Source organism: Plectropomus leopardus, chromosome 2, assembly GCF_026936395.1.
Source record: "Plectropomus leopardus strain MGB_pleo_1.0 chromosome 2, ASM2693639v1, whole genome shotgun sequence".
Classification (NCBI taxonomy): Eukaryota; Metazoa; Chordata; class Actinopteri; order Perciformes; family Serranidae; genus Plectropomus; species Plectropomus leopardus.
Genome location: NC_142177.1, coordinates 20,655,807 through 20,929,572, shown reverse-complemented (window position 1 = coordinate 20,929,572; position 273,766 = coordinate 20,655,807). Strand labels below are relative to the sequence as shown.

The 273,766-nt window shown below is 38.8% G+C and overlaps 14 protein-coding genes, 3 long non-coding RNA genes and 1 pseudogene across 30 annotated transcripts; 8 read left to right on the top strand and 10 right to left on the bottom strand.

Annotated features, from left to right (window-relative positions):
• Positions 1–10,128: 10,128 nt before the first annotated feature.
• Positions 10,129–18,323, top strand: LOC121956338 (RNA-binding protein 15 pseudogene; annotated as a pseudogene).
• A 1,905-nt stretch (positions 18,324–20,228) lies between these two features.
• LOC121955886 (pepsin A-like) lies at positions 20,229–25,151 on the top strand. Its single transcript, XM_042503973.2, has 9 exons — positions 20,229–20,299; positions 21,273–21,423; positions 21,510–21,627; positions 22,056–22,174; positions 22,898–23,094; positions 23,218–23,334; positions 23,415–23,559; positions 23,868–23,966; positions 24,879–25,151. Exons 1-9 carry the CDS (start codon positions 20,244–20,246, stop codon positions 25,002–25,004), a joined length of 1,128 nt encoding a protein of 375 aa, XP_042359907.2. The 5' UTR covers positions 20,229–20,243; the 3' UTR covers positions 25,005–25,151.
• A 1,875-nt stretch (positions 25,152–27,026) lies between these two features.
• On the bottom strand, positions 27,027–32,069 carry LOC121951991 (amphoterin-induced protein 1-like). The gene is made up of 2 exons (XM_088087874.1): positions 31,928–32,069; positions 27,027–31,591 (listed from the first exon to the last, which is right to left on the bottom strand). The coding sequence occupies exon 2, from the start codon at positions 31,529–31,531 to the stop codon at positions 29,996–29,998; it is 1,536 nt and encodes a 511-aa protein (XP_087944000.1). The 5' UTR covers positions 31,532–31,591; positions 31,928–32,069; the 3' UTR covers positions 27,027–29,995.
• A 4,906-nt stretch (positions 32,070–36,975) lies between these two features.
• Positions 36,976–44,398, top strand: LOC121949033 (uncharacterized). Of its 2 annotated transcripts, none has more exons than XR_015778784.1 (4): positions 36,976–37,158; positions 37,324–37,451; positions 37,730–37,830; positions 42,646–44,398. It is a non-coding gene; the product is annotated as an uncharacterized LOC121949033 (long non-coding RNA). The 2 variants fall into 2 exon arrangements; XR_006106210.2 differs by lacking the exon at positions 42,646–44,398 and adding an exon at positions 39,623–39,987 and having other exon boundaries at positions 36,977–37,158.
• Positions 44,399–44,401: 3 nt separating this feature from the next.
• On the top strand, positions 44,402–51,170 carry LOC121955909 (G protein-coupled receptor 61-like). Its single transcript, XM_042503995.2, has 2 exons — positions 44,402–44,813; positions 46,273–51,170. Exon 2 carries the CDS (start codon positions 46,478–46,480, stop codon positions 47,876–47,878), a length of 1,401 nt encoding a protein of 466 aa, XP_042359929.1. The 5' UTR covers positions 44,402–44,813; positions 46,273–46,477; the 3' UTR covers positions 47,879–51,170.
• Positions 51,171–51,934: 764 nt separating this feature from the next.
• On the bottom strand, positions 51,935–58,988 carry LOC148190199 (uncharacterized). The gene is made up of 2 exons (XR_015778786.1): positions 58,851–58,988; positions 51,935–52,441 (listed from the first exon to the last, which is right to left on the bottom strand). It is a non-coding gene; the product is annotated as an uncharacterized LOC148190199 (long non-coding RNA).
• On the top strand, positions 54,292–93,195 carry LOC121956315 (AMP deaminase 2). 7 transcript variants are annotated; one of them, XM_042504476.2, is made up of 19 exons: positions 54,292–54,379; positions 54,761–54,828; positions 79,265–79,395; positions 79,753–79,883; positions 80,574–80,642; positions 82,084–82,195; positions 82,291–82,477; positions 83,553–83,691; positions 83,773–83,862; positions 83,945–84,074; positions 84,225–84,419; positions 84,992–85,123; positions 85,225–85,388; positions 86,083–86,209; positions 86,298–86,461; positions 86,578–86,698; positions 87,013–87,186; positions 87,289–87,399; positions 89,353–93,195. In XM_042504476.2, exons 2-19 carry the CDS (start codon positions 54,819–54,821, stop codon positions 89,566–89,568), a joined length of 2,403 nt encoding a protein of 800 aa, XP_042360410.1. In that variant the 5' UTR covers positions 54,292–54,379; positions 54,761–54,818; the 3' UTR covers positions 89,569–93,195. The 7 variants fall into 7 exon arrangements, with proteins under 7 accessions (XP_042360410.1, XP_087943980.1, XP_042360395.2 ...); XM_088087854.1 differs by lacking the exons at positions 54,292–54,379; positions 54,761–54,828 and adding an exon at positions 56,782–56,898; XM_042504461.2 differs by lacking the exons at positions 54,292–54,379; positions 54,761–54,828 and adding an exon at positions 58,928–59,393.
• A 24,892-nt stretch (positions 93,196–118,087) lies between these two features.
• eps8l3a (EPS8 signaling adaptor L3a) lies at positions 118,088–127,873 on the bottom strand. 2 transcript variants are annotated; one of them, XM_088087815.1, is made up of 20 exons: positions 127,705–127,873; positions 126,924–127,010; positions 126,750–126,823; positions 126,591–126,655; positions 126,346–126,504; positions 124,853–125,002; positions 124,274–124,338; positions 124,061–124,188; positions 123,807–123,964; positions 123,574–123,679; positions 123,357–123,430; positions 123,180–123,254; positions 122,558–122,703; positions 121,620–121,749; positions 121,459–121,505; positions 121,282–121,378; positions 121,066–121,170; positions 120,448–120,533; positions 118,591–118,723; positions 118,088–118,494 (listed from the first exon to the last, which is right to left on the bottom strand). In XM_088087815.1, the coding sequence occupies exons 2-20, from the start codon at positions 126,986–126,988 to the stop codon at positions 118,483–118,485; spliced, it is 1,875 nt and encodes a 624-aa protein (XP_087943941.1). In that variant the 5' UTR covers positions 126,989–127,010; positions 127,705–127,873; the 3' UTR covers positions 118,088–118,482. The 2 variants fall into 2 exon arrangements, with proteins under 2 accessions (XP_087943941.1, XP_087943946.1); XM_088087820.1 differs by having other exon boundaries at positions 124,061–124,185.
• A 1,807-nt stretch (positions 127,874–129,680) lies between these two features.
• irf6 (interferon regulatory factor 6) lies at positions 129,681–136,003 on the bottom strand. 2 transcript variants are annotated; one of them, XM_042504443.2, is made up of 8 exons: positions 135,744–136,003; positions 135,224–135,402; positions 133,879–134,074; positions 133,665–133,754; positions 133,272–133,538; positions 132,102–132,494; positions 131,842–131,960; positions 129,681–130,778 (listed from the first exon to the last, which is right to left on the bottom strand). In XM_042504443.2, exons 2-8 carry the CDS (start codon positions 135,395–135,397, stop codon positions 130,548–130,550), a joined length of 1,470 nt encoding a protein of 489 aa, XP_042360377.2. In that variant the 5' UTR covers positions 135,398–135,402; positions 135,744–136,003; the 3' UTR covers positions 129,681–130,547. The 2 variants fall into 2 exon arrangements, with proteins under 2 accessions (XP_042360377.2, XP_042360383.2); XM_042504449.2 differs by having other exon boundaries at positions 135,224–135,398.
• Positions 136,004–137,805: 1,802 nt separating this feature from the next.
• guca1ab.2 (guanylate cyclase activator 1Ab.2) lies at positions 137,806–141,842 on the bottom strand. The gene is made up of 4 exons (XM_042503889.2): positions 141,630–141,842; positions 139,719–139,868; positions 139,051–139,141; positions 137,806–138,915 (listed from the first exon to the last, which is right to left on the bottom strand). The coding sequence occupies exons 1-4, from the start codon at positions 141,825–141,827 to the stop codon at positions 138,785–138,787; spliced, it is 570 nt and encodes a 189-aa protein (XP_042359823.1). The 5' UTR covers positions 141,828–141,842; the 3' UTR covers positions 137,806–138,784.
• A 5,988-nt stretch (positions 141,843–147,830) lies between these two features.
• Positions 147,831–159,853, top strand: LOC121956282 (uncharacterized). 2 transcript variants are annotated; one of them, XM_088087801.1, is made up of 6 exons: positions 148,071–148,094; positions 151,335–151,423; positions 152,883–153,316; positions 154,426–154,516; positions 155,855–157,916; positions 158,015–159,853. In XM_088087801.1, exons 3-6 carry the CDS (start codon positions 153,245–153,247, stop codon positions 158,109–158,111), a joined length of 2,322 nt encoding a protein of 773 aa, XP_087943927.1. In that variant the 5' UTR covers positions 148,071–148,094; positions 151,335–151,423; positions 152,883–153,244; the 3' UTR covers positions 158,112–159,853. The 2 variants fall into 2 exon arrangements, with proteins under 2 accessions (XP_042360358.2, XP_087943927.1); XM_042504424.2 differs by lacking the exon at positions 152,883–153,316 and having other exon boundaries at positions 147,831–148,094.
• A 2,266-nt stretch (positions 159,854–162,119) lies between these two features.
• On the bottom strand, positions 162,120–167,777 carry wdr77 (WD repeat domain 77). The gene is made up of 10 exons (XM_042504414.2): positions 167,345–167,777; positions 165,148–165,333; positions 164,920–165,061; positions 164,729–164,778; positions 164,023–164,093; positions 163,725–163,782; positions 163,432–163,503; positions 163,238–163,346; positions 163,089–163,157; positions 162,120–163,004 (listed from the first exon to the last, which is right to left on the bottom strand). The coding sequence occupies exons 1-10, from the start codon at positions 167,451–167,453 to the stop codon at positions 162,857–162,859; spliced, it is 1,014 nt and encodes a 337-aa protein (XP_042360348.1). The 5' UTR covers positions 167,454–167,777; the 3' UTR covers positions 162,120–162,856.
• A 439-nt stretch (positions 167,778–168,216) lies between these two features.
• On the bottom strand, positions 168,217–183,559 carry LOC121956253 (protein polybromo-1). 4 transcript variants are annotated; one of them, XM_042504404.2, is made up of 30 exons: positions 183,446–183,559; positions 180,848–180,997; positions 180,623–180,720; positions 180,361–180,508; positions 180,123–180,272; positions 179,345–179,461; positions 179,194–179,262; positions 179,017–179,115; positions 178,843–178,928; positions 178,685–178,770; positions 178,354–178,570; positions 176,979–177,120; positions 176,789–176,883; positions 176,414–176,693; positions 176,195–176,300; positions 174,756–175,395; positions 174,410–174,621; positions 174,125–174,310; positions 173,852–174,009; positions 173,501–173,752; positions 173,265–173,410; positions 172,902–173,059; positions 172,573–172,756; positions 172,105–172,306; positions 171,789–171,990; positions 171,539–171,691; positions 170,869–171,030; positions 170,425–170,477; positions 168,895–169,105; positions 168,217–168,611 (listed from the first exon to the last, which is right to left on the bottom strand). In XM_042504404.2, exons 2-30 carry the CDS (start codon positions 180,986–180,988, stop codon positions 168,448–168,450), a joined length of 4,917 nt encoding a protein of 1,638 aa, XP_042360338.1. In that variant the 5' UTR covers positions 180,989–180,997; positions 183,446–183,559; the 3' UTR covers positions 168,217–168,447. The 4 variants fall into 4 exon arrangements, with proteins under 4 accessions (XP_042360338.1, XP_087943911.1, XP_042360321.2 ...); XM_088087785.1 differs by having other exon boundaries at positions 170,869–171,027; XM_042504387.2 differs by lacking the exons at positions 178,843–178,928; positions 179,017–179,115; positions 179,194–179,262; ... (4 more) ...; positions 180,848–180,997; positions 183,446–183,559 and having other exon boundaries at positions 173,265–173,425; positions 178,685–178,789.
• A 3,555-nt stretch (positions 183,560–187,114) lies between these two features.
• cse1l (CSE1 chromosome segregation 1-like (yeast)) lies at positions 187,115–196,705 on the top strand. Its single transcript, XM_042504378.2, has 25 exons — positions 187,115–187,273; positions 188,134–188,232; positions 188,379–188,521; positions 188,733–188,834; positions 188,923–189,068; positions 189,162–189,252; positions 189,395–189,502; positions 190,441–190,533; positions 190,640–190,807; positions 190,895–191,024; positions 191,171–191,236; positions 191,447–191,649; positions 191,743–191,827; positions 191,986–192,047; positions 192,141–192,277; positions 192,881–192,984; positions 193,119–193,216; positions 193,326–193,476; positions 193,589–193,797; positions 193,993–194,090; positions 194,211–194,296; positions 194,469–194,550; positions 195,282–195,428; positions 195,627–195,858; positions 196,037–196,705. Exons 2-25 carry the CDS (start codon positions 188,148–188,150, stop codon positions 196,124–196,126), a joined length of 2,916 nt encoding a protein of 971 aa, XP_042360312.1. The 5' UTR covers positions 187,115–187,273; positions 188,134–188,147; the 3' UTR covers positions 196,127–196,705.
• Positions 196,431–199,367, bottom strand: LOC121952306 (retinol dehydrogenase 10-B-like). Its single transcript, XM_042498892.2, has 5 exons — positions 198,780–199,367; positions 197,769–197,867; positions 197,523–197,668; positions 197,301–197,432; positions 196,431–197,191 (listed from the first exon to the last, which is right to left on the bottom strand). Exons 1-5 carry the CDS (start codon positions 199,227–199,229, stop codon positions 197,074–197,076), a joined length of 945 nt encoding a protein of 314 aa, XP_042354826.1. The 5' UTR covers positions 199,230–199,367; the 3' UTR covers positions 196,431–197,073.
• Positions 199,368–199,475: 108 nt separating this feature from the next.
• LOC148190198 (uncharacterized) lies at positions 199,476–214,296 on the top strand. The gene is made up of 3 exons (XR_015778759.1): positions 199,476–202,850; positions 204,138–204,220; positions 214,108–214,296. It is a non-coding gene; the product is annotated as an uncharacterized LOC148190198 (long non-coding RNA).
• LOC121950904 (potassium voltage-gated channel subfamily B member 1-like) lies at positions 207,190–260,668 on the bottom strand. Its single transcript, XM_042496999.2, has 3 exons — positions 260,031–260,668; positions 258,574–259,243; positions 207,190–214,594 (listed from the first exon to the last, which is right to left on the bottom strand). The coding sequence occupies exons 2-3, from the start codon at positions 259,126–259,128 to the stop codon at positions 212,738–212,740; spliced, it is 2,412 nt and encodes an 803-aa protein (XP_042352933.2). The 5' UTR covers positions 259,129–259,243; positions 260,031–260,668; the 3' UTR covers positions 207,190–212,737.
• Positions 260,669–262,816: 2,148 nt separating this feature from the next.
• LOC121956234 (prostacyclin synthase-like) lies at positions 262,817–271,672 on the bottom strand. The gene is made up of 10 exons (XM_042504368.2): positions 271,515–271,672; positions 270,695–270,818; positions 269,867–270,042; positions 269,118–269,261; positions 268,485–268,612; positions 267,389–267,570; positions 264,807–264,960; positions 263,805–263,986; positions 263,276–263,427; positions 262,817–263,115 (listed from the first exon to the last, which is right to left on the bottom strand). Exons 1-10 carry the CDS (start codon positions 271,580–271,582, stop codon positions 262,965–262,967), a joined length of 1,461 nt encoding a protein of 486 aa, XP_042360302.1. The 5' UTR covers positions 271,583–271,672; the 3' UTR covers positions 262,817–262,964.
• Positions 271,673–273,766: the final 2,094 nt, after the last annotated feature.

The window sequence follows — 273,766 nt, the reverse complement described above, 5'->3', positions numbered from 1 at the left end:
ATTAGTATACACAGATTATGAGTTAATGGCTGTTAATTCACAGTTACTTCATGCATTAATTGATAGTTAAAGGTCAGTTAAAAGTTGATTTCAGTTGTATTTGCCAAGCCTCTCTGAAAGCAGAACAACTTATTCACATCGAAATTTTAAGCATGAGTTGAGCATTACTTCAGTAATGCTTTGTATCCTTACAAAATAACAATAATTATTACAGTAGAAGTGACAATAGTGTAAAAAAAACCCTCAAGGACAAGGAAAATATATGTTGTTAAAGTGCAGGGGGTGCCTAGTGTCTCACCTGGTGAAGTGGGCGCCCCATGTGCAGAGGCTATGTTCTGTACAGTGACAGCTTGACTCCAACCTGCAACACTTTGCTGCATGTCATTCCCTCTCTCTTCCTCTGGCATGCTTACTAACCTGTCCTATCTAATAAAGGCAAAGAAAGCCAAAAAAAGGTGAAAATGCAGGAGTGTTGATAGCAAAATTAGCCTACTTAAAGGGACAGTTCACCTTAAAATGAAAATACATATTTTTCTTCTTACCTGTAGTGCTATTTATCAGTCTAGATTGTTTTGATGTGAGTTGTCGAGTGTTGGAGATATCAGCCATAGACATGTCGGCTCTCTCTTCAATATAATGGAGCTAGTCAGCTTGTGGTGCTCAAAGTGCCAAAAAAGTTCATTTGGAAAACTCAACCGTAATGTCTCTTTACAGAAATCATGACCTGGGTTACTCAGGATAATCTTCAGACCTTGTTGAGAGCAGTTTTATGTAGGACCTCTTTTCTCTCTACTAAACTACATCCAGTAACGGCATTCATCCGCTCATGGATGAGAGGCTTGTGCTCCTGACAGTGCAAGATGTAAACATCAGTGGTGTCCTCTACTGAGCTGTAATGTGAACTAGCTCAGTGTTGCTAGATGAGTTAGGTGTACGCTTCCCTCTGTGCGGTTATATGGCTGGGGAGTGTAGTTCAGTGGAAACAAAAATAGTTTTTACATCTAATTGCTCACAAGAAGGTCTGTGGATTATCTTGAGTAACTGAGTCATGAATTTTGGAAAGAGACATTGCTGTTGAGTTTTTCAAATGTACGTCTTTGGTTCTTTGAGTGATGGAGATATCAGCGTCTCTACGGCCGATTTCTCCAACACTCTGGACTCATACCAAAACAATCTATATTAATAGCACTACAGATAAGAGGAAAGATATGTGGTTTTGATTTTGGGGTGAACTGTCCCTCTAGTGTCAAAATGATGCTTCCTGTTAGTTTAGTTATTATGTTATTGGATTGTTAGAACTGAAGCATTAACATGTATGCAGGACTTTAATGTTCTACATGTAATGTGCCAAAATGGGGCTCATTTAAGCAGCTTTATTTCCATAATTCAATATATATGATTGCACCATGTTCCATAAATTGATCATGCAGTATGTGTTGCTTGTAGTCTTATCTTAAAAGTAGCAGGACATGCCAAATAAATGTAGCAGAGAAAATGCAAAGTAAAGTACAAGTACTTCAAACTTGGGCTGAGGTGCAGGACTTGCAAACAAATGCATAGTTAGCCTTCTTTTTTCTCATCACTGTCTATTAGGACAAGAATTACATTAATATCAGTATTTACTTTTACTGAAATCCTGATAGACATGCAATTCTCTTCACCACACTCTAATAATCTCTGACAAACAGCTTTATCTCCTTGTTCCACCTCTGGACTTACACTGGGTGGTCATCTATCTATTAAACATTGACCGTGCGACACGACTGCAGCAGACACAGTCGCCCAGGGGACCATAAATCATGCACCATCCGCCAGAATTTTCTCTAATACCAACGAGACTGGGCAGGAAGATGTTATCAGGGACCGTTTTTCATCCCAACCCCTATGGATTTATTTTGTCCTCCGTTCCCACATGTCAGCCTCCTTGGTCGTCTTAATCAGATGTGTTTTTCTTCACTTTCTTCTTGATGTTTCTCTTTATCTGCATTACTATCAAAAACATGTATCATAATGGAGTTTGGTCTTGATGATGATAGAGAAGATAAGGCAGTAAACATGTGGCTTTAAACTTCTTAAATCCTTAAAATCCTGTTTTAAAAGCATGAGTACAGTTTGACCTGACTCTAAATAAGACATGACCTCTACAGTTCATTTGAATCCCATCTCTCTACTGCCAAAACCAGAGTGGAGCATCTAAGATGAGCTCAGGTTCTGATCTGTTTTCTGTATTTCTACGGCTGGACCTCGCTTGGTGACAATTTTGACGCACCTTCTTTGAGCTGGCTGCTGGGAGCAGTTGCCACAGCAACCTCAGGATCATATGACAGACTTTGCCTCATCTCTGCACTCCCCTTTCTGCAATCCTCCTCCCAGTAATTGATTTAGTTGGAGAACAACAAAATGCATTTCACACAAGTGACCCAAACTTAACCCTTTAAAACCTGAGCAAATTGACTTGACAGCTTTAGAATTACGGGGATAAGGCAATGACAGGAGAAATGACCCCCAAAATTGCAAGAAATTAGTGATAAGAACAAAAAAAAAATATTAAAAAAAAGAACAAAAAGAAAAGGAAAGTTTAAAAAATGTTAATAAAATGTCTAAAAATTCTGTAACCTAATTTCAAAATATAAATATGATCATTATAAATATTATTTTTCCCTAGCATTTTAAAAATAATTTTCTAAATCTACTAATTTATTGCAATTCCTTGAACATTTCTTATCAAGTTGCTCATTGCCTTTTCTCCCATGTTTTTGGAAGACGTTGCAACAATTTTCTCAGGATTCAAAGGTTTAAATACTTGTAAAAGGCATCTGAAAGCAGCACAAGAAAAATGATATTGCTCCAGGTTTTAAAAGGTTAAACTATGGAGACCAAAGTTTCTGTGGGGTTCTGTAGATGACAGATGGAGATGAATATATATTATATACAATCCAAATATTTGTAGTTTTAACAGTATGATATGACACCCTCCCACTGCGTTTCCGGTCTTTCCTCAGCTCTACTTTCTTCTTGTTTTAGAAAGTTTTAGAGGTGTACATCGGATTAAAGATGATCATCTGCAATGTTTTCTCACCCCACTTTTTCTTCTACACATTTTTGGCACCTGCTCTCATTGGATAATAGTTTGATAAATCAGATAAGTGCATAATTCACGCTCTCTTCCACAAGCACACATGCTGAGTTGCTTCTGATCAGGGCGGTGCAGCCTCAACTGCTGCAGGGCATCTGCTAAGTGGACAGCATTGTGTCACTCAGTGATACTCACATGATTTTTCAGGGTGTTTATTAAGTCCGCATCAGCAGCCTTGCAGGCCTGTGGGACTTTCAGCACAGCAGCACTGCTGCCCTCTCTGGTTAGCAAATGACCGAACAGTCCCATCTGGGTTTGAGGAGCTGCAGCTTTGTTCTGCCTTCACTTACCCCGTGTCCTCTTATTCATACCTGCATTTCCTGTGCATACGTATGAAAGCTTTTTTTCAACTTTACTCCCACAGTAAAGTGTGTGTGTAGTTTGTGAGGGACTGTATCTATATTCCAGGGTCCTATGTTGCTGCATGTCCTCTTAATGTTAATGTGAGTGGATAATGAGACAAAGGGTCCCTGGGCACTGACATGCAAAACCACAGTCTTACACAGGAGCAAGGCACACAAACTTTGTGTTGGTTTTGCCTCCTTTTTTTCATTGTTTTGCATATTTTTGTGTCTTCTATGGTGGATTTGCCCATTTTTGCTGTTATTTAGTTTCTCTTTGCAGTTCATTTGCAACTCTCTATGGTCTTTTTGTATTTCTTTGTGGTCATTTTAAGTCTCTTCCTGGTCAGAGCATGGCGTTAGCTGAAATGTAAGAGAATCACCAAAGATTTTATAGTTTGGGGGGGTATGATAAAAATATAGCTATCCAACAGTTGTTGAGATATTTGACTCAAAACAAGCCAGGGGATCATCAGAGTCAGAGGGCCAGGTCTACCTTGAAAAATAGATTCTTAATCTCAATAGGACCATCCTGGTTAAATAAAGGTTAAATAAAAAAAAAAAAAGAAAAAGAAAAAAAGAGCAGTTTATCTTCTGGGAATCATGAATGTCTGTGCAAAATTTAATGGCAATCCATCCAGTACTTATTGAGATATTTAAGCCGGGATCAAAGTGGTGGCACAGACTGACATTTAATGAACACTGCATCTAAATCAAAACTAAACACCAGAAAAAGCTTTATTGACAGTATTTCCTGTCAGAATTGAATCTACAGTCTTTAACATTCATTTTTTGGCAAGATTTCCAGGCTGGAAGTTACTGAAGTCATCTGTTTCTCTTAGATTTTATTCTAATAATTTTATAGAGATCAGCTCACATTTTTATCATCAGCATCCTTTTCTCTGCTTCCTGTCACAGTCCCTCTGCACACTGTCCTTCCTCCTCTTACAAAGCAGGATGTCTTTACTTCAAACATCCTCTATGATTTTTGTTGTATCTCATGGTCCTTAGTTTCTGACGTCAGCACCCTGTCACGGCACATTTTCACTCCTCTCTGCTGTTCACCTTCAGCCGCCTCCAACTTCACATTGTCTCCCCACCGCTTTGCAGCACCCGCCTTCTTTTGTGCTCCCCCACGCCCAGTTTCACTCACGTGCGCTCATGCATTCTGCATCTGCACCACCACATCCGCCCAGTACTTTTCCTTCACTCCAGTCTCATTTATATTCCTCCCTCCCCATCTCTCTCCTCAGCTCCCCTCCCTCCTGTTTCTTCTCTTGTGTTTTGTGCTGTCTGGGTCACGCTCAGCTCCTAAAAAAAGATTCATGCTGCACTGGGCTCTGTGGTGTCGCTTATCTAGTCCATTATTCTCAGATGAAGCACTTTAACAAACATAATTACATCTGCACTGTAATCACTGCAGAAAGTGAGTGAATGTGAACATTTTTGATGGGTGTGAATGGAGGAGTCAAAGCGATTGATGTCCACCTGCATGACATTGCTCTCTGTGATCAATGGATTGATAGTTCACTGAGGCGTTTTCTCTCACAGTATTGCTCCATCGGTATCATGCAAAACCTGAGTGATAATGTGTGAAACAAACACATTATCTTAAGGAAAGCCAAAAAAAGAACTTTTCATATTTTTTTGCTTTCTCTAAGATAAAAAATGAACAAAATGCCCTTTAACCCTTTGAAAACTGAGCAAGAAGTTGGGAAAAGGCAGTGAGCAAACGATATGTGGCCCAAAAAGTAGCAAAAAATTTGAAAAAAGTTTCAAAAAATACTTGAAATAGGAAAAAAAAGAAAAAGTAAAAAAAAAACAAAACACATAACACAAGAAACGCCCCCCCCCCCAATATTTGCAGAAATTTAAAAAAAAAATCCCTTGCAAAATATCTTATAATATATAAATATATACTTATAGTGACTATAACTAAGACTTTTTTCCCAAGTTTTCTACAACTAGTTTAAAGGTATTAACTTATTAATTTCATGCAATTTGTGCACAATTTCTTTCCATTGACTGCATTTTCCCCATCTTTTAAGAGAAATCCAACCAATTTGCTCAGGTTTCAAAGGGTTAAATAGCTTGTGAGAGACGACTAAAATGCAGAAAAAAAAACTGATGTCGATCCAGGTTTTAAAGGGATAATTAATGCATAACTTGGTTTTACACTCAACATGTTTGTTTTTTTGGCTTAATCTGTGGATGCATCCTTGCACAGTTGCAGCATCTCCTGCTTTCCCAGAGTGCATCAGTGCATAGGGACATGCTGGTGTTTTGCAGGTGTTCAGACAGTGGAGAAAGTGGGTCATGCCAGGCTCTGAGAGACACACTGCAGTGCTCCGCCACATGGCAACACTCCAAAATGATGTGTTTATCTACACAGGTCATTCACAGTCTTGTCATTAATTGAAGATACAGTGAGAAACAAACAGATAAATACATTAAAAAACCAGATGAGCGCCGTGATACAGGGCAGTGATTAGACACAGAGGGTGGCTCTTGTGTTTCACACACATGATGGGAAATCCATGAAGGATTGTGTGCTTCAGGGGTTCCCAAACGGTGGGTCTAAAAGTGGGTCAGCATGTCAAACTTTATAGAATAGTACACTCTATTGTGAAATACAGTACATTTCTGACAAAGCTATTACTTTGAAGTGCCATTTGTGTTTATTCTCGCAATGTGCTTAACTTGTTTGTGTCCTAAGCCAATGTGTTGTTTATATTTTCTTAAATGAAATTGAATATGTGGTAATTTATCTTATGTGTGGACCTTGAACTAATGACTAAGGAGAAATCTAGAGCCTGTGGATGAACCAGTTGGGAACCACTGGCGCACCACTTTTTGGTGAGACAGGTAAGGGACTGGTTGTCTTTTGGTTGTCAGAAATGCACACACAGATCTGTTACTAAGCATCTGTCTCGCAGGAAAGCCAGGGGTGCAGTGGGTCAGACCATGCTGTTCACCTTAATGCGACGTGCAAAAATAGAAACTCATTAAAAGCTGTTTTTCCCTCACTAATCCTTTGCAGATTTCCCCTTTGACGGCTCATTAACAAAAACCCTTGCATTCCATTCTGTTTTTGACGGTTATTATCTGATGAAACGACTATCTGTTGCAGAATACTCCAGGTTTCATATTTCAGTGAATTCATAGCAGCAGAGCTGGTGGATTTGAGATTAACCCTTCTTTAAATATGTCACTGTTTCTGTGTGCTTCCTGTCTGGGTGAATAAGCGGAGCCACTATATTAAGTTTGACACTATTTTATATGTAAGCACAATTTTAAAACAGCTGACCTCGATCGTGGGAAGAGATTTAAAGCTGGGACAAATTCCCTCCTCATACTTTATAGACACACTTAAACCCATTTTAATACTGGGTGGCAGATTGCCTTACTGGGCCTGCGCAGGGACATGTGACAGTCCATAGCGGAACTTCACCAGATGGTCTCTCAAAGAGGGGCCAGTCCAGCTCACGGGGTTGAGGGCAAAGCTTCTGTCCCCATTTTTTTGGTCAACATAATCCTTTTAAAACACACGAGCAGCAGAGCACACTGCATTTTTTTTAGGAAGTATTGTTGGTGCAACAACATTGATGCAACAAATAATAGGGTCAGACTCAGTGAGACAAAAGAGGGATTAGATTAAAAGTTACTAAGATTTTAAATAAATATAAGACCAGAAGGGTGATTATGTCCCTTCTGTTGAAAACAATCAAGATGTGATTATATGTTTTGCAGTGTGCCCTTTGTTTGAAATTAAAATATATATACTAATGTGATAGCCTGGGCAGAGAAAATAACATTTTATTGGGAGGAAGTTTTTAGGTTTTAAGGATCTCAGCAAGCCCAGATCAAGCAGTGGTAAGTTTAATACATTTGAATGCACAGCTATGTGTACATTTGCATGTATGTCCCAAAAACTTCTCAATTGTCAGCTTTTCTGTCCATAAAGCAACACAGTCTAATAATTGGTTGACCACCTCTCCCCCTGCTGTCATGCAGGCTGTAATCCTATGCGTGGGAGCGCCCTACATACATGCCTTAGCATTTTATTTCTGTGTATTATCAATAATAATAAAAGTGCCCACACATCCAAAAATACCCCCCTGACTTCACAGATTGGTGCAATGGATGATAGCTCGGGCTGCAACACAATTACGGATGGTGTGGTGTAATTACTGTAAAAAAAAAAGGGCAAAAGGGTTAATGGAAATGGAAGCAAACTCGCTGCGCTCTAAACTAATTTAACTCAAAATGATGTGATGGTCATCATGTGGCCAAATGTGCAGGCTGTAGGAGGTTTAGTATGATGTTGAACCAATGCTGTGAGGTACAGAGATAAGGACTTTGTACTGATATTATTTTTCATATATACAGTATATATATATATATATTTTTATATATATATATATATATATTTTTTTTTTTAAATGATATGGGAGGATAGCTGCTATGGTAAGTAAAGCTTTTAGGATTTTTGTACAGGTACAATATGCTCTGTATGATGAATATATTTGATGTGTGTCTTTTCTTTTGCTCTGTATTTCTTTTTTGATTATAAACAGAATTTCAGTGTTTCTATGTAAAATATGAATTAATTAATGAATATACAGACAATAAAATTTGAAATGTAAAGGTGTAAATGATTCTGTTAAGAGAATGGGTTTAATTTATTATTATTATTAATGTTATTATTATTTACAATTTTCAAACAAATAAGCTTTTTTGAAAAATCAAATAAAAGAAGTTAAATCGTGTTCAAGTCTTTTGTGAACAGCAATTAATCACAAAGGATGTTTTATAAATTCAGTAGTGGTTTATTCAGGTTTTCTTCAGATTAGTGATGCGGCAATACTTAATACAAGTCTTTCCAAGCAGACAGACAGGACATAAAGACACTCTGGCTGAGGTTAGGCAAACAGTTTCACTACACTTGCCAGCCAGTGAGAAGACTTCCAGTCAATAAGAAAGATAAGAAAGTTTCTCTTTATTTGTCGGTCTATACAGTCAGTGCTTTTCCTTCCTGTGTGGTTGTTAGGAGGAGCTTCTCTGCCCCCTACAGGTGGTAAAACATGTTAGTTCAGTATCCAGCAGGATGACAAGAGTGCAGCTCAACACACACATAAATGGAACCTGGAGTTTGAATTTGTTTTGTCATGGTAAATAATTAAGTCAGTGGCGATAATGCAGACAATACATTACCTTGCACCAACTACCCCAGTAATCGATTTCTTTTGCATCATTGCAGTACCTTAACACAGGTATAGAATTATATCACTAACAATTTTAACACCTGAAAAAGTTTTGAAAGAACTGTGAAAGCCTGCAGTACACAGTCTGTTTTATTTGCAGTAGTTATCCACCCTATAGTAGCTTAAACTGTGTCACTGGCATATATGATACAGGGAGGAGAATAAGTACTGCAAATAAAGTACCCATATAGACTGTATACTGAGAAAGAGTACAGGCCCGCTGTTCACTTTATTGCTGTAGATAAAAGATCTAAAGAGTTCTTCAGCCCTTTTGTTTCATGCATCTTATTTTATCTGGTGCAGACACACTATATATAAATTCATCTTACTAATGCACAGCACAGCTGGTCCCTGACAAGGCCCTGGCCTGCTACAGCTCAAACACAAATGCAAACAGCTTGTTACATATTTTGCTCTACATAGTCAAGACATGACTAAAAAAGGTACTGAGTAACTTGGCAAGAGAACCGCTAGAAATTAGGAAAAGGTGACAAGAAATTGAAATGAAAATTAGTACAAATAAATTTATAGATAAAAAATACAATGAGGAGAGACACAAGGAGAAATAAAATATAAAATTATTAGAAACTAATTATTTAATTAGATATTTAAAGTAAATTACATTTTCATTTTTAGAACTTTTTTCTCCAAGCCATTTCCTTTTTTTTGTGTTTTTATTTCTATTTATTTACCATTTTTATTTTCTTTTGTGTGCTAATCTTCAGGTAATCTCTGTGTAACTCTTATCAAGTCCTTGCTAATTTGGGTTAATTTCTTGTGACGTTGTTCATTGCATTATATGTTTTTGAAAGAGATTAAGCCAGTATGGTCAGGTTCTTAAGGGATTAATAGTGTGAGAGCTGTACATATTTATGCAGGATGTGCAAAAATCATGTTTCGGGGATGTGCAAAAGTTCAAGAAAATATGTGCAACGTGCATTGATAGCCTTATAGTCCAAGATGTGCATAAACGTAACCTGAAATGAAGTGTTGTTTTCCTGCTATGTATTACTCAATACACTTTCAGTGTCCTTACTCCAAGGTCACTGTGCAGCCTGTACAAATACTGTACTTGAACTATTTATGCTATTCCCACCCTTTTATGTTGTGCTTTCATGTGAGCAAAATCAACTGCATTTGTATGCATTCATTCAAGACGAAGATTAGACTAATCTCAAACCCAAACTTCCGTTTTTTTCGTCTTCTCCTGTTGCTCTAGTTTGTTACAACCATTATCTTTCTGACATTTTCAAATCAAGTCCTGCCTGCAGGGTTGTACTCTGACCCTCCAGCAGAGCCGCACCCTTGTTTATAATAGGCGAGCAGACTTCCTGCTCACGTGATTGTCAGCCCGCTCAGCCAATCAGCTTCTTCTACTGGCGCGTAGGCGGGATTTCCTGAACAGTTGTGCAAAGTAGTCCAACATGGCGGCAGAATCGCTCGCTCAGGAGTGAAGTGGAAACCGCGGAGAAGTTCAGATAGTTACGGTGCCTTTCAGTGGCAGAGAGTGAATTTAAATCGATTAGTGTTTGTAGACTTCATATCGGTCTTGGGAGATGAAGGGGAAAGAGCGGTCGCCGGTAAAGAAACGCTCCCGGGCGCCGGATGATAGCAGGGACCGAGGAGGAAGCAAGAAGACCGGAGCGCTGTCGGCGGTTGGCAGCAACAACGGCAACGGCTCTGCTCATGGCGGCGCCTCATCTAGGAGAAGTTTAAACAGCGAGAAAAGGGACATGAGGGATTTAGACGGACACAATGCATCCAGTCGGGGTGGTAGCGGTTACGACTACGCAGTGGTTTCAGGGAACAAGCCGTACGGCGGCGCTGACATGGACGCGGAAACATCCAGGTCTGGTTCCCGCAGCGACCCGCGGCCTCCGTCAACCCCCGAAAACGAGTACAAGACTCTCAAAATAAGCGGACTGGGCAACCAGCTGAACGACGGGGAGATCGAGGACGGCCTGTTTCACGAGTTTAAGAGGTTTGGGGACGTGAGTGTGAAAATGAGTCGAGAAAACGACGAAAGGGTGGCGTATGTGAACTTCAGGAGGCCTGATGACGCCCGGTCGGCCAAACACGCCCGCGGCAAGCTAGTGCTGTACGACCGGCCCCTGAAAATAGAGACGGTGTACACGAACAGACTCAGGAGCCGCTCCCCTGTTTCAAAAGACAATTTCTCCCCAGGACACAGGCACCTCCACTCTCAGAGACCTTTATCTCCCACCGGCATGGGGTACAGAGACTACCGGTTACAGCAGCTGGCTCTGGGCCGTCTTCCCGCTCCTCACCCACCACCTCACATAAGAGACCTGGAAAGAGACAGAGATTTTTCAGTGTATGATGCCAGGACTAGACCCCCGTTCATCCCTGAATGTGCTGTTTTCCGTGAGGAGGACACGATGACCCCTGAGGATGACCAGAGGGCAAACAGGACTTTGTTTCTGGGAAATCTGGACGTCAGTGTGACAGAGAGTGACCTGAGGAGGGCGTTTGACAGGTTTGGAGCCATAACAGAGGTGGACATAAAGCGGGCAGTGAGAGGTCAGAGCAACACCTATGGGTTCATCAAGTTTGAGAATCTTGACATGGCTCACCGTGCCAAAGTAGCCATGTCAGGGAAAGTGGTGGGCCATAACCCAATTAAAATTGGCTATGGGAAACCCACACCCACGACCAGGCTGTGGGTGGGGGGCCTTGGACCCTGGGTTCCACTAGCTGCACTGGCTAAGGAGTTTGATCGCTTTGGTACCATCAGGACTATAGACTACAGGAAAGGGGAGGTGTGGGCGTACATCCAGTATGAAAGCTTGGATGCTGCTCAGGCTGCATGCACTCACATGAGAGGCTTCCCTCTCGGCGGCCCTGACAGGAGACTCAGAGTGGACTTTGCAGACACAGAGCACCGCTACCAGCACCAGCAGTATGTGCAGCTCCCCCTCCCGCTGCCACACTACGACTTTGTCCCTGAGCCGTTTGCCCACCGCCTTACAGACTCTGTGAGAGTGAGGGAGAGGTCCCCTCCAGTTCCTGCTCGCTTCAGAGAAAGAGACCTGTACCCCAGTGCTGAATGGTCTGGTGTCCACGACAGGGTGCGAGGAGCAGGCTTTGAGCCCATAGATCGCCTGGAGAGACGTCCCCATGATAGCTGGTCATTAGAGCGTGAGCGTGAGTTACAAGGCCGAGATCTAAGCCGCAAAAGGAGACATTTGGATGATGGCGGCCGGCCGGATCATTCACCTGAAAGCAGTGACTTTGGTCTGCATCGTCATGGCAGCTCATTAGAGCGCAGCCCTGGAGGGAGCAGCCGAGATGGAGGACGCTACAGTGACTCTGAACGCCTGCCTCGCTCTGGCAGAGCCTCCCCTGTCAGAGAGCGCCAGAACACTGGCTTTGGAGACAAGAGAAGAAGAACTCTTAGCCCGGCTGCTCCGGGCTTCAGCTCTGAAAAGGACCGCAAACAGAGAACTAGTGACTCATCGAAGAGCCCAGCTAAGAAGGAGGATCGCTTTGAGCCTCCTTGCTCCTCTTCCTCCAAGTCTGGCCAGCAGTCTAAGCCAGCAGCTGGGGGACAGAAGCTGAGTCAGGTGTGGCAGGGCGTCCTCTTGTTGAAGAACAGCAGCTTTCCCACATCACTGCACATGCTGGAGGGGGACGTGGAGGTGGCTAACAGTCTGCTGCTGCAGGGCGCCGTGGGGAGTCAAGCGTCCCAGCTGAAGATCAGCCAGCGCCTGCGTCTGGACCAGCCCAAGCTGGAGGAAGTCTCTCGTCGCATCAAGGCCGCCGGCTCCAGCGGATACTCCATCCTCCTGGCTGTGCCCGGGAAATCTGAAAACGGAGGGACCCAGGACGCCAGCAGCTCCGCTGAGAGACCACTGAAGAACCTGGTGTCCTACCTGAAGCAGAAGGAGGCAGCCGGCATCATCAGCCTCCCTGTGGGGGGCAGCCGTGACAAGGAGCACGGAGGAGTCCTTCACGCTTTCCCCCCATGTGAGTTTTCACAGCAGTTTGTGGATGCCTCAGCCAAAGCCTTTGCCAAATCAGAGGACGACTACATGGTGATGGTCATTATCAAAGGAGCGTCATGAAAAAAAAAGAAAAATCTAAATGTCTCTTTTTACACTCGTGAATTGTTAAACTGTGAGATGTAAAAACAAGGAGAAGTAAAGATAACAAAAGAGAATATCAGAAACAAGTTGGGGGTCTGATTTTTAAGTTCCCTAACCTGCATGGTAGCTTGTTTCTCCTCCTGTTGAAGGTTTATAGAAATGAAAGTCACAATGAATTGAAAACATTTTGATAAACTGATGCATTTGATGATTAACACAGGTGACACACAGCTTCCTGCTATTTAGTTATCAGATAAATGTGCATTACTTGAAGGGTACTCTGCTTAAAGTAATTCGAAGCAAGCTACAGTTCTGTGAATCGATATGTTGCCTTATCTCATTAAAAAAAAAAAAAATCCTTATATATCATTTCATACAATGCCTGCCTACATCAAAAAAAGAATTTACGAATCCTAAACAGTATTTTGCTTTCATTTTATCTATACTCAGCATAGATTTGACCGGCCAGTGTCTACGTGTTTGTAGTGCTATAATGTTTGTACAGCCAGCCTGTGAAAGAATTAAATCAGTCTCATGTACATATGATTTAGGAAATATATCTATTTGCTCTAAAGCTTTATCCAGTGCTCATTAATAGGCATATTCCAGATGTGCGTCTGTATTAGTTTTTGCTCACCGAGTAAACATTTTGATGCAATGCTTCATTATAACGACTTTTCTATTTTTGTCAGTTTTGGCCAGTCCTAAAGACAGTTGTGTAAAAATACAGAAGGGCATTAAGGGATAAAGTACAAAAGATTATGTTCATTTCAACGCTCTTTTTTGAGCCACATCTGGAGGTGTATGTGACATTACAAGGTTAAATTAATGCAGTTTTTCCTATCTGTCTTGCGATTTTCACTAAGCACTGGTATGTGTTTGTAGGGGTGGTAACAAGCAGCAATCACATGTGCTTCATAATACAGTTCAATACAGTAACTGTGCAAAGAATCCTGCCTTTATAAAGCTTATTATGTTTATTTTTGTTGAAACTATGTGAAAGAGGAGATTTTATGTTCTTTGCTTATTTCTGTATTGAACTGCATTATGCAATAAGGTAATATTTTGGGCTCAAATGTGATTATTTTCATCTTCTGTGAAAAAAAAAACCCAAAAATATTGTAAAACATCCATATCCCTAAGGTGCTGCTTTCATGTATTTGAATACTTTTATGGTCCTACCAACAGTCCACAGCCCAAAGGTACTCAGTTTACTATGATGTGAGATAAGAAAAATCTTCACGTTTGAAAAGCTGGAACCATAGTATGTTTGGCTATTTTGCTTTAAAATTGACATCGGTCGGTCAACAATCATCAAAATTGTTGCAGATCAATTATCTGTTGGTCTGTTGAGTCATAATTTCAGCTCTAAATATTACCATGAAGTGTCTCAACAAAACTGAATGTTACAAGCTGTGCAGAGCCAGTGGATGTCGTAGGTCTGTTGATTTGAGTGTCATTATATTGTACACGGCTGCTTTTGTGTCCACCCCTTTTATATTGTCCTTTTATTGACATTGTATTTAATTTGGCTGAACAATAATTGGTTGATTCAGTTCTTCACTTTTCTTCGTAAACAACTACCCCAGCAAAGCATATACTGTTAAAAGAAAGATGTAACCTATGAATTAAGAGCTCTATGTACACCGTGCACATCCCTAATGACTGATCAGGAGTCTAGAAGTAGAAAATATTGCTTTGAGAGGACTTCTGAATGAAAGAGAGGAGAGAAGGCCCATCTCCAGTGGCCTTACATGCCTTCCTCTGAAAAGACTGTTAATGATTTTCTATGCTTTGATTTGTGTTTCAAATGGAAAAAAAGAAAATGATTTGTGCTGTATACTCAGGATATCTGGAGAGAGAAATGGAGAACGTCAGTGCTCATGGGCCTAAGAAGTATACCTAACTGTCACAGTGCAGACATGCACTTGATAGATTTTGTCTCAATAAATTTACTCTTTCGTGGGAAACACGAGTGCCTCGGAAGACAACTTTTGTGACCTTTTCTGTTCTTGGAGTTGTCTATCAAACTCTAAAGGCTTTATCACTTTGACAGCAGGAGCCTCCGCAGCAGAAAGGAGAGGAAGTGTGAGAATCGATGAGAGGTCAGCCTCTCGGTTCTGTGTTTACATTCTGTTGATCGTCATTTGTGAGTGGCCTCTCTGTGAAGAGCTTCATACAAGTTGAAATTTGGCCATACTAGAATACTTTAGTCACTGTATCTCTTCAGATATGTGGCTTATTCCGCAGTCGCATCAGATGGTCCTCAGACCGTCACCAAGTTTTGCCAAAATCACCGGGGTCTTCTCCACCTCTCAGCGGAAGCACAGCAGCGTTCAAAGGCCCCCGCTCTTCCCTCTCATCCGGCACCAGCAGCAGTATTGTTTCAGCATGTGCAGCAGCTCGAGACGGAGCAGAGTTCATGTGTGTAGTTGCTTATTGTTCTTTCACTGGAGCACTGAAGAAGATCTCTGTGCTGTAGGGCCAGACTTCCAACGTGTCTCATCCATGTCGGAGAGGAGGTTGAGACAGTGACACAGCATCTGCTTTATTTGCCTTAAAATGGAGAGGAAGCACAACAGAGGAGGGAAGATTGACAAAGTCCTGTGCAGGGAATCATAATATTTAGCTGATGTGTTGATCTGATTTACACACTTTTTAAACTGCATATGAAAGTGAAGAGGTCCCTGCGATCAGTGAGTCGGGACGTGAATCATGAAGACGCAGCTGTTCCTGCTCATCGCTGCTTCATCTCCGAACTAAAGGAACCCAGGAAGCTTCGAGTGTCCACATGGTGCCCTGGCTGGATTCAAGGTTTCCTGGAGCCGTGAAAGGTTTGAGTCTCCTCCTGGCTGTTCCTGCTCCTGCTCCACAGGTAAAGTATCAAGATGGCCTCAACTACTGACTGGGGTATGTATTAAAATGTGTTAGACTGTTAAAAACACACAAGGCTCTATTTAAAAGCTGGTTGGAGGGTGAAAGGATAACAAAAAATACTAAAAATGTAATGACTCTGAGGTCAATACCAAATTGATGCCCACAATGCCACGTGAAGCAAATATCCTGTCAGTGTCTTTCAGTCTGTGCTGGTGTCTTTACTTGGACCTTTTTAACTTTTTGCATAAAGGGCTTTCTTTGTTATATTTTGCCAAGGCTTTTGAAACGTATTTTTCTCAAATTACATGTAATTTTGCAGTGTTGGTCACAAATGCACCAACTGCTTCAGCTGCACAAGTGAGTCATAGTGGTGGTAGAAATATTCAGATCCTTCACTTAAGTAATCACAGCAATATGTTTTATTAGTCAGTAGAAGTAATTAGATGTGTAATCTGATAATGCAAGATAATCAACAACTGTAAAATGAGTTAACTTCCACCACTGGTCATACCTGAAATTCACTAAGTTGTAACATTAGGAAACTTACAGACACAAGAAGCCAAAAATTAGTCTTTGCTTGACTTACTGACAATTTAACTTCTACAAAACAATCTAATGTTAAGTATAAACAAAAGACTTTATATGCCAAACAAGCCAAAACTGCATCAGTAAACAAGGAAACTATCATCTATATATTAAAAATATTTAATGATACTATATATATTAAGATGTATGTTAAAATATACATGTTCTTGCCAGTAAACAGGAAGAAAAAGATGTTAAAGGAATATTTATTAAAACATTCTTCAAGTTTTTATTTTATCCAACCTATATAGGTTACTTTAAATAAGCTATATCAACATATGAAAAAGAATGATCAAGAAATACCTCCCATCACTTATCAGTAGGCGCGCACAATGAGAACAAGCTGAGTTATTACTGGTTATGATGGGTGTTCAAACCTTCTCTGGGAAAATGATATTCATCATACAGTGTGCTGATAGCATTGGTATGTCAGATATGTAAACTTACTGCTACAAGTTCAGTTTTTTGTTAATGCAAATAGTGAATGACATAAATAATAAGGGTGAGTTTACTGTACGTAAGGGTTTCACAGTAAATGTGCATTACCTCTGCCTGAAGCAAAAAACTAGAAACTGGAGAACTAATACTTGAGTCAGGGTGAGATAAAAGGCAAATCCGGCAGCTATAGACAACCTGTGCTGTATTTGCTGTGTATTATTAGCATGAGTTGTGTAGTCAAAATTAGTTTTATGGAATTTGAGCACTTTTTAAAAAGATTGTCTTTATCTTGTAAAAACTGTCTTTCATAAAATCCTCTAGAAATATACTGTGTGCAGTGGTGGGATGTAATGTGCACTTACTCAAGTACTCTATTTTAGTGCATATTTATTTATAATTTATGTATTAGTATTTAAAGTAGTGAAAATTAGCCCACTGTTTACCAGCTGCAACATTAGAAAGATGTACAATTCATTCATCAACAATTGTAATCCAATTACTGTTATTACTATCATTCTGAAACAGACAAATCTGCAAAATGGAAAATATTACGCTTATTACTCCACTACATTTATGTAATACATTGGATATCTTCCAAATACAGATTAATAATACAAAAAATATGTCAAAAAAGAAATGATGATATTATTATGTATGAAGAGGCCCTGCGATAGTCAGTCTGGCGACCTGTCCAGGGTGTACCCCGCCTACACCCGCGACCCTTGCGAGGACAAGCGGTTACGGAAAATGAATGAATGAATATGTATAAAAATGAGACTATTGATCGCTCAGTAAAATTAATTTGCTATCCACCAGTGAAAAAAGAATAAAAAACGAGCCCCACCTTTACCAGCTGCAGCATTAGAGTGATGTAAAAGTTCACGCATCAATAATTATGATGCAACAATATTATATAGACTATTCTGAAGTTGGCCTCTCTGCATAATTAGTACTTTTACATTTGGTACTTTGATTACATTTTGATGGTACTACTTTTGTATTATAACTTTTGTAAAAAAAATTAATGCATGAGTTTTGCTTGTGAGTTTTTCTAAGCAGTAGATTACTACTTTTACTGGAGTTTAAGATCTGAAAACTTCTTCCACCAGTGACTGTGTGTCATTGACAGCCGTGCATTTTCCCTAAATGTGACAATGAATACAGTATGCTGTCACTTATTTTCTCCTTCACTGTTTTTGCTCTTTAAGTGTTTTTAATAACTCTTTGGACTAAACAGTGCCTGAACTTTTTTTTGAACCTGAGCTGATAATAATTAAAACGTTAAATGTGAGTGTTTCAGGATCTCACCTCAGAATGGAGGCAAGAAAGGACGAACTCTTCTGTCTGTCCTCTTTGAAAAGACTCATATTAACCTGCACTGTGACTGAATGAGCTTCATAAAGCTTCAGTAAACTGAAAAGTTTGTGCACATTGAAGGAATTCATCAGACAAGAGAAACTTATCGCCTGGTGAGTACAATTTAAATTTGCTTAAAAATTGGCACCTCTTGGTATTTAACACGAATGATGTAAATGGTACTTAATTTGTGCTTAAATAAAAGCTGCTATACCTGATACACATTCTGATGTTACGTTTCTTTTTTTCATGATATCTACCCTGTTCAGTAAAAGTGTGTGTGAGATTATTTAGAGATTTTGAAATGACAGGAAGTATTTCCACTGTCTCCGTCCTCTAGAGGGCAGAGTTGGACGGCCAATATTAATCTATAGAGCACATGAGCAGAAGACGTGCATTGAGAGGGAAATGATACAGTATCAGTGTTTGTTATTTATTTTCTATTTTATTTGTAATGCGATAAGCTTATCTAGATGATTTATGGTTGACAGGTGAGAAATGACTGTGAGATGTTAAACTTCTTTAACACTAATGTCAATAGCATTTGGTCTGCAGGCATTTACTCTTAATCTTTTAAAAGCCATTAAAATAGCAAGATTTATTTTTACAGCTGTGCTTTAAGAATGCATACTAAAAGTGAATTTTTGTTCATGTCAGCAACAGACAGCAGGACCTTCAAAGTCACTGTATTCAATAATACTAAATTTCTTTCTGTAAGTACACGCTGTAGATTAGAAAAGTCAACAGAAATGCTGCCTGGGAAAGGTCAAACCTTACTGTGCCTCCATTTTTCCAAACTCATACTTGTGACTGCGATGGGAGAAGGTGCTGAAGTTTAGGCAGATTTCTTTGAGCTGACCGTATCAAATGAAAGGAACAATTTCGCCCCCTAATTGTCTGTAAATTTAATGTTTTCAATGGCAACTTCAAAGCCTGACACAGTGAGAGCGTATTTTGGTCAATATGATATATCTGTAGAGTATTGGAAAACCGTGCTCACAAGAAATCTTTCTCCCACCACCTAAAACAGAAGTTCCCCCTTTAAAATAATTTCATCTTTCTTAAGTCACAAAAACCAACACAAAGGCGACTAAATCGAACAGTTTAACCTGTAAAAAGTGTAATCAGTGAGTGTAATAAATATTGGTGAAAATCAGGTATATTAATGCACAACAGATATTTTCATGTATAAATCTTTACTGTATGCCAATGCATCTAAACACTGTATAGACAATAATGGCATGTATTCTGAACAAAAACGCAACACACTTACTGCCAAATTAATGGAAACAACATATTACTGCTGTGAAGGCAAAAGTTCTGGTGGACATTTGTGTCGTGTGATCAAACTGCACATTTTACGGTGACTGTTTACTGTGGCCTTCCCAAGGCTCCCCTGTGTAGAAATCATGTTATTAAATGAGCATCTTGATATGTCACACCTGTTGGTGGATGTGTTATCTTGGAAAATGTGCTCACGAACACAGATTTTAACAAATTTGTGTCCAGCATTTCACAGAAATATATCCACTGAGTGCACAAATTGGCTTAAATCTTTAAAAGCTGTGAAAAATGGAAACAAAAACACACAGTGTTGCGTTTAGATGTGCGTTCAGGATATATAGCCTATTTATTGGGATCATTTATCGCCTTATGTTTTGAAATCTTTTTGTGTTTTTTAAAATGTTATTGCAGTTTGTGGTTTAAGAAATTATTTTATATTATTCAGTTCATTTGGATAAACTATTCACAGAAACAGCCAAAAGAAAAGGTGAAACTCATTATTTAGCAATTAATTTTCAGCGCACTGTAAACACATCACAGTTTTATCTCAGCTGGGTGGTGTGTTGACTTTTAATGCTGATTTTTGGTCCAAGTTTACCTTGAATAAAGTGCTGAGTACATTGTGTTGTTGATTGACATTAGATTGAAGGACAACATTGGGAAAAACGTAGTCTGTTCTAATTGTTTTCTTAATCTGAATTCACTTGTATGGCGCTCTGTAAAGTGGTTTCTTATCAGTTAAGCCGTTGTACTGTAAGTGTTGATGTGAAAAGGAGGAGTTGAGATTTGTTTCGACCTCTATATAAAAACACCAGCTGTCCTTATGTGAGATCATTATGAGGTCACTTTAGAAAAAATGAAGTCTGCTTTTGTACTGCTGGCCTTTTTGGCCATCTCACAGGGACTTGTCAGGTAAGATAAACATCAACATTAACTTGTGATAAAATGAAAATATGCTATTTAACATGTTTTTGAGTGTAGTTGCTGAGGGTGTTTTTCCCAGTGTCAACATCTGTAACCTTTCCAAGAGTTAGAGTGAGAATAGAGTCAAGATGCTATTTCAAAAACATATGAAAATGTGTTTAAAATAATAACATCTTGGTAAAATCTTGGTAGAATTGAAGACAACCTGGAAATTATAATAAAATTACACATTGAGCACATTGAGCTTTGTGTGCTATCATCTCGATCAGAAATTTGTCTTCAGTTTAAATCTGATTATGAAAAGACACAAACATTCATAGGATGCATTAAACACATTTCCATAAAACCACAATAAACAAAAATACACAACAGAAGCTATATTAAAAAAGATTACCTGGTACTCGACGATGATGACTGAATCAAGGTTAAAAAACAGATATAAAGTGCAAAGAGAGCAAGCTGTCATCAAAAAGTGGCATTTCTTATGGATTAAGATATTTTATGGCAACAGGGACAAAGGATTTTGGGCCTAAATGAAGGTTTAAGACCTTAAGAGAAAGAGAACATCAGAAAAATTCACCTTTTAGCAGCATTTACATTGTGGTATTTAAATTATTTTGGACACAGAACAAACAGCAGCGTCAAGCGTTTAATCGATTTTTTTTTTTCATCACGTGACGCTGAGTTGATCCATAGATGCTGAATTAGTGACTGAATTAGCAGCTACGTACATGCTGCCCTCAGTATGTGTGAGTTAAATTGTAAAGTGCTTTGGATGAGAGCATCATTTAAATCCAGCCATTCCTGACCTTTTCAAAACACTTCAGCTTATTTTCCTGTTCTGCTTCTCTCAATCACTCCCTGACTGAATGTCCTTTTTAGGTTAAGTTATGAGGTCCGACATATTTTTTAAAAATGTTTGTGAGTCTGTGTGCAGATAATTGTGAAACTGCGTGTTCAGGGTTCCCCTGATGAGAGGGAAGTCAGCCAGGCAGCAGCTGGAGGAGAGTGGCCTGTTTGAGGAGTACAGGAGGAAGTTTCCATACAACCCTGCAGCAAAGTTTCTCCCCAAAAATGAGCAGACTGTGGTGCCCTTGACCTTCGACCCATATGTGAGTAGCATGTAATCACTCTCCACTCTGTTCTGTTCGGTCATGAACTACATTAACTAACTGAATAATTTTTTTTTTGGGCAAAGACGACATACTTTGGATTGATCAGCATCGGGACTCCGCCTCAGGTCTTTAGGGTCCTCTTTGACACCGGCTCCTCAGACCTGTGGGTTCCCTCTGTGAAGTGCACCAGCTCTGCTTGTGGTGAGTGTAGTGATGAAAATTCATGATCAGCATTAACATAATGATGATCCTGTGTTTTGTAACAGGTCACCAATTATGTCTTAGTCATTTTTAAGCCAAAAATGCCAAACATTTGCAGGTTCTCTTCTCTCAGATTTGAGGATTTGGATTTGTCAAATATGACAGTAAGCTGAACATCCTCTGGTTTTGTCTGCTCAGATAAAAGCAATTATGTCACCCTGTGCTCATTTGCATTTTGTCTATTTTTGGGACTATTTTTGGGACCATTTTTTAGACGATTGTCAATGATGAAAACAAATGCTTGTTGCGGCCCTTGTGTAGTGAGAATGTGCATATTCTTAAGTCTATGTAACAGATGTTGACTTTGTGTATGAAAAAAGAAGTAATGTAATGTGCTTTCTGTCACCTGTTTGTCGCTGTGTCACTAGTCAACCACGTGAGGTTCAGAAGTTCACAGTCCTCCACTTTTCAGGCCGGCACAAAGCCTTTCTACATCTCGTACAACAGTGGATATGCAGCAGGGAGTACTGGATATGACATCATCCATGTGAGGAAAACATTCACGTTACATTTATCACCAACTGCTGATCAGAAGTGAAAAGTGAATTTTAGTTACTACTTTACTTACATTTCTAAGAGGAATATTGTACTTTTTACACAACCAAATATCTTTATTTGACTGCTATTTTAAAGATTAAGATTTTAAATGAAAAACTGTATGATCCACCTATATAGTACAGCTTAAGGTTAAGGATTAAATCCTTTTTGGCTTGTTATCCTTCACCAAAAAACAGTGTATACTTTGGGCTCCCTGTTGTGTTTCAGATGTCTGTGAGTTTCTCTGAGTTGCTCTAAAATTCTTGCATGGTTTCATTAAAGGTCTGGTGTAAAGGATTTAGTGACATCTAGCAGTGAGGTTGCAGATTGCTAAGCGAGTAGGACGTTTCCCAAACCTCTCGTTGAGTAGCACTTGTCCTTCATGTTTTAGATCTCTCCCTGCTGCAACACAGCTGAATTTAATGATCAGCTTGCTATTAAGCAGCTTCAGGTGTTCATGACGAGTTGATCATTTGAATCAGCTGGAGCAGGGCGAATACGCAAATACACAAGAATTACAACATAATTGTGAATCTCATGTTCTAGTTCTGCCCATATATCCCCCTAAATCCTACACATTGGCCATCCAATTTATTTTGTTGATAATACTTTGGTACTTTTTAACAATGTGTGCTACCAAAAAGCCATAAAAAATTATGTCAAATTTTCTCAGATAAGCAACCTGTTCGTGGAGCACCAGATCTTTGGCCTCACAGAGAACGAGGCAGATTTCCTGGCCTTTGTGCCCTGGGATGGGATTCTTGGTCTGGCCTTCCCTGGCTTGTCAGTTGAGGGAGGCACAACTATTATTAACAACATGTGGAACCAGGGCAAAATCCCCCAGAACATGTTCTCCATGTACCTGAGCAGGTAAGGTCTTATTTGATTTAAAAACAGAGAAATATGCTGTGAATCTACCAACTTTCTCATGATGAGTGTTTTATGAATCATGCTGTGTTTATTTTATTAAAAAAAACATGTCTGTGCCTCCAGGTCTGGAGAGGGCAGTATGTTAATTCTGGGAGGAACAGATTCGTCATATTACACTGGAAGCATTAAGTGGATCCCTGTGTATAAGGCCACTAACTTTTGGAACATCCAAATACAAAGGTACGGTTTCCTCTTCAATTTGTGTTTTAAGTAATGTAACCACTTCATAACTGACCATTTATTCTTCCTTTATGTTGCAGCATCACTGTGAATGGAAACACTGTTGCGTGCTCTGGCAGTTGTGAAGCAGTAGTGGACTCTGGTACGTCGTACATCATCGGCCCCGGCAAAGATATTAACAACATGAACGGCTGGTTGGGAGCCTTCTCGGATCAGTCCGGTGAGGTGAGTGTTTTGGATGTTTTGTACAATTGTTATATGTTTAGTAAACTGTTTTCGTTGTAACATTTTGTTTATGTACAATTCCTCCATTTGTGCTGTTTCTGTTCTATTTTTTCATTTTCTACTTTTATATTGGTTCTATATATTTTTTTAGCGTATATCTTATTCTATTTAAAGTTACTATTTTTATTCTTCCTCCAGGTTACTTTGCACTAAAACACCAAGCAGAATTTCTTGTATGTGTAAATGCACTTGGTAATAAAACCAGACTCTGATTCTGATTCTGATTCTGATTCTGACGTGTCTCTCAGTTTACTGTGAGCTGCAGTAACACCGATCTCATGCCGGACATTGTGTTCAACATAAACGGCTACAGCTTCGCTCTTCCTCCATCAGCTTACGTCATAAAGGTTTGTGTGCTAAGCACGGAAGAATATATCGTACCACTTTTTAAGGTATAATTAAAGAGATGGTAGTTGTAACGGATGGCTTTGTCAATGCTAATAATTAATTGAATAAGTCATGAATAATTTAGGCCATTGTTAGTCATGATGTTTGCTTTATGGAGTATTGATAATAATTGAATGTGGACAACTTTTGGGTTGCCAGGTTTTAAGAAACTCTTTAAGGAAATGTGTGTTGTGCACCAGTATAGCTTGTCTTTTTAGCTATTTAATTAATCAGGATGACCAGGGCCGGACATTGTACACATTCAACTTTGACTCAAACATAAATTTTTACCCAAGAAGGAAATGATTAGATTTTGGTGGTCGAAGGTCAAAGGTCAAGATCACTGTGACCTCACAAAACATATTTTTGGCCAAATTAGAGAATTCATGAGCTCAAATTTCACACAAATAATGTATCTAACATGATATAATGATGAAGTTCTGATGTTTTATATCCAAGAGGTCAAAGGTCCCATCATCCTCTGCAAAAACACTTTTCCGGCCATTACTCAATGTCATATTTCAGGAACATACGGGGAAACATTTGGTCGGATGCTGAATTGGTGACACTAATTTTGGGTTTTTCACAGACGTGGATGTAAATTGTAACACTGTAACTGTTTTGTCCATTTGCATCAATGAGGGTAGGCTGGAAACAGCTCCGTGTATAATGCAATACAGTTCAAGAGCACCACAAACCACATCCTTCAAAATGCATTAGTTTCATTATATAACTACTTTATGTATGCAATATTAGGAAGTGGCACCAGGTTTCAATAAAGTACAGTTCAAAAGAAGCCTGGGCCTGAGCCTTTTTTCTATGTTTCAGTATTTATATAATCTGAGGTCATGCTCTCTGTCCTCTCTCCTCAGTCAAAGTCTGGGTGCAGAACAGGTTTTTCATCCGGCGCCTGGATCCTGGGTGAAGTCTTCATGCGGCAGTTCTACACCGTCTTCGACATCAGCAACAACAGGGTGGGCTTTGCTCAGGCTGTGTGAATACAGTCAGTTTAAAAATTATTGTGGCCATTTCGTTAGAGGCTCAAAGTCTGAAAGGTGAATGTAACTGACTATGCGTTTATGACCACAGTCTTGTAAAAGCATTCATATTTGTGAATGAAGCTAATAAAATACAATCGATGCAGACCTTAAAGTCAGCATGTGTTTGTTGTAAATGAGGAATTCAAGGATCCAAATGCCTGAAAGTTAATCTAGAATATTCTGCAAAGGGGAACAGTCAGCCTAAATGTTTCACTCTATTATGGATCTGTGTGTTGGTGGCCACAAGATGGCAGAGGACTCAGTGAGCTGCACATTCAGCCACTTCACCATTCATGTGATTCATGTTGTCCTCCTGGGAGGGGCCTGAGGAGAGGATGAGTCATCTTACTTAGAATTCAGTCTCTAAAACACAGAACCGGCCGCCAGTCATTCATTGTCAACAGGCGCCGGCTCACATTCATGCCATCTGTTTCTGTGATGTTCAGTGATCGGAGATTTTCTTTAGGCTGCTGCTTTTGTTCTAATTATAATATGTGATTTAGGGGGGATGCGTCATTCAGTTCTTTTCCATTGCAACACGTGCAGCAACACACTGATCATTAACTCTCTCATGCCTCCTATGAGCAATTTTATTTATGCAGTCATTTCCATTTTTATAATGAAATGCTTGCAGACTGAACTGCATTTTCCTGATGGTTTAATCAACACACACCCTGCTGGTGCTGCATGTGTTGTTTGTGAATGTGGTAATATGAGACAGCAGCTACTGAGACAGTGAGCATGGACATCCCTGCAGACCTTTTCAATCATTTATCCTGCAGAGGGGCTGCACGGCAGCAAGTGAAGTTTCACACTGTAATGGCAGCTGTCAGAAAAATGGACTGTCTTCACTAAAAATTAACCCCGAGTAATAATTCTGCACACATTTTCTGCACTGTCCCATGAAGAGATGTAATGTAGCAGCTCCACATAAAGATTATGCCTCTTACAACACATAAAGACGACATTTTTAAGCTGAAAACTGAGACCTAAATTTGATGTCAAACATCAGGTTGTCTGAGGTCAATATAATACTGATCCAGCTGACTGTTATGTCTTGACAGAGGAGAGTGAATACACACCAGAGTGCTCGCTCTGCTCAGGGAGATCCTGTGGTCAACAATCCAAATAAGGGTGAAAAGCCAGCAACACTGAAGGTTGCCAGAAGAAAGTAAGTCTGAGGGACAGGTGCAATAAAATAAGACTCCTTGGGTGAGCAGTGTCTGCTCCAGCGAGCTGTGCTGTCTCCTGTTTCACCCTCAAGTGAACAAGGCTGTGTCATTAGTGTAACACAGAAACTGAATCCAGCTAACTTGGCCTACTGGAGCCTGATCTTTGAGCCTAAACAGACGTTAGGATCAGGTCATAATCATGCACTATCTTCTGTTACATATGGAGCATTTGTGAGTTTAAGGAATAGTTTGACATTTGGGGAAATATGCTTAGTCACCATCTTACAGACAGTTAAATGAGAAGCTTGAAATCACTAATAATCATAATAGTTGCATCAATCTTCTCATCACCCCAGAAGCTAGAGGTTTGAAAGCTGGAAAGTACTGACTGAATTCCAGTACAAGACGGAAAACCAAGATGTTGTTAGCTGTACCAGTTCTAGACAGGTTATCTATTGTTAGCAACACCAGTTGATAACAACACACTATGCTGTATTTTATTATAAACACTGTAGCAAAATGTCCATAGACAGAAGTTATGCACATACGACTGATTTAGTGAGAGACAAATAAGACAAAAGTGCTAACTAACAGTAATAACTACATCTACATCTTTCACCACTGTTGTTGCAAATTCAGAAATTCTTCCCAGTGCAAATGGAACGCACTATAACTCTAAACAAGAAAGCAAATATTTCCCAATATGTTGAATTATTCCTTTTAATTTGATTTTTTTAAAGTTCTGTGACTGCAGCTCCATTTGGCACCTTACTCAGGGGCGATGCAGTGGGGAGAAAAGTGAGACTGATTACCCAGGACCCCAAAAGGGAGAGGGACCCTCGAAAAGCCTGGAATAAAAAGTTTGTTGTAGTTTGCAATGTTCAAAGAAGTTAGTGTTAGAAACCAATTTAAAATTGAGTGAGAAAAAAATCAGCTACAAGACTGAAGTTTGTATGAAAAAACAGTGGAAGCTTTCTGAGGGCCTTTTCACTCCCAAAAGTTGCAAAATGTCTTAGTCCCACCTGCATCAGGGCCGAGTGATGCCGTACCAACGTACACTGATTGACTATTTCCACAAAAAAGGCAAATTGGGGTTTCAGAAAAAAAAAAGCAGGAAAGAGAAAAAACTCAAACTGACTTTGTCAAAAGGTGCATTAGAGAGACCTTACAGGAATATAACAGACATAATTCACTCTTTGTTGCTATATTTTTGCAGTTTATGAAATACAGGAACAATACAATTGTAGACAAGATATAATACAGCAAATAATAAAATACAATAAGTCCATAAACAGGATTGCATATAATAAGTTTGTGGCTTAACACAGAAATACAGAAGATAACCTTAACAATGACAAAATGACTGTTTTGACTGTAAACATTGAACATGTAGGTTTATAATTATCAGCATTTTGTCTTTGGTTATAATATGTAGTACATACAGTAGATATGTGTCCCCTCTGAGAGAGATAAGTCAGTGAAGTTCCTCATGATACATTCTAACACTATTAGACAATGCTGACAAAAAAATCCAGTGCTGTAATTATCACAGAGACATTCAATGAAAATTTTCTTTAGAAGCACCATGAGAAGTGACAGATTTATAGTTATTACCGTACATTGCTACTTCTATCATCTGGGATTGGTGTGTTTCGGTCTGTTTACTCTAATGTTACTTTTATTAGTATGAATTGCTATGTTTATGTTATTAGTAGCAGTGTAACTTTTAACTGTGTTCTATGACTAATTGGCAACAGAGCCAGAGAGACTCTAAGTCCTTTTGTGCATATACAATGAACAGCAGCATTTGTGAGCCTCTAAAATCAACAATCAGAAGGTATTTCAGCCATGTAACCTAAATTAATTTGTGTTTGAAACCTGCTTCTTCTATATTTACATTTTATCAGCGTCAGGCAGCCTGTGTGCTGGCTGCTCTACTGGCTGCTATTTCTGACTGTGTTTATGAGACTGCTGGCTGGCATTTGCTGAATTGTTGAGGGTTGGGCACTAATGCCCAGAAGCATTCAGTGGATGGTACTCGCTCTCAGTTGTTTCCCTCGTGGCGATGCTTCCTGGCTGCTATTAACTGCCCAGTGTGACAGGATGTACATTTACATTAGTCTGAATCTGACACTGAACACATTGTTTCAGCTGCATAAAGCAGGGTTATTTTTTTGAGTTTAAACGCGTTGTCATGGATGGAGTCTGAACTAGAACGACAGTGTTTTTGAACATGATTACCCCTTTCTACATAGTTCAAACTAGAAAAAATGAGGCTGAAATCTGCAACAGTTACTCTTACAGTAGAGAGTTATCACCTGTGAGATCTCTGCAGACTCCACAGGTAAAGTTTCTTTAACACTTTGAAACCTGAGCCTGGTGCAAAAACATGGTTTAGTCTCTATAGCTAATTTATTTTATTTTATTGGGGTTTTTTTTTTATCCTTTTTTCGTAACATTCATGACAACTGTACTGGGTTGCATTTTTTTATTTTTATTTTTTATAACTAACCTGTTAACATTTTATTAAGGCTTAAAGTTAGTTATTAAGCATAATTAAGGGCAGACTGCTTTGAGTGGCAGGCTGTCTGTGGATTCGCCCTTGTCTTCTCAATCAGATCAACCTCTCACTCCTTAACAGCTCCACCCACACGGGTGGATGACGATATCATGGTATCTACATCCACCCTTGTTGTCTTTCTTTTCTATTTTTTTTTTTTTTTTTAAGTTTCTTAGGAAAATCCTGCATAGTATACCTTCAATAATTGCCACATCACTGGATGGTCTGGTTTATGTGAACACCTTTTGTTATCATATTGTTATGAAAAAAACTATTCAAACTAAATTTAATGGAAATTATAATTTCTGAATAAGGTGATTTACAGTAAAAGTACCAGTATCACAAAAGGCTGCATTAATGATTCTGTAATTATGCTGGAGCAAAAATGACTTAAAACAGACTTGCATACAAAGCAGTATTTTAAAAACACTTCAACAGAAGGTCAGTTACTGCAAACACTCATATAATTAATTGAGCATAAATAGCACTCCAATCTAAAGTAACAAATAGATAAAACTGCATAAGAGGAGTCCTTACAGTACCGTGTCCTGTGAAGGCCAACAAACCAAACAGGAATGTAAAACATGGCATAAATATTAACATCTTGCAGTGGTAATGAGGTGAGCTCTGCAGGCTCTGCATAAACATTAGCTTCCCTTTCAAGCAGCTACTTTTTGTCCAAAATTTTTCAAGCTTAATCTTAGTAGTGTCCTGATGCTGAGTGCATAAAAAGCAGGATAACTTTAATTTAAAGCACAGCCTCAGGATATTCAGAAGCAAGCTGCTTTCATGCTCTTTGTTGTCTCTGAGTAATTAGAGCTAAGAGTTTGTATTTCTTTATGTTTTTCGAGGGACTTTCATCAAAGAAATGCAAAAGAAGTATACGAAACCCTTATGTTCATACTTGCATAGCAATTTCTTGCAGGACTAGCTAATAATGTGCAGTAAAAGTGACACTATTGAGCTAATAGGAGCAATAATTGCATTTTAACCACATTATTCTGTGCCATCAGAATGTTTTGGGGTGTTAAAATTGTTTTTATCAAGACTTTGCTCTCATGTTATATTGTCAGCAGTACATGCTACTGTAACGGTGCCAACAGCTGTGAGAGCAACCTAAAGCTTTGACTTTTGAATCTTGCACCATTCAAAGGATCTAAATCTCTGTGGAGCAGCCACATGAGCCGAGCCGTCGCTGCAGGCTGTGCCTCTGCCTTTTACACCACCATGGGGGTGTCCGAGCACATGGAGCTGACAGACTCTGCGTCAGACCTCCTTCTCTCCTTGTTGTCCCCCTGCCACTCCTCGTCTTCCTCGCCTATAGGGTTCAACCTCCCGTTCTGCTCCAGCTGGTCCTTGGGTTGCAGGAAGGCCACATGTCTGTAGGCGAAGCCTCCCCCTTCCACTTCTTCTTGCCCCGTCTCTTCGTGTGTCTGAGAGATGCTAACAGTTGAAGAGTGGAGGCTGTCCCCGGGGTCGCTTTTCTTCAGGCCCTGACCTGGACAGCAGGCGCAGCGGCAGGGTGTGAGATAGAGGTAGACAAGAATCATAACAACACTGACCAGACATGCTATGAGGGTGGTGTAGGCTGTTTTTAGGTTCTCCAGGCCACCGCTCTTGGTGGTATTAAACACTGTTACAGTTATGTACAGAGTCTCATTGAGGGTGTCACTAGTAGCATAGCAAGTGTAGACCCCCGAGTCCTCTGCCTTCAGGGGCCCAATCTGGAGGCTGTCGCCAGGACGCACCACAGCAGTCCTGTCTGCTTGAGACACTGAGGTGTTTTCAGGCAGCTCCCAACTCCTCGTCATGTCTCTCTCCTTGGTGTCACAGTCCAGGACCAGAAACTGCCCCAGATACGCTTCTTTGTCCACAATTCTGACCTCACTGCAGTTCAAATAGGTCTTGTCCAGATCCAGTATGGCCATCCTCTCTTTCTGCTGGCCTGGTACCACACAAGTGTGGCTGTCCTTGAAATCCATGACAGAGCTGAGCTCCTTGAGGTGCCAGCGTGCCACCAATTCATGCACCTCACAGCTGCAGGGCAGCAAGTTGTTGTGGAAGTACAGGCCATTCTTGATCCAGGCGGGTAGAGCCTGCAGCTCATGGAGGGGCAAGGATTTGATCCGGTTGGAGGACACATCCAGCAGTTTGAGAGTTTCCAGCCGGCTTCGCTCCTTCACCAGCTCCAAGGGGAAGCGTGTGATCATGTTCTGGCTCAGGTAAAGCCGCTGCAGGTGTACGAGGCTAGAGAAGGCAGAGCGGTCTATCTGAGAGATGCGGTTGTTAAAAAGAAGCAGCACCTCCAGGTGCTCCAGTGGCTCAAAAATGAACTCATCCAGCAGTCGGAGACCATTAGAGGAAAGGTCCAGGTAATGCAGCTTTGTCACATACACAAATGCCTCAGAGGAGAGGAAGGTGAGGCCGTTGTTGCTGAGCATCAGACTGTGTAGTCTGCTGAGCGGGACGGGGGTCCATTCAGCACGTAGCCTGGTGATGGTGTTGAAGCTGAGGTCCAGAACAGCTGTATAGTCTGGAAGAGCGATGGGGACGTTGGTTAGATTCATCTTGGAACAGCTCACAATGTTGCTGGCGCATACACAAGTCTTCTGGCAGACCGGGGAGCCTCCTGTTGACTGTGCAGTGACTCTCACTGTCGGCAACAATAAAGCCAGAGGTAGGACTGTGAAGAAGCTCCTTTTTCTGGACACCACTTCAGCGGCACCATAGGAAATCCAGGGTGACCCCCCCATCACATCAAACACTACAGCAGTCTGGATGTCTTCTAGTCTTCTCAATAGAGACTCGTGGAGCTGCATGGACAATGACATCAATAAATCACCACTGTTTTATTAATGAGGATAGATGTTATGTCATTATAGCATCTCATGTATTGCACCCAGAGGTGCACTGCAGCAGCCAGGTCATTACAGAGGGTTGTGAAGTTATGGGTGATGGATGGTCAGCAAAAAATGTCGTCATAATACAATTTAGGAGTTAAAGATTAATTTCGGCATCATATTAAATAAAAACACATTTATACACTAAAGTATTAACGCACAGTTTTTCTTTCTATCATCAGATATCCTCCCTGTGTCACAGATATTTGTCCCAGCAGGCTGAAGTGTCCCGCCCGCCAGTGCTTTTACCTTTTGCCGGTTTCTTAAGATCCGAGGAGAAAAGAGGGGAGTCCTCAGCAGTCCGGTGTGGGAGACGGTGCGCTACAGGACAGTCTCATCCTCTTCATCACAGCTCCGGCGAACACGGAATGACCGGAAAAGCCTGTCTGCGGTCTGCACCGATGAGGAAATGCGACCAGCTGATAGTTGATCTGAGGGGCGCAAACAGCAGAGCAGGGGGTGTGTCACATTTCATCTCTCTCTCTCTCTCTCTCTCTCTCTCTCTCTCTCACACACACACACACACACACACACACACACTTCCTTCTCAGAGGGTAAAGTGCAATACTATTGAGCTGACAGCCATACAGTCTTAATGTTTATATAAACAAGTTGAATGTTAATTTCTATGCAGTTGACATCTGAAGAAATGAACGGTCTTTGTGATGAGCTTCACATTGTCCCGTTAGTCTTTTTTTCCCCCAGAGCTCATTACATCATCATTGTCCATTATCATGATGCATTTTTCCCTTAAACATACGAATATCCTCAGGGAAGGTGTAATTTTTCCTTCCCTTTCAGGACGCATTAGCTGCAGTTCAATAATGAAGTCTTTCCTCTGGTTCATCTTATTACTCTGGTGAAGGACAGGGCAAATGCACTTGTGTGTGTGTGTGTGTGTGTGTGTGTACGTGTGTGTGTGTGTGTGTGTGTGTGTGTGTGTGTGTGTGTATGTGAACTGCAGCAGTCTTTAGTGCAGGACGTGATGTGCATGCAACAGCAGTTTGTGAGGGATCAATACCATCATGCGGTATAAACAGCTTATTAGTCCTGTCCTGTTAGTAGTGTGTACTATTTATTTCAGTGATAGACTCTTTTACACATCCAGCAGTTACGGAGAAAATGTGTTTGTGTCCATTCTGTTTCCCGAAAAGCTCTGGTTTGGTCCTCAACAACTCCTAATGAAATGATATTTTTTGTTGCTAAAAGCTCCACTATGTTCTCTAAATCTATCTATCTGGTGCTGAGCAGATCATGTACTGTGGGTTCCTCCTTGACACAATTGTTCCTGGAAATGAATGAATATACCGTTGGGGGAAATAAGATGTGAAGAAGCAGGTATGATCAGTTCATTAAGATATGGCAACCCTGTGTTAATTATATGGACTCCCTCAGCTGGAAATTTATTAACACACTCTATTGTCATAGTATGCACGATTTAGCTCCTCTGTCTCATTTCAACACCTTTAAATCTACCACAAAGAGCGTTGAAAGAGGTGCAGTTAGGGAGCACTGCACAACCCCAGTGTGGAAAACTGCCTTTAACAAGGCTGTCTTTTTCTTCTCATCAGTGGATCACAGTACCACAATCAATACGGGAGTCCCCATCATTTCATTGATTGAAGTGTAATGTTAAGAAATTATTTATTGAGAATCAACAATGTCAGCACTGATTCTAGGCTAATTTTAACTTATTTTAAATTGACTGTACTCACACTGTACCTGCATCATCTGTTATTTGGATTTTATCTGCTCATATTGTAAAATTGTGTTGTATATTTTTAACTTGTACATGTTTAATTCTATTATGTCTTAACCATTGTGCATACTGCATCTTCATATTGTATTTTTTTTAAATTTCTTTTTAGGATGCCTCCTAACATCAGGTAGTGGACTACTGATGACAATTAGCTCCCCAGCTAACTCAGGTGCGTTTACATTTGTTTAAATGTGGATTAATGTACATTGTCTCTTCTTAATCGAATAAATTACAAAAAAATGATGCTTAACACACATGCACACACGCATACACGCACTAGTGCACGCACACACACACACACACACACACACACACACACACTCACACACTGTGGGGCTATAATTGTGTCAAAAGCTGAAGAAGGTGAACAGAGTGACCATGGCGACATTAATATGACAGATGAGCGTCCAGCTCAAATGCAGCTCTACATTTAATACCTTGTTATCAATCTTCAGAGCACAAGGTCACCTCACAGAGACACCCTCACATAAAAAGTGATGTCAACATGAAATGGTTTAGTTGCTATGGGTGCCGAGGGTAGGAGGTGATGGTGGGGAAAGCAATCACTGTGAGCACTGTGCATTGTAAAATCATTGTCATGTTATCGGTGCACAGAGTGAACACAGGAGAGAAGTCATGATGTCAGCTGGGAGCAGAGGGTTGAGATGCAGCAGTCGACACTGACCTGCAGGTCTTTAATTAAAAGGTTTAAATGGTGACAAGGAATCTGGGCACGATTTCAATGAGGACTGAGTCACGCTGTGAGGTCTCACTTACAGGACAATGTTTCACTGAACAGATAGTTTACACACCGGAGACTTTAAATAAAACTAAATAATGCAGGCTAGTTCAAGTCTGGCAAAAGAAATCCTCAACATTTACATGTTGTATAATAACTGACCCACTTTTTTGATGTACAGTCTACAAAATTGACAGAAATAGTTCAGTTTTGGCTTGATCAATGCATACAGAAATTTTCAAAATAAACTTACAACATAAGTTTTGGCCACAAAAGAATTTGGTTAGGTTAGGATATTGAGAAAAAAATATCATGTTTTGGCTTAAAATAAGTAAGTTTGTTACTAAAGTAATGTAATGTCATGTGAAATACATCTATAGTGGATAATGTGACACATACTAGCGCACTACATTGGTATTAAAATAACTCGCCTGTAGCATCAAATCATGTAGCTGCCCGATGCATCTCACTTTGTCGCTAACAGTGCCTTTGTGCAATAGTGTCTGACACTGAGGGCCACCGACCAAGTGTCAGTATTTGACGAGTTGGGAGTGAGAATGGGTTGTGGTCGTGCATGACAAATTCACATTCAACTGAAAAAAATCTAAGTGGAATCTCTTCATAAGCGCTATATGCTCAGTAAATGTAGCCTGTACTTCCTCCTTCCATCTGACACATCCTTTTTATTCCACAATGGAAAATGACTAAAGCTTTCAGAGATGTGATGGATGTGTCAAAATTTAGATAATGATAAAAGCTCAATCAAATGTTTTCTCAAGCAAACCTCTACAAATGAGAAATCAACTAAAACCTTTTTAATGTCCCTGTGGAGGATGCTGTGTATGGATCAGCTCATACAGAATGCTGTAACGTGAGAAATATTATCTGATGTTATCATCATTGATCTTTTTGTCTGTGGGGATCCATTCTCATACATCAAGTTGGTTTGTATAACATTATGTACTTATGAGTGGGGTTATAGGAGATGCAGAGGACACCTTTTCATTTTGAGCTTTTAATCCTAAATACTGCTGCAGTATGCGCTCCCATTAATGCATGCGTCATCATGTGCCCCACTTTCAGGGTCAGAAACCAGCTATTCTTGTGCTGGAGCTGCTGAGCATTATGGGGAAGTGCTAAGCATGCTGTATTGTGCTGTCTGTTGAAAAGAAAAATGATGATTCATCTAAGATTTATCTTTTGAAGCGTGAAACATCAAACTTTCACTCCACTCTGCAGAACCATGTAACCACTTCACAATGAAAAGCATGGATCTACAAACTTATTCATGAAATAAAAACAGCCTTGTTTTATAAGTAATTAATTTCTAGAGCACACAATAAAAGTACAGTGGCCCTGAGGGTAAAAAACAACAAAATCTCAGAAAACACTAAAACATCTTGCAAAACAAAAAAACATTTCACAAGACAACATTTCACAAAAGTTCACTGGAATACAAAATCATATGTCATTATTACTTAAGCTCCAGTGAGACATGGGGGTGTGTTGATGAGACCAGGCAGCAGGCACAATGCGTCTGCACCCTCCACTACATTATAATGTGACATGGATCTCAGTAGCAGTAATTATCCATCATTACTAGAGGGCTTTTTGTGTTAGGACACACAGATACACATACAAGAAATACACACTGACATGACAACAAGCGCATTATTCTGCCGTACAAATGTACAGAATTGCTGCTATGATGCGCAAAAGGTAGAGCAGTTGTTTACCAATGGCCCCTTGCACCCTACATGTCAAAGCATCCTAAAACCGTACGTTGTGAGAGCATGTAAATGTTTATCTGATGAGCAGGTGGCACCTTGTATGGTAGGCTCAACCACCACTGTGTGAATGGGTGAATGGTGCCTGTAAGTCCTTGGAAAGGTTGCTAAGAACAGAAAAGCACTATTTAAATGCAGCCTGTTCTTTGCTATATTACACTCAGGCTCAAATCCCAACAAATAGTAAACAAATCTCATGAAAAGATCAAAACCAAAAGTAAATTGATCCTGCAAGCATTATTGAATGTGTAGCTACAGCCAGATATATCTTATTCCTCTGAGCCACAGACTTCCATTGTTGTCCAAAATCTTTTAAGCACATGTCAATGACCCACACTGGCTGACATGATCCTTCTTTTATTATACACATGGGCACTGTAGTTTATTTTCAGTCAATTCCACATATAATACATACAATCCTGCCTCTATAAATACACATTAGCTCACCAAATGTGTATGAATCTATAGCTGAATATAGTACCCAACAAATACAGTATTTATCCCAGCTTACGTAATGTTTGCAAAAAGCTCCCCTGCCCCGCTGTTTTAGGCAAAAATTGAGCCATAAAACCAAAATCCAAAAAAGATATACAGCATTTGTGAGCTGTTTTTAATCATTGAAAGCTCTAGTGTGTAGGATTTAGGATGCTGTATTGGCAGAGATATAAATGATATTCATAACTTTGTTAGTTAGTTCAGGAAGCATAGATTCTGCAATGTTCTCAAGTTACATCCGCCAGGACTGAAAAACAAAGCCAAAACCAAAGTGCCAAAAACTGTAGTTCCTCTAATGGCCACTTGAGGGTCGTTCCTGAAGTGAACATATCACGCCTGCTCTTATTGTGTTTTCTGGATTTCTGGTTTTTCCCCTCCTGTGTTACTATGCTGTCTCTACACACCTGTCCTGCATCAGCCGCGTTAGTTCCCTGCTCCTCAGTTTCTCTCAGCCAATCAGCTCGCTGCCTGTTCCTGTGCCTCATCACTTTATTCCCCTCACCTGAGCTTCTCCACTCTTTTTCTCCACCCACTTCATCCCCTCATCAGTCTAGTTTGTATTTAAGTCCTGGTTTTCAGTTCAGTCTCTGTTGGATCCTTGAATTGCTGTTTCCGTGAAATAAGAAGTGATCTTTTGAATTCATGTTAACTGCTGTCTGCTGCATTGGATCCACCTGCTCTGGATTACACGACGTCTATGGTATATTTAAACATTCATAACAACTGTACTGGGGGCACTTTTTATATAACTCAATCATTGGAATTTCATTAAGGTGTAAAGTTATGCATAAGTGATTGACCGACAGACTGTCTGCCAGTAGTGTCCTTGGCCTCTCAATCAGATCCACCCCTCTCTCCTCCACAGATCCAAGGCTGTTCAAAAGAGGCTGAGACACGCTCCTTGACCCCATGGGAGCCTTGGGTATGCCATATACACATTTTACCCCAAGCTGCGACGTTGGAGGGTTACACCAGACTGCGTTGGAAATAAAGGTATGATTTCCACTGGTGCTCTTTTGGTGCATCTTTTTAGCCTCCTTAAGTGTGCTTGTCCTGACCGAACTCTTGAATACACTCACACTGATGGTGCCTGATATACAGTAGAGCATTTGTATATAAAAGTATTTGTTCATGGTCTTATATTACAGACTTTTTGATTCTAAGATAGTGCACCACCTACTGAGCCATTCAGCAACTGCAGACCAAATTTCACTGCGCATGGTTGTGACATAATTTGAAATTGTGACTTCTCTTCTTTTTTGACCGTCCAGCATCTCACTCAAATATGGTCACTTCTGGCTCCAAAAAACAAGATGCCTGAAATGCTAAACTTGAGGCTTCAAGGCCCCACAAACCAATTGGAGGTGTCATGGTAGGTACATCCATTATTTGTACGGTCTATAGTTATTCTACCATACCCCAAAATGGACCAATCGGATGCTGACTCTTTTGTGTTTTTGCATGTTTTTCATTTTTGCATTGGCCATCGTAGTTCATTTGTTTGCAATCTGCAAACCCGCCCTTAGATACCACTAAGTTGGAACCAATAAGCTTGAGTCAAAATCCTAAGAGATGCATTAGTGTGCTGTTGGTTTAAGTTATTTCACAGGATTCGTTGATGACAACAAAAAAATGGTGCATACCACCGTCCTTATCCTTTAAATTCATGAAGACAATCTTTACAAAGGACACAAGTGATGCCACCTTTCCTTTAACAAAATCACCATGACTCATTCTGCAGTTGTAGACTCTCTCTGATGAAAGTAGTATTTTTTCAAAAAAAATGTTTTTGCCTCATAGCAGTTATGTTTTATTTGTCCCAAAGCACATCATGTAAACTCACCTCTCGCTGTCACAACACACTGTTTGCAAAGCTGATTCAAGCTGATGTGCGTTCGCTCGGCCTGTATCAGATGGCAGGATTGATTTCTGCAGCGGCCTGGTGGACGAGCGTGCTGCTCTCAGGAGATTTACAGTTCTCTTGTGAATTATAAATGAAGTACAGCTCTGGGGCAGACACAGCATGTTATGGCAGTATTCATCCCAGCCCATCAGCTAAATGAGATCGGGCTTTTTTCCCAAGAAGAACGGCTTGCTGCTCACAGCTGGAAAAATTATGGATGTCATGGTTTTATGAGAACTGATACTGAGGATGTTACTGTAACTGACATGTCATTGTGATGATCAGAAATAATATATTTTCATCATGATATAAGCTGATGTGTCATGATGCTTTAATATCTATCATATAATACGCATAGGTGGATATACAGTGGCATAAAATAATACAATCTGATGATTGTTTTATGAAGTTGGGTTTTGTCATTCTCCTTTTAATGCAACTCGCAGACTAATACTGCAGAATACAATGACAATATATTGCCATAACATGCCTGAGTGAATGTTATATGAAAATGAAAAAAAAAAGATAATGAAAAACAAAACAAAATAAAATGAAGACTCTTTCTTTTTTTGGACATTATTGAGAGCATTCAGGTAAATTTTTTTTACTTTTACGCTGAGCTGAAATAATTATATTAGAGCTCACAGAGCATGCATCTTTTGTGCTTGTGATAGATAGGGTTTAAGTAGCTTATATTGTCATCAATTATTTTTCTTAACCCTTTGAAACCTAGATTAACATAACTTTCCTTGTACTGCATTTGAACACCTTTTGCAAGTATTTAAACCTTTGAACCCTGAGCACATTGATTTGATTTCTTTGGTAAAAAGGCAATGAGCAACTTGACAAGAAATGTCCCACAAATTGCAAGAAATTAGTAGATAAGCAAAAGTATTATTTAAAAATGATCATATAATCCTAATAATGTATTTAAATGATTAGACATCTCCTTGTTTTTATTTAACCTTTTTTAAAATGCTAATTTCTTTTTACGTTACTCATTGCTTTCTTCTCATGTTTTTGAAATAAATAAATAAATCAAGCCAATTTGCCCAGGTTTCAAAAGGTTAATAATATCTTCTTCATCGCAGATATCCAAAATTCAGGGTCATTTACCTCTATGAAGGATCAACAGTAATTCTATTAATGTTTCAGATGTAATTTATTCAAAGTCACAGAGAGAATCGATAACCAAGTGCATGTGACAAATAATGCAGTACCAAAACAGTTCTGAAAGATATTACTGTACTCTCTGTTGCAGTGGGTGAAACCGGCAGCTACTGTACCTCCTGCACAATATAGTGAACACACTGCCACCATCTGGCACAATCGACATGTTCAAGAGGCAGGTTTGCTAAGTTATCTGGAAAACTTTGCTGAGTAAAACCTCGGAACACTACATTTTAAACATGGACTAAAGTAAAATTATCTGAATAACTCAGTAAACCTGCTTCTTGAAAGATTCTCCATGCCAGCTGTGAATGACAGACTGAGAGAAGAATGTCAAATGAGATTTCTTTATTTTAAAAAAAGACATAATAGTTTTATTTAAGGTTCACCCCAAACATTGCTGCAATTATCTTGCTCTCCAGAAACTTTGTAGTGTATTCAGGTTAATAAACTCTGACTGTCAAAGAACCAAAATGCCCTGCACATCATCAGTCTGTCTCTACTCATGTGAACCACACCTCCACCAACAAGCAAACATCTTAACCTGCCTGCAGCCCCGCAGATTTCAAATGAATCTTCACTGACTATTTTCAATAACTGGATCAGTCCGCAAAGGTCGACAGACCATTTTGTTGCCAATTTTACTAATACATTGTAAGCAGGCTGTGGCTTGATGATTGGACTGCACAGTGAGCGCACATGAAATGTGAGCTCTGTCTTTACATCACAGACAATTGTGGGTGTTGGATTTGAACAACATGTCTAAAATAGGCTCAAATCATACAGTGTATGCTCATCTTACCAGTATCCAACTATTGTATGTTAGGCAAATTAACCAAAAAAAAAAAAAAAACCAAAAACAAAAAACAGGCCTCTTTTTCTGTATATTTTTCGGGAGGGCTCAAACATTTGCCTAGTTGCCTCTCCTGACAGTGCGCCCCTGACAGCAGCACACTAACTCAGAATGACTCACAATGTCTGATATGACCCACTATCATATTATCCAACATGATGTAAAATTACAGATACCAAACAAAATATGAATCTCAGGAACGATAAATAACCAAACTGGTGGATGTTCATAACAAGAATAACCTGAACATGATATTATTCCTCAGATACACGCAGTCCCTTTGTTTCAGTTGTTACTCTGTCTCCTGCTTGACTGTCTGCTGCAATCTAAACCTTCCTCTGATCTGTCTCTAAGGCGCCATTCATCACTTTTTCCCTTTATCTCCTCCAACATCACTCCAACACATTTATACAATATCTGAAAACATGATGTGACAGATGCTTGTTAGTTTGGTATGTTAGACATTTGTAAAGAATCTGTCCTTCAGTCATGTCAGGTGTTGTGGAGCTCCACTGAACAACCTCTTTGTGCTTTTGATGTTATTAAACACAGAGCTGGTTAATGCTCTCCCATGCTTCGGTACACCCGTGCTAGATATGGGTTTGAATTTGAGCTGAATGTTTGTGTAGGTTGTATGTTTTGGTTAATGTAATAGCATGATTTTTATTCCTGAGTGTGGCTGATATTTGCGAGTCTTAATCTATGGGTAGTTATTATTGGCAGTGGGGGCTCTCTGGGGTTAGTGCAGCGTCCTTCGCTATTTCTGAGTGCGAATGTAGAGTCTATTTTCAAGGTTGCCATGGAAACCATTGTATTTGTGGTGGCAGCGATTGGTGCTGCCGCCCGAGCAAGACTCTGCTATTTTTGTCATGAGTCAACACCTGACACAAACACACACACACTCACTCACACACACACACACACACACACACACACACACACACACACACACACACACACACACACACACACACACACACACAGGTGTGCATGCCTGAATACAGATGAAAACAGACAGATACAGACTTACAAAGTACACAAAACCACACCACATACTTGCATGGTTGTTTGAGTCATATATACTGTTGGAGAGGCAGTATGTGTTACACAAACATGTTTCCCATCTCTTCTTAGTGCTGCCAGACATCCTGATACATCCTTGCCATGACAACTGTAGTAATTGCTGTCTATTATATCTCTCCACTCGACTACTGAATTGTGTTTTCTTATGTTCTGCTGTCCAGGCATGTTGAACATTGGAAGTATTGACAGGAAGAGACAGATGACATTAGCTTGTAATCAGTCAGGCAAACATTAGAGATCACAGGTCTCTGTAGGCTTATATACAATTTTAAAAGTGATGATGTTTGTCCTGTACTGTGATGTTTTGTATTTAAGAGTAAAGGGTCTTTTGAATGTGAGCATGTGGACAAAAATGCCATTTTACATTGTCTGATAAAATGGTTTACATTAGTGAAGGGCAACATAGCAATATGCATTGGGGCTGCCACTGACATCATTATGTTATTGTTCATCAAACAAATAAAACACAGACATTTTTTGGCATTGTGGCTTGAAAAATGACGCAACCACTTCATCATATTTTAAAAATAGTTGCAGATTAATTTCTGTTTGATAGATGAATCAATAATCACTGCCGCTCCAGTGTTGTGATATACATAGAGTGGTATTTCATGTCAAATGAAAGCCTAAATAACACATATATGAGAGGTTTTGGGAGTCTTCCACAAGAAAATTCTGAGCATCAGTCACAGTTTGTGCCCTTCATGTGTCAATTTATGGTTTAAATGTATTAAACTGTTTCAAAATAAAAGCCCTCTGCTATTTTCATGTATTTGTGCTTTTTACCTTGCTGTGCAGCACTTGGAAACCTTGTGTTTGTTTTAAATCATGCTAAATAAAGTGGATTGGATTGGATGTATTTATTCATCTGTAACCGCATGTATCTTTCCTGATGCAGCAAGTTCACTGTTTTATGCAATGAAAGCAACAAACTGTGTAATATTTCAACCAGAAGCCCTCAGTTATCACAGTGACTTAACCAGTGCCATTATTATAATGAGGCTGCTAGTGAACTAATCAATCAGTTCATGAGAGGTGCTGCAAATTAAAACATGCTTATTGATGCTGAAAGAGGTGCAAGCTGTGATTTCCATGAAATGCAGATGTTTTATGTGTGTTATCATTAACCTTACAAATGCAAATGAAAAACACTTACAGTTCCATGCTTGCTCTTTCAGAAGAAGAGAAGCCGTACCCATAATGGTCCAGATTTCATTATTCTCCGCTGACAGACCAATGAGATGGACTGTATATGAAAAAGATCACCGTGGCAACAAGGAGCCCCAGTTTGAGAAGCTGGGACGGTGGAGGCTGTGGCCTGGCCTAATCACTGCCTCACTGTGTCAGTAAATCTTCTACTGGAGGGCACCTGAATCCATGAAATTATTACCTGAATCATTACTGAGTAACAAACATAAATAACCCGGGAAAGGAGGAGGAAATGCGGGATTAGATGTAAGAGTGAGGTGTCATGCATTCCTCACATTCCTATTTATGAATAAAGAGGTCGCTTTGAAGTCACCTGTTAAACATTTAATCACTCTCAAGCATGTGTAAAGCAGCCCATTTCAACAGGCTGTAATGCTCATTACACACCAGAAGACAATTTGTTGGATTGATTCAAAATGGAGAGATAACTGCTTTTTTTATTTCAATAACTTTGACACTAGAGGGTAAAAATGTATTATTTGTCCTGCATATTATTACCCCCATCACAAATCCTCTAAGGCTATAAGATCAAAAAAAAATCCTACATGGAGGGAAATTGACTGGAAAATTACAGTTCGGTATTAAAAGAATCCTTAATTGAGATCTGGGTTTGTTGGAGGGTCCTAATCATCATGCTTTAGAGACCGTGGAATAATTGGGGATCACTTATGTTTGGAATTGTCCAAAACTGTCCTCACTATTTAGCAGAGAGATAAAATCTTTCAGGCTCTCATTCACATTTTGCAAAGTCATCCAGGGGGCTGGATTGGACCCTTTGAAGTCATATCTTTGACACCCCTGCTCTATAGGGATCATTTGTACATCTTGAGGGGATTGTTGTAAATTGCAAGGAAAATCATGACGATTTTTTTGCTGTAAAATATACACATTCTAACTTTGACTGGTAATTGAAAATGTTGAATACGCTTTGTTGTCAAGAAACATCCATTACTGTTTGTGAATAATGTATTGTGTTGATACTAAATCAAAAACCTGTCACATACGCATGAAACATGTCAGGATGCCATCAGAGTGAAACACTGCCTGTACAACATAATATAAGGAGTGAAGGTGGGGAGGTGGTTAGATTAAACAAACCCAGACTTTGATGCAGGAGTCCGCTGTTCGCCTCCCGTCTGAATGTGATGTTTTTTTTCTACACCAACCCCTGTATCCCCTTCCCCTAACCCTAATCATACATGACTTTGTCGCCTAAACCTAACAATCCGTGCCAGCATGTGCATTTGTTGACATCTCGGCATCGGCTGTCATGTGTTGTTGTTGCCTAAACAAAACCACATGCAGCGTCATCCTGCCATGTGCTTGTGTTGACATCACGGTAGCAGCATCCCAGAGCGTAAGGAGTAGACACTGAAGGATACCCAAAATGGGATATTTAGATGTGGAAGTCCACTGGCAAAGCTGCAATACATCATGACTTGGGATGATGTGTTGGCATTTGTGTAACAGGCCAGCCTTAAGTTTTTTTTGTGTAATATCATTTTCTAAAAATATTAGCCAAAGCTTTAATTAATTAGCAACATTAAATGCTGTGCAAGTAGAAATTTTGAACTGGTGGTGACTGAAGGAAATAAAAAAATTACATGGCAATCCGATAGCTTTTAAGATATATCATAATATTACAGTAACTTTTGAGAAATCTTTGAAAATAATTTTACAATGCTAATAATTTCAGCAAAAACATAACATTTCTCTACCATCATATTCAGCTCCTAATTTTTGAAGGTAAATTTATCAATGCAGCACTAGGACCCTGTGGAGACGGCAGCTCTAGTCCTGTTTCTCGCTGCCTCCTGCTCTATCTCTGCAGTCACTGTGTGTGAGTGGAGGGGAAAGCAGGGAGTGAGCTGGTGCCTTTGCATGCATTTACATCAGCATCATTTCAGGAAAAAAGCCTCCGCTGCCTCAGCTCAAGTCATCCAGGGAGGAGGATGCACAAGGCAGACTGAGGGATGAGAAGAGAAACGGGCTTGTGTGGTGAGGAGTACCTACACAGCATTCACAAGGTGCAGTGATTGATGTCCACTGTGTACCTCAGCAGTGGGAGCTACACCAGGTTTTCATCCCCCGAGACCAAAAGCAGCAGACAGCTGCATCAGGAAATACTCTGATTCAGGTACATGATGCTCTCTCTCTGCTTCCTCCCCTCACGCTCCCTGATTCTCACCACATTTTCTCGCTTGCTCTTCTTCTAATCTGCTCTTGACATATTGCTCAGTGCAACGATAAATCAAATTGTGATGTGACATATAGAATGTGGGCTTTGCTTTATGCAGTGGGTGTAATGTATTAATGATTAATGTACAAATGAGTAGGCGGTAAGACATGACTAAACCAGGCAGGAGGGTTAACTGAATTGGGAGTACCCCTATGTGTGATTTAGAGACGTTGCTCACTGAGGGCAATCATTCATGGGTGATGAAGGTGGTTAGGGCTCAATTCTTACCCTGATTTGTGGTGTTACCACCGCAGATAGGAAGCAGAACATCCCTGGCTTTTGTTACATCTGTGGCAGAGAGCATTCATGGCAGTGAGCAACTGGATTTCCTTGATCTGACACACACTTATAGCAGCAGCCACACTGTTTATAGGCACAGTTAATATGCAGACAGCCTCTGCAACCCATGAATACCCTCAAGTTTTCTATCTAAAGCATTAAATTCACTAAGTGGGAGACATGCTATGGTAGTACATGTTCACAAACAAAATCATTGCATGTTGGAGCTACATAATGAGGTATGCCCTTCCAGAAAACCACAGGGTTTGTTTTTAGCCATACAAAATCACTTTTGACTCAGGGTGTACATTTTCTACAAGAGTTCACACAGCAGGTACAGATGTGATAAAAAACGGCTGTCACCTATTTGTTGATAGGATTGGTTTGAAGAAATGGGCATGCATTTGTGCACTGGCAGGATGTGTGCTTGAAAAGTATTCATCACCTGCTGCTCTCCAGTACAGGAGCAGACTAAAATAATCTATGGTCCAAAATCCTTTAATTATTTATTCATTTTTGGAGGATCAGCATGATTACACATATGTTTTTTGGCCTCTTGATTTGGTTGTAGATTTATTAATTATAATCAGTGCAAATAACAACAACAGCATCAACAACACTATTATTATTATTATTATTATTATTATTATTATTATTATTATTATTATTATTATTGACAATAATAAACTTTATTTATATTGCACCTTTCACACAAGAAATGCAGCACAAAGTGCTTTACAATAAGGGCATTATAAGTGCAGAGTGCTTCACGACAGCAGACAGAATAAACATAAAACAGGCCAGCAATTCACCATCAAAAGTCATTTAAAAAAGTTTCAAACAAAAATTAAGAGCTTAAAATAATAAAATCCTTACATAAAACCATAAATCATAAAATCAATTAAGATATGACATCTGAAAAGAACTGCAGCTGTGTGTAAAGCTGGAGCAAAAGTGAAACTGAACATGAGAAATGAATTGGAAGGATTAGTTAGTGTAAATAAGGGGCTGGCCATTGTACGATTACAGATGCAGGTGAACAAACACAATTTATTTTCATCTGTCTTTCTGATTTTAGGGTGGGCTGTGACCGATGGCAGACATGAAGACTCTCTAAATGGACAGGAATCATATAATCTAAACCTCCTGACGATGACAGCTTCATCCTCCTGAGCTTCAGACCTCATTTTCAAGCCGCTGTTTTCTGGCCGCACTTCCTGGCTTTGAAGGATGGGTGATGGGCCTGTGACTGCTCCTGCCTGCCTGCCTCATCCCAACCTTCAATGGAGCCGATGTGGAACTCCTCCCACCCACCTCCACAGCTCATATCCAACATGTCTGCCTCCTATCTGCCCGAGGGTTGGGCTCTGTCCCAGTCACTAGCCCTGCTGGCCATGCTGCTCATGGATCTGCTGGCAGTGGTGGGTAACGTGGCTGTCATGGCAGTCATTGCTAAGGCCCCGCAGCTCCACAAGTTTGCTTTTGTCTTCCACCTGTGTGTGGTGGACCTGCTGGCAGCCCTGGTGCTGATGCCCCTTGGCATGCTCTCAAGCCGAGCCTTCTTCGGGGAGGCCCTGTGTCGGAGCTACCTCTTTCTCAGTGTGTGCCTGGTTAGCGCTGCCATCCTCTCTATCTCCGTCATCAACGTGGAGCGGTATTACTACATCATCCACCCAATGCGTTATGAAGTAAAGATGACTGTTGGCTTAGTAACGTCAGTGCTGGTGGGGATATGGGTCAAAGCCTTGGCCATGTCTGCCCTGCCGCTGCTCGCTTGGTTCCTGCAAGGTGGAAGAACTCCTCTTCTGGAAAGCAGTGCTGTTGGGGGAGGAGGTGGGGCTGTCCCATCTCCACCTGCTCAGGGTCACAGGCGCTGCTCACTACATTGGACAGGTGGAGGGTCAAACCGGTTGGCCTTCATGGCCTTGTTTACTCTGGTGTATTTCCTGTGTCCCTTACTGGTTATTCTTGTTGTTTACTGCAATATGTTCAAAGTGGCTCGGGTAGCAGCCATGCACCACGGGCCTCTTCCCACCTGGATGGACACGCCTCGTCGCCAGCGGTCAGAATCACTCAGCAGCCGCTCCACGATGGTTACCAGCTCTGGGACGGGGACCGGGACAGGCAGAGCCACTCCGCAGCGTCCCTTTGGGGGAGGAAAGGCTGCAGCAGTGTTGGCAGCAGTAGGTGGGCAGTTCCTTTGCTGTTGGCTGCCCTACTTTACTTTCCACCTGTATTCAGCACTGGCTGCCAGCCCTCCAGCCACACTTGCCTCTCTGGAGGAGGTGGTCACCTGGATTGGCTACTTCTGTTTCACGTCCAATCCCTTTTTCTATGGCTGTCTCAATAGACAGATCCGGGAGGAGCTAGGCAAGCACCTGCCCTGTCTGTTTCGCCGAGCGGGGGCTGAGTTGGAGGACAGACTGCCCAGCCGTGAAGGATCCATAGAGGAGAATTTCCTTCAGTTTCTTCAGGGCACCGGGTGCAACTTGGATCCTCAAAACTCTCACAGCACCTCCAGCCCTAAAGGGGAGGCCTGCTGTCCCGTGGCTCAATCTCAACCACAAGAGCCAGCACAGTCCATACCGATTGATTTCCGTATCCCTGGACAAATTGCGGAGGAGACTTCAGAGTTTATTGAGACTGAACAGGCAAAAAACAACCACATATATACAGACAATTAAGTTTTTAATGTCATTATTTCCTGAAAATAAGACTTATTTTGATCATTCTGATATGAACTGCTTCAGGAGGTATTTCAGTGAAAACATGTTTCTCTAATTCTACTGAAAGCTGTTCACCAGGTATCTCAGTTAAATGACTTTAAATTATATCTTTGAATCATTGCACTTTGCTTCACCAGATTTCATCCTTAAGGCCCAGACACACCAACCCGACTTCAAAAAACTAGCAGCGACAAAGACTGACTATTGCATTGCCTCAAGTCGCCTGTGTCTCGGCTAAAATGTTCCACATGAACAAATTGCAAAGACTACAACCAACCAAATATTCTGCCGCTGCGGGACAGGAAATAATTATCCATACCAGCAGGCAGCAGTAGTCTGCAATCTTTATTCAAAAACGTGGACGACCGTCATAAAGCTAGTTATCCTGTTAACACATTAACAAACCAATCCAGTGTTGTCAGAGCAAAGAAGAAGTGCCACTGAACAAAACACAAACCATAAGGAAACATTTCTGCTAAACAGCTTAATGGAAACAATTTTACCTGATATAACAAGTTTGTTTTTTATCTCACTCCCTCTTGACTTTAGCCTTTTGTTTACTTTTCTCTCTTTTGTGCACTAAGCTCAAATGCCGTATCATTAACTGACAGACTCTGCTGTCTCCAAAAGAACTGACAAGGGCCGATGAGTGCCAACAGTGTGGGACACACCGCAGCGACAAGGGCGACAGGCGCTCACTGAAGGCTGACTGTCAGCTTGGTGTGTCAGGGCCTTTAAACAGTCACAGTTAAATGCAGTCATTTGAAATGCATTCCTTTTTTTTTGAACAGGGAAATTACAGCTAGATTTTAAAAATGGCCTTCCATGCAAATGCTCAGCTCTGTACCATAAATGACTTTTATGACTACTATTGGTGTAACTTGTTAAGGCCTTTTTAAAGAAAAAATATAATTCTACATATATTTGATTCTGCAAAGCTAAGTGAAAAGTCTTTGGAGCAAATTTTTTTCATAATATTACTTTTGATCTTAAATTAAGAAAAACTTGCTGAAATACACCGGCTCTCTCTCATTTAATGACTTTACTGCTGTGTGGTGAAGTTCTGCTATCAGACAAATCCCTTTTGGGATTCAGAAATGAAAATTAAACAGCTCCACACATAAAAAAAACTGATACTGTATTTGCAACTGCCAAATCAATCATTTTAAGACTCTGGTATGCTATTATTTTTGAGTAAGTAATGTCAAGGAAGACAGCAATAAAATACACAAAATTACGACTGCAATCACTTGTAGTAAGTGACTGTGCTTTCATCGGTGATAACACCACTCTTAACCCTCATGCCAGTCTGATTATAATCGATTAGGAGGCATAGATACATACAGCTGTTTACAGATAACCACCAGAATTTTAATTTCTTTGGTGCTTGTCCAAACATCTTCTTTTTTTTTTTTTTTTTTTTTTAAATTTCCTAAAGATAAGATCTGTCTTGACTCATTTTAGGATGCAGGTTGACTTTCATCTTAAAGGTCACCCAGCTTTCTGCCATGTGATGTATTTATCAGTGGATATAGATCTTAAAAATCAGTATTCTCTTCATGCACTGCACTACATTCAGATAAAATTCTATTTCTTACATTTGTTAAATGTATTAAATTGTATGTTATGTTTAGTAAAACTGCATATAAGTTTGGGTTGTGTGTTTCACCCAGCACACCCATTTTCCTTTCAATTGATGAGTGTAAATTAGTTATGAATTTCAATACAAGAAGGATGATGTATTTTAAAACGTATGCAGTAAATGCCTTCTCTGTTTGTGTTTCGGCTGTGGAGATTTTTTTATCCTGAAAAGAAAATAAATTTAGTTTTAGTTTGACTACCCTGCTCATCAGGGTTTTTACAGTACCTCACATGCAGGAAGAAAACAAAACAAAGCATTATTTTACTTTCCTGCACAGCTCCATGACTCCTGCACATGTTATTCTGATCTTGTAAGGAGACTAAAGCAAGTTTGACTTGCTCATTTATAGGAAATGAGGGTGCAGACTTTGCTAATCTTTTGATGATGAGATGAATAGGTATTTTATAGCAAACTGTTAGGGATAGATATGGTAAATGTGATTAAAATGACTTTTTTATGTAATGTGGATACAGGGTTTTTAAGATATTTTTGAGTGACAATGCCAATCCAAAATCAAAAGCTTATTGAGCTTAATATCCTCTTTTCATTATGTCTAAATGTCCCAAACTGTGAATGATGTTTGTGTTAGGATTTTCCCTTGTTCAGAGGTTGTTTTTTATGCTGTGATTAAAATAAAAGAATGACTTCCACTGTACTGCAATGACATGAAAGTGTTTTAGAAAAATACACAGCCAGAGTGAGAGAAGCTGTTGTAATAAAGAGTTTCTATGTTTGTAAAAGATTTTGGACACATTCTCATAATTTCGCCAACGTTACCAAAATACACGTAGCTTATGTTACTCCACATCTCAGTGTGTGTGGCTTAATCCCTCTGCTTTGCTTTGATATTTCATTGCAAAGAGTGGGTGGGAGGATACAGTTCAAACACTTTGACCTTAAAGTAACATTTAAACTTCAAAAGACCAAAGCCACTGGTGGGACCTTCATCAAAAAGAAAAGATAAAATATCAATAGATGGATAGATAGATAGATAGATAGATGCTGTGTTTTAGTTGGAAGATGCTGGTGTGCGACAGGCCTCACACCTCAACGATGGACCTCAGTCAAAACGCCCCCAGCTTCGCCAGGCTCTGCTATCCCCATGGCAATTATTACCTAGTGACATTTCTCAGTGCTGTAGTGGGCGGGAGGAGGAGCATGCTCTATTGGGAATCCAACAAGACACCCTTATCTGAGACTTCTTAAAATACATTCTCCAGACTAAACCACAGCTGACATTTTTTGTTGGTGTTATTTTTTTTGCCCACAATCTTGGGATTGCTTGTGTGAATATCTCGTACTGTAAACTGAAATAACTCTCTGCTCTCTGTTCTGCTGCTTAGAACGAGATTTGATTATTTCTTTATAAATCTTGGATTGCTTTACCTTAATATCTTCAGTTTTTTAAATGTAAATGTAAGACTTTTGTCCATGCATTAAGATTACATTTTTTGTTGTTGCAAAAGTAGCAGCAAATTGTTTCTTGTGCTTTTTTAAAAAGTAAAATGTATGGGTGTACGGTAGTTACAACAGACCTCCTTACAAGCTATTTGTGTCAAAACTGTGTATCTTAACCTTTTGTCACATGATCAGATAGTTTTGACATTGAATAACATACATACATCTTACCGTTATTCATCATTGCATATCTGTATATGACAAAATACCAAAAGAATATAAGAAAATCTTGAATGAAAAGTTTTTTTTTAAAATGTATTTATATTTTTTTAATGTAAAATAGGCAAATAGTTTGTTCAGCATATTGTTACAGATTGTTACTGACGTCTTTCAAACACATGAGATGAGTTGTTATTTTTTTCAAGGGAAAATGTAGAAAATGACACCATGTCTTAGGTAAATGTAAGAATTTCTTTAAACACAGGTGTATTGCAGGTGATGATCTCAATCACACACAAAGGCCTATTTTCCGGCCAACAAACTGGTGAGGGCCCCAATCCCTCTGCAGGCCCTCTCATCCCATGGGCCCCAGTGCAGTTGCACTGTCTATATTAACACCTCTGGTGCTGTGGCTGACAGTACCAGTTCTTCTCAATAAAATCAACCTAACCTGATTGTTTGAGACCAACAAAATGTAAAACTAAACTATTACTCAAATGCACTTCTCATATGCGTCAAGATTATAGCTATTCACCACAAGTGCAACACAAGTTGCATGATTTCTTTTTTTTTTTTTTTTAATTCAAGGTAGAGAACAGGTATACCTGTATGTGGTGGCTAAATAAGCCAAATAAAACAGTGTCAAGCATTAGGCAGAATGTACTGAGTGCTTGGAAGAGGACAATTAGTTGGGGGCAAAGTAATGATGAAACACGGCCTGGATGCACAAGAGCACTAAGAGAAAGTGAAAGAGGTAGGTGCTGCAAATGCATGTAGACAAGGCATCAATTTATTATGGAACAAAGATCTGCAGCAGTAAAAAGACCTAAATGGATCCTATACAAGCTTAAGGATATACTATGCAGATCCTAAGATCCTTGCAAACAGTTGCCTATTTACGCATCTAGCATACATGGAACAACATAACATAATGTCTTTGGCCACCACAAGGCCCTGTACCACTGTACAGAGCACACTGTTTAATGCTGTTTCTCAAAGCCTATGGTAAACAGTACCCAAATCAAACTTTGGTATCAGAATTTTTTTGAGAGTGATTCTGAACTGCAGTCCTCAATGTATGCTGCTGCCACAAGCTATTCATTTAAAATCTTATTTCCGTTGTAACTTTCTCTGGGAGGGCAAAACGGTCACTGAACAAACCCAAAAATGCTGACTCCAGATGTTTCCTGCCACCAGATATCAAGAAGAAGAGACAGCAGTTGGACAAGATGGGGGCGGCAGATTCTCATGCAGTCTCAAACCTGGGTGAGGATATAAGAAGAAAAAAAAGTCTTTTGTTTTCACCAAGTTTTCAGCTGTATTGTCAGCATTTAACAAAAGAGAAATACTATTTGTAAGAGGGAATATAAAAAGGGATTTGCAGCTATTATGAATAATGTGATTTAGAATTCAGTCATCTTCAAGTAAATTGTAATTATTTTACTGTTTTGTGCATACAGCACATTGGTTTAACATCATCAGTGTTTATATTGGTCTTTTCAACACTATGTTGCTTCATTTTAAAGCCTCTTTTTATATAAAATTAAGAGTGAAAAACCTTGTACAGTACCAGAAAATACATCAACATCATATCATGATCACATTGCAACAGGTTCTACTGAATTATTATACATCTTATCTGTTGGTTTTATGGGTTAATGGTTTTTATTCACGAGTGACACACATGGTTAATGTTGGACTTCAGTCTCTAAAGTCCTGAGTCAGCACTGCATTTGTTCCCATTTTTACTTTACTGGCAGTCTTCCAGTTTGCTTCTGCAAATAGCCTGTCTGGGTGTTACTTAAATATACCAACTTTAAGGCATGTTACAGCTGGTTTATGTCTTAAAACTGTTTTTATTGGGTAAAATTAACAAGTGAAATCAGTGTTATGTGTAAGTAATGTGAGTAATGTGTTTAGGTACAACTTTGAAATACTTTTAGTTTATATTTTTACTTCACCTAAGTAACTCTATTGTCTGATACTTTCTAATCCTATTTTACCACAGTCAGAATTAATGTATTTTTTACACCACCACTATTTGACACTACATATATCCCAGGTCATCATTTTTAAAAACCTTTAAGCAGTAAATGAAATTATCCAAGAAAATAAAACAGCTAAATTTAGCTACATCTTAACCATAGCATTAAAACCATGCTTATATAATATACAAGTAAAGATAATACATTGGTAATATGAACCCAAAATATATGACAATAATCTGTAATACTGACAGATCAGTTCTGCTTGCATTATTAGTACTATCACTTTTGAAAGTAAATGACAAATAATTGTACATGGTTAACAATTCTGAATGGGGAGAAATTTTGAATGGGGTTTTTATTTGCAATTGAGTACTTTTACAATGTGATATTGCTTCTTTTCAAATCGCCTATTTCCTCAACCACTAGGTCTGGTGACCATCAGGGCAACATCATTACAATCAACAAAAACTAAACAAATAACTAAAACTAGGTGTGGAAAAAAACAAAAATCATTTTAGTGAACTGAAATAAAAACTAGAAAAAAAAATAATGATACAGTGCAATCATAAAATAATACAAATAAAAATAGATGGAAAATGTTTTATGATTAAGTCTGTCAATTTGGTAAAATTTGTGAACACACCTACTAGACTATGAGGGAAATTAGTGCAGATGTTTATTGAGACTGGGACGTCTGCATGACTGTGAGTCAACTGCCTGCACAAAGCATTGCATTTGTGTATAGTAACATTTATTCTAAACCTCTTTCATCTTGCCCCTACCACCCTCAATAATATTAATAATAATAATAATAATAATAATAATAATAATAATAATAATAATAATAATAATAATAATAATAATAATTACTGAAATAAGCAAATATATTCTGGAAACAGATTGAAACCAAATTAAAAACTAAGATTTAAACAAGATTAAGTGAGAGATAACTGTATTTATTTGTATCTATTTCCCCCCCTTGTAGGCAGTTTGGGGTGTAAAAATGTTTACTGGCTCTTACATCCCGCAAAATGAATTTAAAATAGAGAGAAAACCTTAGGGAGCTACTGTATAAATTACCTATTGTTTTAAAGGCTACCTTTGACCTCTGGTGACCTTTGAACCACAACACAAAGAGAGCAAGCGGAAGGTACGCATTTAAGTCAAAGACAAGACACCCACCCACTCCACCGAAAGTAAAGACCATCTCTGGTAAATGACAATATTTACTATCCTAAACTGTCATATTGTTATTTCGTCGACTGTGGTGTAACTTAACGTTTACGCTATGACGAGAAGTCACCGACGAAACGTTAAACGCCAACGTTAAAATGAAAGTTGTCGACGCTAAACTAACTTCTGGTCAGTAGAGTCCGTGTTGTGCTGCCAACTAACTTAGTGAGACAGTGAGAGGTAAACTTTAACAGCAGCTATGTCAAGCTATTTGGTAAACCGAACAAGAAAGTTAATCATATCTTACAGATAACGCTGTTGTCTAACTGATAGCTTATCAGCTCGCTTGCTAACTCAGGTTATCTTTTGTCGGTGTAACGTACTGTGTGCTCTGTCTCTGTCTCTGTGTGTTTTCCTCAGGACATTTCCTGTGTTGTGCTAACTGCTGTGAACTTCTGCTCCCAGCTGGATCTCAACAATGTCAGGTGGTAAGTCTGCAAACAGTCACACAGGGCAAACAGCTGCCATTCAGTACTGTAGTAAAAGTCAAAATTACTTAACTCGATGCTTGATAGTTTACCCTTAAAGATCTTAAGGGAACTGCTAACCTCCAACAGCTTAAAACGGTTTGAATGCAGTGGTGTAGTGATGGTCCATGAGGTGGGTGTGTTGTAGATGGTTAGATTATAATATATTGTCAAAAGTTAACTAAATATTCTGCTGAAAAAATAAGCAGAAAAACAGCTGATGCTGGTAGCTGGTTTTAGGTGATTTTGGCTGGTCTTACATGGTGGTGATCCAGTTCTTGCTGGTCTTTGATGGTTTGACATGCTGGTGTGATCCGCCTGTCAAACTGTGCACATTTATCTTTTTGCATAACACATGACAGAAGACTTAACTGATTTATGCTCTTTGCATTTCATACTCATGACACTGTTATTTGCCTGTACTCAAGGAAGTTGATTTGGTTTCAGTTTTACAGGAGCTTAAATTGATAAACCAGCTAGAGTGACCATTACAAGCTGGTATAACCAGCTAAACCATCAAAAAATATGCAAAAACATACCTTAGGTTGGTCCAAACAGCTGGTCAACCAGTTTAAGCTGGTCAAGCTGTTTTTTTCCTAGCAGGGAACAATTATAAGTATTTGCCATTTAGTATACTTTCCATCCACTGAAATACATCTTAAATGAACTCACAATAAATTGCAAAAATACATTTTTGTAATTATACTTAAATATACTTGTAATGAAATAAAATGAAAGTACACTTTGAGAATGCACACTAATAGCATATTACAAATGACTTGAAAACGGGTATACTTTACCTAAGTACACCAATATTACCATTATAACTACTTGCAATGTAGTATACGAATTACAATACATCTTCAATAGAATACATAATTTAATTATAATTGTTAGAACACTGAAAAAACACTTTAAGTTTTGTTTATCCTTAAGAACTTTTTTAAATTTTCCAGAAAAATTATGAATTGTGATGTTAAAAGTATGATTAGTTGCTAGTAATTAGTATTGAATAGGAGCAGAATACTTTACATCTGTTATCATTAAAAATGCACTGACTAGAAATGGGAAAATACTTAAATGTATGTATTCATGTTAACAGTGGTGGAGTGTAAAAAAATATGTTATTGAAGTACATGTATGAATGGAATGAGCTTTTTATTATTACGAGGCCTTTTCTATTTTTTTAAACACATGTAAAGCTTATATATTGAGATCCAGGGCTGCTTTTAAAACATTTGGGGCCAAGGTCTCAGATGTCTAGGCCCAACAGCAATACTCACATGACAGTCTCTATCCTTATTGTCGAGGAGAAACTAGTAATTACTCAGCTTAAATATTACTATGTTTGTAGTAAAAATACTAAGATTAATGCTACAGGTGTTGAAAAGTGCATAAGTAACAAACAAAAGTAACATGATCACCATGTGTCCAAGGTGTCATCTCAATGGTGACATCCCATTACTACACCCTACCAATATCTTCAGCTCAGTGATGCACAAAAAAAGCCAAAAGAAAAAAAAAATACAAAAAGCTTAAAAACATGCAGAACTGCTAGGTTTTAGTTTAGTTTTTGCAAATAGTAACCATCAGTCCTGTTGATTAGCAGAAGCACTGTTATGGTTCTGTTTTTTGAAATGCTAAAACAATCACGGGTTTGCTTTTCTCATGCATAGGTGTGGCAACGTCAGCCTTTGAATGCAAAGTGTACTTAATCTAATTAATGAAAATGATGCTTTGCACAGTAGGGTTTGATGGTGTTTTACGTTTCCTATGAAAGGCTTTGCTTTGAAAGAGAGAACAGTGTTTTTTTGGTGTATGGCCTCTGCAAACAAAATGCTGAATTCCATGAGCTTTGCTCTGAAGGAGTGGGGGGAAAAATCCCAAAGCAGCCGGTGATAGGCACAGTGGTCTCATTTTTAGCAAAAGGGTGTGTAGACAGACAGCTTAAGCAAACAGAGGAGGCAAAGAAAAACCCAAAAAAGGATAACGGCACAATCAAGCACAATCATAATTGACTGCTGCTTCCAGGTAAGGCCTTAAGGAATGTGAGTTGCTTGGTTGTAGCAAAATATTTGACATAGTTTTGGGGGTAGTTAAGATTTAGTTTCAGACAAAAGTAGGCCTCTGTTTTTTACTCTTTGCTGCTGCTGCACCAGATGGTGAGCGTCAGCTCTCCCAAAAACTAGGTCAGATTTCAGAAAATGCTGGAGACACTCAGAAACAAGATTTTTTACTTTAATTCGGGAAAGATAAACCTAGATTTTTTTCTACATTTGTCAGTCACCCCACCAGAATCTGTCTTAAGAAGATGTTGTTGCTAAGCTCATTTGATAGAAATGTTGAACTGTAGTTATTTGATTCATGTACCATAGCTTGGTTTTTAATCTTCAAGGCATAGTTTAAATTGGTTTTTGATTGGTTTGGTCAATGCTTAAAGACTAATTCCACATAAATTCTAGCAGAAAGTAACATAGATCTCACTTTTACAGACTGGGGTGATCAGTTATAGTGTTTTTGGGGTTTGGTCTCAAAAAATAGTTGGTTTTCCAAATATCTGATCCACATTTGATCAGTTTGAATTGATTCTGAATGAATATTGAGCATTTTGTTCAAAACTGATCACACTCTGTATCTACTGTAATACCAGAGGCCAGTTTACTTCTAAAAATTTGAGGCATAATTATGTGCTTGCAACATGAATTGTATTCTGAAGTGTTTAAGTGGTGGTAGAGGAAATGAATGATGAAAGGTTGGATTTTGAGTTAGTCTCCAGTGCTGAAGAGTTAATGAACTGCAGATACAGTGTATTTGAAACTGTCTCTATACTAAGTTGTATCCCCGAAACTGCGCTCAAAACTGTGAATACTGTCACTGCACTGTATGCGGTGAGTAAAAATGTTCACTCTTACCAAATGATCAGTATGCTGCATTTAAATAATAGTGAAGCCCCTTCATGCTGTATTGTTTATGTGGGCAAAATGTTTGTTCTCATGGATTTACAACTTGATAAACTGAATATGCTTTAACAGCAACTGTGTGCACAGGAGTACAGGCTGTGTTTTTGTTGAACTGCATAACATTTTCCCACCACTAGATGGCGAGCTCTACTTTTTTTTGTATCTTTTCCTCTGACTACCTGTCAAGTGACAGGATGCCAAACTTTCAAAATACGGTTTAAGGCCAATGTTACATAGTCACTTGTCAGTGCCCTCCAGCTTTAATAATATAATGAAGATGTGATGCAGTTTTTTAGTATATGTATTTTTTCTGCATGACATGAAAAATCCTTAATATGTATTCAGTGAGGATCCTAGAGAGTCTTAAAGAAGGGTACTATTTTTGAAAAGCCAAATTTGAGCAAACACAGTCACATGCTACAGATACATTTTTTGTGTGTTGAACAACACCTTTCAATTTTGGAGTTAATAAGTACTTTAAAAGAGTCTGAAAGTTTTATCTTACAGTTTAGCTGTTGCATGTGCAGACAACAGTGTCAACAGTCAAAGTTTTGGTAAAAAATAAAACAGCTTTGTTTGTATTTCTTTAGACTGCTGACTTATGGAAGCTTTTGTGGTTACTACACTTTACACAAAGTGTAATAATAAGTATTGCTCCTAAACTAAAGGAACTAGAGCAGATAAAGTTGTGCACATACAGTCACGGGTTGCATTTCCATTCTTGCTGGGCATTGGTTGTCACTATTTATAAAACATCATGTCAGGCGGGCCTTGCTCTGTGTGTTTAGGATGACTCCCCTCAGAATTTTCCAGCTTAGAAGATTGAGAGTTCACCAGTCAGCTTACACACAAAGCTGGTTTCTGCGCTGATCCACTCTGACCAGTCTGTGTTCTTTGACTTTTTTTTGCCAGTTGCCTTTCATCTGGATCCCTTTCTCTCGCTTGAATACACATTCTCATGATATCTAGCATATCTAATTGCTATTTTTAGATGAGTGGAAAAAACTTTTGTCCTTTACTCACCTTGGCGTTCAGCTGGCGGGGTGTTGTCGGTCTCCATGCTTGCTGGCTGTCATGCTAGCTACACACTTTGATCTGCAATGCCCTCCTCTGTGGCTGTTTTTCCCTGCATCGGCTACAGGAAGCTCATTCCCTGGTTGCTAGGGCAACCAAGGAGGATGGCCCCCAGCAGGATCCGGGGAAGCCTTGGGCTGCCTTTCAGCTCGTCGCTGTGCGGCATGCCTGTTGACCTGCCGCTGGCTAGGAGGAGGAGGAGGAGCCAACTCTGCAGAGGAGCTTCTCCTGGCCCACTATGGGTCCTGCCGCCCCGCTGCCCCAACATGAGGCAGAGCTCTAGCGTTAGAGCTACTGCTCCTCTCTCCCTCTTCTGGCCACTGCATAGATCTGACTCGCTCTGCTCCAGTAGTAACAGGAGCACAGGCGGCAAGATGTCATCCTCCTCCTCCTCCTCCTCCTCCTCCTCCTCCAACAACGATGGACAAGGGAAGCCTAAACCTAAATCCCCGTTTCGAAAGAGGGGGAGCCTGCAGAGCACCACCAGCCCTGGTGAGTGAGGGTCCTGTAGAGGGAATGAGTGAACTGTCTTTGGAGTCATGAAATGACACAGATGCTTGTGCAGAGGCTTTGAGAATCCATGCTGCTCACCAGGAGCATTAAGGGAAGAAATTAGTTTCCAGAGGTGGGGACCACTGCAACTCTTGTTAGTTGCCCAGTTTTGTTTTGATTGTGTTTTTAGATATTGGTTTAAGGTTTTTTTTTTTAAGCTTTGACTGATGTTATATACTTAGCATTCAGCCTGCATTCTGCTTTGTTAGAAACTGTAATGCAATTCACTTTCAAGACTGTTTAAAGTAAACTGGGGCTGCAACTGAGTCAAACTACTGATCATTTTTCTCATTAATTAGTTAATTGTTTAGTAGTTTAAAATGTCAAAAATATGGACAAAAGCACATTGCATGTTCTCAGAGCTGCATAACCATGTTATTGGTGCATAAATCAAGAAGTGCTTGGCATTTTGATTTGATAAATTATCTGAAATTATCAACCAGTTACTGAAATGGTTGTTCATTAGTTCTGATAATGGACTCATCAGTTAGTCAGGAAATATTGTCAGCTCTAAACTAAACAGTAATCTTAACTGCTCAGTAACTGACACTGCTGTTAGTAGGCAATAAATACATTGTAACAGCTAATCCTAAACACATTAATGTTTGGATCAGACTCTACATTTAATGATTTAACACACTACTGTATAGGAACTGCCTCTCTGTTTTCCTTAGATAGCGGTTATATGGGTCGCCCGCCCAAAAAGATATGCACCTTTAGGCTAATGATTATTTTACCCCCAGGGTTGACTGACATTTGTGATTATGTATTTAACTTGTTTGTATATTTAATGTAGGCAGTTTATGAAGGGATTTTGTGATGATTGCCACATTGTAAAGGGATACCCAGCCCTTAATTGGCCCCTTTGCCCTCCTCTTACAGCAATAACAGGTTACTATGGGGTCTGCTGGCTTCTGCTTATCTCATCAGTTTGGGTTAAAAAGAGCAGTGGGATCGTTTTATCTCGCAACTGCACCCTCCCCAACTGTCTGACCAAAATCTCATTATTTTTATTCAGGGGAATATGCCGTGACCATGTGGAGAAAAAGAAACCTCATTATATCATAAGTTTTGTTTTTGTTGCTACAGCCATCCTAACCCATGCATTTAAGTTAGCATCCCAGATATGATAACTATGATGAACTTTGACTGAGTGTCATTATTTTAGTTTGCTTTATTGAAAATTACTTTTAGACTTTTTTTTTTTTTTTTTTTTTTAGAATTTAGAACTTTGAATTGAAATGTTCCTGTTACTAAAATATAGAAAATGCAGTTTCCTAATTCCATTTTGATTGTTTGGGCTTTTTTAAAATTTATTTATTTATTTATTTTTACTTTAGTTTCATTTATAACTGTTAAACTGTCGAATCAATTCAGCCTCAGATGTTATTCTATCAATAACATATTAGTTATTGATATTTTAATAGGACTTTTGTCACCACAGACTTGCATCTGACTTGTGCATGGTCCTATATTCATTAACAGTAGTGTGAATTTAGTAGGCATGTGTAGAGGTGTCTAACTTTTTAATGTGATGGGATACAGGCCCAATGATTGTAACCCTGTGATAACCTTTGAAGTCGATGCTAACTGGTCTCTGTTGGGAGAAGCTAGAAAGTTAGTGCAAAAATGTGTCTATGAGGCAATTAAATGTTAATATTGATTTAATTTAAAGCTACTTCCTCAGCATGCCATAGCACAGCAGCAAAAATGTTGAGTGTTTGGAGGGATGCTGCAGCAGATCCCAAGCAGTAACTCACGTTGACACACACTATACTGTATTTGCTGAGGAAGCCTGTCTTTGCTGCAGTAATAAATAACTTAGAGGTTTCTCCATCCATGCAGTCATTTAAGTCCTCTCAATTAGCCGCTTGGCTGAGCCCCCCTGCACTCCCAGTCCGTCATAAGAGCCACATGTAGGCCACCCATTATAGCCCTTCCATCTGACCACACCACTCTGTTGGCATTCTCGATGCCAAATTGCTGCTGCAGAAAAATCTAATGGGGCTGAAGCTTGAGCAATTGGTATTAAATCCATGTCATGAACGGAAGCTCTTGGCATTTCCTGTGTTTCTGCACCATGCATATCTCTGCTCCACAGCATCTTGCCTCTGTGGAATCTTAGTTTTGTTCCCTCCCCAAATAAAAAATCTCCAGCACTCCTGCACATTTGAAACAGTTCTCTTATGTAAGTGATAGTGTTGATTTGCTGGTGGAAACATTGATTACTCTGCAGGAATCTGGCTCTGCCTGCTGACTGCTTTCTCCCACTGGACCGTTGCATCACATGAAGCAGAATATGTAATGTCTTAGCTCTGCAGCCAAAGCTCCAGTATATGGCATGATGTATAGAGGCTATTAAAGTATCTGCCAGAGAGGTGGAGGGAATTCCTCATTCTGGCATGAGTCACTGCTGAGCTTTCTGCTGCGATCTGATCTTAAACAGAGGCTGTTGCCTTGATCTTCACTAACTCACTGGCCACTAACTTGACATCCTCTTTACTTTTTAAATGGAGGCTCCCTGGTATGGTCAGATGATTTTGTTGCAGCAGATTTTCTTTGTTTCTTTCAAGTTGTGTTGTCCACTCAGTCACATTTGCAAATGGGGATGTCCCGATTGGATCGGATGGACTGGTATTGGGCCCGATCAATGCAGTTTTTAATCAATCGGGATTGCTTATTTTGAGCCTGATCCTTGGTTTACGTCCAGCGTCACACAGGTGTTGTAAACGGAAAGAATGATTTGCAGCAGATACTCAGGTTTTATTGTAATGCTGCTACTCCAATAAGTACAAACTGGATTTTTTCATGCTACACCTTAAGCTGCTACAACACCCTAAGTGGAACTGAAGATTTTGTTGAAAATTTTTAGGGAACTAATTTTACATTGATTCTTTAATAAGTGGAATTGTTACTGATCTTTATTTGTTGTGACTGGGAGTGTCAGAGTTAAGCTATAAGACTAATTCGACACATCTTAGTTTGTTTACTTTGCTATTTCGTTGAAAAAACAAATGCTGCACTAAGTGGAATTATAATAAGAGCCATATAAAAATATTTTAAATTTGTTTACTTAATTATTTTTGTAAAAAAACCACAAAACCTTAGGAACTGTTTGAATGCAGATTTTTTTCTTGTATTACACTGCAGAGCAACTAAACTGTCAAGCATATACACTGCATTGATTTGAAGTGCTTAGAGTGTACATTTTGCTCATGTATTATCCAGGTAAATACAAGAATCGGGTCGGGAATTGATACTCGATATCAAATGACCTGGATTGGGATCGGAGACAAAAAGACTCCCTTGGGACATCCCTATTTGCAAAGTAGAACTGAATTGCCCACTGTGGATTTCTGTGCTCTGTATGGTGCTGGGTTATTTACAGGAGAGAAGGTCTCTGGTGTTTGCATTGTGTATACAATTACATGTACGCCTTGAGCATATATGAGACATGATGCTAAAAGCGGCACAGTGTAATACTACATTATTTAATTCTGAATACGTTAATTATGCTAAATGAATGCATAGTCGATTTAATCTGCTCCACATTGATCTGTATGCTTCATACTCATTCTATCAATAACATATTAGTTATTGATATTTTAATAGGACTTTTGTCACCACAGACTTGCATCTGACTGGTGCATGGTGTTATATTCATTAACAGTTGTGTGAATTCATACATACATCCTGCTTCTCGCTGCAGTTGACATACTATGCTCCCTCCAACACTCCAGGCTCCCTTTGTTCTGGTTCACCGTTAATCCTGTATATGTTCCTGCCATGGCATTCTCTCTGTAGGCTCTTGAATACATGTATATTCTGTATGTCATGACTTGCCGAGTCATGTGGGCTCTTATCTGTTACCGCCGGGGGGCTTTGTTGCACTCCTTCCTGAATCATGCGCACATCTGCACATTGTTGCCCTATAGACTTTAACCTGCACAGCCAGCAAACCCTGTGCCTGACAGTTAGATTTTCTTCTTTACTACTGAGAGACAAAGCAGGATCTTAGTGTCACTACACATGTGAGTATGTTATGTGTTATTAAACTGAAATATTTAGAGCATTGAGAAAACCAGTGGTGACAAATTTGGGACTAAGAGCAACAACAGAGTATGACAGTGATGACTTTTATGTTAGAAAACAGTTGATAAATTGTGCTAGAGGAAATATGGAGAAAAAAGGTGAATATTTAGAACACTTGATGTGACCTGCTTTTTCTACAATACATTTATTGGCACGTTTAATAAGTGCACTTTGCCATTTTCTCACTAGAGGGAGTCCCATCCACAAAAGTGCTTTGTAAAGTCAGATCATCAGTTTTAAACAAGTGGGCAGTTGTCAGTGTCTCTGGTCTTTGACTGTCCTGCAGTTAGATGTGAATGAGGACCAGTTTGCTGTGTGTTTGGGTGGAAAATTCCACGGCTTTCTACTGCTATGAATATCTCAGCTGCTTCCCATGTAACAGAGGAAGTGTATCAGTTCTGGAAAAGGGATTTTGGAGGAGCAGGAATCAAGGCCTTGAAAGCTGTGCCACCAACAGGTGGGCCTGTTGTTGCCAAGGGTGTGTAGATAAACCAGCCGAGCCACAATATCTGTCCTTTTAATTGTCACCAAAACATAAACACACACTCACTCTCATGCTCAGAGCAGCCAGGCTCAACATTGTGCCAATCGGACACTCCAAGTCTCACTGGGGTGATTTGCAGGCTGACAGACAGTGCAGATAAACATGGTTATGACAGGTTGTATTTCACTGCTGAGGTACAGTTAAGCATCCTGCTTCGGTCTGTCTGTGCTCTCAGCATGGCCTCTAATGAAGATCTGTTTTCATTTAATCCACCTCATTGATCACAGATGAACCAGCGTCAGCTGATGTTTAGTCCCTGACCAGCTTATTATTGTCCTGTGACCTCAGTGAGTCAGTGAATAACTCAGCGCTCCCCTGGTCACTTAATGATCTCCACTAATGCACTGTGAAAAGATGTAAACACCATTACACTTTCGCAACACACACTCATCAGGGTGAGCTCTAAGAGTAAAACACTCTTGGAGAGTGGGTTTGAGCTTTAAATCAATAGATCATATACATTGTCACTTCTTATGTAGCCATAGGTTAAGTCAAAATGTGTTCTCCTTAGCGAGAAACTTGAGCATTCCTTCAAGAGTTGAAATGATTAGTGGATTAGTCGATCGACTGAAAATAGATTAGCAGCTATTTTGATAATTACGTAATCCTTTAATTAATTTTTCATTCAGCATCTCGCTTTTTAAATTTGAGGCTTTTCTCTGTAGTATATCAGTGTAAATGTAATATATACTGCGGTCTTAAACTGTTGGTCAGAAATAACAAAATGTAACAGATGTCACCTTGGCTTCTGAGAAATTGCAATGGACCATTTTTCACTATTATTTGACTTTGCATTAGGGTTGCAGCACTATGAGATGTTCACTGTGCGATAACTGTCTCAGAAAATATCATGATTTTGCAGTGTCACGTGTTCAGTATTACACTGTATTATCGGTTACAATGACCCTGGCTGAACAAAAACTCTCCTATAATTGAAACATGAAACCATGTGTAAAAGGTCTGACAGGCAGTTTAGGAGAAAATTACATGTGCCGATGATATTCTTTATCTGATTGTATTTTTTTAAACTTTGTATAACATGAAAATGTAAACATTATGATAACCTTTAGCCTTCTTACCACAGTAAGCTTTGTTGTTATTTCACAAAGCAAGAATTAGAGTCTCAACAGAGTATCCCAAAGTAAAGTTAGCAGTGTTGAGGTGTGTGCGTGCACGTGTGAGTCTGTATCGAAGTCCATAGACATGTGTTATCAAAAGCCCCCTCACTTCAACATCTTTGTGAAGCAACACTTTTTTTTTATTACCTTTAGTCCTGATGCCCGATTCACCTTTGGTCTTAGGAATGGGATGTTAACCTTTAAATGTCCGAGCAGTGCTAAGTACAGTGTGCTACGTGTTGACAGTGTCAAGTGACACTGTGCTTTTCTTTGCTATATTCAGATATGGTGAGAGGTGGTAAGAGGTTTGGTGAGCAGACAGGGCTCTAGATATCAGAGAAGATTGGAGGGGGGAGTGTGAATGTGTGTGTGCATATGTATTAGCTTTGTACATGTTTATGTATATGTATGTATGCGTATAGGAGTAAACAGGTTGTGTTTTTGTGTATTTTCCTGTGATGGGCTGCAGGATTCATTGTTTTGAGAACTGTCCTATATGACTCAGGAGGAGATAACCAGCACATTGGTCTGAATGCTGAGAAGCCTGAGTATTTTGTTGAAATGTTTGTCCCTTTTATTCACACGGGAATGGCTGTACAGGGTTAGAGATTAGGTTTGCTTGACGAGGGCCTTAGCAGTAATGTCAGCTCTTGTTTTCCCTTGGGAGAAAGGGAGTCAAAAACGATGCACAGCTACTCCCCTGTGCTCTGTTGATTAGTGTCTTGGGAAAAAGAGACGTTGAAACAACAGAAGTAATAGCAGTGAAGCTCAAGCTTTGGCTGAAAAAGACGCCAAATAGGAAGATGCTTCTGAGAAAAGTGATTTCAAGAAAGAAAGTGGACATGTATTGTCTGGCCTTTGATAACAAACTTCTCAGCTTGCTCTTATTTTATTCTTGTAAGCAAGTAATGTCATCAATAGCAAAAGACATACTCATAATCATCATTTAGTGTCAGGATAACAAAGACTGTTATTTATTCATCTTGTATTATGCCTAACTTTAGGGGATCATAACATGTTGTCTAGGAAATTAAACAGAGTCTCTGGCTCAGAATGAGGCCAAACTTCACTACGGATGTCAGTTTTTGAGCCACAGAAAAGGCTAAAATGTGGCCCACAACAGACTACACAAGGCTCATTTTAGCCAGTATTTGAAAGTGTTGTCTGGTGTGTCATTTTGTTGATCACTTGTGGCCCCTACTTGCTGGTCAAGAGGAGGAAGGAATCATCAGTCTATAACGGTACAGAACAGAGCAGTCAATCAAATAGTATTTCCTTAAAAAAAAATAAAAAAACAAAAAAGTGACTCAGCAATTATGAGAGATCCTTGAGCATACAGTCATAAATGTGCAGACACACACACACACACACACACACACACACACACACACACACACACACAGAGCCAAACGTATGATCCCCTCCAGGCTTATACCTGGCGGAGGTAAAATGCCTCAAGCTCGTACAAGTTCACAGAAATATAATACATAAGAAATTCTCACAAGCTCTATAGGATAGGTTGCAGGTCACATAAATCTTTTATACTTGGCTGTAACTTACCAGGCAGAAGTGACAGTAGCTTTCATCTGAGGAAACCCCCCTTTAAACGCCACTATGTTGGCATAAATGTCTTTATAACTTCCTATATCTGAATGCTCTACTACAGGCTATATATATATGTGTGTGTGTGTGTGTGTCTGTCTGTCTGTCTGTCTAGATTTTTGCTGTGTCATGTTTCAGTGATTATGAAGTTTATGGTTACAGTTGTACAAAGACAAACACAAATCATGATTGTTACGTGTGATCAGAAACTCATGTCAAATGATTGCCTGTTTAGATGCTGGAGCTGGCTTTAGGTTACAGATGGATGACTTGACTGACTTGCTGTCTGAAAAACCGCAAACACTGCTAGAATGTTGGGTGCAAAAAAAGTGGACACATTAATTGTCACTTTTATGTGTACAAAAAAGCTTTGCACTCTGCAAAATGTATACCACCACCACAAGCTGTCATGGAATTAGGACACATTTGTTTCCTTTCTTTATCGAAGTCCTGAGCAACGTACTTCTAGGCTTAAAAATGTATTTAGTAGTATTTTTACTGTCTTGCACGTATTAAGTTGATCGTTTGTCACTTCTGTCTTATTTAAATCATTATATATTGTTATGTTAATCTTGTAAAAAAAAATAGATAAATGCAAAGGTGGCAAATATGCCTCAGAAATCATGTTTAACTTTGTGAAACTTTTTACCATTTTATCTATTTATCTAGTATCATCTGTTTATTCAAAAACCCCTCCATGTGATGATTTTTTAAAAGTATTTTTTAAGCAAAAATCTCTAAATACATTGTTTATTTGTGGTGCGGTTAGACCTCAGCTCAGCTGTGAAATTGCCTACTTAGTCAACAGCAGAAAGGATGTGGAAACATCACTTACCACCACATTTTCGGTCCATCATCTAACAGCTAGAGAAATGAGAGTATTGTAAAACTAGGGCAGTTTTTTTCCTAAAAAAACAAAACAACACAAAACTGTGGGTTACAAAAAGGTGTTGATTGTGGGAAGTATTCTGATATTCTTTAGAATATGGAGGTTAAGTATCTTCTTCTGTTAAACTCATATAAATTGTCAGTCAATTGTGCAGTCATGCAACTTTGTAAAGATGGATTTTGTATTTCTAAGTGTCACTGACAAATATAGAGATAGATCTCATATTTAAGAGACATGTAGGCACAAAGGTACCGCTAGTAAAAGTCTCTGCCTGTCAAATAGGTGAGTACACATGATTGACTTTGGGTACTGTGGCAGGAAAGATGAAAAAACAGTCAAACAAGTAGGGCAACATTGCCATCGTAGTTTCCTTTGAGCTTTGTTTACTGCAGATTGTTGGCTTGATTTTAGCTGAAGCTGGATTATTTGCATGCAATGTTATTGCACAAAACTTGGGATGTTGGGGCGCCCAGTAGCTCAGTTGGTTGAGGGGGTGCCTCATGTACAAACGCTGTGTCCTAGCCGCAGTGGCAGCAGGTTTGATTCGGGTCTTGGCCCTATGCTGCATGTCATCCCTTCTCTCTTCTCCTTTCACACTTAGTCTGTCCTATCCAGTAAAGGCCAAAAAAGCCCCCCAAAAAAGTGTGTTCAGAATTCAGCACCCACTGTAGTTTGTTGGTCTGCCTTTTGTGTGTCTTTCATAGTGATGGTTGCATGTGTGTCTGTGCGATTAAAGCTGTTTGACCTAGGACTTCTCTTGACAAGCTTTGCCATAAAAAGTTCACTAAAAATGTAACTGAGTTAGAAGCTTAACAGACATCTTCGACACCAGATAGGCCTTCTTTGTGCCGCACAGCAGTCATGTGAGAGAGGAAGGAAGCAGCCTCCACTTGCATCATGTGATCGGTGCAGAAAGTTACATGGCATGCAGCATGTAAATTAGCTCACTGCATAAACACACAATCACATACTGACATATCTGTGCTCAGTCATACATATTTTGATATGTTAACACAAGTAATCACATTTCACACATTGAAAGTATTTATTTTGTTACACAGGAAACAGTAAGTGAATGAAAACAGATGAAATCAATAAATAAGAACAACTTACAAAGAAAAACAACAAACCAATGACTGTTTTACGGTGCCTCGGTGTTGGTAATTCCAGATTAGGCAAATGAATTAATAGAGTGCACTTTAAACTATTTTATCACACATACTAATAAGGAATGTTTTAATCCATGTGCAATAAAATATGCCTTTTAATGGACATTTCATATATATTTTGTAAAATACTGGTTTTTGCATTGTGATTTAAAGGTTTGCAGTCATGAGATGATCAAAGCGGTGCATCATGAATAAGAGGTGGGAGGTAGAGAAGAAGTGGGAGTGGCCTGAGGTGCAGGGCCTCCTCCATTTTACAGCACAATAGAGCCTGAAGTGGTTCACCCCAGTCCCTCCCCCTTTCTGCCACGTGGTATGTTCCAGCCCAGTATTTAAATCCGGGAGCTTGAAGGCTGTGCTGTTCATGCACTGAAAACCGGTGTAATCCAGGAAGCAGCTGAGGGACAGAGGCAGAGAGAGAGAATCAGAGGAAAGAGGAGAAAAAAACTGCTTCACCAGCACACTGGAGGTGGCGACAGTTACAGCAGGAGAAGCAAAGAAAAGAGAAAAAGAGGGGGTTGTGTGGTGTTAGAGCAGTTTGTGTTTAGGAGAGTGCGTATCCTGTCTCTCTTTTCTCTCTCTTTGCTGTCATTCTCTCTCTTCCACTGTGCCAGCGGGGGGAGGGTGAATCGGCCGTCCCAGGCCTAGTTACATGTCCCAGCATCCCGCAAGAGCTCAGACAAGGCCACTGCGACCGTAACGGAGACTGAGAACAGGACAAGACAGGGAGATAGAGGTACTGTAACCTATGCTGCTTAATGATGAACAGCACCATCCACTGTAGAGCCTGTTTATGTGAATAGTGTGTTACTAGAAGTTAAAAACAGTTCTGTGTGAGGGATGGTACTTGTCACTCTAAAAATATTGCACAACCAAGCTCATAGTGACAAATGAGGTGTCAGTAAACACAGTTGCTGTGTATGGAACAAGCTGACAGTGTGTAGGGAGGAAATCATAACAGAACGAGGGGGGGGATTTTTTTAAGAGAAAGAGAGAAATATGTCTTGCATGTGTTACATGTCTGTTGCTTTGGTGCTGATATTTGTAAAGCTTGTTGTGTGCCACAGTTTATTGCAGAGTCTGGCTGTTGCAGTGAGTGAACATTGGGGGCATCAAGTCCCTGCTGCTGTTTGCTGCCATCCTGTATGATGCGGTTATATCGCCCAGTGGATTAATCATTGAGATCTTTGTGTGAGTGTGGCATCGCAAACAAAACGTCTACAGTATATGGCAGAAGCTTTACATGAGTGTGCAGTAAATCGGAAAGTGGTTGTAGCAGAGTTTCAGTTGCTGATAATGGAAGAAAACAAATCTCTCATTAAGAACTGCATCCTCATACTCCTCAGGCAGTTTATGTGAGCTGACAGATACTGTGAACTGCTGGAGTCTCAGTTTTAGAAGTGAACATGTTGACCTTCCTGATGTTTATAAGGACAGCATTTTTGTTTTTAGAACAGCTGACATCTGTTTTGTGTGTTAGTGGATGTGATGGGAGTGACAACTGACTTATCTGTCCCCTTAAAGGCTGCTTGTGTTATATGTAAAGCCACAGAGTAGCAGTAAAGATAATGTCTCCTACCACAGCACTGAGAATTATCTCTGTTTTTCTGTATGCATTAAGATGCATTTTTGTCTCAAGCAGTTCTTAAAAGCGAAACAAAAATCATGCCCCAACTGTTGACAAAGTGAATTTGCAGGCAGCAGATTTTAGCTGGAAAAATGTATTCAGCCATGTTTCCTCCTTTGCACTGATCCCTAGTACGGACATTTTCGAGATGAAGACCTGAAGTAGAGGTTTATTCTCATCTGTGGTTGCTAAGAAACATCCGATGCGTTGTGTCATCACTCTTCTTCTCAGCGAATTAAGTGAAATCTGTTTCTAAACAAAACCACAATCTCAGTACACCTAAATGTAAACTAAAACACATCACTAAGAGACACTATGGCATATTTGATTTGCCATTAACAGTTTGTCTCATTCTAAGATGCCCATCATGCATTGCTGCTGTGTGACTTCTCTGGCTGTGCATGACTTTGACCACTGTAACAGACGACAGGCTTCCTTGTGTTGGTATTAGTATTAGTATTTGATACCCCTACAAATAAAAGCTCAGCCTTTATTTAATGAATTTAACACTGGTTGTTCTCATGGTTTGATAGTGGTGCAGGCAGGCTGATCGTGTCTGAATAATACATGTACAAACATATGGTCGGCTGTGTAAAAATAAGTCAGGCTGAACAATATGTCAGTATTAATTCTTTGATTTTTAGTAGAATTATATTGTCATGATACAATTAGTAGGTTGTTTATTTTATTTTTCTCCACATTATAAGCTTTGATGATAGAAAGCTGTAGAACAATAAGTAGTAAAATTAGGTTTTGAAGTTGAACTTGGACATATATTAAGTATTATCACCATCTAGTATCATGTAATGAGTTAAAGTGAAACACAATGTGAACATAAACTGGATTATATTATATGTATTATATGTGTTTATTATTTTCTGATCATCTTGGCTCCCACGCTTACATATTGCTGTTGGGATGAGGGTCATGTAGCCACTTTGCTGCCTTTTGCCACAGTGATAACCTCATATTAACCAATAAAAGGGTCTAAAACTAAGATGGATGCAGTCAAACTTCATCATGAAGATTTTTAAAAGAGACTGTCATGTGCTTAAGTTAGGGCTGTATCAAATAGTTTGAAGCATCACTCGCTATATTGACGTCAAATTCTAAATCCACTTTCAAATGCTGAGCGTTTTTTTTTTTTTTGGCGTTTGATTCTGTTTAAAATTGGTATTTCTGCACAGTTGCAGACTGTTGCACTAGTAGTATTACTGTTGAAGGTTCCAGTTAAGGCCTCATAGGAAGGTTTTTTTCAACTTGTGTGATCCAGATATGTCCAGTAACTCCAGAGCAATGTTATATCCATCATAACATTCTTCTTCAGTCCATGTTTGTTGGCGTTTAGCCTTTGAAAAATAACATTTTTACTGCAGTCAAAAAACTGTAAAATCACAAAGAGAGGCACCCCCCTTTAATGGGTCTAGCAGCAGTTTAACAGCAACATAAATGACATTTATTCATTAAAGAAAGTGAATTCAGTAGAAAAATAATTTATTTAATCCAATTAATTACTTTTTTTTTTTTTTTTCAAATAAAGGATTTATTGGAAAAATGTAATAGACGCTATTATGCTATTACTTTCTATAAAGCCCTGGCAGTTACACAAAAAAGAAACAAGTAAAAACAAACGCAGTTAAACATTACGACCAGTTTGCCGCAATCAGACAGACAGAGCTAGACACATCCCTGAACTCATGGAGTTATGTCAGGGTGTGTCTAATTTAAACAGAGCTAAACATGAAAGGGGAGGAGAAGCAGATGTTTGCTTAGCACAAAAGTGAATTTCTCCCTGCAGCTACAGCCACCCTCACCTCTGGGAAAAACACACCCAATTAACAGTTAATGCAAAATAAAATGACATTTTCCTGTGAGAGTTGATTCCTTGTCACTTGGGTATAAAGCCAACAGGAAGAAGCCCCCTGACATTTGGATATCTGAGTGACCACAGTGACACATGGGAATTGCAGACTGGTATTGGGAGGTTATGTGCAAGAATAAAAGTATAATTTCTCATTGTTTATTTGAGACATGAACTGGTAAAACTGTCCATAAAATTTTGCTTGCTGTACTGAAATGAGGTAAAGAACAGAGCAAATAGTGCCACAATGTGTTCGCTGTCCCTTTGCTATTTGTGTACCCAGCACTGTGTGCTTAATGAGTTGAAATCCATACAGATGAGGCCAGATGCATTCACCAAAATGCCAGTTACCTCCTGTGTTGTTATTGTTGTTGTGGTGAAGACTGTCTCTTTGACAGTGCACTGAGAATAGTCATCTAACAACAAGGTCTGTTTCTAGCACAATGTGATGCAGTTCATAATTTGGTGATTTAATCAGTAAGCATACTCATTACTCGGCAGTTATCTGCCAGTTTAATTTCTACATTCATCCTATCTCTGTAATTGATGAGCAGAACTGAAAGGAAAGTGCTGTTCTTCTCTGTAGTGGCAGCTAAATCTCATTAATTCTCTGGATATCATAATGCTTATCATCACAGTGAATGGCTCAGCCAATAGGCCTGTTGGGGAAGTTTTGGTAACAACGTGGGTTAAGTTGACTAGTTGTTTTGTGGTCTATATAAACTTTTTTATATAAATATTAAATATAAATTTGTGTTATTATACATTTCATTAGAAAACTGAAACAATTTGGGTTTTTTTTGTAGAAAATGGAAAAAATAAAATAAAATAAATAAACTTAACACAAACAAAACAAATTATGGTATAAACATATAAAAAAAGTTACAGCATTAAAAAAAAAAGTAAAAAAATTTAAAAGGTGGGGGGCAGGAGCTTCATGGATCACATCATATACAGACAATAATATGTGTGGGTGTTTGTGAACTGATTAACAAAACAAACAAAAACAACAAAAAAATGCATGGATTAATTAAACACTAATTTGACTACAGTGTGTAGTCAGATGTTTAATGATGTCTGTGTGTTTGACAGCAGATAGAACCAACCTGTAGTGTTTTTAAGATATTGTCATAATTTCTCTTCAAGTGGAGTCCATCTCCTCTCAAACACATCTTCCATATTCCTCATTCTGTGAGTTCCCTCTTCCATATATTTTACTTCTTGAATTGTATTTTTCCAGTTAATATATTGTGGGGTGTAGTTGTTTTTTTTTCCAGTTTTTTGTTATTTGCTTCAGTGCTGTGATTCTGAGGATTTTTTAGATATTGTTCATCTTTTCCCAGACTAACTGGAGGTTTTCCAAGTACAATATGCTCTGCCTTTAAATGCAAAGGTTTTTAAAATATTTCTTCAGGAAACATATAAACCTCTAACCAAAAGGTATTTAATATATCACATGTGTAAAAGATATGTATATAATTTGCATTGCTTTCTCCACAGTTTCTCCAGCACTGAGAATTAGCACCTCCTTTATATTTAGAGATAATTTATTGTGTTAGAAAGTATGTTGTATTTATTTTCCAGGCAAATTCTCTCCAGAAAAGGAACTAGTTGTTTTATGTATTTCATTGAACATCTGTTTCCATTATTTTTGTTCCCGTCTCCTCTTCCCATTTTCTTTGCACATTGTTTGATTCTTCCTCTACATGTAAGATTTTATATATACTCCCCATAGTATTTTTACTATTGTCATTATGATATTCCATAATGTATTTCAAAAGTGTGTGAATGTTATGTATATCTTTTATTTTTTTACTTTTTAAATAACTCCTTATTTGCAAATACCTATAAAAATCATGGCTTGGTATATTATAATGTCTGGAAATATTTTCAAAAGAATCCATGTCATTATCTGTAACAGTTGCCAAAATCTAACTAATCCCTTTTTTGACCATATTTTGAAAACATAGTCGCTTTTATTTGGCTTAAATTCTGGATCTCCAGCAATTTCATTCAAATAGATCATTTCATTTTCTGTAATTTTCTTTATTTTAACATATTTTTTGTTTTTTTTGACAATGTTTTTGCAGTATTTGCTTCGCAATAGTTATTTATCGTACTTTCTACTTTATTTCTACCAAATATTAGTGAACTTAGGGATTGGACTGAGTTCATTTTTGTTACCTTCCACTTTTTCTGCCTCACACATCCCTGTCATTAGATGTTTTACCTGGGCTGCGTAGAAGGTGTCTAAATAAACTTTAGAGCATATTTCATAAAAACAAATAGTCAAATTGCTATAGATTATTTTGATCATGGAATATTTTCATGGATCTGACTGTAAATTGCTTTGGACCTGAGGGACAGGGAGGACGAGACAAGCTGGAAGGATTTTATTGATCTTTATAGAGCAGAGGCTCTATAGACAGACTCTCGATGACTGTCTCTGTGGTAGGGTTCAAAAGAACAGGTGGGTAGTGTATGTGGGCGGTGTGCAGACTCAGGTCCCAGGGATGTGAGAGAAAGCGGAGATGGAGAGCTTTGTCAATAATGCACTGGGCACAGAAATTAACTCACAATGGCTACATAAAGATAGAGGGGTTGAAGGAATTCATTTAAAAATAGATAAGACAATGCACTCCCGCAGTAAACAACATGTTTGAGGTGAGGCTTGAAACTGGGTGACTTGCAATCGCATGCAATCCTCATGATCTGCACAGTGGTTTGAAAAAGAAAAACCAAAGTGCTTGTGCCAAGGCTTCACAGAAATACTGCCAAAAAAAGGAAATGTGGGTGTTTTGTCCTCTTGATCCACACCGTCTTCCACAAATGAGTCGCACAGATTGAATTTGTCTCAAGGACGAGCCCTCAGTCTACAGCCTAAGTGTTTGTTTTTCTTATGGTTGGACTCCATCATGGCCCAGAAATCAAAAGCATGTGTCTTAATTGATGGTGTTAGATCCATCTTTTAGACATAACACTGTCAAGACAAATTAATTATACCCTTTTCATTTCCGTCTAGTTGCTATTTGGACTGTTTTTTAAATTAACCATTAACTGAATGAATTATACAGGCCTGTATGACTAAATCTTCCCCATCATAAACTTGCTAGTGCCTCTGTTGTTGTTTTGATGGCCAGTTTCTTGGTTGTGTTTTTGTTGGTTTTGCATGTCAGTTGAGTGATTTTTGAAAAGAGATTTGACAGTGCCGAGGAATATGAACCAAAACTCACAGAGAGAATCTGTAGTGCAAAGTTTCCTCTGCTTCCCTTTCATTGCTTTTCCTATTCTTGATTTTGTTGTCTGTTGAGTTTCTCCCGTTCGTTCTTGTTTTGTGTACTTTTATAGATCTGTCTGGAAAGTTTATGCTCCTTTCTACCCATCAAGCCAGTTTCGTATATTGCCTAATATGACATTCAGGCACGATCATTAACCTCAAGGGGCTTTACAATCTGTACTGCATATGACATGCTCTATCCTTAGACCCTAGACTTATACTACCATGATGTCACTGAGATAAATAGAGTTGGGGGTGCTGGATTAAGAGTCATCTGTAGTGGACAGCCCAGGGGATTACATGGATGCTATACTAGGGATGACTCTGTTTTGTGTGTGTGTGTCTATGCTTGAAGTCTGTTTGTCCATGTGAAAGTAAACATGTCTTTATATATACACACGTGTACACTGTGCATATAATCTGATAAACTAGTCATGCTGATATTAGTTAATCGCAAACATGATTGCATAGGTATATACATATGTTGGCCGTAGTAAGAAATGTCAGTACCGATAAGATATGGTTAGCCTCATTTCCATTAAGCAGTCTGCTTCAGCTCAGTTCAGATTGTCACACAGTGGAACAAATACTTTTATGTTTCCATTGTCAAGAGTTGTGGATGGTACTTGTGGAACCGTTCCACCCCTCTGCAAGGAACCTAGTGCACTGAACTGATACCAAAAAGTGGAGCTAGAAACACCATTGGTTGGTCAAGAGAGAGTCAAGTTAACATACAAAAAGCAACTATAATGAAAGGTGGTTTTGCTGCCTTTTCATCTTTACCAGTCATCATGTAGCTATCTTTAGACAAAGAGAAATTATTTAATTCTTTGTACCACTCAAAGGCTACTGCAGACAGCCACCAACAACTTTTGAGGTGGAATGTTTTCTTGTTAACCAACTTATTAATTGTCAATGTGAGAAATTCAATACACCTTAAAATATAACAACTTTTACCATTCCATTAGTTTTTATTGACTCTCTTGCTTGACATACACTTTGGTGATGAATAAATCTTTAGGTGTTTAAAAAAAATTATATGAATTTTAACCAGATTATGCAAACTGCAAATGTTTGATTTCCTCACTTGAATCCTGCTCTGTGAATATTTATTGAGGTGCAGACATTGCTGGTGAAGTGAACTGTCTGCGGTGGAAATATAAAACACACACCCACACACACACCCTCATCTACTTGCTGGTCTTGTTTCTTTCTTTGTGTTTTTTTTGTGTTATGTTCTGCAAGTAGTATTATAGCGTAATTTAATGTAGGCTCATTGTTCCCACTTTTTTTTGTTTTGCTTTGTTTGTTTTTGTTCACATTATGTACATGCCTTTGCACTTATTTATAAGTACACACTTATATATTACTTATACGTTTAAAAAAAGCTAAAAAAAAAAAAATAAAAATAATAATAATAATAATAATAATAAGGAAATGCAAAACATGTACATGTCGTTATGGGTTATGCATGGTTCTGCAGGCACAATACCAAAACTGTTTGGTGTAAATGCAGCTTCAGGGGTAATTTAGGAAGTGTTGCCAAAGTTTATTTATCAACGATAACATTGTGTTCATAGTATATAATGTGATTGCAGTTCATTATAACTCAAATTTATGGAATCCTTTTCACCCAGTACTCTCATATATAGATATCTACCTCAAAAATCCAGCATTGGTTAGGCTGTAATGTTCAAACCCTCCTTTATGAACTTAAGTGTATGATTGTCAGCAGATCGTGTCATCCTTTAAAACTTATGTGTGCAGCATTGAAATGTTTTACACTGTCGTGCTACTATTGGTATACTTTGGAGAGTTACCCTCTGTTCATTCCTAAATCCACAGCCTGGGAGGCAGACAGCAGATGGCAAAGACTAATTGTCACAGGCCAGACATGGCAACAATAATGGCACCAATTTTAGAGGAGAGTTAACACACCACTCCCAAAGCCAGAAACTTATTATGAGTGGGTGAATTACTGTGTGCACATAACTATGATACTCTTAGTTTAAATTATGGTTCTTTGAAATGCATGGCTGTCTTTAGAAAGTAAACAAGAATAGCACATCTGAGCTCTCAGTATTTTGAGACAAGGGTATTTTGTCTTTCAGTAGTTCCCTTCTAGTCTTTGGTTTAGTCTTGAGTGGAGCTGGCGTCATCTGTTTCCAGCAGGTCTACAGTCGTGAAGGCCCCTTTGTGTCATTCTCAGGTGTGTGTGCTCGTGTCAGTGTGTACATGTGGGTTAGGATAATTCTTTTTCAAGTGAGTGTGCATGCCTGGGTGATTGAAGTGACACAGTATCTATTGGTACAGCTGTCTTTCCTTAAGCCGGCTTCTGTTGTTGGACATAATACAAGGATTTTCATGCAGCCACTGTCACCAGAGCTTTGTAGGTAATCATCGTTATGCCCTATTTGCATTTGTTCAACTCTTGGCTGACTGTTTGCAACTGATGTCTTTGTGTTTGATGTCCTCAGTGTAGCTTATAATAGGCTAATGTATCCATGTAGCAGTAGGAAGGAAACAAAGGAAGTTCTTGCTCAATCCTGAAAAGTTATGTTATGTAAGTTATGTGTTACAGGAACTTCTGTAATAACTTGGTAGAGGATATTGGTTGACTGTTTTCTAGTTTTACATACAATTAAGTGACAACAGGAGTTGTTTGCATTCACTGTTTGTCCAAAGTCTATTGTTTTTAACTACATGAATGTGTACTTATTTTAGTTTGAAAGATCACAGGAGTCAAAGCTGTGCACACATAGTCTGAGCCAAATGTTTGCTCGCTAAAATCATAGTTTTCCGCACTCAAACCACCACACGTTGCAATCTTTGGTAAACCAAATGTGAAATCTATTTTTGTCTGTGACAATAATACTTAACTAGCTATTTTTTTTAAACATATTTGTCTGTCTCTATTTTCAACCAACTGTGAAATTATGAACAATTCTTAAGTTTGCAGAGAGACTGGCATCATTACTATTGAATTAGCTGTGAGCTGGAAAAGCACGCAGATGGCCCATGTGTATCTGAATCCCCAGGTCTGCCGTTCCTACACATTGCACATGATGTTGTGTGCAGTTGGCTGTTACACTGTGACTAATTGGACACTACAAAAAGCCAAGTTATAGCAAGAGGTATTGTAGGTTGCAAATTCTCTTCTGTCAGTGCTGTTTCAATGGTAAACATTACCTGTATGAATTATAGACTTTAGGAGTCCATCAATCAATCCTTTCTGAATAAGCACACACAAAACATAGTATTTTGTGGCTTCAGATGCAGAAAATTAAACCAAGTAGCTTTCTCTGACCACAAAGAACCAGCTTAACATATGAACCATGTAGAAGACAGTGTAAAATTACTTTAACTTTGCTGACATGTTGTATGGCTAAGAAAATGTGCGTACTACAGAAAAATGTGTTTAAATTCCCACTGAAGTTCAGTTTACAAATGACAGCAGTACTACATTACATATTTTCCAAAAATTGTTGCCAGTTTGGGCAGTATTATGTTTGAAAGATGGCACCCGTGTAGATGTTGCTGTGATTGTTAGGCACATTTTTTGCAGTTTGTTACCTGTCTCTGTGACTCCATGTGTAACTGTCACATACTGTAACTCTGTTTCTGTCTGCCCACAGACCTGTGTGGTGCTTCTGGGCCCAAGCCCCTCAAGCCTCAGAGATCACTTCCAGGGACGCCTGTTTCTCTCTCACACTACCCAATTGACTTGCGAACATCCATGGAGGAAAAATACAAAGAGATTGCCGAGGTAGGAAGTCCAAGCCATACCGATAATGTTCTTACATTGCAAACACACCACACTGGACCGTATAGAAAAATTAACAACATGATAACTCCCAAAAAGTGAGGCCCAAACATCTAGATCATGCAAGAGGCCATGCTGTACATTATTATCATGATACTTCAGTCACAATATAAATACTTCTGCATCTTAACGTTTTGTGATATGCTGAGTATTGTGAAAACATATATTGAAAAACATATAAAACATAAATAAAACATAAAACATATATCCAAAGTCCTACATATGTCTGTAGGTGCATCTAAGTTGACCTGTTGTCCGGTTTTATGACACCACAAATAATGTAACTTATGTTTACAACAGGAGCTGTTCACACGCAGCATGGCAGAGAGCGAGATGCGAAGTGCTCCTTATGAGTTCCCTGAGGACAGCCCCATCGAACAGCTGGAAGAGCGACGGCACCGCCTAGAGAGGCAAATCAGCCAGGACATTAAGTGAGGAAATGCAAACAAACTGCACAGACAAAACCGGTTAAATAAACTCTTTACATTATCTCAGACAGACAGCACCCTCCCCTGTCTCGACCTTTTACACACACGCACCTTTTACACGCACACATGCTTACCAGCTTCAAACATGCCAATTTGTGGGCTAACTAACCCCAGCAGCCAGCTAACAGGGCTAGCCAGCACATTGCATCTGTCCTGGTGGTCAATCTTCCTTTACACAAACCTTTATAGGGAGGTGGTTTCTGTCTCTTTGGCAGGGGACACTATCTGCACCTTTAATCCAAATGTTTGGGTGTCATGCACTGCTGCAAGTCCCTGTTTACCAACCCGGGTGTACTACCACTAACCTATGTTATTTTTCTGTTTGTGTCAGTCTCTTCAATCACTTAATGCCTGATATGCTTTGTGTGCATATGTATGTGGTGTGTGTGTGTGTGTGTGTGTGTGTGTGTGTGTGTGTGTGTGTGTGTGTGTGTGTGTGTGTGTGTGTGTGTGTGTGAGAGAGAGAGAGACAGAGACAGAGAGAGAGTGCTTGTCTGAGAGTTTGTTCATGTGTGTGCTTGTGCATATATTATGTCTCTCTCCCAATGTGTGCTTATGTTCTTACTGCCTCTGATGCCCGTCTGTCCCCTGCCTTGCCCACACTATCCTGCGCCGCTGCATATCACCCCCAAGGCTTGAGCCAGAGATCTTGCGCCGTGCCAAACAGGACTTCATGAAAATCGACAGTGCTGCAGACCTAGAGTGAGTGGGACCTGCCGCAGTATGTTTGTTTTGTGTCATGATTTTTGTCTTTGGTAGTTTTTTTTTTTTCTTTCCGCAAGTCATCTCTATTTTTGCATGCCACTACTTCATCATTACTATGTACTTGTCAGTGCCTGGTTTCAAAGTATTGAAGAACTCTGGAAGTGTAAGCACTTTTCTCCAGAGCCAATGACAGATTATCAGCACGTTAAGATGGACCACATCTTCCCCCTGGTGGTGACTTGATAAATGTACAAATGGATATCTTGTTCTTTGTTTTTTTTTTACACTATTAAGACAAAAGTCTCTAAAGTTTGAAAGTCTAAAGTCTGCATTTACACATTCCATTAATCTGAATTTATCTTCCTTTGTTTTCTTGGTAATAAAACTTGTGCCTCCTTTGAACCTTGAGGAATTAATTGAGCAGCTCTGTAGGTTAACTGCTGAAGTTAAAAATTTAGATACCCAGACCTCTCACTAGCTGTTCTGCCATTTGCTCAGTGGGTTTAAAAAGTGTCATCACTTGTGTCAATCACTTTTTGTTGGCCTAATTTAAAATTATTTTTATCTCCAGTGTCCCAAAGCAAAGACATTTTTTAGAGATGTTTGCAAATGTATTAAACTGAACTGTAACACACAGCACTAAGTCATCTACAGTATCTATGTTACCAAACCCTTCATAATTACTGATGGAGTTTAAAGGCGCTCTTCTTAAGTCGTTCCAGTTTTTAGTCATTCCAGAGCTCATGTTGCAAATTCAGTTGACTGGACATTATTTTTAGAGATAGAACTGTTTTTGAGACATGCATCTACAAAAGGATATAAAATGAATATATTTCTAACTTTAGTTAAGTTCTTTTAATACTGTCTGCCATCACTGTAACACAGCACCATTGAGAAGTGTTCACACATTCAAGTTTCTCTTTAATTGTTGTCTTTGTGCTTCTGTAAAGCCTGCTACTTTACTAGCAGCATTAATAGGGCCTGTAAAGTCTTTGAAAAGTCCTAGAATTTGATGCAAGTACAGAATTCAAACTGTTAACCTTAATGTGTACAAAGCTGCAACATGTCAATCACAGTTTCTGATGAAGATACTGATACCGATGAAGGATCTGAACATGTATGTAAATAGGCAATTTCTTTTTTTTGTGTAAAAAAAAATCACCTTGTTTATTGAGTTTTGTATTTTGATTGAAGTGAATACTGAATAGTTTTCATACCTGTTGTTTTTAACAATAGATCGCACTAAGCAGCTGCTAGCTATACAACTTCATAAAACCAATAATATCTGAATTATTGTCTCCATCATGTACTTTCCTGTGTATATCCATCCACATGGTTGCTGCCACATAGGATCCTCACACACAGTCTATCATACACTTTCCATCACTGTGTCCTCATCACTCATCAACTCTCCTTTTCTCTCTATATATCGTTCAAGGTTATTGAAGGAGAAGAGCGTGGACACTGTTGACGATGGCTTTAAGGAGGGGGAAATGCCAATGGAGAGAGAGTACCAGCGAGTCTCAATATCCGGAGAGGAAAAGTGTGGGGTGAGGAGGTTTTTTGTCCAGAAGATATGAATGCTATTTCCATCAGCATTTTAACTTAAACTCTTTTTCATTACTTTGGATTGATATCTTCTCAGGTGCCCTTCACTGACCTGGTAGATGCTGCGAAGTGTGTGGTGAAGGCATTATTCATCCGGGAGAAGTACATTAAGCGATCCATGCAGTGCTTTTGTAAGACCACAGCTCATGCCCTGCAGGACCTCGGGATGAAGCCTCTGGATCTGGCAGACTATGATGATATAGCTGAAACCCCTGTAGATGCTGGTATCTCATTCACACAATAAATGCATAAATTGTTACATTTGGGAAGAAAAACAATCAGAGTGTATATCGAAGGGTTTTTGTTGAGTCCCATAGGGATGACTGTCATATTTCATAAGGAGCCAGTGATGGCTGAGCCATAAACTTTGAAACTGTAGCTGAAACAAGGTGACAGCGCATTTTTGGTTACTCCATATACAGTAGCATAGGAATCCTATTCTGGGAATTCCTATCAACAGAGAGGCTACAAGCATTTCAAGATTACCTGCCCCTCTTCTGCAGGGGAAGCTTGTTTTTTTAATATTATACCTCAGAACACCAGAAAAGGTTCCATCATAGGTGTACAATGTTTAACTTGAATTTGAACCTTTGTTATATCAGACCTTCATCAGAAAACACATGGCTCAATGATAAACAGACAAAAGTATTTATCAATTCATTGAGAGAATAAGTTTCAGATTAATCAATGATAAACTCTAGCACTTGCCCCTAAGAACCAATCAGACGAGTGTCTTCCCACTGGACTCTAGTCCTTCTTCTCTCCTCAGTTCCCCTTTTTATAACAGTAATATTAGCAACATGTTTCAGCTTTCTGCAAAGTTGTCTCAGGATTTATTAGGATCAAGGTAACATGAAACCTTTTTGAAAGAGCTCTTCCAGGACCGAAACTAATGAGCATGTGCAAGCTTGAAAAAACTTGACAGTCTAAGATGAGCCTCTAAGGCAATACATGAATGAGTACTGTATATTGATGTTTGACAGGTAGAAAATACCAGAAAGAAAGTAAAGAACTTGCTGAACTCACCTTCTCCCCCACCAGCTGAACTAGTGGGCAAAACACTGGGCATAAAGTGTGTGAGAAACACTCCTCAGTATGTGTTTCAATATTGTGATTCATTTATTGCATTTATAATCAAGATCTGACTATCAAATGAAAAGACAGTAGTCACAAGGGACTACTATGTAATAAAAATCTCTTTTCTGAGCAGTTATCATGGCATTGTGCAAATGATTTTCAGATAATTCTTTTGTAGCAAGGATTATGAAACATAATTACTATCAATTTCCTCTTTTCCAGATGCCCCAGTCCACCCTCCTGTCTCGAAGACACACCCCTATGACAAGGACCCCAAGAATATGCCCGCAGACACCGGATATGGTTGCAAGATGGTGGATGGAGTAGTCCATGTCTACACCAAGAAAACCAACATGGACAAGTACGTGTTTGTACCAGCAGGATGAAATGTGTTTATTTAAAAAGTGAGACTGTATAACTTTTATGCTGTTCTCTTCTTCAGAAGCATAGAACTGGACCTGCCCTATCCTGACCTGACAGAGTACATTGGAGACATGAATGTTATGATGGCCCTCATTATCAACGGCCCAGTGTGAGTGCTTCTTTGATACCATCTTTCTACAGACGTATGTATCTCTGTGTCTATGTTAAATGACACAAGTCTGTGTTTACAGGAAGTCTTTCTGCTACCGCCGCCTGCAGTACCTGAGCTCTAAATTCCAGATGCACATCCTCCTGAATGAGATGAAGGAGCTGGCAGCTCAGAAGAAAGTTCCACACAGAGACTTCTACAACATACGAAAGGCAAGAGCCAACAATTGGCAGTCAAAATCAATGTAGCGCTGCTATTTTGATAGCTACAAAAATTGGACTTGATACATTCAGGACTGAACTTGACACTGAGGTCTGAGGTCACATCTCCCTCTCACATATTCTGCTCTGTCCTAACTCCAGGTGGACACACACATACATGCATCATCCTGCATGAATCAAAAGCACCTGCTGCGATTCATCAAGAGAGCCATGAAGAAATACCCCGAGGAGATCGTTCACATCGAACGAGGCCGTGGTCAGACCCTCAAAGAAGTGTTTGAGAGCATGAACCTGACTGCCTTTGACCTGAGTGTAGACACCCTCGACATGCATGCGGTGAGAAACAGGAGCAGCAACTTCAATAAATACCTGACCCACAAAGTGATCATTTATATATCAGTTACTCGCGCCATGTTGTGATGAATTTGTGAAGAAAACAGTGTTTTTGTTACATGCCTTAACAGTGAATGAAGAATCCAAAAAACTGAGAAATTTCTTGATGAATTGCAGTAAATGGGGACGGCTTTTAACAACAGCAAAACTGTAGCAAAACAAGAAGCGCACTTGAGCAAGCGCAAGCGTTTAAACTCTGCTCATGTATTTCATTGAGTTACCTGAGTCTGCTACTTAAATGTGAAAGGGTTTGAAATAGTAAGAATTTAGCGAAAATTTCTGTGTTATGGAAGGACTGAGCGTAAGAGTAGATGAATGAGACTTGGATTATACTGCATGAAATGTGTAAAAGTTTGTAAATAGCTAATTTCATTTATATTTATTGTGAAAAGCAGGCCCATTTTAATTCAAAAAGAATGTCCACTATTTGGGACTCGTTCACTGGGGAGGCATGCAAATTTGTCCTAACACGAGATGAGTAATTGATAGTTTGACCTTTTTGCTTCACTTATCAGGACCGCAACACATTCCATCGATTTGACAAGTTCAACGCTAAATACAACCCCATTGGAGAATCCATCCTCAGAGAGATCTTCATCAAGACAGACAACCACATTGAAGGAAAATACTTTGCGCACATAGTCAAGGTGTGAAATAATTCATATAAAGTATACATGCACCTCATTCAAATTATTTATTAATACATAAACAAACTGACACATCAATATCTCCTGTTTTATTTATTTAGGAGGTGATGTTTGACCTGGAGGAGAGTAAATACCAGAACTCAGAGCTACGTCTGTCCATCTACGGGCGCTCCCGGGACGAATGGGATAAGCTGGCTAAGTGGGCCCTCAAACATCGAGTGTACTCTGATAACGTGCGCTGGCTTATCCAGGTCCCTCGTCTTTTGTAAGTTCTCCCCACACTTACTTTGCCTTGAAGGTGTTACATGTGCAAGTTTTTAAATTGGTGGGAGTTGAAAGAGAAGAAAAAACAAAGTCTGCGCACTAGATTATGCTTCCATGAATATTTAACATTATTACCACTGGGGTGACATTTTAAGCCACATGCTCTTCATCAAACAAGTTAAAAATGCAGACTCACACCATCAAATACTACTGCGCCAAGTCACCTGGCAGATCGCCTGAAAGGTCACCTGGTACCCAGTAGGCTCCCATTCATATATACATAAAGACAAAAACATTCATAGTTAATAACTTAACAAAATGTAGATTAGATATGTGATGACAAGAAAAAAAGAGATGAAACTGCAAGATTGTGCATATGCACATATACAGATAAATCTAAATATTTAAGTCCCATTTAAAAACCCAGTAAAAAAAAAACCAAAACATTACAGCAAGTGTTTGTGTGTATCAAGTATTTTTGCAACATTTGTAACAAGAATTAACATCTGCTCTGTAAGTATATGATAACAAGATATTAGTATAGTTTTACAGTACATGTTGAGTTAGCTTATATTTATTACAAGAGGATGAACCAAAAGGAATTAATTTATCAGATGCTTGCAAAGGACGTCATCCAGCCTGTAACAGATAACAGGTAACAGACTAATGATGCTGTTCTTTCCTCATCCCCCCAGTGACGTTTACCACACAAAGAAGCAGCTGGCTAATTTCCAGGAGATGTTGGAGAACATTTTCATGCCTCTATTTGAAGTCACGATCAACCCGCGCAGTCATCCTGAGCTGCATCTCTTCCTGGAGCATGTGAGTAACACTTCCAAGCTTTCCTGATGACACACACTCGAAGAGACTCATTGTTGTTGTTAATTTTTGGTTGCATATGTGTTAACAGGTGGTTGGCTTCGACAGCGTGGATGATGAGTCTAAACCAGAGCACCACATTTTCAATCTCGACAGTCCGCTGCCAGCCAACTGGACAGAAGAAGACAACCCACCCTACTCCTACTACCTCTACTACACCTACGCCAATATGACTGTGCTCAACCACCTGCGGAGGTACATTTATACCACACAAGGATCCTTCATTAGACGTCGCATCCATTCATTTATTTAAAAAAAAAAAAAACATAAAGGTTTTAATATTGTTTTTTAAATACATTTGTGTGGCACAGGCGGAGAGGCTTTCACACATTTGTGCTGCGACCTCACTGTGGGGAGGCGGGGCCAATCCACCACCTGGTGTCAGGTTTCATGTTATCAGAGAACATCTCCCACGGACTGCTGCTCAGAAAGGTCAGGACAGGTCATGCTGGATTGTTGATAAAAGACTGCTCTTGAAATGTTTGGTTTTATTGTGTTGAAAGAACACTGTTTTCACAAATGCTAGGTTGCTGGCTTAAACATTTCATGTTGGCTGAATTTTCCCTTTTTGCAGACTGACAGTGCCAGAGAGCTTTAATTAAAATCGATGGCAATTTTTAGTGACAATTAGATTGAATGGGACCGCATTGTATTTTGGGAAACATAAAAGCCTTCAATTATGGAATTACATAAAGATTAAGATTACATTTATCTTTCATTCACTGTCTGTATTTGACCTCCATCAGGCCCCGGTGCTGCAGTATCTTTACTACTTGGCTCAAATTGGCATCGCCATGTCACCACTGAGCAACAACAGCCTGTTCCTTAGTTACCATCGTAACCCGCTGCCAGAGTACCTGTCCAGAGGCCTCATGGTCTCTCTGTCTACTGATGATCCTCTTCAGTTCCACTTCACCAAGGTCAGTATGGAGGAATTTCTTCCCAATCTATAAATGACATTAAAGGTACAAAGAAGTGATGAGGCTGAAATGACATTGTGCTCTGTGTTTGTCTGAGCGCAGGAGCCTCTGATGGAGGAGTACAGCATCGCTACTCAGGTGTGGAAACTAAGTTCCTGTGACATGTGCGAGCTGGCAAGAAACAGTGTCCTCATGAGTGGCTTTTCACACAAGGTAAACTCATCTATACCTCTTCTCGTTTTGTGTATTTAAACCAGTAACATACCTAGAGTGGCCACTTTATAAGGCACACTTGTACAGTGATGAATTTCAGTCAGGGCTGGACCCAAGTATTCTGTTATTTAGGTATTTGTCACACACAGTGACAGAAATCATCATTTTACCCAACGGTTATTAATGGATTTATTGACTGAGTCAAGCGATTTCGGTGTCAGTGTGAGTGTGAGCCCCCCCCGCAGCTCATCCTGAGTGGAGCTGTGTCTTGCAGCAGGTGATTTTCAAAATCTTCCATTAAGAGGAATTGCAGACAACAAAATTTACCAGACTAATTTAGAGCACTGGACACAGATTGTTGTACCACTGAACTGTCTGAGTTTTTTGTTCTAACTTTATAAACAATAGGGTGTCACAACCACTGTCAAGCCGTCAGAGGCACACCGGGCTCTCTGTCATGTAACACTCTGTGGCGCACAGGGTTTCTCTCTCCTGACACAGAAAACTGTGGGGATGAGGTGTGTTGCTACCTCACTGCAGGAGTTAAGCTGACCCTACCTGACGCTGAAGTTGAAGCGCACGGTCTCTGCGTCGCCCAACCGTTGCAGCATAAGGTGTCAGCACCTTGTCGGCACGTTGTCTGTCATCCCCATTAAATGAATTACTATAACATTTTTTAATGATTTATGACGGCATTCTATACTAAGAGTTTTTTTTTAACGAGACACTATGATTTTGGACGACATACTGAAGTCTGACATTTGTTAAGATTGAGATTTTTCAATGACATACTACACTGTTTTCATGATTTTCTTTTTTTTAAAGATTTTTTTTTTGGAGCATTTTCACTTTTTGGTAGGACAGTCTGAATTTGACAGGAAAGGTGGGAGAGAGAAGGGAGAATGACACGCAGCAAAGGGCCACAGGCCGGACTCGAACCCGGGCTGCTGCAGAAGCCTCAGCCATATGGGGCGCACACTCTACCAGTCGAGCTAGAGGCCGCCCTGTTTTCATGATTTTTGATGATTTAGTATCGTATGACATTTTTCATGACTTGTTGACATACTATACTTTGATGTTATCAATGATTTTTAATGACATACTATACTACGACATTTTTTTCTTAATTTTTGACGGCATAATATATAATAATATTTTTTATCACATAGTATACTATGGCGTTTTTTCATTATTTCTGACAACATATTATGCCGTGACTTTTTTTCGTGATATTCTACAAAATACCATACTCTGACGTTCACCTATCATTTTTGATGACATTTTATCATCAATTTTAATGACATACTGTACTATGACCCTTTTTGATGACTTTTTCATGAAATACTTTACTATAATGTTGTTTGACATACTATACTATGACATTTTTAATGATATTGCCATGACATACTATACTATGATGTCTTTTGACAACATACAAACTATGACAATTTTTGATGATTTTTCACAGCATGCTACACTATGACATTTTTTCATGATTTTTGATGAAATACTATACTGTCAATTTTTATTGATTTTTGATGACATACTATCAATCTTTCATTATTTTTGACGACATACTATACTATGACTTTTTATGATTTTTTTATTACATGCTATAATATGAAGTTTTTTCATGATTTTTGAAGACATTTTTTGATGACATACTATTTTCTGATGTTTCTGTCATGTTTTTTTCATTAAATGCTATTTTTCATGGTCATTATTTGCATGACTTTTGATGGCATACTATACAGTAATATTTTTGACATGATTTTTCATTACATGGTATGATATTGATTACATACTATGACTTTTTTTTATTAGTTTTGATGACATACTATTTAGTTTTTCATGATTTTTGAAAGCATACTCTACTATGAAGTTTTTTGACAACATACCTAACATATACAGTAGTTCTGAACTTCCCACTTATGTAGCTTCTCTTAATTCCAGGTCAAAAGCTACTGGTTGGGCCCCAATTATGCTAAAGAGGGTCCTTTGAGCAACGACATCCGTCGTACCAATGTCCCTGATATCCGCGTGGCGTACCGCAGCGAGACACTATCTGAGGAGCTTCAGCTCATCATTCAGGCCGTGCGCACTGAAGAGCTGGACACTATCGATGAGGAGGACTCTCTATCCATGGGCCCCCTCCCGGGACAACGCTGAAATCACAGTAATCAGGACGTGTCCTGTAAACCCCTTACCCTGTGATCCACCCAGCATGACACTGAGGAGACATGGTGCGAGAGTTACTCTGTTGTATCTTACATTCATTATAAACACCAATCATCACTATAGATGTGTGACAAACAAAAGCCAAGGATTGAGTGCTGTCGGAGCATATCAGCGCCAACGTTTCTGATTTCTTGTGCTTGAATCATTTTTAGTTTGCAGGAAAGAATTTCAACCCAATTGTTAAAACTCCAAAATCGTGGTCATTGTTTTCTCATTCTTCTAACCTCCGTTTCTGCTGTTCTCTGTGACATGTTCAGTTACAGTCAGCATAATGAAGGTTAGCAGACATGACCACCACCAGTGGTGAAAAGCAGAGAAACACCAGCCAGAGACACTCCAGGGCAATGTTGTGTTTTTCGCAGTCAAAGCGGCAGTGCGGCTCATCAAATAATTCCTGTGATTTATTCTGTTAGGCAGCGATATGTTTTGATTCTCTGGACATATTATGTAGCATGTAGTATCTCTGTAGTATCTCTGTAGTATCTGTGTACTACAGAAACACTGACAACCAGCACATTTACACTTTCTACACAGCAAACTTGCTCTCAGTTTTGCTTAACTGAACCTAGTGCATCTTTCATCTTCATTATACAAACTTCTAATGAAGGATTACAGATGCAGTTCTATTGAAATTATACAGGTGAAGGTTTTATGTACCCACACAACAAAATTTATCAGATTTCATTTTTTAAGCCACTTCAGCGGCTTAAAGATCTGAGATACACAGAAACTGAAGAGGAGAGTGTAGCTTCTGTCTGAAAGCTGCAGCGCTGGATATTAGCCATGCATCCTTGGTTTCAGATTTTTTATTTGTCAAATTACGCAAACAGAATTATTCTTCCATAATTTTAATGAGCTCAGAAAGTGACACAAAAGAGAGAAACTCAAAGCCCTTGAGTGAGGAGAGAAGCAGACTTCCTGTGCTTGACTGTAAACATTCCACAAACACTCGTCTTTAGCTGCAAAATGAAATCCAGTAAATGCTGGAAATTGTCTTGGCTAGATGGTGTATTTCTGTGGTAGAAGAGATTTTTTTTTTTTTAAAAAAATTGGGAAATGGGCATTGTTGAATTCAGTTACAGCACAAATAAGTGTGGATGGGTTTAGCGTTGACCAAGGACAGTGTCCTTACTGTTACCTCACTGGACCCTCTGTCCCTCCTTTGGTCCCTAATTTCACTCATTCCTTCCATTATAAACAAACCAGAAAGTCGTGGAGTTTTTTTCCCCTTTGCATGCAGTGCACTGTACATATGCACCAAGCCAAGACTTCACAGTGCCTTTTCATTTTTAGCTTAGGGCTAGAAATGCCCAGTATTTCTCTTTAACACCTATTTTCTCCTCCATCATGCACAGTAGGCCTCTATACTGTATCCATGCAGATGGAACTAAAGCCACCTAGCTGCATGCTTGGTGTAAAATAGCTTTTTATCTTTGAGGAGGAAAATGAATTTGTCTCTAGTCCTCTGCTTATAAGTGCTATTCTTTGCATGCCTGCATGAGTAATGGATGGCAGGAGAGAATGAGTTCTTTACAGCGAGCTGTGATGTAAAGCTTCACTAATTCAGGGCTGCCGACCAGCTTTTGAGACAGAAATCTGTTTGCAGTAAAACAGATTTAAACTCAGCATTGTTCACCATGTAGAAACAAGCAAACCATGCTGGGACATGGTTAAGACTGTTGCATGGTTCTTGTAGCATTTTGTTCTTTAAACTCACCCCATTTCTGATAAAAGCTGGGATCACATTTTATATTGACTCATGTTATCACATCACTCTACCTGCCACTGGACACGGTCCGCCTCCCCATCAAACTGTGAGCATTCTTCTTAAACCTACTAGAGGCTACTGTTTTGCTTCATAGATGATTAGGATGAAAGATGAGAACCCGTATTTGTTCTCCTAGAATTAACAGTAGCTTCTGAGTGTTCAAGAGATGCACCAGAGTCGTGAGCTGAACATCCCGATACATGCGTGTATGTTGGATTTCATGTATAAAGTGTATTTTTTTAAAGGGGATATAGAGATAAGAGATTTTATATTCACAGTATATTGATGTCAAGGTTTAACACTCAGCTTTGTTGCTCTTGATCTTTGTGAATTAGCATTATGTCATGAAAATAGTTTTTCACCACAGTTCTGTTGGTGACCTCTTTCATTTGTTGATCAGACAGTATATTTGAATGTCTGTTCTGCCTTTTAAATATTACAGTAGCTTTTTTTTCTCTTTTAAAACTCTTTTATTTTATTCTGAGTTCATTATTACAGCACACTCATTGTTCCGCTGAAGGTAAATGATACATACCTCTTATTTAAAGTCAGTCAGATATCAGCCTTCTCGCACTCACACACACACACACACACACACACACACAATAACTAACCATTATTTTCATGTCACAGTAGTAGTTTGCTTTTTATTTTTGTGGGGATTTTTTTAACTGCAAAGACTCATTCTAACTATCAATCTACACTGATTGACCAATAGCAAAAGTCCACAGACTGAAGCACAAAGTGTAATTATGTCCAATTATTGCCACTTACAACATATGTTGTAACAACCATCTTGTTGACTATTGTAAGGTAATTATGGGAACAATTGTTTGAAGCCATCCGCCCTGCTGTGGTAGGTTATCACTGAGAGACCATAAAACCTCGACTGACCTGAACCTTTTCCATCCATTCAGTGTCCATATTGTTCAGCTTTTAAACCTGTTGTTTACTGTGTGTCCCCGTCATGGTCTCTCGCTGTCTTTTTGAGTCACCACAGAGCCACTCAACACAGTGCAGCCTACCTCACCAATACTGATCTCCAATAGTTGTCATGATGCTGCTCTGCCTCAACAACACACCACAACTATTGATTTCTCTCACTTTTGATTAATCCACTTACCCATTTCTGGATTAATTGATTGTTTGGTCAATATTAGAAAATTATTACAAAATGTTGATTAAAATATCAGTAGCACATCTACTATAGATGTAACACATCTTCATATTTGATAAACTTGAACCAGTACATTGGTCATTTTTACTTTTTCGACCATCACAATTATTGCTGATTATTATTTTTATGATCAGTTATTTGATTAATCACAATAAATAATGAAGCATTGGAACTGATTCAAAAGAGACAGAACAGTTGAAATCGTTAATAGAAACATTTTTCTAATAGCAGTAACACCATGATTGTTTGGATACCAATAAAAAAACATACCAGTTATTCAAATAAATGTTTACTGCAAATTCACCGATTTACAGTTTACATGAATTTATTTCTATGTACTAAGTTCTCTGTGCATTAAATACAAGTATACTCTGATTCTCACACTTACGAGATGTTTGTGTTCAGCTTCTATTTTTTCTCATCAAGTATCTTTTTTAACACAGAGTTGTCACTTTTTGACATGGGATTTTTATGTTTTCCTAGTTTTATGTCCATTGATCTGTGGCCACATTATTGCCTGAAATAGATGCCAGTGTTTGACAGATTCCGATGCTTCTGATAAGGTACATGTTTAATGTATAAACGATGAAATAAAGCATGATTATTCACTAAGCTCTGTATTGTGTCATAACCTTTATTAACAGGTGACATAATGGCCATTTAGATTCTCATATATAGTATGTCGTTCAGTAGTTGATGAAAACGTCATACTATATTATATCTTTAAAAAATTGGTGAAAAGGTTAGCATGTCATTCAAAAATGGAAAAAACGTTAATTCAAAAGTATGTTATTCAAAAGCTGATAAAAACGTCATTGTAAAGTATATTATTCAAAACTTGATGAGAAAACATAATACGATAGTGTATCGTTCAAAAATTGATGAAAACGTTATACTATAGTATGTAAATCAAAAACTGAATAAAACAAACAAAATAATTCTGTTGAAAATTTGAAAATAATGTAATACTATAGTATGTTGTTAAAAATTAATACAGTTGTCAGAGTATAATATGTTGCATAAAAATAGCATAAAATAGGATAAAATAGCGTGCCTAGAAATGCCATAGCATAGAATGTTTCAAAAACTGCCAAAAACACCATAGTATGGCATGTCCAAAAAACAGCCATACTATAGTATGGCAAAAATGTCAAAATATGGCATGTCTGGAAAACAACTGAAAACCACGTTAAACAACATAAAATGGCCTGCTGAGATACACCATGGCATAGAAAGTTGCAAAAAGGACCAAAAACACCCTAATATTTAACGTTGAAAAAATGACCGAAAATACAAGGCTATAGTATGGCAAAAATGTCAAAATATGGCATGTCTCAAAAACAGCTGAAAACCACATTAGACAACACAAAATAGCCTGCTGAAACACACCATGGCATAGAAAGTTGCAAAAAGTACCAAAAACACCATGTTTTGGCATGTGGAAAAAATGACCCAAAATGCAAGGCTATAGTATGGCAAAAATGTCAAAATATGACATGTCTCAAAAACCGCTGAAAACCACATTAAACCACATAAAATAGCTTTGCAAGATACATCATGGCATTGAAAGTTGCAAAAAGGTTAAAAAAAAAACATGTTTTGACATGTGGAAAAAATGACCGGAAATGCAAGGCTATAGTATGGCAAAAATGCCAAAATATGACATTTCTCAAAAATAGCTGAAAACCACGTTAAACAACATAAAATGGCCTGCTGAGACACACCATGTCATGGAAAGTTGCAAAAAGGACCAAAAACACCCTAATATTTAACGTCAAAAAAATGAACGAAAATGCAAGGCTATAGTATGGCAAAAACGTCAAAATATGACATGTCTTAAAAACAGCTGAAAACCACATTAAACAGCATAAAAAAGCCTGCTAATACACGCCATGGCACAGAAAATGTCAAAAAAAGGCCAAAAACATCATATTTTGGCATGTGGAAAAAATGACCGAAAATGCAAGGCTATAGTATGGCAAAAATGCCAAAATATGACATTTCTCAAAAACAGCTGAAAACCACGTTAAACAACATAAAATGGCCTGCTGAGACACACCATGGCATAGAAAGTTGCAAAAAGGACCAAAAACACCCTAATATTTAACGTCGAAAAAATGACAGAAAATGCAAGGCTATAGTATGGCAAAAATGTCAAAATATTGCATGTCCCAAAAACAGCTGAAAATCACAATAAACAACATAAAATAGCCTGCTAATACACGCCATGGCACAGAAAATCTCAAAAAAAGGCCAAAAACACCATATTTTGAAATGTGCAAAATATGACCGAAAAGGCAAGGCTATAGTATGGCAAAAATGCCAAAATATGACATTTCTCAAAAACAGCTGAAAACCACGTTAAACAACATAAAATAGCCTGCGGAGACACACCATGGCATAGAAAGTTGCAAAAAGTACCAAAAACACCCTAATATTTAACGTCAAAAAAATGAACGAAAATGCAAGGCTATAGTATGGCAAAAATGTCAAAATATGGCATGTCCCAAAAACAGCTGAAAACCACATTAAAATGCCTAGAACAACCTGCCGTGACACACCATAGCATAGAAAGTTGCAAAAAGGACCAAAAACACCCTAATATTTAACGTCAAAAAAATGAACGAAAATGCAAGGCTATAGTATGGCAAAAACGTCAAAATATGACATGTCTTAAAAACAGCTGAAAACCACATTAAACAGCATAAAATAGCCTGCTAATACACACCATGGCACAGAAAATGTCAAAAAAAAGGCCAAAAACACCATATTTTGAAATGTGCAAAAAATGACCGAAAAGGCAAGGCTATAGTATGGCAAAAATGCCAAAATATGCCATGTCCCAAAAACAGCTAAAAACCACAATAAACAACATAAAATAGCCTGATAGTACACGCCATGGCACAGAAAATGTCAAAAAAAGGCCAAAAACACCATATTTTGAAATGTGCAAAATATGACCGAAAAGGCAAGGCTATAGTATGGCAAAAATGCCAAAATATGACATTTCTCAAAAACAGCTGAAAACCACGTTAAACAACATAAAATAGCCTGCGGAGACACACCATGGCATAGAAAGTTGCAAAAAGTACCAAAAACACCCTAATATTTAACATTGAAACAATGAGCGAAAATGCAAGGCTATAGTATGGCAAAAATGTCAAAATATGGCATGTCCCAAAAACAGCTGAAAACCACATTAAAATGCCTAGAACAACCTGCCGTGACACACCATAGCATAGAAAGTTGCAAAAAGGACCAAAAACACCCTAATATTTAACGTCAAAAAAATGAACGAAAATGCAAGGCTATAGTATGGCAAAAACGTCAAAATATGACATGTCTTAAAAACAGCTGAAAACCACATTAAACAGCATAAAAAAGCCTGCTGAGACACACCATGGCATAGAAAATTGCAAAAAGGACCAAAAACACCCTAATATTTAACGTCGAAAAAAATGACCGAAAAGGCAAGGCTATAGTATGGCAAAAACGTCAAAATATGACATGTCTTAAAAACAGCTGAAAACCACATTAAACAGCATAAAAAAGCCTGCTAATACACGCCATGGCACAGAAAATGTCAAAAAAAGGCCAAAAACATCATATTTTGGCATGTGGAAAAAATGACCGAAAATGCAAGGCTATAGTATGGCAAAAATGCCAAAATATGACATTTCTCAAAAACAGCTGAAAACCACGTTAAACAACATAAAATAGCCTGCTGAGACACACCATGGCATAGAAAGTTGCAAAAAGTACCAAAAACACCCTAATATTTAACATTGAAACAATGAGCGAAAATGCAAGGCTATAGTATGGCAAAAATGTCAAAATATGGCATGTCCCAAAAACAGCTGAAAACCACATTAAAATGCCTAGAACAACCTGCCGTGACACACCATAGCATAGAAAGTTGCAAAAAGGACCAAAAACACCCTAATATTTAACGTCAAAAAAATGAACGAAAATGCAAGGCTATAGTATGGCAAAAACGTCAAAATATGACATGTCTTAAAAACAGCTGAAAACCACATTAAACAGCATAAAATAGCCTGCTGAGACACACCATGGCATAGAAAATTGCAAAAAGGACCAAAAACACCCTAATATTTAACGTCGAAAAAAATGACCGAAAAGGCAAGGCTATAGTATGGCAAAAACGTCAAAATATGACATGTCTTAAAAACAGCTGAAAACCACATTAAACAGCATAAAAAAGCCTGCTAATACACGCCATGGCACAGAAAATGTCAAAAAAAGGCCAAAAACATCATATTTTGGCATGTGGAAAAAATGACCGAAAATGCAAGGCTATAGTATGGCAAAAATGCCAAAATATGACATTTCTCAAAAACAGCTGAAAACCACGTTAAACAACATAAAATGGCCTGCTGAGACACACCATGGCATAGAAAGTTGCAAAAAGGACCAAAAACACCCTAATATTTAACGTCGAAAAAATGACAGAAAATGCAAGGCTATAGTATGGCAAAAATGTCAAAATATTGCATGTCCCAAAAACAGCTGAAAATCACAATAAACAACATAAAATAGCCTGCTAATACACACCATGGCACAGAAAATGTCAAAAAAAAGGCCAAAAACACCATATTTTGAAATGTGCAAAAAATGACCGAAAAGGCAAGGCTATAGTATGGCAAAAATGCCAAAATATGCCATGTCCCAAAAACAGCTGAAAACCACAATAAACAACATAAAATAGCCTGCTAATAAACGCCATGGCACAGAAAATGTCAAAAAAAAGGCCAAAAACACCATATTTTGAAATGTGCAAAAAATGACCAAAAAGGCAAGGCTATAGTATGGCAAAAATGCCAAAATATGCCATGTCCCAAAAACAGCTGAAAACCACGTTAAACAACATAAAATAGCCTGCGGAGACACACCATGGCATAGAAAGTTGCAAAAAGTACCAAAAACACCCTAATATTTAACATTGAAAAAATGAACGAAAATGCAAGGCTATAGTATGGCAAAAATGTCAAAATATGGCATGTCCCAAAAACAGCTGAAAACCACATTAAAATGCCTAGAACAACCTGCCGTGACACACCATAGCATAGAAAGTTGCAAAAAGGACCAAAAGCACCCTAATATTTAACGTAAAAAAAATGAACGAAAATGCAAGGCTATAGTATGGCAAAAACGTCAAAATATGACATGTCTTAAAAACAGCTGAAAACCACATTAAACAGCATAAAATAGCCTGCTGAGACACACCATGGCATAGAAAATTGCAAAAAGGACCAAAAACACCCTAATATTTAACGTCGAAAAAAATGACCGAAAAGGCAAGGCTATAGTATGGCAAAAATGTCAAAATATGACATGTCCCAAAAACAGCTGAAAACGACATTAACATGCCTAGAATAACCTGCCGTGACACAACAGAGCATAGAAACTTGCAAAAAGGTTAAAAAAAAACATGTTTTGGCATCTGGAAAAAATGACCGGAAATGCAAGGCTATAGTATGGCAGAAATGCCAAAATGTGGCATGTCCCAAAAACAGCTGAAAACCACATTAAAATGCCTAGAACAACCTGCCGTGACACACCATGGCATAGAAAGTTGCAAAAAGGACCAAAAACACCCTAATATTTAACGTCAAAAAAATGAACGAAAATGCAAGGCTATAGTATGGCAAAAACGTCAAAATATGACATGTCTTAAAAACAGCTGAAAACCACATTAAACAGCATAAAATAGCCTGCTAATACACACCATGGCACAGAAAATGTCAAAAAAAGGCCAAAAACACCATATTTTGAAATGTGCAAAAAATGACCGAAAAGGCAAGGCTATAGTATGGCAAAAATGCCAAAATATGCCATGTCCCAAAAACAGCTAAAAACCACAATAAACAACATAAAATAGCCTGCTAATAAACGCCATGGCACAGAAAATGTCAAAAAAAGGCCAAAAACATCATATTTTGGCATGTGGAAAAAATGACCGAAAATGCAAGGCTATAGTATGGCAAAAATGCCAAAATATGACATTTCTCAAAAACAGCTGAAAACCACGTTAAACAACATAAAATGGCCTGCTGAGACACACCATGGCATAGAAAGTTGCAAAAAGGACCAAAAACACCCTAATATTTAACGTCGAAAAAATGAGCGAAAATGCAAGGCTATAGTATGGCAAAAATGTCAAAATATGACATGTCCCAAAAACAGCTAAAAACCACAATAAACAACATAAAATAACCTGCTAATACACGCCATGGCACAGAAAATGTCAAAAAAAAGGCCAAAAACACCATATTTTGAAATGTGCAAAATATGACCGAAAAGGCAAGGCTATAGTATGGCAAAAATGCCAAAATATGACATTTCTCAAAAACAGCTGAAAACCACGTTAAACAACATAAAATAGCCTGCAGAGACACACCATGGCATAGAAAGTTGCAAAAAGTACCAAAAACACCCTAATATTTAACATTGAAAAAATGAGCGAAAATGCAAGGCTATAGTATGGCAAAAATGTCAAAATATGGCATGTCCCAAAAACAGCTGAAAACCACATTAAAATGCCTAGAACAACCTGCCGTGACACACCATAGCATAGAAAGTTGCAAAAAGGACCAAAAACACCCTAATATTTAACGTCAAAAAAATGAACGAAAATGCAAGGCTATAGTATGGCAAAAACGTCAAAATATGACATGTCTTAAAAACAGCTGAAAACCACATTAAACAGCATAAAATAGCCTGCTGAGACACACCATGGCACAGAAAATGTCAAAAAAAAGGCCAAAAACACCATATTTTGAAATGTGCAAAAAATGACCAAAAAGGCAAGGCTATAGTATGGCAAAAATGCCAAAATATGCCATGTCCCAAAAACAGCTAAAACCACGTTAAACAACATAAAATAGCTCATGGAGACACACCATGGCATAGAAAGTTGCAAAAAGGACCAAAAACACCCTAATATTTAACGTCGAAAAAATGAGCGAAAATTCAAGGCTATAGTATGGCAAAAATGTCAAAATATGGCATGTCCCAAAAACAGCTGAAAACCACGTTAAACAACATAAAATGGCCTGCTGAGACACACCATGGCATAGAAAGTTGCAAAAAGGACCAAAAACACCCTAATATTTAACATCGAAAAAATGAGCGAAAATGCAAGGCTATAGTATGGCAAAAATGTCAAAATATTGCATGTCCCAAAAACAGCTGAAAACCACATTAAACAGCATAAAATAGCCTGCTGAGACACACCATGGCATAGAAAATTGCAAAAAGGACCAAAAACACCCTAATATTTAACGTCGAAAAAAATGACCGAAAAGGCAAGGCTATAGTATGGCAAAAATGTCAAAATATGACATGTCCCAAAAACAGCTGAAAACGACATTAACATGCTTAGAATAACCTGCCGTGACACAACAGAGCATAGAAAGTTGCAAAAAGGTTAAAAAAAAACATGTTTTGGCATGCGGAAAAAATGACCGGAAATGCAAGGCTATAGTATGGCAAAAATGCCAAAATATGCCATGTCCCAAAAACAGCTGAAAACCACATTAAAATGCCTAGAACAACCTGCCGTGACACACCATGGCATAGAAAGTTGCAAAAAGGACCAAAAACACCCTAATATTTAACGTCAAAAAAATGAACGAAAATGCAAGGCTATAGTATGGCAAAAACGTCAAAATATGACATGTCTTAAAAACAGCTGAAAACCACATTAAACAGCATAAAATAGCCTGCTAATACACACCATGGCACAGAAAATGTCAAAAAAAGGCCAAAAACACCATATTTTGAAATGTGCAAAAAATGACCGAAAAGGCAAGGCTATAGTATGGCAAAAATGCCAAAATATGCCATGTCCCAAAAACAGCTAAAAACCACAATAAACAACATAAAATAGCCTGCTAATAAACGCCATGGCACAGAAAATGTCAAAAAAAGGCCAAAAACATCATATTTTGGCATGTGGAAAAAATGACCGAAAATGCAAGGCTATAGTATGGCAAAAATGCCAAAATATGACATTTCTCAAAAACAGCTGAAAACCACGTTAAACAACATAAAATGGCCTGCTGAGACACACCATGGCATAGAAAGTTGCAAAAAGGACCAAAAACACCCTAATATTTAACGTCGAAAAAATGAGCGAAAATGCAAGGCTATAGTATGGCAAAAATGTCAAAATATGACATGTCCCAAAAACAGCTAAAAACCACAATAAACAACATAAAATAACCTGCTAATACACGCCATGGCACAGAAAATGTCAAAAAAAGGCCAAAAACACCATATTTTGAAATGTGCAAAATATGACCGAAAAACAAGGCTATAGTATGGCAAAAATGCCAAAATATGACATTTCTCAAAAACAGCTGAAAACCACGTTAAACAACATAAAATAGCCTGCAGAGACACACCATGGCATAGAAAGTTGCAAAAAGTACCAAAAACACCCTAATATTTAACATTGAAAAAATGAGCGAAAATGCAAGGCTATAGTATGGCAAAAATGTCAAAATATGGCATGTCCCAAAAACAGCTGAAAACCACGTTAAACAACATAAAATGGCCTGCTGAGACACACCATGGCATAGAAAGTTGCAAAAAGGACCAAAAACACCCTAATATTTAACGTTAAAAAAATGAACGAAAATGCAAGGCTATAGTATGGCAAAAATGCCAAAATATGCCATGTCCCAAAAACAGCTAAAAACCACAATAAACAACATAAAATAACCTGCTAATACACGCCATGGCACAGAAAATGTCAAAAAAAGGCCAAAAACACCATATTTTGAAATGTGCAAAATATGACCGAAAAGGCAAGGCTATAGTATGGCAAAAATGCCAAAATATGACATTTCTCAAAAACAGCTGAAAACCACGTTAAACAACATAAAATAGCCTGCGGAGACACACCATGGCATAGAAAGTTGCAAAAAGGACCAAAAACACCCTAATATTTAACATTGAAAAAATGAGCGAAAATGCAAGGCTATAGTATGGCAAAAATGTCAAAATATGGCATGTCCCAAAACAGCTGAAAACCACATTAAAATGCCTAGAACAACCTGCCGTGACACACCATAGCATAGAAAGTTGCAAAAGGACCAAAAACACCCTAATATTTAACGTCAAAAAATGACCGAAAAGGCAAGGCTATAGTATGGCAAAAATGTCAAAATATGGCATGTCTTAAAAACAGCTGAAAACCACATTAAACAGCATAAAATAGCCTGCTGAGACACACCATGGCACAGAAAATGTCAAAAAAAAGGCCAAAAACACCATATTTTGAAATGTGCAAAAAATGACCAAAAAGGCAAGGCTATAGTATGGCAAAAATGCCAAAATATGCCATGTCCCAAAAACAGCTAAAAACCACGTTAAACAACATAAAATAGCCTGCGGAGACACACCATGGCATAGAAAGTTGCAAAAAGGACCAAAAACACCCTAATATTTAACGTCGAAAAAATGAGCGAAAATTCAAGGCTATAGTATGGCAAAAATGTCAAAATATGGCATGTCCCAAAAACAGCTGAAAACCACGTTAAACAACATAAAATGGCCTGCTGAGACACACCATGGCATAGAAAGTTGCAAAAAGGACCAAAAACACCCTAATATTTAACATCGAAAAAATGAGCGAAAATGCAAGGCTATAGTATGGCAAAATGTCAAAATATTGCATGTCCCAAAAACAGCTGAAAACCACAATAAACAACATAAAATAGCCTGCTAATACACGCCATGGCACAGAAAATGTCAAAAAGGCCAAAAACACCATATTTTGAAATGTGCAAAATATGACCGAAAAGGCAAGGCTATAGTATGGCAAAAATGCCAAAATATGACATTTCTCAAAAACAGCTGAAAACCACGTTAAACAACATAAAAAAGCCTGCTGAGACACGCCATGGCATAGAAAATTGCAATAAGAACCAAATACACCCTAATATTTAACATTGAAAAAATGACCGAAAAGGCAAGGCTATAGTATGGCAAAAATGCCAAAATATGACATGTCCCAAAAACAGCTGAAAACGACATTAACATGCCTAGAATAACCTGCCGTGACACACCATAGCATAGAAAGTTGCAAAAAGGACCAAAAACACCCCAATATATTAAAGTAGAAAATATGACCACAAAGGCAAGGCTATAGTATGGCAAAAATGTCAAAATATGACATGTGCCAAAAACAGCTGAAAACCACATTAAACAATATAAAATAGCCATCCAAGACACGCCATGGCATAGGAAGCTGCAACAAGGGCCAAAAATACTGTAATTTAGCATGGTAAACCTCGTTCCCTAAACTTTCTCCTAGTAGGTCAAAGTTCATCTCTGTGATTTATTGAGTAAGTAGAACCAACTCCCATTTCTTTATTATTTAATTTGAGGGAGTTAGGTAAAATATGTTATTCCTTTTCTGTGATGGAGCCATGCTGCCATCTAGTGGCCATAGTTATTTGTAATGTCATATTCCACTTTATAATTCTATCATGCTTTACATTTATTGTATAATATTAATAATCCCATGTCTAAGTAATTACTAAATTCATTATAGTCCATTGCATGATGTTATGTTATGTGTATTTACTTATTAAGGTCGATCCAAGGATCTTCAAAGCTGTGTGTCGAAAAAATGGCGAAAAATGCAAGGCTATAGTATGGCAAAAATGTCAAAATATAACATGTCTCAAAAACAGCTGAAAGCCACATTAAACAACATAAAAAAGCTTTGCAAGACACACCATAGCATAGAAAGTTGCAAAAAGTACCAAAAACACCATGTCTTGGCATGTGGAAAAAATGACCGAAAATGCAAGACTATAGTATGGCAAAAATGTCAAAATATGACATGTCCAAAAAAACAGCTGAAAACCAAGTGAAACCACATAAAATAGCTTTGCAAGACACACCATGGCACAGAAAGTTGCAAAAAGGATCAAAAACACCCTAATATTTAACGTTGAAAAAATGACCAAAAATGCAAGGCTATAGTATGGCAAAAATGTCAAAATATGGCATGTTTCAAAAACAGCTGAAAACCACATTAAACAACATTAAAAAGCTTTGCAATACACACCATAGCATAGAAAGTTGCAAAAAAGGCCAAAAACATCATATTTTGGCATGTGGAAAAAATGACCGAAAATGCAATGCTATAGTATGGCAAAAATGTCAAAATATGACGTCCCAAAAATGGCTGAAAACCACATTAAACAATATAAAATGGCCTGCTGAGACACACCATGGCATAGAAAGTTGCAAAAAGGACCTAAAACACCCTAATATTTAATGTGGAAAAAATGACCAAAAAGGCAAGGCTATAGTATGGCAAAAAATGTCAAAATATAACATGTCTCAAAAACAGCTGAAAACCACATTAAACAACATAAAAAAAAGCTTTGCAAGACACACCATAGCATAGAAAGTTGCAAAAAAGGCCAAAAACACTCTAATATTTAACGTCGAAAAAATGACTGAAAAGGCAAGGCTATAGTATGGCAAAAATGTCAAAATATGACATGTCCCAAAAACAGCTAAAAACCACAATAAACAACATAAAATAACCTGCTAATACACGCCATGGCACAGAAAATGTCAAAAAAAAGGCCAAAAACACCATATTTTGAAATGTGCAAAATATGACCGAAAAGGCAAGGCTATAGTATGGCAAAAATGCCAAAATATGACATTTCTCAAAAACAGCTGAAAACCACGTTAAACAACATAAAATAGCCTGCAGAGACACACCATGGCATAGAAAGTTGCAAAAAGTACCAAAAACACCCTAATATTTAACATTGAAAAAATGAGCGAAAATGCAAGGCTATAGTATGGCAAAAATGTCAAAATATGGCATGTCCCAAAAACAGCTGAAAACCACATTAAAATGCCTAGAACAACCTGCCGTGACACACCATAGCATAGAAAGTTGCAAAAAGGACCAAAAACACCCTAATATTTAACGTCGAAAAAATGAACGAAAATGCAAGGCTATAGTATGGCAAAAACGTCAAAATATGACATGTCTTAAAAACAGCTGAAAACCACATTAAACAGCATAAAATAGCCTGCTGAGACACACCATGGCACAGAAAATGTCAAAAAAAAGGCCAAAAACACCATATTTTGAAATGTGCAAAAAATGACCAAAAAGGCAAGGCTATAGTATGGCAAAAATGCCAAAATATGCCATGTCCCAAAAACAGCTAAAAACCACAATAAACAACATAAAATAGCCTGCGGAGACACACCATGGCATAGAAAGTTGCAAAAAGTAGCAAAAACACCCTAATATTTAACATTGAAACAATGAGCGAAAATGCAAGGCTATAGTATGGCAAAAATGTCAAAATATGGCATGTCCCAAAAACAGCTGAAAACCACGTTAAACAACATAAAATGGCCTGCTGAGACACACCATGGCATAGAAAGTTGCAAAAAGGACCAAAAACACCCTAATATTTAACGTCGAAAAAATGACAGAAAATGCAAGGCTATAGTATGGCAAAATGTCAAAATATTGCATGTCCCAAAAACAGCTGAAAACCACAATAAACAACATAAAATAGCCTGCTAATACACGCCATGGCACAGAAAATGTCAAAAAAAGGCCAAAAACACCATATTTTGAAATGTGCAAAATATGACCGAAAAGGCAAGGCTATAGTATGGCAAAAATGCCAAAATATGACATTTCTCAAAAACAGCTGAAAACCACGTTAAACAACATAAAATAGCCTGCGGAGACACACCATGGCATAGAAAGTTGCAAAAAGGACCAAAAACACCCTAATATTTAACATTGAAAAAATGACCGAAAAGGCAAGGCTATAGTATGGCAAAAATGCCAAAATATGACATGTCCCAAAAACAGCTGAAAACGACATTAACATGCCTAGAATAACCTGCCGTGACACACCATAGCATAGAAAGTTGCAAAAAGGACCAAAAACACCCTAATATTTAACATCGAAAAAATGAGCGAAAATGCAAGGCTATAGTATGGCAAAAATGTCAAAATATTGCATGTCCCAAAAACAGCTGAAAACCACAATAAACAACATAAAATAGCCTGCTAATACACGCCATGGCACAGAAAATGTCAAAAAAAGGCCAAAAACACCATATTTTGAAATGTGCAAAATATGACCGAAAAGGCAAGGCTATAGTATGGCAAAAATGCCAAAATATGACATTTCTCAAAAACAGCTGAAAACCACGTTAAACAACATAAAAAAGCCTGCTGAGACATACCATGGCATAGAAAATTGCAATAAGAACCAAATACACCCTAATATTTAACATTGAAAAAATGACCGAAAAGGCAAGGCTATAGTATGGCAAAAATGCCAAAATATGACATGTCCCAAAAACAGCTGAAAACGACATTAACATGCCTAGAATAACCTGCCGTGACACACCATAGCATAGAAAGTTGCAAAAAGGACCAAAAACACCCCAATATATTAAAGTAGAAAATATGACCACAAAGGCAAGGCTATAGTATGGCAAAAATGTCAAAATATGACATGTGCCAAAAACAGCTGAAAACCACATTAAACAATATAAAATAGCCATCCAAGACACGCCATGGCATAGGAAGCTGCAACAAGGGCCAAAAATACTGTAATTTAGCATGGTAAACCTCGTTCCCTAAACTTTCTCCTAGTAGGTCAAAGTTCATCTCTGTGATTTATTGAGTAAGTAGAACCAACTCCCATTTCTTTATTATTTAATTTGAGGGAGTTAGGTAAAATATGTTATTCCTTTTCTGTGATGGAGCCATGCTGCCATCTAGTGGCCATAGTTATTTGTAATGTCATATTCCACTTTATAATTCTATCATGCTTTACATTTATTGTATAATATTAATAATCCCATGTCTAAGTAATTACTAAATTCATTATAGTCCATTGCATGATGTTATGTTATGTGTATTTACTTATTAAGGTCGATCCAAGGATCTTCAAAGCTGTGTGTCGGAAAAAATGGCGAAAAATGCAAGGCTATAGTATGGCAAAAATGACAAAATATGACATGTCTCAAAAACAGCTGAAAACCACGTTAAACAACATAAAATGGCATGCTGAGACACACCATAGCATAGAAAGTTGCAAAAAAGGCCAAATACATCATATTTTGGCATGTGGAAAAAATGACCAAAAAGGCAAGGCTATAGTATGGCAAAATGTCAAAATATAACATGTCTCAAAAACAGCTGAAAGCCACATTAAACAACATAAAAAAGCTTTGCAAGACACACCATAGCATAGAAAGTTGCAAAAAGTACCAAAAACACCATGTCTTGGCATGTGGAAAAAATGACCGAAAATGCAAGACTATAGTATGGCAAAAATGTCAAAATATGACATGTCCAAAAAACAGCTGAAAACCAAGTGAAACCACATAAAATAGCTTTGCAAGACACACCATGGCACAGAAAGTTGCAAAAAGGATCAAAAACACCCTAATATTTAACGTTGAAAAAATGACCAAAAATGCAAGGCTATAGTATGGCAAAAATGTCAAAATATGGCATGTTTCAAAAACAGCTGAAAACCACATTAAACAACATTAAAAAGCTTTGCAATACACACCATAGCATAGAAAGTTGCAAAAAAGGCCAAAAACATCATATTTTGGCATGTGGAAAAAATGACCGAAAATGCAATGCTATAGTATGGCAAAAATGTCAAAATATGACGTCCCAAAAATGGCTGAAAACCACATTAAACAATATAAAATGGCCCGCTGAGACACACCATGGCATAGAAAGTTGCAAAAGGACCTAAAACACCCTAATATTTAATGTGGAAAAATGACCAAAAGGCAAGGCTATAGTATGGCAAAAAATGTCAAAATATAACATGTCTCAAAACAGCTGAAAACCACATTAAACAACATAAAAAAGCTTTGCAAGACACACCATAGCATAGAAAGTTGCAAAAAAGGCCAAAAACACTCTAATATTTAACGTCGAAAAAATGACTGAAAAGGCAAGGCTATAGTATGGCAAAAATGTCAAAATATGACATGTCCCAAAAACAGCTAAAAACCACAATAAACAACATAAAATAACCTGCTAATACACGCCATGGCACAGAAAATGTCAAAAAAAGGCCAAAAACACCATATTTTGAAATGTGCAAAATATGACCGAAAAGGCAAGGCTATAGTATGGCAAAAATGCCAAAATATGACATTTCTCAAAAACAGCTGAAAACCACGTTAAACAACATAAAATAGCCTGCAGAGACACACCATGGCATAGAAAGTTGCAAAAAGTACCAAAAACACCCTAATATTTAACATTGAAAAAATGAGCGAAAATGCAAGGCTATAGTATGGCAAAAATGTCAAAATATGGCATGTCCCAAAAACAGCTGAAAACCACATTAAAATGCCTAGAACAACCTGCCGTGACACACCATAGCATAGAAAGTTGCAAAAAGGACCAAAAACACCCTAATATTTAACGTCGAAAAAATGAACGAAAATGCAAGGCTATAGTATGGCAAAAACGTCAAAATATGACATGTCTTAAAAACAGCTGAAAACCACATTAAACAGCATAAAATAGCCTGCTGAGACACACCATGGCACAGAAAATGTCAAAAAAAAGGCCAAAAACACCATATTTTGAAATGTGCAAAAAATGACCAAAAAGGCAAGGCTATAGTATGGCAAAAATGCCAAAATATGCCATGTCCCAAAAACAGCTAAAAACCACGTTAAACAACATAAAATAGCCTGGAGACACACCATGGCATAGAAAGTTGCAAAAAGGACCAAAAACACCCTAATATTTAACGTCGAAAAAATGAGCGAAAATGCAAGGCTATAGTATGGCAAAAATGTCAAAATATGGCATGTCCCAAAAACAGCTGAAAACCACGTTAAACAACATAAAATGGCCTGCTGAGACACACCATGGCATAGAAAGTTGCAAAAAGGACCAAAAACACCCTAATATTTAACGTCGAAAAAATGACAGAAAATGCAAGGCTATAGTATGGCAAAAATGTCAAAATATTGCATGTCCCAAAAACAGCTGAAAACCACAATAAACAACATAAAATAGCCTGCTAATACACGCCATGGCACAGAAAATGTCAAAAAAAGGCCAAAAACACCATATTTTGAAATGTGCAAAAAATGACCGAAAAACAAGGCTATAGTATGGCAAAATGCCAAAATATGACATTTCTCAAAAACAGCTGAAAACCACGTTAAACAACATAAAATAGCCTGCGGAGACACACCATGGCATAGAAAGTTGCAAAAAGGACCAAAAACACCCTAATATTTAACATTGAAAAAATGACCGAAAAGGCAAGGCTATAGTATGGCAAAAATGCCAAAATATGACATGTCCCAAAAACAGCTGAAAACGACATTAACATGCCTAGAATAACCTGCCGTGACACACCATAGCATAGAAAGTTGCAAAAAGGACCAAAAACACCCTAATATTTAACATCGAAAAAATGAGCGAAAATGCAAGGCTATAGTATGGCAAAAACGTCAAAATATGACATGTCTTAAAAACAGCTGAAAACCACATTAAACAGCATAAAATAGCCTGCTGAGACACACCATGGCACAGAAAATGTCAAAAAAAAGGCCAAAAACACCATATTTTGAAATGTGCAAAAAATGACCAAAAAGGCAAGGCTATAGTATGGCAAAAATGCCAAAATATGCCATGTCCCAAAAACAGCTGAAAACCACGTTAAACAACATAAAATAGCCTGCGGAGACACACCATGGCATAGAAAGTTGCAAAAAGGACCAAAAACACCCTAATATTTAACGTCGAAAAAATGAGCGAAAATGCAAGGCTATAGTATGGCAAAAATGTCAAAATATGGCATGTCCCAAAAACAGCTGAAAACCACGTTAAACAACATAAAATGGCCTGCTGAGACACACCATGGCATAGAAAGTTGCAAAAAGGACCAAAAACACCCTAATATTTAACGTCGAAAAAATGACAGAAAATGCAAGGCTATAGTATGGCAAAAATGTCAAAATATTGCATGTCCCAAAAACAGCTGAAAACCACAATAAACAACATAAAATAGCCTGCTAATACACGCCATGGCACAGAAAATGTCAAAAAAAGGCCAAAAACACCATATTTTGAAATGTGCAAAATATGACCGAAAAGGCAAGGCTATAGTATGGCAAAAATGCCAAAATATGACATTTCTCAAAAACAGCTGAAAACCACGTTAAACAACATAAAATAGCCTGCGGAGACACACCATGGCATAGAAAGTTGCAAAAAGGACCAAAAACACCCTAATATTTAACATTGAAAAAATGACCGAAAAGGCAAGGCTATAGTATGGCAAAAATGCCAAAATATGACATGTCCCAAAAACAGCTGAAAACGACATTAACATGCCTAGAATAACCTGCCGTGACACACCATAGCATAGAAAGTTGCAAAAAGGACCAAAAACACCCTAATATTTAACATCGAAAAAATGAGCGAAAATGCAAGGCTATAGTATGGCAAAAATGTCAAAATATTGCATGTCCCAAAAACAGCTGAAAACCACAATAAACAACATAAAATAGCCTGCTAATACACGCCATGGCACAGAAAATGTCAAAAAAAGGCCAAAAACACCATATTTTGAAATGTGCAAAATATGACCGAAAAGGCAAGGCTATAGTATGGCAAAAATGCCAAAATATGACATTTCTCAAAAACAGCTGAAAACCACGTTAAACAACATAAAAAAGCCTGCTGAGACATACCATGGCATAGAAAATTGCAATAAGGACCAAATACACCCTAATATTTAACATTGAAAAAATGACCGAAAAGGCAAGGCTATAGTATGGCAAAAATGTCAAAATATGACATGTCCCAAAAACAGCTGAAAACGACATTAACATGCCTAGAATAACCTGCCGTGACACACCATAGCATAGAAAGTTGCAAAAAGGACCAAAAACACCCCAATATATTAAAGTAGAAAATATGACCACAAAGGCAAGGCTATAGTATGGCAAAAATGTCAAAATATGACATGTGCCAAAAACAGCTGAAAACCACATTAAACAATATAAAATAGCCATCCAAGACACGCCATGGCATAGGAAGCTGCAACAAGGGCCAAAAATACTGTAATTTAGCATGGTAAACCTCGTTCCCTAAACTTTCTCCTAGTAGGTCAAAGTTCATCTCTGTGATTTATTGAGTAAGTAGAACCAACTCCCATTTCTTTATTATTTAATTTGAGGGAGTTAGGTAAAATATGTTATTCCTTTTCTGTGATGGAGCCATGCTGCCATCTAGTGGCCATAGTTATTTGTAATGTCATATTCCACTTTATAATTCTATCATGCTTTACATTTATTGTATAATATTAATAATCCCATGTCTAAGTAATTACTAAATTCATTATAGTCCATTGCATGATGTTATGTTATGTGTATTTACTTATTAAGGTCGATCCAAGGATCTTCAAAGCTGTGTGTCGAAAAAATGGCGAAAAATGCAAGGCTATCGTATGGCAAAAATGACAAAATATGACATGTCTCAAAAACAGCTGAAAACCACGTTAAACAACATAAAATGGCATGCTGAGACACACCATAGCATAGAAAGTTGCAAAAAAGGCCAAATACATCATATTTTGGCATGTGGAAAAAATGACCAAAAAGGCAAGGCTATAGTATGGCAAAAATGTCAAAATATAACATGTCTCAAAAACAGCTGAAAGCCACATTAAACAACATAAAAAAGCTTTGCAAGACACACCATAGCATAGAAAGTTGCAAAAAGTACCAAAAACACCATGTCTTGGCATGTGGAAAAAATGACCGAAAATGCAAGACTATAGTATGGCAAAAATGTCAAAATATGACATGTCCAAAAAACAGCTGAAAACCAAGTGAAACCACATAAAATAGCTTTGCAAGACACACCATGGCACAGAAAGTTGCAAAAAGGACCAAAAACACCATGTTTTGGCATGTGGATAAAATGACTGAAAATGCAAGGCTATAGTATGGCAAAAATGTCAAAATATGGCATGTTTCAAAAACAGCTGAAAACCACATTAAACAACATTAAAAAGCTTTGCAATACACACCATAGCATAGAAAGTTGCAAAAAAGGCCAAAAACATCATATTTTGGCATGTGGGAAAAAAATGACAGAAAATGCAAGGCTATAGTATGGCAAAAACGTCAAAATATGACATGTCCCAAAAATAGCTGAAAACCACATTAAACAACATAAAATAGCCTGCTGAGACACACCATGGCATAGAAAGTTGCAAATACAACTAAAAACAGCATAATTTGGCATGTGGAAAAAATGACCAAAAATGCAAGGCTATAGTATGGCAAAAATGTCAAAATATGGCATGTTTCAAAAACAGCTGAAAACCACATTAAACAACATTAAAAAGCTTTGCAATACACACCATAGCATAGAAAGTTGCAAAAAAGGCCAAAAACATCATATTTTGGCATGTGGAAAAAATGACCGAAAATGCAATGCTATAGTATGGCAAAAATGTCAAAATATGACATGTCCCAAAAATGGCTGAAAACCACATTAAACAATATAAAATGGCCTGCTGAGACACACCATGGCATAGAAAGTTGCAAAAAGGACCTAAAACACCCTAATATTTAATGTGGAAAAAATGACCAAAAAGGCAAGGCTATAGTATGGCAAAAAATGTCAAAATATAACATGTCTCAAAAACAGCTGAAAGCCACATTAAACAACATAAAAAAAAGCTTTGCAAGACACACCATAGCATAGAAAGTTGCAAAAAAGGCCAAAAACACTCTAATATTTAACGTCGAAAAAATGACTGAAAAGGCAAGGCTATAGTATGGCAAAAATGTCAAAATATGACATGTCCCAAAAACAGCTAAAAACCATGTTAAACAACATAAAATGGCCTGCTGAGACACATCATGGCATAGAAAGTTGCAAAAAGTACCAAAAACACCATGTCTTGGCATGTGGAAAAAATGACCGAAAATGCAAGACTATAGTATGGCAAAAATGTCAAAATATGACATGTCCAAAAAACAGCTGAAAACCAAGTGAAACCACATAAAATAGCTTTGCAAGACACACCATGGCACAGAAAGTTGCAAAAAGGACCAAAAACACCATGTTTTGGCATGTGGAAAAAATGACCGAAAATGCAAGGCTATAGTATGGCAAAAATGTCAAAATATGGCATGTTTCAAAAACAGCTGAAAACCACATTAAACAACATTAAAAAGCTTTGCAATACACACCATAGCATAGAAAGTTGCAAAAAAGGCCAAAAATATCATATTTTGGCATGTGGAAAAAATGACCGAAAATGCAATGCTATAGTATGGCAAAAATGTCAAAATATGACGTCCTAAAAATGGCTGAAAACCACATTAAACAATATAAAATGGCCTGCTGAGACACACCATGGCATAGAAAGTTGCAAAAAGGACCTAAAACACCCTAATATTTAATGTTGAAAAAATGACCAAAAATGAAAGGCTGTAGTATGGCAAAAATGTCAAAATATGGCATGTCTCAAAAACAGCTGAAAACCACATTAAACAACATAAAATAGCCTGCTGAGACACACCATGGCATAGAAATTTGCAAAAATACCAAAAACACCATGTTTTGGCATGTGGAAAAAATGAACGAAAATGCAAGGCTATAGTATGGCAAAAATGTCAAAATATGACATGTCCCAAAAACAGCTGAAAACCACATTAAACAACACAAAAAAAGCTTTGCAATACACACCATAGCATAGAAAGTTGCAAAAAAGGCCAAAAACATCACATTTTGGCATGTGGGAAAAAATGACAGAAAATGCAAGGCTATAGTATGGCAAAAACGTCAAAATATGACGTCCTAAAAACAGCTGAAAACGACATTAACATGCCTAGAATAACCTGCCGTGACACACCACAGCATAGAAAGTTGCAAAAAGGACCAAAAACACCCTAATATTTAACGTTGAAAAAATGATTGAAAATGCAAGGCTATAGTATGGCAAAAATGTCAAAATATGGCATGTCCCAAAAACAGCTGAAAACCACGTTAGACAACATAAAATAGCCTGTTGAGACACACCATGGCATAGAAAGTTGCAAAAAGGATCAAAAACACCCTAATATTTAATGTTGAAAAAATGATTGAAAATGCAAGACTATAGTATGGCAAAAATGTCAAAATATGACATGTCCCAAAAACAGCTGAAAACCACATTAAAATGCCTAGAATAACCTGCCGTGACACACCACAGCATAGAAAGTTGCAAAAAAGGCCAAAAACATCATATTTTGGCATACGGAAAAAATGACAGAAAATGCAAAGCTATAGTATGGCAAAAACGTCAAAATATGACATGTCCCAAAAATACCTGAAAACCACATTAAACAACATAAAATAGCATTGCAAGACACACTGTGGCATAGAAAGTTGCAAAAAGGGCCAAAAACACCATGTTTTGGCATACGGAAAAAATGACCGAAAATGCAAGGCTATAGTATGGCAAAAATGTCAAAATATGGCATGTCTCAAAAACAGCTGAAAACCACATTAAACAACATAAAATAGCCTTCTGAGACACGCCATGTCATAGAAAGTTGCAAATAGAACCAAAAACAGCATAATTTGGCATGTCGAAAAAAAGAACGAAAATGCAAGGCTATAGTATGGCAAAAATGTCAAAATATTACATGTCCCAAAAACAGTTGACATCCACATTAAAACACTTAGAATTACCTACTGAGACACAACATGGCATAGAAAGTTGCAACAAGGGGAGAAAAACACCAGATTTTAGCATGTCGAAAAATGACCGAAAATGCAAGGCTATAGTATGGCAAAAATGTCAAAATACGACACGTCCTTAAAACAGCTGAAAACCACAATTACCCACTTACAATGGCCTTCCAAGACATGCCATGGCATAGAAAGTTTCAAAAATGGCCCATAACACCATAATTTGGTATGTCGAAAAAATGACCCAAAAAGCAATTATATAGTATGGCGAAAAATGTTAAAATTCACATGCCCCCAAAACAGCTGGCAGCTATAAAATAGCATGCCAAGTAATACCATAGCATAGAATGTTGTAAAAATTGCCAAAAAGAGTATAATATAGAAATGAAAAAAACAGCCAAAAACGCTATATAACATAATATGACATTTTTTTTTGTATTTTTGAATGACGTACTATGGTAATACATTTTATTTCAATTTTTGAACCATATACTATACCAGTGATTATATTGTACATTTAGGTAGAAAATAAAGCCGTACAACACAGCAGTGTGCCATCAGTTTCTGATTTGGTAAACAACATTGTAACTGAAAAAATTTCAAATTTGGGTGGTACAACTCGTGGACATAAATCCAATTAAAATATTTAGTTTTCCACTATTTTTTCAACATGCAATACTATGACATTTTGGCCTTTTTTCTGACATGCAATACTATGACATGTCTCTGCAAGCTATTATATTTGGTTTTCAGCCATTTTTTCAACATGCTATATTATGACGTCTTTGGTCTTTTTTTCCAGCATCATATACTATAAAAATGTCGCTACACGCTATACCATTCCATTTCTTTCGATATGTCAAATTTTCCTGTTTTGGGCCTTTTTTTCAACATGATGTAGGGATTTGGCTTTAGCATGCAGCAACCCTTTATGCAATGAGGCCTCATTCAAAAGGTCACCAATTGCTAAAGTATGGAAATAAGTAAGAATTTTTAAAATAACTTTTGATTATGTTATAATATATTAACATGACTTAATTTACATTAAATCACCTGGTGGGGCACCATTCCCGGAAAGGGAAAAATTATAGCCGATCAATAAAATCAGTCTCAAAATATACCTAATTATCAATTTGGAGCTCTGATCAATATTTAAACTTGTAAGTGTAACCAAAATTACCACACTGATAGTAAAGAGTGAAGGATTTCGGAGCTCTTGACACAGTAGATGGCGATTTACTCACTTTTGTACAACATTAAGCAGACCGCAAGTATGATTCCAAAAACATTTATTCCGAAAAAGCAATGCAAAACAAGGCACACAATATATCCTAACAATTACACATACAAGCGTGGATATGTCAATGTGTGTGTGTGCGTGTGAGAGAAAGACAGAGAAAAAGAAGGTGTGTGTGTGTGTGTGTGTGTTGGCGTGAGCGTGAACACACCAAGACACAGGGGTGAACTGACTATCAACAGAAGCTACAACAAGATACGAGATTCAAAGATGGCTGCAGAGCAGACAAGGCCTTAGATGAACATGTGGTTGGCCAGACAAAGGAACTAAGAGACTTGAGGTTCCTCCTCTGTGTGCTTCTGTTGAGAGCCAATTCATGCGTGTATGTATGGATCTAAAATGTGTTAGTAAAAGGGTGTTTAGTTGCATGCAAGAGCCTGTCTGTGTGAGGCATGAACAGACTAAATCCAAACCAACCAATAACCTAATAAAGAGATCACAAAAACCACCCGTTCAGTAGTATTACATCAATACATGGTACACACGATATGATAAAAGACAAAGTAAACAGTCTTGCTCAGCCAGTACTTATGTCCTAATACTATGTCCAGATGTTACTTGCCAATCCAGGACTGGGAGGAGAGTTCTTTAGGTTGATGGCTGAAGAAAAAAGGTTCAGGTTCAGTCACTGCTGTGCAGTTCCCAGGATCCAGGAGGAGGCTGGCCGGTCCTGGTGTCCTTACAGAGATAGCAGTTCAATGCTATCTCAGTTCTGTTCTCCTTGTGGTTTGAGAAGTTAGCTGTGACTTTCTAACTTCTGAAAAATGTCGAGGCTTTGAAGGTTGAGCTGAGACAAGGCTGCAGCTCGTGCTTAGGTGTGGAAGTCGGAAGGGTAGCGCAGACCTGTAACCTTCCTCAGAGGAGGTTTCGGAGCAAGAGCCAGAAAAATAGCAGATGCTTCTCTTCTTCCCCTGGTGACTTCCTGGGGGGTCACTGTGGTGAACCAATCATGTCTGAAGATGAGTCCATGGGAAAGGACTAACACCAAGTTGCGAAAGATGAAGCACCCTGGGAGTTGAGGCACATGGCTTTGCTCCAGAGAGAGGAGGACATGTGTGACAGGTAGAATTGTATCCATTGTTTGTTTAGATTTTTGTGTTGTGTGTTGAGTGCTGTGAAGGTGAGCAAGCACCTCTTGTGCTTGGTGGGTGTGGTGTCCATGAGTGTGTGTGTGTGTGTGTGTGTGTGTGTGTGTGTGTGTGTATAATGGATAACTGCATGCAGGTGTGTCATTGTTCTCCTCCTGTGTGCAGGTATGCAGCTGGTCATGTTGTGCTTGATGTTTTAAATTAAGTGTGGGCTGTAAGGTTTTGTAGACTCTCCTCTGGTGTGCTATGTGGTATTTTAAATTGTTTGCGAGTGTGTCCTTTTCCTGTGAATCCCGACAATGGCATACTATGAAGTGTATCTATAAGCTATAATATTTTGTGTTCTGCCATTTTTTTTTTCAACGTTATGGTATAGTACAGTCAAAAATTGATAAAAACATCATACTATAGTTTGTTGTTCAAAATGTCATAATATAGTATGTCATTCAAAAATTGATAAAAACATCATAGTATAGTATGTCTTTAACTTTATACCATGGCATTTCGTTCAAAATGGATATGTTCGACATATATATTTTTGGGGGATTTGGGATCACATACTATACTTTAATATTTTTACCATATTTGGTACAACACACTATAATATGACTTTTTTACCATATTTTGGATGACATACTATACTATGACTTTTGTTATATTTTTGGACAACATACTATGCTGTGACTTTTATTTATAAAGTTTAAACAACCATCTTGTTGACTATTGTAAGGTAATTATGGGAACAATTGTTTGAAGCCATCCGCCCTGCTGTGGTAGGTTATCACTGAGAGACCATAAGAACCTCGACTGACCTGAAACTTTTCCATCCATTCAGTGTCCATATTGTTCAGCTTTTAAACCTGTTGTTTACTGTGTGTCCCCATCATGGTCTCTCGCTGTCTTTTTGAGTCACCACAGAGCCACTCAACACAGTGCAGCCTACCTCACCAATACTGATCTCCAGTAGTTGTCATGATGCTGTTCTGCCTCAACAACACAGCACAACTATTGATTTCTCTCACTTTTGATTAATTTATTTCTATGTACTAAGTTCTCTGTGCATTAAATACAAGTATAGTCTGATGTTCACACTCAAATGATATTGGTGTTCAGCTTCTGTTTTTCTCATCAGGTATCTTTCTTTAACACTGTGTTGTCAGTTTTTGACATGGGATTTTTGTTTTCCTAATTTTATATCCGTTGATCTGCAGCCACATCATTGCCTGAAATAGATGCCAGTGTTTGACAGATTCTGATGCGTCTGATAAGGTTCATGTTTAATGTATAAACTATGAAATTAAGCGTGGTTATTCACTAAAACTCTGCATTGTGTCATAACTTTTATTTACAGGTGACATAATGACCATTTAGATTAAGCTTATTGCTCACAACATTTTGTTTTTCATAATTTAGAACATTAAATGTCCTATTATACACTGTTTGCATAATATTACTGTATACATTGTCTAAATGGACTTTTATTTACACTTGATAGAGTAACTTGCCAAATGATTGGTTACATTTTTTAATCCTATCAAACAACTCCACTAATAAACATCTGAAAATTACATTTATATTCTTTGATACAAGGTTTTATAGGATATGTTATTCCAAACAAACTGTAAACTTAATCTGACTTATTAGTGTTTAAATCTCACAATATTTAGTGACACTGTTGACTTGTGTTGGTCCATGATGATTTCTTGTCTGTCTTTCTTAAATGGCAGCCTGCGGTTTAACACAAAAATCAGTCAGAGGGATGTCCGTTTACACCATCATTCATCCGTTGAAACTAGTGAAGTTGCGCTGTGGTGAGTCACTTACAGCCATGGCCGATTTGACCGCTTGTAACTGGAAGAAGACTCGCCCCCCTTCCTCTGGACACACTGACTTCAGCTCCTCTCTCGTCATCCCCAGCAGCATGGAGCCACTCAGTACGCCCAGACACCGTACAGTGCTGCAAGCGATGAGTCATTAATTTCACTGACATTCATTTAAGAAAATGTGAAAATTCTGTGTCTTGAAGGGTTATTCCAGCAATTTAGTATTTCTACGGAAGCCCTGAGGGACAAGTAAGGCAAAAAAAAAAGGAAAATAAAAAAGTGTGAAAAAGAGTGAAGTAAAAAAATTGGGACACAAGAGAAAAATAATAATTTTGGCAAGAAAAAAATTTTTTTTGGTGAGAAAAAAAAATCTGGAGCTAATTTTGTGTTTATTGTGTTTATTTTTGTAATACTTATTTTGACCACAAGAGGCTGAAGCGCACTACCAGGGGACTTTTGATGTCTCTGCACTCTAAACAATAATTTAGAACAGAATAGAAATACTTTATTAATCCCGTGAGGGAAATTTCATCCCTGAGGTGTAAACTGACTGAAGGGGATATTAAAGATTCTGAGGGGAAGATTTGTTGGTATATAATTCATTAATTTACCCATGCAATGACAACATAATGGTACTGTATGGAAATGAGTTAGTTAGTTATAGCTATCAATACATGTGGAAAAATAATGCTATTCCCTGCAAGTGTCCAAATGTCCCATTGACAATACACAAACACAAAGTATTACAAATAGTGTCTTGGGCAGATGTACACATTGACCTAGAGGACAGGTTTCCATGAACCCGTATTATGAGGAACGCAGCTCAACAGTTGAATGTTGATGTTAGATTTTGCATTTTGAAGATAAAACATGAGAAAACACAAACGCAGTGACCACTATGAGCATAACCATTTATGTAACATAAAAGTGCTCATATATCAGAATTTGAATAATGAGAGATGCATGTTGTGTTAAGAGTGCAGAGAGAAATTAAAAGTGCGCTTCAGCTTCTTGTGGTCAAATTAAGTATTACAAACGAAACACCTAAAAAAATTAGCCTTATTTTCCTCCTGATTTTTTTTTCTCAACAAAAAAAAAGAAATTCTCACCAAAAAAATAAATAGATGAAAAAATTCTGGCAAAAAAAGAGAGGAAAATTTTCACTCTATTTAACACATGAAAAAAACATTTTTTGGGACTGAAAATGGACCACCAGAAAAAAAAAAAAAATCTCACTTGCCCCTTTCAGGGCTTCCGTAAGTGGCAGATTGGGCAGACACTTTTTTTTTGTATTGTAAAAAGACAATTTACAAGTTCAAGGAACCTTTTAATCCCTAATAAAAGTCAGATTCGAAAAAAATGGATCCTACAGATTTCAGTTTATTAGTATCTTTGTTGGACCCCTGCCTCATAAATGCCCACTTCTTTCTGACTCCAGATCTGAAATTTGTAGCACATGTTCAAATCTGCTCTGTTCAAATCCAAACTAAGATGAGATATATAACCTTGATAACATTCAGTCAACCCTGACATCCTCACTTTTATGACTGTATGTTAGCTTGTGTGTGCCTTTAAGTGCATTAATTCATGAATGACAGCAAGAAGAAACAGAAAGCATACTGTCAGTGGGAATTAAAGCAGCTGATTAGATTATTTAAATTAGTAAATTCAGTCACAGATGTACATGCTTCATTATGTGACAGAAGTCACTAAATTAAATTATTCACATTCAGGTTTAATGCAATATACTTATGTTAAGAGACAACACATCATATATTTGAGAAGGTTTTAGCAAGTTAAAAGAATAAATGAAAACTGTCTGTGTTATTTTAATACTAAATCAAATAACTGTACTTACATTTTACTGAAGCCTTTGTCTTCAAGCCACGCTTTCACTTCTGCAGGCTTGGACCTCTTTGTGAGGACAGGAGAACCCTCTGTTTGCTGAGAAGATGTAATGATTATGAACTGTGATTTTACTGAAATGTAAGGCTGAAAATTACAGAGTATATTCCATATATATAATACTATATGTACACATATTATGAACGTATATATACGCAGTATTAATGGAATGAATTAAAGCTTCCAGACTTATTGAAATATATTGAATGAGCCACATTTTGTAATAATTCTGGTCATATTTGCATATTCATTTGTTTTGTTTTGCCGCAGTGGTGACTTTTCCACAATTTGTTCAGGTAAATGTCAACCAAAAGGTCAAAATCACTGAGAAGTGACATATAATTACTGTGCACACAAGCATATTGTGTAAGTGCTCATATTATTTAAGAAGAGTTACAATAGTAATTGCTTCCCCTCTGGTCCTTCCCACCAGAGCGTAATCTCAGACTGACATCATGTTTTCTGTAGTTGCTGCTTTACTTCAGTCATTGAGTCACTGACTTTTTTTCCTTGAAAGGCTTCCTTTAAAACTGGAGTTTAAATCAACGTGTGGTGTGTTAGTGGGGCTCACTTCGGTAGGTTTTTCATCGGCGGCTTCCAGGACATTATTGGGTACAAAGCCCTCCTCTCCTCCGCTATTCCTCACTTTCCACCACTGCTTTGACTTATCCAGCAGCTGTGGACAAAGCAAAGACTAACATGGGTCTTTAGAAACTGTGGGCATGTTCATATCTCTTTCATTACAGAAACAGGACAGAAAGAGCAGCTGGTTCATGACGCCACTCACCTCAACTATTTCTCCTTTTCTGACAGTGAGCTCTCTGTGGTTCCGTGAGATGAAGTCATACATAACACGCATGTGACGTGGTTTGGACCCACCTGAGCTGAAAAATATAGGGACATAAAAAATGTCAAACTTTGAACATTTGCATGACATTGAATTCAATTTTGTGTTTGTGCATACCGGGTTTTTTGTGGAGAATGAGTTGGTGGTGTCCACTTAGCCGAAATCTACACAGATAAAGGACAAAGTCTTGTTATGTTTTCCCTCCTTCATCTCTCAAAGCTACCCGTCTGTCTGTGCTGGTGTCATACTGAATGTCTGATGCGAGATGATGGTTTTACCTCACCGGATGCCTCTCTTCTCATTGGTTCACTGGGTTCAGGTGCTGTAGTCACCTCAGGAGGCTGCCAGCCATCAAAGAACTCCAGAGTGTACGTTGGGATGTCTTCGTCGTCTTCTGGCCATTTGGTGCTGATAACGTTTAAAATTATAAAATCAATATTATCCTGACACTAATCAGATGGACAAACAGCAGTCTGATACATTTTACTTCATCAAACTAAAATACGAGTGTAAAAGCAGTGATCCAGCTACTCAAATCCTTTACTTTAGTAAAATACAAACGCAACAATTACAAGTTGGTTCTGGCATTAAACATCCCAATTAGGCAAATAAAGTACTATTAGCCAAAGACACTAATAGCATCTGCAGTAAAAGTACTTATTCTGCAGGATATTGGAAAAAGCAGACTTTTACTTTCATAACTAGTGGAGCCATTTTAAACTCCCTATCCAGTTAAGTAGTCCAGTAATTGTCTTCTTAAGAACAATATAAACCTTGAAGGTCTTTGGATGGTTATTGGGAGAGGACACAGGACACGTCCCTCTCGTTATTTAGAACATGATCATTTGCCCGCTCACCCTCAACCCTCACCCTTGACTCCAAGAAAAACATGAAAGTAGCGGGAGTAGTTTTATTTTTACCAAATTTAAGCCCCTATGCCACAAATTGATGCAGAAAATGTACAAATTAGTGCAGGCATTTTTTTTTTTGGCAGACCCACTCCACCCCCTTTCAAAAATGTCTCCCTCAATGTTGAGACAACACCTATGTCATAGCTATAAAATAGCATAAAATGAAAATACTCAAGTAAAGTATAAATACTTAAAAACTGTACTTAAGCGCTTGAGAAAATGTACTAAGTTACTTTGGAGTGAGATGATAAAAAAATACAAATAAAAAAACAGCTTGTTAAGTTCAACACTGCTCAGTGCCTCACCTGGGGATGTTCCAGGGGTCTCCGAGAGACTGCCACAGCTGGTCCTCCTCTGTGGAGGCTTCTTCACTCAGGAGGAGGATACACTGGGGTGTCAACAGCGGCGCCACAATGGTCTCTGGCAGATCCTCAGGGCAGTGAGAGACCACCTGGTGAGGAGAAGAATAACTCACTCTGCTGTTCATTAGTCCTGTTATTAAGCACTCACAGTGAGATACTGTGACACTGCAGACATGACGGCCAGCCACTTAAGCATATAAATTAGATAAAACGTCCAACATATGCTCATGAATAGATAATTTTACAAACATATATAAAATGTATCAAGTATAAAGAGATAATTTCCTAAATAAAAATCATATATATCTTTAAATTAAGAGACCCTTATTAAACAAGATACATATTAGAACATGTTAAAGCATGCATTTCAGAGGTAAAGACAAAACTCTCTATACTTAATGAAAATTGATTACAGTATGTATAACTACAGTCGAGTTCTGAGTGCATTTTTAAATTTTTAACAGTGATTATAAATTCAAAAATTTAGACATTGTGTGTCCTGAAGTTAGTCAATATTACAACTACTTCATATTATTTAAACTGATTTGTAGATGAAGTCACTTACGAATGCTAATGTTGAGAATAAGGAGTGAACCAACTCAGGGGCGCTGGGGTTATTAATCATTCCACTGAGCTCCCCCTGTCGAGGAAAACATTTTCCTGTTACACATACTGTAAAACTACAGATAAATACAAACAGCAGTTATTATGATTGTATGTCAGTGTGATTGAAGACACATACTAAAAGGTTGAAACCACATTTGATCTTGTGGAGACACACTTCAAATTCTGCTGCAGGGGGCATGCCGTCCATGACTAAAGAATCAAAATACATAATGAAGACTCACAACTGATGATATTGTGATCACACTTTTATACAGCATATTCCAGTTTTAAACTATACACTGTCATTTAAATACAATCATGTATAACTACCTCAGTATTCTTTATTAAATTACCTTTTCCTTTCTTCTTTTTCTTCTTTTTCTTTGCATTTTTAGCCACAACTGCGGCTATTTTTCCCATGAAGATTTCTAAGTCACTTAAAATATGATTCAAGATATCCTGTAAAGAAAGACATAAAGCGAGAAGAAAAACTTTTCCACATTCTACTTTTCTTAAATGTCAGTAAACAGATTTAAAATGTTCAAAAAACAAAATATGTCACAGGCTATTTTAAATATACACTCACTACATTCCTGTCCAGCTCTGTGTATGGGCGAGGAGGAGGCTCTTCTTCAGTGGTGGATGGCTGCGGTGATGGTGCCTCTTCTCTGGGAGGTGGGGCCTCCTCCTCCTCCTCTTCCTCTTTATGTTCAACCAGTTCATGCTCAGAAACGTCATCCTCCTCTACATGCACAAAGGAGACTCAAGGTTTGTATACCGATTTTGACTCTATCATTAATAATCAATGCAGTAGTTATAGATCTCCTGTCACAGACTCACCATAGTCAGGAGCCATCCACTGGGGCGCTGAGTCATCTGCAGGCTTCTGTCCTTCAGGTTCGTGAGATTCAGGGGCTTTACGAAGGTTTTTCATTTCCTGATTCCCCGCAGTTAGTCCTGCATTTCTGCTTCAAAGAGTGTAGCAGAGGTTTTGAAGTGCCATTTCAAAAATCAAGTTTCAGGTATTTGCTCTCACTGACTTTATGTTCTTACCTGTTCCTTGAAGCATCCCTCCTGTGTGACAAAGCTCCTGAGAGAACCCTTTGAACATGGTCAGCCTGTGAACAACAACAACAAAACATTACTAATTACTTATTTGCTTTATTCTTTGAAACCTGAGCAAATTGATTTCCTTAAAAACATGTGAAGAAGGCAACAAGCAACTCAATGAGAAATGGCCAAAAAATGAGCAAGAAATTAATAAAAACTTACAACAAAATTACCTGAAAATAAGTAAAGAAAAAAGAAAAAGTTTAAAAAAAGAAAAACAAGAAACAAAATCAATAAATAAACATCAACAAAATGCAATTAAAAAAACTAACATACATTTTTTTTTTCTTTTTTTCTAAAACATAATTTTAAATTTATTTTGATAATAATTGTTTGATAATATCTACATTGGGACATTTCTTTCCAAGTTGCTCATGATGTTTTTTTTCTGGTTTCAGATATGAATAAATATATAAATGCTTATAAAAGGCGTGTGACTACAGCACAAGAAAACCAGTGTTGATCTAGGTTTTAAAGGGTTAATAGTCATAATATCAGTCATATGTATGGGTTTGTCCTCACCCTGACTTCCTCACACTGAAACATAAAGACAGTGGTGGTGTGTTTCCCCCCGGGCTGGACCGACACAATGAGCAGGGATTTAAAGACTCCAGCGTCCAGCACAGCCTTTAGCTCCAGGATGTCACTGAGAGCCATAGACTCCAGCTCCTCCTGAGAAAACACAACAAGTTTGTATACACATAAACAACATCCCAGACCCCTCGTCATACGCAACTGACTTACATTTTAATGGCAATATAAAGAAAATGTTCTCATACCGAGCACTCTCAATTTAGCAGCACGGCAGTATAATTTTAAAATCAACAATGAAGTATAACATTGAAAATATAAATTATACAGTATTTTTGTATGGTTTTGGATTTCAGTACTCCTTGGCGCAGATCCTGGAAGCCTAAGAACTCTATCAGATGGATCAGCACCATTCTAAAAATATTTCCATCATTTAAGATCAACAATAATATTAAAACTTTTTACAAATGCAAAATTCCCATCAAGAGATGGATGCCAGAAAACCCAAACAAACAAACGAACAAAAAACCCAATAAAAAATAAAGTCTGCAATGATATTTTACCACAATGAATACTGTGGGTAAAGTAAACTACAACTTAAGTTTCTGTTTAAAAGCAAGTTTAAAGTTTTTAGCTTTAGGCACAAAAACACTTGGTTATGTTACAGGGAAGACCATGATTTGTGCTGACATAAGTAGTCAAGGTTAGGGAAGCATTAGGGTTTGGGTTAAAATTTCTACTTCATTGAGAAAAGAGGACCTCCATTGTCATGGTAGCAATAATACAACCATGGCTACAGCAAGGGAACAAACAAAGTCATGGTTAAAAGAAACAATTACAAATTGTACTAGGAAACAAATGGTGGTTTCCTATAGTCCTACGTTTCTATAATAAATTCACTTTATTCTCAAAAGCAATGTCATAATTCATACAGCCACTGGAGGGCTTTGTTACTTGTACATACACATATGCTGTTTTGGGGTATTTGCTGCAATAACAATTCTTTTGGCAGGGTACTTTCAAATACAATTATGCATCATCTGCATAGAAGTGGAAACAGATGCTAAGTTTGAAGATGATAGAATATAATGGCACAGTGCACAGACAGAAATTTATGGGGACCAGGGATGAACTTTGGGGTACACCATAAGGACTGCTAAAGGGAATCAAAGTTGTCTTCACCTGTTGGGTAAGTCTTGAACCAGTGCAGAACTGAATCAAAACACCCAATCCACATTTTTAACCTTTTGATAAGGAGATCATGAATGACTGTAACAAACATAGTGCTTTCGTGATTGTGGTGTTCAACCGATATTTGGTTTCTGCAGGGGCTATAAAATATGACTCACATCTATTTTCATGCTTGTTATCATTTAGTTACCCTTCATACCCTGGGTGGGGTCATTTTCATCCTGGAAGAGACTGCATCTATCGGATCTGTAATTTATTTTGTCACCTGTCTGCGGGTCCCAAATGCTGTTTACCTTGGTTTCAACATCTGTGAGCAGCAGGTTGGCACCACGCATCTCCAGCACCATGTTCTGACCCCACACACGACCCATCCCATCCAGCAGCTTCAGTCGCTCCACACAGTCCGCTACGTTTCTCAGCTCCTTCCCATTCAGTTCACAAGTGAACAAGTGCTGCAGCAGACACATTAAGACACAATATTAAACATTGCATGATTCAGAACGGGTCACATTTGTAAAAATAATGTTACGTATGTTACCTCCACTCTGTACTGCATTTTGTCCATCATCTTGTTTACTGATACTGCATACTCCCTCCTTTGCACTGTTGAAACATAAATCAAAGCTCTGTATTATTATTAAATTAAACTGAACAGGTGTGGCCACTGATTATGTCGAGGACAGCAGTGTTGACTTACAGTAAATTGACTTTGCACTGGGCCTCGACAGATTTGATATCTGGGATGATACCTCATCCATAGTGGAGTAACCACTGTCACAACAAATGCAAGCAATTTACATCACTGATCATCTCCTAATGAAAAACGTCATGATAGAATTGATCTGTCAACATGAAATTGTAATATACATACTTGGACTGGATTGATCCAGCGTAGCTGCTGGTGTCGTTCCCAAAGAGACTGTTGCTCATAGACATCTTCACCAATGACCAAACACACCTGCAGTATCATGTATTACATAAATTTCATATCATAAATATCAGTGATATGAGCCATGTCAGCACCCTGCACCTGTCATAAATCTATAAATAATCTGTTTTGGGAAGTTCGCCATGCCATCAGTGTGTATTCAAAGTTGACTGAAGCTTAAATATCTTAAGTTTTGTAAAGTTTTAATTTAGAAAAAAACTACTTTTACAAATGTCAGAAGCAAAATGAGCTTTTGCTCAAACAACACCTGGATTATTAGCAATAAGTTAATAAATGGGTCGTGATAATCATCAACTAGTTGTATTCACCTTGCAACACAGCACTGTGAGCAACCTAGCGATCTTTATGCTGCAGCTGTAATATTTTAAGAGTCTTAATATTTTTGTTTAGGACAGGTTTGTCAACTGTCTTTTACCACAAATGTAGATGATGATGACGCTTATATACAATAAAACATTATCAACATATTTAAAACACACACAATCTAATAGTTAAGACCATTTTAGTAATAAACGTCTTCTATCTTTTCAAATCAGATCTGCTCTCAAGATTTGTTCAGTACTAGGAATATAAGGAAAATGATGATGCAGATTTTGTTGAGTTACGCCAAATGAAAACACAGAAACTCTTCTCTACAGATCATTAACAAAAACAACAAAGAAACATCCATTTTTCTCTTGAATTCAATATTAAATGCTCTTACCTTTGATGTGTGGTAGATGGATGTTGTTGTATCTTTTACCCTTTAGTACAAAAACATCTCATATTTTAATCCATTCCCTCATTCAACTATGTACACCCAAGACTTCCTCATAAAGGAGAAGGACAAAGTCCACTGACAGTTGCAGAACGGTCTGTAGGATACTGAGCGAGTCAGTTCAGGGTGTGAGATCTTTAGTGTCGCATCCCTTCTGAGCAAAGGTTAACAGATACGGAGGAAACCACCCTGGAAAAGCTTAAAGGTCTCCAGGTCTATAAATAAACTTATGTGCCCCATCAGCTATTTATCATTTTTTCCATCCTACAATGTTGCGGGATTGAGAGTGAGTGACAATGCTCCAAGTTGTGTTTTCTTATTTAATTGAAAACAAAAAAAATGTTAACTAGGCCTTAAAATGTGTGAATCCCATCACAGATAACTGCCAATAACATTTCAGATACATGTCACAGTGAATTAAAAATAGATCTTAGGAGGAAAGAGAGATAAAGAGGTAGTTATTGGAGGGCCATATCTTTGTTACACTATAATTTTATTTTACTAGTTATAGGTTCATCAATATAAAAGAAAATCTGAATCTGAAGATAAACGGAGATAGGAAATTTCAGTAGTATTGTCAAGTTGTAGCACTTTACATCTCTGTCACTACTGTGTCAGTTCACTTAGAAGACTGGCTCTATAATAAAACCACAAGCCCTGAGTTTTTATATCACACTGCCAAACATTAACTAGAACACATTCCTTAGTGATGTAATGAATACACGGTAAACAACATGACCATATTTAGCCAAAATGATCTTATAATGTGTGTGAAAGTTAAACAAAATAGAGAACTATTCATCCTGTTTAAATGTGTAGTCACAATATGAGTTTGTTTTAGATATATATCAACCAGAAAACCAGCAGAACCAGTAAAATAAAACCCAGACACATCAAAGCAACCTTGCCTGTTACGCAGTAGTGGAAAATAAGTACATCATGACCATGATTATGCTTTTGAGGTAGCTGTGGTTTAAATATTTTAATTGCATGCTATTTTATATTCAAAATGACCCCACTATGTTTCAGAGGGAAATTGTCCGATGAAGTCACAACATGTATTTGACAGCTAGTTACTAACTTTGCAGAAAATTTTGCCATACGACTCCCTTACTTTTACTTAAGCAAGATTTTGAAGGCAGAAGTGTTACATAGTAGTATTGCAGTAGGTTACTTTCAACCAGGTATCTCAATACTTCTTTTCACCGGTGCTGTTAAGAGTATTTAAACAAAGACTTTTACTCAGTGGTGTTTTAAGATTGAAAAAACATCAAAGCAAAAGCTACTTAGTACAAATGCAAAACCAGAAAATGACATAAACGCACTGTTTTACATTTCCCACACAGTTAAACACATCTGATAATCTGACTGGGACACACCTGCTCTCATTCACCAGCTGTTATACTCCTCAGTTCCCTGCATGGAGCCCTGGTGGGGTAAAACAATAGGGAAGCTTGTTAGAGGGCTACGCAGTAGCATTGAAATGCATTAATCCAGAATTAGGTTAATTTTTAAATGACTCAGTAACATTAAATCAACCTGCTCCCCATCAGCCCCAGTGACCTGTCACTCATACTGTAAATTGGTCATTTTCGAGATAAAATGAATTTAAAAACCTTCAGGCCCTTAACTGTAAAAAAAACCAAAAAAAAAAACACCAAAACACTTTCAAAATATTGTTCTCCTGCTGCTGGTAAACTAAACCACTGGAGGGCAGCAATGCTGCGTGAGCACATGCAGAAGGTGCCGAGCTGCAGTTAACTCACATAAATGTCAACCTGCAGCTTCTCCGGTCAGCTTCGCTGGAGCAGAAAACTTAACAAAGTTTGTAAAACTATGTATTGTTTAGAGCTGATATATTTTCCTGCCAGAAATGAGTTTACTATGATTGACATCAAGAAAGCAATTCACAAACTCCAATGTTATTTTGGCATTTTCATTGATAAAATAAACATACAATCACAGGAAGAATTCAACTACACATAAAAACAACTCCGCACCCAAAGTGCAGTGGAATCCATATTAAAACAGATTGATATAGCTTAAAGTTGTTTAGTTAAATGGCTGCCAGGATACAATAAATGGCTTCAAATCAAAGACATGAATACAAAAATATCCTACAATATAAACTGAAGAATAAAACAACTGGAAAAAGAACTACAGGCCAGGTGGACTAGAAAATGGATACATCTGTCAAATGAGAAGACAAAACACCGAATTAAATGTGTTGGGAGTATAACTGAATTTTGAATAGTCGAGCACAGATGAACTCATAATAATAAGTTATAAATATATGGAAGAAGAAACCATCCATACTTTAATTCATATTTGCCTATATATTATCCACCATATAAAAATCTGATGGTAGATGTGTTGTTACATTTTATAAGAAATCGAAAGATAAAAGGCGCTTTACACAGTTTCTTGACTCCAGAAAAGTTTAGTAATCACTGACCCGTTTTGGATAAATAAGGCTCGGGGCGATTTCTGTAACTCATTAACTATGTTGAATGTTCCCTTGCAGCAAGCAGGACTTTGGCCCATGAAGCCACTAAATCTGTCTACAGTTCCTGCAAATACTGCGGAGTGATGCAGACTTCAAGGCACTACTTCTATACACAGAAAAGCATTGTCGCAGAACATTACTAACAAAAAAAGCATAAAAATCCTACAGTATAGTGTGCACACTTCTAAATATGATCACACATAAGTACTTCTTTGCTAGATAACTCTCAAATCTCATACACTGATAAATGATATAGATATATGCGAGTTCAGTGGGGGCTGCTTCACTGTGCCTGCAGAGCCTGGACGATGTTCAGGCCCGGACCAGGGGGCAGCGCCCAGCCGTCCTGGCCCTGATGGGTCTGCAGCAAGCAGTACAGCTGCTTTAGGTGGGTCACTATGTTGTCTTTAATATCTGGAATTGAGATCTGCAGGCGAACGCTGCCGCTGTCGAAGGATCGTGTGTTGTCTCCAGAGAACATCTCGCTTATCATACGGGCCACCACTGGAATGATCTGCAGAGCAGAGGACAGCGGAGGACCAGTGTAAGACACACAGAGACTCAGAACAGTGCAGCTTATCCAAGAGTGCTGTGGTTCACTTGAGGGCTGGGCGATTAATCAAATTTCACTTTCAATCGCAACTCTGGCTTCAAACGATTATGAAAACAAGATAATCGGGATGAAATTATTAATATACTGCTCTTCGTTTTGCAATGATGCTCTCGTTTTGTCTTATGTAAATGCAATGCATCCTTTTCCTTTACAGCGACGCAGTCAGTGTTGCCAATCTGGCAACTTTCTCCATAGATTTGGCAACTTTTAAGACTCTCTTAGTTTATTTCTAAAAAGCAACTACTGACAAATTTAGTAAATTAATAAGGCCACCGGGAAAAGTGAAAAATATATTCAAATATATTGTTACTTATTCCCATGCATGCGGATCAGGACAATCATAGTCCATGGCTCCTCTATCAACAGCACAGGGTCTGTGGCCTCTCCTCTTGATGCATGTTTATATCTATAAATGACTTATCTCTTTCTTTAAACTTAAAATTTGTTTTAAGTTGAATTGCGTTTATATCCATATCCATATCCATTTAATTTATACTATATGAGAGTTGCCAGTTGCTTTTTATAAAGCCCCAACCTCACCTGTGCACTGTACCGAACACAGAAAAATAAGAGGACAATAATAAAATACAGGCAAAGGAAAGAGTCTCTGCAGATAAATTCATCATCACACATTTCTAGTGGGTCATACATGACGATTGAGATGAATTACTTCTATATGAGTTTATGCATTTTCAGGGATATCCTGTATAATATATCTTTAAATAATAGCAAAAAATGTTTAATTAAGGGGAGATTTTCCACTTGTGTCTTTTATAAAAAATATTTCTACGCAAAGAGTTTTTCAAGAAGTGAAATATTCCCACGCAGGTACTCATCATGTGGAGCTGAAAATTGTTCACGCACAGGAATGAAGTTAAGAGTGATATGGGCTAATTACTGGCCTGTATTATTCCGTGATAACAACAAAGATTCATTACTTCTCATTACAAACAAAATTTCTTACCTGAACCATGATAAGTTTCCTCTCTCTGGGCCTACCATCAGGCCACTCCTCTCCGAAACACAGGCTGATTTCGAACTGAGGTGGGTTTGGTGTCTGGCCGCGCTGGTGGGCTATCACTCCTGCACGCCAAACAAACAGATCGATTGGAATTCATTCTCAGAGAGTATTAAACATTTTCAAAACTACAAAGATGTAAGTAAAACCTAGATATAACTCAAGTTACTTTACTAACTGTCCCAATAATTGAAAATTCTACTTACCACTGAGAAAAGACTCCAGGCAGAAGAGTTTGATCTTCCTCTGGCGCTCTATAAGATTTGGAGCAGTTTGATTTGGAGCGCAGGGACCGGACCAGTACACCTTGCACTGGCAGAGACGCACCGCATAGATATCGTGACCACTGACCTCCAGGATTAGGCCTCTGTCCATCACGTCCAGCAGGCGGTTGGTGAAAACCCTCTGCTTGTCGTTGGTAATGTGCTCTGTGGTGGGAAAGCGTAGCTGTTCCAGGTTCACCGGCCCGAACAGCTCCTCCTGGTTGACCATGGGGCCGAGGTCTCCGTAGAACAGCCTGCAGCCGTGCGGGTTACTGATGTTGGCTGTGGGACACATCTCCTTCCCTCTGTACTGGAACGTCACCTCCAGGTCTGTCACTGCGTCAGAGACAAGTAATGGCACATGTTAAAACCATCTCTTGAGTACAACTGAAGTTATACTTTAAATTAAAAAAAAACAGTTCACCCATAAAATTAAATTGTACTTTGAAGCAAATTCTGAGGCCATGTGCAAAAAGGGGCAGCTGCGTTTTTTTTGTTTAGGGACAAAACCAGGATGACTTTATTCTAACGTACATTAATGAAACAATCATATCTTTTTATTTGGTTTCATGGTTTGGAAGCCTATCTCAAAAAACACATGTGAAATAAATAACTCACCTTAAGCATGATGATTTTTTAACTTCTTTCTTCTGGACGGAAGAAGCATAAAAATAAAAGCCTAGTCTTTTATTCCAACCGTTTTCTAACTACTTATTTTTTTTCAGCCTTGCCTTAATGGTTTCTAAGGTTTGGGATACGTGTAGATCTCATAACAAATATGTCTGGTGATATTCTTTAATTTAATTACTGTCAGCTTATTAAATGATCCTTCTGACAATTGCTAGTTGTGTTGCTTATTCCTTTTTCCCATAAACCTCCACTAAAAAAACAACACAGTAACACATCAAAAAGCCATGTTGTTTCACTATCATAGCCACCCCAAAATAAACAGCAGGTGTCCTCACACCTCGGCCTCGTGCCATTAATCTAGCTGAGTCTACTGACTGCAGTTTGGGAAAAAGGGAAAAAAAAGTTGGTGCTTTTTGGTGGCCCATCTCTTTATTGATGAATGCTGATTCCTTGATTTCAGTACTAAAAGAAGTGCATGCTTACTTGGGAGGGAACTGATCCACGTTTCTGGGGAGGCAAACAAAGCGTCGGGTAGAGGAGGAGGCTGCATTGAGTGATCAGGCAGAGGAGCAGGAGGCATGTCACTCAGGGCTGTGGGGTGCATCTCCACATCCACAGGCTCCTCTTTGGGCCAGATTTTTACAGGCTCCTCTTTGGGCCAGGGCTCATTTGAAGGGGGACAACTGGGAGGCTGCATGGGGGACCCTGAGCTCATAGGAGACCACATGATGAGAGGAGATGGACTGGTGCCTAAACGAGGAAAGAGAGAAAAATAATGAGTTGTTAACAGCAATTAATCTTTATTTTATTTCCCTTTAACATACTGACGGGACTTTTTTTAAATGTAAGCGTGGTGTGTGAGGAGAAGTTACTTACCATTAGATGGGTACGGAGGCAGAGACTCTGGTGTATCTGGAACATCTTCCTCACCACCATCTGGAGTCCAAGAACCAGCGTCTGAGGAGCCTGTGGGGTGAAAAATAGTTTTACAAAAGGCAAACATTAGGAAATGAGAGGGAAATAGAGGTAAATTTATCAAGATTAGTCATTTAGACTGAAGAAAGTCAGCCATTTTAAACATCTTATTTACCCTGGTTACTGAGGGGCTGCGGGATGTCACAGACGTCATAAATCTTCAGAGGATTCATGGGGACCTCTTTGGTACCATCATAGACCAGATTGAATTCTCGGCTTTTGTTCAGCGCACATCGAAGCTGAGCTTTCCACTTTGCAGGATCAGGTTCATCAACTCCCTCTTGGAACTTCCCGGTCTCCACGGCCCACGCCTGGAGGAAGATTTAAACAGAAGTATCAATATTACAGTCCTCTTTAAAAACTTTTCTCCACAGGATCCACAAAGGTTTACTGTTTTAAAGGGTATTTGAGGCACTATGCAGGTTGTCTATACAAAGAAATATCCAAGATTATGGACAATAATGTTTCGGCCATCTTGGAGTGTGCATGAGACATGGTTATGAACCATGAAATGTACAGCTATATCAGAAAATGTATAGAATTTCAGGTGTGTGTGTGTGTGTGTGTGTGTGTGTGTGTGTGTGTGTGTGTTTGGGGGTCACAAGGAGTGTGGGAAAACTAAAAAAAAAATCAATTAATGCAGTAGGTGTGGATGTCAGCATTTCCTCGATTTCTATTTTCAAAAATATATTACTATTTAAAATATAAAAATCTCTCACACAATGAGGGCACAGTGAAGACCTGCCTCATCCTGCATTGGAAAAAAAATAATAAAACAATGGCCAAGCATCAGAGAGAAGAAAATACTTAAAAGTTAAAAGTTGTCAAAAAAGAAGCAGAAGCAGAAGTTTTAAGAAACTTTTTTTAAAGACAGACAGCATTTTATATTAAAAGTTACTAAAACTATCGGGAAAACACAGATCTGTGATATTCAAAGCAAATAATCTTTTCAAAATCAATCCAAATCACTGGTTTTACACAAACTTCCTGCAGTTATTGTGATCACCGTTTGGATTAATCGTGCAATTTATCATTTATTGTGTTCTGCTATTATTATGTATCCTTAATTGTGTCCTTAATATCGTCAATATGCTCCATGATAGAAAAGATGTCTCCTAAGAATTGGTTTGAGAGCCACTGACCTGTGATGTTTTCACAGGTCAGTGGCTCCCATCTAATGCTAGAAGCTAGAGAGAGGCCTTATGCAACTGGGTTGCAAAACAAGATGTTGCTGCAGAGACATTTTGCACTCTCTCAAGCATTTTTACCAGGTATGAAGCAGTATGAACGTTGTTTAACACGGAATTGAAAGTATGGAGTAAAAATTAGTCAGTGCCTGATTCCCTCCATGTGCAGCAGTGCCAACATTTACATGTTCAGTCTGCCTGCCTCGGGGTAAATAAACACTTCATTACATACACTCCTGAAATCTTTGTCACCGTGACATCTGTTATTTTAACCTTGAATATGGTGTCCTCGTCCTCGTGCTGGGGTGTGTGTCTTGTGGCGTGTTTCCATGGGATCTTGAAGCGCATGGCCTCGCGATCAATCCACACCAGCCCCGGATATCTGCCGCTGTCCACCTGAGCGACCAGCCAGGGCTTCAGACGGACACGGCGAGGGGTGACCGACATCCTGACTGACAAGACGACACAAACCCGTCAGTCCACAGCACACTGTCGCTCTGACTCATTCCCCCAACAGCCACACAGCTTTAATATAATCAGCGACAAACAATGATGCAGCAGTGTTCACAGAAGTCATGCGCGGCCGGATTTTCCAAACTTTTTTAAAAACTGCCACACTTTGACATGCAAGACGGCCTTCAACGTATTCACATATTTGTCTTATTTCTGCAGCTGCTTGCAGGTTAGACATCGTGTGTATGATAGGACGCCATTTAAACACGAGGAAAAGGCAGCAAAATTCACCTCGAAATGAAATAAACAAAGCGACGACACAAAAGAACGACACACATACCTGTGCCGAACCAGGAAGTGGGGAGATCTGTCCTCGTCGGCCTGTGAACTAGCAGCTGGAGATAAAACTCTGCAAATCCCCAAACTCCTGCACGATCCCACAAAAAAAACCTTCCTCGATAACCACTTAGACGTCGGTCGATGAGAATAAAAACAAATAAATGCTCGAGGACTCTGAAGAGCCGATGTTGTTCACTCCGGCTCGGCCCTTCCCCTCTCCTCACCGAAACTCAGGTACAGACGTGACGTCACGCCGGTGACACACCTTTTCTGAGCAGCTGAGGGCGGGGGGGACGCTTTTCAAGAAGCACGTGGACACAGCACCTTATTTTTCAGTATGAGAAACTGAGCATGTTACGACGTGCCAACCTCAACCCTCATGCACTGAGTCTGACATAGAAACATCTGACTAAGAATAATTAGTCATTAGTAATCATTAATTAGTGATCATCATAATCACACAAATAGTAAATTACATAAATAAATACATAAATGAATGTTTTTGAGACTTGTTATGATGATGCAGATGCTTAAATCAATGCATAAAATAATCGACTTTTTTTTCAAAAGCAAATATTTTTCTGCAATTTTATATTGGCTTTGACGAGTGTGAGAAGAAAAAACACGGAATCTGTACTGTGTATCTTAAGGCTCATAAGACTGCATATTCTTTGCACATCAGCAGACAATATTTATGACTCAGCCTGTAGGCACGTTTAGCGTGATTTTCCACGAAAAGGTGGATTACAGTACAGTCACTATAAAGTGGCGTAAGAAAAGTGGACGGTTGTTGGTGATGATGATCCTGTCACTAACAGCAGCCAAAAACAGCCCGACAATAGCAAGCCACTCCCTGAAACTAGTCATGGCTATGAGAGCGTGTCCGACATCTACCTGCGCAAATTTGCCTTTTGGGTTTCCTGGTTTCGACATAATATCCATAATGAGCCTGTCGCCATGTGTGTATGATGCTAATTATTTGTGTTCTGGGATGGATGGTGGTGTCTGAGGCTATAGTGGCAGGGTGTGTTGGGTTGTTTTGGGTCCAGCTGCCTGTAGCATTACAAAGGATGACAGACCCCCCAATTATGTATGCAGCTTAAGTTCCTAACCTGAGGGTCAGAACTCCAAAGGTGTGCAAAGAGGTCACTAGATGGTTAAGGGGATAAAATAAAATAACATTAAATTAAAATATCCTTGCAACAATTAGCTTCATTTAGATCTGATTTTGTGGAATACTCCTCTGCCTAAAATGAAACAACCCAAAATTGCCACACAGTCCACATTAATGCTATAACTAGTGATAAGGGAGCCAGAGAGTATATCATAAAGCCTGGGAATCAGAAAGTCATCAAAAACTCCTGACTTCATGTGAGTTTTGCCACTCCTTCTGTGACAGAATATAAAATAGGCTACTTGTGACCAGTCAAGAGTGTGCACACACTTATAAAACACACACCTATACACAAACCCCATCGCCACATAATAAATCCACGGACAAATGTGATGCACAATCCTGTTTTAAATCAGTTCTGACAGAATGAGCCACTGAGCTGTCTGTAATATTAATGCAGAATATGCTTCTTGTTTAACACTTTACAACAACATTTAATTGGTAACTCTCTGCACTGTTAGTCATTCACCTTAGGAAATGTACACATCAAAATTAAGTATTTTTATTTTCCAACACTAGTTTTCTAGCTTGACATCATGATAAAATAATTTAATATGGAACTTTAATTTAGGAAAACCCCAGACTACAAACACTGTCTAATGCTATAGAATTGACTTCTTGAAAACAATGGGATGTTTTAAAGCTTGTCAAGGTTGTAAAAAAAAAGTTGCAGCAGCTGTTAGCTTGTTGTTTCCAGTTGGTGATATAACCATTTGAAGAGCAACTTTAAGGGAAACAATTGGATATGCACATTTTGCCCTGATAAATAATAAATAGTCAGACGGAAAATGATTCAGACCAGAGGCAGATTAAAGAAGACAGTTATGATAGTGATAAAAGTACTTGCATTGTTTATTCCAAAATATACACTACAGCAAATATACTTCAGTGTACGTATTGCTTTGCATCTAACTTATTCAGTATAAAACAGCTCTTCTGTAAAGGCTTTACAAAATACCTAAATCTCTGAAATGGCTCAGAAGAAGGGAAATCTGGGCGACTGTACTGTGTGGTATATAAACAACAGTACAATTACAATTACAATAATTTTCAAATTCTATTGGAAAAAGCTTTTACAAAGTTCAAAATGTATTCAATGGCAAACAATGTCTAAAATGTATGGCATTAATGGCACTTAATGGAGAGATAGAAATTATAGGGTGTTTCATTTCAGCTGGAGCCCAACAAGCCAAAACACCATAACACTGATATAGTTGGACAATATAAGTCACTAACCAGACTTTGTAATTTGAGGACAAAAGGACATTATTATCAAAAACCAGCGCATTTTTTTTCACTGTGAAATACTTTCATAATAGTTTCTAGATTAGTGTTTTAGGTGCATGTTCAAAGTGTCAGAGGTAGCCCAGTTGCCAGAAGAAAGTGTTGTACATATCTGCAAACAACAAATATGTGACATTTGCACATGTCAGAGATTCATTTCTTTCATGCCTGGATTGTGCCCCCAATACCAATGTTTTAAGCCAAGACATGATCTTTTTTTAGTCATTATCAATTGATTTTTTAATGCCTAAACATAAACATATGTTACCCACAGTGTTATTTTAATGTAAAGTATCAGTGTATCCACTACATGATAACATGCGAATGTAAGATGTGGTTTTCAATTAGGTTTTTAGAAGTTATGAGGTAGCACACCTGCATTTTAAAATATGCCCCCATTTATTAACTATAACTTTAATATTTGGGATCAATGGAACGTCTATGTTGGCCCATGAATAAGTGAGGAAGATCAGTCCACATCCATTTGTACTGTAGATGATTTTTGGGTAATCCTGAATCCACATCTTCAGCTCAGGCACAGTCATACAAAAATGTACATTTCAAGGTCCATAAAGTTGGATCTATTAGTTGTTTTTCCTCATCTCTCCTTGAATTTTTTGAACAATGTGTGTGAGGTCCAAGCTCTCTGTTAGTGTCTTCAGCAGCATTTCATCATTCTGGACCCCCTCCATGAACTCTTCATAGGACAGTTCACCTGGAAAACAAACACAAACTCTGAGCTTAAATCCTTCCAAGCTGGTTAAGATATTCAGCTTTTTGTCCATCTACACCCTTAACACTGCTGATCGTCTGCAGTGTCTGACTGAGGATGTCACCCCTTGGGTCTTACCATCTCCATTGATGTCAATCTTGTCAAACACCATGTTGGCAAATTCCTCTGCTGACGTCTCACAAGGAATTCCATTGATTGCACGAATGGACTAAACATGAAACAAAGACAAGAAATCATGTATAGATTTCTTCCACCAGTAGATGTCAGCTCAGTGTCAGCTAATTGTCTCTGCACCTTAACATACCCTGCAGCCCTTAATAGGTAAAGCAGTTACAGATAATGAATGCACCTTGTATAACACACAGTATGTCTCAAGCTCCTCTAAGCCTGAGGTGGAATTTCTGGCCTTTTATCTCACTCAGGCTAAAGTGGTCTGAGCAGGTCGTTTCAGGACAGGACTTGGGATTTTCTCTGGTCTCATTTAGCCATTTACCATGGGGTGTTTAAGAACCAAGGAGTGATATGGAATATGGAGTGAAACAAAGTTAAATAAATATGATTTATGTAGGGGAAATAAACAAGAGTTAACTGATGCTGTCATGCTTACCTTTATTTCACTGAAATTCAACAAGAATCCTTTTTGATTGGTTGCTTCCCCAATTATCGTTAATAATTGATTTAAAAAATGTGGTGTGTGGGAGGCTTTTTTTCGCATGACAGACAAAGTTTGAGGACCACTACACTAAGCCACTATGTCAAGCTTTAACCTGAAGGCTCATGCGCACCTTAATGATCAGAAGCAGCTCGTCACGGTCAATGCAGCCGCTCCCGTCTACATCATACAGTTTAAAGTACCAGCGGAGCTTCTGCTGCACTCCCCCCTTCAGCACCAGACTCAGAGCAGCGACATACTCCATGAAATCAATGAAGCCATCCTGCAAAAGAAAAGGACACCATAAACATTATCATTAGCAGAGGAAAGTTTGGCATTAAAAGTAGATTGTGGACACATTAAAAACAGACAAGTTTTGGGTGGAGTTTAAAGTCAGTTGCCCAACCATTTTGTAATTTCTTCTAAGGTCTAGTGTGTAAGATAGAATCTAGCGGCGAGGTTTCAGATTGCAACAAACTGAAACTTCTCCCTTGTGCCAAGTGTGCAGGAGCACTATGTTGGCCAGTGTGGCACACAAATGGCCCTATCCAGAGCCAGTGTTTGGTTTGTCCATTCTGGGCTACCATAAAACCAAGCTCACTCTGTTTGTAGATACAAATGGCTCTTTCTAAGGTGAAGAAAATACAACAATTCATAGTTTCAGGGGATAATATTCCAATTTCTGCCAATATATGCCCTAAATCCTACATGGTGTTCCTTTAAATTTAACACTTTGCCATTAGGGCTGGGCAATATATCAATATTATATAGAGTGATATGAAACTAGATATTGTGTTAGATTTTGGATATGGTAATACTGTAACACCAAAAACGCACAAAGCAGCAGCAAAGTGCTGCCAGGACGCTTTTGACATTTTTCAGATGGGAAGAAATTCTTTGCATCTTAGGTTAACATGTGGCAGGACATGCCCAACTTTTATTTTGACCACACATCACCGCAGAATCAGACAAAACAGTACATCGATACAGCATGGCATGGCAACCCGCTGCACTTCACTGCTGCTCGGTGTGTTTTTGGTGTAAGTGTTGTCTTTTTCTGGTTTTAAAGACTGCATCACAGTAAAGAGAAGTAATGCTCTGAAACTATTCAGAACTGACTGTTCTACTTGTTTTAATTTGACTTTACCCTATTAGTCATCATATCCACATTTCTGACGCTTATTTGTCAAAAATCTAAAGCAGCAGTAGTCCGTAATATCATTACAATATTGATATAGAGATAGTTAGTCCAAAATATTATGATAATTGATTTTCTCCATATCGCCTATCATAATTTGCTATACCGATCTACAACCCCAAAATGATCCAATAGTCACAGCTACTGAATAAACACATATTTATGGGAAATTCCATACAGTGGGTGAAAGTTCACCCCAAATTAGAGGCAAACACCTGCCTCAAGTTCACATATATGTAAAAAAAAAAAAAAAAAGGTTGTAGGTCAGTTGGATAAGCTGCCTGCTTGGGATAAGCCCCCTCGCTAATACCTAAGGTCCTCTCAATTAGATTTCTATTAGCAGAAATAATCTAGAAACACATGCAGACACTGAGGGAAACCAAATGTGGGTTTCCACTTTAAGAAACTGACATGAACATGAACCAGTTTCTCTTCTCATACAGTTCAGCTCATATAAGTTTGCCATAGTGCATTAATATAAACATAAAATAGATTTAGTTGGCAGAAACAAAATACATGCAAACAAATGAAAATATGTTATTGTTGTTTTTATCATGCTCATTAAGAACCTTGGTATTAACTATAAAAAAAATTTAAAAATTAAGGATTATAATGATCATGCTCATGAGAGAGCTCACATAATGATAGTGTTATCAATATATAATGTGTATGGTTTATATTATTCATAGCAGCGTTCTATCTATGCAAAGATAATTAGACAGTTTAATATGAACCAAACATACAGTTGTAAATACAGCTGTGAAACTATTAAGCTTTACTCATATGGTAATATTAGAATATATGAAAATAATTATTAACCTGCTAGAAGATGATAAATTGTCTTACATCATTCATGTCAAACGTCGTGAACATGGTCTTCACATAGGCATTTGATGCATCCGACAGGTTCCGCAGACCAAAAAACTGCTTAAACTCGTAAAATGTGAGAAGTCCAGATGGGCACTCTGTCATGAATTTTTTGTACCACTGATGACTCTCACAAGCTTGTAGTTCATCCACAGTCGACCCCGCGCAGTTTCCCATATCTGTTTTTCAAAACACAGATGTAAAAATTCCTGTAAAAACCATAACCAGAACGTACTGCATCCACCGTGCATCCACCGGCATGGCCAGTATACAGACTGACAACAAGCAGCAGGATTCAGTGTGTGTCTGTTAGCCAATCATCTCTCTGTGCGTCTGTAGGAAAATGCTCTGAGGTTGTAATCCACTTTGCTTGCCAGCAAAGACTTCACAAGTGAAAGAGACCTAAGAGCAGAAATAATTCCATGCGTACAAAATTTGTCATTGTCATTCCTGAATCAAATATCAATGTTTGCTGCTCATTTATCTCATTTCTGTGTATGTGTTATTGTTCTTAATGAAATCTGCAACACAAATGGCTTCATATTATTACTTACCTGACCAAAAAACTCACTATATGATCAAAAATCTTCTCCCCTTAAATTAGTTTGAGAATTAACCATCTCTTTAGCACTTATTTTGGTTGTCACTGGCCTTTAGTGCGCAGCCTACTACTTACAAAACAATGTAATATTATCCACCTCATCGCTGGTTTATAATGCTTCTTTTTGTTCCCTGCCTGTTTGTATATATGTGTGCATATACTGTAAAAGTAGTATTTAAGGACTTTGTGTACCTAATTTGATTATATTTATGTGGCTCTTCCTGACATGTTGTCGATTCATACACAAGCCTGTGAGGCTGTGCTTGGTGCTCACATCAGCATGCTTACATGCTTACAATGATCATTCCAGCATGTTGATGTCTAATATAATGTTTTCCATTTGCATCGTGTTGGTTTAGCATGTTAGCAGGCTAACATTTGCTAATTAGCACTGAACAGGAAGTACAACTAAGGCTGATGGGAATTTCATAAGTTTTGCAGATATTTGGTCATATTTTCATATATGCAACAAAAGGAACATTTCATTGCAATCCATCCAAAATTTCAGGGATGCACAATATGTTTTGCCAGTGGGCTACTTTTGCAAAATGACAAGAGGCCAGGAGTCAGTTAACAAACAAAAAATATTGATTAATATGTAAATAATTAGCCCAGACCTATGTCAGGGGTCCATCCCTGGTATTTTTTGTTTATTGATACAACATAATTGTGATTTAAAAAAAGTGTAAAAGTGAGACTGATGCTACATATGTGGATACTCACTTCCTTTATTGTCAATGTTATTTGGTTCTCTCCTTTACTGGGTTTTGGTCTTCAGTGCCAACACACTGTTACAGGTGAAACTTGGGGTCACAGTAAATGATTAATGAAGTTCAGAGGGCCTCAGGAACACTGTAAATGTGAAGCTACTCCTCTGTTACTGCAGGCATTGACATGAACTCAACCTCACAGCGAAAGTAAACTCAGAGTTACAAATAGGTACATAAACAAGGGAATCAGCCTTTAAATACAGCATTAATACATATATTTTAATATTCAGTATACATGTATGATAATATAATGCTGGTATTTTTACACTCTAGTCATACATAGCTCTTACATAATTAGCCATATTCATAAATCTTCTTTTCCTTAAGTCTTCTCAGTCAGTGATCTCTCAGCTTACCCTAGTTTCACCAAAGGTTCACAGTCACTGTGTTGGTTTAGATCCTCTTAAAGCTTCTCCGTCTGCTGTCAGATCCATTACAGCGGCCGCACGGGCAGCGAGAGGCCTCCAGTGAGAATGTCCCCTGTGACTGAAAGAATTATGATCCTGAGAAAAATGACATATAAAAGTGTTAGATTCTGTTGCAGCAACATTTTACAGCATATTAAAGTCAGTTCACCCAAATAACAAAAAAAATGTTTTGCAAATAAATAGTTTTATTAAATCAAGTTTATTCATATAGCACATACACATACATACATTGATTCTAATTGAACTTTATTGATCGTGTGTCTACTTGTTCTTATTTTGTAATATTGTAGGATTCTATATTTGTTTTTGTAATCCATTTTGAGGTGAGATTCTCTCATAAGCCCGCATGACTTTTCTGTGTCTTACCTGCACAATGTGCTTCTATTTTGTTGTAGTTCTGCTGTTTTGTTTTTACTTTGCGAAATAAATAAATACATAAATAAATAAAAATAGTTGTCAAAATTTAAATAGGCACAGTAACAACAATAAATGAGAGTAGAATTGTATTAGTAAAAAATAATATCCATGCATGCTCACAGAGAGCTCACTGTGAACAGTTTTCATTGAAATCACTCTTATTCATGAAATAGCGATGGCAAAAATGAAAGCATCTTCAGTTTCATTACTACAAGAGATTTTTATCTCATCGTTATAGAATTCAAATGATTTATGGCCTTTTGGTCTTCATTTCCTTGTACTTTAGTGTCTGTAAACCAGTAAGGTCAGCTGTCTTTGTTCTCATTTGGGATGTGATTTGTGGCTAGAATTTCATAGTAATAAAGTTCAGGGAAGTAGATGTTGATCAGAAAAATGCTGTATACTGGTGCCTGAATTAACACGGTTTAAAGTCAGGACACTGACGTGTTTCTACAAAACATGATGAAAATATTGTAGAGTGGCTTTATATGCAAATAAAATGTACACAAGTTGCAATCATTTTTGCTTCCCCTCACTCAATGAGCATAATGTGGCAATAAATATCTAAATAATTAAGTTAATGATTAAGTGCTCACATTTTATGACATTCTGGGTAGAGCTTAACTTTACAGTACGATCACTGCTGTGAAGCAGGTAAAGCGTCAAAAGCTCTTGCCAGCACATTCCTCACATTTCCGCCAGGATCAGTCGGCATGATTAATTCCCACTGAGGACAGAGGAACTGGATGGACCGGTCTAGTTTGTCTCCAGGACAACTGAGGTTTAGGTGCAACAGACAGACGTGAGACGTGACAGAGACGCTGTGACTGTGGCCAAGAGGAAGAAAAAAGGAGTGACTGGCCCACTATTATGTAATTAAAAAGCACAGGGCCAGAACTGTTCCTACTTAAATTTTCTTCACTTTTTACAGAATATTAAATTAATCAAACTGGTATTTTTAGCCTATCATAGCCTATCAATCTGATAAATAAAAGAAATCAGTTACAATAAAGGTACTTAATTTTTACTTACTTGATGAGGAGGAAAGACCTCAGCTGGGCCCCAAGAGGACAGGGACACACACCCAGGCCTGATCAGCCTGTGGTGGGCCTGCCTCAGCTGAGTTTGTATTGGATGTAAAAGGCTGAAACACTCGATGATGCTGAGGTAAACAGCGGATGATGTGTCTGTAACATTTGCTGGTGTTGGCAAATATCATTTTAGTGCGTTGGGCCTTTAAAAGTTACAAGGAACTATTACCATTTAATCCCATGTTTTGAAAAAAAACTGAAAGACTAATTGTTTTACTTAACTGTAAATGCTGAGTGAAATTATCATTGAATGCACTTTGAAAAATAAAATTTAACTCAAGGTCCATGTACTTACCATGTACTTGTATCTTTTTCTGGAGCTTTCAACCAATTTGACCATTCAGTTTTTGTTTCAAGCAAAAAGTTCCATATCAAGGTATTTAGACCAAAGTAATGTGAGTTTTAATTTCATTGGGTCATCATATTCTCATCCTGGATATTTCACCTATTGGTGGAGAGTAAACTGTTTTTTAAATTACAAAATGTAATTTCGATTTTTAAACTTTGTTTAAAAAATGACAAATAAATCGACCTTCTACCTTCTAATAGAGTAGAAAACTGCAAATAATATGTTTGATGTAGGCTACTGTTGATCTATATAATACATTACATTTTAATAATAATTCATGAAATCTTAACCAAAAAAGTAACTATTAATGGTATTTGGAAAATACAAGTAGTTGAGTAAAACATACAATATTTCCTTTTCAAATGTAGTGAAGTTGAAGTATAAAGTAGCAAAAGATTGAAATAATCAAAGTAAAAGAAAATAAAAATACTCCAGGTTACACAAATAGAGTACTTAGAGTTGACCACTGGTATTATCTTTGTATAACTGTTAACCTCCTCTGCTCCTCAGCCATAAACAAACCTCACCATTTAGCTCAGGTGATCAGTTTGTGAGCGCTGTTGAAGGTTTGCTGTCGGGGGGCAGCTCACTCTGAGCTTTAGAGGACTCTTGATCCTCTTTCGTCTTCAACATCATCTTCACACTTATCCTGCTTAAACAGATCACGTGACTCACCATTCTCAGGCAAATAATACCACAGAGTTGACCAGGTAATACCTGAACGATGACATAGACTTGTAATAAAGATTTAAAAATATTAAATATTAAAAAATAATTCATAACAAAAATCTAATGTTTCAACTGTAATTAATGAATAACTGAGCAAACACCAAGAGCAATACATAGTGAGGCACTAACTGATTTGCTATAGTAAAGGGGAACAAAATTTAGACATGTTATATGGTATTTATTAGTAAACATAAACAATTCTCTCCCAAATTGAAGAGCGCTTATACAATTGATGTCAAACGTATAAAATCTAGAGCTGCTCATAGATAATGAATTCAGAAAGACGTTCTAGATGACACTGAGAGCAGCCAAGGGAATGTTATATATGTGAACATTTTCTGTCACAGGACGGCGAACACTACAACAGAAGAAAAGCTCCTCTGGATATTAAAAAAGAAAATAAAAATTCTGTGGTCCACAAAATCAGTCTCCTGTTAATTTTCTGTTGAGCAGCTCCAGACTTTATACCTGGTTACATCACAAGTTTGAGACTTTCCTGTGGGTTATGATAGAAAGTGTCAGTGGACAGTCAATAAGAAAGTAGCTCAGGCTGATAAATATCAATTAAACTTTCCTAGGCAATGGAAGTAACATATAAGAAATCTTACTGGAATTTGTTCTGCTTTGAGGCTCCTGACAAACACTTAATTTATGATTAGATGTTGTTAAAGGTTCATCAGTCAAGGCTCTGGACAAAAAGGAGCATGATGATACTTTTTTTTGTTTTTCTTTTTTACCTCCTACACTGTGAAAACTCCCCCTCACTGTCAGGTCAGCTTAAATAGTGCTGCACTTCAAAACAGCTTTTTTTAATACAAAAAGGCTTACTCTAATAGATTTTCGTTTATATTTTGTATAATTTCTCAATTTCCTGAATTTCTTGTTGTATTTCATGGTATTTTATGTGCATTTAAGTAAGGTAAAAGTAGCAATATCACACTATAATACTTAGTCACACCTGAAAGTCCTAAATGACATTTTTGCTTTAAAAAAAACATATATTGTATTATCAACCAAATTTTTAAAAATAAATGTACTCATTCTGCAGACTGGTCCCTGTCAGCATTTTATTATTATTATTGTTATTATTATTATTATTGTTGTTGTTGTTGTTGTTGTTGTTGTTGGTGGTGGTGGTGGTATTATTAATGTACTTAATTTAAGATGTACTTACTTTATATACTTGTGGGAATTTAAATTACCCTAACCCCTTATATTTTGTTAACCTCTCACGGGTTTTGTATTCAAATTTTGCCTATAAAGAGTAATGGCATAAGTATAAATAAATGGAAATACATTTAAGTTCTATTTAAGTAGAGTGTTTGAGTAAATGTACTTAAGTTATGTTGTTGCTTTCCATCTGGGTCACCTATAATTCTGGCTTTAAGAGGAGCTATATAAATAAACTATAATAAAGTTTACTTATTTATGACTAGAATTATTGTTTTATTACTCATTCCACGTGGACAGCTGGTTATTTTATTTCTCATGAGCATCTTACTTCCTGTTGCAAGCCAAAACAAACTCTTAGTGATTCAAAAAGTTAATCAAGGTGCTATAAAGTCAAACATGTTTATGAAGATGATAATCAAATATAACTCGTGTCCTCCAAATGAAAAGGCTGTGTCAGTTGACATAACACGGTGCTTTGAAGCTGAAGCTTATTCAGTGCGCAGGTGAGATTTGTGCAGGAATGTGTGTGAAAAGGAGAGCCGAGGCCTCACCTGTTGGGAGTGTTTGAAAACAGGGAGGCACAGTGAAAGGAGAGTGGGCGGGGTTAGCTCCATTTTCTCTGTCTGTCCCAAAAGTTTGCACCAAATCAGTGGAGTCAGGTTTACCTGCTGCGGCGGTGTACCTGTCTGCGGTGCACCAGTCGCCAAAGAAGCTCACCTGCGCGTTCCCCCGGATTTACCTGTTGATTGAAAATGCGTCATTAATCTTGCCCGAACTGACCAGTCGTGCCTTTACTGATTATTAATCATGAAGAAGGGAGCGTTGAAATATCTGGGTCGAAAGAACCACTCTCTTTTCGACACCAATATCAAAATCAAGGACATGGGTGAGTACACTGCTTACATGACCCATATGCTATAATGAATATCAATAACTAACTTTAACGATTTACTGAAGAATAACACGACCTTTGGACCTGGTGTTGACATGAACTAACGTGTTGGAAGCCTCCAGATGTAGCTATAGTTCTCACCTGTTGATCCTACAGGAAATCTCAGCAGTATTTTAGGAATTTTCATGACATGTGCTGATGAACAGGCAGCAGGTGCCACTATGTGAACGTGATTCATCCATGAAAAACCTTTTACAGTCCCTTCTGAATCTGGTGAATCAGGATGACCTTCCACATCTGGCTTCACACTGACCTGTCCTCTGTCCTCTGTCCTCTGTCCTCCGCCAGCTGTGTTCCCTCTGTGATTTAGTGCTGCCTTAACATGCTTTGAAGAAATTAAGGATTGTGTAAGCATCTCTAGAAACTCCAGCCAGGGGGGAAAATCAGTGTGACTAAATATCTCAGTACTTTGTAACTGGAAATGTCTAAAACAGCTGCTTTCAGTGTGTTTAACTGATTTCTTTCACTGTTCTGATTTGTCTGGGTGTAGTTTATGTCAAAGTGAGCCAGCTTTAATCTACAGACGCATAATGAGTTCATTGAGAAAAAAAAAATCGTTTCAATTCAGAAAAACAGGAGCAGATTTTTAACATTATTTTTTTTAGATAATCACATTAATTCAGAAAAAAAAATGTCAATGCATTACACCTCTGTAGTAGTCGTATATATAGGACAAAATGACCTGCAGGGGTCCTTGAAGGAGGGCCAGGGATTTTACAGAAAAATGTGGAATCGTTATTTTTACTAAGTGATTCACTATAGGAGTGAGCCCAACCAGAGTCATAAGAGTTACTATTTTAATTATAGGGTTCCCTTCCTTCATGGTTATCTCCTCAGCCAAAGAATTTTAGTCTCAATCATCTTTTCTGATGGAGGTTCCTAAAGGGAAATTTAATTAAACTGGGGTCTGTGACCTAATGTGTATCAGTTTAAGGGCCCTTGACATGAAAAAGGTTTGAAACCCAATGGAACAATTATTATACACAAACTATCCTGATAAAAAAAATATGATGATGACAATACAATGAAATTACACCAATATTGTTTAAATAGCTTCATATCTACATTATATTTGAGAGACTGGAACATTTATTGGGATAAGAAAATATATGTAAAACAGCATATAACAGTGTATATACACACTAGTACAACTGAGCTCTCTGAGCTGAGGAAGACTATGATATGAAAGCTCTGAAAAAGGGTAAGTTGACCTTGAGCTCAGTTTTTGTCTGTTTTTTTTTTTTTTTTTTTGTTAAATTATAAAAACAAAGTGTAACAAATGGATCACTGATCAGGCTTACCAGGCACAGGCCAAGGCCCCAAAGTGTCAGGGGACTCAAATGAATATGTACTGACCAGAGGGAGACTCAAAATGACCTCAAAGAGATGCAAAGGAACTGTAAAGCGACACAAAAAAAACATTAAGTGACACAAAATGACTCCAAATACACACAAAACGACCAAAAAAGACACAAAATTACCTCAAGTAGACACGAAATTATCACAGAGACAAAGAACCACAAAAAGATGCATAACGACAAAGTTTAAGTTTCTGTAGGAGAGGTGATGGGGCCCTTTTCATATCTGTGCCCAGGGGCCCATTGCGTAATCCATCATAATTAGCCTTCTAGACCAGGAACAGACGACTTGAATGTTTCACCACTTTAGTGGGATATCACCAAACAATATCCGCCCCCACATTTTGAGATCGGTTTACAGATTAAGTGCTCAGCTGTATGTGCCATTAGTTCTGTTTGATTGCAGAGAGCAGGAACAAGGGATTACCATGCAAAGCCGCAACATGAGAGAGAATATTTGTCTATTTAAATCAGGCAGGTGCACAATGGGAAAACATATAATTTGGTTAGACTGGTTTAACACCACGGGCATTTCTCCCTGTAGTCATTCGCACTGAGCCGATCCCACGGTTGTATTTCTTCTCGAGTGACACCATCGTATGTTGTGCAAAAACATCACAGGGACATCATGGTGGTTATAATTATTGAGTAAAAGACTTTGTGTTCCTTGTTTAAAATGTAAAGTCCTTTAGTCGTTCTTCAGTGAAATGTGTTGAAGCCTGACAGAACATGCAGACTAATGTGCTTCTCGGTGACAAGTTCCTGTCATCAGTCACTTATTGGACAGACATGTTGACACTGGAATGAGCCGCCGAGGAATGTACACATTTCTTTTCTCCAACCAACCCCAGTGACCTTTGATATTATCAGTTAGAATGATTTTTTTCAGCTGTTTGTGGTTGGTACAATGACATCTGAAATTTGGAGACGGTGTGTTTGTCTCAGTGCTAGGATAGCATTTGATTTGCACTGAACAAAAACGTAAGATAAAGACCATTTCTGACCATTTTCACAAATATCAAATCACAAATATCTCTTTGCCATTTTGACTTCAAAATGCAGGGTCGTTACACTCCACTGTTTGCAGTGTAAAAAATAATTACATTAAGAAATTTTAAAGCATTACAACAGTGTTAACCAAAAAATATATACAGCTCACATGAATTTAACTTAACTTTTCCCAAAAACCCTAATACACATTCATGATTCCTATTTGAAAGTATGGCTAACATTATTAAGTCTATGCTACAAGTTGTGTTGTAATTAAATTCAGTCACCACCATGACTGAGCTTTCACTTCAACGCAATGGTAAAAGAAAAATGAGTTCACAGTCATCTCTTTGACTGCAGGTGACTATTTAGTCGTCAACAACAAAACTTCAACAGTTCATGGGATCACATGGGATCATTAGTTTGAGTGACAAGTACTAAGCGGTCACTTTGGTGCATAAAGTATCTCATTACCTGCACAATGACAGAATGTGCTAACCTTCACCTGAGAGAAGAACAATCGACAGGTGCACACTGTGCAGTTTCAGAGGGTGAAATGTGCTCTGATGAGCCTTTTGGCATTCTAGGAGTTAATGGATTTCTATGGGATAAAAACAAACAAATACTGTATTATCAGCAGTGATGTGTGTTTATTGTTCTTCTAAATCGAAACACATCTGTCTGTGTTGACACTAGCTCCATTGTCTGCCCTGTTTAACCAAATTATTTACTGAACTTTAAGCAAAGACTGAATGGCCAAAAATATGAACTGAAACTCTCTTTGCAAACAAAGGGGATGAAAATCTTTTGCTTTTAATTTCCTCAGACAATGTGGAGCTGAAGCTGGAGTCATCAGCCATCCCAGAGTCAGGAACTGCCAGCGTGCGGGCGAGACCCACCGTCAAACATCATGCCGTGAGTATAACTCCACGGTGATTTCACTGTACATGTTCATATTTATCACTTAGTTTTTGACATTGAAATAACAACAGCTCTGCGCATGAGCAGACCCCACCCTGTTGTTTATCTGCAATTGATGGATTACTTCATGTTGTACTCCATATCTGCAGAGCTGCACAGATGCAAATGCGCTGATAAAGGACTGTTTAGTGTTTGAATGCGTTTGAATCTGGGTCAATTTAGACAAGGACAAGACACATCACCATGTGCTTTTTAAGTCATTTGTAATTCAGTCAGTTGAGCACTAGTGTTGATTGAGTTTGGAGATATTTGTGTCTGTTTGGTGAAAGTCACTTTCCCTTAATAACTGTATTATACTCTAATGTGGGAGTGATAACACTGACTTTTTTCTTGAAATCATATGCAGTACGGCTGTTAAAGATGGCATACCTCAGTGTGATGTTATCAAAACATGTCCACAATAAAGATGCTATCACCATTCGGCTGTACTACATCACACAGCGTATGACAATTGCTATATTTAGTCACAAACACTACAGTGCTGTATGTATTTACAGTCTTAATGTGTTTTCGGTCTCACAGAAAACAAAAACATGAATTTCAAAATTTAGAAATGCAGTCAGTGAATTCATACATTTAACAGAAACAGCCTTACTTGGTGCCAGTGTATTATTGTATATTTTATCACCAGTGGTGGAAAGTAACTACGTGCATTAACTTGAGTGCTGTACTTAAGTACAATTTTAAGTTGCACCTGAGTAGTTTCATATGACTCTTCTTTACACTTCTACTCCACTAAATTTAAGAGGGAGGTATTGTACTTCATATCACCACTAAATGTATCTGAAAGCTACAATTTCTAGTTACTTTTCAGATTTTGATGTTACTTTTAAACAAAACAAAAAATCATATACATTACAATACATTGTTAAAGATTAAACCAGTGGTCCCCAGCCTTTTTTGGCTGAGGCCTCTTTAAAAGAAAAAAAAATGTTGAGCATGATAAGTACTTAAGCTTTTGATTATTAAAATGTAGTTTGCTGATCGTTCTTTTGTGCTTTCACTTAAGTAATATTTTGAATAATAGACTTTTATTTCAGGTAAAACTTTGTCTGTTCACACAGAAATTTGTTTTGCATCCACAAGCTCTGAACAGTGAACAGAATGACATAAACACAAATAAAAGCACTTGAAAAAACATCTGTAAGGTATTTTTCAGAGCCGAGAAATCTGTCAATCATGTCAATCATAGCTTGTGAAATACGGTCAAACTGTCAAACTAGGCAGCGCTGGAGAAATATTAACCAAGATTCTGTTACTGCACTGCCTATTTCTTGCTTGAAATGTTTTCAGAAACATATTTTAGTGTATTGTTTAGCTGTAAAATGAGAAAGTTTGCAACGTTTGCTCCAGCCATTGCGTGATTGCTTGGTGTTTGCTTGACTGTTTTCAGCATGGCGGTTGGGTCAGCACAGAACACCTAAATATGGATCACTACGAAGAGAAAGAACGTGATTTCTTTTCACAGCTTATCAAGTATTACAGTGCGTACATAGTGACACTTACAACAATTATGACAAAACAGTGACAAAAAGTAATTTACACACGCACAAAAGTTACTATATATATACACATATATACTGCAGTATTTTTTAATGTTTAAGTGTTTTGGGAAGATTTACCTTAATTTGTAGCACAACATTAGCAGTCTTTATGACTGTCAGACTTCCCATCACATCGTCATGGTGCAGATATAAACAAAGAGCACATCTCCGCTCCGGTTCATACACCTCATCGTTTGGGAGTGTTCTGTGAATGGCATGTGTCAGACGTGGCACACCCAACAGCACATGGGCAGGACAGCTGAGACTGCTGCGACAAATCAAAGTGAGTCATACTGCAGGGAACAAACAGATTAAATCAAACTGGATCATACGCCATCTTTAGTGACACGCCCTCACTCTGTGGCGCAGTGTTCATACCTTTCCAAGAAGCTACATACATTTCCTGTGATTATTAGCCTAAAGAGAGTGGTGTCATTCAAGGCATGAGTCCTATTTATTTCAACGTCAACAGGCATTCAAAGGTCTATAAAGGAACTTTTAGATCTTAAAACATTACCAGGCAAATGAATAAGGCTGTTTTTCAAATGAAACTGGTGCGATCTTATTGTTTTATTGCATTAGCAGATTACTCAAAGAATCTGCAGCACTATGATTTCAAGTAAATGTCGTTTGTTTTGCTGCTATGATTTTATTTTTTGCCCTTTTGAAGGGCATATACGTCATTAACTCTCCTGGGCTTGTATTGTGTAAACACAGTCTGTGTTTATTTTTGGTGGCGTTCCTACCACGAGGAGAATGGCAACTCTCCCTCCTTCACACTCACACGCATGTACAAACACAAAGGTATCTAAGTAACAGCCTGCAATTTTCTCAGCCCGGCCCACATTAATACAAGGACAATGTGATGAATAATAGGTGTATCCTCTGAATCAGTCATAAGTGAAGAATGTTAAAGTACGCCGCACATAAATTATTCTTAAGAAGCCTTCAGCTCTAGTTTAGTCACAGCAAACCTAAAATTAGCCTGAAAAAAGGCACTATTTGGAGAGACACATAACTAATTCACACATTTTGTTACAGAATAATAAGTTATAATAAATTATTGATATATTCTTTTTTTTTTTGCTTTTAACTTAACTTTTTAACTTGAAATTATACAGACAACTGTTGAACAGTAGGTTCCACATAAGTCCAAGACCTGAGAGCCACTTTCCTTGTATTGATGCCAATAATGTAACAAATATTGGACGTGCAAATCTGTTGACAAGGAACACTGGGTGCTGCAAAGGCTGAGAACTGGTTTGTTCACTACAGAAGTAAATAACGTGCCAGGAAAGAAAACCTCTTTTTTGTGCCCCTAGAACAGGATGTAGTTTCTTAAACTCTGCTTTGTTTCTTGTGTCTCAGATGTGATTGTTTTTTTCCTCACAGTCCTCAACTGAGAGTTTTCAAGGGTTTGCCGTCCCAACACCCAAAGTCCCCCTCCTCCCCCCTGTCAACGGTCCAAAGATCAACGGGTCACGTGAGTGCCTACCTACATCAAATATGTTAAACGTGGCAATCACTAGAATTTCATTATTTACACTCTGACAGATCAGTTTTGGTGCCTTTACTCAGACTGCGTTAATGGATCACAGAATGTCTGTGTTAAGAGTTGAAAATGCAGGGCAGGTAAATGTTTGTCCAGGCTGTTGCTCAATAACCCTCCTGAATGTCTCCAAACTGCCATACCAGATGGCAAGCATATTTACAGAATGGGAGTGTTTGCCTTTATAGAAAGAAGTATATATCATTTGTTTAGTTTTAGCTGTGAGTAATTCTAAGTCTGTGTAAGATTACTAAATCATTTGTTTATAAGGCGTCATATTTTTAAAAGTCATTTCAGCATTAAAGAAGTATTTTAATTATTTCATTAAAGAAGTATTTTTTCTGGGAAGATTGTCTTTTCACAATACTAGGCTGTTTATGCAGCAGAAAGACAAATACTTTTAAAACTGGTGCAACGTGAGCAGAGAAAGCACAGAGAAAAGGCTGTGGCATCACTTTTGCTCAAGGGATAGAATACCTACAATTACCAGAATGCACTGCACTGCAGCAATAAATGCTTTCGCTGGTGGGTGACTTAGTGTGAGCTTTGACACAGGAAACAAAATGTTGGCCAGCTGGTAACAAATGATCTTGTATTACAGTTAAACGATAAGATAAAATGTGTTTCTGAAAGCTTTTTAGTTGAGAAATCGGCAGCGCAGTGACAGAATCTTGGTTAATATTTGATCAGCGCTTCTCAGAATGGCGCCCACTTCTTGTTGACAAACTCTCGTATTACAGCCCAACAGTACACTAAATTATTTTTCTGAAGACCTTATAGGTGAGAAATAGGCAATACAAAAACAGAATGCTTATATTTGATTGGCACTGCCTAGTTTGAGTTTGGTCTGAGTCTCAATTTAATTCTATACTCTTTGTGGCCATGGTGGCAGGGATATGAAAACGTGGAAGCATTATCTGTAGTTTGAGCAGCAGCTCTAGAGCCAGCGAAAAGATGTAAGGAAGTTTACAGCAGTTAATTTACACATACTACCCACATTAAAGCTGGTTGAAAAACCACAAAGTATCCCTTTGATTGTTGTTGATTCTTTATGATCTACATATCTTTGCTAAGATATCTGCTTTTTAGTAAATGTTGTAGAATTAAAGCTCCTGAACAAAAAGCAATCCAAAAAATGTAATGTATTTTCTTCTGAATAATTCTACAGTATGTAATTTCTTTAAACATGAAAAATATTGTACAAGCTCCTGATCCACAGAGTATAACAGCACTGAATTTTTCTCAGTTATTCTCTTTTCTTTCTTTCCATAGTTGGTGGAGATCACTTGTCCAATGGATCTGTTATATCTGTTCCTGACCTTGTGGAGGGGGAAATATTTGTTCCTCCTCCACCCTCGATGGCACCTCCACCCCCTCCAGGCACTTTTGTCCCTCCTCCGCCAGACTTCATGGGTGACCTGAACACCCTAAATTATGCATCGTTTCAGTCTCCTTCCATGCCTGCTCCAATACCAAACTCACTGGCAACATATGCAGATGGGGAAGACTTATCCTTCATGAAACCACCACCAATGGCCCCACCAAAGCCTCCATCTACTTGCTCTAGCGGCTCTGTATCATCTGTACCCATTTCTAGTCCAGCGTCTGCCAAAGTGCCTGAGCATCCAACATTTGCCCCTCCACAACTGCCTTCTGAAAGGCAACACAAGAGTCATAAGAAACCACCTCCCAAACCAATAAGACTGTCCTCTATACCCAACCTTGACTCCCCACCACAGACTCCCGCCCCGCCTCCCCCTGTGCAGACACCTACATTGTCCACTTTCAATCCCCAAAACACAGCAAAGCTTTACAATATCTCTAATACCTCAATTCTCAGTGGGTACGAGGAGCATGACACAAAACCAAGGCAGAGATTACTCCTAGAAGATTCTGCGTCCGTCAACTCTTCCCCAGTCCAGGTGGACGGTAAAACCCCTGAAGTGGCTACACTGTCTAAACCAGTTCGTAAAGATCAACAGGAGCTGAATGAAAACTCACAAACTACCCAACCCTCTCAATCATTCCTGCCTGAGCCAAACAAGGAGGCTAAAACAAGGATAATTTCAGCAAAGCCAGAAACAGACAAACCTCTCCAGACTTCACATCAAATGTCGCCACAGCTTCCAAAACTGAATGGTACTGGGCTGAATTCAGAGCCCATCAAGGACAAACTTGAAGCATCTCCAGGTCTAAGTGGCAGATTCAGTCCGTTGATAGATCGGAAATTACGCAACCTGAGGGGCAGTGAAACCAATGGGGCACGAGATGGACCTGCAGCTTCCCCACTGGCTCTTTTAATGGCGGCTAAAGAAAGAGACAAGCATAGATCACATCACTCTCTGTCACGGGAAAACAGCGGCAAGAAAAATGAGCAGCCCAGTGGAAGCATTCACCCGAGTGACTCCAGTCCCAATTCCTTTATTGTCACCCCAAGGTCCAGCTCCTCCTCTTCTCTGACATCTCTAGAAAGAGTGCAGGAGAGTCTAAAGTCTCTCAGTCCCGTGGCACATAAGAAAGCAATTCAGACTCCAGAAAAACCCAGCAGCCCTGCCCTGGTCAAGGATCAGACACCCTCTAGCAGTTCAGCTCTTAGTAGGATGGCTGCATCCTCAAGTGCAACCAACCTGGTTGAGAAGAAACTAAATGCAGCAAAAAGCCCCTCAAATTCTCAACCCACACAGCTAGAGGATTTAAGTATGCCATTACTTCCTCCGCCACCAGAGTTTGATGATATTGAAGAGTTTATGGAGCCCCCTCCTTCCGTCCCTCCACCGGACCCTCCAATGAAAAAGGCACCAACACCAACTGTGATCTCTCTCCCTCCATCTCAAGTTCCACCTCCTCCTCCGTCTCAAGTCCCCCCTCCTCCTCCGAGTCAAGTACCACCCCCTCCTCCATCTCATGTGCCAACGCCTCCTCCATCTCAAATTCCAACTCCTCCTCCAAAACCCAAACCTCCAGCGGCTCCAAAACTCCCACCTCCTGACATCGATGCCAAACCAAAGCTGCCACCTCAGACAAAACCCAAGGCAGTCCCTGCTCAACTACCACCCAATCTGTCACCCAGCCAGGTCACACTCCTGAGCATCTTACAAAAGAAGATGATGGAAATGGACCACAAAATGACCCCAGTGAAGGAAGCAGAGTCCAGCTCTGATGACTGGGGCACCCCCTTGTCTGAGGACAATGAGGTCCCCATTGTCCCCAAAGTCACACCGTCGAGCAAGAATTACCCCGCAGTCAACAAAGCAGCCACCATGAACATGCAGGAGCTGGAGGGTAAAGTGGTCAGAAAATATCAGGACACCTCCTCTTTGAAAACTCCAAGCAGGTAAGACTTTTGTGCTCAAACGTGACACCTTCACTTTTTGAGACAATGAACCCAGTGTTTGTGTACTCAACTCATAATCATTAATGCTTTCTTTTCAGCAACGGAGGGCAGTCAAAACATAAGTATGGTATGACCTTTACAGTTCGACCTGGAACCAAGCATCCTATTACTCCGTACCGAAGAGAGGATCCTTAAAGAGATGTGTTCATGAGAAAGGTGTTCATCTGTTTAGGACAAATTGCATGTCATTGGATGATGTGATTTTGCATCAGAAGGAGTTTGAACAATGGGGAAAAAGCACTTTGAACAAATATGTTAAGAATGTCTCATGAAAATGGTCTGAATGTGCTATGAATGTATTTCTCAGTCTTCGGAGGATACACTATCACTGTCAGATAGTGTTTTCTGATTTTGTATTTTAGTTTTTAAGTGGAATTTTAATTTTTTATTTTTATTTTGACAGCTGCTGTTTATTCAGTGTAGAGGTATATGTTGCATTAGTTGCCTTTTTAACAAATGTTTTTAATTAGACTCAATGCCACATGATTAATAATCATCAGCAAATTCTATGAATAAAACTACTCAAAATTATTCATAGCTGGTGAGTGAATAAATCTGTAGATGGTAACTTTTTGTCATTTTTGCTTAAATTGTCACTATGTCCACACAGTGGTACATGAGACAGATAATCTGTGAAAAAACTCCTATTCCTCTGCTGTCTTGCAAAAATATGTCTCTGAAAACATTTGAGAGGAATAATCAATGCAGTAACAGAATCTTGAATAGTATTTGATCAGTGCTGTCAGTAGACAGACTGACTGTAGTTTACAAGCTGTGATTGACATGATTGACAGCTGCGTTACAGACTCCTTGGGTCTGACTGGTTGTTTTTCATGAGCTGTTGTAGATTTTGGAAATTGCCATCAGAGGCAGTAGGAGGAGGACACATTTTTTCCACAGACTATCTCCCTCATGTACTATTGCGTGGATTTAGCAACAGTTTTAGCAAATATGACAAAATTGTGAAAAAAAAAAAAAGATAGAACTTACCATCTGTAGCTTTTACACCATTCCTGAATAAAGTCTTTGACAGATAAATCTTTCATCTTGATTGTAAAATACAATAACAATGTACAATGCAATTATGGTGGTTCATGCTGTAGTTACATGTCCCATACCTGAAATGTTGACTCTGTTACATGTATTATGTAGGTCCACCTTAACTAAGCTAAAAGTTAATTCAGACAAGTGTGTTTCTCTCTCAGTAGGATTGTTTCTCATATTTATTGATCTAGGAAATGTCCTTCCATCTTAATAGTTATTTTACTGCAGTAACATTTGTGCCAATGTATCTACACTGATGTTTTTATGCTGTACATATCAGTTTATATGTGATTACAATAGAACTTAGATATTGTAAGATGTAGTTTTATGTACATATTAAGTTTGTATAATCAAAATATTTAAAATACTGATTATAAAAAGTTTTTAAGCAGAAATGTTTATCCATGCCAGATGTTGTCCAACAACTCCCTAATTGGAAAATAAATCCAAACAGTAATTGCATGTTTTAATAAATGTCATTGAGTTATTTTGTGTGTGTGCACAGTATTTAACTTTTGTGTTAGTATCAAGGCATCTTAGTACAGAAAATACAAAAGTACAGCTGGCATGGTGCTTTTGGGTGTAAATATGGTTAATGTCAATGACAGTTGCAAAGTAGTTTATATTATAATTTGAGGGGGAGGGAGGCACTAACATATAAATAAAGATTTAAATAAGAAATATCTCATAACTTTTTCTCTTTTTCTGTCTTAAGCTTGTCAAGTTCTTTCAAAATTCTCAAGTGTTGCAAAGCTGTGTCTCAATGTTAAACCTGTGAAATTAATGCTTTGTATTAAGACATTAAATAAATACGCATTTTTTTTTTTTTTTAAGTTGACAATCACTCCTCTGGTATCTCATCATTTTACATAAAAGGGTGCAGGGAGTGCAGCGGAAGTCAAAAGTCTATTTGTGGATTTTTAAACAAATACATCAAAAAGCTATTTATGTTAGCTCAGATTTTAAGGGCCAGTTTAAGTACCCATCATATGCTAACTGTTCTGTAGAATAATTTTAGTATCTCTACATTCATACAACCAAGTCAAGTTACTTAATTTAGGTTAAGTGCTGCCCCTTGAATTTTAATGATGGAGCCAAGACAATGTTCCTGAACTCCTAAAGTATGAGCTAAATATTTATATCAGTAACATTTACCAAAATGCTATAAATATGACAAGTATCTTGGCAAACACAACATAATAAAAAAATAACATTCCAATGCAGCCGGCCTGATAAAGTGTATTATATTGGTCACAACGTTTTATGCTGGTGTCGTGTGAAAATTCTGGTATCTAAATCCAGTCTCCATCAGACTGAGGTCAGACCACAGATTAGCAATGAGACCATCCGTTCTTCTCCCTGTGCAAATCACACGTGTAATCTTGTTAACTTCTGAGCCATCCACCCACACACAAGAAGACATAAACACACAACACACTACCCTCTTACTGACGGAGCAGTGGGTCAATGGGTCCTCCTCAGTCACATGGTTTTATTAGTGTGTACGGTATATGGCTATATGCTGTTAATAGTATATCACACTCCCCTTGTGAACACAAAATATAACACTTCTCATGCCCATAGCCCTTTTAATCAACAATGAACTGGTTCCATTCAGGTTATAGAACCTTATTTATATCGGTTCAGAAATTTCGGACTAAATATAAATCGATTCAGAACCGGAAAAGTTGGTTCTCAGCTGGAACCAAAGAGTGCACGGTGGTCTCACTTAGCTGGCCAATGCTTGTTTTTTGGGTAAAAACAATATTACAATAAAAGTTTGCAGCTAATCAATGTAATCTGCAATTTTGCTACAATTGTTTACTTCCGCAGTGCAATGCCCTCCTTTGATGATACATCCTTAATTACAATGGTTCTGTGCAGAACTGGTGGAAATGTGGGCTGGTTTACTAGCTAGGTTCCAAGAATCCTGAATGGAGGTGGTTCAAGAACCAGAGCGGATTTGATAGAAAAGGGGAATCAGAGTGCTTTTGTACCTATAGTTTGGTTTTTATAGTCAGGGCCATGGGAAAAAAACATGATGCATTGCTGAATTTTAGCTGTGGTCAATTTTCTGTTCACACTGACTATTTACAAATGAACCAAGAACATGAAGTTATACTGACTGACAGGAAACTTGTTGATCAAACAGTTTTGGTGATTGTCATCCTGTATCATCAGGGCCCAGATTTACAATCCAAAAAATGGAGACTAACACAAGTTTATGCAGCGCTTTAGTGCTTTTGATGTGTATATTTACGTCCTTTGGCTTCACAAAGAGCTCACAAAGGAATAAGTGACTGCAAGCATCATAACTATAACTGAGCTGCAAATTAGCCGCATGCCATAAATAATGACTCGCAGGTAGAGGCAGTAATGATTTAGGGCTTATTATCGTGGGATGGCTATCACACACCTTCTAAAGGACTTATGAAGTGACAAAGTATACATGGGAGTCAGATACAAGCACAGCAGTTTTAACCTTTGCCTGCGCTGATGTGCTTATGTGTTACTATGGTTACCTAATTATTTGCGTAAATAGGTTTGTCATGGCCTTATACAGATAAATTATAAGATCACTTCCTGGACAGACATTACAATTAAAAGATGGATTTATCAGTAGTTTGGCCCTTGAAATCATGCTAAATTTACATATCTGTTGACATAAAACCCGTTGGTTGGTTTGTTTGTTTTCACACCACAAACACACTGCACCTGAGTCTGCTTCACGGGGGCTCAGTTTTGGGCATGTTTGGCTTCATTTGACAGCTTTAACACTAGCCCAAATGAACCAAACTAACCGGGTAAATGGACCTGAGTTTGTTTTAACAGGGTGTCTACAGGTGTCAGACACTTAAAATGTAATGCTTTTCAAGACCTTTTCAACGTAATTTTTTTGGACAAATCCCCAATTTCATATTCAAGCATTGCAGGTAAGTATAAAGGTAAGAAGTATATGTGTGCTTTTGTGCAGAAGTAGATTCTATGTTATAAGAGTAAGAGTTGTAACATCATAAACGTGGACTTTCACACAAAAAAAGCTTGACTCAATTTAACAAAAAGATGGAAAAATGAAATTAGATAAAAATGCATGGCAGCTGAGATTCACATTTTTTTTATTTTTTAAGGCCTAGTATCCATACACCTTTTGTCCTCTGGGGGCAAAAATGACCACCCCTTGTTTGACTGTTATTTAAAGCATATTGTATAAATCGTCAGTCAAGTCTGTGTTACACCTTTAGTCTTACTTTAGTCCAACCCATTACTTCACATTTTTCCCTTCGTTTTGGAATTTAAATGTAAAAGACATACTTTTCAGAGTGACCCCAGGACAACACAAGGGTTAAGAACATTTTAAGACTTTTTCAGGACCGGCAGACTGCTTGTTTAACCGGTTAGGTGTGAAAGAAGCCGCAAACTACAAAAGCTTCCAACTGTCTTGCATTTGTTAGCATATAATAGATTCAGGAAACACAAAGAAATGTCAAAGTGCTCTTACAGTCATAACCTTAAGTTACCTTTAATGTAAAATTATGCAATATAAATGTGTTGCCTCAAGTGTAATTACACATGAAAATGCTTTACAGTATGAAGGAAGTGGATGTAGAGAGAACGTAGTGGCATAGTGCCCCGAGCTCAGGACTGGGGAGCAAAAGTCCAAATATTCTGCACATATCTGGAGTACTAAATGACAATGAAACACTTCAATCCATATTTCTTGAATGACATTTTACATTTGACTTTTTAGACACCCATGGACGCCCCTCAAAAAAAGGGGTGGGAGTTGTTATCTTAAAAGTGCCTCTTTTTCCAAAATGTGTGAGCATCTATTGGGACTAAGAGGAGGAGTTTGGAGCTTCAGCAGTCGAACCCACCGTGTGGTGAAGCACAAGGTGATCCCAGCCTACAGTTGTGAGAGTGTTGGAGCCGCCGTGGAGCCAGCACACGCCTTTGATAAAGTCCTGGTGCCGCCGATCTCTCAGTCTGCAGAAGAATAATATATGATAAGTGTTTTTAAAAGGTACAGGAGCTTGGGCAGGTGTTTGAGTGTGAAGTGAAAGGACTCACATTTCTCGCAGATCAGAGTTCATAACAGCGAGGGAACAATCGTCGCTTATGGAGGCAAGCAAGGGGGCACTGAGAGGGGAAAAATGTATTAGAATTTTGTAGAGGAGCAATACAGGAGAGTATGATACTACACTAGAATTCATATTTACTTGTGCGTCGAAAAGGCAAGCCCATTAACTCTGCGGCTGTGGACGTTCTCCACTCGGGCAGGCTCTGTTCCCAGGAAATCCTTCACGGTCACTCTGCCCAGCTCATCACCTGAGGCAAAAAAAAACATGATCAGAAACACATGCAGTGCAAATTTAACATTTCTCTCAATTGATAATCTGCAGCTGGGTCTTACCAAAAGCAATGGTGCTTCTGTGGTGGGGGTGCCAGGCTACAGTGGTAGGGGAGCAACCAGGGGAATCTACATCTGAGACAAACAAAGCGACAACAACGGAATGATGAAAAAAGATGAGAGAAGACGTACTACCGTTAAATTACATATACAGACTATCATGTCCTGGGATCAACAGCAACAACATAGATCAGCCACACATTATGTTTCCACTGCAGAAAAATGAATTCCAGTGCAGCCAACGACCTGGAAGAAACATCTGGACCTGGTTATTAAAGCTTGGACATGTCGCTCACCTATTCTTGAGGCTGGTTTGTTTGGCTTTCTCCTGTCCCACATCAGCACACGGCCATCCTGAGGGACGGTGGACGACAACAACAGGTGTGATTGATGACAGGTATGGTCTTATAGTTCACTCTCACTTCTGTGTTCACAGTATTTATTGTAGCTTTCTTGTTTAGGAGAAAATCAGCTCATCCTTATTCAAAATGCACATTTATGCAGCAAGATGCTGCAAAATCGAGTTCTATTAGTTATTGTACGTTAGATGTTGTGTTTTCAGTGATGCATGTAAACTGTTGATCGGTATCTTACTTGACCACAGGAGATGAAGATCGACTCATCTGTAGGACTGCAGGCAACACAGTTGATTTGCTGTGTGTGAGCTGGAGGATGGAAAAAATTGAGACACACTCAATTATAATTTTTGCTGTTTTTATGAATGAGCACTTTCATTTTTTAATTCTGCTGACATGTCAGAACCACATTCTTCCAGTAAGCAATCACACTTTGCAAATTACTAAAAAAGCACAGTGTTTGTTTTTGCCAAAACTGTGAAATGCTTCAAAGTTATTTTAATTATAGAAGTTTTAAATCTGCCTTAGAACAAATGTAACAGCAGGCAATTAAGGGACACATGCAGAATTGCCTTAATATAAGTAGATTTTTAGAGAATTACACATTTCAAAAAAGGACCATATCATAGCAAATTATTTTAAAAAATAAAACAAAAAATCTTAGATCGGGATCAGAAGAGAATCACTAGTTCTTGACCCCGGGCAGAACCCAACCAAACCAAATTTAAATGGTCTGTTTAAAGCTTTTGAAGATGTGTGAATAAACAGAAGACAAATTAATCAAAAGAAAGAATCAGATAATTTACCCTTCACTTTTAAGATTTAGACTCTGTAAGAGATGAAAACTTAATTTGAACAGAATTTGATTGATTAAAAATATGTACCAACACATCCCTTTGCTACAATCTAGATATTCTGAGAGCAGTTTTAAGATATTTTATTACCCAGGTAGGTAGTGACAGCCGTCTCCTGACTGAGATCCCAGACTTTAATTCTGTAGTGAAGAAAAGGAAAATACAGTGTGATGAGAAATTAGTGAAAAAAGGGATCGTAATGCCTTCAGTGTAACACACAATAAATCAACAGCGCTTCTGTTCTGCAGTCGTGCATGTATCAGTGTAAAACGGGCCCTCACCGACAGTCCATGCTGCCGGTGACAGCACCGCTTGCTCCAGAAACCGGGCTCACTGTGGTGACAATGTGGTCATGCTCGTGTTTGGTAAAGCGATTCACCAGCAGACGCTCGTCCTCTGCCAGTTCCCAGAGCTCCAAAGCACCTGTACAGGAACCAGTCAAACAAAGCTTAACATTCCAGTCTCAAGACCGGTGCATGATTCATAATTGCTATGAGTCTGCATCTTACCTGAATCTGATGCAACAACAACAGCCTTTTCTGATACCCATTTGACATCTGTGACTCCAGTCTCAGTCTGCACGCCTGCTTTGCAGAGTCCCTCATTGGGGGCCTGCTCAGGGTCACTGTAGATCCAAACAGATCCCTGCCAGCTCCTGCCAGTGAGGCTGGAGGCACCGAGCAGCAGGGTACCATCTGTGAAGAGAGCCAACAGGGAAAAAAAACAAACAATTATTAATACATGTATTTTAATGCTGCATCAAAAGGTAATGAAATTGAATGGTTAAAAGTCACTCTTCAATTTGGCATCCAGTGAATCCACAGAGCGACTCATATTTAAGCTGTGATGTATAACCCCAATTCCAAAAAAACTGTGTAAAAAAATCTCATATACCCGTATTTTATTCAAAATAGAACATAGAAAACACCTCAAATGTAAGGAAATGTACCATTTAGGAAAAAAAATGTAATTTTGAATTTCATGATAGAAACGCTTCTGAAAAAAGTTGGGACAGGGCCATGTTTACTATCAGGTAGCATCCCTTCCTCTTTTAACAACAGTCTGTGAACGTCTGAGAGTGACGAGACCATTTGCTGGATTTTTGGGAGAGGAATGTTGTCCCATTCTTGACTGATTTAGGGGTCTAGCTGCTCAACAGTCCTGGGTCTTCTTTGCCAGATTTTTGTGTTTTATGATTCACCAAATGTTTTCTTTTAGTGAAAGGTCTGGACTACAGGCAGTCCACTTCAGCACCCAGACTTCTACTGCAAAGCCATGCTGTTGTGATGGATGCAGCATGTGGTTTAGCATTGTCTTGCTGAAATCTGCAAGCTGTATGTTACTCTAAAACCTCTACTTTTCAGCATTGATAGTGCTTTTCCAGATGTGTAAGCTGCCCACGCCATAGGCACTAATGCAACCCAATATCATCAGAGATGCAGGCTTTTGAACTGTGCGCTGATAACAAGCTGGATGGTCCCTCTCCTCTTTAGTCCGGAGGACACGGCGTCCGTACTTTCCAAAAAGAATTTAAAATTTTGATTCATCTGACCACAGGACAGTTTTCCATTTTGCCTCAGTCCATTTGGACTTTGGCCCAGAGAAGATGGCGGCGTTTCTGGATTGTGTTCACATACAGCTTCTTCTTTGCATGACTTGCATTTGTGGATTGCACGGCGAACTGTGTTCACAGACAATGATTTCTGGAAGTGTTCCTGAGCCCATGCAGTGATTTTCAGTACAGAATCATGCATGTATTTAATGCAGTGTCGCCTGAGGGCCCAAAGATCACGAGCATCCAATATTGACCTTCGGTCTTGTCCCTTGCACACAGAGATTTCTCCAGATTCTCTGAATCCTTTGATGATATTATGTACTGTAGATGATGGGATATTCAAAGTCTTTGCAATTTTAAGTTGATGAACATTTCTCCACAATTTTTAGACGCAGTTTTCCTTAGATTGGTGAAACTCTGTAACATGCTCTTTTTATACCCAGTCATGTTACTGACCTGTTGCCACTTAACCTAATTAGTTGCAAAATGCTCCTCCAGCTGTTTTTTATTGTGTGCTATTGTGAATGAAATATGGGTTTATGAGATGAGAAAGACTTATGGCTGATATTTGGCATTTTACCAATTATCTGCATCAACATTTTATTTTAGAGATTGCGAATAAAATTAATTCATCAAAAAGTGCAAAAAAACGTGTCAGCGTGGGGGCAACTTTTACTTTGTAAACCTCAGGGAGCTATTTTTATTTGTTCATTTTTTATTAAATTTTTCACTTGCTGTAAATGAACGTTTCAGTTTTTATTAAACATTTGCTAAAGGCATTTCAACAAAGTTTTGAGTTGGAGTTTGTTATGTTTAAAATTCTTAATATTGCAAGAAAGACTTTATTTTTACTGGAAATGCATGTCGGTTCCAAATATCAGTCATCGGTCTCATTAACTAATAATAACTGGTATTGGCCCTTAAAAACGGGTCGACCCCTGCATGCTACAAACTAAAGAACCTATCTGGGCTGCTGAGAAAGTGCAACACTTTCATAATCAAAATGTTATTTAACATTTTGGCCTGACACAAATTGCCATAGGACCCTCGCACATCATTACATACGTTAACAGACTCAGATTAATGATGACCAACTAGCGGCACCACGTGTTTACCTGTATAACCTTCAGCTAGCTTGCCTGGTTACCTACCTGCTCTGTATTGCGCCGAGCACAGATGCTTCTCCATGCATGCAGGGGCATTGGGGGGGATGTTCCACCGATTTTCCTTGATCATGCTTGTATCCACTGCACTTTTCATTCAGATAACGCAGCACTTCAGTGGCTACAGATGTACAAACAACTTTAGCGCGATTTCTGTGTTAGCTAGCTAGCTGTTTACTTGCAGGGACACCACTGTGTTCGTCTTTGGTTTATTCGGGAGAGGTGGCAAACAAGTTAGTTAACGTTAACTAAAGAAAGCGTAAATTGCCGTTTCAAGAATGAATGAACGAGTGAAGAGCAACACATGGGACCGATGAACAGACACTTCCTCGCTCCGGCTCGCCTCCTCTTCTTCTTCGATGGTGTTTCTGCTTCTACTTCTTCTTCTTTGACTGTTTACAGCAGTCAGTGTCCTTGCTGGCGCGTTATTGCCATCTTCTGGAGATATTGAGGATATCTTAGTTATTTAAGAAGAAAAGCTCACAATTGGATATGAAAAAGGTTTCAAACATTCTGTGGGTCCACAAAACCAGGCTTTCATGCATCGTCTGGAGCAGCTCCAGATTTTAAACCCTATGACATCACAAGTTGGAGACTTCTCTGGTTTCTGTCTTTGAGACAGACCAGCCCGTGTTCACATGTATTAAGCTTTCCAAGGCCATGGAAACAGGTGATGTGTCCCTTTAATTCCTCTCCTGTATAGATGAATTAATGAAATCAATCCATTCTTGCTTTTAGAAGATGCTAAGAAGAAAAAAAATACACATATGATCATTATTTGCCATAGTGGGATAGTTCTAGTGATGCATCTCAAACAACACACAGTACTAGGTCCTATAAAGTAAATAAATACAGCCAAATTGAGCTCTTCACATTTTAATCGTGAAAGCATGAAGGCATTCATCACAGAATTACAGCCATTAACAATAATGCACTTGAAATGTAAAACAAAAAACAACTTCAACACAGAAAGAAGATTTTAGAACTACAAACACATGTTTAACAACAACACAAAGTTAACATTTTAGTGAGCTTGGCCATCTTCCTGTCTCACAGGTACAGAGGGAACAGAGGCTCAGATTAGGAGCATGCTACAGGTTGTGCATCTGACGCATGTTTAAGGTGTCTCGCAGCATCAGGTCACGGAGACGCCAAAGTGCATCTGCCATCGTCTTGTGGGCCCCCTTACTCTTCAGCCAGTGGGACGGTAGTCTGCTCTCTTGCTCTTTAGTGAGGCGTACATCTTGCTTTTGCACTGAAAGAACACAAATAAATCATACAAATTATGTTTTCACCATTCTACATTGTTTTATTTATACACTTTGGGGACTAATCAAAGTGATGTTGATATAGGATATTGCGTCACCGCATACAAAAAAATTAAAAGACTACCCTGGATGACTGCTCACATCAGGGGTCACTTGATAGATGTTGGACAAGCAAAACCCAGAAAAAAATAGATCTCTAAGCAACATTATTCAGTGTGACCATCATTTTATGACGACTCGTTCACTTGCAATCGAAAAAGCAAGATTAACCTGAGAGAGCTTGGTCCCATTTGGAAATGGTAGAGGATTCTGCAGTAAGGCCCTCGATGTATCTGAGGTAAGCCTCGGAGTGGAGCAGCCGCTGAGACTTGGCTGGGGGAGACACAAACACCGGGGTGGAGGGCTGCTGGTGCGCAGGTTGTCCCATCTGGCCCTGTCCTGGGTATGGTGGTGGAGCCTGCCCTGAGCCCATCAAACCCATCTAATGAAAATATTACAAGAACTATTATTTTTGGAATTCAAATAGCGTTTCATCTTTATCAATTTCTTGACAAAATTAAGCCCCAGTCTGCAACTGGTGTGTGTGAAAAACATCACAGGTATCACATGGTGGTGGAACACGGTCTGTTGATTAGGGCTTTAAGCACAAGTTTTGCCATCCAAGCAATAACAGGGAGGAGGCAAGCGGACGGTCGACCTAAAGCCCCCACTTACCAAGGTGCCCCTTAAAAGAGCCCCTAAGATCACACATTTCTTTCCTTAAAAAAAAAAAAAAATTTTACTTTTTTTTTTTTACCAATTTAAAACACTCACTACTGTACTCTGTAATGCAAGATTTAATATAACACAGTGGGCAATACATCTGCCATTTTCTTGTACCTCGGTATTCTGGTTGCATTATGCTGTTCCTGCAATGTTGTCTGTCTTCTCAAATGAGGGTATGGGTACCCCTAGAGGTATTTTAGAGTACTGCAGGGGGTGCGTGAGATTTTTGAAAAATGTTAATTAAAAAACTTAAATGTAAATGTAAATTTACATGTATATACCTATTTTGAATGCAACTGCTGTAAACTGTCAACTGCGTCAACAAATGCACCCATGTTAACGTTTGTTCACTTTGTTTCAACCATACAGTCTACAGTTTCAACCGCAAATGTTTTGTCAAGGTGCACTTTCAATAGAGGAACAACGTAGAAAAAAGTGGTTGGAGAAATACTATTTAGGTACAGACCAAAATATTATGCCTTCAAATGCTATTATATACTGACAGCTGTCAGTAAGCAGCAACCATGAGTGCTATTTTGTTAGCAACTGGACTTGTTTTAGTTCCTTGAAGCCATTTGGCCTCTCATCCAAGAAGCTTTTACAGCTCGAACCAGCTGGAAGGGAGCTGCAGGCTTTAAACCCTGTGTAGGTGTGTGCTACAGAGTCGTTAAGGTCACATGTGGACTCTGATGAGTTTCAGAGTGGTTATGGCTACTCGCGAGTCGTTGACCCAAACAGCATTTGTGTGGGTTGTTGGGACTGGACAGGTCCAGGTGTGAGTGGGTGTCAGTCCTTCTGGGGAGGGAACTCAGGAGCACATTGTAAGTGGGTGGTAAGTAGTGTCTTATCACCCACTTACAATGCGCTCCTGGGTTCCCTCAATGATAACTAGTGTCGTATCAGTTGCCAAGAAATAGCACTTATGGTTACCATGACCTGGATGACTGAGAACCTTCATCAACAGTAAACAGCAACATGTATTTAAACTCTGATCTTAAATGCAGTTTGCTGTGATTACAGAGCCTTATACATTACCTGGGATCCATGAATGTTTCCTCCTCCAGGCCCACCTCCCATGCCATTGACACCTGTGGGGAAATTAAACATCAAGACGCTATCATAAAGTGCAGCAGGCAATTTGATATTGGTTTGTATTACAAATTTAAAGTCCGTTACTTAAATTGTGCTATTTTAATCTACATACGAACACGTACACAAGCCAATTATGAAGCTTTAATCTAAAACATAAGGGTTTTTTTGGAGTCACTACATTTCTCTAAATGCCATATTACCGACAAGCCTACTAGCAATGAGCAAAACAAATAATCCGCCCCAGTTTAGACTAAACGCTCTCAACTGACTAGTCAACATCCTCTTAAAAACCACAGCCTATTGGTACAGGTAGCCCCTCCAGCAGGTCAGATTGGTAGACAGGAAGCAACTGCATGGCAGGTGGGGTGGCTATGACAGCACTCTTACCAAAGTACAGCATTCCAGGGAACCCAGGCATAACGGGTAGGAGGTGTTGGGGAAAGACAGGCACCCCCGTGTGATGTGGTGGCATGCCAGTCATACTAACCATGCCTTCAACATGGCCCTGTGGGGGCATCATAGCTGACCTATATGCACCCATCATACCTTCTTAGAAGGGACAGTAGTAACACAAGACAGCAACATGCATCAGTCAGACATGCATCAACTACTTGCACTACCAAGCATTCAGAAATATGTTAATATATATGTTTTCCTTTAATCTGCAGATCATTATGATGGACATGGATGGAAATAAATGAAAAATGCACAATGAAAACAATCTGGTGCACATGCACTACTGTCAAGCACTAATTCATTTTTTAAAACCCAATCCTCAAATGGTGTACAGCAACTGTTACACTTCATGTTCTGCATTTAATAGTGCAAAATCATGTGAAGAATAAATTACACAGTACAGCAATCGAGGTATGGGCTTATCAGTTAAGTGAATTGATATTAAAGGCAACATAAATTAAATCACAACACCACAACATCACAAACGTGCTTACATGGGTGAGATAAGGGAACTTAAAATGTGAATACATCTAGCAGTTCAGCTTCTTATCCCAGCCTTCTAGTGTAAACTGGGGATCCATCTGAATCTATGAGGGGTTACCTGACACAGGCGTCATGCTGGGATTTAGCATCCCCATGGGGATTGGGGGAGGCACCACCCCCATCAGTGCCCCTACTGGGGTACCTGCTCTAGGGGACGTCTGATGCTGGGCCCTGTCACGCTCCTGCTGTTCTGCCACTTTAGCTGCTCGCTCTGCAAAACAATCAACACAAGCATGGGGTGTTAGCAGTATATGTTTTGCAATTCTTGACACACAAACATCTGGATGAAGGCCAGAATTTAGGCTCACCTTCATATTCTGCTTTCCTGGAGCTCTCCAGGTTTCTCCACTCGGTCCCAACGAGGCGGCTCAGCTCCCCAAAGGAGAAGTCTGGGTGCTGGGCTTTGATGACCGCTCGCATCTCACTGCTGAACAGGATGTAGCCGCTCATGTTGATCTTCCGCTTTGAGCCCTCCTTCTTTGAAAGGCCCTTTATAGATTTTGGTGTAGACTGCAACCAAACACAAGAGAAGTAATTGCAAAAATAAAATGCTACAAGCCACATAATCAGTTGTTAGTTAGCAGAGGAAATTGGAAATGGTAACTAAAGGCTTTCCAAACTGACCTGCGGAGGAGTGTAAGGCATGATATCCATGTCACTGGACAAGGAAGATTGCATCCGAGGATGAGAGTGGTCCCCTAGCTCACCATCATCATCCCCAAGATCCTCAAGCTCCTCATCAGTCATATCAGCAAACTTGGCCTCCAGTTCCTCAATTTTCCTGTCGAGCAGAGGGGATGGCTCCTTCTGAGGCACTATGAGCTTCCTGTATAAGACAATCAGAAAAATACTGTGCAATGCACCCATCTTTTCAAATTAATCCTTCACATAGGAAGCACTTGCTGCTAAACTTTTAGTGCTTCAATCAAAGAACACAATTTATGGATTTAACTGACCCTACACAGGAGGATAAAATGTTTCTGTATTACGATTAGTGCATGTTTGCTTTGTAACTCTTTCACAAAATTTTTGTATTTGCTTTCCTGCTGCCAAAAGTTACAGCAAAATTAAGGCATATAAACGGTTTTTCACCTAAAATAGTAGATTTCATCCTCCACCACCTTCCCAGAGAGTGAAAAACGCTTGAGACCCTTGAACTTTTTCATCTGCTTCTCACTCTCAATGTAGCGGCTCTCACAGAGCAGAACGTTCTCTTCAGGCACTTCAGTTGGCCGACACGACAGGTAGTCTTTGAAGGACGACACCACACACTTCCCTTTAAAACAAGAAAACTTGCTCAGTCATTGCATCAAATGATTCATATCAGCTACACACATTAAACTTTATACACTGCAGTATTTGTGAAAATAAAGTCTGGTCTACAGTATATTGTGTGTAATATGCATAAAAAGGGAAGGTACCTATGATGCAGGTCATGGGGCAAGTCTCCTCAAGGTTGCTGAGGAACACTTCCTTCTTGTAGAACATTTTAGTGGGCTCATGCTCTGTTTCCTCTGGATGGATGAAGATTGGACCAAAGAAGTAGCCTGCTCCATCTCGCATCCACATTTTCTCAATCCTGTTCAGTATATATATCAGAAAAATAAGCTGCATTTGACACATTGGAAATCAGAGAACGCTTGTTTACTCACAAACACACTACCAACACACTTTCATGCTATTCCTACCATCCCATAATATAGAGCTCCTGTGTCCGTGATTGAAAGGGAAGGAGGTGACCCATGTGTCCCATATTCAGTTGAAAAGAAATGCATTTACTCTACCTGCCGACTCGATGGCGCACTAGTCCATGTGAAGCAATGTAAACACAGTCTCCCACTTTCAGCCACAGGTTGTTGTAGCAGAGCTGCTCGTAGTACTGACAACCTGGCTCCCCATTGCTCATATCCATTGCAACATCCTCCCTCTCCTGCAGACACAAATTCTTTTTCAGATAATGGTGTGTATTATTTTACGTTTATTCTGTCATTTAAAAAAAAAGAAAAAAAAAGGCATTTACCTTGTCTACAACACCATCTGTCATTTTGATTTCTTCCACAACCTCTGGGGGTTTCTCCTCTTGTTTGGGAGCAAACATGGACGCCACACGGACAACGGGTAGCGGGACCTCTCTTGGAACAAACCTCACAGAGCTCAAGGGCATGGTCCACATCTTGATCTTCTTGAAGGACTTGGACTTGGCAGAGTAGCGCGACTCACAGACATAGACATCCTCGGCTCTGAAGCCTTCTGGGTGAAGTTTGAAGTACTCCTAAAATAAGACACACCATAAATACCTGATCAATACAAATTGATGTTCCAAAACAAAACCTACACCTAACAAAGTTAAAGAAAAAAGACAAGCACTTACCTTCACAAACATGACCACACATTTGCCCAGAATCTTGCTGATGGGAGCTTTGTTGTAATAGTCGCTCTTAAAAACTTCCTTCTCCAAGAACTTCCTTGTGGCGAGATGAAAGGTTTCATTTGGCCTGTAGAACCAGCAGCCATACAGCCATTTCTCACCTGCATTTAATAAAGTTTAGAAAAAGATTTCAAAAGATGTCTTACAGAACTGTAGCAGAAATATCAACATGTCTTTATTGAGTTATTGTTTGATTAGTGCGATAATGAGACTGACCGGTGTCGTCTTGCCAAAGGCGTTCAATGTAGATGATATGAGGCTGCAAGTTTGGCTCTGCAGGCTCCACATATACATAGTCTCCCACATGGTACATACTGTCTTTGAAGCTGCAATCCTGACTGTATGTGCGTTGCAGGCTCGACTGCCATGATCCGCCAACAGAGTCCTCTCTTTTCTCAGCTTCTAGGAATTTACAAGTGACTCAGTACAACAATGCCACAGTATATGCTGAGACAGAACTTGTATATAATGTGATCTCTAAAATAATCAAATCAAAAATACCCCTTTTTTCCTCTTCCCTCTTGATTTTGTCCTCCTCAAACTCCTTGGGGAGCTTCTCTTTCTTCTCCTTTTCTACATCACTGTGCAAATGTTTGGAGGTGTAGCTGAGAGCAGGAGACATCAAGATCTCTCCGTTCTTGCAAAGCTCATCTCTGATCCGGATGAAGAACTGCTGCAACTCCACAGCATCCTCAAAGATCTCTGAATCTGTCCTGTAAAATACATATGGTGTATCAAACTTTGAGATTTCTTCAAAATAATCTAAAATAATCTTACAACATCAATGCAGTAAAAGATGATAAGACAACTGATATGATTCTGTATAGGATGGTCAACAGCACCTCACCTATTCAATCTTCTGGCCTTTTCCAGAACTTCAAACATGTGGTCCTGAAACACATCCAGCCTCTTATAACGCCCTCGATCTACATTGGTCCTAATGATCTCAAAGTTGAGCGCAGGCTTCTCGGGATTTGCAGGATCAAGCGCAGGAATCTCTGCCAGTGAATCACTGTAGCAACGGCCCTCGTCATCTTGGTGACCGAGCACAGACACAAAGAGGCTGCGGATAAGTTCCTGGATGAGGCGAGGCACGTCAGGCACATGGGCGTCATCTCCTCCCTCCAGGTCACGCCTCGTCTCCAACAGCACCCTGTGCAGCACAAGGGCATCACGGTAAATCAGAGACTCAGGCTCGTTGTAGGTGCAGGCATTGTTGAACATGAGCACCAAGTCCTCCACTAGGGCATCCACATCCTGATACTTATTAGCCAACATGTGGCTCTTTATCTTCTCCATGTCCACAGGTTTCTTGATGGCAATGTAATAGTCAGGCAGCTCGGCACGAGATGGCAGCCGCAAGAAAATTGTGCTGAGGCGACGGCCCCGCTTATCAGTGAAGTTCTTGACAGCCTCATAAAGTTCATTGAGTTTCTGCTGTAAAGGTGTTAAGTACTTGGACTTCTTCAGAGTAAGGCTGTTCTTTCCTGCAATCAAATAAAGTTCCTGTGTTAATGACAACCAATCTTTCAACAGCTTGACACGTAACAAACTCACACATTTGCTTTGATGTGATTCAGTGAAGTGAAGTAAATCTGGCTGACTAAAGGCCTTTATGTACAGGGGGTGTAAGGATTGCGAAATACTCACCTGTGAATATTTCTTAAAAAAACTCTTCGCACAGGCAACAATGCAAATTTGCTACAGTTTCAAGACTGATTCAATAAAAGGTTCAAACAGATTTGCCAGCAGCAATGCAAATTTGGGACAACCACCGGGATCCTATGAACCTGAACCTGTCTGGCAGTCTGTCTGAGGTTAAGTTGTCATATATATAGACTAAGAAACTGTAAGCTATTTTATTAAGTTTTGTTTATGCAAAATGATCTGAGTGAATGTAAGATCCATCCAGTAGACAGTTATGTAGTGTATATGTCTCAGGCTTTTATTGTGAAGAGTAAGAACAGAGGGAGAGGATCTGGTACGCACTACCTTTGTCAAGGTTGAAAGGAGTAATAAAGTTGACTGTCTTGGCCCTGACTATGAAGCCTCCATGTCTTTCAGTTAATCCTAATCCTCATAAATAGGCACAATGTGGTGGGTTGATGCCTTTATTCACAGTGAGAAAGCTGACAAAAATCAATCTTTTTCAAGAAAAGAGTCATGTTGCATTTTCACTGTCTAATATTCACTTTCTGTGTGGAAGTGCTGATGACATAATTAACAGTTGGGGAAAAAAATTGACGTGCAAATTAATTACATGTCAAAACGCCTACAGTGACTTACTTATTTTCAATTTTGGGGACATCATGTCATCATCATCTGTCACTGGCCCGAGATCTCTGCGTCTGTCTTTCAAAATCTTCTCTAGGATGTCAGCATCATTGTAGACCTGAAAAACAACAAAGAAGTTTATCATGAGGCCCCCCTGCTTCCTGGATAAAACTTTCCTCAGGCCGAGTTTGACTTACAGTTAATTAGACGCAAATAAAACACAGATCTTACCTGAGAGCCTTCTTCATTGTAGTGTCGAGCGTTGCGGAACATCAGCTTCATTTCTTCCATCATTTGGTCTTCAGTCAAGTACTTGTCAGAGCGGATGTTGTGCTCAATGGTCCTGAGGTCCATCGGTTCCAGGATGACTTTGTAATAGTCGGGATAGTCCTTCTTCGAAGGCTTCACCATGAAGAGGTCACACAGTCTCCGACCAGTGCCAGCTTCTCGAGCCTCAGCGACAGAAGCAAAGAGAGCTTTCATTCGGTTTTTCTTCGTGTTCTTCTTGTGACTGCAAATAAAATGCAGATCAACTGTCACTCTGCCTTCACACACAAAACAAGTAGCTACAGAGAGGTGAGTGATTTAATGTGACAAAGTGCAAACCTTTTTCTTTTTGTGCTGCTGGTGTCAGATGTGGCAGAGGAGAGCATGCTGTCTCCATCATCATCATCTCTTTGTAAAAGCTCCTTCCTCTTCATCTGCACAGAAAATATGTGATATATACATCACATGGCTATAATAATACCTCTTTAAAATACAACAAAGTTGCCGAGATACGTCTGTTGGGACAGACCTGCTGAATGTGTTGGAGTTTGAGCGCACGCTTGTAGATGGAGGAGTGAGGAACATTGTAGCGTTTGGCATTCTCAAACATCCGCATCAGATCAGAGTCGACATGCTCAACACTCTCATATTCATTGTTCTTCATCTTGTTCCTGTGGGGAATTACGGGCTCTCACATTTGGGAAGGAGGGCACAGAAATACTGTACTGTACACTGAGTGTGTGTGATGCCGTAGGGGTAGAAAATAAAAAGGGAGAATGTTGGTGAAATAAAACAAATCAGTGATGAAAACATGAATTAGAAAAGAGTGCAGTAGAATGTGTTTAGAGCCAAGAAATGTCCAACATTTTTTTTGCCTAGAAAGGTTTTATAAAAAGACAAATTTTATAAATTGCAAATAATCTTTTCCACTACAGTTGTAATGCTTTTATTGAACAAACTCCTTGAAGTGTGTGAGACATATTCATTTTTTCTGGCAAATGTGTCATCTGACACTGAATTCACAGAATCTAAAAAGACACTTTAAACTAGGTGTTAAAAAATACTATTTTTATTTTTTTCATTTCTAAGAACATCATAAAAGGTAAGCTAAAAAAAATTTCTAGATAGATAAACAGATCTATATTTACATACAAATTATTTTTAAAAAATCACACAACATTAAAAATGATCATATATTAAATCAAATTAAAATAATTATAAATTAATTTAAATGAATAATAAATTAATTAAATTTAATTACCTATATTTGTAAAGCACTTTGTAACTATTATTATTATTATTATTATTATTATTATTAAATGAAATAGAGATCTTTTTGGACTTAAACCCCCAAATGACTATAGAGGCCTCAGAGACAATTTTTACCAATGGGCTTTTGACTTTTAATGAACTTTTAGAAGGAATTAAATGAAAAAAAAAAAAAAAGAAAAGAAAAACAAAAGCCCCATCAAAACAGGGTTAGATGATATGGAGAAAATCATATATCATGAAATCTTTGACCAAATAGCTCAATATCAATATTGCTACATTATCTGGATATAATGATTAAAGTGGGTAAATACAAATAATAGAACGGCTATAACAGCCCAGTAAGATCAGAAAATGATCTCACTTTACTGTAATGCAGCCTATAAAACCAGGAAAGGACAACACTTATGGTATTATGATAGCCAAAATCTAAGACAATATCTGATCCCATACAATCATATGAATATTATTTTGATATATTGCCTAGCCCTATTTCCAAACATACTAAACAACTACTGATGGTTGAAAAAATGAACACAAATGTCAATACTGTTGAGTATTAAATCTGTCAGTCCTTGTGGACACAAACAAATGAAATGACACACAGAGTTAGATGAGTGCTTGTTCTGTCATACTTGATCTGATGGAGGCAGATGGGTTGGCTGATCTGGTGGTAGTAGTCAGGGTAGTCCTTCCTGGAGGGCAGCTGCAGGAAAGGCTCAGAGATCAGCTGGCCCTGGCTGTTCCTGGCACCCCGCACAGCTTCATACAGCTGGAAGATGGGATTACTCATGTCCATGTTAGAGGTCATGCTCTCTGCCTCAGACTCCCCCTCATCATAGTGAACCGAGCCTGACAAATACAGACAAAGTTGAAGAAATGATAACCAACCTATCAAGTACAACAATTCATTATATGGGTTATCTTTGTGTTTGATGACCGTAAAATAATGAGGTAAAGATGTACCAGAGAGAATGCCTTCCTCATCACTTTCAAACTGAAGAGCCATGGTGATAGCTGAGAGACGGTCTCCCTGGGCAGACCTTCTATTTCTTCAGAAGAGCAACAGAGAGTTAAAATCATGACTTAACTCAACATTCTTCCAAGTGTTGTCTCCGATTTACCTGATACGAATGCTAGACTTGATTGGTTCTCCATGCTCCATCTCAGACTTCTTTTGTGCAAATATCTTTTTGATGGTGTTTGCATCCTAGAAACACATGAGAAGGTCATAGATATTCATGTCAAACATAGCTAATGACATCCAGCATGTGTCATATTCTCAGTTAGGCACTCACCTTAAACACTTGTGAACCAGGCTCATTATAGGTTTTGGCATTCTTGACCAGCAACTCTATATCTTTAGCCATGGTACTGATACTCCTGTAGTGGTTCAACTAAAAGCAAGCACATTTATTTGATTTTGTAATATAATATAACATAACATATATTCATTTATTGTAGCAATAGCATACCTGAATCTTTTGTGCGATGATTTTCAGATCAATTGGTTCCTTAATGATGGCATAATAATCCGGGTATTGCTGAGTAAAAAAAGCAAAACTACACATCAAAGCCAAGTTACTCATTTTACTGATAACATGTCATACTCAAAGGTGCTAGTACCATTTTAGAGGGAAGCTTCTGGAATAGCTCGCTGACAAGTCGGCCGGTGGGCTCGGTGTAAGACACCACAGCATCAAGGAGTTGTTCGAGGACTTCTTTCAAGCACGTAGGTGCACTCTGTCATACACAAGTCGTCACACATCTTAGGTAAGGAAATATCGTATTGTCCTCAGTGATATATTATATACTGTATACATACACTTCACCTACACTGAAAAACAAAAGGTCTACTATAGTAACCATAACATCTTGTTTATACATATTATTAGATATCATTTTCCTTAAAATAACTGAAAATGTATCCGTCGATAGTAAATTTGCTCTCAGTGTGACTTTACTTTTTCAGTTTCTTGATACAACCAACAGTAACCAGAGGCACCCGAGCTGCATAATGTTCCCTTAAAGTCAATCCCTTATATAAAACATAATATAATAAATATCTGAACTCATTAAAGCAATACAAATCATGTATTTATAAGGCAACATAGTTGTTAATGTAGCTGAGAAATATTACAATGAACACTGTCACAATGATATGGTAAGTCTGCATGATGGAAAACATCAATTATTTATCCATTTCTATGCAAATTAATGCAGCAACATGCTCAAAATTCTTCATATCACTTCACATCGAGGTAAATGTGTTCATATAAAGGTTCAAAACACCAAAAGAGTGGGCACTTTTGTGAACTGTTTCAACAGATTAGTGACATTTATTCTAACTTAAAGATAAATATTATTAGCGGTATCAGTTATCAGCAGTGTCTGTGAGTATCACCTCATCTTCAGTGGATCCCCCTGGATTGTCTTGTGCATCGTACCCATCGTCATCATCATCATCATATTCGCCTCTCTGTACAAATTCATTCTTGGTTCGCAGGTAAAGGTCCCACAGTTTACAGGCTGCTCTATATTCAGGACTGTCAGACTAGACAGACACAAGTAATACATAATTCATGCAGGCCTGAGAAATCAACTTATACATATTTGTAGTTTTTTTATTTTTTTTTATTTACCTTGTAATATGTTTTTGCATTGTTGAATAATAGCTGAAAGTCACTGGTGAGTTGTTCAACATCATCATACTCCTCCATCTTTAATTTCTGCTGGATCTTCATCATGTCAATGGGCTGAGACACCACATGGTAATAGTCTGGTTGATTCCTGTAAGAAACGGGTACATTTTGCATCTAATGTATGTGTTAAATTACTTGACTGATATTAGAGCTATTTGAGGACTTAATTATGTATCTAATGACCGTTCATCCCTTTCCACACCTTCGTTTTGGGGCTCTGATGAACAGCTCGCACAACATCCTGCCCTGATCATCCTTGTAATCTCTGATTGTGTTGTACAGTTCATGACATACAGCAATCTGCAAAGCAAAGGATTAAACGCTGAAAAATACCCACATTCTATCTCGTATCAACGGCTTAATCTGTGTTAGTAGAATTCTGACTGTGTGTTAAAAAAAAAACGGAAACATAAATTTGTAAAATTACAGGATCCACAGTTGGAATGTTTGAGGTCCTTCTCCTCTTTCTCCCAATAGAGGACACTAACGATGAAGTCTGGCTATCGTCAAAATCTCCTCCACTCACACTGCTTGACGGAGATGTCGCCCTTCTCCTTTTCAAGGCCATGGCGAACCCCTGAGGTAAAGAGCCAGGAAAGTAAAGTTTCACTGCATGGAGAAAATCTTACCGTTGAGAAATGAACATAACATACTCAGTTTCCAAACAGCATCTAAACAGGGAATAAACTAGAGACTGAGAGACAAATCTCAGTGAGGGACACTGGCTGGGCTCTGCAGCAGTTAGTAACATCTGCTGATAGCGTTGACATCCATGCCACATAATATAGAATAGGGCTTCATTATCAATAAATCTGGCGATTATTCTTTCGAATAATTGATTGTTTGGTATATAAAATGCCCCAAAAAAGTAAAAACTGTTCATTCCAGTTGTTGAAAAGTCCAACATGATGTCTAGAAGAGGATATAGACACAAACACTTAACCAGAAACGGAGCAGATGGATTCACAAGCTCCTTAAATGATGCTATTGACAGGGTTGCTTTTCTTTAGATATACATACAGTATGTATATCTGTATTAGTGTTGAACCTATTATTCTCTATAGGCATTAAGCTTTGTTGATCATTGTCCTTATATGTATTTGGAGTATGCTGCTTTTGAATATATTTTTACCTTCTCCTTATTACCTTACCTTATTATTGTCTCCTAATGAACATGGACTTTACCTTCTTTATACATTTTGAATAGATTGGTTCAATATTTCTTTAAGGGATCTACAATTTATTATATTTGTTTCTTTTTGTTCTCTCTTTATGGTTTAAATTGGTACCTATGTAATTTGTATTTATTTACTGTATGTATTTGATATGTTTAATTATTTACAGAGGTTTACACTGGGCTGCAGTGTGAAAAGGTGTAGCCTAACCAGGTGTTTCCCTTTGCCAGGGCCTGCTCCTCCACCAGCTGATGTTCATCTGACTTATTACAATCATGGTTAGATAGTGATATTGCACCCCTTTCTTTGTCAGGCCCCAAAACAGGCCCTGTGTGGCTGAAACATGTTGGCTTAATTTTATCTGTTCCACCATGAACGAGCCTGTATAATAACGCTTTTTGTTAAGAGGAGTGTCTGGATTTTAGCCCCTTTTTTCAGCTTTGAAGTCTTCATATGTTGTGTTTTGTCCAAAACACATAGACATTCAGTGAAACATGTTATTAAACAGACATGCCGGAAATCTCCATGTGAGGCTGAAAACATATTTTTTGCATGACATGTAGTCTCTCTTACCTACACAGATTCTGTATTTTATGTGGATATGGTCATGCTCAAAGGTTTAAGCTAGGGGTCGACAGATTATCAGCCTGGCATTTTGACGATTATCTAAATTGGAATTTTATTTTAATGATCACTGATAAAATTTATTAATGAAAAGGTGCAAAGAAAGTGTCAACTCAGCAGGATCCTTTACTTTGTAAAACCTCAGGAGGCTATTTTTATCTATTCATTTATTTAAATTTTCACTTGATTTTATTAAAAAATTTTATTAAATTGATTTTATTTAAAAAAGAAAAAGTTGCTGGAAACTTGCTGTATATGATTTTTAAAATTTACGGTTTTTATTTAACATTTGATAAAGGCATTCATGTTGGAGGTTGTATGTTTCAAATTCTAAATATTGACAGAAAGACTTTCAATTTTATTGTAAATGCAAATCAGTTTCAAATACTAGTTATTGGTCTCATTAACTACTAATAATCGGTATCCGTATTGGCCCTGAAAAACCAATATCGGTTGACCCCTAGGTGCTGAAGTAACTTTACAAATCTTGAAATCTTTTATAGTTAATATTTTACTCTGTCAGCACATGTACCAGTATTATTACTCACATTCTGTGTATATAAAGCAGAGCCCAATGACCTATGGGTGGGAAACACCCACATGTCATCCCTGATGAGTAAGGTCATGTCACCCCAAATAACCTTTGACCTCTACTTAAATGCTTAACTCAAAACCAAAGGACATGCCTGTTGAATTTTGATAAATCCTGCTATCACACAGCAACTGAAATAATCAATTCAGTGTTTTAGGGGTTTTTTTCCAACAGGCCCTCTGGTCTCTCGGTAGCTCTTTATTTTCGGATTATAAAATATGACAACCACACCAGCTCATCAATATCACCTGTGCTGACACGTCCAGCTACAGACACCTATGATGCTGGCATGTCTGGAGCTTTCACTCTACATAACATGTTAACCGCCCTCTCTAATGTCATCTAGCTAGCTGCGTGCAGACCGCAGCCCGGCGTGCTCACATCGGCAGTAATAAGCTAGCACAGAGGACAGCAGCTGTCCACCTACCTGTCCCTCAGCGCGGACAGGTAACTGACCACAGGGCAGCTAACGTTAGCCACAGTTAACGGTTAGCTTTTAACATCCTCTAGTTAGACGCGAGACAAAGGCATCACTGTGACAACGTCTAATGTTACAAAGCAAACCGCTGAGTGAAGCGACGACACGCGATGGAAAATATTTCACTTTAACCATTTGACATAGTTGCGTGCTTACCTTCTGGGAGCGCGTTACTAGACTCCCAAAATCTTTAATAATCAAGAAAGCCAATCACTTATCGATTTTAGACCGAGAGGCACAAGTGTAAAGGTGGCCACAATGTAACGGCTACTTCCGTTTCTGTACCTTCAGAATAAAAGTGTATATATTTTATTCGTATTTAAAAGTGCGTTTTACAATATTTTTAAGATTATTTCCTCTCTTATTGCTTTTATATGGGATTTTCTAAAAACAAATACAGGTTGAATACTTTGACAACTTTAATATTTAGAAACTATATCCACTGCACAAAACAAACAAACAAAACGAATAAATTACGACGTTGTTTATAGCGAAGCCAGCGCAACGGAGTTCCTGTTAGTTGAATTTAACTTTACTCATCGCCATTAAACGTCTTCTTTGGGCCGAGCAAAACCACCTCAGCTCCCGAACCTACATCAAAACTACAAGATCAGCTACCTCAAGTATAACCCCTGGCAAAAAAAAATATGGAATCACCAGTCTTGGAGGATGTTCATTCAGTTGTTTAATTTTGTAGAAAAAAAGCAGATCACAGACATGCCACAAAACTAAAGTCATCTAAAATGGCAACTTTCTGGCTTTAAGAAACACTAAAAGAAATCAAGAAAAAAAAATTGTGATAGCCAATAACAATTGCTTTTTTAGATCAAGCAGAGGTTAAAAAATATACAATCACTCAATTCTGAGGAAAACTCAGAATTGAGTGATTACTACAACACACCACTAGTACTTTGTTGCACCACCTCTGGCTTTTATAACAGCTTGCAGTCTCTGAGGCATGGACTTAACGCGTTACAAACAGTGCTCTTCATCAATCTGACTCCAACTTTCTCTGATTGCTGTTGCCAGATCAGCTTTGCAGGTTGGAGCCTTGTCATGGACCATTTTCCTCAATTTCCACCACAGGTTTTCAACTGGACTGAGATCTTGACTATTTGCACTATTTTCTGTTTTCAAGAGATATTGCTTTAAGTTTTGTGTCTTGACGCTTTGATGTCTTTCTTGGTCTACCAGTATGCTTCCCTTTCACAACCTTCCCATGTTGTTTGTACTTGGTCCATATTTTAGACACAGCTGACTGTGAACAACTAACATCTTTTGCCACATTCCATGATGATTTATCTTATTTAAGAAGTTTGATAATCCTCTACTTTGTTTTAATTGACATCTCTCGTGTTGGAGCCATGATTCATGTCAATCCACTTGATGCAACAGCTCTCCAAGGTGTGAGCACTCCTTTTTAGCTGCAGACTAATGAGGAGATTTAATCTGATGCAGGTGTTAGTTTTGGAAATGGAAATTTAGAGGGTGATTCCATGATTTTTTCCTCAGAATTGAGTGATTCCATATTTTTTCCTTCTGCTTGATGTAAAAAAGCAATTGTTATTGACTACCACATTTTTTTTTCTTGATTTCTTTTAGTGTTTCTTAAAGCCAGAAAGTTGCCATTTTCAATGACTTTAGTTTTGTGGCATGTCTGTGATCTGCTTTTTTTCCACAAAATTCAACAACTGAATGAACAACCTCCAAGACTGGTGATTCCATAATTTCTGCCAGGGGTTATAGTCATTTTAACAGACATGAATCCTGTTTGAAATCACTTGCTTTTAAAAATGACCACAAAAGCACTTAGTCAGTTTGGCTCTTACTGATATCTTAAATTGATTAGAGTTGAAGTATTCAAGCCACACATGTAAAGTTAGCATAACAACAATACCATGTTTTTTGTTTATTTGTTTGTTTTTTTCGCAAGGGGTCACAAGCCAAGAAGGTTGAAAACCATTATTCACACACTCAAACATGTAACCACTTGATGGCAATAATTCTCATTCTTGCTTTATGAGTAGATTCAATAAGATGACTTTAATAAATGGGCAAATGTACCACCATGATCACTTGTCAAGTGGCCAAAAATATTAATGGCTCCAAAGTGTTCACAATAATTAAAATACATTTTCTTTCATTCTCTTGACACACGAGGATTCATGATTGCCACTCCTACAATCTTGTGCAGGTTATACCACATTTTTGAGATATGACTAATTGTTGTCCAATAGCCTATCAATTCAAACAAAAATAGCCTTGCATGTAGTGTATCAACAAGTGTCACAACATCACAATAAACAGGCAAGAGAAGAATTATCTGTAGTGCTATCTAACATCAGGGAAATGGCAGATAAAAACTAGGGATACTACTGATCAAAAGGAATTATTTTCAATGGAAAGTTAATAATGTCCAGATTTACTCAATTTGATGATGTGTTTAAGAAGCTCGGGAGGCAGAAGTCAAAACTCACAATGGAAACAGAGAGGAACAAGAAGAACAATTAAGATTAAAAACACAAAACTTAAAGTAAATAAGTAACTGAGGCAAAAAAGACAACTCATAGCAGCCTCACAGCAGCCTGCTGACAATCTTTCCCCTGAGTCAATGCCCAGGTGGCCCTGATAAACCCTCCTAGCCCCACACTAATTGGACTCACCCACTGCATGGGGGTAGGGTAAACCCAAAAAGGGGAAATATCTCTTAAACCTATTCTAACAGACCAACATCACTACATCTTTGTCTCTTGGATGATTTATGCTCCCAAGTCCTTTGTTTGTCAGTTACCAGTGTCTGATCCCACAGAGGACCAGACTGCTGAGCTCTCCTCAGCCCAGGCTGCCAGCAGTCACAATGACCCTGGTGAACAAAGGGCAAAAACATTTCTGTCATCAATAAACCAGGTTAAAACAAAAACCCTATGAAAACCCTCATTTGTATTTCATTGGTAAAAGTGAAGATTAAATTCATATTGACAGCTTCATTCTGACTGACAAGGCACAGGTGGACTAATCAAATCCATATTTGACCTCTTGATTGTTTACAACCTTTACCGGTGCTGTCTCAGTGCTGTGGTTGGCCTGAAAGTGAGACAGGTATTTTTCAAATCTGTTGTGGCAGTTTATGAAATCATTTAACTGATTAAAAGCAAGCTTCTCTAAAATGTTGCTTTATAATTGCAGATTGGAAACTGGTCTGTAGTTACTAAGAGGCAAGGGATCTAATAAGTTTTAACTTCAGAAGGGGCTTAACCATGGCGGTCTTAAAAGCAATGTGGACACTCATCTAAAGTAAACAGTTTGCAATATTAAGAACATCATCTAAAAAAGCTACATACTGTTTTACAAAATGATGAAGGAATGGGATCTAAAAAGCAGGTTGCTGGTTTTAATATTAAAACAACCTTATAGCAACTCAGCATCAACCAGGACAAACTTCTCTTGTGTTTCCTCACAAAAAAACAAAGCTTCTGGAGTGTTAAAATTTATAAGTGGAGATTGACATACATTTGATCTGATAAGCTCTATTTTATAACCGAAGTGAGCTGCAAAGTTTTCATGTTTGTAGTTAGCTGACATACTGCTAGACTTCATAAAAAAAAGGGTTAATACAAAATCAATAGCTGCAAAGAGGGTTTTGGGGTTATCATTTATCAGCTTTGAGAAGTGTGCATGTCTTGCTTTATTGTAGTGTATTGTATTCTGGTATACATTGAGAGTATCTATATAGACGTGCTATATTGAAGATGATTAATAAACTTTAATTTAAATTTTGAATGAATATTTAATGTAAAGTTGCTGCACTTGACAGACTATCGAGGAAGGGGCGTGTCTTACAGCGTTGGTCTGTCATGTGCGCCTGCGCAGTGTGCTGACCGCGCAGTTCCGTTTGCTTCAGACGTTTGAAAGCTGGCACGGAAAGCACGTCTGTACGGTCTGTGGTGCCTCCCCATCCCATCCTGACTGAAATTTACTGTAACGGTAAGACGTCCCAATGCTTTAACAGGCATTATATGCAGTAATAAGGGATTCAAACTTGTAAATATGGGTATAGTCTAATAACTTGAGAGTTAATGCGTAATGTTCGGGAATAAGCTAACTTTATGGCTAGCACACACACACACACATTAGCAAGCTAGCGCTAACATTAGCTGGCTGACTTGGAGGGGACCACCGGCTGCTGGATCAGTCTATTCACTGGAAATGGGATACATACCGTTTTAGACAATACTACATATTATGTTGTTAGTTGGGGGCATTGGATCAAGAGATAACTTGTATTAAAAATACCTTGTTATAAGTTGGAGTGCATGCCAAATATGGACCGCCATGTGCTTAAATTTTAACTTGTAGAAGACTACACAGCCTTTAAACTGCTAGCTCAGACATTAGACTGCATAAACCGATCTGGAGTCAGCAGAGCCAACTGAGCTAAAGCCAGACTGGGGCTAAGTAGCCTAGCTAGGTTAGCTTTTAGCAAGCTAACGTCAACGGCAGACTGAATGCATGTAGCTAACTGACTGAAACTATCAGATAATCTGTAAACTTGATTTCCAGAGTTGTCGTAATTTATTAAATGAAGTCTTGAAAACCTAAACGTGGATTATTCCATTTTTTAAATATTTAGCACATCTGCTAACTTTTAGGTAATATGACTTTAAGGAAACAATACACACATTTTAGTAACTCACCGCTAAACTTTTTGTATAAGATTACTCAGCATCTAACGTTAGATAAACGTCTATCAGTGTGTAGTAAGTCAATTAGCCTCTTTAGCAAAATGCTGCCGGACACCGGATTATCTCTGTCATTCATTCACTCCCTGCATTTCTCGCCTTTAGTTGACGTTACAAGCATGGAGCTGAATGATGCTAACCTACAAACCCTCACCGAGTTCCTAAGAAAAACACTGGACCCAGACCCAACAGTCAGACGTCCAGGTAATACATCTTATGACACAGCATATCTTAGTATGGTTTATAGAGAATATTGTTCTCATTGGCCTATTTATGCAAAGCATTTGCTTGATTGTTTAATCTCTGTGTTGCAAAACTTGTTCTGTGTTTATCTTTTTTTCTTTTCTCAGCTGAAAAATTTCTGGAATCTGTGGAGGGAAACCAGAACTACCCCTTATTACTGCTCACCCTGCTGGAGAAATCCCAAGACAACGTGATTCGTGTCTGTGCTGCTGTTACGTTCAAGAACTACATCAAAAGAAACTGGCGTATTGTGAGTCCCACTGAGTAACATCTATTTTACATGTTTGTTACTTTAGTATCTTGTATGTAGATGCAGTGTATCTAGATTCACGTGGCACGTCTTACATCAAATTGGATAAAGTAGCATTTAGTTCAAACTCTGAACAGAACCATTTTTGTATTATTCTTGTCGACCTGTGCACTAAGCTCATATCCTACTTTTGTGATATATTTTTCCAAAGGTTGAAGATGAACCGAACAGAGTCTCTGATCCAGACCGAACAGCGATCAAAGCAAACATAGTAAACCTGATGCTAAGCAGCCCAGAACAGATTCAAAAACAGGTACACCTCATATTTTACTGTGCCTAATTTGAAGGTGTGAAGGAAGATGCTCAACCAAGCCTGCTTCTTCTGCTATGCATTTTCACAGTTGAGTGATGCCATCAGTATCATAGGAAGGGAAGATTTCCCTCAAAAATGGCCTGACCTGCTAACTGAGATGGTGACCCGCTTCAGAAGTGGAGACTTCCACATCATCAATGGAGTACTTCGTACAGCACATTCGCTCTTCAAAAGGTAGAGTTCACTTCTTAATGGGTTTAAATGTGTGAATGATTGAATTAAAAAATAATTGATCCTTTTTTTGTCCCCTCTCTTATGTTTTTTAAGGTATCGCCATGAGTTCAAGTCAAATGAGCTTTGGTCAGAGATCAAATTAGTGCTGGACACATTTGCCCTACCTCTGACAGAGCTGTTCAAGGTAACTGCTTGCAGTTAGTTTAATAACCACAACACTTTTAAGTTGTTACATAACATTCAACAAATATCAAAATGTTTGACATGAATATGATGACATTCCAATATGAAGAAGTATTTATAGTTTTCTCTTTTCTTTGCTGTAGGCCACTATTGAGTTGTGTCAGACTCATGCTAATGATGTCAATGCCTTGAAGGTCCTCTTCTCTTCCCTCACACTCATCTCCAAGCTGTTCTACAGTCTTAACTTCCAGGTCAGTTCAGTTTGCTTTGTACTTCAAGACTATGCTTTTTGGGATAGGCAACCCCACCCACACAGACACAGACGCACAAACAAGTAATAGCACATCACAATCCAAACCTCTTTGTGTGTTGTCTTCTCTTATGAATTTGGTGTCAGTTATTGCTGTGGATGTCTTTGACGTTGCTTTCAAGATCAATGTTGATCATAAAGGATAAATATGAAGGATTTTTTTGTGGTTCTGATGGCCAGGGAGGTCTTGTGTTTTTTTTCTTTTTAAAAACTTGGTGTTGTACATAGTTTTATATCAGGGTTCAGCACCTCTGGTAATTATGAATGCAACAAATTATTAAGAAAACATTAAATGTTAAACGTAAAAAATGTAAAAATTAAATTAAATGAGAACTATGTCAATTGGTGATAAGCAACCGCTTTTGATGAGTGTATTGACTGGTTGTTTGCTGTCAGTGTACAGTGTATTGTGTTTTATGTTTCTTCCATCATTGATCAGGTTTATTGTCTTTAACATGCATGTAACTACGTGTTTTTTGGCTTTTCTGGGCAGTAAAAGTCAACATCAACAATTGCCATCTGACACATTAGATGTGATGAAAATATTTTACATTGAGAGATGTTTAACCATTAGAGACTTAGAACTTAGAATAAGTAATGAAAATCATCAGAAATGCCCCAAAGTTTCTCTAAAATTGCAAAAAGATGTTTGCTTTCATTTATTAGTCTTAATTGTAAATTATGCAGTCAAATTGTTTAATTAAGAAATATTTTTTTTTATTTTTATTGCAAGTCAATCATGTACTACAGCTTTAGTGTATAATCAATTTTTCCCATGCAGAGGTCAAGTCAGCTTCAGTGTCAGTATAATGTAAAGTATACACTTTAATCAGAGATGTGAAACATTTGCAGTCAACTTTGCTCTGTATTATTACACAGGACCTTCCTGAGTTTTTTGAGGACAACATGGAAACCTGGATGACAAATTTCCACGGTCTACTGACTTTGGATAATAAACTTTTACAAACAGACGTGAGTTTTTTGCTTTTCACTCATGCAATACAGTTTCAACACTGCTGTTTTATTAAGTGGTTTTGAAATAATTTGTGTTGTTGTGTCTCTTTTGACATATTCATAGGACGAGGAGGAAGCAGGTCTCCTGGAGCTACTGAAGTCCCAGATCTGTGACAACGCTGCTCTTTACGCTCAGAAGTATGATGAAGAATTCCAGCCGTATCTGCCACGTTTCGTTACCGCTATCTGGAACCTCTTAGTTTCTACTGGCCAGGAAGTCAAATATGACCTGGTGAGAGTGCTGATCCCTGACTGTGCTTCTGTCTTCTTTTTGAAGTCCACTTTCCGTTACTAACAATACACCTCGTCTTTGTCGCAGCTCGTAAGCAATGCTATCCAGTTCTTGGCATCAGTCTGTGAAAGGCCACACTACAAGCATCTATTTGAGGACCAGAACACTCTCACCAGCATTTGTGAGAAGGTCATTGTGCCCAACATGGAGTTCAGAAGTAAGTAAATGCTTCGTTCTCATCATCGGATTGCACCTGAAAATATCATCAGTAGATGAATGAGTCAGGGCTCTGCTTGCTTGGACGCAAACATGCACTCATGTACTGTGTGAGTGATACTGATCACGTTGTTAATGCTCGAATAGGTGCAGATGAGGAGGCATTTGAAGATAACTCTGAGGAATACATCCGGAGGGACCTTGAAGGATCTGGTAAAGATTTACATTATTGCTCATCATCTCCTGTAATGAAAATTATTCACATTAATGCCTGAATGAATGAATTTGTAGTTCCATCTCACATTTTTGAGTTTGACTGTTCTTCAGCAAAGTGTTTTATTTGGTTGGTTGGTTAACAAGTTAACAAAAGTGTGCCAGGATGACCTCGTCCTCATTGTTAACACTTTCTCCATCCTTCCTCAGACATTGACACTCGTCGTAGGGCGGCATGTGACTTGGTGAGAGGCCTTTGTAAATTTTTCGAGTGCCCTGTCACAGCAATCTTCTCTGGCTATGTGAACTCAATGCTGGTTGAGTACGCCAAGAACCCTGGGGAGAACTGGAAACACAAAGATGCCGCCATCTATTTGGTCACATCGCTGGCGTCTAAAGCACAAACGCAAAAGGTATTGTTGACTTTCATTATCAGAGCATTAGTGTGTGTTTGATGTAATTTAAATCATTTGCTCAGTCCTTAAGTTATTGTCTTTTTTCACCAGCATGGAATCACACAAGCCAATGAGTTGGTGAATCTGAATGAATTCTTTGTGAACCATATTCTCTCAGACTTAAAATCCCCCAATGGTAAGAATACTCTTAAACATGTCTAAATATGATGTAGAATTTTGTGTGTGTTATGTTACAACACTTGGCTTAATTTGCTTTGTGCAACATCAGTGAACTGTGGTAAAATTTAATTTCCAATACACATTAATTAAGATAAACACCAACTGTCATTGTAGTTAATGAGTTCCCAGTGCTGAAGGCGGATGCCATCAAGTATGTCATGATCTTCAGAAGCCAGGTATGAAGTGTTGCATACTTTACAACTTGTTACATTTCAAAAGGCAAGATAAATGCATTAAAGAGGGTTTTTTTTTATGTCTCTTTCCTTCAGCTTCCTAAGGATCAGCTGCTGCAGGCAGTTCCTCTCTTGATCAATCACCTGCAGGCGGAGAGCACAGTGGAGCACACTTACGCTGCCCATGCTTTAGAGAGGCTGTTCACAATGAGAGGGCCCAACAACACCACACTGTGAGTATCAAACAACTGAATATAATGATTTTTGAGACAGAATATCTCTCACATGCATTATTTCCAAATGCAGAAAAAAATGAGCTTTTATTTTTTTATTACTAAAATGTTAAAACAAGTTGGGATTTCTTCTTCTTTTTATCCCTAAGATTAAAATTTTGTAACACACACATTTTCCCAGTCCAGTTTAGAACAAGAGTAATATCATGTTTTGACATTAGTTGTCTTACATGGACTGCTTGGAATGTAGAGTGAACAATATATGCACTTTGCAACACTGAAATAAATATTTAAGTGTAATGCACAAGCAGTGCATCTAAAACACAAGAGGGGAACCTTTACTAAATATGCGGTATTGGCTGAATGTGTGAAGTAATCACTCAAACTTGATATCAGAAAGGTTGCCTATTTATTTACCCTTTCTCCACATATCGATTGTATACTACCTCCACTTGAATTATTGCAATAGTAGCAGACCTGTTCTTCTCACAAACATTTTTAAAGACCACTGCAAAGTGTGGAAAGTCTGCTCAGACTTTTATGCCATCTGTATAGCTGCTAACACATTATTTTAGCCACTGATCCTCTCTGTATGTTCTTCAGTATCACGCCTGCAGAGATGGCACCTTTTACTGAGCAGCTGCTCAACAACTTGTTTAAGGCCCTGGCTCTTCCTGGTTCTGCAGAAAATGAATACATCATGAAAGGTAAACCTGACTGTCCTCTGTCATCTAAATGCTCTCCATTAATGTCTCCCAGTCAGACCAACTCCAGAGTTATTTTAAGTAGCCTCATCATGTCTTTCTTTTCCTCTTCCTTCTTTTTTCTTTCAATTTTAAAGCCATCATGCGCAGCTTCTCTCTGCTGCAGGAGGCCATTGTTCCCTACATTCCCACTCTGATTGGTCAGCTCACTCATAAGCTCCTCTTAGTCAGCAAGGTAACACTCACTTTGTTACTATTCATGGCTACAAATAGATTCATCAAGTTGCTGGTTTCTTCGGGGGATACACATGTCAGTTTTTCCAAAATCTGTCATCCGTTTTCAGAATCCCAGCAAGCCTCACTTTAACCACTACTTGTTTGAGTCCCTGTGCCTGTCGGTCCGGATCACCTGCAAGGCTAACCCCACCACTGTCAGCAGTTTCGAGGAAGCACTCTTCCCCGTCTTCACTGAGATCCTTCAGAACGATGTCCAGGGTGGGTCATTTAACTGCTTTTAGAAATGTGTAGATGATATGCTCATAACATAAACACAGCTGGTGGCTTTTAGAAGCAACTCCACTCATCCTCCTTTCGTCCTCTGTTGCAGAGTTTCTTCCATACGTGTTCCAGGTGATGTCTCTCCTTCTAGAGATGCACACCAGCTCTATTCCCTCCTCCTACATGGCTTTGTTCCCTCACCTGCTGCAGCCTGTGCTATGGGAACGGACAGGAAACATCCCCCCACTGGTGCGCCTGCTTCAGGCCTACCTGGAGAAGGGAGGGGCCTCTATTGCCAGCTCTGCTGCGGATAAAATAGTAAGTGATGGCAGTGTTGTGTACAGCAGGGAAAATGGTATTATTTTAGTTGTCTGTGTCAAGTCACAAGTGTCTTTACTTGTTTGGTTTTTAACACTTATACACTGTACACTACATTATTACTATTATACATTACTTATTCAGTGACCAGTTTGTTGATACTTGGCTCTTGTCTTGCTCGTCTTTCTCTCTCAGCCCGGCTTGCTTGGAGTTTTCCAGAAGCTTATTGCCTCTAAAGCCAATGACCACCAAGGTTTTTACCTTCTCAACAGCATCACAGAGCACATGCCCCCGTAAGTCGATTTAAAGTTGTGTTCCCAGTGGATTATCTATAAAATGCCATACTTACTGAATTTAATTGGTTTGGGTCTTGACATGTTTTGTTAACATTTATTTTGGGGTTTTTTTGCCAGAGAATCTATCACTCAGTACAGGAAACAGATCTTCATTTTGCTCTTCCAGAGGCTACAGAGCTCCAAAACCACCAAGTTCATCAAGAGTTAGTACTATCTTCTCATTACCAATGTTCATGTTCTGTAAGCTCAAAACATAGTCAGGGACTGAGCACACATCTTTCAACTGGTGTTATAGTGTAAATTATCACTAGATCTAGTATGAATGCCGTCTTTTAATGCTGAGTTTTACATTTTCACTGGTTTTCTTTCTCACAGGTTTCTTGGTGTTTATCAATTTGTATTGTGTCAAATGCGGGGCCATTGCACTTCAGGAGATATTTGACAGCATCCAGCCAAAGTAAGTCTGGCTTTAATACAAGCCACATGATGTGAGCAGAACGTACAATGATGTTTGACTGCAGTTATTAAGTGGTGTCATTCAGGCAGTGGGAATATGACAAGTTTTATCAACCTTAACAGCACAAAAGACTCCTAAACTGGCCGTTCGGTTTGAAGTGGAGGGCCCACTTGACCTATTTAAACCTTTTTGCTCACTGTGACATTTTAAAGGAATACTCCAGCCAATACTTTAAAGGATGGAAACTGAAGGATAGCTTGGCTCTCAGGGGATACAATGGATTTCACAGGTGTCAAACAGGTGTTTCTTACCTGCATCTTTCCATGCGGTTTCCCATTTGTCAATGCACTTTATCTCCCACCTCACAGGAAACGACAAACACAGTTTTGTGGGTCAGAATGAATTAGAAATTTGATGGTATTTTTCAGTGTTTTATGCTTAAATAATTTGTATGTTATTCACTTCAAAACCAGTCTAAAAAGAGACTAGTGAGGGAGTGAAAATGCAAACGGGAAATTAAGAGAACTCATAATATTTGGAGTGATACTGTTCACTGGAGCACAATGCATTTATATGCATAATAATAATAATGACTAATTGCTGCCTGAAAGTTCACCATGTCATGATGATGCTGGTTTCTTTCTCCTGCCTGCCATATAGTAAATATGTCCCACAAGGTTTCTGGATTTCTGTGCCTTTGATATTAATCCTACTTGCTTTTTGTGTTTCAGGATGTTTGGTATGGTGCTGGAGAAAATAATTATTCCAGAGGTTCAGAAAGTGTCTGGATCAGTTGAAAAGAAGATCTGCGCTGTTGGCATCACAAAAGTCCTGACTGAATGTCCTGCAATGATGGACACGGAGTACACTAAACTCTGGTAAGAAATCACCTCAAAGGAAACACAATCTTTGCATTTCATTCATTTTTTTCATGCAGTTAAGTGGTTAATGCCCTGACACACTGTAGTCCACCCACATGCCTCTTATCAGGAATATGTGTTTGATTTTGTGATTTAATGTGTTGTCCTAATCATAAAACTATAACCAATGATTTTGGTTTTGATGCATTTCTTCAGGACCCCTCTGCTCCAGGCGCTTATTGGTCTCTTTGAGTTGCCAGAAGACGACAGCATCCCAGATGATGAGCACTTCATCGACATCGAAGACACACCAGGCTATCAGACCGCATTCTCGCAACTGGCCTTTGCCGGAAAGAAGGAGCACGACCCGATAGGAGACACTGTCGGCAATCCCAAGATCCTGCTGGCCCAGTCACTCCACAAGCTCTCGACTGCCTGTCCAGGAAGGGTATGTTCAGACACGCAGAAAATATTTAGCAACTCAAAAGTCATCTTCTTTGGTTATTTTCTTTATTAATAAAATCATAACATTCTGTTTGGAATAGCTTTGCTCTGCTACAGATGACGGGAAGATGCTGAAAGCACATCAGTGATTCTTGCCTCTTGTCTTGATTTTTCTGGTGCAGGTTCCCTCAATGCTGAGCACCAGTCTGAACGCAGAGGCCCTCCAATACCTGCAGGGGTACTTACAGGCTGCCACTGTGCAGCTGGTTTGAAACAGATTTGATGGTGTTCACTCAGTACGGAGACCACAGGACACACAGGAGTAGCCACAGTGACCTCAGGTCACACGACAGACCTGCTTCAGTCTTTACAGATTTGTTTTGACTTGACAGTTTATGACGGATTTGCCAGAGAAATAATAATTTTGCCTGAATTAAGGGTGTTTTCTCTGAGGCAAGGTTTTTTTAAGGGTTTTTAAAAGACACGACCAAAAGTTGACTTCACTGAACTACAGTTTTGTGTTTGGGCCCTTTGTTTGCTGTGTGGCAAAGGCTAACAAGGATTTGGATATCATACTCCAATACAGTTGTCAGTTTATTTCAATAACTGCAGCGGCAGAGGTGTTTCAACAGTATTGTGTAACATCTGAACATCACAATCATGTGAGAGGGATTTCTTTAATGCTTCTTTTGTATGTTTGAATTCCTTTTTACAGTTATGAAGGCTGTAGTCAGTGGCTCAAACATGATGCATATACTTTTTTTTTGTTGCATGTTTCCAGTAGATTTGTTATCGTCTAGTCTTTGTTTCCGCACTGTTTGTTAATGTGAATAAAAAGAGGCACTTGTTTAGATCTGTTATCAGCGTAGCCTCTTTTCTGAGCAGTGTTTTGATTAATTTATCTTGGTTTGTGAATCTTGCTGGCTCCTTGGCCTCCATGTAGAAGCAAATCAATATGTATTGATTTGATAAGGAAGAGGATTTTCCCTTTCATTAAGCAAATCCTGTCTGCCCTTCAGATCCACTTCTGGTTGTTTTCAGCCAAAAATGAGCCAACATGTATGCAACAGTGGATGTGTATTAAGTTTACTCTTCGGCCTTTTGTTAAAAAAGAACTTTAAGATAATAGTGCTCTCCTCTCAGATGACAAAGAACATACGGTGTGAGCCTTTGGTGCCTGCATTGGTCCATAATTTAACAAAGAAGTCTGACAGAGGTTTTAGGAGGTTTTGATGTGTCCGTTGGTCTTCAGTTCAACATTCTTGATGAAGGGTAACATGCATTTATCACCTCCCATGAAGCGATATGTTGCCACATTGGCCTCCCAAGGTAACAATCTAGATTTGGAAAGAGACAAAAAACGGTACCACATTAATGTATTTTCTTGGTCCTACAGTATTTATGTTAATGTTTCCTTCTCATCAGTGTTAACTATTGTATACTCACGCTCGTGCTAGAAAGGGAATGTACATAAGTCGAGGAATGCAGATCATTTGCTGTTCAGCTAAAATGGCTTTCATTGACTGCTGTACGGTGTAGAGGGGCTCCAGAGGTGGAATCAGACTCCGAAGCTCCTTCCTGGTAGATATTAAACAAGTGGAGAATATAGAATCTGTTTTTTTATAGTGTTAGCCACTAACGTTTAACTGATGAATGGTGGCAGCTCACCTGATTTCACAGCCTGCAAACATCCCAGTGTCTACAATATAAGGACAGACTAAAGTGGTTTTGATGCCGTCCATGTCCTCTGCTCGCAACTCGTGTGTCAGTGACTCGTGGAAACCGACAGCTCCGAATTTACTGGCACAGTAATCCTGGAGGCAGATAAGAGCATTCACGTGTTTTCTGTAGAGGATTGTTTTAGGGTTTGTCTGTTCAGTTATGTGGTTGAGGGTGTCATAAATCGTGTCTCACCTCTACACATGCAGTGCTGAAGAGTCCAAGAGCACTCGCAACGGTTACAATGTGACCATGATTCTTGGATTTCATCTGAGGCAGGAAGGCCTTTGTCATCTGTTGGGTTGCAAAAAAAGGGATCTTAAAACAGGACTGTTGTGGAAACAAAGTGTCAACTGCAGTCTAACGGTACTGAACTGTTTTCAACTAGCTGCAGCCACTTCTGCACACTAATTAAATTTCTGAAATTCATTTATTGCTTTTGTTTTTGGTGTGCAGCCCCAGATTTTTCAGTGGCGAATAATCTTAATTTTGTTCGTGAATATGAGAAAATGCACCACTTAAGCACAACAGGTTGTGTAAATATCTAGTTTCAAGACCTTTATTACTTAAAATGGTTATGTGCCCATATGGTGCATATTCATGAATTTGAGGTTTATGAGGAGCCAGCATCTCACTGTTGTTCATTTGGCCTCATACACTTTACTCTTATGCAGCTGCCACCTACAGAGACACATATGCTCCTTTGCCACATCAGGTGTGTTAGAGGTGCTTTCACATAAATGACCAGCTGTCCTCTGTACAGTATATCTGTCTCTGCTATCATTGATATTTGTTGCTAATGAGCTTACCAGTTTATTATATGAGCATGAGACTGAGGCTTTAAGAGGATCAGGGGCAGAATCACATGCTGTCTGAACTGGTGGGCTTGTGGGCTCCTTTTATTCTGGGGATGAGTGATTAAGGTCTCCCGCCACCTACATGTACCCTCATGTTAACCCGAACACTTTAAACTGTCACGGGGGCACACTGTAGCTCCGCTGCGGCGCAGGCTGCTCTCATCCCCTCACACATCAGTGCACAAACACACAGCCAGCAGCGACCACTATAGTGAATAGATGTTACGTAATTCATGTCAGGCTGGGAGATGCTGTTTGCGCTGTGTCAGATGTGGACTTTAGAGTTTAAAGTTTAAAAAAAAGAGTTTAAATTCTTTGTGCGTAAAATATGCGTGCGTCAAAGTCTCACCCAAAAGAGTGCGTGGCAGTTCACCAGCAGAGTCCTCTCCAAAAGCTCGTCGGGACAGTCCAGCAGCCTCCGTCCGGCCACCACTCCTGCGTTGTTGACCAATATGGAAACTTCCCCGACCTCCGCTCTCACCTTGTCCGCCGTCTCATAGATGCTCTGTCTCTTGGACAGATCCACCGTGTACGTGTGCACCTGCACCCCAAGTTCCCGTGCCAGCTTGGCGGTCTGCTCGTTGGCAGCCGTGTTGCAGTCCCACAGCACCAGCCGCGCTCCCTCTCTGGCAAACTCCAGCGCGAACAGGCGGCCCAGCGCGCCCCCGGCCCCTGTGATCAGACACAGCTCCCCGTCTATGCACTTCAGCCTCGGCCGGAGGAAAGTCTGGATGACGGCGTGCAGGATAGAGTAGATCAGGTCGATGAGCATCAGCACCAGGTCCACAATAACGATCATGATGCTCAGGTACTGTTTTATGAGCCACACAAGCAGACCGCCAAGTTTTAGAGTATTACTTGTTTCTGTGCGTGATGCTGGATTAGATGGCCATTTTATATAACGGGTGTGTGCCGGATTAGGACGCCGACTGATGGTGGCCACCAATAGAAGCGCTTTTTGTCTGATGACTGAGAAGCCGACTGACTAACCCGTGCACATTCATAACTCACTCATAAACAGTGGCGGACTGAGGCAGGGATTAAGATAACACGCAGGTCCAGAGCCAAAGCCAGCGTGCAGCATATCACTTTATTTCACAGTCAAGGATTTTTTATTGTAATTCTAGCCATGCAAAACATGAGAAGAACGGAGGTCTCGGTGATCATTCTGTAATAACGTTATGATCAATCATACACTGGGTTATCTTATAAGTTAAATAAATAAAGTGAGCAGTGCAGTGTGTTAACAGTAAAATCCTAAAATCTTAAAAACCGAGAAACATTCATCAAATTTTCTCCACTCCTCACCACCTTTGATATATTTCAGGTGCACACACTTCCACGTGAATTTGACGCCTTTTTTGCTTGAAGGACAGGTTTACATTTTTTTCACCTTTTTAGCCCTTCAAAGTTAAAATACTGCAACTTTGGAAAACTTAAGTAACCTGAACTGTAGGATTTATTTTTTCAAAGAAAGAGGACTGCATATTTAGTTCCCCATCACTTAACACTGGAATGGCTTTAGGCTAGTGATGGGTGGACAGGTTCATTTTTGCATTCTTGGTCCCATTGAGTTGATATATGTATATGTATAGACCTTTCAAGTTTTGATACTTTATGCAAAATTATGTCAGTTTGTCCACATTACAATTTAAAGGTCATGAACACACTGAATTCAGAATTCAAATAAACATAGCAGGCAGTGTAAGCAGTACCCTATATTAACCGTGAAGAGGAAATGTTGGGGATTCATGAGCACTCAGATGTTTGACAAGCTGTTGACACTAAATAGAGTCATTCAAAAAAATTGGTCTTTTTTCGCTCATCACTACTTTAGGCGGAAATCTTTACAATTTGTAGAGAAGGAATTACTATAGTGATCAATGACTTTTTCTTGCAGACATGAGTGTACTAGAATATTTAATATTTAAGAATATTTAAATGTTTTTAAAAAATGAAGAACTGGAATTGAGCAATGATGTCAAAAGTATGCAGTACGCCCACCTTTAGCTCTCACTCCTCTTCTGTCAAAATGTTCTGACACGATCAGCCTTTAATCATCATCACAGGGGTATGTAGTGTTTAAAAGCCAAAACATAGTAAAGAGACACACCTGGGAAAATTCACTAAAGACTTAGTTTAAAGGTATGTCCTGTGTCACTAAAAGGTGAATGTATATCGTTACTGTTGTCATAGCTGTTTTAGCCTACACCCAAAAATGTTTGTCATATTTGTATTAAGGTTTTCTGTCTTTTCTGCCAGTAACCATTGAATCCAAAGAGCACATTTAGTTGTTGAATGAAATTTAAATTAAAAAAAGCTCTGCAAACCAAATACATTTTCCTTTCTTAAATGTTCTTAAATGTTTTGAATGTTTTTTTGTGCGTTTATGTTTTTTAGGTATTGAGGTAATGTATTTATGTATTTACAGATTCTGGTGGGTCAGCTGAGAAGAGGCTTAACTTCTCTTTTAGTCTTTTTGCACTCAACATGTTTTTAGTTAAAGGTGCCTGGAAAAGATAACACAGAATAATGTTTTCTCATGCAAAAAGTAACTAATAACTCTCACTCTGAGCTGCATTTGACTTTTATGTAAGATCTTTACCTCAGCCACAACTACGTATATTTTTAGTATTTCATCCATGACTAATCAGCTCTTATGTAGACATTCCTTTCATCTGTTATAGAAAGTTATTCCTGATCCATGATGTGAGGCGGATTACCCAACCCTGAGTAAAATGTTAAGGTGATAAACTGCTCAGCACGTGTACACAAATCCCTGATGAGACGCATTCTTCAAAAAATCTCATTATATAAAAACTGTTGTTTTTTTTCTGCAGTTCACATTATAAGTAACATTTGCTTGAGTTAAGGATTTTACAATACTGTAATCAAGGCTTTAGTGGGTTTTTTTTTTTTTTTCATGTTTGCTCCAGAAAGAGATTGTTCCTCATGGAAGTTTAGATTGTTTGTGTCTTGTGAAAAGCCTAAAGTTGTGACTGGCACTTACTGTGATGTAATCCCTTTTTAAAACTTTGGTCGTGACGTATCATGACGTAATGTAACAAAACAAATGGGAATCCACACTCTGTAATGTGGTCTAAGCTGGACTATGTTATCAACTAGTTAATAAGACGCAATGCTGGACAGTAATTAAACATTTTCTCCATCTTTATCTCTGTGACAGCAAGTATATTATGCTGGTTTGCTACATAAGCAAAACATTTAGCTACTTTCTATCTTTTCTGCTAAATGGAAGCTAATATTTGAGCATAAACACTAAACTGTTTAGTTCAGGACTCACAGTTTTGTATGACCTACAACCAAACAATTTAAGTTGTCACATTTACAAAAGTTAAAATTTAATTGTCTGGTTTTCCCTATAAATTAATTGTTTTTTATACAATTAAAAAAATGCTCATCTGAAATTTAAAAAAAGTTATTTTCATCTATCACCTACAGATGGCTGAAAAGTGAGCTGGCGGATTCCATGCCACGACAGCTGAGCTACCGCCGTCCAGCAAGATCTACAAAGATTAAATGTCGTTTTTATTTTCTCGAAAGCCCCAGCACAGGACTACCCATCGAGCACCAGTTCACCAGAGCACGTTTTTTCTTTTGGTTAAGTCTGGTTGGCTTAATTTAGCCCCAAGAAAGACTTTAAAAACTGGTCTGACTTGGTCCTAATTTAGCCCAAAAATGGATGTTGACAATTGGGCTGTGTTTAGACCATCTGACTTGTATTGACTTGACTGATAATTTATTTTCTATTTTATTTGTTTATTTGCACTATTAAAAAAAAGCTAGAAACTCAACTGGGCTTATAGAAATACCTCACAGAAAGGAATACAGTAAGTTTCAAGTAATACAGTAAATTACAGTACTTTGATACTTGGTCTTACTTCAGCCCACAAAAAAGACATTTAAAATTTATCTATTTTTAGACCATCTGACTTGGTCCTTGTGCAGCCCAAAAATAGACGTTAAAAATTGGGCTGTGTTTCAACTTAATTTTTTTGCCCTAATACAAATACAGCAATGATAATAAGGTCTCATACAGCAAATGTGGAAGTTTTCTGAACATTTTGATTGCTGTTTAAATACTTAAATATACAATATTAGTGTACACAGTGCTTATGGACATTCTTTGGATGACCACTATAGCTTCTTTTAGACCAATGTTATACATTTATATTCGTGTGTGTGTGTGTGTGTATGTTTTTAAGGAACAGATGTAAACTGCTCAAACTGACCCCGCCTACTGCGCATGTCAGTGAGCGTCACGCGCATGCTGTGGACCGCCAGATTTAAAGTTCCGGCTGTTAAGTTTCTGTAAGTCTGGATGTTTGCGAGGTCGACCATTAACTTTTTGCAACTTTCTGGACCATAAACTCGGCGGACGGTTAACTCCTTCTATTTGGTGAGTATTTCAGAAGTCTTCCAACATTTTCGGTGTCATTATTGCGGTTAAAAACGGCAGTATTACTTTTTCGTTAAGACGTATTACTGGTGTATTTGAAGCTATATTGTTATACTGTGATGAAAATTGTTTCTCTGCGATTGGAAAACTAGTATATATCGGGCAATTTGAAACTGTTTTATGTAACTTAAGTTTCGAGCTTGCTTTTTGCGGTGCTGCCTTGTGGTTAAGCTAACAGTAGATAGCTAGCTAAGGAGCTAATGTCAGTTTAAAGTATGGTTAGCTAATGGTGGACAAAAACAATACATCCATGGAGGGAGCTGTTAAAAACGTGTGGTTTCCCGGTGTGTTCACGTTCAGCATACCTGATGTGTGTTCCCCTCAGCTGGCATTGAGAGCCTCTCCTCACTTGTTGGCTTAACTCACAAGCCATAACCTAAAAAGTTGTTTGTGATCTTAATATTTACCTTAACCCCATTAATAAACTTAAAGGAGAACTGTTGTGCAACTGTAACATCACACAGAGATGATATTGTAATTTTTATGATTGTATCGCGAAAAAACACTTTTTTAGAAGGTCCTGTGCAAGGTAGGCTACTGTTACCATGCTAACAAAGCAGATTCACTCTCAACTTCCATACACTCAATTGTAAATTAAACATTAATTGATATGATGAGGTTCACTTAAAATTGGTGGCAAGAATGGGTGACAAACTTGTGACATTTGAGGCATTGTGCTGTGTGATAAAACTGAACATTTTAGTTTTAGATCTTTGAGTTCAGCTCATGAAAAATGGGAGCAAAAACAAGAGTGTTGCGTTTATATTTTTGTTCAAAATAAATTAATTAATTGATGTATTGAAGTATTTTTTTTTTTTTAGATATTTATTTAGTTGATATTCCCCCTTTTTGTTTTTGTGTTCAGCTGACGTGGTGGGGGATACATAAAGTTTTTTTTTATTATACATAGTTTTAAATTTTTTTAAAAACATTTTGTTTGTTAAATCAATAAACGTTTTATAAGTACTTCTTTATCAGTTATCAGTATCAACCATGAATTTATGATTGTACATTGACTGTGTTACAAATTTAATATTATATTGTCAGTAAATTTGGGTGAAACACAGCTATCGCTTATGACAGATGTGGTGGGGGTAATTTTGATATAACATGAGGTCGCTAGGTAATAATAGTCCCGTGGGAATGGGCCTCAAGTTTGTGTTGTGTTTTTGTCCGCTGTGCTATGACTAGCCCTCTATATCTCCTTATTCTTTGTCTTTCTACCAGCCCACGCTCTGTAACGTGGTCCACACTGGACTTCTGGACTCTAACCCAGCACCCCACACAAGATCTACTGCTGCCAACAAATAGTAAGGGCCATTTTTATTTTCTTTAAGTCTGTGTTGTGTTTTTGGTTGGCTGCCATGCTGACCAATCTGTTTGGTCTTTGATTGTGGCTGCCGTGCCATGACTATCCAGCCCTCTTCTCTGTAACTATCCTTTATCTCTGGTTTTGACTCTCTATCTCTCTGTCTATCTCTATTCCTCATCCCTCTTTATCTATATATGGCCGCCGTGCCCTGACTATCTCTCTATATCTTTATACTCTATTAGTTTAGATCAATTGTCGAAATTGAATATAGCACTGTTATTATTATTTACACACACACACACGCACACACACGCACACACAGGACCTATAGACATACATTGGTTGCAGGGGGATGTCAGACTGTTAGAGCTGACATATAATCAGAGCTCCAAGCAGTTAGAGCTTCAGTGCCTTGCTCAAGGGCACCAACCTCCAGTTTCCACGTCAAGTCCCTGCAGACTGAGCTATTGCCGCCCAGCAAGATCTACAAAAAGTAAGTGCCATTTTTTTTTTGTGTTGTGTTTTTGGCCGCTGTGTTTGATTGTCTGTCATGGCTGCCATGCTGACATGTCTGTTGGGTTATCTTTAATGGCCGCTGTGCCATGTATGTCCCTCCATATATCACCCTACAGCATCTTTACTTAATCTTTCCAGCTATAGCTCTATTTATCTCTAGCTCATCTCTCTTGTCTCTCACATAAGATAAATAGTGTTTTTATTTACTTAAAATCTGTCATGTTTTTGGTTGGCCACTGTGCTGACTTATCTCTTGAAATGATCTTGTATTCCCACCGTGCCATGACTGTATGTTATGCTTCTATATTTCGTGGCTTGAATCAATATTGATACAATAATATATTTTTAATTATTAATCCCTCAATGGGGAAATTCAGTTTTTTCACTCTTGTAATCCTTACATACACAGTTACACCAAAAATACACACATTGACACACAGGACCTGTTGGCATGTCCATAACTGTAGAGTGATGTCAGAGAGATGGAGCTGCTACATTGTGAGCGCTTCAAGTAAATAGGGCTTTGGTTCTTTTTGGTTTTCACCATAAGCTGTCTGTGCATTCCAATACCCATACTATCATGACAAGCTGTTGGACCCCTGAAGACACATTATTTCTGACAGTGTAAAGATATCATCTGTCAAATATGCACTGCGTATTCTTCTGGATAACAAATTATTAGCATAGTATGTCGGCAAAAAATCATGCAAAAACATAGTATAGTAAGTTGTCAAAATAATTAAAAAAAACTGTCATTGCATACTAAATTGTCATAAATCACTGATTAACATCATAGAATAGTATGTCATCAAAAATCATGAAACAACTCTATAGTATAATACATTGCCAAAAATGATGAAACATTTTCATAGAATAGTATGTCATCAAAAAATGATGAAAAAACATCATAATATAGTATGTCGTCAAAAATCATGAAAAAAACCTTGTGGGGTAGTATGTCATCAAAAATCTTGATAAAATTGTCATAGTACAGTATGTTGTCAAAAGTCAGGAACAAAATGTCATAGTTTAGTAACTCGTCTAAAATCTTGAACAAAAAACATAGTATAGTAAGTCATCAGAGATCACAAAAAAAAAAATCACAGTGTATTATGTCGTCAAAAATCATGAAAAAAATAGTCATATTATAGTATGTTGTCCAAAACAGAATGAAAAATGTAATAGTATAGTATGTCATCCAAAAATGGCACAAAATGTCATAGTATAGTATGTTATCCAAAACAGAATGAAAAAAGTAATGGTATAATATGTCGTCCAAAATGGTATAAAGATGTTATATAATAGTATGTCCTTCAAAAAATCTTAAAACATCATAATAAAGTATTTTGTGAAAATATCACAAAAACAACACAGAAGGCATACAGAATGTCATCCAAAGTAGCATGAAAATTTCATTGTATTGTATTTCTTCCAAAATAGCATATAGTGTTGTAGTACATTATTTTGTGCCAAAAAGCATTAAGAAGTCATAGTATAGTATGTAGTTTAAAAAGTAATGAAAACGTCATGGCATGTATTTATAATACTATTAAAAGGCAGTCAGTCTTCCACAATGACATGAAAAACTCATAGCATAGTATTTTCATCAAGAGTTATTTAAAGAAAATACTCTTGGCTAGTATGCTAGTATGCTGTCAAAAACATACAAAATCATAGTATAGTATGTCAGTAGAATTCATGAAAAAAGTCACAGTATAGTATGACATATAAAATCATCTTAATATAGTCATAGTATTGTCTGCTATCAAAGATCATTAAAAAAATTCAAAGTGTAGTAGCCTATGCCATTAAATATTATGAAATGAATCATAAAAAAGTCATTGTATAGCATGCCATCAATAATCATGAATAAATGTCATACACATTACACATTTATGAACAAAAAAATCAGTGTGGAATGTCGAACAAAATCTTGAAAAAACATAATGTTATGATGTGATATCATCAACCATTAATAAACATCATAGTATTGTGTGCCGTCAAAGATAATGATATAAAGTCATTTTATAGTATATCAACAGAGATTATAGAAAAAAGTCATAGCATAGTATGTATCAAAAATCATAAAAAGGTCATCTTATAGTATTGCATCAAAATTATTATCAATAAAGTACTAGTTTTGACAAATAACAAGTTTTAAAATGAAAAGTGATCAAAAAGTAATCAAATGTAATTGATTTTATAATCTCAATGTAATCTCAAGTAATTAAAATATTAATATTACTGACTACATTTTGAACAGGGTAACTAGAAATCTGTAACTAATTACATTTCAAAAGTAACCTTTCCAAATCTAATCATGAACAGTATTTTTCACTTTTAGCCCAATCTAGAGAGTGAGCATCTTGTTTTTCTCTTATATTTCTTACTCAGTAAAAACAATAATTTATAACTACATGCCTTTACAAGAATGCCACTCATTGTGTGTAGTGAGAGTTTTAATAAACACTGTTTTTATTATTATTTTTTTAATACAGACCATGGACACTGGAGGGAGCTGTTGTATAAGATACACAGTTTCATTCATAAACCACATGCTCAGTTTTGCACAATCTTACTGCTGGCTCCCTTACAGCTCCCTTAAGCATCAGTCATTAAATGGAGAAAATGATTTTTCCCTTAGCTTCTTAGATGATAATTACAAGTTTTAATGTGTCAAAGTTTAATAGCGCTACATGCGTTGAACAACAGGAAACCACAAAGATAATATCCTATAAAGTCAACTGGTACAAAGTATGAAACTTTACAAAACAAACATTTCCCCACACACAGTAAGGGCAGCATACAGACCTATGTGAGTTAAACAGAGGTGATTGATTCCCTGAAGAAAGGGGAAGAATCTGAAAAAATTATGTGTCCTCTAGTGTGGCTTATTGTGCTTCAATAAACTGACACAAATACTTACTATCATTGTGCTTTTGAAAATTGTAATCAAAACTTTGTATGTTGACAATTTTATTTGCATGGTCACTAGAAAGTAGAGGATTTAATTCAGAAAAAACAATAAAGTGCAGTTCAGAAAAGAAAAAAGAAACAAAATATATAAAAAGCAAGAAGGACATAACACTCAACCAACAGAGGAAAGAGTTGTGACCATTTAAATAGACTATGGCTTGTTTGGAAGTGAGTCCACTATGATAAGAGCCTCATTTCCAATGATTTGTCCATTTTTACTGCATGTCTGACTGCTGTGTGATGAATCTTCTCTGTGTAAAACACCCTTCCTTTTTTTCCTATCCAGTCTTTTCTTGTGTTTCTGGTGTATTCAGCAGTGAAAGTCAGATGACCATTTGTCAGTTTGACATTTTTATCCCATTACTATTCAGCGTTAAGGGCTGGGCTGTAACAAATCCCACACACCAGTGACTGTTTGTATAGTTTCCTGTAAGCCACTGTAGCACTCCCTTCTCCAGACTCATCTGTTACAAAGTTTGCTCCTCCATCTGGACAAAGACATTTCTGAAACTGAGCCTTTCCTTCTGGCCCAGACCCTCCCTTTGCATGCCCAGGATGATATTTATAGAATCACAGAAATGAACACAAATCCTCAAAAGGATGCCTCAACCCAACTGCCATTTCTGCACTGTCATAATGCTCAAAAGACTTGAGCATAGGGCCAGTGCTTGTTAATGTAAAAACACACCAGTGCATGTGTGTGCATAATGTGGCAGTGTAACTTTGTCAATGACTGGGCGTGGTGGTGGTGATTGTCTTATCTAAGTTGATGCTTTAAAAGAGCTTAGACATCTCATAGTTACTTTGAAAAATCTTGTGATTAAGGTTGGGCTGGGAGTGGACATGAGGTGAAGAAACAGAGTGCTACAGTCATCATAAGGAATGTCAGCTGTAATCAGGCTGCACAGCTCTCGCTGTCACACGCCGCGTATTCCTATTTCATTTACTTTTACTTTTCAAACAGGAACTGTTTGTTATTTATGAGATTGGAGGAGGTGGTGCAAAACATGGGAGACATGTCAAATATTTTTTTAAGCACTGGGGTGGGACATACTACTTAAAAGGGTTGTATTTGTATTGATTTTAAATACTGTGAACCCCAAACCCTTGGTTTGAAAGACATATTTTCTTAAAAAATCACCCAAGTCACATTATTTATAATTGCCAAAAAGTGTAAAAACAGAAATTATTGTGGAATTTTAAAATATGTGATGGCCCCTCAACACATCATTTTAAAGAAGGATTTACAATTTACTTACGAAATTATTGGTTTCATTTGTTTGTTTTTTGATGATAACTCTAACTTATGTACTGTTTGCTTATTGCACTGACTTCAATACCTACATTTGGTGTAATTTTTAGTATAGTTATTAGTGGTAGAGGGAGAATCAAGCATTTTCACCCAGTTACTTTGGGAAGCTCAAGGAAAAAGATGCGTTACTTTAAGGAGGGTCTAGATAAAACAAAAAAAAAGTCGCATCCCTCACCTCGGATAAATACAGTACAGTCCCTTAGTGTCTTAATGTTTCTATTAAAAACTTAAATAAATAGTTTGAATATGTGGGATAATTTTTCTTCTATATCAGATATTAAAATTGTGATTAGTAATAATTGGATGGTAGATATTTGAAATGACTGTTTCCCTAGTAAGAATTTGATTGCACACACACACAGAGTGCAGAGTGTGAGTTAGTGAGTGAGTATTCATTTTGGATCTCATAAGCGACATTGAAAAGTTGAAAAATAGATTTCTGAAATACAAAGCCCAAACATGAATGGCAAAAGTGATGTCATTTGTTCGAGGAAATTGTCATTGAGGATATCTGAAATGTTCCTTTTGACTATAAAGACCTGAATTACAGATATCTGCAATATATATCCAGTGTAGCTATTAAATTTTAAAGTGTCCATTTATGCTAAGCTCAGAGCATATATCGAACGTAGCATTGCCACCTATCAGACACAGGACAAATGAGATGACATTGATGCTATGCTCTCTAAAGATACCTTTTATGTTAGTGAGTAAGTTATGTTAAGGATGGCTCCAGTGCGTAATGGAGCCATGATTTCAGGCCAGCCCAAAAAATCCGGTCTAACTCCCAAATGTAGTACTCTATACAAATTCTTTTCACGTTTTCAACAAGTATTTTCCAACACATATGTGTTTAGAAATAAATCTCTGACCGTACCCGGACTTTAAAATCAGTTTAGACTTGTACTATCAGAGTTGTAGATATATTTAAACTAAATTTCTGCTTTTAAGAATGTTATTGTTGATATCTTTATTTACCATTTTGACTAGTGAGAATACAATTTTGACGAGGAGAAATGTTTTAATGGAGATAGGAGCGTGGTTCGATTAAATCTTAAAACAACTCGCCATAGAAGCTGCAGGTGAGAAGGGAAAAAGAGATGAATGAGTGACTGGATAAATTCAGAAAAACAGAATGTAACACTGTGTATATTTTTGCAATTTGTTATTTAAGTCTTTAAGGACTCCGTCTCAACAAATTAGGCTACGTGCTTGCATCAGATGCGAGACATCCACTCAGCTCAAGCATCACCATGGAAACAGTAGTCGTTCACTCCGCTGAGTGACTCTGCACCTGTTTGTTTTAGTGGATTGGGCCTTTTTTATGTTAATGTGTGATGCATTTAAGTGTACAGAAAAGACTCAGATGGTGTGGACATCTAATACAGCAGTCTGATGGCATAATTACCCAGTTCTCTCTTCATTTATTTGCTGTTCAGTTTGTTTTATTATCCTTTTGACTCCTTTAGACAGCGACAGATTCATTGTACGGGGCAGGCGTCTGGTAAAAGCAAAGGCACGGAAATATCTAACTCATATTATATCTAATGATTGCAAACAACCATATAGCGTATATACTTCTATTTCTTCAAGCGTAAAGATCCACTACTATAAATAAATGCTTTGTAGCATGCTTGCATGTCATTTTGTTAAGTTAATAATGCTATAAAACCATGCTTATATGAATAATGTAACAAGCACCAGATGATCAACACCCATATGTTTGGAGTCAGGTGCATACAAGAAAGCATGATGCAGGATATTTGGTGAATGTAGTGGCCTACAGACACATGAGGTACCTCCATGCGGTTTGTGAGCCTGAGCTGTGCGTAGCTGCAAGGTGCCTTTATGTTTGTCAGAAATATGTCACGTGAACTCATGTGAGCGTAATGTTTTGGATCTCTGGAAGCAAACCACTTGCCAAGATCCACAGTGTGTAAATAATCAAATTAGCTTTCAAAATGGATGTAAAATAAAGTGCCATGCTCCCCCTTTTTTTCTGTCTATCCTCTCTTTTCATACCCTGTCAACAGCTTTCCTCTCTGTTCCTCTCCTGGTCCTCTCATCTGCTTACATGTTCATACCAAATGACCAAGTATGGCTCCCTGAAATATGTCAGATTTAAAAAAGGAATGCTTAAAATTTCTTACTTTTTTTTTTTTTTTTAGATAAAACAGTAAAACTTACCATCATCTGTACGAGTTATCAGACACAACAGTTCTTTGGTTCTTCACATTGCACAAAGGATAAAAGGGACAAACATTTACGGGGAGACAGTAGCAAACAATACAAATTCATCTTCTATTATCTAACAAATTCCACTCCATCAAAATAATTCAGTACACATATTGAAATGCAACTACAAGATTAGCACAATATATTTGTCTAAGAGTCCATTCTTTTAGAAAATATCTTAAAAATATAAATTATTTGCATTCTTTAACTTGTACAATAAATGTATATTTTTATGTAATATTCTACTTTTGTAGCACATGTACAATATTCACACTTCTACAAAACTGAAGGTCCAACATAGAAAATCAGTGATTTTCAGTGCCGTTTTTCCAGCTATGGTGATGCTCATGCGCACTGTCATTTTAGATGAAGTTTAGATTTTCAGCTACAATAGGAATAATTACCTCTTTTGAAACCCCTTTGAGAAAGTTTTTAAAACAACACATAAGACTTTTTGATTTTTCTCCAGATTCAAACTCTGATTACACCAAAACAAACACCAATACAAACAAGAATAAAGAGTTTCTGTGTTCATGATAAAAGATAATTATCATGTTAAGGTGCTTTCTCTTGCCGATAGTAGGGCACAATGGGATCAAGAAAGAAATCAGTAGATGCAGCCTCACAGTGTCTCCATGTGTTGTCCAAGTGTGTTCTGTGCAGTAAAAAAATATGGAAGGGCAAGATGCTGAATTCAGACTGAATTACTTGATTCTCCTCAAGTTCTCACCAAGGAGATCAAGAATGCTACAACAAATATGCTGTATATATGTATGTCTATGTCTCTCTTTCCAAATCATACAAACACAAACATAAAACATGGGCAACAACAACAACTAAGGCCAGTTTTGAGGAAGGAAGTTAAAGGAAGTAAATTATACATTTCCCAACACGCTGTTGCCTTTGTAAGGCCATAATTATACACTGTGTAACCAATAATAAAATGTAAATGTAAGTCCCCCTTTTGTAAAACAACATAGTTATTTCAACTTTTTTAGCTGAGCGAGTCTCCCGTTTTGCAGTGCCGTGTTTCAATGCCCTCTGTGGTTTGCTACTGATTTGACAACTTTTGCTGTAGTGGCTTTAGAGTGGTCTCCAGGGATGTCAGAAAAATAGTTTTTCGCTTATAAAAATGATGTCTTGTACTCTTACAACTAGATAATATCTGATGATCTGGGCTAAAACAGATGTATAAATAGTAAAAACTATCAGACAGGCATTCCTTTCCTTTTTAAAACCTCTTGATTCAGAGTCCTTTGCAGAATTTATTAACTTTGGAGTCCTTGTTAGGAAAAAGTTTGAGAGCAAAAATCTTCCCCATTGTCCACTAACTATTTCCATGAGAGAAGCAATTCATAATGTAATTCTTCACGTGTTCTTGCAAATGTTTTCATTGCCTTTAATATTTTTGGGAAATACAGTTTGCTTCCTCCTCTCCTGTATGTTTCCTCTGAGTCTATCTCCCTTATTGTAACTTTAAGCGTTAGAGTGACTCTTCTCTCCCTGAAGCGGCTGTAGTTCCTGAGCCACATGGTTCTCCTGCCCTTCCAGTGGCAGTGTGCTGTTCCCTAGCTTCATCTGCAGGCCCTCCATGTGGTTGGCCCCTTGTTGGAAGCTGGAGTGATGGCCAAACTTGGGGCTGGCTCTTTCCAGGAGTTTCTGTGATGGGTTGGTACCTGCGCCATCGTGCAGGTGCTCCTCCTCATCTGTGTCGGCATCAATGAATTTACTGATGGATGCATCGTGGAATGTGAAGAGGCTGCTGGGTGGTAAATTTTCCGGGCTCTTGCTGGGTGTCCTGCTGCTGGCAGTTGTGTAGACGGACACCTCGGGGCTCTGGACTGAAGAGCTGTCTGAGAGGGCCCCTGTCCCTGAATCCTCCCCACATCTGAAGTTGACCTTGAGCGAGTGGCTTTTGAGTGGGTTTTTGATGCGCAGACCCCTGGGGCTGTCAGAATACGGGCCGGGCTTGGTGCCTCGTCCTGTCAGGGGTGTATTGGTGCCCTGGGATCCTTCATTCTCATTTTCCAAGGTGGGCTCCAGGCTGGGGTTGGTGCTGACCCTCCCTGGCATGTTGCTGACAGGGCTGTGGGAAAAACGAGAGCTCTCAGGAAAGTCAGTGGCACAGCTGATGAAGCTGTCAATGCTTGACATACTCCTCATGTCTGCAACTACCTCTGCTTTGCTTGAGATTGCTTCAGCGGGGATGCCTCCCATCTCTAATTCAGCTCTCTGCCTAACTGCTTTGGATGGCTGCCCTTTTTCCTTGCTGTTGAGGTTGGGCTGTGACTGGGTCTTAGCCATCTTGTTGTACATTTCCTCCAGCTTCTGCACGCTAAGATGCTGAGGGCTGCTGGGGGGCTGGGCCTGCTCTTGGTAGCTCGGTTCGAGTGTCTTGGTGGCGTTGCTGGGGCTCAAGTTTGACTTAAGTTTGGGTGTCCCTTTCTGCTGACCAGGAGACACATGATTATCATGCATCTTCTCCTTCTTTTCATCAGTATTTTCCACCAGTATATCCATGAGCTCTACACTGCGACCAAATGCATCTTTAATGTTCATAGAAACAATGCTACCATTTCTCTTCGCCCTCTCCAGAGCCTCCCTTCTTTTGATGGCTTTCTCTTGCCTCTTTTGCTCTTTGTAGAACTCAGAGAAGTTATTCACGATGATTGGGATAGGCAGGGCTATCACAAGTACTCCGGCGATGCAGCACAAACCTCCAACTATCTTTCCCAGCAGAGTTTTTGGGTATATATCTCCGTAGCCAACTGTGGTCATAGTAATGGTAGCCCACCAGAAGGAAGCTGGGATGCTTTTAAACTTTGTGTCCTCTTCATCCTTTTCAGCAAAGAACACCAGACTGGAGAATATCATGATGCCCATGGCCAAGAAGAGGATCAGGAGGCCCAGCTCATTGTAGCTCCTCCTGAGAGTGAAGCCGAGAGACTGAAGACCCGTGGAATGACGAGCCAACTTCAAAATTCGCAAGATCCGCATGATCCGGAAAATCTGAACCACGCGGCGAACATTCTGAAATTGCAGCACACTCTTGTTGGATTCTGTCAGGAAGATAGTGACGTAGTAGGGCAGGATGGCCAGCAGGTCGATGATATTCAGAGGACCCTTAAAGAACTTCCACTTGTTGGGGGAGGAGAGGAAGCGAAGCAGGTACTCCATGGTAAACCAGGCAATGCAAACTGCTTCGACGTGGGCTAGCTGTGGATTGTCTGTGGACTGACCAAACTCATCTGTGTCCTGTAGCTCCGGAAGGGTATTCAGAGACAAGGCAATGGTTGACAACACAATGAAGAGGATGGAGATAATTGCCAGGATCTGGAAAACAAAAGACAGAAGAAAACAACAATGAAATACACAGAAATGTCTGAGTAATATACACCAGTGCTGTATACCCATTTTGTGCCATTGTCTAGAGATACCAATGCTGGTTGGTTTGACACATAGTCCCCACAGGAGTAAATCCTACTAACTTTGGCGATCCCCTGACCTTTCTCTATTCCCACCATGGGTTGACATTGTAGTTAAAAGTGCAATAACGTGACAACTATTGGATGGATTGCAAGAAAACTACAGACATTCATGTCCCCCCCCAAGAATTCATCATAAGAACTTTGTGGATCCTGTGACTTTTCAGCATCATCAAGTCAAAATTTGAATTTATCTAATACAGTTAAGACCAAAAATCTGCAAAAGTAATACCACGAGCCTCAGCTGTACTTTCTGTGTAGTGATAATTCCCAAATGTTACTATGCTAATAGACTTAAAGGTATATTGGGAACATGGTAATGATAACATGGTAAACCTCAGCATGTTAGCATGCTGATATAAGCATTCAGCTAAAAGCACCACTGTGCAGCCCCACAGAGTTGCTAGAATGGCCGGAGCAACCAAATCACCAGAATAAATGTTGGTATTGTACGTTTCTCCAAACCACAGATACGTTACATTTATATGTTATTATGTAATGGATATGCCAAAACTTTCTTTACACGTCAACAATGCTGTGGTTAACGTATGGTTGGGTTAAGGCACAAAAACAACCTGGTCATGGTTAGGAAAAGATTATTTCAGCATAAAATACTTTGGTGGCACAGACTCTGCAGAACATGCAGTGACAAGTTGATAAAAAACACCCAAATTTTCTGGCTAAAAAGCTGCTAGAAAAAAAACACTCTCTTTGGTGCCTGAAAGCAGCTTGAAGTGCAGTGATGACTTGTTAAAAAACAACCCATTTTGCTGTTTGTTGGTCTTGAGCAGTGGTCTGCAGCTTGGCAGGTTTCTTGCCTAGAAAACATGTCATCCACCATCCTTTCAATGACAAAGACAGCTCATATACAACCTCTCTTTGGAAATGGTGATATGATACATATGAAACATACAAATGTGATGTAATCATGGTTTGCAGAAATGTTCAACGCCAACATTTTCTGTAAGCATCTGGGCTGGCTGGGGACAAGTAGTCTTGTTTATAAAGTTCTCTTGAGGGTCACTTTGAAAAACAACTCACTTTATAAAGTTTGAGAGTGTTTTGGTCAGGTTACAAATCATATGGAAAGTACCATATGGATGGCTTCAGATTAATCGTCTGTTTAATCCAGTCTTTTAATCTTTGGGAAACATGCAGCAAACGTTTGATCATCAGTACATCGCTGCACTGATGATGGTCGCCTGGAATGAAATTATTTAAAGACTCAAAGATTAAAAGATTGTACTGTATATGCAATAACTCTGAAGCCATCTGTTTTGTGTTTGTGCAAGGGTCCTTCTCAATATCTTGAACCTGAAGCTGGCACCACACTTTGAGCTTTTATTTTGAAAATGATCACAATTATACTGAGAGCCAACATGGATTAGAGGACCCTGTTGGTATTTCTTCAACATACATTGCTAATTTTGCCCCAATCTGCAGCATTGAAATGTATATCAAAGGCACAATGTGACATTGACTAGTGGAGCTAAAGTAAGCAGTTGCCCCTGAACTACATGGTGAAAGTTAAAACGCTCCATCAAATAGAAATGATGTCAGAGGAAGGTCAGTCCCGTGAGAAACTCTATTTCAATGTGTCAAACTGGTGTGTGTCCTTTCATGACACCGAATTGCATTTCAGAACTGGCTAAAATATCCCAAGTGGCGATGGCATTTTCTGATGATATTTGTTCATGGCCCATTTAACTTTGTGGCCACTTTATCAGAAGTATTCATGAAATGTCATGTCAGCATTTCAAAAGAAATGGGGTCAGAGCTAATGTGATCTGCGGAGCAGAGGTTTTTTTCCCCTTTCTCTTCAAGTCTTGACATATGAGAGAGACAGGTGGGAGTCGAGAGAGAGGGTTGGAGATTGTATTGATACATTTTTTAAGACCCCTGCCACACTTGCTCTTCACTGGCTTCCACTTCTATTCAGTCTGCTTCAATCCTTCAATGCCCAAGGCTACAAGAAAACCACAATGTATTACTTGTTTTACAAAGCACACCCTGCACGGTCAGTGAGCCTGCCTGACAGAGTACTGGAGACCTGTGAAGCACCCACTAATGATATAATCTGCTGAGTATAATAGGGTCTAGTCATAGTGCCGGGGATTAAGGAGGCTGCACAGTTGTGGGTGTGTAGGTTTGCCACACCTATTATTCCTGTACCAGAGTCAGTGTAAAATCCAACACAAGGTCACTGTGGAGGCTGTGTCCCAGGCCAGTGGTGAGCAGGATTATTCTCTGGCACCAATCAGTGGCCATAAGCTTTAATTAATCCTGACAGGTGACTGCTTGTACAACTACCTTGGCCTTTGAGGAGAGACGGACTAAAAGCAGAGAAACCTTGCTGGGGTGCAGGTGAGACAGGGCAGACAAAAGAATTTGGACTCTTAGAGCGTTCCCTGAAATGCCCTACTCCCTGTGTGGCTCCCTAGAGACTAAAGTTATGAATGAAAACTGTCAAATACGAGCCATTAGAGGTAGATGTCTTGTTACTAACATTACCATCATCGTTAACAGTAAGAATCAAACCCCTCCCCCGGCTAAAATATTTAGAGGCTGATAATACTGTATTTAACAGGCTGTGATGCATTCATTTTTCAAGGTAGCGCAAAAAGCTGGGGAACAATGAGACAGACATTACAGATCAAATTCTCCCAAACGTTAGGCCTAATACTACGAAAGCAAAAATGGAAGGTGAAGCAAGTATAGCTGTGAACTCTACTCTCTTACAAAAGTAAATGAACAAAATAGCAGGAAATGGTATCAGGGGCTAACTGTCCCCATTGGCTGTGCTGCATGGCTGTCAGGCTTGGTTGGGCCTACTTGGGCATAGAGCCCGTGTTGGTTTGAAGGTTGGTGTGCCTAAGTAATTAGGAGATCATTCAGACCAAGTTGGGGACTGCAGTTGATGAGAGATGCTTCTGAGTATTGCAAGGAATACAGAGTAGAAGGAGTTTCTGTCTTTTCCATATTAAGTTTTGTTTCAAGTTATTGTATACGTTTTTAATGTCTACAAATAAATTGTCAATGGCGTGCTGACACTAAGCAGTGTCAGACCATGGAGAGCAAGCTCACAGTGTGACGGCCTTTGGATCAGTCTTTGGACAAGGCTATATATCCGTTACCTTTAGCCTGGCAGCCCAATGCTCCCTCTCTAATATACAGTGCCTTGCGAAAGTATTCGGCCCCCTTGAACCTTGCAACCTTTCGCCACATTTCAGGCTTCAAACATAAAGATATCAAATTTAAATTTTTTGTCAAGAAACAACAACAAGTGGGACACAATTGTGAAGTGGAATGAAATTTATTGAGTAATTTAAACTTTTTTAACAAATAAAAAACTGAAAAGTGGGGCGTGCAATATTATTTGGCCCCTTAATACTTTGTAGCGCCACCTTTTGCTCCAATTACAGCTGCAAGTCGCTTGGGGTATGTTTCTATCAGTTTTGCACATCGAGAGACTGAAATTCTTGCCCATTCTTCCTTGCAAAACAGCTCGAGCTCAGTGAGGTTGGATGGAGAGCGTTTGTGAACAGCAGTCTTCAGCTCTTTCCACAGATTCTCGATTGGATTCAGGTCTGGACTTTGACTTGGCCATTCTAACACCTGGATACGTTTATTTGTGAACCATTCCATTGTAGATTTGGCTTTATGTTTTGGATCATTGTCCTGTTGGAAGATAAATCTCCGTCCCAGTCTCAGGTCTTGTGCAGACTCCAACAGGTTTTCTTCCAGAATGGTCCTGTATTTGGCTCCATCCATCTTCCCGTCAATTTTAACCATCTTCCCTGTCCCTGCTGAAGAAAAGCAGGCCCAAACCATGATGCTGCCACCACCATGTTTGACAGTGGGGATGGTGTGTTCAGGGTGATGAGCTGTATTGCTTTTACGCCAAACATATCGCTTTTGCATTGTGGCCAAAAAGTGCGATTTTGGTTTCATCTGGCCAGAGGATCTGCTTCCACATGTTTGGTGTGTCTGCTAGGTGGCTTGTGGCAAACTTTAAAAGAGACTTTTATGGATATCTTTGAGAAATGGCTTTCTTCTTGCCACTCTTCCATAAAGGCCAGATTTGTGCAGTGTACGACTGATTGTTGTCCTATGGACAGACTCTCCTACCTCAGCTGTAGATCTCTGCAGTTCATCCAGAGTGATCATGGGCCTCTTGGCTGCATCTCTGATCAGTTTTCTCCTTGTTTGAGATGAAAGTTTGGAGGGACGGCCGGGTCTTGGTAGATTTGCAGTGGTCTGATACTCCTTCCATTTCAATATGATTGCTTGCACAGTGCTCCTTGAGATGTTTAAAGCTTGGGAAATCTTTTTGTATCCAAATCCGGCTTTAAACTCCTCCACAACAGTATCTCGGACCTGCCTGGTGTGTTCCTTGGTCTTCATGATGCTCTCTGCGCTTTAAACAGAACCCTGAGACTATCACAGAGCAGGTGCATTTATACGGAGACTTGATTACACACAGGTGGATTCTATTTATCATCATCAGTCATTTAGGACAACATTGGATCATTCAGAGATCCTCACTGAACTTCTGGAGTGAGTTTGCTGCATTGAAAGTAAAGGGGCCGAATAATATTGCACGCCCCACTTTTCAGTTTTTTATTTGTTAAAAAAGTTTAAATTATCCAATAAATTTCGTTCCACTTCACGATTGTGTCCCACTTGTTGTTGATTCTTGACAAAAAATTAAAATTTTATTTCTTTATGTTTGAAGCCTGAAATGTGGTGAAAGGTTGAAAGGTTCAAGGGGGCCGAATACTTTCGCAAGGCACTGTATGTATGGGCAGCCAAACCCTGGAAGCCCTACATGAATGTTAGCCATTCTAAAAATGGCCGATTGAACTTTCACCTAAAGACATCGAAATGAAAATGTTTTTTATGGGTACCCATGAGTCTCCCCTAAACTTGAGAAGGCTTGTTCCTTATAAATGTTTTGAATCTTGCATTCAATGCATGTTTGTCTTTTTAAAGAAAAGGACAACCAGCCTATTTGAAGCCTTAAAGCCTGCCCTAAAATGTATAGATACATGCATAACACATGAAAACATGATTGGTGTGAAACTTAAAATGTTTACTCTGCCAGTATTAGTCTATGCACACAAAGTAATCAGGGACATTAACTGACATCGTTTTCAACTTGCCTATATACTATAACAGCATAAGTGAATTCCTGAAATTGAGTTAAGGCTTTTGGTTTTGGTGTGCCACTCAAAGATTTTCAGTGGCACCATCTGGCCACCCCTATGAAAATTTTGTGGGGGTGCCACTGTTGGAGGTCTGGAGAGGGTGGAAAGGAAATTGTACCATATGTGCATTGATTTAGCAGCAACACATCAAAAGACATAGACACAAGCAGAGAGGCATTCACTACTGAGCCTTAGATCTAAAATGGACTGTCCAGTGGAAAGTGCACTCATCAGATCAACACTAATCTATGTTGACACACTGACCAGGCCTGAGCACCGCTAATGAAGCAAGCGGAATACAAAAGACAGCATTTGAGACTGAACCTGGGTGTGTTGTGTGTGTGTGAAGAACAACTGAAGCATGACCAGCAACTCCAACCCCCATCAAAGTCTCTCTCTTGCTCACCTTTTCCCTTCTCACCCCAAGAGTACTCCAAACTGAGGTCAGCCAGAGTGAAGATTATAGGGATCTCTTATAGGGTGATCTCACCACAGAGATACAGTCCAGATAGAGTGAGAGAAAGAGGGGCACTCAGTACAGTGACAGATCTGTGACACAGAGGGGATGTGGCAAACCCAGTCTGATGCTTTGCAACAGAAACATGTTAGTTTCCTTGGTTAGCCAATGTGATGTGATTAATGTATGATTTATGTATGCAGGGGTGACACTGTTTCACAAATGAGGAAATAGAATATAATGTAGCTGCCAGACAGAACAGAGCAGGAAGCAAATATAAATATAAAGGTAATAAAGCTAAAATACATTAGGGTAAATATATTTTCAATATGCAGCAGATGCATTGAGAAAAAGAAGTACTGTTAACGAGGGTTATGGTAAGTGTTGTGTTGCCTCATTAGCTTTTAACGACAAGAACTGAGGTCGTGAGGACAGCCTGTCCCGCTTCCTGTTTGCATAAATGGAAGATGAATCCGATCAAGACTGCTGCTACTTCAACACAACCCTGATACACACTTGTCTACAACAAACAAAACCACACACACACACACACACACACACACACACACACACACACACACACACACACACACACACACACACACACACACACACATTCACCCCCAGCTCATTAGCCCCAAGCTTCCCTTCCCTACAGGCCAGCAGGCAGGGGACTGAATATTTAATATCCTCCTGAAGTGCAAGCTATCCTGTCCTGGAAAAGGTGTGTGTGAGTGTTTGCTCACTGGGCCATGACGGACTGCAAAGCCGGAGAGGTAGCCTAGTTTTCACACTGCTTTCTCCACACAAGGTTAGTTCTGCTTCATGCTCGATCAAAGGAGGGATGGACAGGGGAAACAGAGTTTCTATAAACACAGGAGATTCTTCAGAAAGGGAGCATCCCTGCAGGATTAGGAGTTCAACAGTTACCTGGTGTGTTGCCCGGTTGCACCATTTATAAGATTCTTTGACAGGTTTTCTGTACTAAAGGCATCCAACAATTGTGGAGACATTTCTCTCAAAGCCACAACCTGCTGGTGGTGCAGAGGAAAAGTAAGGGATTCACCAAAGTGAGTTGGACGCATTCTCTGGGGACCGTACCACAATTCCACAGCAGTCCATCTTTGAATTATTGAGATATTTGAATGTGAACCAAAGTGGTGGTCTAGTGGACCGTTAGACATTGCCAAGATTAAAAATATAGCGAAATGAACAGTTTCTGTCTTAGCCCTCACCTATGACCCTGTAAAGCTCACAACAGATATTCATAGAATTAGAGCGCCATTAAGGCTCATTTATACTCCCTTTACGCACAAAACTAGATATATCCGTTTCAAAAACTGTAAACATCACTGCCCTTATACTTCCATCTAATACAGTCAAAAGTTTAACACAACAACAAAAGAGGTGACGGTGGATGATGTCATAATAATGTACCTTTAAATTCAGGCACTGTTGTAGATGTGGACGGAGAATTCTTTTCACTATATTATCATTTTGTTCTCTTCTGCCATTTTTTAAATGTCTTTGTAATCTCTGTAAGTTGTGTATGCTACACTACCCCCATGGTGGTAACATAAACTTTTTAGAAAACGTGTACAAATGTGGATGAATTTAACACAGAGTATGGACAGAAGTCTCTGCATCAATATATGTATCTAATACTGAGTTGAGCATATATGAACCTTTAGTCCAACCCATTCCTCAGAATAAATTTAGTTTTGTACATTTCTGCAAACCACAGATATGTTACATAATGTAGAAGATAAGCTAAAACTAAACATTTCTTAACGTTTCAATATCATTGTGGTCAATGTGTGATTAGGTTTACGTGGTTATAGTGAAGAGTAGATTGATGGTTGAGCTTAAAATGCTGGTTTTGGTGGCACAATTCTTTCTGGAAATGCAGCGACAAATCGTTAAAAACCACCCCCGTTTAGTGGCTAATAAGCTGCTGCAAATGCAGCGATGACTTGCCAAAAAAAACAACAACCAAAAAACAGTTTTGTTTCCTGGTGGTCTCCAACAGTGCTCTCCACCTTGGCAGGCTCTCTCATAGGTGTCATGCCATCTATCCTCTACAACCTGATGACTAAGTCAGCTCATATACTATGTCATTTATAAGTATAAAACATGCAAATATAACATATTCATGGTTTGCACAAACATGCAATGCCAACATTTTCTTATAGCAACTGGGCTGAATAGTAATACTAATCTAATTTAGCTCATTCATTGGGTCCTTTTATATTGTTTACTGCTTCAGCTCCAGCAATATTAGGATAACACCATCACTCTCAAAATAACCCTCTAGTGAGTTATCAGGATGAGATATTCATATCATTAGTTTCCAGTGTTTTCCTGGATAAAATTAAAGTTGCTAGTAAAATCAGTCAGTGTAGTGTCATCGTTTTGCTGATATGGTCAATAGATTCACAAAGATATTGACATACAACCCAATATCACAAAACTGACCTGCTACATTTTGACAAAGAGATAATATGTAATAGAGACAGAAGCAAAAAGAGAAGAGTGTCACTTAAAGACTGGAGGCGTGTTAGGAATGAATAAAAACAAAGATACACGACACATGACTGACATTTGGGTTGAGAACAGATGACACGATGAACAAAGTGGCATTGTAATTGCCAGAAGAAAATTTTCTGTCTGGTATTTTGGGCTTTTCCCTGCGTCATGCTGTGTGAAGTGTTGATTCACTTCTGGTCCCTCTTCATCGTAACTGGATTTGCCCTTTTCACCACATGAGTTGAATCAATGCAGAGATTATGTCACACAGTGACTCACTTACTTTTTTTTCCATGGGTATGTTGAGTGCAAGGTGGCATCTCTAATCCTCTTATTGTACAACTTTGTCTGTGATTCGCCAATAACTGTTTTCTGGCTCGGTGCCCTGGCAGCTGACCTTCCTCCTACAGAGTCTGCTGTGGTTCAGCTGTAGCTCCCTCTGTGGGATACTGTGTCAGTGTTTTTGTTTTTAGCCAAGGCTTCAATGGAAAAAGATGGATGGAATTACGCTGCCGGTAAACAAAATTCAGAAACACGTAGAAGCCCTTTGTAGCTGTAAACACTTTCTCGCCAGGGTTACGATCACCTTCTTGGAAAGTTCCACCCAGGGACCGCGGTGCAGTAAAACTACTCTCACCTGCTGCCCCCTTACATAAACTAATCATAATTAACCCCTTGACATACAGTTCCCTTGTTTTGTTTCTTCTTATGTAGTTTTTAAGTTGGTAGGATAAGGGTGACAGTACTCTGTATTTTTGTTTCTGTCACCAAATCTCAAAGTTGATTTTTTTTTTTTTTAAAGGCTCAAATATTTTCTTACACAGCTGGGCATTGTAGTCTTAAAAATATGACTCAGACAAAAGTAAAAGGTAGTTCTTGGGCAGTATTTTTAGCTGAGCTTTCAGGTGTGCCATAGAGAGGCAACGCCTAATCAATTCCCTAATACAAATTATGCTGCGCTTTAATCAGGGTTTGAGGTCAAACAAAAAAAAAAAAACCCTCAGGACGACAAATTCAAAATGATGGTTCACAAATCAGTGGGTTACATCATGGTAGCTACATCACTTATTTACACAGTCTGTGGTGCTCAGTCATCTGATTAAATATCAGCCCCATATCAGATAAATGCTTTTGATAGGCCTGACGAGGGCCTCTTTGGCTGGAAATTTGAACGGGAGGGAGACCAGAGGCATCTGTTAGAGCAAATAAGTCGTGAGCTTGCAGATTTGTCTGGTTCCCAGGCTAAAGTTCTATGGCACAAAGAATTAGGGTAGAACAGGCTTTAGCTACACAAACAACACTTGCCTGAGTAATAAATTCTGTTTAAGTCATTTTTATGGGATTTATTAACAATGAGAAAATTAAAGAATGTCACTTGACTTTCACCTTTAAAATCTGTTTTTGCTGAAGAAATACAAAAATCCATGTTTTTTCAGGCTTAACCTACCCGTCAAATAATAATATTCTAAATGTCTTGTTCATCACTTTTTACTATATTTTCACAGATTTCAACATTACATACTTTCTCTAGAGAGTTTTGAGTCTCTACTGTGGTTTTAATCAAAGTTTTGTGGCATGATTTGTTTGTAATGACTGACCAACTCCAAAGATTTTTAACCTCCTAAAACAACCAACATTTACTGTACCAGTCACTGAAATGTACCAGTCAAAAATGACTGCATAAGAGACTTAAAATATATGACTATTCAGGGAGTGAGCAGAGAGACACAGACTGTGAGGAGACATCAGAGGTCATCAGAAGGTCAGTGGTCATTCGCTGATGCTTCTTTCACATAGTGTACGCTGTATTTTTTTAAGTGCTGTAAAATTCCAAATCCCAGTTTCATTTTATTTTATGTTATTTCCCAGTATGTTGTTTGTTTTAGTTACATTTAATGTAGTTTCATAAAGCATTGTAATATTTAGTGTTTTTCTCATACACAATGCTCACAGATGTCATGATGCCAAAATTAAAACGCTTGAAAAAGATCAAATTGATGTGAAAAGATGAAAACCATACAACAATCAGGAGTAACAATAAACAGCTAGGAGTAATGATGACAAGTCTTTTAATTATAATTACTGTACATCACAGTCTGGATGTTGGCAATGAACAGTTTCTAGTTACATAACTGCCCCCCAGTCTAACTTTCCCATCTGTCTCTGAAACCAGATAAAGCATCTCCCAAACTGACAAGACCCCCTGTGTCCCGCACAGATGTGCCCTCCGCCTCATCTGTCTCATTTCACCTTGCCTGTAAACCCTCTCTGTACCACCTTCATGCCTTTATCAGGGAGCATGTGCCTATCCTTTGCCGTGTGCTGAGGAGAAGACAGGGAGATGGATTACTGAGCTTGCGGCTATGCTCAGGATGTGTCCTTTAGGAAGTGTGAAGGTGGCGCTAAAACGATGAGGCTCACAGATGCAGGGCATTGTGTGTGCACTGATGTGTCTTTTTGACATTTGAAAATAATAATTTTAATGTTTGTTTAAGCATTAGGAAATAAATATAATTCGATAAAAGGCAACATAAAACTTGTTCTGTGTGTGTGTGCAGAACAAGTAATGCAGAGCAAGTACTTTTATTTTATTATAACTTATTTATTTATTGGCCCAGTGGAGCTGTCTTTGTGCTCCAGGACTGATTTGAATGCACCAACTGGCAGGCACTCAGAGAAGCAGCAACTGGTGATGGCAAGGAGGACTATGTGTCATCGCTTTATGATACATCAGTAAATGCACTGATGATGTTACCACCACCAGGAAAATCACCGTCTGTCCCAATCAGAAACTTGGGCTGAATGGAGAGGTGCGGTTTCTTTTGAGGGCACGGGACTCAGCCTTCAGGCCTGGAGATGCAGAGGCACTGAGAACAGTAAGGAGGGAACTGGAGGCTGGTATCAAAAGGGCCAAGGCTACTTATGCCCTTAGGATACAGGGTCATTTTTCCACCAGCACCTGGAGCATGTGGAGGGGCAAAAAGAGCATCACATACTATAAAGGGAGGGATGTTGAATGCCCTCGGGACCCGTCTCTTCCTGATGTCCTGAACACCTTCTATGCCTGCTTAGAGTCATCCAACTCCTCCCACAGCTCCAGGCTCATACTTCCACCAGGTGAGCTGCCCTTCAGTGTTTTAGCTGTGGATGTGAGGAAGACACTGAGGAGGATCAAGCCTTGCAAAGCAGCAGCCCCGGACAACATCCCGCGACAGGTTCTGAGAGACTGTGCTCAGGAACTCACAGAGGTCTTGATGGACATCTTTAACATCTCCCTCTCCCAAGCTGTGGTACCTGTTTGTCTAAAGATGTCCACTATCGTTCCGGCGCCCCAAACTCGGCAGTTAAAAGCATGAATGACTATCGTCCTGTGGCTCTCACCCTTACAGTCATGAAATACTTTGAATGGCTGGTTTTGGCCCACTTAAAGGTTACCATTAACATCAAAGTGGACCCCCATCAGTATGCCTATAGGAAAAAACGGTCTGTGTCTGACGCAGTGTCAGCTGTCGTCCACTCTGCTCTCACGGCCCTAGAGAGCAGACACCAGATCAGTAAGGGCATCTTATCAGCCTCTGTGTCCACTGTTTCCCACAAGCTCGTATCAAGCTTCATGTCAAAGATCCTCCTGTACTATATGATGTGGCCACACACTTTGTAGCCATGGAGATGGCAGATGTAAACAGCAGTGAAACAGAGTGTGTCTACAGAAAAAAGAGGTTCCTCTTTATCAGAATTGTGTAATGCTATCTAGTCTAATTTTACTGGACTTACAAAGCTTCCACTGGAAGTTATTCAATCATCTGCTGTCGTTCCTGTGTTGCCTGAGAAAACTATCTCTGCATCAATGTGGGGAAGACTAAGGAGATGGTTGTGGACTTTAGGAGGAGAAGACACACCCCATTGCCCCTCTTCATCGGAGGGGCAGCTGTGGAGATGGTGTGAAGTATTTGGGCCTCTACATCTACAACAACCTCACAAAGGCCACCAACACAGCCAGCATGATAAGAAAGGCCCACCAGGGCCTGTACTTTTTGAGGAGGCTGAAGTGGGCTAGTCTCAGCTGTCCTGACCTGGAGAGCGTACTGACATCCTCCATCACTGTCTGGTATGGGAACTGCTCTGTGGCTGACAGGAAGGCGCTACAACGAGTAGTTAAATCTGCTCAAAAAAATCACCAACAGCAGCCTCCCTTCCTTGGAGGACATTTATGTCAGCAGGTGTAGAAGCAGAGCTTCATGTATCATGAAAGACCCCACCCACCTGGCACACGAACTGTTCATCCCCTCCCCCCAGGCAGAAGGCTGCACAGCCTCAAAGCAAGAACAAGAAGGCTAAAGTGCAGCTTCTTCCCAAAGGTTGTGAGACTCACAAACTCCTGACTTAAAGTCTGCACTTTGCTTCACTGCTGCTATGTATTAACATGCTGCTTGGTTTTTAACTGTGTTTTATTTAATATAGGTTTTTAGTTTATTTATTACTCTTTTTTTATAAGGTACATATAGCTAATACAATTTATTCTGTATGCTGCTGGACCTGGAAAACGAATGTTGTTACTTAATGTTTTTAACATGTTTTGAACGACAATAAACTGAACTGAACTTATTTTTATCATTATTCTTTATTTTGGGTGGGATTTTGTCTGCTTTTTTTGACTGACTTCAAATCATGCTGAAGACGTGCCTGTTTCCGTGCATCTTCCTTTTATTGAATCAAATGTTTGTTAATTTCTGCATTTTAACTTTTATTCTCGTATTTTAAACTGGCCTTAGTCCTGTTTTATCTATCTATTCTCTAGTTTTTAATGGCATCTTAATTGTGCTTAAATGCCCTTTATTATATTGTTTCTTTTGCACTTTGTCTCTTTGCTTTGGATGTTTAATCTAAAGCACTTAGAATTGCCTTTTTACCAAAATGTGCTATGTAAATAAAGTTGCCTTGCCTTGCAGTCATTGTACTAGTAATAAATACATTGTTTCACTGATACTTCACTGAAGTAAAGGATCTGAATACTTCTTCCATCACTGCTTTTCACTGGCCTTAAACTCATTGTTGGGGCTGGTGGGTGTCTAGATAGGGCCAGCAGTCTGTATTTTACAAGGACAGGGATGCATTATTTTTTTTTTTATGATGACAGAGAAAAAGAAAGTGAAAAGGAACAGAGGTGACATTGTCAAAAATGAAGACAAAATAAGAGAGTGACAGAGTGAGAAAATGAAATGTGTGATTGCTACCCTGTGGCTGATGTACGAACCAGCGCTGTTTTTCTGAGTTCCCCCTGTCAAAACATCTGCGCTATTGCCACCGGCCTTTTTCCTGGAACAGAAAACCTTCTGGAACATCTGTGTTATCAGGTGTGCATTGATAAATACACGCCAAGATTAAAATTCCCTTCTGTATTTTGATAAAAACATACATATTTTAAAGAATTCAGTAACAAAACGATCTCATGTATGCTATCCTGGCTGCAGCAGACCTCCCCCTCACTAAACTGAGTCATTTTGTAAAGCATATAAATCAGTTTAAGCATGAAATGAAAAACTGATCCAAGATTATTGAGTGATAAAATACCAGACAGGAGCTTCTCTACTGGCAGAGTGAAAGAGGCTTATAGATCCACATTGCCATCATGATGTAACACTATTGATTGATTTCAAGTTATACATTGTGCTCTGATACCCAGAAGTCCCTCTGCTGTCACCTTTTTTCCTGTGTTTAACCTATTATTTGTAATATGGGTATTAAACCTCTTCTGCAGCTGCACTGCTAATGAAATACTATGAAATATGTAGACTATGTCAGTAGCTACAGGTGTTTTTTGATCAGTTCCACTTTATGTGTAATGTTAAATGTATTACTTTTTTCCCTTTATATTCATATATCAAACATACAGTATATATCTCAATATTATGTAAACTACACTTGATTTATTTTGTAATTAGCGAGACAAATGGTTACGTATAAGTTGTGTGATCAGTGAAAAGTGGAAAAGTTAGCATCCCTTTATAACCGGTTGGAGGGAACCTTTTGCAGTGTTATTTTATCCCGCCTGTCAGCCAGATAGCACCTGGTGCCGCAGTATGATACATTGACGGTGGCTTCGGTTTGAAAGGCTGCCAGTAATTTCGTAATATAAGGAGCACAAAGGTACCCAAGGAGTTAGAGGGAGGGGTGGTGGATGGGTCCAACAAACCCCAAACTTTTACTCAGGAGCCCTGTGTTCGCTACCTGTATGAATGTAGAGCCAATCTAGGGTGTTTTTTTTCTAAACATAACCACATGCCTTTGTTGCCTAAACCTAACCATGTGCTTCTGTTGATATCCTGGCGTTGGTTGCACCATCCCAGAACATTCACAGCAGATGTAGGAGGATACCTAGAGCGTATTATGTAGACACGAAAGTCCACTGACAAAGCAGCGATATGTGACGACTTGGGATGACAACATGTTGATGATAACACACAGAGCTGATTGTAATTAGACAACAGGCCATGTGCCACAAACTACAGTAAAAGCCCCAGTTGAGACACATATTATGATTGTGTTACATACATGTCAAAAATAATGCTCAAAAAACCTGAATAATATCAACACAACCCACATCTTTATTGGAAAATGCGGAATTTAGAAAAAGGCCTGTATTGAAATATCCAAACAAAATATGCTGTTTACATGATCCACGTCAAATTTAGAATATTGTCACATGGAATAATAATGTACATGTTAATGCAGACAGTGTTTCAGATGAGGGGAAATGACCTGAACCCTTAATGAACTGTGTGCCGCCCCCCTTCTGGACTCTCTACTCTCTGAGGGCCTCCTCACAGCATGTGCCCGTCTGTCTGTGTTAAGTATGCTGTGGGAACACACAGCAGGCTGGGGAGGGTCTCTTCCAGGCTGCCGTTAAAAAAAAACCCAACAAACACCACACAGCCCGCATGGCTGAGCCCTACTAATGGAATAAGTATGGCATCTGTGATCCTGAGATGTACAATCCTGATATACAGTGGGCGTTTTTGTGTGGGCCTGAAATGCGGCACACCGGCAAGACTCATAGCTCACAGCACAATCACATCTCCACTCAGTGAAGACACATCACACCCAGCTGAAAATGACAAGTACTCAAGTGTCTTTGTTCTTAATACTTGTTTTGTGCAGGCTGGAGCTCCAGCTGTCTCTTGTTGCTATGGTCTTTGCTCACTCTGAAACTGGCGGCAGTGTTGGCAGGCAAATGCGAAGGAAAAAACAACAGAATATATCATGCTGAATCACCACCAGCTCTGTGAAAATGGACCATTTGGCAGCATAGTGCACAACAAAATCATTGTTTTATTTTTCAGCATTTATTGTGGCTGTGCTGGTGGGTTCATTACGCAAGAGGATAAGGACCAGTACAGCAAGCCGCCTGGTTTCAGTGGCAGAATTAACATTTCAATCAGTCTAGTCAAGTCAGCTTTAATTGCAATTAGAGCAAGTAATCAACATCAGGAGACAGACAGGTGGCCTGAAGAGAAGCAGTGGCCATAAGACACTGCTAGCTTTAATGCAGATTATGAGCACGATGTGAACAGAGGTCAAGAGATTACCTCACACAATCAAGTTCATGACCTCTTCCAGAGAAAGTTATTTCTAATGATGAACGACAGCAGATGATTGAATAACTTCCAGTGGAAGCTTTTTAAGTCCAGTAACATTAGACTAGATAGCATTACACAATTCTGATAAAGAGGAACATTTTTTTCTGTCGACACACTCTGCTGTTTACATCTGCCATCTCCATGGCTACAAAGTGTGTGGCCACATCATATAGTACAGGAGGATCTTTGACATGAAGCTTGATACGAGCTTGTGGGAAACAGTGGACATAGAGGCTGATAAGATGCCCTTACTGATCTGGTGTCTGCTGTCAGCTAAGTAACATTTACTACTTGTCACCAGTGACCTGGCGCTGCGGTGCAGCGGCCCTGCACAGTGTTTACCATAAAGAGCAGATGTCACTGGGTTCCTGTGACATGATTGGGTGTCAGTGTTGAGTGGAGAGAGTTACCTGCTTACAGTGAACACCACCTGAAACAGGAGAGGCCTGGTCTCTGCCCATAATCCTATATGATACCATATCAGTTCTACACTACAGTTTCAGTGCTAGACAACTGATGTCATTCAAGACTGATAAGTCTGGTGCTTAAGTGTAGTGACCTAGAAAGGTATAACTGTATGGTATTTTAGAGGAATGGTTTAACATTGTGGGAAATCCACTTGTTCTCTTGCCAAGAGTTAGATGAGAAGATCAATAGCGCTCTTGTCTATCCATTAAATATTAAGTTATTGTGGGGAGCTTACCTTAGCATAGTGTATCATAAGACCTGAAGGAGAAACAGCAACTTTAAGTTCAAACAAAGACAAAATAGGGGAAATTTGGGGAAATGTGCTAATCTGCATATGAAAAATATTAAGATACAAGTTGTAAGAGGGTAGTTATGCGCACATCACATAGGTGCAAGGCTATCAAAAACCAGCGTACAAGAGATAAATAAGGCCTACACACTTACTCTATGCCACACAAGCTCAGTGAAGACAATGTTTAGATCCTGCTTGGATCTTTGTTAGGTAAAATGTTTGGAAAGATGAAATCTCAGGGTGGTAAAACATTTGTCAATCAACAATTCCTTAAATTACACAGGAAATACATAATACATAGGGAAAGAAACGGAACATTGGTAAAAACAAAAACAAATGTGATGTCAAAGCCATCGACATTAAAAAGCAGCTGCTGGCAATTGGCGGCAAACACTAAGAAGATACTTGTTAGAGCTGAACTTGCATCCCTTGATGAAAGTTTTGTTGATCTACACACCCGATCTCGATCTACACTCCTACACTGTGAAACTGCTAATGCAAGGAGAAAAATACCAAAATCTAAATTTATGTTAACTGGTCCCAGAGCACTAGGCCCACCGCTAAGTGTAGCCATGACAACAAATTTACCAGATTGCAATTATAGAAAGTGCTGCACTACTGGATGTCTGGCAGGATATCCATCTGTACTTTTCCCCTCACTGTGACTTTGAGTCCTGCTTCATGCATGTGTCGGTTAAATCCCTCTCTAGGAAGATATTTCTGTTAAAGCATCTGATGACTGCAAACGGTTCGTCAACATCAGATGGCACACAACGTGTGCTCCATTCAACATTGTCAGCTTCGTTTAAAAATCTGCAAGGAGGAAACAGAATGCACATAGACAGAATTGGCCCACAGACTTGTTTAAAAGCACTTGTGCCCCGTTGAGAATTGAACATTCAGCTGACACGGCACTAAATATCCAAACTCAGAGTAACAGCATGGCAACTTTGGATTCAGTCCTTCAAGATCTGTTGCTTTTTTGTGAGGTCAAATGACCCAAAAGGTATAAATAGAATGAAAATATCCACTTTTCTTTAGTAACACTATGGTGAAAATTTGAGTTGGACTTTATGGCAAATCAAATCTAAGAATACTCCTCTTACACACAAAACACAGATGCCAAGTGTAACATAAAACCATCTATTTTTCATTCTGTAGAAGTGAAACACCTGCTGTGTACTGAGTCTCCTCCTAAATGATTCAGTAGGAGTGGAAGGGCGGACCAAAGAACTTCCTGCCTGACCACTGACGACCACAGCTCTGCATGTCCGTCCCAGTACAGTATGTCTCCTACATCAGTCCCAGTGCGCTAAATGTCTCCCAACCCTGCTCATTTCTGTCCAACTGCACTGTGTCATCCTTAGTGGTGAAGCGAGGTTGGAGATACATAATGTAGAAAGAGACCATAAGAAAATAGATGTGTGAAGTGCAGTGTATAGTGTATAATGTATGCAGCTGGGATGTACAGGCTCTAAAGGGCCCTGAGGCAACAAGCAGAATAGGAAACTTGAGAAGTGACCTATTTTCTTAAACACCTCAATGTTAAAGCAAAGTAGCAATCAACGTCTGAAATAGAGTGATAAAACACAATTAGTTTCCCGTCCTACAACCATGTGTGGACTATGAGACAATGGGCTCCTGGGCACAGACATACCACAGATCCCTCCATGTCTCCTATAGAACAGGAAGACACACAGACTTAACTTAACTGTTTAGTCTCTTTTTGTGGTAATATTGCATCTCTTTGTAGTCATTCTGTGTCTCTTTCTAGTTGCTTTGTGTGACTTTAGAGTCATTTTAGCGTTACTGTGGTCATTTTGTGTGTCTTATTGCTTCTTTTTGAAGTTACTTTTTTGTGTCTTTTTGGAGCTATTTTGCCCCATTTTGTAGACTTTGGGAGTCTATTTGTATCTCTTGGAAACTGTTTTGCATCTATTTGTGATCATTTTGTGTCTCTTTGTAGTTGCTTTGTTTCTTTGTAGTGATTTTATGTCTCTCTATTCATTTTGTGTCTTTTTGTGGTGATTTTGTGTCTTTTTGTAGCTGTTATTCCACTTTTCATAGTTGAGTCTTTTTGCAGCTGTTTTGCATCTATTTATAGTTTTTTTATTTCGTTGTAGTTGCTTTGTTTCTTTGTAGTCATTTATGTCTCTTTTTATTATTTTCTATATTATCTAATATTTATTTTCTCTTTTCTCTTTCTATTATTCTGCTTTTTTGTCTCTTTGTAGCTGCTTTACATGTCCTTGGAGTCATTATGCATCTTATTGTGGACATTTATTGTCTCTTTGTAGTTGCTGGCTGCAGCTGCTTTGCAACTCTTTTGTAGAAATTTTGTGTTTCGTTGTGGTCTTTTTGGATCTTTCCCTGGTCATTATTTATCTCTTTGAGTGACACTTTTCAGATGTAGGTCCAGGGGCCCCAGACAGTTTGGGCCCATGGGCCTTTACCAGGTAGGCCCAGTCAGTAATCCATCTATGCCTAAAACTTTATAAAGAAAGAGAGAAAGAAAAAGAGAAAGAAAGAGTCTGACATTTACAACAAGAACAGTTTAAAGGGATATAACCTTTAAAAAGTGAACATCCACTTTGAGCTTCAAGGCCTGAGATACAAAAATAAAAGTATTACAACTGACTGAGATAGAGCCTTTCAGTGGAGGCTAAAATTATCTACAGGGCAGAATGGGAACATACTATACTTACATCACATTGTCTGTTTGTGTTTACAGTGAAATGTGAGAATGGGACATTTTTGACGTATGTCAGGGCCATGGGGCCTTTGAGTAATGCTGTAACAAGAGTGCACAGAGATTGTAATGAGAGAGAAAAGCGTGCCCAGCTGTCTGTCACAGCATATGGCACGTGTAAACAATGACAGCCAGCTGCATGTGATCTCCGTGAATGACTGAACCGGGATTTGCACAGTGATGATCAAAAACAGGGCTCACTCCGTCAATGCAAAATGCAGAGGGATTACTGGTCATGGTGTAATGATGAAGGAGGAAAGAAAACACAGGCTTACACTCTCTGCCTCTTTCGCACTATCTTCTTTTTCCTCTCTTTCTCTCACATGTACCTTTACACTTATACACGCACATGCATGAACACACATGAACTAGCAGACAGCAGCACAGGGTGTACGCTGATCTCCTCTTGGGAAGACTGCAGTACTGTGGCGTATAGCTCAGCTGATAGTTTCCATGGTGACGTGAGGCTTTTTTTGCATTTGCATAACAGATGCAGCAAGGCATTCACAAAAACAGGGCACGGAAAACAGAAGCCAGAGGACATGTGATAAAACTGAACCACACAGTGGAGAAAATATAGTTCATATACATGGAGGATTTCAAATTTCAAATAACACTGAGAGGTGATCTCTGTAAACTCAGCCAACACCGCTCTCTGATTTGTAGAATTCAATGCATAAGTTTATCATTAGGTAATTCTTAATAACACTCAAAGTTTATTTTACAGGCTGCTCCTGCATCTTTTCTGAAGCCCACATTCAATCTTTCCTCGACTGACAAAAAAAGAGGGGGAAACATATATATATGTGTATATTTGATTTTATTTTTGCCAATCAGTGCTTTGTAGCTTAAGAAAGGTGATTTATGGTTAAGTTATTAATTGATTGAACAGAAGAAAAATCAATCCATTGTTTCAGTCATTTTTTTCAAGCAAAACTGCAAATCATTATGTAATTTGAGTGTCACCATTATCTTTAGATAATTGCATTTTCTGACGATTTAGAGATTTAATGATACATTTATTCAATAAAATACAACTGGCAGATTAAAGGGGACCTGAAAAGGGACAATAAAGGGAATGTTAAAATGTAAGACATTCATATCAAACATGACCAAAGTTTTAAATAATGAGGTAAATTGAAAAAATGAATGTAAAAGTAAACCTTGTGAGCAAAACCTTAGGCCTCAGACCTTTCGAAATACCTTTTCCAACTTTTTTTTGTACTTTGGGTAGATGATATCAGATAGTAATGGATTCCATTATGGTAGCTTGCTCCAGGCACACTACTGCAAGTGTTTTAGGTTTTTCCTCAAACACTGTTTATATGCATTTGTAAAGTAAACTAAACTTCATATATATTTCACATAGTAATGTGACAGTACTTTGTGTATAATCTACATATTTGGAAAGGCTGTTATCACATGACAAATGCACTGAAATGCACTGTGTTCAAGCACAGACAGTATGAGGTCAATAAAGTGTTATTTGAACATTAAAGCACGTAAACATGTTCTAGCTGAAACCGTAAATGCACCTGAAAATGAGCGTAATAGGTCGCCTTCAATTGATAATGAAAATAATTTATAATAATGAGTTAGTTGCAGCACTAAACAACACACACACACACACACACACACACACACACACAAATGTGTATTTAATAGGTGCCTCAGGGAAATGCTTTTCCTAGGCGTCAGCAAGAACAATCCCACTACAATTCTTCAGTGTAAGCTATAGTTACTACTACTGCTACTAGACAAGGTCAGCTATTCAAGGTTTATTTGTACAGTCTTGAATAATAGTTAACAGCATCAAAGAGTTCCACGGTGGATGTGTTATGTGCAGTAAAGGATAAAAAACACTCATGTTATGCTCAGACCCTCAATTACAGTAAGGAAAAACAGACACAAAAATATATATGGAAAAGAAAACTGAATAAACCATGAAAGAGCCTCATAAAGAGACCATAAGTTTTCATATAATGATCCAATCACCTCTATTTTCATGAAGTTAGTGTGTCAAAACCTAGTGCGGGCACTGGATGTAGACTGGCTATAAATTGGCCTAAATAGTCTGTTTATGTTGGAATTCTTCTCCCTAGCACATCTGCGTGTTACCTTTTTAAAAAAGAAAAACATGTGCTACAGAAAACAGCAACAACTTCCACACATGGCAAGTTTTAATCAAGATTTTGATCATGTAATATGTCTGCTTTGTTCTTTTGGTGAACTGTTGTAAAGCTCTACAGCGAATAAAACAACTTGTGAGCGCACCTTGAAAAAGCCTGCTTTTCAGGGCTCTCATTCCCGATGTTGATTAGTTTCCTGATAAGGCCATTCAGAGTTGATTTGCCACATCTTTGAAAATGTCTCTAGTCAAACGGAAACTGGATCCCACATTGTCCCAGCTCCCAGACCAGCAAGCTTTCTGTTGCTGCTGTATCTGGAACTGGTATTCTCCTGGCGAATTTGCCCGGTTAGCATGAGCTAACACAATGGCAGCACTAACATCCAACACTGAGCCATTAAACTGTCCCAATAAACTCACACAAACACAAAAATAGACTTAACTCTGCCATCAAACCTGTTAATAACCGCTAGTTTATGTTAGCCATGTGATGCTGACAGTTAGCCCTGTTCCCCCCTCAACACTATTTTGCAAGGGCACCATTGCCGCATCCCAGGCTTAGCGTCATCAAGGACGACTGTGAGAATTAAAAATAATCCGTAACGTTGTCTTCACTATAGCAGGACGATAATGTGTGATTTAAGACATTGTGTCTGGCTATAGAGACTAGTCAAAACCAAACAGCCAATGTAAAAATATCAAGTATAGGTTATATATTATAAATGGGTTAGTAGCTGTAATTGTTTTGTTATTTGCTCGCTGTGTCCAGACTAAATCTTGCCATCATAACACTGTTGGAATGAGACTGCAGATCTTTAGCAGCTGGCACAGAGCCAGCATCGACTATAGCAGACTGCCAATTTCCAGTCTGGAATGGCTGAGCATCCCAGTTGTATAAAGTGGGAGGGACAGTAGGTAATGATGATTTGCAAGTGGAACAAAACCCTAAATTATAGAAGGATATGTTTAATGCTGCTGCCATCCTCAAGGTCCCTGAAGCTGAGACATTAGGCAGAGAAAGACACATGTCTCTGGTCAGATTTGAGTAGGTGCAATCCAGCTGTGCCAGACAAAATCAGGATTTAGAAACAAATCACTTTTGTCTCCTTAACTCTTTGCTCTCACTCTAATTTCTCACACACGGAGCTCAAGAGGAGAGCAACGCTCACTGAAAAAAAAGGCTAAACACATGTCAGACTGCGGCTTGATGCTCCACACACTACCTATATCCATCTAGGCCTGCTGTAAACTGGCCGAAAGTCAAGCATGCTGGCTTGGCCAATCACTGCCATACATGGAGATCCTGACCCCACATTAAAACACACGTCTCCTCCTGCTTCTCCTGACCCTCACTATGCTCTCCTCACCACAACCGTTTTTGCAAATGATCTTTTTTACCTTCTACTCATTAAAATGATCCTCAGTTTACCTGATCTAATCTCACTTCCCGTTCCTTGCCACATGCAGTCCCCACTGTGGATCAAACCTTACTTCAGGTTGGGTAAACAGCACTTTATTGCCTGTCCGATGACCAGTCACACACAGTGCATCCTTTTATGAAAGAAATCAATCAGGCAGCTGTTTTAATTTGCAGCTTTTATCCTTCACACCACTAATCTGCCTCCTCTGCTGATAGTGCTGCTGGTGACCTGCACACAAACTACTGGTTAATTTACCAAAGACAGGCTGCATGGTGTCCTGGCTGTTACAGAGACTGTTTTCCCCTTGTTCTGTTGCTGTGACCAAACTTGTTGATATTGCTTAAGGGTATAAGTGAAAAGACAATTCAGCAGGTATCAATAAGGTGACACATTAAAATTTCTGTTTATAGTTAAGTCAGATTTCTTCTTAACCTGAGCTGTAGCTGGCATTCAGCCAAATCTCATGACACTTTAAACACATGTATACTTCTCTATGTCCTTTTCACCAGCCGTCTGGTTAAATCAGTTTCTCTTTTCTCTCTCTTCCTGTTGTTAATCCCAAATCAGTTCATTCATCTCCCTCTCTTACCATGCAGCTAACATCCACATCATTTGAATGCAATTACTTATTATTTCATCCTTTTTTGTCTTTCTTTCTTTTCTTTTTTTTGCCCATTTTGACCTCCATACATAATCTATATAGTGTTAATGCTATATGCTCATCATTCTCATGCAGTGCTTCAGGACCTCAACCGTCTCATCCTACTTACATCATCTGCACTATCTCTTAAACTTGAAAAATTAGTGCTTGCGTCAGGGTTTAAGTAACCTCATTAATGTATTTTTATTTTAAGGTTAGCCTCTCCTATTTGAACTATACACCTTAATTTCTACACCTTTGACCAATGGATATTCTTGATTGTATCCTCATGTATGATCCTCACTATATAAAAATCATGCTTTGTTTTATTTGCAAACTATCTCATACTCAGTGATAGGCAAGTGAATTTATAACTCTGCACTGGATAAGTGAATTTCCTCTTTGCACACAGTCAGTGTGTTTCACAACAAGACATTGCAAGCATTTCTGTAATCACTTTTTGGCATTAGACTCTGGGAGTGAGAGATCACACTAAGATTAGAAAGCAAATCCGTAGAGATTTGGCATCGCTGTTGTTGGCATTATCTGCAGAGCCAAGGTTTCCACGGGATAGCCCTTGGGATTTCCATCTAATACTGATTTTGATCTGGGCAGAGGGTTGATGAGGAGGCTGGAATGAGCAGCCTTCTCGTCTCATTTTCTTACAGCTCTGTCCTGCTGCAAACCCACTGTGCTGACCACCAGAGGAAGTGTATTACATAAAGGCATAATAAGATAAAAAGGACTTGTACATGCTGTCCTTGGCACCTCTTTTTCTTCAGTGGAAAAGACAGAGGAGGATGTAACATTCATTACACGTCCTATTGACATCATATATAACAAAAGGCAGCTTCTATTATAATTATTTGAGGGTTTTTTATGACAGCAGATAATTAGCAACCATACATCAAGCCTGTCGAGCTTTGGATATCTCCACATGCTAGCAGCACACCCTAGATGCGACCAGTGAGAATTAGGCTATAATAGTGGAGTTTGAAGAATGAGATGGAGATGAGGTCACAGTGACCTTGACCTTTGACCTGTGACCACCAAAATCTTATCAGTTAATTGCTGAGTCCAAGTGGATGTTTGTGCCAAAGTTGAACAAATTCCCTCAAGGTCTTGAGATATTGCAATCAAAAGAATGGGACGTACAAACAGAGGACACCAGGCTGCCTTTAAGAGATGGAGTCTAAGTTATCCATCACATACAGATGAGCATGGTAATTACATCAAGATATCAAATGCAAGGGTCGCATATCAACGAACCAGCGTACAGCAAGTCAGTTATATTGCATGATGATAAAGATCCAGAACATAGAAATGCATGGAAAATAGTATCAATATTTTAGTGAGCCATAAAAAAAATTTAACAAATCAAACTCGTGTCTTATTAACAGGAGCCAAGCTCCCCTGGACTCCCATGTAGTTTGCACCCTGGACTCCCACAGTGAAACTTCTCAAACTGTCCCAGTTGAGTCTGTTTCTGTCCTCAGAGAGCTTCATCTGGAGCCACAAATGTGTTAATGTAACAACGAGGGAGTCAAGTTTCCCACAGATCACCAACCCTTTCAATTTACATCACGCTGCTCAGTTTACACAGGACCCATCGACTCTCGGCTTCTGTTCTCGGGGGAGATAGAGCCGCCTGAGGTGGTTTGAGAGATGAATGTTGCACACGGAATGAGTCTACCAGATGATGAATTTCCAACAATTATGGGCTTAAAGTGGCACCTTGAGATGTGTATCATGTGACCGTGCCCTGTGGCAGTGGTGTTCAGGTATGCACTGAGCATTACTAAAGAGTGACAGACCATGAACAGTATGTGGTTTTGCACCTGTGGTCTCCAAGTCCACTTCCTTCCATAATTTCCTAACCTTCAAACTCTGACCCACAACCTCTGCTGCTTAGCCCACTTAAGACCAACATGCCTATCTCTGTGGCCTATATCTCACATCAGACAGAGGCAAGGTGATGTGCTCGTGACTGGTGTCTGGTAGGCGGAGGAAGGAGCGAGTGAAATGAGGGCAGCGAGTAGGCTGAGGCTCTTGCAGTAGACTGGGGAGAACAGGGACTCCTGGGACTGCTGCCTGGAGATTAGTGGGATAGTGATTGAAACTCACACAATCCACCCACTCTGCACTGCCAGACTATCAGCTACGCTGGCTCTTTGTGTAATGCAGTGAGGTATGCTAAAGGACAGCATTTAAATTCAGATGTATGCAAACGACTTTTCTGTGATCCTTTTTAATGAGGAAGACCTGCATGTGTCAGTCATTCAATATGCCAAGTGGCTGCAGGGTCTCATGTGAACTACCTGAGGAGATGTGCTGCCTTTGGCTGCTCCTCAGGGGATTCCTCTGTGGTTTCATCCTGGCAAACTGAGTCATGTACAATCTCCTAAGTCTCGTATGGCTCGTCTACAATACTCGTCAACCCAAAGTACCACTTCTGAATGTAATTACAACAATTGAACATTAGTTCCTCCTCAGTCAGCACACCACAGGAGTGTTACATAATTACCACCAACATTAGCATAGAAATTCCGCAAGGATGTGGTCTCTGATTCTCTCTCACATCACCATGTGTTCAGAGTGGATTCTACATATTTTAAACTGACTTTTGCTCTTCTCACTTCAATGTCTTCATCACTGTTTGGGTGGCTGGCATGCCTGATGGTGCATCTGCTGTCTTCCCAGATGAAAACCTACAGTAAACTCTGCAACCTGACAGATGGAATACACATTTGATTGGCAAATTGAACCCAGACTTCCTCTACAGCAGGGACGTTTTGGAAGGGACAGGAAGTATGTCCTTATATTCAGTTTTAAATAGAAGCAAAATCAGCTGCAATTCTTTGCTGTGTTGACCCAGAAACAGCTTTTTTTCTACGTCGTGCCTCTCTCTCTAACACTCAGACAGGCATGATAAATACACACACCCACATACAGTATGTGGTACTGTAAATACAGTGCATGCACACTCATACAGTGTCCCATGCAGACAGGTGTGGTAATCTCTCCCTGTGTTTCTACTTTAAGGGTGGTATCTATGAATTTTGCAATATTTCTGCACACAAGCCTATTTTATTTTGGGCTCATACCTGATGTAACCTGCAGTGAAGTTTATAGAAACCAAGAGCACAGAAGCACTGCCTTTGTTGGTCTATAACCTCCTCTTACCGTCTACTCTTCAGTACTTTAGTGGGTTTTCTGTGGCAAATTGTTTCTGGGTTTCTAGGATTCTTCAGAGGTCTATTTGTTCTGTGCCATCAAGTGCAAATGAAACACCCATCAGGTACCAATTACAGCAGCCATTAGACAACAAGTACAAACAAGCCCCTATACTTTTGGATAAAGTGCTCTCAGACCACCACTGGCTAATCCTTATTCAAAGAAATAGTTTGACTTTTTGGAAAATACGGTTATTTGCTGTCTTGCAGAGAGTTAGATGAGACGATCAATGGCACTCACAGCTCGTCTCATTCAAGGTGCTAGCACCCACACCCAGTAGGTTTAGCTTAACACTGAGACAGAAAAAAAGTAAAAATATCAAGCCTGACACTAAAGGCAATGTCCCTCAGGCCGAAAATATGGGCCTACTTGCAGTAAATCACACGTTTGCATTTGCATTGGATAAATCGTGAGAAGAACTGCTCACATACTATGTATTACCCGTGATACCAAACAATTTCACTCGAGAACACAACAAAGAACCCTATAAATCATGCCATCATGTGCACACGAATGTGCAGTTAAAAGCAGATATATCTCCGGTTTAAAGCTTACTAAAGGTACTAGTTGCAGTTTTTTAAGAGATTATGAGCTGGACTATTTCTTGACAGTCAAACAGAGAAGACTCAATTGCAGCACCCAAGCCAAGAAATGGGATCTCACAAAAAAACCCCTCTAAAACAACATATTGTCATGTTTGCCCTTTTTGTAGCCTACACATTAACCAAAATTACTATAATGTGTAAAGTCTAGTCAAGTTTAGAGATGTGAGAAGACAGATGCCGTCAGACAGAGTCAGACTAGCCTGGCTTTTCCCCATTTGCAGTCTTCGTGCAAAGCTGAGCTAACCCGCTGCTAGCTGTAGCTACATAGTCAGTGCACAGATGTGCAAGTTGTTGAGATCTTGACAAGAAAGCAAATAAACATATTTCCCAAAATGTTCCCAAACGATCGCATTTCTGTGCATACCTTTAAATATGAATATTATATTATGTGGCAGCATTTCCAGCTACATGGAGGGCCACTGAGTGCTCTCACCGTCACCACAGACGCTCTGCTATCACACCAATCAGCTAAGTGCCAGTCTATCTAACACCAAACCTTTCTTTCTCACTCACATCCTTACACTCCCTCTTTTTATTTCCCTCGATGTGAAAGAAAACCTTTGCAGTATGCTATAAACAGGAAGGCAATGCAGGCATGCCAAAATAGCCTATATGAAGAAAGACATCGAGGACGGAAATATTCATGTGCATCATAAATGAAAGACTGATACCATATTGTATGGATACCAATCTTTCATTTATGATGTTTATAATTTTTTTCTGTGCAGTTTATTTGATGTTATTTTGTCTTTTTACTTTTATTTGTTTTACTGTGTGGGCCATGTGATTGCCTCCCATTGGTTGTTGCTAATATTTAAGTGAGGCCAAGGTCATAAAGGTTTCATTTCACACTGGGGAGGGGGACACATAAAATAGGTGGTTTGGAAGTCTTCTGCCAGAAAATTTTGAGCATCAAACACTTAATTTCCTACATTCTGGTAAATTTTATGCATCAATTTGTGCCTTTTCTGCTTCTCTTTATTGAGTAAATGTCATTAATTGTGTCTGATACTTTAATGTTTTTATTGGGAGGGACTAAAGCACATACTCAAAATAATGAGGGGGATGTATCCCCTGCATCTCCCTTCTATGTATGAGGCCACACCCGTGGTGTCTGCCTTTAAAAGCTCTTGCAAAGACCTACAGTGGTTGAAACATGATTTTTTCTTTTTTAACGCTTTAGCTAGTACAGTAAAGGCTTTTAAATAATTCCTTCCTCATTGATTTACTGTATTTCTTCTTATATTTAGGAGTGCCTGGATTGCCTTCCTGCTTATTCTGTTTTTTTTCCCCTGTTTTCCAAGAGCACCCAGCACATTTATTTGATCTACGTAACATTACACAGAACAACCAGTCATCTCTTTTTCCTTTGCAGCACCCTCTTCTGATTTGGAAAAGAAGCATACTTGTGAATCTGACAATCTGCTGTTGGAAAATGAGACGACTGCCAACCGGTTTGATGTAGTCCAGTGAAAAGGTTCCAGCCCGCCACAAACAATCAACAAAATTACAACATCAATGAGTCTATTTAAGGATGTGTGTGTGTGTGTGTGTGTGTGTGTGTGTGTGTGTGTGTGTGTGTGTGTGTGTGTGTTTCACAGGGAGCATTAGTGGGAAAATAACAGGCTGAAAAGAAAATTAAAGAAAGCTGAAGAAAGGATGTGAAAATTGTGTGCGTGCATGTGTGTTTGTGTGTGTGTACATGTGTGTGACAGCATATTTATTTATAGGAGCCCCTTGGGAGAGGAGTGCCATTACTGTGCTTAGGTAGAAAATCTGTTGGGGCTGTGCTAAATGTCACACTAAGGTGGCTTCATCACTCCTCGCAGGCTGTGCCTCATTAGGATGAGCAACACCCTGTATAATATCATCAACCACACCTCGTCTGCATTGTCCTTCCAAATCTCTTTGTGCAAACACCATTTAAAAAAACCACAACAACCTCTCCAGAGATAGCAGTTGTTAAAAAGACAATGTCACAGTTTCCTCTGAAAATTCATGTTGCGGTTCCATTTTTTTCATACAAAATTCATTAAACATTGAAAAGAGACATACTCTAGGTTTTTTAGACTTTCTATCATTAGTGATTACCTTGGTTTGACTTGCATAAGGATTTAAAGAGAGTAGGCGGAAACATTGATCCAAAAATCGAACTAAATTCCCCAGGACTGTTCCTCTCTCAGCAGACAGACAAACTGCCTTCGTTCTGGTAACATACACTTATCCCTAATACAGCAGCTGCTCTTTTTGGTCCGCACAGGTGAGAAGGTCACAACAAAGATCTTTTCCCCCGTGCCGGCTTAATCTGTGACGATCATTAAAGGTGAGGTCACAAGCTAAACCTTTGACCTCAACTCCCACTCAGACCAACCCAACCAAGAGCTGTATTATCTCTATAAACCACTCTTCGGCTCTCCTCAGAAACTGAACATCACAAGCTCCGTGTGGGGGCTTGATGAACTCAACCTCCTCATTTGAGGAGTATATTTTGAAATCTGCACCAATCACGCAACTGGATCCAGAGCTCTCTTCTCCATTCGTAAATGCACGCATCTCGCTGTGAATGCGAGCTGTAAAATGAGAGCAGCGGATGACGGGATTTAAACATAGCTCTTATGTTTGCTTTTTGTTCTCACTCTATTTGCTGAAGAGCAGAAGCTATTGAGTGAGACGCGTCTGGAGAACAATGGGTATCTCTCTCACCCATCTGCCTCTACTCCTGCTGACATTTTCACTCAGTCACATACGTGTGCAGCCTCAATTTTACGCTTTTCATCTATATCAGGTCTTTTAAAGAACTGCATTCATCTCAGGTAGACAAACCCATTGGAAATTAATGTTTACTGTACCGTCCTCTCTTAATTTGTTACCAGCACCAACTCAAATGATGCAAAGCGATATGCTCATCACAGCTGTAACCAGACGCTTTGTTTAATTCAGCCTGTCTACCATGGCAGACATGATGCTTCACAGTGAGAGGCTGGAGGTGATCTTGTGTTAATTGAACCCTGTTGTTGACTGCTCGTCCATGGAGCTTCCAGGTGTTGGGTTCTGTATCAAATTCAGGTAATTACTGTTGCTCAGTCTGGCAGCGACTATGAGCAGCAGCACGCACGTGGATCTCCTGCCTTTGTGCAGAGGAGGACTTCAAACAACTACATTTTTAATTCAAGTAAATGATCCCAAATAATCATTTCTCTACCAATTACTCTCCCCATTTAGAAAATTGTGAAAACATTTTTTCTCATATCTCTGGTGAACAAAGAATCCAAAACAGAGAAAATCCTTGGGTAACTAAAGTTATAGGCAACTGTGTTTGACATCAACAAAACTATGTCAAAAATCTGATTACGAAGTTTCACACAACTCGTACAGTATAATCCAAGTCTCATTTATCTAGTCTTATGCTCCTTTCCAACAGGGAACTAAATGAAAAGTGACACTTGTCTATGCTGTCTTTAAAAGCCAGACGCCATTGACAAAAACAGTAATTTTACCTCTAAGTACGGGAGCTGCTTGTCTACCACCGCACTGATCATTTAGTTTGTTTGTGGTATTGTTTGACTTTGGTGTTTTAAAGTGTAAGTTTGTATTCACCAAAGTCCCACAATAACATTCATAATAATAACATTAAGTGGCTAATGGAGGCAGTGGTAGAACAGCAGCTCCCATGTTTAGCTAAATAAAATTATTGTTTTTGTCAACGGAGTCACTTTTAGTTCAGTTCCCTGATGAAAAGGGCTGTTTGTTTGGGGAGTACTGAGCATACTATTGGATAAATGATACTTGGATTATACTGCACAGGTTGTGTGAAGGTTTGTTAACAGATTATTGATGTAGTTTTGCTGTTGTTAAATGTGGTCGTCGATAGTTAAATTTATAAATATTTTCTTTGTTCTGGATTCTGTGTTCACCATTGAGGCATGTGAGAAAATCAAAGTTTTCTTCACAAAGTCAAAAAAACACAGGCTCAGTAAGTAATATACAAATGATCATTTACTGGATGAAGTACTCTTTTAACCTCCAGAACACTTTCTTCCTCATTTTCATTTAACAAAGCATTTCCCTGCACAGACAGCAATAAGCTAATGGACCTAAGAGGAAGAAACATGTTGAACCTTTTCTCCCCTTGTGTATCGTGATCAGTCCCATCTAAAATAGGAAGCCTACAGCCGTCAGTCATTATTCAAAATATGCACTCTGCTCATCATTAAACTACCACAGTGGAACTGTGAATATAGTATGCTTTGTTGTATGTTCTTTCCCTGAGAAAAACTATGCTCAGTCATTCAGAAATAGCCTTTTGCAGTAATTCTCTGCAAGAGACCAGCACTGCTTCCACCGGGAAATTGCTTCAGTATAACTTTCCTTACAGATTATAGCACTGCAATCTATTTCCAACACACAGCTAACGATGACTGAGCTTTCCCCTTCAACCATCTCATTTGACCAGAGGATAACATGGTTGATGAGCAAAGGCTATGAGTGGATGTAAGTATGGGAAAATCAGTTGAGCTCTGGTACTGTAGCCAAACAAAGGCACAAAGCTCTGAACTTCCACAGCTACATTGTATTTCTTTACTATAAGCTTGGCAGCTAAGTGACCCTGGACAAGGTGTACATGACGAAAGCAGCTGGTTAAAAATGCATGAGCCATCTTTTTGTTGTGCTGTCACCAAGTGACGACAGGCATCGTAAAGCACGTGTAACACTTGAGTTTGGGTAAGAAGCCAAAAGAGCACCATCAGAGAGCAATGTCATGAAGACAAATCTGTGAAAGCTCTGAGATGGATTACATAGATTGAGGCTCAATGGAAAATATATCTGCTGTCAGAAAATGTATTGGACTGACTAAAGAATTTCATTGCATTATTCACTCATGCCTGTCATTCCTGTTGGGGTGGCTGGGAACTGACCTTTTCAGTCTCCGCCTGCGAGTGAGTGGTGAAAACCTTGCTGTGGTGTGCAACTGTCGTAGTTTTAGCATGCTATGGCTTTAGGTACTAATGTCTAACTCTGGAAACTTCGGTTTTACTCTGCGGTTGACCATTCGGCCCCTCACCACTCTGCATCTCCCTGAGTGATGTTCTCTCGCTGACAGGCCCGTCTGAATAATGAATGAAGCTCTGCAGCAAAGTAGTCCTGTCTCCGTCCCCTCCTGATTGACCTCTCACCTTTTTAAATATCAGTGTCCACAACCCCAAACCCTGTTGCTCCAATGTGTGAGGACTGTAAGGAAAGTCAGATGAGGTATTGTACTACAAATAAAGCAAGGATTTTGTAGGTCTGTCAAACAGAGATACTATGCAGTGAGAGTCTCTGTGTGTGCATGTGCAGCACACTGTGTTGCCCCAGCTGGCTTGCGCGATAAGCTAATGTAGCATACTAGATCACCTCTCTCCATGAAAACTGCAGGGCAATGGAGGGGTAACAGTTGCATACCTCTTCCTAAAACCATATGCTCCAAACTGCAACTAGTCGAGACGAGACATCTGTTCTTGGTCAAATGGACTGATGTAATATTTGTCATTTGTTATTTCCACCCACTCAAATCACAATGTCAGCATTTGGCAAATGCACGGTTGAATCATAATTTCCCAAATACTCTGAAAACTGTCACAAACTGAAACCAACTCCAGTTTCTAAGAAGAAATTCCCAATAACTCTTAAGTTTATCATTACAGTTATTACAGTTAGTTTCCAAGCAAAACCACTGACCCTAATAATCAGTTTTTGGCTTCTTGGGGCAGCGGAAACCAATATGGAAACCAATATGGGTTGGAGCAACATGCTCCAATCCCCATAGACCACCATATTCAAATGTGCCACTCTACAGCAGAAACTAACATGTTTACAGACCGGTACAAAAACAATTCTAGTCTCTATAGCTTATTTCAACATTCATGACAACTGTCGTTGCCACAGTCTGAGCAAGATCCACCTCTTGCTCCTCTACAGCTTCACCCTGTCATCCCAAAAAACAATGTTCAGCCACACAGGGGAAATATAATAATGTATAACCAACCTGGGCATTACATTATTTATGCAGTCAGATAATTAGTCAAACATGAAATAGGTCCAAAAGAAGAAGACAGTTTCTGGCACGCAAAGTGAGCAGTCTGTCCGTGCTGGTAACACAGCACCTCCATCGATGAAGGAGTCATTTAAGACCACAGACAGAATCCTGGTGTTTGAAACAGCGTTTAATGGAAGAGAAAACTTCAGCTCCTATCTATCATTTCTTTAAGATCTCATTACATTGTACCTACATAATTTTTGGCAATCTAGATTCTGAACACATGTTCAACACAAATCATACTACCCCTACTTGTGGCCCAAACTATTGCCAAGAAAACAATACTACTAAACTGGAAAAGTATAAAAATCAACATTTCACAATGGTTGGATCTCCTGACATAATGGATAAGAAATGAACAGCCAGTTCTGCAAAAAAGCCCAAAACAACCTGAACAGTTAATATATTCAACATGTCTCAGATCTATCTGGCTGTGGGTGAGCTGATGCAACAACTCAAGTATAAATGTAAATGTATGCATGTAACTGGGGTATCAAGTATGTGGGAGTGTGTATGCATGAATAGAAAAAATTAATGATAGTGAACCTAACCAAGCCTTCAAAGCTCGCCTGTAATGAATTTAAATCCAAACAGACCACACCCTCATTATATTTAATTTTACTTCCTTTCTCCCTCTTGCTTTTTGTTTGGCCTTCTCCTTTTCTTCTTTTTTATTTTCCAATGTAGTTATTATTAGGGCTGTCAAACGGTTAAGTTTTTAAATCAAGATTAATCTCAGAATTTCTGAGTTAATCATGATTCATTGCGTATTTTATTATTGACAAGGTAAAAGCAATTCTTACCAGATTCTTACCAGATTGTCTTGATTAGGAATCAAATGGCAGCAAAAAACTTCATGGGACTAGCATAAAGTGGGCATGTCTGGGAAGGGGAGACTCATGGGCAGTGGTGAACTTAGCCATTTGGGGGCTCCAGGCAAGCAGTCATTTGGGGCCCCCCGCATCCATCAGTCTAATGTACTGTAAAACATGTCATCATTGGTTTTCCAGAGGGTGCCAGTAGGTTGATCGTGGCCTTGTGTTTTACCGTATCTTGTGACAACTACAAAGTGAGTATACCACACAAGACAATAAGAAATCAGTTATGGAGACATACAGTATAATGGACTGACTGATCTCTCCTCTCAAATTCAAATCAGCTTTATTGTCATGAGTGTTTTTCACATTGTTGCCAAAGTAAAATAACAGATAATTATTATTATTATCATTATTATCTCTTTCTCTCTGCTTGTCTTCATCTCTCCTCTCTGTCTTTGGTTTCATATCTCCTATCTCTCTCTCTCAGCTTTTCACAAAAAATCCATTTTCAGTGACCTAAAACACAGTTTGTGTGTGGACAAAAGGCCAAAATGCATAGAAAGAGCTACATTTTCATTTTGGACATGGCCAAATTGGTGAATGAAGGGTGGGGGTGGGGTTCAGTAAGAGCTTAATGAAATAGCACGGAGCACCTAAAGGTCAAATTGTCAAATGTTCATGAAACTGGCCCCAATGCAATGTGAAAGCTCTGACAGCAACAAGTCTTTGAAGTCTCAGAGAAATCATTTTGGCTTAGCAAATACGATGCATGTGAAACACACTCGCCAACGCACAAACAATTTAATCCTCCTGTCTGCAACTGGGTTGGATTTTCTCTATTGATTAGCAGCCACTCTGATGGGATGTGTTATACTTCCTTAGGTGAATTTCCATGTGTGTGTTTTTCCACACACTGATCAAATGACATCAAAAGCACATTTCAAATCAATAATGCTAATGTCTCTCTCAGTTTACTGCACAGCCTCATTAGAGTCTGTGTGGGTGTGACTGCACAATTAAGATCTTCATGTGCAGCCCATAAAAGAGGATGAAACAAAAGACGGATATCATGAAATAAAACTTGGCAGAAAAGAAAACAGGAAAGCAGGCTACACTTTGCTATTATGTGTGGATTAAATCTATACATAATCTTTGTTTTCCTTGGATATGGCTACTAAATATTAATTTTGGATCCATTAATAAGAGCGGATTATAAAAAGCGAGAAGATGAATTCTCCGTGGGTGTTATAGAATATGCAGACAGCTATTATCTCTATGAATTTATATGAATAAAACAAATATATTTCTAAAGTTCTTTCTATCTTTAGAATTGGTACAATAATGAGAGCTTGCATGCTGATTAGGTTACTTGGGCTTGAATAATGAGAGGAGGGGGACAATAGAAAAAAATAGAAATAGGGTGATGAGGTGATAAGTGAGCAAGGAAGAGACAGAGAGACCCTGTTTTCCTCAATCAGTCTGCCAAACTCATCCTCGTGACTCTGTGTAAGCCCACATGGCGATTTATGGCACTGCAATAAGTCTGGCAGCTGTGAAACTGTTTATCACTGATTTATGGCGATTCAAAACTCTAAGCACAATGGAAGAGTTGCTGTCACCCGGCAACAAGCCTTGAAAACAACTCATAAAATACACTCTGTTGGATAGCCCTGTGCCTGGCTATTACACACCAGTATAGTCGGAGAAAGGTGGGAATGGAGGGAGAGACAGAAACACGGGGAGACAGAGGAAACTTTCAGCTCCATTACTCGGAGGCATTGCTGAAAATAACAACAGAGGCCATAAAATCATAGTGACTGTACTGCTGCGTCTCTCTGGTCCCACTGCACTCCCTGTGACACAGCGCTGGAGGTTAGCATGAGTGACTGCACTCCCTCATGCAGAGCTATCAGCATGCAGTGGTTCGTGGGAAGTCACACGTCTTAGTCCCTCTCTAATGGCTGGTCAGGGTGCGTCCTCACTCAGCCCAGCTTGCCTTACATCTTAATGTGTTTGCCATCGATTTCCTCCCTTTTTTACAAAAAGTCGTCTGCCAGGCCGCATGGGGCGAGCGTGCAGTAGGTAACAGAACACAGTGGATATCTCCACACAGAGCCGGGGTGCACTGAGTAATCCTCACAAACAACAAAGCAAAGCACTTACAGTGAAGTCAATCGGGCATATCTGATGTGTGGTAAGAAGTGCCGTTACTGCCTCTAGTCATGGCTGTCTCTGGCTCACTGAGAGGAGAAGTTTCCATGCAATTAGTTCAAACAGCCTCTGCCGAGGCAAAAGAACTAAGTGTCAGTTTTTATAGCTCAGTATCCTGTTCTGGACCAAAGCCTCAGTGGGTGTACTGAGGGCTGCGAGGCTTTTAGGAGACACGAATTCAAAGTCCCAGGAGTTTCAAAATAAGTGTGTTAAGTGAAAGTTTGTAAAGCTTAATAGAAACTTGTGAACCTGCTCGTTTTCTGTTAGTGGAGTTATCAGTACGGTCAGTTAACTCACTCTCACATCCCATCTCATGCCAGGAATGGATTATCAATTTAGTTCTGTTTGTGTGTGTGTGTGACTGTGTGTAATTGTCTATGTAGCGTCTCTTTGATATGGTGAATCTCCTTGTTGTGCTGTGTGTTATATATATGCTGTAAATTAAAGCCAATACAGTAATTTATTTAAAAAATATATATAAAATATAAATATATATATTCATCTTTATAGGGTATGAAAGGTGGTCAAAACAAAACAAAACAAAGGCATTAAAAGAGTTCATCATTTAATTTATTTAAAAAAAAATCTAATTGGATCTACATCCCGGATGTTCTGACTCTGTAAGATATGTGAGGTAAACTACGAGGTATATTTTTACCTAAAACCTACAACTGTAAAAAATGATTTAGAGGTAAAACTTTAGTTGGATAGTCCACCTACATGTAGTTTTTAGAGTATATTTAACATTTTAACAGCTTCAACAATTGAACTGTTTCGCTTTCGTTAACCTATGCTGCAAAGGTTGCGTGAATAGCTCAAGTTCAACTAATTATTTTGAGAATACGTGATGAATTGTCAGTTGGTAAATACTTTACAGATAATCAGTTAAACTTCTGCAGACAACGTGAAACAGTTGATTGTTGACTCTCAACTAATAATCTGGTGAAATGTTACAATACCCTATAAACTATCTGTAGCTGGACTATACAAAGAAAGTGGTACCTGCTAGGATACTGCAGCGTATCACTTTCGTAAAAATGAACTTTCTTTGTTCACCTGAAAGCACCTGATTCTGAACTTAACTCTAAAATTATTTCATAAGATTTGATTGAAAGTGGTCTGTCAATATAGGCTAACAACCTGTTATCACATGATTCAAATTTGACCTAATCCCTATTGTTGCATGGAAGTACATGACATCACCTTTTCTCAGCTGAGGCCCCACCCTTTTAAGACCAGTGAGACGAGCACAGACGCAACATAGGAGGCAGAGATCTCTTGTGAAATAACAAACTGTTACTAAATAACTGTTCTGACTTTTGCAGAGTTCTGTGTTCATGACTTCATCACCTAAAGTAAACTGATTAAGGACACAGGTGTTCAGGGTCCTTAAATAAAGCCACATTCTGAGTTTATATCAATGACTGTTGTGATGCTAAACCCCTGGGAGTGCGATTTATAGGTCAACTCGGATCCCTCTGAGACTGAGCTGCACCTTAGGGAGAATTGAGCAACAGAGGCATGCTGAGACATGCTGTATCACATAGACTGGTTTCACTCACAAACCCACTTACCCTTTCCTCCCACTAGGCCATGCTAAAAATGACGATGTGAGTTTCAGCAGCACTGTTCGGTATCAACAACTACAGCTTATCTTTTATTGATGAAAACATTACCTGCAAGTTTTCCCTCAGTTTCCAGGAGTCCATATTGTTAAGCTAAATAATTTAGAGGGCAGACCCATGGTAGAAATGCAGACTCAAGTGGGTCTAAAACTATTCAGCAGCAACACTCTCAAGCAGAAAGACAGAAGATCAAGTGCAGCACACATGGTGTCCTTCACCACTGCTTTGACATGAAAAATGGCTTGCCCCAGCAAGGGCTGGGGACTATGTATATTTTTGGGGAGGTTATAACTCCCAAAGTTCAAGGATAATGTGACATCTGGAGCTATAGATATTCTGGATCACACCTTCTCTCTCCGGCATAAAGTCAAGCCTTATTAATGTGCAATTAAAATTTAATCTCAGCCCTGAAAAATAAATGAGGCGGAATATGTGTTTGGGAACAAGCCATTTAACAGATGCAACTCTTCTATTAAGCATCAGAAACAAGACTGCATTTAATGGCTGTCATTTAACCTCAAATTGACCAATTTTTTTTTTTTTTTACTGTGGGCTGTCTCGTGGGGAAACTAAACCATACGGAAATGGCCTTTTTGTCAAATGACGGCTGTCTCCCTGCCCTTTCTTTTGTTCAAAAGTTTCTCAGCGCCTAATTGTACACACTGTGCAGCTTTTGTGTGTTTAGCTGAGAACAAGAGCTTGCGTGCAAGTATGACCACTAGAGAGGGTTAATTGTATTCCTTTTTTTCTGTTAGTCTGTGTAATGAAATTCAAGCTGAATGACACAGCCACAGTGACGGAGACATTAGTCAATGTTAAAATGTATAATGATGTATGTAAAGAACCAAGAAGTGCTTCATAAGGTGGAAATTGTGTTTGTACTGATTTATTTATTTATTTTTTAACTAATGCATATTCATTAGTGATTGTGCCATGGACCATGTCTTGAGCCTATTATGAACTTGCAAAGTAAACATTGTTACATAACAAAAACTATTATTATTTGGTCATGCTCCTGACCATAATTTGCTGTATACTTAATAAACCACAGCAGCGCTGAGTAAGTAATGCAGCAGAGTAGCTTCTCTGTGACCAGTATTCACAGATGTAGTATCGAAGGCTAGAAGGCTCAGTGAACTGGTACAGAATTTAATTGCTTTCAAAGTAAGGGCAGATAGGTGTTAATTTGAATGTTTTCAGAGTAAGGCCCATCAGGTAAAATTATAATAGTGTATTTACCTCTTTCTTATAGCTAACCAATCTTCATCATTGTTATGTCTCTCACAATAATGAATGTTGTGTCTGTATCACGTTTGGGCCACATTAAGACATTTTAAACTCAACATATAAGCAGCATGACAGTGTAAATCACCTCTAACAAAGTGGATATGGATATGACAGTCAATTGTTGCTTTTCATGGTTTCAAAACAAACCCTACTTTATATTTTTTGCACTTTACATATATTCTTTTACATTTGAGCTTATCTCTTGGCTTGATTTTGAAGAGAACATTTCTACTAGCCACATTCTTAGGCTTTTGATAGTTACATTTTCTTACCATTATATGTTTGGATAACAAGAAGATGAATAGCAGCAGTACGTGTTTGAATAAACAAAACCCGTTTCTTCTAACATTTAAGGTAAAAGATGTGGACATAAGAATGTGTCATCTGCATAAAAAATTAGTCTGTGTTGCGAAATGATGTTATCAGTCAACACGAGCAGGTCCTAAAACATACACTTGAGGAACTCCAACTTCAATAAAGGGGACTAATTTAAAAGCAGCAACATAACCTGAGTACATGCAATAAACCAGCTTTTATAGAAATCCACCATTGTGACCCATTAAACAAAACAAACAAACACTATGATGCCTTTGCCTGAAAAGTGGGTGTAAGTTTTTCTTTTTATTTTTTTGACTCTCGAGTTAAACTTTCCATTATAATCTTACAAGGGGCAGTGGCTGAAATTATGGTCTGATTATTGCAAAGCATTTGTTTTAGATTGCAGTACATTCCCTGTATGAAGGTATACCTAGTAAACTCAAAAATGACATTTGCTACTCCTCAAAGAAGGTAGATCAGGTAAAGTTCCTGTTGATGGTTTAAAAGATATAAATTTTATCACAATGTTAAAGTCCAGTGGTTTTAGGAGGATAAACTGGCAGAAATGCTATTCTATATTCATAACTACAGTATGTTGTCTTTAGTGTATAACCACCTGAAAAGGACAATTGTTGTGTTTTTGTTACCTTAGAATGAGCTGTTTTTCCCTACACATGAAGCCAGTCCCCTTTGATGGTGTCCATCAAACAAACAAACTAAAGTCAAAGTATCTGCTAGATAGGGCATTGGAGTTTTCGCATCAGCCACTGTAGTTCTTGGCAAGAAATGAAAAGTATTGCACCAGAATTTGAATGTAACTCACACAATTGGGAAGGCTGTGATCACGTGACCAATTGAATCATCAGTAAAGAAGGAAGTAGTATAAAGAGCAAAAGTAAGCGTAAGAAGGTAGGCTGGAGTGGTGAATGGGTCAAACACACACAAGACTTTCTCGCAGGAGGACAGTATTTGTGTCCCATATGACACCACACAAACTTTTAGTTATTTAAGGTATGTCATCACCATGTTTCTTTTCACAAACGTAACCTAAGAAACTTCACCTTAAGTACATAACTTCATGTTAAGTAGGTAACATGATAACAACATTTGTGGGGAGCTAATTCATTACATATCATATGAACTATGGTATGTGCAATTTTGTTTATGCAATTTGTATGAGGATATGTTAACATTGGCACATGGGAGAAATTTCAGCTGCTTGCATACTGCAACCTCTCTGCTAGATGCCACTAAATCCAACACACTTGATTTTTAAATGCGTGGTCAAGAAAGTATAAAATTATGACTGATAACCTCAGATTTATTTTTCTTGCAAATAGACAGCAGTTTCATAGATAAAATGTGTGGTGTTAACATTAGGGTTTGACAGAAGGAATCGGTAAATCACAGACATTCCTTTCTTGTTAGTCTAACAGTCCTCAGCTGCCAGGAGGTCTGCCACTCGGCATGAATACCAGAGGACCTGGTGTTGGATGAGGCTGTATCTCTGGTTAATTAGAGCACCGAGGGGTACTGAGAGCGTCATAAATGGAGAATGCCCCTCAGCAATGTGACTGAATATTTAAGAAAAAATAATTAAAAGCCTCTGCTATTCAAGGTCAGAGATGAAGCAGGTTCTTTTCAACAGATGAGCTGAATAAATTATGCAGTAACTCCTGTTCAAGGAGATGTTTGAAAAGTCTTTGAGTAATGATTTGACCATGATATCTTACATATTTCTGTGCACGCAAATGTAACAGCTTCAGGCATTTTAAGCTGAATTGCATCTGGAAAAAAAAGCTTGACATGCTCTCTTGAAGACATAATCTGTTGAACTTTTTTGCTATTGCTAGTAAATGTAGAGTGATTGAATGACCTCTGCACTGTTGTATTTGTAATATGAGTAGTTTAACTTTTTTTTTTCAAATACATTTTTATCTATACAATATCTATCTATCTATCTATCTATACAACCACATCTTATTAAACTTGACATGAGAGTCTGACAGATCGTCCAACCACTGAACATTGACCCAGTCACATCTTTAAGTTTGTTCACTTAAAAATGCTGTTAACATGTCTATAGCCATTGATCCAGCAAAGTGAAGTACTCTTGTTCCTGGAGTGTGAGCTATAAGCTTGTTAATGATGATTGAATGCTGGAGTGGAAATGAGGCAGGGGTGGCTAATGAAGCCAAGAGGGGGAGACTGTTGAAAGGAGGGGAGGACTGAGGGAGTTATGAGATGATCTAAAAATATATATTCTGTGCACGAGAGTTTCTTGCAGTCGTGATATGGATTAAACTCTAACAATAACTGTCATTCTTTTCCCCCTCGCCGGTGTTGGTAATGAAAAACAAACACTCAATAATTACCCCAAGAGACCAGCATGCAGACAATACTGGTTCGGGAACAGCTATCTGACTGAAACCAATAAAGGGAGACAATGAAGGCTGTCGTGCTTTTACCGACAAAAAAGGGGGTTTAATTGACTCACCAGAAAAACAGCACCGAGTCTTTTCTTCTCAGGATAGTACACCTAGTTAAGATCATTGATTTAAGCGAAGGAACAAAAATAGTTTCCAAAGTCATACTATTCAATGCACACTGATGAATGAGCAAAAGTTTGCAGACAGCTTTGACGTTCACCTCTGAGTACAACAACATCTATTTCTTATTCTCTCTTCCTCCAGCTGCTGAAAGTGACAGATTAAAGGCCCTGGTTCAGGTTAAAAGAAAGTAAGACATCAGATCATGCAATTCTCAAAGAGCCTCAGGATGTTAAACTAGATTTCCTGTGCTCTTCCCCTTTTTCTCATTTTGTATTTAACTATTTTTCTAAATTTAAACCCTATTCTTCAGGACCAATCTCTATTCGGCCATGATCCCTCCACGTCTTACTGCATAAATGATTCTTTAAAACATAAATAATATGCCCACTGGCTGTATGTCATTGCTAACAAATCTCACAGGGATGTAAATTTAAACAGTATAGGCAGTGTGGTTGTACTGGGGCCCTTGGGGTGGTGGGTCCCATTAATGTGAGAATGGGCCCTTATAAATAAGTCATACTGCCACCTCAGAAATACACAGTGTTCAAAGAACTTATGTTAAATTGAAAATGGGGCCATTTGCTAAATATGCCATTGAAAAAGCAAACCCGTCTCCACCATGGTTTTCTTTTTCTTCCTTTTTTTTGTAGAACAGTAGCAATCAGTAACTAAATAAAAGGCTTATTCTACATAAACATAAAAAAACTAGTCATTTAAATAAATAGTTTCTTTTTACATACATTTAGGGACTATAGTAACTAAAACAAAATCCAAAAAAGAATTAAATTGGTCTTTAGTCTAATTCTGCCGGAACAGTTCTAAATATTCTTAATATGTGACTACCCCGTGGCATTTTTTGAAGTATATCAGAGCAAAGTCAGCAGCTTCACATTCTCAGCCAGAATCTGACAGCTGGTCAACCAGTAGCATAAAAAGGAAAAGGCTGTGAGATTGAGAGGGCTTTAGTGGCAACCAGCTGAAACTTCCCAGGTAGAATTATATCAGTGTTCAGGAGGTTTTTGCTATCTGCAGTCACCACTTCCTCTCCAAAACAGAAAGACCGGGTGATTCAAACTGGTAAAAACACTGACTAAAGCAGGTTTACATTAAAAAAAAAGTGTTCTTCTGACAATCTGGTCACAGATTGGCTGCTTATTACGACGGCTGTGGCTAAAATACAAATAGCCCTATCTAGAGCCAGTGTTTGGTGTGTCCATTCTGGGCTACTGTAAAAACATGGTAATGCAACTTGGTGCATTCCAGGAACAAGGGCCCTCTCCCTGTGTAGATATACTTTAAATGACTCATTCAAACATTACAAAATCACAACAATTGTTATTTTCAGCTGATTATACACTAAAGACAGGATACTGTATTCCACTGTGCCAATATACCCCTCTAAATCCGGAACACTGGACCTTTTAGCAAGATTTTTGTGTTTTAAAAAAAAGTTGAAAGTTTGAAAGTGGGGTTGGTGGGCACAACAGGGATTTTGAAAAAATCCCCGCTGAAAATTACAACTCAGACTTTTACTTGCTCTGCCCTGGACTGATAGTGTGGCTGTGTTGTGCATTACCTTAGCAGCAAACGATGAGCTGGGCTTCTCCAGGAGGTCCCAGAGTTTCTTCCTCTTCTCGGAACAACACGTGGTCGTAAACTGCTCTCCGTCCCTCTCCCTCATGTTCTCGGCCTCCCTCTTTAGCTCTTCGTTCATCTGCTCCTTTTTCTGGTGGTACCTGGCCTGGCAGCAGGACTCCAGGTAGATCTCGTCGATGCCCCAGAAGTCCAGCTCTTGGCTAAAGGAGAGCGCGCACATTTCCTCCATCATGTGCAACTTTCCGGTGCGGTAGAAGTTCAGGATGGAGGTGAAGGCGCCGGGGTGTCTGTCGAAAAAGTACTCGTTGTTATCTAAGCTGTAGTCGTCGCATATCTCCATGATGGAGTCGTGGGTGTTGCAGTCTCTCAGTTTGCCCAGTCTAGTGCGGGGCAGCCTGTCCAGCGTCCTCCACAGGACTTCGTGGAGGAGGCCGCCGACGTTGAGCCTCACTCGGCGGGTGTGGGTCTTGCTGCGGATGATGTCCATGGTATCCGGCGGCAGCGAGGTGCCCGGCCGAGACCCCGTTTTCATCATCTTCACTCAAGTCACTCAGTCACTTAAAAAAAACTTGAAGATGCAGTCCGGCAGATTAAGAAGACATGGTCCTGTAGATGACCGCATCAGGGTCCCTCCTCGGTTCTTCTTTTGGCTGCAATAAAAGAATAACTATTTAGGCGCAGTTGGACAGGCAGTAATGCTGGTGTCCTACAGTAGCAATGTCAGGTGGTTTATCCACTCATCAGAGAAGCAAATAGATATTTTAATCAGCTTTAACAGGCATAGCCGCTTTTCTTGCTGACAGGGTGGCGGTGTGAAGGGAGGGGAGGAGGGGGGCAATTATAAACTGGACTCCAGTGTGTGCGCGCTGTCCGGTGCTGAAGCGACTGTCTGTCACCCTGCAGACCGCTGTCTGTCGCTGTCCGCGGACTCTGGTGCTGAAACGTCTCAGCTCGGGTGGGACAGCGATCAATCCCGATTCAAAGGACCGACATATGAGAATTTGTGGCCAAACTGTCCAGATAGGACTCCTTCTTCTGTTCTCTATATGGATATTAAGCTGGCCTAACCGATTAACAAGTTTGATTAAGAGCCCATAACACATTTTATCAACCCCCGAGACCCCTGTGCAGTCCGTGCAAGTGTTGTTACCTCACACAGGAGTTTCAAAAGACAAATATTCCAGCAATTTATAAAGTTATTTTTTTAACTGGGAAAACATGTCATAATAACTACACTATTTTGCGCATAACTGAGTCATGCAACACAATTGCATTTATAAATATACTGTAGGTGCATGAGCTGGCAGTCAAAGTAGTAAATATTTTAATAATGACCAGCTACGCAAGATTGAGACGCGACATAAAATATCAAAGTGAAGCCATGTGCCTCTAAGATTAAACCCGACACGAATGCAATAAAGGAATCATAGTACATACCTGTCTCCTTATCCAGTTTCATCTCACGGGCTGACATCAGCAACATTTCAAGAGTAAATGCGTAAAAACTTAGGTCCGTCCAGGTCTCCGCTGCTCTGCTGGGAGCTGATAGGGGCATCATGAGCTGCGTGGCGACATGATGAAAAAAATAATTCTTTCACACCGATATCACCATGTCCAGCCCGCCTGTTCCACCTCTCTTGGAGATGAATCAACAAGTAGACTCTTGAGAGTAGCCGGGGATGCTGTGGGTACCTCTCCTCTACCTGCTCACTGTGTGCGTGCGTGCTGGCCGGTGTCTGTGTCTGTGAACGGGATCCTGCAGGGGGCTGATTTCACTCAGGCTCCTCCAGCGGCTGCAGCCTGAGTTTAACCCTCGCGGAGCCAGCGAGCCACAGCTCAGTGCATATACGGTATATTGTGTTTCTGCTTCGTGCAGCAGTATAACACGGCAGCAAACAGTGTTACAGGCACAAAAGCATAAGAAGCTATTTAAGATTCCTAACTAATACAGCAAGACTGTATTTCCATAAGGATTACAGCAGATCAAATTTTAAGTAAGACCGCTTACTATAACAAATCATAACAAGGGATAAAATAGTACCACATATAGACAGATCGCGTGAGGCCTCCTAGGAATATCATAGTGGTCTTGGTTTTCCCTGTAAATGCTTATTACACTGGAAAGTGATGAAAAACACTACGGTGCAACAGTCTTTGCAGAGATAACCTATCTGGCACACAGTCAGGCTTAGTGTAAACGTATCATTAATCCACCAGAAGGACTCTGCACACGACACACAAATAAACAGAAGCCAGGTTTATTGAGGCCTAATGAGACTGATTTTGTCCCTTATTTTGTATGCATCTTTTTCATCGCTTAAACATGGCATAATCTTTGAAATATACATCTGTCCATCCACTTTATACCAGGGATACCGTATATTAAAGATAATTTGGGTATTTTTGCATCAGTGGTCAGCAACGTCCGGCCCACGGGCTAACATTGGCCATCCAGCAATAATGTCTACCCCGCCAGCGGACTGACAGTCCCACAGATAGGCTGTAATGTCCAAATGGAGAATCTACCCCCCTCTGAAAAATGCTGAGTATACTTGTATCCATGCTGAGAGTGAGAGTGAATGACAGAGACAGACACGGCGGGCTGCACTGTAGCAGACAACACCTGGTGCTGGAATAGCAACAAGCGATGTGTGGTATGAAAAAAATACCGACAGCGCGTCTGTGCGGCTATAGGACCTCGCAGAAAGGGGCACCTGTTTCACAGAGGCAATGATACCATCCACCATCGACTTGCCCTCTAATATTATATTCTTTGCACGTAGCGACAGCTGCACGAAACGCATTCTTGTCTCTCCATTCATTAAATGCCCTATTCTCACCGTCAACTTTCATCTTTAGACTTTTTGATAGTGACATTTTATTTTGCTAGCTAGTAGTTTACTCTGCACTCTGCATACAACGTAATATCATACCTCCAGCACGCAAACAGTTAAAACGTACGTGAGGAGTGGGGTCACCAAAACCAAGAAATAATTCTGAGTAAAACTACATCAAATAATTATAAGAATAAGTCAGGCTCTGCTACATGGTCAATCCAAGAGGTGATGTTTTGTGTGTAAAAAAAGGAGCAGTCGTTTTCAAAATTAAAATGATAGGCGGCATGTTTATTAATATGAAAGGGGAAATAAAACCAAGCTCTTTAAGAGCATCTCATGACTCAATTCTATATATGAAATTAATGATTTAATTTCATAATGGGTCTATCCATGTCCTCTGTTATTTTTTGAGATATTTTTAATCCATTCTCTGCATATCCCACACCTGTGTCCTATAAGGTGGTCGGTCATAAAAATTCAGTTGCATTTTTCTTTATTTTTTTTAATCAATCAATTTCCTAAATTAGCCTTTGATTGTTGTGGCCCACCATTTAATTGCTTAGAAAAAAATTGGACCGAGGCCAAACTTACTTGTCGACCCCTGTTTTAGATGGTTTTGGTTGTTGTACACCACCAAAACAATGAGTGTGTTGCTGTACGACTGTCATACGAAATGAAACTCACGTGCCCTCATACAGAAGATATCTGCTAGAAATATGAACCTGAGTCCACTGACTGAACTCACACTTTGCAGATAGTTATAAAAGAATTAAAGTGGTGTTACATGCATATCTTGCACTGGAGCACCAGCAAGTCTCTACTGGATGATGTGATTCTGTGATGTCAATTATATTACCTTTTATTATTTTTACTGATGGGTTTATCATATATTTTAGGGGATTATATATTGTTTGGACTCAAATGTTTAATTGTTTTTGTTCATAAAATATGAATTAATTGACTAACTAAAATGTGAGTAGAAATAAAAACATGTTATTTGTTGGTCTTTTGCAAACCTGCACTGTATCTCACAATCTGCAGTCCCTGAGATCTGCTCCTACCAAGTGATCAGTTGCTTTCCAAACGACATATAAATCTAAACTTTCCACTCAGCTTCACTCTGCAAACAGCAGGCACGTGTCAATGTGACAGATGTGTGGCCAGCTCTGTTTACAGTACAGACAGTGCCCTCATTATAATGTACTCACTATTTAACACACAGCACCATGCTTCAAAGCTCCTGCAAATGACTCCTTTTGAACACTAATTTCAACCTCTTATTATTAATTTTACCCACAAAATAAAATGCTCAAATGTATATGACTGTGATGGACTTTACCCCAAAACTTAAATAAAATTTGACAACACAATATTGTACACAACATATTATTTTCCGTTCATTGATAAATAACAAAATAATAATATACTTTATTATATAAATATAGAATACAAAAGTACAAAGAGCATATTGACACTATAAACAATGTGTTGAAATGTGCATACAAGGTATGTGTTTCGCTTGCTTCAGTAAGTTCTAGTGTGCATTCTTAGGTTTATATCGGACAAGCAAGTCCCCCTCTGGTTGTAGCATCCCGAATCCATAACGACTGGCATTTACCTCCGGCATCTGAGCATTTGGGTCACACAGCTCCAAATCATAGTTAGTCAACACCATGTAAACAAACCTGAAGAGTCAAAGACAGATGAAACGTGAAATTAGAGCACTGATGCAGAAATTAAAGGTAACTAACTCATGCAAGGCTTATTGTTTTGTTTATAGTTTATGGTGGAGCACTTAGAGGTCTTATCGGGGCATAAGTGGTGAACTAATTCTAGGACACTCACTGTCTGATGGTATTGATGGCAAACTGCTTTCCCACACAGCCATTGGTCCCTGCGCCCCATGGCATGGTGTAATATTTCAGCCGCCTTCCTCCTTTATAAAAATCTCTCTTCACAGATCCATCCTCTTTCAGGAAGCGATCATATCTGAATTTCTGGAAAGGAAACACATTTAGAGATGCAACCAATTAGAAAGGGCAGATTTATTTAAGATAGTGAGCTTTTTCATACAGTTTAACATCTGTTTGTCATATTTCCTATGGACAGAGTTTCTTAATGCAGCCTAACTGCAATGTCCTTCCCACGACTATTAGCCCTGTTTCTGTTCCCGTGCTCGGTTAATCCCACATTGGTCCACAGCTCTGGGTTTGACCTCCCACTGGGTAATACAGGGTCAGCTTTGTGTAGGCGTTGATTCCACCTTACATAAACGACTACGCTAATTACATTTAAGTCTGCTTACTATTACTGTTTGCAGCACAGGACAGTTTTGACAAAGCGAGGAGGTTACTTTAATGAGAGAACGACAAACCTGTGGCTCGCAGTATATCTCTGGGTCCATTTGTGGGCTGCTGAAGGGGAATAAACACACCCTGTCTCCTTTCCTTAGCAGGTATTCTTGGCCATCAGCCATGTGGAGGGTTTTTTCCTGCACTACCTCTCTGGTGATGAAGGGAGCAGCAGTGAGTCTAAGTGTCTCTTCCAAGACGCTCTCTGTGAGGGGGCAGACAGAAATGATGTCAATAACAGCAAAAAGAGCGGCAGCATGTGTACTAATTTGCAATATTTCTACAATTTTTGTGATACATTTCTTATTATTCTTAAACATGGATATATGTGAGGGGGGTTACAAGTTAATAGATTGCAAACTAAGTAGATGAACATAAATGTAAATGCATTAATCAGCATGCAACCTGATTATACAAATACAACCAAATTATAAGAAATGTGAACATTTGTTTTCCCTCTCCCATTTCCCTCTCTTTGGTTTCCTGCCACCCCACCCTCTCTAGACCTTATGGACACGGGGAACAGTTGTATTAAGGATTTTATTACATGAGTCGCTTTTTTTCCTGCGTGAAATATTGTCTGTTTTTGCTTGGTGCATGTTGGCAGCCACTTGTCCCATCCTTGCTATGTTTACAAAGACAGGAAGCCAGCTTTTTTATATTGACAGGAGGAGTTTTTCATCTATCTACAAGCTTCATTTGAAGCATTTCTCTACTATTTATGATTTTATCTATCTATATCGATTTTGTCTATTTTGTCTACACCATGTCTTTTTGGATTTATAAACTCCAAATTTCTTGATTTACTGAGTTTTCTCTTAGCTGTCGACTTTTCTCTAAGTTATTATTCTTTTGTACTGATATGTTGTGCTTTTTCGCTCTTTGGAAGTAGATGTGTGCATTTATTTAAAGTATCTTGAAATGTGAGTCTAGACCGTGGTTTCTAACTCATCTTACTGAGAAGAGGAGCATACTACCAACACATTTTACAACAAGGTTTACACAGTCTGGGATCAAGGCCTCACCAAATACAGGGGTGTTCACAGGTCTGTCCAGTAATGAGGTCTCAGAGATTTCCATAGACAAGATCCCACCAAACTCCTTCTTCACTGCTGTCAGAGCTTCAGGGTTTGTCAACAAGTAGCCCAGCAGCCAAAATGCAGCAGGACCAACATTACCCTGAAAGCAAACACAGACTTACATGACGACAATGATAAGGTTGTCCCTCTTACTCTGGCGTTGCACAGTGACAGCACAGGTTATTTGTTTGGCAATAGCAAATAAGAACATCACATGACACCCTCAGTACATGCTTATGTTTTTGTTACAGTTGTAACAAAGCACACATTTAAATTAAAGTGTAAGCACCAAATGAATCTTTAGTGCTGACAAGATGAAAAAGAACAGCTTCCTTTTATGTGTCTGGATGAGAGAAGCCATACTCTGGATAGTCTCACTGCTGGCAAAGCTCAGCGCGGTAATGGTTTACTTAATAAGGAAAGCCATCGGAAACCTGAGGTCCCCTGCCATCTGCCTGCATCCAAGGGCAGGACAAGCTATGAAGCTATTTAGCTTTACGGCAAACTGCAGCCCTGTCTGCCAGGAGTAGACACATAACACAGTGGAAATGTAACACAGTGAATAAATTACAATAGAATTGCCTATAAACTCACCGCAAATACACCAAAAAAAGTGTAATCAAAGCTTACTTTCAAATAAATAACTCAGCTGATGATAAAACTTGTGTATCCATTAAAATGTGTGGTAACATTATCCAAAATTTTGGCATATGTATCACAGACCTGAGAGTTTGAGAGCTTCCTTAGACACAGAAATAATTTACTGTTTGAATCTTGAGGAAAACTTCACCCATCAAATTACCATTTGTATATCATTTACTTAATCTGTGTTATATTACATTTGTGTGTTTTTCTTGTATGCTTCCAAGGTGAGCCATGAATCCAAAAACAAAGAAAATTCTGGGTGAATGAAGTGAAAGGGGTGTGTGTTTAACAGCAGCAAAACTATACCAAAACATCTGTTCATAAACTCTCAGACTACTTGTGCAGTATAATCCAAGTCTCATCTATCCAGTCATATGCTCAGTACTCCCCAAACAGCCCTTTCCGACGAGGAACTGAAAGGAAAAGTAAAATTTACATTCACAGTTAAACTCTCACATTTGTGTGAGAGTTTAACTGATGTTTCAATATAGTTTTACTTTTGTTGAACGCCTACCTCTTTTATTGCAAATTATAAAGGATTTTCTCCATTTTTGGATTCTTTATTTATCTGAGGCATGAGAGAAAAATCTTTACTTCCCGAAAAACTCATAATAATCCCAAGCAATTGATGTCCATGTCATCTCTTGGGTGTTAAGTACTCCTTTAATAACACTTTATCGACTGTGACTACAATACTACTTGTTATTGCAGCAATAACTGTGCAAAAAATCCTCTGTATGTCATGCAAATTCATTTTTCTCGCTGAAGTTTTAGGAAAATTAAAAAACATGACTCAAAGAGAACTAAAGTCATGACTCAAAACTGGTAATCAAATGGAAATAAACCACGTTGACTAGTGCAATGAGAGGATGAGTAAGCACCCTGCAGAGGAAGCGAAATTAGTAAATATCTGAATAACGCCTTTGATGCAATAATGTCCTCCAGCAGGGCGATAGGAAAGCTGTATGAGGCAAGTCCAGCTTCATGTGAGTGACAAGTCAAGACCAGGCCAAATCCACTCAAGACTACAGCCAGTAGAACCTATAACCTACTTTTTGTTTAGTAAATAATAAAATAATAATAAAAATAAAAAAAGTAATAATTTTCTTTCACATGGAAAGACATGCGGGTATGTGCGCACTGTTCCATAATCTGTTAAAAAGTAGTCTTAAGACACTGTGCTCAGTCACAATCCTATATCTTATATTCCTAAAGCTCTTTCATGGCTTTCCCCCCTCAGTGGCAAAATAACTGCTGTGAAAGCGGAAGTGAACAGCACACTCATGTGCTGAATAATAGTACTGCACAGTGGAGGAAGTGCTCTGATGCACAAGTTTCTATTTATTTTGTATTAATTTTTCTATTTGTCAAACTGTTATTTCAATTAAAGGGTTTAAAATGTTTAATGGGAAAATGTCTCTCAAGCATATTTTAGACTTTATTAGGACCCCAGCTAGGCTTTTTGTATTAAAGGTCACAGGCAAAAAGAGCTAGGACCCACTGGTTAAATTTGCAGCAATGTGTTGTATTTTGTAAGCTTATCAAATTTTGTTTTAGGTATCATATCCATCTGCAAAGTAACTACTATCTGCAGCCATTATGCAAAAGAAGTGAAGTAAAAAGTTCAATATTTCCCTCTGAAATGTGGTTGAGTAGAAGTGTAAAGTAGCAGAAAATTGAAAAACTGTAATGTAAAGTACCTCAAAATTGTACTTAAGCACAGTAGACAAATAAATGTACTTTCTACAACTGAGGCCACGAAAGAGACATAGTGGTATCAAGTTCATCTGACTGAGCTGGCAGCATTTCTAATCTCTAGAGCTGATCAGTAACTGAAATTCCCCTTTGCACATACAGAACGTTTTTTCTGTCTTATGACTCACCTGTGTAGCCCAGAGTTGCATCAGTAGAGCTTTCCTCTGCATCTCCTCGTCGGCCCCTTCCTCTTGCAGGAGCCGCCTGTAGGCGTGTAGCCATGGGCTTGACCCAGAGTCCTCAGTCAGACCTGCTGGAGCCAGAAGCTCCCACAGTCTCTGCCGTACACTCTGGGCTGTCCTCTTCTCTTCTGTCACACAGATAAACACCACAAAGTGAGTGAGTCACAAGCAAAACATAAACAGCTGAGCTCATTGTGAATTAAAGACACACAAACAGATAGTATTGTGCGTAAGAGGTAGGACAAGAACATTATGTCAGGTATGACAGGCAAAACTGGAGGAGGTGTGCAATAATATTATAATTGGCTGACTTTTCTGTGTGGAACAAATGCAGTTACAAACAACGATAAAGCACACAAAGAAAGACAAGGCCCGGGGGGAACAAGGTGTGCGTAGAAAGCTTCCAGTACAAGTTAGATCACAGTCTGTAGAGTGCTGCGATGATGTATTGTGAAAGTCCTCAAAAGCAAAAAAGGCTCTTACAGTAGACGCTATGTAAGCAACTGAGTAAGTGAAACTCGCCTTGGCGACGACAAAACAAATCTGAGGAAGCATCCCTAGGTGATGTCAAAGCTCTTTAGTGACTGTATACAGTTAAAACACGCCTTCTCCTGACTCATGGTTGGTAATGGTGATGATAAATAACTGCATCATAACTGACATATATTTGTATTTTAATTCATTTCGTCACAGATAACTGCAGACTCCCAATTTAAAGAACATCAGCAGGCACATAAAGTTTTGAAGCGTTTAACTGCCAGCAAACATTTGTATGTGGGGCCTATATGGGATGTTTTACCCAAGGTGGCCCCACATCGGTTATGCTAAGGCTACCTGGGTTCCAGGTGGGTATGGGCCCGAGATGGGCATCTTATCTGGGGGCCACTTAGGTAACTCTTCCATGTGGACAATTTACATGGGGACACTATGTAACCTGTGGACAATCCCATATAAGGCACGATTTTTAGCCCATTTACTACGCACATGGGCCCCACGTACAAATTTTGGTTGGGTTGTGAAGAGGTGTTTTCAGCGTCACTACCTGGCTTCAGTGTGCCTCTCGCCATTTTGGTCAAGAGTCCATCAAACTTCTTGTATTCTTCATAGACGCTTGAGGGATCTGTGCTGTTGTTGTTCTGTTCTCCTCCGAACAGCGTCAGGTACCCCGCCCTGCAGAGAAAAAGAAAGATACGAAGCTTGGGAATGTGCAGTACAGTTGATGAATGGCGGCCGTTTTTGTGTTCTGATGGAAAGATTACCAGCCTACACAGATTTTCCTTTTGAAAGCACACGAGCAATCCTCTTCTAACTGGTATTTTTCCACTGGGCCACACAAATTGCAGCATCTCCACATGACACCGTGTGACAGGAAACATTACGACCATATAGTGTTTTATATGCCAGACATTCACTCTACTCTTTGTTTACTGTTTATACTTCATATCATGGAGGATAACAATGTTTTGACTCTGGCAAAAATGCTCAACCGGAAAAGTGACCTCAAATGTTTGTGTAAAAGAGTGTAGTCATCCTACATTTTTCTTGCTGTGCTTACAAACAGAGGATCACAGGATTGACTGGTGTGTAAACTGTTTAGCTGAGTGCTTTTGACATGAATACTTACTTTTTTTCACATAGTTAAGTGTGTGTGTTGGTGGGCGGGAGGGGGACTTACTTGAAGAGTAAGCTGTAAGAGAAGTCGAACAATCCCTTTTCTTTCCAGTCTTTCTGGTTCAGAGGCATTTCAGCGTTCAGTGAGGCCTGCAGGTGTCTGCTCATGTTGCTGTTCAGGGTGGCAAAATTCAATCCGCGGAAATGCCTGCGGACACAAAAGGTTGCGGCAGCGAGGTAAATAAAGGTCTTCTGCCGTACTACTTAGCGAACGTAAATCATGTCAAACTGATTGTAGGTGTTGACATGACACATGTTATTAGAGCGACTTGTTGACCTATGTGCCTTATTTTCCCTAAATTAATGTAACTTAAGTTTTATATTTTGCAAATTTGGGTGGTAACATAAGTAAAAAAAAAAAAAGGGCGACAAAGACTGCATACTCATAGAGCTCAGATGCAGCCTGAAGAAGGGATTGTGCACAAATGTCAATGAAAAAGAGAGCATGCAGTGTTGGGTTTTCCCCTCATTCCTTTAGAGTCTGACAGAGTGTCACACTTTTTTTTCCCAGTTTGACACAATAAACAAAACCTGTGTAGAACTACTGAGCAATAACAAAACTAGAAGCCCTATAAATAGATTTCCAAAAATAAGGAGGGTGATTTTCAGAAATAATCCACAGTGACACTATTCATAAAAGTCGTTCGGCCTGATTTGGCTGTAAACAAATTTTGCTTCTACATTTACATGAAATGAAAATGAAAATATCCAGAACAAGCATTCAGTTTGGAGTATAAAGAAACGAGGACATACTTTTTCATCATGGCTTTTGCTTTAGCTGGCTGGTGATGTGGGAGCCGCAGGTTGAAGATCCTCTCCATGAGCACCTGTGCATAGCGAGTAAAGTCCAGGGAGTCGGAGTCATTGATGACCGTGTCGTACGAGTGCGGATCTAGCAGCACTGTCACATATCGCCCAGCAACACGCACCTGTGGGTCATCAGTGCAAATGTTAAAATTCATAAAGATGCATACAGCTGTTTTTGCATTAGTTTCTGAGTGTTAAACTGTTTTGTAAAATACTGTAAACTCAGAAATACTCTCTTACATCACAGTACTTTGTGTTAATATTGTTATGTATTGTTTATTTTAACTTTAAGCAAGCAAGTTCATGTGATTTCTATGGGACTGCGGTATTCCTTTGCTTCTTTTAATGAAACTCAGGCTCACATTTCATGAAAAATTATTTGGTATCAACAATCAAATATTTTTTTGTGTGTTGTGTGCATGTTATAACATGCCATTACATGACTCTGGGCATATTACTCTTAAATCTCTTTTAAGTATTCTACAGTAACACTTGGAGGGGTAGAAGTATTTTTAGCCTCTTGAACGTTAGATTGTATAAGATAAAAACAAGCAGAAAAGTCTGATATAAATTTCACTGCCCTTTACCACTTTACAAAACAGGACTTCTCTCTTCTCCTGTTGCAATCCCTCTAATTATAACATGTCATGAAAATGCAAATTTCACATCTTTCTGAGTAGTTTAAAGACTCTGAAGTTCTTCAAAGTTCTCATAAAAACAAATATCTACAGACATTGTGTCAATGTACGTTGTATTTAGGTTTTTACTACTTACTGTGAAAATGTTGCCATGTTTCTGCTTCATTCGATTCAAAAACTTGGAAGCATCTTTTCCAAACTCAAGTGCATGGCCTAACCATGGGATAACTCCTTTGTCTAAAGGTGGATCACTCTTGGATCTAAAGAAGAAAATGTATTAAAAATGCTACTTTAAAAAGGAGTATCTTATCTGACATGACTGTTAAAGGTGGGGACACAAACTAAACCTACAGTCCTGCACGACAAAAAAACTTAGCGATTGTATCTTTTGACACATGTGTATACTCAATTGTCTCCCACATTGATGCAACATTAGTATGCAGTGTCAGTGTACACACAGTGCATTCTGTTTGCCTGACTAACCTTTTATAATGAGATTATGGTCACAGAGCTAAAGGTCTACATAACAATAAGAGGGATTAGTTTAAAAATGTCATTACATCACAGACTTTTTGTAATTGCCTTTAAGATAACAAAAACAAGTGTAAAGCTTCAATGGGGACACTTCTAAATTTAACACTGTAGTTTAATCACATTCCTCAGACTGGAGTAGAAACAAACTAAACTAATAAAATAAATGGCTTTGCTTGACGTAATTAAAACGCGGGCTCATGCCTGTAGTATTGTTGTTATTATTATTGTTGTCACCAAAGTGTTATTAGACATAGGTCAAACTGACTTTGCAGCAATAAATCAGCATCAAAATAAACAACATAAATAACAATATTTCTAGAAAGTAATAAAGTGTATTTCCCCAGCTTTACGTACTCTGGCAAACTTTACATTATTTACAGTGTACATATGGAACAATACAAGTGAATCAAACAATAACTCACCTCGTCCTGTGTGTGAGAATGAAATAAAGCAGGACAGCTTGGACAAGCAGGAAAACGGTCCAGATCATCTCGTGTGTTTATGTCCCCGCTGCGCAGTGAATTGTGTCCCCACGGGACGCTCACGTTTCTTTTTATGAGCCCGCATTACGTCACGCTGTCGCCTCTCGCCTCCTCTTATAACATCTGCATTCACACACACGCGCGCACTAACTATTCATGCTGTTTTGCTCGTACGCGCTGACGTCATGCCCGTCATCGTGACTAACCTACCTGCGACCCAGTGACTTTGACTGACACGAGGAAATAATGATGTTATTCCCCACGTTTTACAGGCTGTTTAACGACGTTAAACTAAACGAAGTTTCTGCCAAATCATGAGTGGTGACCCTAAATAAATCTTATTTGCATGATCCTTTAGTTAGGCAAACACCGCGGGATTTCAGATGATTGGCGAGAATGCGCTCTTATACAGACGGGGCAAGTTTAAAGCAAAGCCTTAACACTAAGAGTGGAGAAACATACCAAATGGATATGCTTCCGTGCAACAGGGCTCAGTAAATAGTTTGGTGAGTTTGAAAACTACGTGAATCAAATGCTGCGGTCTTCACAATAAGCAGATCTCATCGCAGTAGAATATCTGTGGAAGATTTAGGGACAGCGGGTGAAACAAAGCTCCCCACTACTATCTCGATAAAGCAAAATGATTTAATGTTAAATGTTAAATTTCTCCAAATCTATTTATTTATTGTTTCTGATGATCAGTGTTGGAGGAAGTATTCAGATCCTTTGCTTAAGTAAAAATAATAATATCACTGTGTTAAAAGTAAAAATCCTGCATTTCAAATGTTACTAGAGTAAATAGATATAAACAGGAAAATTAACTTTAAGTATTCAAAGTAAAAAACAAACAAACAAAACACCCCAGAACGTTATTCAAAATTGGTTAGAAACCGACTTATATGTTAACCAAAAATAGTTGCCAGTTAAGTTTCTGTCTATAAGCTAATTGATTAATTGACTAATCATTGCAGCTGGTCTTGTATAAACTTTTGGGTGGTTGAATTTATAACAAAACATCATATTTTATTAAATCTTATTTTTTTTATGCAGATATCTTAATTTGTAAAGTTTTCAATCACTTAAGCTTACAGATAAATGTAGAATAGTAAAAAAGTACAATATTTCACACTGAAATGTAGTGGATTAAAACAAAAAAGTTGCATGAAAAGAGTACGCAGGTAAATTACAAGTACCTCAAATTCATACTTAAGTACAGCACTTGAGCACATGTACTTAGTGACGTGCCATGACTGCTGATGTTATACGTGTTTTTGTCTAACTGTCTATCTTTGTTTTTCTTTCCATCTCTTTTGCAAAAGAGATCACATTCTCAGTGAGACAAGCAGATTAAGCTCAGGCTGTGTTTATAAATGAGGAAATATCTTGGTGGAAGAACAGATGTGCCGGATTGAAGCGGTTTTGGGGGCTCCTGGTGGCCTGACTTCATACTTCACACTTAATGTTGGCAATGTTGGCTTCTCCTTTAACCTTTCACCCATCTGAATACAATTTACTGTGTTCATGCTCAAACTGTTAAATATATTAACTTTAAAAAAAAAAAAAAAAAAAGCACTATTGTCCCATTTATTAACTGTAATCCGTTCCATATCAAGAACTAAATTAAATCTAAATCAGATTCATAGGAAAACCTTCAGTAAATACATGACTTTGGGTGTTTTTTTTTGTTTCCTAATTTCTTTTTGCCATCAGTTTTGGTATTAATTGCTTAACAATTCCACTGTGTTTTCCCTTTATTTTATCTCCCGTAAGTGCTTGGCTTTGCATTGGGCAATACTTTATTGAAAGTCTTAAGGAAGTAAAATTCTGCATGCAAATTTTCACACACACTGGAAGTTATAACTTCCACCCACTCTAAGTCACATGCAAATATTACTACATCCAAATGAAAGAAAAGCCACACCTGTTCTAGACGTGTGCTGACTGGCGGGTAGAAATTAAAGATGTGCTATGCAGGATTTTGCTAAAAAAAGATGTATAGACTCATACAAAGTCACCGGGCTCAGTAAAGTAATCTCTCTCAATCATCACTTATGAGGAATGGTATATTTATCTCCAAAGACGCTGCCCTCTGCCTGTTTTTTCTTATGATATTGCTGTGTTGTTTTGGGATGTTCCTGGGCACAGTGCGGAGAGGTCAGGATTTTTTTACAAAGGACGCAACCAGGTGCTGT

What these genes read in the sequence shown, in the direction of transcription:
- LOC121955886 (XM_042503973.2), top strand. Translation starts at nt 20,244, where the DNA reads ATGAAGTCTGCTTTTGTACTGCTGGCCTTTTTGGCCATCTCACAGGGA. An exon ending in CCTTGACCTTCGACCCATAT is followed by an intron (nt 21,424 to 21,509) that starts GTGAGTAGCATG and finishes TTTTGGGCAAAG; the next exon opens with ACGACATACTTTGGATTGAT. An exon ending in CATCAGCTTACGTCATAAAG is followed by an intron (nt 23,967 to 24,878) that starts GTTTGTGTGCTA and finishes CTCTCTCCTCAG; the next exon opens with TCAAAGTCTGGGTGCAGAAC.
- LOC121951991 (XM_088087874.1), bottom strand. Translation starts at nt 31,531, where the DNA reads ATGGGGGGGTCACCCTGGATTTCCTATGGTGCCGCTGAAGTGGTGTCC.
- LOC121955909 (XM_042503995.2), top strand. Translation starts at nt 46,478, where the DNA reads ATGGAGCCGATGTGGAACTCCTCCCACCCACCTCCACAGCTCATATCC.
- LOC121956315 (XM_042504461.2), top strand. Translation starts at nt 58,928, where the DNA reads ATGCCCTCCTCTGTGGCTGTTTTTCCCTGCATCGGCTACAGGAAGCTC. An exon ending in AATACAAAGAGATTGCCGAG is followed by an intron (nt 79,396 to 79,752) that starts GTAGGAAGTCCA and finishes TGTTTACAACAG; the next exon opens with GAGCTGTTCACACGCAGCAT. An exon ending in TGCATCTCTTCCTGGAGCAT is followed by an intron (nt 86,210 to 86,297) that starts GTGAGTAACACT and finishes ATGTGTTAACAG; the next exon opens with GTGGTTGGCTTCGACAGCGT.
- eps8l3a (XM_088087815.1), bottom strand. Translation starts at nt 126,988, where the DNA reads ATGTCTATGAGCAACAGTCTCTTTGGGAACGACACCAGCAGCTACGCT. An exon ending in AAATGCAGTACAGAGTGGAG is followed by an intron (nt 126,505 to 126,590) that starts GTAACATACGTA and finishes TGTCTGCTGCAG; the next exon opens with CACTTGTTCACTTGTGAACT. An exon ending in CAGAGCTGGACAGGAATGTA is followed by an intron (nt 123,680 to 123,806) that starts GTGAGTGTATAT and finishes CTTTCTTTACAG; the next exon opens with GATATCTTGAATCATATTTT.
- irf6 (XM_042504443.2), bottom strand. Translation starts at nt 135,397, where the DNA reads ATGTCGGTCACCCCTCGCCGTGTCCGTCTGAAGCCCTGGCTGGTCGCT. An exon ending in GCAGCCCCTCAGTAACCAGG is followed by an intron (nt 133,755 to 133,878) that starts GTAAATAAGATG and finishes TTCACCCCACAG; the next exon opens with GCTCCTCAGACGCTGGTTCT. An exon ending in GGAAACTTATCATGGTTCAG is followed by an intron (nt 130,779 to 131,841) that starts GTAAGAAATTTT and finishes TCTGCTCTGCAG; the next exon opens with ATCATTCCAGTGGTGGCCCG.
- guca1ab.2 (XM_042503889.2), bottom strand. Translation starts at nt 141,827, where the DNA reads ATGGGAAACTGCGCGGGGTCGACTGTGGATGAACTACAAGCTTGTGAG. An exon ending in AGCTGCTTCTGATCATTAAG is followed by an intron (nt 139,142 to 139,718) that starts GTGCGCATGAGC and finishes TTTCATGTTTAG; the next exon opens with TCCATTCGTGCAATCAATGG. An exon ending in GATTGACATCAATGGAGATG is followed by an intron (nt 138,916 to 139,050) that starts GTAAGACCCAAG and finishes TTTGTTTTCCAG; the next exon opens with GTGAACTGTCCTATGAAGAG.
- LOC121956282 (XM_042504424.2), top strand. Translation starts at nt 148,016, where the DNA reads ATGAAGAAGGGAGCGTTGAAATATCTGGGTCGAAAGAACCACTCTCTT. An exon ending in TATCAAAATCAAGGACATGG is followed by an intron (nt 148,095 to 151,334) that starts GTGAGTACACTG and finishes TAATTTCCTCAG; the next exon opens with ACAATGTGGAGCTGAAGCTG. An exon ending in CCACCGTCAAACATCATGCC is followed by an intron (nt 151,424 to 154,425) that starts GTGAGTATAACT and finishes TTTTCCTCACAG; the next exon opens with TCCTCAACTGAGAGTTTTCA.
- wdr77 (XM_042504414.2), bottom strand. Translation starts at nt 167,453, where the DNA reads ATGAAAAGTGCAGTGGATACAAGCATGATCAAGGAAAATCGGTGGAAC. An exon ending in TGTTGTTGCATCAGATTCAG is followed by an intron (nt 165,062 to 165,147) that starts GTAAGATGCAGA and finishes GTTCCTGTACAG; the next exon opens with GTGCTTTGGAGCTCTGGGAA. An exon ending in CAGAAGCACCATTGCTTTTG is followed by an intron (nt 163,347 to 163,431) that starts GTAAGACCCAGC and finishes TTTTTGCCTCAG; the next exon opens with GTGATGAGCTGGGCAGAGTG.
- LOC121956253 (XM_042504404.2), bottom strand. Translation starts at nt 180,988, where the DNA reads ATGGCCTTGAAAAGGAGAAGGGCGACATCTCCGTCAAGCAGTGTGAGT. An exon ending in CTGGTTCACAAGTGTTTAAG is followed by an intron (nt 178,929 to 179,016) that starts GTGAGTGCCTAA and finishes ATGTGTTTCTAG; the next exon opens with GATGCAAACACCATCAAAAA. An exon ending in ATCTGCCTCCATCAGATCAA is followed by an intron (nt 177,121 to 178,353) that starts GTATGACAGAAC and finishes AATTCCCCACAG; the next exon opens with GAACAAGATGAAGAACAATG.
- cse1l (XM_042504378.2), top strand. Translation starts at nt 188,148, where the DNA reads ATGGAGCTGAATGATGCTAACCTACAAACCCTCACCGAGTTCCTAAGA. An exon ending in GGGCCCAACAACACCACACT is followed by an intron (nt 192,278 to 192,880) that starts GTGAGTATCAAA and finishes TATGTTCTTCAG; the next exon opens with TATCACGCCTGCAGAGATGG. An exon ending in AAATGAATACATCATGAAAG is followed by an intron (nt 192,985 to 193,118) that starts GTAAACCTGACT and finishes TCAATTTTAAAG; the next exon opens with CCATCATGCGCAGCTTCTCT.
- LOC121952306 (XM_042498892.2), bottom strand. Translation starts at nt 199,229, where the DNA reads ATGATCGTTATTGTGGACCTGGTGCTGATGCTCATCGACCTGATCTAC. An exon ending in ACTGCCACGCACTCTTTTGG is followed by an intron (nt 197,868 to 198,779) that starts GTGAGACTTTGA and finishes GCAACCCAACAG; the next exon opens with ATGACAAAGGCCTTCCTGCC. An exon ending in ATTCCCTTTCTAGCACGAGC is followed by an intron (nt 197,192 to 197,300) that starts GTGAGTATACAA and finishes TTCCAAATCTAG; the next exon opens with ATTGTTACCTTGGGAGGCCA.
- LOC121950904 (XM_042496999.2), bottom strand. Translation starts at nt 259,128, where the DNA reads ATGATGAAAACGGGGTCTCGGCCGGGCACCTCGCTGCCGCCGGATACC. An exon ending in GCTCATCGTTTGCTGCTAAG is followed by an intron (nt 214,595 to 258,573) that starts GTAATGCACAAC and finishes TTTGTTTTCCAG; the next exon opens with ATCCTGGCAATTATCTCCAT.
- LOC121956234 (XM_042504368.2), bottom strand. Translation starts at nt 271,582, where the DNA reads ATGATCTGGACCGTTTTCCTGCTTGTCCAAGCTGTCCTGCTTTATTTC. An exon ending in GAGAGGCACACTGAAGCCAG is followed by an intron (nt 267,571 to 268,484) that starts GTAGTGACGCTG and finishes TCTGTGTGACAG; the next exon opens with AAGAGAAGAGGACAGCCCAG. An exon ending in AGATATACTGCGAGCCACAG is followed by an intron (nt 263,428 to 263,804) that starts GTTTGTCGTTCT and finishes TTTCCTTTCCAG; the next exon opens with AAATTCAGATATGATCGCTT.